Source organism: Anomaloglossus baeobatrachus, chromosome 11 (assembly GCF_048569485.1).
Source record: "Anomaloglossus baeobatrachus isolate aAnoBae1 chromosome 11, aAnoBae1.hap1, whole genome shotgun sequence".
NCBI classification, from domain to species: domain Eukaryota; kingdom Metazoa; phylum Chordata; class Amphibia; order Anura; family Aromobatidae; genus Anomaloglossus; species Anomaloglossus baeobatrachus.
Genome location: NC_134363.1, coordinates 168204022 through 168492379, shown reverse-complemented (window position 1 = coordinate 168492379; position 288358 = coordinate 168204022). Strand labels below are relative to the sequence as shown.

The 288358-nt window shown below is 48.4% G+C and overlaps 6 protein-coding genes across 6 annotated transcripts; all 6 read right to left on the bottom strand.

The window, feature by feature from the left end:
* Nucleotides 1–518: 518 nt before the first annotated feature.
* LOC142256110 (nicotinamide N-methyltransferase-like) lies at nucleotides 519–33240 on the bottom strand. Its single transcript, XM_075327645.1, has 4 exons — nucleotides 33113–33240; nucleotides 17554–17740; nucleotides 1477–1684; nucleotides 519–956 (listed from the first exon to the last, which is right to left on the bottom strand). The coding sequence occupies exons 2-4, from the start codon at nucleotides 17702–17704 to the stop codon at nucleotides 527–529; spliced, it is 789 nt and encodes a 262-aa protein (XP_075183760.1). The 5' UTR covers nucleotides 17705–17740; nucleotides 33113–33240; the 3' UTR covers nucleotides 519–526.
* Nucleotides 33241–38714: 5474 nt separating this feature from the next.
* Nucleotides 38715–45689, bottom strand: LOC142255894 (nicotinamide N-methyltransferase-like). Its single transcript, XM_075327341.1, has 3 exons — nucleotides 45539–45689; nucleotides 40259–40466; nucleotides 38715–39177 (listed from the first exon to the last, which is right to left on the bottom strand). Exons 1-3 carry the CDS (start codon nucleotides 45687–45689, stop codon nucleotides 38715–38717), a joined length of 822 nt encoding a protein of 273 aa, XP_075183456.1.
* A 13821-nt stretch (nucleotides 45690–59510) lies between these two features.
* Nucleotides 59511–118480, bottom strand: LOC142257261 (nicotinamide N-methyltransferase-like). Its single transcript, XM_075329423.1, has 4 exons — nucleotides 118249–118480; nucleotides 96649–96855; nucleotides 90378–90585; nucleotides 59511–60003 (listed from the first exon to the last, which is right to left on the bottom strand). The coding sequence occupies exons 2-4, from the start codon at nucleotides 96797–96799 to the stop codon at nucleotides 59574–59576; spliced, it is 789 nt and encodes a 262-aa protein (XP_075185538.1). The 5' UTR covers nucleotides 96800–96855; nucleotides 118249–118480; the 3' UTR covers nucleotides 59511–59573.
* A 15935-nt stretch (nucleotides 118481–134415) lies between these two features.
* LOC142256817 (nicotinamide N-methyltransferase-like) lies at nucleotides 134416–209413 on the bottom strand. The gene is made up of 6 exons (XM_075328717.1): nucleotides 209241–209413; nucleotides 200322–200528; nucleotides 193122–193329; nucleotides 140809–141002; nucleotides 136023–136230; nucleotides 134416–134918 (listed from the first exon to the last, which is right to left on the bottom strand). The coding sequence occupies exons 2-6, from the start codon at nucleotides 200470–200472 to the stop codon at nucleotides 134456–134458; spliced, it is 1224 nt and encodes a 407-aa protein (XP_075184832.1). The 5' UTR covers nucleotides 200473–200528; nucleotides 209241–209413; the 3' UTR covers nucleotides 134416–134455.
* Nucleotides 209414–222042: 12629 nt separating this feature from the next.
* Nucleotides 222043–259775, bottom strand: LOC142257056 (indolethylamine N-methyltransferase-like). Its single transcript, XM_075329111.1, has 5 exons — nucleotides 259424–259775; nucleotides 255758–255965; nucleotides 246177–246382; nucleotides 234226–234433; nucleotides 222043–224757 (listed from the first exon to the last, which is right to left on the bottom strand). The coding sequence occupies exons 1-5, from the start codon at nucleotides 259572–259574 to the stop codon at nucleotides 224325–224327; spliced, it is 1206 nt and encodes a 401-aa protein (XP_075185226.1). The 5' UTR covers nucleotides 259575–259775; the 3' UTR covers nucleotides 222043–224324.
* A 7634-nt stretch (nucleotides 259776–267409) lies between these two features.
* LOC142257218 (indolethylamine N-methyltransferase-like) lies at nucleotides 267410–276044 on the bottom strand. The gene is made up of 3 exons (XM_075329363.1): nucleotides 275894–276044; nucleotides 270634–270841; nucleotides 267410–268070 (listed from the first exon to the last, which is right to left on the bottom strand). Exons 1-3 carry the CDS (start codon nucleotides 276042–276044, stop codon nucleotides 267641–267643), a joined length of 789 nt encoding a protein of 262 aa, XP_075185478.1. The 3' UTR covers nucleotides 267410–267640.
* Between the last annotated feature and the right edge of the window lie 12314 nt (nucleotides 276045–288358).

Genomic DNA, 288358 nt, shown 5'->3' with positions numbered 1-288358 from the left:
GCGGGTCGTGCGGCATCACTGAGACGTCACACGGCAGGCGGCCAATAGGAGCGGAGATGAGCAGGATGTAAACATCCCACCCACCTCCTTCCTTCCGCATAACTACGGAAGCCGCGGTGACGCCGGTAGGAGATGTTCCTCGCTCCTGCGACTTCACACACAGCGATGTCTGCTGCCGCAGGAGCGAGGAACAACATCGGACCGTCGCGTCAGTGTAATTATGGATTACGCCGATGCTGCACCGATGATACGATTACGACGCTTTTGCGCTCGTTAATTGTATCATCGAGCCTTTACACACTACGACGTCGCATGCGATGCCGGAAGTACGTCATTTTCAATTTGACCCCACAGACATCGCACCTGCGATGTCGTAGTGTGCAAAGCCCGCCTAAGACTACAATCGGACAACATTTTATTAATAATCAATAAACTAATTCCAAAATGTTCACTTTTATTTCACATTAGTTTTTATAAAATTTAGGAAAATATTTTTACAAGTCAAAACAATCCAGAAAATGTGACTTCACTTTTGTTTACGGGCATGAATAAAATATTTCCCTTGAAAATTGGCAACCTCCATTCCCGATTTGTCCACACGGGGGGCATACACCGCTTTCTCAATCTGGTAACCGGCTTCTTTGAAGGCCGCCTCCAGATCCTCCTTATTTGAGGTCAATGTACTGAAACGATTTTCACCAACATGATAAAAAGTAGCATTTAGCCCACTTAAAATTAAAAGGTGACCTCCAGGTTTTATCAAGTCCTTGAAATTTTTCAGAACTTCACAGTAGGACTTCATGTCCTTACACGGGGCTTCAAGACAGAGACAACACAGGAGACAATCCACCGGTGATACGACCACAGGATCGAAAGGGTTTCTTTTCAGAGCGTCACATATGAGGAATTCTCTCACCTTACTGCGGAGTTTCTCTTCCTTTTTGTTGCAATCTTCCCTTTAAACAGCAAAGAACAAAATTATTTTGCTTATTTATAGGCTAATGAAATGGTGGACCACCCACATCTAGATGCTATAATTGTGAATATGGGCCACCTACAATAAGAGGTGGGTTTTCTTATAGAAACCTCAACGATGAGCCTAAGTGAAGAGCTTTTCCAAGTGTGGTCACTGCCCTAATCTGGCCCATGGACATGGGTTATGTATAAGAGACGACCCTTTTGGACTATTTCATAGTTCTGACCTTTTGAATTCAAATTGTATATGTAGAGCTGAATGATTATCTAAGAATCAAGGAAATCTTGGCTAATCTTAAACACGTCCTTGTCTCATCCATGATTTAAGCTTTTGCTTTATCTCATACTCGTGTTTTTTTTCCTGCAGCTCGGCATATTCAGATTTGCTTCTGAGTCCTACTAGCCCAGCACCAAACAGTACGTACGTGGTCAGTTTTAATATACTAACACAAGTTTGGTGACAGACACAAAATTACCATAAAGTTGATGAAAATGTTTTACCCGTTTCCTTCCAGATCACATACACATTTAATGATGTGAGTCCAGTCGAAAGCATCCGGATCCTTCTGCAGCCATTTTTGGAATTCGGCACGGTTTTGCTCAAGTAAATCTGAGACGATGATTTCATCAAATACTTCACAAGCCGAGAGGAGGTGATAAATGGAGGGTCCAGTGCCAAAATCAAGCAGCGTTCTCCCTCTTACTCCACCTTACAAGAAAATGTAAAAATATCAGCATTTAAAAGGATTATTAGGATTTCCAAATTACAGCCAATTTTTTACATAAGGGTAAGTGTAGCGCCCCTGAAGGTTTCAAGGTGCTACTGGGAACTGCATTCTCTCCTAGGGTGCAGGGCCTACCCCCAAGTTCCCAGGGAACTCAGTGCCACTACCACCACAAACACAGAAAATCCCAGCTACCACCCACACCAGTGCCTGACAATCACAGACCCGGGGGGGGTCCAATGTCCCAGGGTCAGCCCGAGGATGACTAGACAGCCTGGTGGGTGTGGACAAGTTAGTTGAGTGCAGCGCTCCAAAGAGAGAGGAGCTAAGTGAAAAATCTCTGAGCTGGGTGTGCAGCGGTGACCCAGGAGCAGAGGCAGACTGTGATCAGTGTGACGCCCTGGCCCGGCCAGGTAGTCACAGAAAGAGTTAATCCTCCTTGGTTATACCTGATCCCACATCGGTGCAGTGAGGCAGACGCACCGTCCCCCCAGTGTAGAAACTGAAAAGAGCAGGAGGGAAGGAGTTGAGGGTCAGTCGGAGAAAGGAGTGAGAGGAGAGCAGACAGAGGTTGTAGCTCCTGGGCTGCTGGGGAAGTGAAGAAAGGTGAAAGCAAAGTTCTAGGAGCTGAAGTGGAGAGTAGGCTCAGGGGAACCCGTGGTGGACCGGGGCAGGGCAGTGGCCCGCTAGTAGTGTGCACAGGAATCCGGACTTGTGCAGAATAAGGACTTCCCCCGTCCGAAACCAAGGAGGAAAAGGTGACTGTCAACTGGAGTGCAGGAAAAAGAGGGCCCTGCTTCTTGTACCGGGTGTGGAATCCGAACACCCCCGTACCAAAGGCATACGGACACCGGCAATTTCTGGTTAAGTACTGGACTCTGAGTATTTCTTCCATCTGCGTTTACTGACCCTCCACATCAATAGAGCCTCATCCAGCAACACGATTACCAACTGTAAGTGCTCTACTTCCTGCCTCCTAAAGACTGCTCCCTGCAACCTCTCACATTACCCTGGGCCCCGGGACGACTACACCTCCCCTACAGGTGGAGGGGATCCCACCTTGCTGCCCTGCTCCATCAGCCCCGGGCACCCCAATATCTAGGCAGCGGCGGTGTCACCATCCATCACCGCAACCCACGGGTGGAGTCACAAACAAACAATCTCCCCTGTAAATATCCCCTTTTCACTCGTGGGCGACGGATGGCTGCGCGAGCCCCGGATCCCGCTGCCACTCGAGCCACAGCCACTGCCCGAGTCAGAGTGCCTCGAGCGCCCCCCGGTTGTGATCCGTCCCCTGCCCACGACAATCAGTTTCAGGGGGAGCTGTGACCTGAGGCTTCTGAAGGAGCCCAGAGGGTTCAGGGACCTGACTAGACCGAGCACAAATAGTAATTTACCTGACCAGGGAGGTAGCCTGTAAGGGCCTCTCAGATTGACCTGAACATAAGAGCATCAGCAGACAATGAATAGGACAAGGGTCTGGGACTAAGGGACTTAAACTACAGGGTCCACACTGCCTGCTCTTTAGAGAGAAGTGACTGCTGGACATAGCAATCGGGCCCCAAAAGTTCCACACTACGGGGACCCACTACATGGACAAAGTGCAAGGAAGAAGCACCTGGATCACACAGTGGCACTGATAGTACCGGGGACCTGAACTGGCCGTCCCCTGCAGCTCACATATGAGTAAAGACTTTGTTTACCATCAGCGTGTGTCTCCTTTCTGCAACCCGATCCAGCACCACAATGTCGCGGGCGGGGAGGAGGGTGTCAGCACTGCGCTCACCCCTCTGCTCGGGTCCGGCTGCTGCTGCTCAGTGGTGGCTCGAGCGGTGGGCCGGATCCCGGGGGTCTCGAGCGGCGCTCCTTGCCCGTGAGTGAAAGGGGATTGGGTTTTGGGATATAGTCTATTGTCTGTGACGCCACCCACGGTTGTGGTGATTTGTTGACACCACCGCTGCTCTGTATGGGGATCCCGGGAGTGATGGTGTGAAGCAGCAAGTTGTTGTGTTGCCCCTCCGTGGGTAGGGGTTGGTGATCCCGGGGCCCAGTGATGAGGTGGGAGATGCAGGGCTTGGTGGGCGCAGGGACAGCGCTGTGCCTTGCGGCACTGTGGTACTCACTCAGCCTGAGACGATGACACAGTTCTTGGTAAAACACACGGCTGGAAAGATGGTTCCCACGGACGGCTGCACTTGCTTTCCCCAGTAGGTGACGGTGATGTCCCTTTTCCTGCACCTAATGTTCCTGTGTTGGTAGCGATGGGTTCCCACCGGTAACCCGCTCCCCGGCTTGGATATGGGCCGGAGGAGCCCTACTTTATCCGCAGGCGCTGGCCCTGAGAAACTGGTGCCTTGGCGGTGGCGGTGTCTCTCTACCACGGTTGGACTGTTGCCTTCAATCGGGACTTGGTTGTTTGGAGACAGACGTCCCCTTCACTGACGGATTTGGCAAATCATGGCGACTCCTAGCCTTGCCGGGGTCCGAGAGGCCCCGGCCCTGGTGCTGACTGTTCTTCGTATACTGCTCCAGACCGCCGGGTTACCACCCGTCCGCGGTCCTTCCAGTAACCTCCGAGCAGTCACCCCTGCGGACAATCACCGCCGTCTGCTGACCTTGCTGTCTCTTGGCCCGGGGCACACACCCGGACCAACTTCAGGCTTTCCTACTGTCACCACTCTTACTTTCCTCCTTTACCACTTTACTTCCTTCACTACTTGTTTACCCCTTCATGTCCCTAGCTGGACTGCCTGGTTCTTCCTGCCTCCAGAGCTGTGAACTCCTCGGTGGGCGGAGGCAACCGCCTGGCCCACCCCCTGGTGTGGACACCAGCTCCTGGAGGAAGGCAACAAGGATTTTTGGGTAGCTGTGTGTGCCTAACTGGGGTGTAGGGTGTGGTGGTGTGATGACCTGTGACCCCTGGCTTGCCCAGGGCGTCACAACAATAACCAGCAGTGTGTGTTTCTGTTTCCTGCATTGTGCACCTCATCCAACACCAAGAGGTCTCAGACTGTTCCTGAACTAGCCACCTCATCCAACACTACGAGGGCACCGGGGCCTTCCCTACCTGCGGAGGGACTTACATCTAGCTGCTCCATTCCATCAGCCCCGGCCCCCTTACACAGCAGTGGCAGTATACCCATTACCGCAACCCGCAGGTGGCGTCACGAACACTTCTCCCTTGTAAATAACCCCCTTCATTGAGTGTCCACTAAACCCAGAGTCCTGGGACCCTCGAGCCACAGTAATCCCGGATCCGAGCAGCTCGCCTGACTAGGGGCGGCACACCTCGATTTCTGGCATCACGAACAGGATCGCACTGGACCCATTCAAAACGGATGAAGAACTGTGACTGTTTAAAATTACCGCCATTTTTGTGCCAAAAAAGACAACTGCGCCATCATCTGACAAAAGGGCGCAAAACTGCAAAAGTGCGCGAACCGAAGCCCCGCCCACTAGTCCAGGGAGCCGCTCTCCATAAAGACACATCTGTAGGTTTTTCCCTCCGCTCTCTATAAAAGACACATCTGCAGGTTTTTCTCACTATCTAATATGAAATCAGAATAAACCTTTCCAGTTTTCGGTCAATTAGGAGCCAAAATTATTTATATTTGCCAAATGCCAGAAAAATGAGAAAGAATGTTTTAAGTTATTTTTATTACTTTCTGCAAAATCAAAATGTTGACGTACCCCAAGAGTACTATGCCTTTAAACAATATGGGACAGCCCATATGATTATGTCATGTCTTTGGAAGATTCTGGTTTATTGGCAATATCTGAGTTAAATAGAGATACAACTGTGGATGTATTTTAATGCACACTTGAAACACACGGCTTCTTTGTGTAACATGGGAAAATCAGAAGAAATCAGCCAAGATCTCAGGAAGAGAATTATGGACTTGCACGTGTCTGTTTCATCCTTGGGTGCAATTTCCAGATACCTGAATGTGCCTTGTTCATCTGTGCAAAAAATTATACATACAGACAAAATGGGAATTTCCAGCTATCATACCGTTTAGGAAAGAGATGGGTTCGGTGTACTAGATATGAACGCGTTTTGGACAGACGTGCATATCAACCCAAGAACAAAAGCAAAAGACCTTGTGAAGATACTGGCGGAAGTTGGTAAGATTGTGTCATTATCCACAGTGTAATGAGTACTATATCAACATGGGCTGAAAGGCAGAAGTCATTACTCCAAAACAGGGGTCATCTTGAGCCAGATGTGGCTCTTTTGATGGCTGCATCTGGTTCACAGACAAATCTTTAAAATACCATATTTTACGGTTTGTAAGACGCAATTAATTCCCCCAATACTGGGGGGAAAGATGGGGGTGCGTCTTACATATCACATATGGCTTACCGGGACAGCAGTGTTGACACAGAGTCGGCAATGCTATGGGCTTTTGGGGTGTCGCGTCAGCGGGCGCTATTGATCTGTTCACGGCTTTGAATCTCCCACAGTTGACGAGATAGACTTCAAGAAAATGGCCGCAGAGGCGGCGCATGCACAGATAGGACTCCGCAGCCATTTTCTTGATATCCATCGCCAGCCAGTAAATCAATGGCGCCCACTGCCGTGACACCCCACAGCAGTATCGCTGACCCTCCGCACACTGACCATCTTGAGCCGCGACACCCCCTCCTCCGTGCCTACAACATCCCCTACCCTTCCTCCTGGGACTTTCTGAGCAGCTCCACCTTGGCGATTATGGCTCTCACGGAATTACATTTTAAAATATGTGGCGTTCATAACCCCTCTCAGCCAAAAAGGTTCCCGACCACTGCGCCAAAAGAAACATAAAAAAACAGATTAATGTTTCAAATGCACACAGGAGCAAAGACTTTAATTTTTGGAGACATGTCCTGTGGTCTGATGAAACTAAAATTGAACTATTTGGCCATGACTATTGTAACGTTTGGGGGAAAAAGGGAGAAGCTTTGAGGCCCAAGCACACCATCCCAACTGTGAAACATGGGGGCAGCAGCATCATGTTGTGGGATTGTTTTGATGCAGGAGGGACTGGTGCACTTCACAAAATAAATGGCATCATGAGGAAAAGATTATGTGGCAAAACTGAAGCAACATCTCAAGACATCAGCCAGAAACCTAAAGCTTGGGAGGAAATGGGTCTTCCAAATGGACAATGACCTGAAGCAATCTGCCAAACTGGTTACTAAGTGGCTTAAGGATAACAAAGTCAATGTTTTGGAGTGGCCATCACAAAACCCTGATCTCAATCCTAGTGAAAATTTATGGGAACAGCTCAAAAGGCCGGAGCAAGCAAGGCGACCTACAATCATGGCTCAGTTACAGCACTTCAGTCAGGAGGAATGGGCCCAAATTCCTACCCACCATTGTGAGAAGCTTGTGGAAGGATATTCACAAGTATTTCACCAAAGTCATACAGTTTAAGGGCAATAGTACCAAATACTAATGACATGGAGGGTAACTTCACTGTGCAGAAAGTAATTAAAAATGCCTGAAAACATTTTCGCTCATTATTTCATGTCAGATAGTGAGAAAAAACATCAGATGTGTCTTTATGTGGTGTCCTAGTACTCGTTCTACTGCTGCTGAGTTACACAGTCGTCGTGTGGCAGTAGATCTGTTCCAGTGTGTCAGGATTACTTTGTGCACTGTGAGTCAGGCAGTATGAATTGCATTGTGTTATGCTGTGCATACACAGGGGATTGTTACATGTACTTTGCCATCTACTGGTCAGTGTCTGCATATGGAAGTTAGGTGCCAATGTATTTACATACATTGCTGTGGAATTAATAGCGCTATATAAATGAATAAAAATAATAATATTATTAATCATTCTCCTCACAACAAGCTGCCATGGAAATGGCTGTGAGGAGTCTCCACCTCAGGGCTGACACGTCTAGTAAACTGGATCAAACAAGTCTAATCAGGAGAGAGGGAGGAAGCTTCCAGAATCTCTCAGTCCATGTTGAGGGAACATCTTACTGTTCATACAATGGCCTCCGCAGAAGAGTGAAGCTTCGTACAGCCAGGAGAGATCAGGCTGAACATGTGCTCTCCTCATACTGGTTTTCTATGCTATTCCAGCCACAACAAGTGTAACGTGACATCTATGCCACAAACTGTCTACCCTGCCCCCTGCAATAGGGAACAGTAGCTCCAAAACTGAGTAGCTCCATACCACCAGTGTGTTGTCACAGGGAGCCAACACGTGAAGGTCCCTCCATCAGCAAACCATCACCTGGACTGGGCAGCATATTACCTCCTACAGCAAGTGAGTAGAACTGTGCTCCAGCCACCCTGAGAGGGCCAAACTGAGGAGAACGGTGCTCCAGCCACCCTGAGAGGGCCAAACTGAGGAGAACGGTGCTCCAGCCACCCTGAGAGGGCCAAACTGAGGAGAACGGTGCTCCAGCCACCCTGAGAGGGCCAAACTGAGGAGAACGGTGCTCCAGCCACCCTGAGAGGACCAAACTGAGGAGAACGGTGCTCCAGCCACCCTGAGAGGACCAAACTGAGGAGAACGGTGCTCCAGCCACCCTGAGAGGACCAAACTGAGGAGAACGGTGCTCCAGCCACCCTGAGAGGACCAAACTGAGGAGAACGGTGCTCCAGCCACCCTAAGAGGGCCAAACTGAGGAGAACGGTGCTCCAGCCACCCTGAGAGGACCAAACTGAGGAGAACGGTGCTCCAGCCACCCTGAGAGGACCAAACTGAGGAGAACGGTGCTCCAGCCACCCTGAGAGGCCTATACTTGCTTGTTTCATAAAGGAGAAGACACCTAGTGTCAAAGGCAAAATACTAAGTGTATCCTATAGAGCGACCTGCTGCCTATTTGCCATTAAGAGACAGACTAGGTTATTATTCCCTTCAGTAAAGTGTTATGTTTGAAAGTTCACTCGTGTGTCTCGCTGCTTGTAATTGCACAAACATCACAGGTGATCCAACACCTGCACTCAGACACCACCTCCAGAGGAGCACCCCTGGTGGGGGGGTCCTATACCATCTCCGTAAGTGCCACCTCACGCTATTGACAATTGTTGTGGAAAAGAGACGTGTGACCCACTTCAGCTACCATGACAGTACTCTCTGCTACCAGTGCAACTACATATCCCAGCTGGCCCCTCTAACATCTGGCTCCTCGCCCATGGGTCACCGCATTTATAGCGAGTGGATGGAAACTTCTGGTTTCAACTGTGTATTGCTACTCAAGGAGTTTGACTGCTGACTAAACTGTTGCACCAAGGTGCTGTCCCACACGTGACTTTGCGCCTTCATGGTACCAGATGCTGTATCCGCTCTGTTGATGCTAAGGGAAGCCCACACATTTGGCTTTGCTACAACAAAGTAGCGGTGTCATCTGGGCTCTACTGTTCAAAAGGAGCGGTCCACACATCGATTCTACTACAAAGTACTTGTCTGCAATATCAACTCTGCTGTTACAAGGTGCAGCCCTCACATTTCAATCTTCTGTACAAAGATGTGTGGCGCCCTAGGACCTGGTCGCCACAACAGCATTGCCCTCCCAAAGGGTTAATGCTGAGCCTGGAGGTAATTGGGAGATCCATTGGCCAGCAGGTTTAACACCCAACACAGTTCTCCCTCCGGCCAGCAGGGGGAGCTCTGAACCTGGAATTCCAGGGAGCCTTCCTCTACCCGACCAGAGGGAGGAAGTGGAGTCAGTCTGAAGGGAGTAGTGGAAGTGAACAGACGCAGAGTGAGCTGTCCTGTGAATCTGGGGCCTAGAGCTGGAGCAGCTTGGCCCAGAGAAGCAGGAATAGCTGAGAGGCAGCAGAGAGACTCAGACATCGGAGTCTGTGGTTGCCAGGGTATAAAATCCGTCCCTGGTAGCCGAGTCCGAAGGGCAGGAGAGCTGCAAGCCCCTGGCCCAGAAACATCCAAGGTACAGCTGCAGCATCAGGGCCCGGTGTGGACTCCAGCGGAGAAGCACCAGAGAGAGGGTCTGCGCAGCCACCTACAGAAAGAAGGGACGTGCCATCGGTCCCAGCAGCAAAGAGGGCCATTGCTGGATTCAGAGAAGCAGGGTCCTATCATCACAAAGCAAAGTACAGGAGTAGGCCTCATACTCAGCTGGCCAGAAAGATCATCCCAAGTACTTCCAGGCCGACCGGATCCCCATCACCACCTGTAACGGTCTCCCAGGACTGGACTGTTCCCAGAGTAAAAGAGGAGAAGGTAAAGAGACTGTTGTTTGTGCCTGGTTCTTTCCTCGCCTGTCGGCCCTGCACCGTGTTAGCCACACAACACCATAGACTTTCACGGGCACCAACTGTATCCCGGGGCATCGCTCCACCTGTGGGGAGCAGTACCATCATAGCTGCCATAACATCACCCCGGAGTTCTCCCATAGCAGCGGCGGCTTAATAGCCGCATACCACAGGTGGCGTCACGAACATTAACTTTAACTCATCAGCCACATATTCAACTGACACCCACCAGGGCCACGGAGCCGGGCCCAGCCACCACCGACTACCACCGGACTAGTCCGGCCCGGCACCGGGTGTCCCATAGCCCTGGGGTGGGCGAGTCAACTTTTGGCGTCACGAACAGGATTTCGTGCCCGGTCACACCGGGTACTGTGCGCCTGAAGAGTTGCGCTTTAAAGACTGTATTACTGCGTGTTTCACTGTTTGAAAACTGCCGCCGCCATTAGCCTCACTGAGCGCAGGAAGAAGGGGGGCGTGCCTGACAAAGAGCGCGAAGGGAGCGCGCCATCAGAGCAGAGCGCTGTTAACCCCGCGCGACCCAGAAGGAAATTTGAAAAGTGAACGGAGCCTGGTAAGGTTCACTAAGGGGGAGGAAGATGTCCGACGCAGAGGGAGGGCAGGTGGCTGCCATAGCCCGAGACGCCGCAGCACCAGCCGAAGCGATCCCTGTCGCCGTCGCCCCATCCCCCGCTGTAGCGCCGGTAATGCCGATCACCATGCCGTACATACCGGGCGCAGAATGGCTGCCGCAGTACTCCGGGGAGTCCCATACCTTGAGCGACTTCAGAGAAAGCCTGCACAGCTTGTTCCGGGTGTATCCGCTGACTGAGAGCCAGAAGGTGGGCATATTAATGGGACAGCTAGCCGGCGCAGCCCAGCGTGAAGTGAAGTCCTGGCCTGATACAGATAAAGGGACAGTAACCCAGATACTGGCCAAGCTAAAGAGTACTTTTGACACCCGCACCGCAGCAGAGATAAAGATGAGATTCTTTGGGTGCAAGCAGCGGGCCACAGACAGCATAAGGGACTATGCCTTAAACCTGCAGGAGGCCCTGAAAGCGGTTAAACAAGTGGACCCAGAGAGTGTACGTGAGGAACACAAACTCCTAACTGAGCAGTTCATAGAGGGGCTCCTGTCAGATGCCCACAGGACCCAGCTGCGTATCATGGTCCTGCAGAACCCTGCTCTGGACTTTGCAAAGTTTAAGGACCAGGCCATCCGGGTACTGAGAGAATCTACACCGAATGACCCAGTACCCCTCCGGCCTCTTGCTATCACGTACCCCGGGGTGGTGCCTGCAACACGAGCCACTGCAGGGGCTGAGGCGCAGTCCCTGGATAAGGATCCCACTGCAGAGCTCAGACAGCAGGTCCAGGAGCTGACCAAGACTGTAGCTGCCCTTGCCAAGACCGTGCAGTCTCTACAAGTGACCCCATCGCCTGCAAGAATCGAGTTGGCCTCCAGCCCAGATGACGTCCCATGGATGCGACAGAGGAGGGTTCCGCCGACCCGAGGCAGAGACACAGACCGGTATGATTCAACGGGACAACCGATCTGCCGCCGCTGCAGCCAGGCGGGCCACATTGCACGATACTGTCCTTTAAATGGGCCGAGCCTGGGGCCAGGAGCCGACCCCCAGGTGTAAGGAAGCCCGGCTCAACACCCAGCCGCAGCAAGTATGTGGGAGGACGACCGGTCCTTCCCATTGTGCTGGATGGGATCCCTTTGAATGCCCTCCTGGATACGGGGTCCCAGGTAACAACCATCCCCTACAAACTGTACAAAAGATATTGGGCTGATTCAGACATTGACCATGGCCCAGATGATGATTTAACAATTGTGGCCAGTAATGGTCAGCCCTTACCTCAAATTGGGTACAAAGAAGTAACCATTAAAGTGGGGCGGGTAGAATTGCCGTGTCAGGGGATGATAATTGTAGATATTGATCGCAAAGAATCTGACCCATTGGTAACCATTGGTACAAATGTGATAGAAAATTGTGTTGCCGAAGTGATAATTTTGTTGCAACAGGCGTCTGAAACTGCCAGCTCCGGGCAGCAGCGTGCCCTACAGAGGGAGATCAGAGCCCTGATGAGGAGGCAGCAGGTAGAGCTGGCCGGAGGAGAAATTGGCAGTGTGAGGGTAAGTGACCCCCTCCCCATTGCAATACCCCCAAGAAGTGAAATGTTGATATGGTGTCGGGCAGCAATAGGCCTCAAGGGTCAGGATTACCATGCCTTGGTAGAACCGGTGTATTCAGACAGCAGGCCTGGAGTCCTGATAGCCAGAGGGGTAGCAGACGTCCGCAAGGGGAGAGTGCCCATCCGTGTCCTGAATTGTGGGGAGGAGGAAGCCAAATTGCCCCGGTACGCCACTGTAGCAAAACTGTACACTGTCAGCAACAACACCATCAAAGCAGTGGAACCCTTGATCCCGTCCGACCAGGCGGAAGACAATGGCTCCAAGGGGCAGCTGGAAGACTGGTGCCAAAACTTACATGTGGGCACCGACTCCACCCCCTCACACCAAAAGCATGGGGTTTACCGGGTGGTACAGGAGTACGAGCGGGTCTTCAGCAAACACCCCCTAGATTTTGGGCAGGTGAAAGGGGTTAAACATCAAATCCCCACGGGTGATCATCCTCCCGTTAAAGAGAGATACCGCCCTGTACCCCCCGCACAGTATCAGCGTGCCAAAGAAATGTTACGGGAAATGAAGGAGGCTGGGGTTATCAGAGATAGTTGTAGCCCCTGGGCAGCTCCACTAGTGCTCGTAAAGAAAAAAGATGGTACAATGAGAATGTGTGTAGATTACAGGCAAATTAACCGCATTACACATAAAGATGCTTATCCACTACCCAGAATAGAGGAGTCACTAACAGCCTTAAAGTCAGCTAACTATTTCTCCACCTTAGATCTCACCAGTGGGTATTGGCAGGTTCCCGTGGCAGAGGCGGACAAGGAGAAGACTGCATTCACGACGCCAATGGGCCTCTGCGAGTTCAACTGTATGCCATTCGGGCTCTGCAACGCCCCAGGGACATTCCAACGGTTGATGGAGTGCTGCTTGGGCCACCACAACTTCGAAACCGTGCTGTTGTACCTGGATGACGTCATAGTCTACTCCAAGACTTATGAAGACCACCTGAAGCACTTAGCAGAAGTGTTTGAGTCTTTGTCAAAATATGGCCTGAAGATCAAGCCGTCCAAATGTCACCTCTTGAAGCCAAAGGTACAGTACCTGGGTCATGTGGTCAGCGCAGAAGGTGTGGCACCTGATCCGGAGAAAGTCACCGTAATCAAGGACTGGCCAAGACCCACCACGGTAAAGGAGGTGCGGCAGTTCCTTGGGCTGGTGGGCTACTACCGAAGGTTCATTGATGGTTTCACCAAGATAGCAGCGCCCCTTCAAGATCTCCTGGTGGGCCAGCCAAAGCAGGCTAAGAAGCAGAGCCCTCCCTTTGAATGGAGCAGCCAACTAGAAACATCCTTTGTCCAGCTGAAAGGGGCTCTCACGGGAGAAGAAATTCTGGCCTACCCTGACTACAGCCAGCCGTTTGTACTGTATACAGACGCCAGCAACGTGGGCCTGGGAGCCGTGTTGTCCCAGGTGCAGGGAGGCAGAGAGAAGGTGATAGCGTACGCCAGTAGGAAGCTTCGGCCCACAGAAAGGAATCCAGAAAACTACAGTTCCTTCAAGCTGGAGTTCCTCGCTATTGTTTGGGCAGTGACTGAACGCTTCAAGCACTATCTGGCGTCGGCCAAGTTCACCATCTTCACGGACAACAATCCGTTGACACACCTGGCAACAGCCAAGTTAGGTGCGTTGGAACAGCGGTGGATGGCCCGGCTGTCTAACTTTGACTTTACCATCAAGTATCGGGCTGGCAAGAAGAATAACAATGCTGATGCGCTGTCCAGAATGCCTCACTTACCCGAATCTGGAGAAGACCTGGATGAACTCGAAGAGATAGAGTTACCGGCTTTCCATCATCAGGGTGTTTCCCAGTGTGAGCATGCTGTGGGAGTGAAGCGCTCGAGCCAACACGAGGTCTCGGTTAACCCATTACTCCACCATAATTGGGAAGAGACACAGAACGGTGACCCGGCTGTGCGATTGGTCAAAGAAAAGCTAGCACAAGCTGAGACTCATCTTGGCCCAGATGCTCCAGAAGAAGCCCAGCAGTTGTGGAAAGAGAGGGGACGACTGTTCACCTACCAAGGCAAGCTCTGCAAGAGATATGTCAACTATCGAACAAATGAACTTGTCTGGCAGATAGTGGTTCCGCAGAGAGATGCTCCAATGGTCCTAGCAGCGTATCATGATAACGCAGGACACTTCGGGTGGAAGAAGTTGGAAGCCCTACTCCGTGATCGGTTCTATTGGGTGCACATGAGAAAGATGATCGAGAAGTGGTGCCGAGACTGTGGCCCGTGTAACCTGAGGCGGAAAGACGATGCCAGCCAAAAGTCTCCCCTACAGCCAATTGTCACAAAGCAGCCCCTGGAGTTGGTGGCCCTGGACCACGTGAAGTTAACACCAAGCCGGTCAGGCTATGTGTACGCCCTCACCATTGTGGACCATTACTCTCGTTTCCTGGTAGTAGTGCCTGTGAAGGACCAGACAGCCAGGACAGCAGCTAGAGCGTTCCAGGCATCCTTTTGTCGACCTCACGGCTATCCGGAAAGGGTACTGACTGATCAGGGTCCTGCATTCGAGGCTGAAGTGTTCCAAGAGTTCTGTAACATGTACGGTTGTAAGAAAATCCGAACCACACCGTACCACCCCCAAACCAATGGACTGTGCGAGAAAATGAACCATGTGGTTATTGATATGCTGAAGACCCTGCCGCTGGAGGAAAGGAACCAATGGCCAGAAAAGTTGCCAGATCTGGTAGACCTGTACAACCACATCCCAGTGAATTCGACCAACTGCAGCCCCGCTTACCTGATGCGAGCCAGACCAGGCAAGTTGCCTGTAGACTTTGAGATGGGGACTGTGTCGCCTGAGGCGGTTCAAGAAATAGAGGATTGGATACAGAACGGCAGCAGCGGTACCGCAAGGTCCAGGAGTGCGTAGAGAGGAGCCTGTCTCAAGCAAGAACGAGGCAAGAACAGCATTACAATCAAACAGCCCCAGCAACTCCCTTAGCACCTGGAGAACAAGTCCTCAAGAAGAAGCGGAAGACGCATAAATTGGATGATCAGTGGGAAAACGAGCCCTACACCATTATCCCCTCCAACTTTGACAACAGTAAGGTGTGCCTCATAAGCAAGGATGAAGGCAAGACTTGTCAAGCAGTATCCAGAGACCGCCTGAAGACGTGCCCTGAGCGGTGCAAAGTTCAAAAGGAAGTGGAGGAAGTTCGAGAAGAGGGGGAAGAGATGATACAAACAATCCTCGGCAAATTCCCCAAGACTTGGACCCGCATAAATGGTGCCGTAGTGGTACCGGTCCTGACGTTCCCACAGTTGGTCGAGCCAGAAACAGAACAGGTTCCGGATCCACCCAAAGAACCGTCCGCCCCGACACGAGGTGACACGCCAGCAGCGGAACAGGAGGATCAACCCCCTGTCAGTGGTGAACCTGTCATACCCTTGGCGACTCTTAGACCACATGGGCGATCATCATGCATACCTATTGGGGTTAGGCCTACCGGTAGTGCTGAGATAGGAGACACACTAAGTAGTCAGGGACAAACACCAGAGCTACGCAGGTCCCAACGCAGCACTCGGGGACAACCCCCTCTAAGGTATAGGGAATCAAATGTATAAAGGAGAAAGAAAGAGTATTTATTGGAATGTAAATAGTTATGCGAAATGTCTGTAATGTTGTGTACAAAATGTTTTTCTTTTTCTTTGATTGTGAAAATGGACAATTGGGCCACTGGACTATGGGTGGCCAACACCTAAATTGTTCATAGTTAGCACCAGTGTGCTCGACACCCCTGAAGAAAAACCCGTCCGGCGTGCATAGAGTGGGGTCATCAATGCTCTGACGCACGCCCAGAACCTACGTTGGGGGTTTTATCGCGGCGGGTCCCCCATGGAGCAGTGTAATGGACACCCGGCAGGGAGCCACACTGGACTCTTATAGTACTGTTTGAATTTGTAACGTTAAAGAGAATGTGCCTCCCATATTGGGATGAAATGTATGACATGTTATGTTTTGTTTCCACAGTCCGGGAGTACTGAATTTAACTAAGGGGGAGTGTGGCGCCCTAGGACCTGGTCGCCACAACAGCATTGCCCTCCCAAAGGGTTAATGCTGAGCCTGGAGGTAATTGGGAGATCCATTGGCCAGCAGGTTTAACACCCAACACAGTTCTCCCTCCGGCCAGCAGGGGGAGCTCTGAACCTGGAATTCCAGGGAGCCTTCCTCTACCCGACCAGAGGGAGGAAGTGGAGTCAGTCTGAAGGGAGTAGTGGAAGTGAACAGACGCAGAGTGAGCTGTCCTGTGAATCTGGGGCCTAGAGCTGGAGCAGCTTGGCCCAGAGAAGCAGGAATAGCTGAGAGGCAGCAGAGAGACTCAGACATCGGAGTCTGTGGTTGCCAGGGTATAAAATCCGTCCCTGGTAGCCGAGTCCGAAGGGCAGGAGAGCTGCAAGCCCCTGGCCCAGAAACATCCAAGGTACAGCTGCAGCATCAGGGCCCGGTGTGGACTCCAGCGGAGAAGCACCAGAGAGGGTCTGCGCAGCCACCTACAGAAAGAAGGGACGTGCCATCGGTCCCAGCAGCAAAGAGGGCCATTGCTGGATTCAGAGAAGCAGGGTCCTATCATCACAAAGCAAAGTACAGGAGTAGGCCTCATACTCAGCTGGCCAGAAAGATCATCCCAAGTACTTCCAGGCCGACCGGATCCCATCACCACCTGTAACGGTCTCCCAGGACTGGACTGTTCCCAGAGTAAAAGAGGAGAAGGTAAAGAGACTGTTGTTTGTGCCTGGTTCTTTCCTCGCCTGTCGGCCCTGCACCGTGTTAGCCACACAACACCATAGACTTTCACGGGCACCAACTGTATCCCGGGGCATCGCTCCACCTGTGGGGAGCAGTACCATCATAGCTGCCATAACATCACCCCGGAGTTCTCCCATAGCAGCGGCGGCTTAATAGCCGCATACCACAGGTGGCGTCACGAACATTAACTTTAACTCATCAGCCACATATTCAACTGACACCCACCAGGGCCACGGAGCCGGGCCCAGCCACCACCGACTACCACCGGACTAGTCCGGCCCGGCACCGGGTGTCCCATAGCCCTGGGGTGGGCGAGTCAGATGCCCAACTACCCACATTGCCCTACTGTTTGAAGATGTTGTCTGCACGCTCAGGTCTGCTTATTCAGAGTGCCTGTCCTCGTCTCTGTCAGTTTATTGACATGCCATCTAACTACTGATCCTGGCTGCTCCATGTGCTGTCTTTCCTATCCAATTCCACTGCATAATCACCTCTGTTCCGTGCTGCTCATCCTGACCTACAGTTTAGCTTCTCCACTTCAAAATGTAAGCAAAAACAAATAGCAGGATTTTTACTTGAAAATGAAAATGTACTACAGTAAACTAGTCATATGAATAATATTGACATACCTAAGGAAACTGAACATTTTTAGTAGCAAAAATGGATGAATTTTTCACCTTTAATGAAAGTTTCATGTAAGTTTTTTAAAACAAATACCGTCCATTCTCCACAAAGGATTCCATCCCGTGCCCCATAATATGTCTGTAAGTACTCTTTGGCATTAAATTCATCAATGTACTTTTGTTGGGAGGTAACTGGGGTGTCCATGACGTTCTGTCCTCAGGACTATGCTTCTGTAATGACCTGTATAGCAAACAAATAGATATTATAGCAATGAAATACCTTCATCAGAAATTAAAGGGGTTAAAGTTCATTTTAAATCAATAGATCTTGGAATAATAATTTCCACAATTGCATGTGTTTTAAAAAAAAAATATATATTCCTGTGCTGAGATAATCTTATAGTCATATGAATAAGTTTGGGCACCCTTATTAATGTTAACCTCTTTTCTTTATAACAATTTGGGTTTTTGCAGCAGCTATTTCAGTTTCATATATCTAATAACTGATGGACTGAGTAATATTTCTGGATTGAAATGAGGTTTATTGTACTAACAGAAAATGTGCGATCCGCATTTAAACAAAATTTGACCGGTGCAAAAGTATGGGCACCTCAACATAAAAGGGACATTAATATTTTGTAGATCAGACCTGGGCAAGGGGCGGCCCGCGGGCCGGATGCGGCCTGCCTACTGTCTGTGACCGGCCCGCCCGTCTTGCTGAGAGTTGGAGGCGTGGCCTGATCTATGCCTCAGCCTCGCTCACTGCCGCGAGCTATGATTCCCGCAGTGCAGTGATAAGCAGCTGCCACGCCCCCACTCTGCACGTCATGCCTCCTTTGGTTGCTGATCACACTCGGATGTCTTCCTTGTCCCCTCCTCCTGCTTTGTCGATGCTGGCCGCGCCCCCTTTGCCTGCCCCTTCTACCCTGGGATCCTCACATGACCGGCTTATATCCACAGCAGCCAGTTCAAAAACGTTTGGTCCACAAACTGAGGTAATGTGCACTTGTGCAGCAGTAGCAGCAGGGAGAGCAAAGTGGCTGCAGGAGGGGGAGCAGGGGAGCAGCGCTTGTGCCTTCTCAGGTCCCCCTTGTGCCTGCAATAGAGGAAGCAGACACACAGGGGACTCAGAGAAAGCAGCCAGAGGAGCCCTCAGGCTCTGCTGCCTGCCTGTGCCCTCAGCATCCCCAGGGCCAGTATGCATGCCCCACTGGCCACCACTGTCAGTATGCATGCCCCACTGGCCACCACTGTCAGTATGCATGCCCCACTGGCCACCACTGTCAGTATGCATGCCCCACTGGCCACCACTGTCAGTATGCATGCCCCACTGGCCACCACTGTCAGTATGCATGCCCCACTGGCCACCACTGTCAGTATGCATGCCACACAGGCCACCACTGTCAGTATGCATGCCACACAGGCCACCACTGTCAGTATGCATGCCACACAGGCCACCACTGTCAGTATGCATGCCACACAGGCCACCACTGTCAGTATGCATGCCACACAGGCCACCACTGTCAGTATGCATGCCACACAGGCCACCACTGTCAGTATGCATGCCACACAGGCCACCACTGTCAGTATGCATGCCACACAGGCCACCACTGTCAGTATGCATGCCCCACTGGCCACCACTGTCAGTATGCATGCCACACAGGCCACCACTGTCAGTATGCATGCCACACAGGCCACCACTGTCAGTATGCATGCCACACAGGCCACCACTGTCAGTATGCATGCCACACAGGCCACCACTGTCAGTATGCATGCCCCACAGGCCACCACTGTCAGTAGGCATGCCCCACAGGCCACCACTGTCAGTAGGCATGCCCCCCACAGGCCCACCACTGTCAGTAGGCATGCCCCACTGGCCACCACTGACAGTAGGCATGCCCCACTGGCCACCACTGACAGTAGGCATGCCCCACTGGCCACCACTGACAGTAGGCATGCCCCACTGGCCACCACTGACAGTAGGCATGCCCCACTGGCCACCACTGACAGTAGGCATGCCCCACTGGCCACCACTGACAGTAGGCATGCCCCACTGGCCACCACTGACAGTAGGCATGCCCCACTGGCCACCACTGACAGTAGGCATGCCCCACTGGCCACCACTGACAGTAGGCATGCCCCACTGGCCCACCACTGACAGTAGGCATGCCCCACTGGCCACCACTGACAGTAGGCATGCCCCCCACTGGCCACCACTGTCAGTAGGCATGCCCCACTGGCCACCACTGTCAGTAGGCATGCCCCACTGGCCACCACTGTCAGTAGGCATGCCCCACTGGCCACCACTGTCAGTAGGCATGCCACACAGGCCACCACTGTCAGTATGCATGCCACACAGGCCACCACTGTCAGTATGCATGCCCCACAGGCCACCACTGTCAGTATGCATGCCCCACAGGCCACCACTGTCAGTATGCATGCCCCACTGGCCACCACTGTCAGTATGCATGCCCCACTGGCCACCACTGTCAGTATGCATGCCCCACAGGCCACCACTGTCAGTATGCATGCCCCCCTGGCCACCACTGACAGTAGGCATGCCCCACTGGCCACCACTGACAGTAGGCATGCCCCACTGGCCACCACTGACAGTAGGCATGCCCCACTGGCCACCACTGTCAGTAGGCATGCCCCACTGGCCACCACTGTCAGTAGGCATGCCCCACTGGCCACCACTGTCAGTATGCATGCCACACATGCCACCACTGTCAGTATGCATGCCACACAGGCCACCACTGTCAGTATGCATGCCACACAGGCCACCACTGTCAGTATGCATGCCACACAGGCCACCACTGTCAGTATGCATGCCACACAGGCCACCACTGTCAGTATGCATGCCACACAGGCCACCACTGTCAGTATGCATGCCACACAGGCCACCACTGTCAGTATGCATGCCACACAGGCCACCACTGTCAGTATGCATGCCACACAGGCCACCACTGTCAGTATGCATGCCACACAGGCCACCACTGTCAGTATGCATGCCACACAGGCCACCACTGTCAGTATGCATGCCACACAGGCCACCACTGTCAGTATGCATGCCCCCCTGGCCACCACTGTCAGTATGCATGCCCCACTGGCCACCACTGTCAGTATGCATGCCCCACTGGCCACCACTGTCAGTATGCATGCCCCACTGGCCACCACTGTCAGTATGCATGCCCCACTGGCCACCACTGTCAGTATGCATGCCACACAGGCCACCACTGTCAGTATGCATGCCACACAGGCCACCACTGTCAGTATGCATGCCACACAGGCCACCACTGTCAGTATGCATGCCACACAGGCCACCACTGTCAGTATGCATGCCACACAGGCCACCACTGTCAGTATGCATGCCACACAGGCCACCACTGTCCAGTATGCATGCCACACAGGCCACCACTGTCAGTATGCATGCCACACAGGCCACCACTGTCAGTATGCATGCCCCACTGGCCACCACTGTCAGTATGCATGCCCCACTGGCCACCACTGTCAGTATGCATGCCCCACAGGCCACCACTGTCAGTATGCATGCCCCACAGGCCACCACTGTCAGTAATGCATGCCCGACAGGCCACCACTGTCAGTATGCATGCCCCCCTGGCCACCACTGTCAGTATGCATGCCCCCCTGGCCACCACTGTCAGTATGCATGCCCCCCTGGCCACCACTGTCAGTATGCATGCCCCCCTGGCCACCACTGTCAGTATGCATGCCCCACTGGCCACCACTGTCAGTATGCATGCCCCACTGGCCACCACTGTCAGTATGCATGCCCCACTGGCCACCACTGTCAGTATGCATGCCCCACTGGCCACCACTGTCAGTATGCATGCCCCACTGGCCACCACTGTCAGTATGCATGCCCCACTGGCCACCACTGTCAGTATGCATGCCCCACTGGCCACCACTGTCAGTATGCATGCCCCACAGGCCACCACTGTCAGTATGCATGCCCCACAGGCCACCACTGTCAGTATGCATGCCCCACAGGCCACCACTGTCAGTATGCATGCCCCACAGGCCACCACTGTCAGTAGGCATGCCCCAAAGGCCACCACTGTCAGTAGGCATGCCCCAAAGGCCACCACTGTCAGTAGGCATGCCCCACTGGCCACCACTGACAGTAGGCATGCCCCACTGGCCACCACTGACAGTAGGCATGCCCCACTGGCCACCACTGACAGTAGGCATGCCCCACTGGCCACCACTGACAGTAGGCATGCCCCACTGGCCACCACTGACAGTAGGCATGCCCCACTGGCCACCACTGACAGTAGGCATGCCCCACTGGCCAACACTGTCAGTAGGCATGCCCCACTGGCCAACACTGTCAGTAGGCATGCCCCACTGGCCAACACTGACAGTAGGCATGCCCCACTGGCCAACACTGACAGTAGGCATGCCCCACTGGCCAACACTGACAGTATGCATGCCCCACTGGCCAACACTGACAGTATGCATGCCCCACTGGCCACCACTGTCAGTATGCATGCCCCACTGGCCACCACTGTCAGTATGCATGCCCCAAAGGCCACCACTGTCAGTAGGCATGCCCCACTGGCCACCACTGTCAGTAGGCATGCCCCACTGGCCACCACTGACAGTAGGCATGCCCCACTGGCCACCACTGACAGTAGGCATGCCCCACTGGCCACCACTGACAGTAGGCATGCCCCACTGGCCACCACTGACAGTAGGCATGCCCCACTGGCCACCACTGACAGTAGGCATGCCCCACTGGCCACCACTGACAGTAGGCATGCCCCACTGGCCACCACTGACAGTAGGCATGCCCCACTGGCCAACACTGACAGTAGGCATGCCCCACTGGCCAACACTGACAGTAGGCATGCCCCACTGGCCAACACTGACAGTAGGCATGCCCCACTGGCCAACACTGACAGTAGGCATGCCCCACTGGCCAACACTGACAGTAGGCATGCCCCACTGGCCAACACTGACAGTATGCATGCCCCACTGGCCAACACTGACAGTATGCATGCCCCACTGGCCAACACTGTCAGTATGCATGCCCCACTGGCCACCACTGTCAGTATGCATGCCCCACTGGCCACCACTGTCAGTATGCATGCCCCACTGGCCACCACTGTCAGTATGCATGCCCCACTGGCCACCACTGTCAGTATGCATGCCCCACTGGCCACCACTGTCAGTATGCATGCCCCACTGGCCACCACTGTCAGTATGCATGCCCCACAGGCCACCACTGACAGTAGTCATGCCCCACAGGCCACCACTGTCAGTATGCATGCCCTACAGGCCACCACTGACAGTATGCATGCCCCACATGCCACCACTGTCAGTATGCATGCCCTACAGGCCACCACTGACAGTATGCATGCCTCACAGGCCACCACTGTCAGTATGCATGCCCTACAGGCCACCACTGACAGTATGCATGCCCCACATGCCACCACTGTCAGTATGCATGCCCTACAGGCCACCACTGTCAATATGTCTGCTTCACTGGCCACCAGGGCCAGTGTGTATGCTTCACAGTCCCCAGTAATGTCTATGCCCCCCCACTGACCCCAGTAATGTCTATGCTCCCCCACTGACCCCAGTAATGTCTATGCCCCCCCACTGACCCCTGTAATGTCTATGCCCCCCCACTGACCCCAGTAATGTCTATGCCCCCCCACTGACCCCAGTAATGTCTATGCCCCCCCACTGACCCCAGTAATGTCTATGCCCCCCACATTTTCATTGAATCTTAATGTTGCTCAACTTCCTGTTTGTTTATGAAGGGATAGTATATATACTATATACTCTAAAACCATCCCAATTTCTCATGCGGCCCCATGGGAAAATTAATTGCCCACCCCTGTTGTAGATCCTCTTTTTGCAAAAATAACAGCCTCTAGTCGCTTCCTGTAGCTTTTAATGAGTTCCTGGATCCTGGATGAAGGTAGATTTGACCATTCCTGTTTACAAAACAATTCCAGTTCAGTTAAGTTTGATGGTCGCCGAGCATGGACAGCACGCTTCAAATCATCCCACAGATGTTCAATGATATTGAGGTCTGGGGACTGGGATGGCCATTCCAGAACATTGTAATTGTTCCTCTGCATGAATGCCTGAGTAGATTTGGAGCGGTGTTTTGGATCATTGTCTTGCTGAAATATCCTCTAAAGGGGAGCCGGGAGAAGGAGAGTATAATCATTTGTTTTACTGTGTGCGGCGCCCTCAGGAGTATATCTACCAGTATGGGGCCCATGGATGCCAGCATGGGGCCCATTGTGGGGCCATGGATACCAGCATGGGGCCCATTGTGGGGCCAGCATGGGGCCCATTGTGGGGCCATGGATGCCAGCATGGGGCCATGGATGCAGCCATGATTGAGGTCATACACCAGGATGGGGGCCATTAGTACACGATAGGGGTCGGTACTACACAATTAAGTGGGGGGGGGGGGGGGGGGGGGGGGGGGGGAGAGCAACTTTTATGTTTTAATAGGATTTAGAATACTACAACGGCCCATATATCTGACCAACATGGGGGGGACCCAAGCTCCAACTTTGCACTGGGGCCCATCAGACTCTAGTTACGCCATCATTTTATTGATGTGTACACCTGCAGAATCCGACCACACACACACACACACACACAATTTCAAAAATAATAATTATTGTAGAAGAAACAGGACGAGACAGACAAGAATATTTGTGAATATACATCTGCGGCAATGAAAAAAAAATAAAAATAAATACATTTCCAGTGTTAATTGCAATAAAGCAGAAAACCAGTAGAGGGCACCTGTCAGAAGAGCTTGAAAGTTAAGCTACTGGTAAATAAGTGTATATAAATAACTGCACTAAATGAACAATAAAATATACATTGGTGTGCGTAAATGCAGCAAAATACTAAGCTGGCTCCTACACACAGGCAACAAATTGTCTTAGCAGTGTTTTGTATATTGTGCAGCAGACACTAGCGGCGGCCCCTGTGCAGTGTTTTGTATATTGTGCAGCAGACACTAGTGGCAGCCCCTGTGCAGTGTTTTGTATATTGTGCAGCAGACACTAGTGGCAGCCCCTGTGCAGTGTTTTGTATATTGTGCCTAAGACACTAGCGGCAGCCCCTGTGCAGTGTTTTGTATATTGTGCCTCAGACACTAGCGGCGGCCCCTGTGCAGTGTTTTGTATATTGTGCCTCAGACACTAGCGGCAGCCCCTGTGCAGTGTTTTGTATATTGTGCATCAGACACTAGCGGCAGCCCCTGCGCAGTGTTTTGTATATTGTGCATCAGACACTAGCGGCAGCCCCTGCGCAGTGTTTTGTATATTGTGCATCAGACACTAGTGGCAGCCCCTGCGCAGTGTTTTGTATATTGTGCATCAGACACTAGTGGCAGCCCCTGCGCAGTGTTTTGTATATTGTGCATCAGACACTAGTGGCAGCCCCTGCGCAGTGTTTTGTATATTGTGCAGCAGACACTATTGGCAGCCCCTGCGCAGTGTTTTGTATATTGTGCAGCAGACACTAGTGGCAGCCCCTGCGCAGTGTTTTGTATATTGTGCAGCAGACACTAGTGGCAGCCCCTGCGCAGTGTTTTGTATATTGTGCAGCAGACACTAGTGGCAGCCCCTGCGCAGTGTTGCATATTTTGCAATATTAAGCATAATAAATTACCCCCACACTCCCATAAGAAATGACATGTGGGGAGCCAGGTCCCACTCACCCCAGTAAAAGGACTGTCCAATGGTGGGATCAGGGATAAGCAGGAGAGGGGTCTGCAGAATCCTGTGCAAAACCGTCCAACAGTCAGGTGGAGGCAGAGTGCATGCTCTGCAGCCCAGTAATGAAATGTCTTTTGATGGGATCGTTGTTACAGATTCCTATGAGGCTTCCTTCACACACCTGTGCGGCTTCCTTCACACACCTGTGCGGCTTCCTTCACACACCTGTGCGGCTTCCTTCACACACCTGTGCGGCTTCCTTCACACACCTGTGCGGCTTCCTTCACACACCTGTGCCTCTGGTACACGTGACGTCCATTTTCACTCATACCCACACACATAGACCCATTAAAATCAATGGGTTTGCGCACCTGTAGCGGTTTTTTTTCTTGCAGATTTTCAGAAATCTGCAAGGATAGGCTGCTTTTACACATCAGTTTTTTACATCAGGCACAATCCGTCGAAAAACGGATAAAACAGATCCGGCGCCGGATTCATTTTTTCCCCCTTAGTCTTGTATTAGCGCCGGATTGTGCCGCATGGTGTTGCGTTTCATCCGGTGTGCACCAGATCCGGCATAGTTGTCTGTGCGGGCGCCGGACAGGACCCACCATGTATACAGGCCTCTTTCACACTTCACTTTTTGCCATCATGTGCAATCCGGCGTTTTTTGAAGAAAAAAAAAAACGGATCCGGCACCAGATTAGTTTTCCCCTCATATTGTTGTTTTTGAGCCGTATTGTCCCGCATGGCCTTGCGTTCGACGGCTCCGGTGAAGTGTGTCTGTGCGGCTGCCGGAAGTAATGCAGCATGCAACTTTTTTTTGTGTCCAGCAAAAAAACGTATTGCAACGGATCTGGCGCTGTCCATTTTTTTTTTTTACAATGGTAGCCTATGGGCGTCGGATCCATCGTCATCCGTAAAAAAACGGAATCAGGCGACTGATCCTTTTTTTTTTGTTTCTGGGCATGCCAAGAACATATGGAAATTCATTTCTGGAAAGGAAAAAAAAAACCTCTCTCGCCGGAAGGGGAAAAAATGAGACTTATCCGTTTTTTTGCCTAATCCGTCACATAACTTTTGTCACAATCTGCGACAGATCCGTTGCATCAGACACAATCCGGTTTGTGCCTGAAGGAAAAAAAAAAAAAAAAGTGAACAGTAAAGTTTTTTTGTTGAACAAAAAAAAAACAAAAAAAAACGGATGCCGTCGGATCCGGTGCCATCCGACATGTTGTATAATGGAAGCCTATGGGCACCGGATCCGTCAGAGTACGGCAAAAGACGCAATGCAGTGACGGATTGCGTTTTTTTTTTTTTTTTTTTTAAACTGAACATGCTCAGTATCACAATGGATCCGTTGAAAAACGGAAGAAACGGATAGAAAAAAAACTGATGCAATGGATCAGTTTTTTCGCCGGATTGTGCTTGATTCCAAAAAAACTGATGTGTGAAAGTAGCCATATCCTGATGTCAGCAAAGTCTACGAAAATTCTGAAGTGCTGTGCACACTTTCAGGGTGTTTTCCCTGCAGCAAAAATCTGCAACATGTCAATTCTTTCTGCATTTTTTCCTGTGTTTTCACCAAATACAAAAGGAAATCACATCAAAAAGTGCAAGAAATTACGGCAAAAAAATGCAGGAAATCACACATTTTTTTCTGCATCGTTTTTCTTGCCGGAACATGCAGATTGTCTGCAACCAAATCTGCAATGTGTGCGCGTAGCCATAGAGTATGTTCACACATCGCACTTTTGGCATATTTTCAAGGCGCAATCTGGCCGTGAAAATTGCAGCATTTTACTGTCCCAGTAAAGCGAATGAGAATTCATGTGCATGTTGCTTATGTTTTCCTTGCAGATTTGAAGACGTTTTCAATCGGCCGCAGGTCAATTCTTTCAGGATTTTACACCCATTCTAATGACTGTGAAAAACTCGTTAAAAATAAGCATAAAAAATGTACAGAAAACCGAGCCTTTATTATGTTAGTATAGAAACGTCAAATGCTTATCGTGAGCGCGTTCTCTACCACCATACACAGCCCTTCATCATCCAACATCAGGCACTGGGGTGTTACCAAATCAACACATCCTTGCCTAATGCCAGCGTCACACGGGACGATCTATCGTGCGATCGCACGAGCGATCGTACCCGCCCCCGTTGTTTGTGCGTTACGGGCAATTAGTTGCCCGTGGCGCACAAAGTCGTTAACCCCCGTCACACGTACTTACCTGCCGAGCGACATCGCTCTGGGCGGCGAACATCCTCTTCCTGAAGGGGGAGGGACGTTCGGAGTCACAGCGACGTCACACAGCGGCCGGCCAATAGAAGCGGAGGGGCGGAGATGAGCGGGACGTAAACATTCCGCCCACCTCCTTCCTTCCGCATTGCTGGCGGGACGCAGGTAAGCTGTGTTCGTCGTTCCCGGGGTGTCACACGGAGTGATGTGTGCTGCCACGGGAACGATGAACAACCGGAGCACAGAAGGAGGACCGACATTTTGAAAATGAACGACGTGTCAACAAGCAACGATAAGGTGAGTATTTTTGCTCGTTCACAGTCATTCGGAGGTGTCACACGGTACGATATGTCAAACGATGCCGGATGTGCGTCACTAACGAAGTGACCCAGACGACGTATCGCCCGATATATCGTACCGTGTGACGCCGACATAAATCTTCACTGCTGTCCTTTAGTATCCACTACTCGGTTTCTTAGCTTTCAATACCCGGTGCATGTGCAGTACAGCGAGGACAATTTGCAGTAAAGGTTATTAAAAGAGGTTATTTGTTTGCAGAGCGCAATTTTCAGAAACCAGAATGTTAAAAGAAACCTGTCAGATCCAATATGCACCTAGAACCACGAGCAGTTCTGGGTGCATATTACTAATGCCTGCCTAAGGGTGGCTTTACACGCTACGATATCGGTACGGATATCGATAGCATGCGACCCGCCCCCGTCGTTTGTGCGAAACGGGCATATCGCTGCCCGTCGCGCACAAAATCCGGAACCCCCGTCACACATACTTACCTGCATAGCAACATCGCTGTGACCGGCGTACTGCCGCCTTAGGTCCGTTCGGCATCACAGCGACGTCACTAAGCGGCCGCCCAATGAAAGCGGAGGGGGCGGAGATGAGTGGGACGTAACATCCCGCCCACCTCCTTCCTTCCGCATTGTGGCCGGCGGCAGGTAACGAGATGTTCCTCGTTCCTCCGGGAGTCACACACAGCGACGTGCACTTCCGCAGGAATGAGGAACAACTTCGGCAAAGCGATAGCATCGATACTTGGGAGCGGACCCCCATGTCAACGAGGAGCGATTTTGGACGTTTTTGCAACGATCCAAAAATCGCTCCTAGTAGTCACACACAACGAGATCGCTACAGCGACCGGATGTGCGTCACAAATTCCGTGACCCCAACGAGATCGCTGTAGTAAAATCGTAGTGTGTAAAGCCCGCTTTACTGTACCTGCATACACCAGCATAGATAAAGAGATCTTTAGAAAAAGTATTTCTAAAGATACTTTATGATATGCTAATGAGCGCAGGAGCTAGTCACAAGGGCGTTAGTTTCCTCAACTAGTCCACCCTCTTAGCATGCTAGTATTCCTACAGGGGCTTACTAAAATGCCCAGCATCATCAGCGGTAAAGCACGTACCTGTGTCCGTTGTCACCGCTTCAGAACGTCAGGCAGTGCGCATGATCAGAAGTCCCGGCACTTCCGTTCATGTACTCTATGAAGCTGGGTGTACACGTCCCGGCTTCAGAGAGGTCTAGTGCGCATGACTGGAAGTGCCGGGACTGCTGATTATGCTCATTGACCCTAAGATCGGCATCTGAAGTGGTGACATCGGACACAGGTACGTGTATCAACGCTAATGACGCTAGGCAATGGGCATTTAATAGCATGTTAGCGTGCCCCTGTAGGTGTACTAACATGCTAATGCTGCCACCTCCAGCAGGAATGTGTGGTGCCCCTGAGGCTTCCGTCACCACAGAAGATATTGCACCTCAGCCAGAGGTGTGGTATCCCATCCCGGGTAGGAATGGGGTCAACTGCCGGTGTACAGACAAAACTTGCACACACCAATTGGTAGGCATACACCGGGTCAGAGATAGTGGCAGCAACCCCCATAGAGTTTTAGTCATGGGACCGTAAGTCCCATCACTGGTCCCAATGGTGTGGGTGGGGCCTAGTAGTAGTCAGTGGGTGTGTGGGAGGAGTCAGAGTGAGTAGAAAAAAGGAACTAGGAAGTTCAAGTTTAGTCAGGCAGTCTGTCAGAAGGAGTAGAGGAGTGAGGAGGTGGGCTGTCAGGAAAGGACAGCAGATAGAGAAGGCAGAGACAGAAGGAGATTCCTGGTGGAGATCCTGGGGTCTTGTTAGGCCCGGGTGACACCGAAAGAAAGGAAGAAAGGATTCCAGGGACACGGAAGGGCAATTGTCCCGTGACCTGTTCCACTGAAAACATCTGGTGGAGAGATCTGGCTGCATTCAGGGATGGTCCCTAGACAGAGGGAAGACAGACAATTCCTCAAAAGTAAAACCAAAGGCCTGGGAGATCATTGCAAGCGCCCAGGGCCACTCCCCGCAACAGATCCCCAGTGAAGGGGGCAAGAGACGACTGCGGTCAGCCCCCTTTGTACAGGCCCTGTGGTGGAGGCCCGAGACCAGCTAAAAAACAGTCTAAGGCTAGGAAGCCAGTCAGAAAAGGACACACACACACACAAAAGGGGTACACCGGGACTGACCCTTGACCTATCCGGGATCGGCGGCGGCCCCTGACAGCGGATCCTGGCATTCCATGGGTAACCGGTCAACTGCAGTACTGAGACTGAACACTGAGTAAAACATCTTAACTGCAAGCCCTGTGTCGTCTGGTTTATCCTGCACCTCGTTAACAAACACCATAGACTTTACCAAGCACCCGGCATCCGCTCTACCTGTGGAGAGCAAGAAACACCTCAGCTGTCATAACACCAGCCCCGGAGGTCCCTCCCGGCAGCTGCGGCGCCATAGCTGCAAATTACCACAGGTGGCGTCACGAATATTCATATAAACATTATCATCATCTCCCCAATACCGCCACATTAACTGTCTCCACCAGGGTCACGGAGTCGGGCCCCGCCACCGCTGAATACCCCAGACTAGTCCAGCCCGACACAGAGTCACCTAAGGCCCTGGGGTGGGCGAGTCAAATGCAGGACCTCAGAACTCAGAGCCTAATCCTGTCATGGTGCCTTTGATGGCTCCGACAATCCACAGGTTGGTAGGCAAATGTAAAAGGGATTACAGTAGTAAGGGAAGGTAAGTAGGTGGTTGCAGGGGCTGATTCCGTAGTCCAGCTATGTGTAGTCGCTAAGCTTCCTGGTCTGGTGTGACTTTTATGTGGTTCCTGGTATGCGTAGACAGCCAGATCATATGGCATGAGGTAGAAGCCGGGTTGAATGCAATCCCACAAGAAACACAGACACCAAACGTTTCATAATCAAAGAGAGGGAACTTTTACTCCACATAACCTGCAATGTAGACAATGCATGCTGTAATCCGGTCCATATAACAGTTTCCACAACCTATATTACAGTACTTTCCTTATCAGCAAAATTAACTCTTCCTCATCCAAGCTCTGAGAGGATCTCAGCATCAGGCATCGATACCTGTCTTGGCATTGAGCAGTTTGTGGCTTTTCTGGATCTTGCTATTGTTCGGGGCCTACCTTGATTTAGAATAAATGGCAGCTTGGATTTATTTCTTTTTCATGGAACTTTTCTTTCTCCTTACCAGACAGTCACTTGATAATATGTGTGACTGGAAGTAGGTCCACCGACTGCAGCGATCATACACCTCTCCCACCAAACTCAGTCCTCTCCTCCTGAGCCACTGATATCTTTCTCATTTTCCTGTGAGAAAAGACCCACAAATGTCCTCACTGCTGCTTCACTTCCTTTTTCCATATAAGACAAAAGGTAGTTTTGAGAAAGGCCAGCAGAGGGCAGTGTAAATGCTACAACTCTCAGAGCAAGGCTTCAGAAGGCACAGATAATGTTCAACATTATAGAAAAAAAACATGGCTCATCTGAGGACATTAGGACATTCTAGTAGCGTCCACTCTGGGTCACTACATAAAGAGGGTGGACTAGTCGGGGGAAATAATGCCGCCATATTTCCTCCATGGGCAATGCTAGTGATAGGAGGTGGAAGTAGCTTTGGTGGACGCAGGCTTCGCTCATCCACAAAGCTGGGTTTCCCTGGGACCTGCAGGACCACTGGCTGACTGTGGCAGCATTTGTCTTCCAGCTGAAGTTACCACCTTTCAGCTACAGTCAATGGGAAGACACCACACCCTTTTAATTCCCCCTCCTGTCTGCTAGTCACTGCCAGATATAGTCTTGTAGTTCACTGCTTGTCTCTTGTTCTCACCCTGTTCTGAATATTGATTCCTGTGCTTTGATCCCTGTCTGCTCTCTGACTACTCTCCTGAATGCCGTTTCTGTACCTCGTTGCCTTCTCCGGTTTTTGACCTTCGCCTGATGCCCTGACTACGATCGTGTCTGCTGATTTTGTCCCTTTTGTGTATCTCCTGGTTTGACCCTGCCTGACAACTACTCTTAGGCGGGCTTTGCACGTTGCGACATCGCATGCCGATGCTGCGATGTCGCACGCGATAGTGCCCGCCCCCATCGCAGGTACGATATCGTGTGATAGCTGGCGTAGCGAAAACTATCGCTACGCCAGCTTCACACGCACTCACCTGCCCTGCGACCGTCGTTCTGGCCGGCGACCCGCCTCCTTCCTAAGGGGGCGGGTCGTGCTGCGTCACAGCGACGTCACACGGCAGGCGGCCAATAGGAACGGAGGGGCGGAGATGAGCAGGATGTAAACATCCTGCCCAGCTCCTTCCTTCCGCATATCCTACGGAAGCCGCAGTGACGCCGGTAGGAGATGTTCCTCGCTCCTGCGGCTTCATACACAGCGATGTGTGCTGCCGCAGGAGTGAGGAACAACATCGGACCGTCGCGTCAGCGTAATTATGAATTACGCCGACGCTGCAACGATGATACGATTACGATGATTTTGCGTTCGTTAATCGTATCAAGGCTTTACACACTACGATATCGCATGCAATGCCGGATGTGCGTCACTTTCAATTTGACCCCACCGACATCGCACCTGCGATGTTGTAGTGTGCAAAGCCGCCCTTAGAATTGCAGCCTTCCACAGGTAGTTATCTCTGGGGTCCAGTAGTAATTCCAAATCTCTGTACAGGGGTTATAGGGTTTCGGGGTTCTTGGGATCCTGCTTAGTGTGCGGCTTGCTTCTAGCCTGTCTGTGACAGCCATCCTGAGACTGTGGTTCCAGGCAGACGTCACAGTATGCTAGTATATGCTGGGACAGTTAGGCAGGGATCAGCAATATGCACCCAGAACTGCTCATGGTTCTGGGTGCATATTGGATCTGACAGGTTCATTTAAAAAAAGGAGTTAAGATACTGAACCCAAAAGGGGCAAAGAACCTCACAGAACCAAGACATGAGCTGAACCAGAAATAGAAAAACAGAAACCAGATCCTAAATAAACAATTCAGAATGAGTATAAAGAACAGATTTCTCAACAGTGATCTATAAAGCAGGGTAGAAAAAGTGAAGGAGAGAACTGGGTTCATCGAACCTACGGATTAACCTGGAGAGTCCCCAGCTTCTGTGACTATATGACACAAAGCGATGCGGGAATATCATAGGAACAAAAAGCTGCAGCATAAGTATTTCAAAAGTCTAAACACCGAGTGCCCTCATCTGGGTGATGTAAAGTGATGAAAGGTCGTAGATTGTTGCTTGCATAAACTGCCGTCAATACATATTATACAAGGATTATACAAGGAGTCCTTTCTTACCTTTTCTCTTATCTCGTGAGTAGAGCGAGTGTGTAACAAGGTGCTGAATCTGTGTAGTGGTGGATTCCACTTCTTAACGAAATTCACAGAAAGGAAAAGTCGGCAGTGATAAGTAGGTCACCTCATATTTGGCTGTTTTATGGGAAGATTTAGTTTCATTACCTACTTGAATCCATCACTTATTACATTTGTCCCCTCCTTTTGTTGGCAGCAGGCACTTACCTGGCTCATCCACTGTTATCGGTATGTTCAGAAAGCCAATAAAACATTTCTGCAACTGTGGCCCGAAGCCACAAATATCCGGCTTATGATATAATACACTGAATAAAAATACAAATGCAACATTTCTGGCAAATGGTGGTTGTCGCGGGCGGGGAGGAGGGTGTCGGCACACTACGCTCACCCCTTCTGCTCGGGTCCGGCGGCTGCTGCTCAGTGGTGGCTCGAGCGGTGGGCCGGATCCCGGGGGCTTCTCGAGCGGCACTCCTCGCCCGTGAGTGAAAAGGGAGAATTTTGGTTGGGGAGATTGTTTATTGTCCGTGACGCCACCCACAGTTGTGGTGATTGAATGTACACCACCGCTGCTCTATATGGGGATCCCGGGGATGGTGAGGCGGAGCAGCCAGTTGTTGTGTTGCCCCTCCGTGGGTAGGGGTTGGTGATCCCGGGGCCCAGTGGGGAGCAGGGGCGCAGGGGCAGCGCTGTGCCTTGCGGCACTGAGGTACTCACTCAGCCAGTAAACACGACACAGTTCTCGGTAAACAAACGGCTGGTTGGACGGGTCCCTCGGACGGTTCACGGTGCTGCGGTTCCCTGCAGTTAGCGGTGACGGTCTCTTCCCTGCACCTTTGAAATGTCTGTTTGGTAGCGGTGGATTCCCACCGGTTACCCGCTCCCCGACTACAATCTGTGCCGGAGGAGCTCCACACTTTTCCCGCAGGCGCCGGCCCTGGGAAACTGGTGCCTTGGCGGTGGCGGTGTTTCCCCGTTGTGGTTGGACCTTTGCCGTCAATCAGGACTTGCTTGTTGGGGGATCTACGTCCCCTTCACTAACGGATTTAGCAATTTACAGCGACTCCAAGCCTTGCCGGGATCCGAAAAGCCCCTGCCTTGGTGCTGACTGCCCTTTGTATACTGCTCCAGACCCCCGGGTACACACAGCCTCCGTGGTCCTTCCAGCAACCTCCAGACAGTCCCACTACAGACCTTCACCACCGTCTGCTGACCTTGCTGACTCCGTCTGGGCACACAGCCACAGACTGACTTCAGGCTGTCACTTTCACTGCTGTTTCACTTCACTCTAGCTCCCTCCTGAGCTACACTCTGTTCACCTCCTACTCCAAACTCTATCTTCGCTGAAGTCCTCACACAAGCCCTGCCTGGGCTAAACTCTCTTGTTTACTCTAGCTCGTCCCTGAGCTGACTGCCTGGTACTTCCTGCCTCCAGAGCTGTGAACTCCTTGGTGGGCGGACACCAACCGCCTGGCTCCACCCCCTGGTGTGAATCATCAGCCCCTGGAGGAAGGCAACAAGGATTTGTGGGTTAGCTGGTGTACCTGCAGGGAATGTGGGGTGCGTGTGTGTTGTTACCTGTGTCCCCTGGCTTGCCCAGGGCGACACATGGTTACACCAGATACTGACTGATTTTCTGATTACCCCCGGACCCCAAAAATAGTGTAAAAGTGTACATTTTAGAATGGCCTTTTATTGTGGCCAGCCAATGGCACACCTGAGCAATAATCCTGCTGCCTAATCAGCATGTTGATATGCCACACCTGTAAGGTGGATGGATCATCTCCACAAAAGGAGAAGTGATGACTAACTAGACAAATTTAGGAATTTAGGAGTAATATTCGAGAGAAAAAGGCCTTTTGTGTTCATAGAAAAGCCTTAGATATTTGAGCTCAGCTCATGAAAAATGGGAGCAAAAAACACAAGTGTTGCGTTTATATTTTTTAATTATATATATATCCTACTGAATCAGACTAAGGGACCATTTTAAACGCTCAGGAAGCCTTTGCAGTTGTTGTGGTAATTCTAATTTTCTAAGATAATGACTTCTGGGTTTTCATTGGCTGTAAGCCATAATCATCAATAGAAATAAACACATGAAATAGATCCCTTTGTCTGTAATGATTCTACAGTATATAATATATAGGAATAGATCCCTCTGTGCAATTATTTAATATAATATATGCATTTCCTTTTTGTATTGAATTACTGAAAAATTATTTTGATGATATTCTAATTTATTGAGATGCACTTGCGGGAGTATAAATATATATATATATATATATATATACATACACACACATACATACATACATACATACATACATACATACATACATACATACATATACATATATATATGTATATACACACACACGATAAAAGTAAAGTTTAAAAGAAAATTATCGGTTTAAATTCTCTTTACTAAGTAACTGCAGGCTATTTCATGGGCAATTGTTTTATTTTTTTTCTTAGTTGCAAAACTTTTCTATTGAAAGCTGGCAAGTCACAATGGATTCAGTCAAGGTAAAAATGACCTGGATCATTCACGATCAAACAAACATTTTTGCAGTTCTATTAATGTGTAACTTATGTTTGATATATTACTTAAGGTCTAAAATGCATTGATGTTTCTTATTCTGCCAATAAGACGTTTTTGTAATAGTCCTGTCACTAGTGATGAGCGAAGCTGGACTGTAAGGTTCAGGGTTCAAAGACTCAGAGACTTATACCTCTATGTCTGGTCACTGTTCGGATTCGGTCACCCTGGTATAAAAAAAAAAAAGTTAAAGCAGGACATACTTACCAGTCTCTGCACGCCTGTCGCATTGCTTCTGCTCATTAGATCTCAAGCATATTCACTGCTTTCCCCACCCACCATCTATGAGAGTGTGTGTGATGGGCTGCAGTCAGACTGCTGGCATCTCTGGGTGCCCTCTCAGTAGCTGTCTGGGTCCCCTAAAGGAGTGTAGACAAAAAAAAAAAAAAAAAAAAAAAAAAAGTGCTGCAGCCCCCAGCTGTGAGCGTTATTTTGGCTGTGTACCAAAATACAAGGGACCTCATGCGAATTTGTGCTCAGTCCCTCCCCAATTTGGATACTTAGCCAAGATAAAGCCGACAGCTGGGAACTGGTATTCTCAGGTTGGGGGGGGGGGGAGGCCCATGGTTATTGGGCCCTCCAACCACAAAAACAAAAAAAAAAAAAAAAAAAAATTAGCAGCCCGCAGCGACCCAAACTTGTTCCATCCATGAACAAGTAACAAGGTGGTCTCCTCTTCCACAGTTCTTTGACTCTTGTGGGTTTCTTGGCCATAACTTTGTCGCCATGGATTTTCCAGAGGTTTTTTTGGGTTTAGATCAGGACTCTGGGCAGCCATTTCATTATTTCAATGTTTTAACGAACTGCCTTACCTGTTTGCTGTGTGACAGGGGCATTGTCCTGCATGGAAATTGCTGTCTGACTGAGTGATGAACGCAAGTAAGGAACCATGTGATGTTCTGATCCACACTTGCATTCACTATGCCATGTAGCTGTATGAGAGGTCCAACTCCTGCTGCAGAAAAGAAACTCTCAAACCATGACACTTCCACCACCTTAACACTTTGGGTTCAGTCTTTCCCCAGTTTTGTCGATGAACATAATGTTTCCTATCAGACCACAAAAAATTAACCTTGCTTTAATCACTAAAATGAACTGTGGAGCACCTCTGTCCACACAACATGCTCCTTTTGATTCCTTTGTGCTAATGAAATGTTTGGTCTCTGCAAAGTGGGCTTTCAGTCCAAATGCTCTTTAACGTCGTGACTGGTGGACAATTCCAGCTGCATTGTTGAATGATTACCTATAGAGGTCCTGGTCGGGTGTGTGGTGTTGCACTGAGGTGATATGCCTGTGCAGACCACATGTTGCCGTTGGTTTCAGCCAGCCAAGACCAGATAAGTATAGTTCAATGAGGAAGCCCACAAGTTCATAGGAAACAGTTTCACGGAACACAAACTTTATTACAACAATGTACAGCGGATAGCTGGCACAAATCTTACCTTTCATTGTCACAGAGCATCACTTCAGTTGTTCCAACCTCCATAAGTCCTTTTCTTCCCAACACCACCCAGCCTAGTGCTACATCAGTCATTGGAAGTCATTCTCCTCCTCAGACAGCTCCACGTATTTTCCTTCTTAGTGTGTTGTTGCCAATATGGCCAGACTGAGCTCTAAGCTACTAAAAATGCCTAGGGGACCCACTCCGGAAAGTCACTTTATTTCTTGTCCTGTACCAGAATTTCTCAGGTCACTTGTTCCCTCTGTCAGTGCACTCACCTGGCTCCTTTAGATCACTCTGACATTGTCACCTTCTCACCTGTTCCCACCAACTTCTGTAATGGTATTGCTCTCTTCAGGATACTCACATTATGCGGCTCTGCTGCACTTCAGACCAGAGGTCTGTGTTCCAGTCTGGGCCCTACCTAATGCTTTAACAGATACTGTCTCCTTATGCACTAGCTTCTTTCCTGTGGGCTAATCCCAACTGTTTCTGCCTTTGGGGGCAAGTTGCTGGGCAGGCTTAACCTTTCATCTACATTCACACAATATAATTATCGGCACTTAACTATCTTATCCTACATATAATACTGCTCTTCACTATGCATTGTACCTTATTGCATATCACTATTCTTGTAACCAGTACACATCACCATCATCACAATGTTTAGTGTAATGTGTATTGCATTAACGGGATTGATGTCATCAGGGGGCTCGTGAAGACTAGGCCACCTTACACACTAATGGACAAATTTATTACAAACAAGTGTACAGGGTGGGTACACCCGAGTACTGCTGGAACCAGAGCACGCACGGGGCACAGGGCCCTAGGTCAGGCGACAGTTTGACAGCCTGGTAAATACCTGCACAGTGAAGGGACCTTCACGGACCCACAGATCCAGGGACACCAGCAGTAAAGCAAGGATCAGGGTTCAGGACAGACCAGCCCTACACTGCCTGCTGTACGGACAAAGAAACTGCCACCAAAAAGGGACAGTCATGCCCCAAACGTTCCACGATACGGGGACCCAAACACAATGAGTGCCGGGGACAGACCAACCGAGTCATGAACTGGCACTGAAAATACAGGGACCTGAACCAGCTGTCCAAGGGTCAAGAGTGACTAGAGACTGTTAACTACAACCCACGGTGTGGCCTCCCTTATTACTCCATCATACATCTCCCAGGCTCATCCCTACCTGCGGAAGGCCTACCACCACAGCTGCCATTACCACCAGCCCTGGGGGAACAATCAATTCAGCAGCGGCGGTGGTGGTTACACAATCTGCAGGTGGCGTCACACCAAGGATTTTAATCTCCCCTGTAAATACTCCCCAAAAAAACAAAACACACAAACCAGGGCATGGGACTGGACAATGGCCACCAAAGTGACATTCCCCAGTTATACACTGCCCGGGACAGAGTATCCCCTTCCTTGGGCGACAATATAATAGTGACGTGGCAATAATCAGTTGATCAATAAACTAATTCCAAAATGGTCACTTATTTCATATGTATTTTATTTAGTTTTTGCAATTTTGGACAATATTTTTACGAGCCAAACGAATCCAGAAGAATTTGACTTGACCTTGGTTTACGGGCATGAATAAAATATTTCCCTTGAAAATCAGCAACCTCCATCCCCGATTTATTCACACGGGGTGCATACACCGCTTTCTCAATCTGGTAACCGGCTTCTTTGAAGGCCACCTCCAGATCTTCCTTATTTGAAGATAATGTACTGAAACGGTTTTCACCAACATAATAACGGGTAGAATTTAGCCCACTTAAAATTAGGAGGTGCCCTCCAGGTTTTATCAAGTCCTTGAAATTTTTCAGAACTTCACAGTAGGACTTCATGTCCTTACACGGGGCTTCAAGACAGAGACAACACAGGAGACAATCCACTGGTGATACGTCCACAGGATCGAAGGGTTTTCTTTTCAGGGCATCACATATGAGGAATTCTTTGACCTTTCTGCGAAGTTTCTCTGACTTCTTGTCGCAATCCTCCCTTTAAATATGCAAAAATAAATTGCTTATTTTATAGCCTAATGAAATTGTGGACAACTCACGTCTACATGATATAATTGAGAATAGCGTCACCTACAGTAATGACGAGTTCTTATACGAACCTCAACAATGAATATTTCCAAAAGTGTGGTCACTGCCTTAATCTGGCCTATGGACAGGAGTGGTCTATAAAAGACAACGCCATTGACATTATTTACCTTTGAATTCTAATTGTGTCGGGATTCACTTTTGGCTCTGCTCTATGCAGAGCCATTGTGTCCTTGGTGTTTTCTTATGTGTTCTCTGAGTTCAGGCTCAGTGCAAGGGGCCTATTCGGTCGTGCCTTGTTCTAGGTGATCACTGCCTTACCTTGGAGCTGTCTCACCAGAACGCCGCCAGTAGTAGTTCCTACTCTGCAGTACACAGTACTGGATTTCATGAGTTCTGATCATGTCTCGTTACCTTGCGACCCATTCTCTGACCTCAGTCCCCGTTTTGTGAGCCTGGCCCCACTCTCCTCTGTACCTTGTGTCCTCTCGTCTTCTGACCCCAGCTAGTTCTGACCATGGCTCTGCTCCCCTTCTGTACCCGACGCTACTTCCTGGCTTACCGACCACGACATGACCTCAGCTGCTCTTGCTCCTCTGTACTGACGTGACCTCCTGGCTTCTGACACTTTGCTTGAGCGACAACTCTACAGATGTCCCCAACTTAGTACTAGTGACCTCTAGCAGGCAAGCACCTCACTATCTAACAACTCTACACTATTCCTGTGTACCTGTAGTTCCTGGTGGTGAGCGTTAGAAATTGTTTCTCTTGTTTGTAGAGCTGAATGATTAAGAATCAAGGAAGTCTTAGTTAATCTGAAACACATCCTTGTATCATCCTTGATTTAAGCTCTTGCTTTATCTCATACTCCTGGGTTTTGTTTTGTTTTGTTTTTTTACTGCAGCTCGGCATGTTCAGATTGGCTTCCGAGTCTCACCATTAGCTCTGCCCCAAACAGTACATACATTGTCAGTTTTAATATACTCACAGGTTTGGCGACATAAATTACCATAAAGTTGATTAAAATGTTTTACCCATTTCCTTCCAGCTCGCATACACATTTGATGATGTGAGTCCAGTCGAAAGCATCCGGATCCTTCTCCAGCCATTTTTGGAATTCGGCACGATTTTGCTCAAGTAAATCTGAGACGATGATTTCATCAAACACTTCACAAGCCGAGAGGAGGTGATAAATGGAGGCTCCAGTGCCAAAATCAAGCAGTGTTCCTCCTTTTACTCCACCTTAAAGAAAGATGTCGGGGTAATAAGGATTATTAGAATTCCTAATTTACAGCCAAATTTTTTTTTTTTTTTTTTAACATGAGGATAAGGAGGACTGTTCATCCAAGTTATGCATATATTAAAAATGTGCCCATTTAACAGTATTTCTAGAGTTGTGAACTTTTTTTTTAATAGGGTTATCTGTAGCTGATTTATAAGGTGGGGTTGGTTCAGTTTGGGTTGTGTGGGGCCCAATGCCTTTTTATAAAAGATGAAATTTAGATTGTGAACTTTTGTAATGGGTGTAGTGACCAATCATGGTTAAATGATTCTGTAGCGCCCCCGAGACCCTCAGGACACTACAGGGAACTGCAAACTCTTGGGGATGCAGTACCTACCCCCTGGGGACCTGAAGTACCAGTGCTGATTCCACCAACACATCTAAAAATCCTAGTTCTTCTCTCCACACTGGGCAAAGAGGGTTAACCATGTAAGGGGATGGTCGCAAGTCCCTGGGTATAGCCAGCCTGGTGGGAGGTGTTACCAGTCAGATGGAGTCTAGAGAAGGGAGCACACAGGAGAAGCGTGCGGACATGCCTGAGCTGGGTCATTCCATTTCCCAGTGCGCACATAGCCTTACACCGGGGGCACAGAAGAGAGGTCGCCAGGATGGGTACCGAGATACATCGCTGGGACCAGAGCACGAACGGGGCACAGGGCCCTAGGTCAAATTTCAAACGGTTTGATAAATACCTGCATGGTCAGGACACCTTCACGGACTTAATCAAACCAAATAATCTGGGGGCTTCAACAGTAAAACTAGGATCGGGTTCAGACACTTACCTCCCAGCAGGGTCCGCCGTACATCAGAGACTGTTCCCCCAAAAAGGACAGTCGGGGTTCCCAAATGCTCTGGGGACTCAATCTACAGAGAGTGCCAGGGACAGAGCAACCTGGGTCACTACATTGGCACTGGTCCTCCTGGGACCTGAGCCAGCAATCCCTTGGTCCACAGTGAGTAGAGACTGTTAAGACAACCTTGTGTTGTCTCCATTATTGCCCAATTACATCTCCCAGGCACAGCCCTACCTGCAGAGGGCCCATCACCACAGCTGCCATTACTACCAGCCCTGGGAGTACCCACATTGAGCAGAGGCGGTTCCCCATCCCTAACTGCAACCCGCAGGTGGCGTCACATGACAAAAACTCATCTCCCTTGTAAATACACCCCATTAACAAAATGGGCCCAGAGCATGGGACTAGGCAACAGCCACCAGAGTGACATTCCCAGTTGTTACCATCCGGGACCGAGTACCCCCCTTCTCTGGGCACTACAATTACCATCTCATGAAGGAAGTAAACCGGCGTACACAGATTTCACTTCAAGCGTCTTATAAGAAGGTAATGAGCTCAGTGGTTCACACTTACATGAGGCAATGAGCTTTAAAGTGAACCGGTCAGGTGTAGTGTGGCACCCCTGCAGCTTCAGGCACCTCAGGGTACTGCACCTCACCCAAGGTGAAGTATTCATCTTGAATACAGAGGAGTTTGTCACCGGTAATCACAACCAACACTCATCCAACAAAAACATGGGAGCTCTTCCACTGGGACATGGTAGGAGCTGGGTTGGCCATCATGAGGTATGAGACCTCTTGCCCACTAGTTCAGCAATCTGGGAGGCAGGGCACCAACAGGGGAAGTTAGGAGCCATCTCACACATACACAAGTCAGTGAGAAGTTAGCATCCGAAGCCGCAGGCATCAGGAGGGACTGAGGAACAAGCAAGAAAAGACTTGGACAGTTAGGGGCCTGTGTTCTGGAGCTGGAGGCGTGACCAGGAAAGAGGGATCCCAGGGTTTGTGGGGAGTGCGGAAAGCACTCGTGACCCGTTCCATGGCCCAGTAGCTGGGGTTGAAGGGAAACCGTTAAAAGTAACGCACTGAAGGAAACACTGGCCTCGACCTCCAAAGTATCCATGATTGGTTGAAGCCCATCACTGCATAGCCCAGCACTCCGACGGAGGTGTGCTTCCAGTGAGTAAAAGAACTTTGAACTGCACACTGTTTAGTTCCATCATTGCCAGTGCTCCCATCGTCCTCCCTGGGACCTAGCTCTACCTGTGGAGAGCTGCAACACCCGAGCTGTGTCACCATCTGCCCCAGAAGACAAACTTTCCACAGCGGCTGCTAACTGGCTGCATACCACAGGTGGTGTCATGAACCACTATCCCCATCTTCCCCATCCCCAGCTTAATTTTAAAAGCTTTAATCTGCCCACTTGTGCAGGAGCGCCATGGAGGCCTTGGTGGAGGGGGAAGGGTGCGCTGCTGCAGGGTCTCACTGGGGCAGATTTTGGGTGCAGCTGGGATGGTGTAGCTCCCACAGGCTGATCGGGATAACCCCAGGGAGGATGATTGTAGTCCCCGTTGGCGCCACAGTGCTGGGCGACTGTGCCGGTAAAGGACAGGCAGAGGCTGTGGTTCCAAGTCTACTCACAAGTCAGTCAGGTGCTGCCCCAGAATACTGGTGTCCGCCACGATGGGCTCCAGTCAATCTGGGAAAGGTCAAGTCTGGTGTATGTCAGCCCTATTCTCCTTTGATGTGTTAAGTATCAGACCCTGTGGCATGAAGCACTGAGGGTCCCGTGTCAGTAAAGGGTCCCATTATGTATGCTGATGTCGCGGGCGGGGAGGGGGGCGCTGCGCTCACCACGCTCGGGTCCGGCGCTGCTGCTGCTTGGTGGCTCGAGCGGTGGGCCGGATCCGGAGACTCGAGCGGCGCTCCTCGCCCGTGAGTGAAAGGGGGTAGTTTTTGGGAAGTCGGTCCGTGACGCCACCCACGGTTTGTGGTGAGGTTGGGGCACCACCGCTGCTCTGGACGGGGGATCCCGGGAGCGATGACAGGGAGCAGCCGAGATGTTCTCTCCCCTCCGTGGGTAGGGGGTTTTGGTGGTCCCGGTGAGGTGACTGGAATGTGGATGGCGGGGGTTTGTTGGGGTGCAGTGCGGTGCCAGATGGCACGGTGGTACTCACTCAGCCAATAATGTATACGGAGTCTCTGGTAAAACAAATGGCTGGATGGACGGGTCCCGCAGCCGGCTGCAGTGGTCACTCCCAGTAGGTTGGCGGTGGCTGCCTTTCCCTGCACCTGTAGTGTGTTTTCGGCCCCGATGGCTTCCCACCGGTAACCCGCTCCCCAGCTTGGATAGGCGCCGGAGGAGCTCCTTTTGCCTGCAGACTCTGGCCCTGGGAATTGTAGCCTTGGCGGCGAATATTTCCCTTCACGGTTTGGACGGTTGCCTTCAATCGGGTCTTTGCTGCTGGGAAACCCCAGAGGTTCCCGTCGCTAACGGATTTGACCGGTTTAACGGCGACTCCAAGCCTGGTCGGAGTCCGTAGGCCCTGCCTGTGCTGGCTTCTCTTCGCTCCCCGGTTCGGTACCGGCGGGCAACCGCCCGACCCCGGTCCTACGGTTCCGCGGCGATCGGCCTCTCCTGCAGACGGCCACCACTGTCTGCCAACCTTGCTGTATGTGCCCGGGCCACGTACCTGGACAGACTGCTCCTCACTTGCCACCTACTCCTTCACTCTCCCTAACTGCACTCTTCACCTCTGACTTCCTTTCCCGCCTCCAGGACTGAACTCCTCAGTGGGTGGGGCCAACCGCCTGGCTCCACCCCACCTGGTGTGGACATCAGCCCCTGGAGGGAGACAACAAGGATTTGTGTGTGACTGATGTGCCTAACCAGGGTGCCACACTGATAGCGCAGTTCCGTTGTGGGGCCAGTCCTCAAGCCCAGATACTATATGCTGCAGACTCGTTGGGATGGGTATGGTGACTGTTATAGCCATTCCGTGACCTTTGCAGAGTTTGTAGATAACGTGGAGTATATATCTGCCCTAGGATTCTGTATTCCGACAGCACCAGTCCTGTTGAAGAAGCCGCCTGCTTCTCCCCAGTGACTGTTGAACCCACTGAACTGCTCGTGGCAAGTCTGCTCTGCATCTGAACTCTCCTGTTGCTGTTGGGTGTTCTGAGCTGTTGCCCACAGTCGCTGCCACAGGCTGGTTCACTACTCTCACTAGGTCAACTTGCTCTTCTCACTGTGCTCCTGACCACCCCCCTCCCCGGTTCCAATGGATCAAGGAGCCCCAGGTGCGGTGGCATCCTGTAAGCCCACCACTGTAGTGACCCCCTACTGTGATGAGACCCTGGCCTGGTCCCCATTGGGGAGGGCAATTCACTTATTGTATGTTGGTGGTATAAACCAGCATCGACCTTCCCAGAACCCAGGATAAGTACTACACCCTAATTGGGGTGCAGTACCCAGTGTCACCTGAAGCCACAGGGGCACCACAGTTACCTTTAGGGGTTCAAACCTTTCACATGAGGCTATGGGCAGACTTCAACAGATTGGTAATTATAGGTAGGTTTCCTCTTGATCTATCTATTGTGGTCTGCTGATACACTATAGAGTAGAGCTGAGTATACCTCCATCTCATTTCATGCCGCCATTATGTCTTCTTCATAGGCCGCTTAAGGTGTCTCACTGAGCAGCTGGCTACTTCTCTGCTGGGCAGGCGCCGTCCCCTCATGATCTCTGTACCCGCTATTGTTACGTCCCTGTGTCTACCACGTGCCTAACCCAGCTCTGCAGTAATTATACACAGTATATGTACTGACACATACTTTTTTGCTGCTTCAACTTTCTGTCCCTACATTTGGTAATCTATATTGCTACTCAAGGTGCCCATTGCCCTACTGTTTGAACATGTCTGCACGCTCAGGTCTGATTGTCCAAAAGGCACGTCCTCTTCTCAGTTTATGGACATGCCATCTAACTACTGATCTTGGCTGCTCCATGTGCTGTCTTTCCTATCCAATTCCACTGCATAATCGCCTCTGTTCCGTGCTGCTCATCCTCACCTATAATTTAGCAGCTCCACATCACAATGTGATCCAACAAGCATAAGCAAACAGGATTGTTACTTTAACATGAAAATGTACTACATTAAACTAGTCATATGAGTAATAATGACATTATACACAACAAAAGTGAACATTTTGAGAAACAAAAATGAATGAATTTCTCACCTTTAATGAAAGTTTCATGTAGATTTTTTATAACAAATTCCGTCCATTCTCTAGTAAGGACCCCATCCTGTGCCCCATGATACGTCTGTAAGAACTGTTTGGCGTTAAATTCATTAATGTACTTTTGTTGGGAGGTAATTGGGGTGTCCATGACTTCTGTCCTCAGATTATCTGATAGATGCTTCTATAATGACCTGTAGCGCAGACAAAATCGTAGATATAGCAATAAAATACCTTAATTAGAAATTACCTTAATTTTACTCAATAAATCTTGTAATAAAAATTTCAACAATTGGGCATTTTTTTAAAAAAAAAAAATAAATAAATATATATATATATTCCTGTGCTGAGATAATCTTATATACATGTCCCTGCTGTGTACGGTGTAATGGCAGTGTCTGACCATACAGGGACATGGTTAGATCATACCACATCTCCGGGGCAGGTGAGGACAGAATAAAGTATACAGACATTACCTCACAGGATGACAAAATTATTCTCTCATTGAGGTAAGACATTTTTTAAAAATGGACAAATGTTTCACCTCAAAAAGAATCATCTGTGATCCTGTGCTGTAACGTGTTTATTCTCTTTTGCTTCCTCCCCCAGCCCAGGAGATGTGGTATGATCTGACTGTTCCTGTACAGTCAGACACGGCCATTACACAGCAGGGACACATATACAAGACTCAGCACAGGATTATTTTTTTTTTTTTAACACATCCAAATTGTAGAAATTATTCCAAGATTTATTGATTAAAGTTAAGCCACTTTAAATCATTTCTGATTAAGACATTTTATGGCTATTGATTAAAATAAAGTTTAAAGAGAACCTGTCAGCAGGATTTGGCACTATAAAGTAAATCCATGGCCAGAATTGGGCTGTGATGCCCCTTCACCTGCCTCCTCTGTTTCTTCTACAGGTCACCGATTATTCAGTGACCTTGCTCCTATCTGAAATTCCGTGCCGCTGCCATGATTGCAGTGGGCAGTGCGATTCAGTAGGCAGTTTGTAAGTCTTCAATAAAAATGGCACATACGCACACCAAGATTTCACCTTAGTGACCGGTTCATTAAGCTGAAATATTGTTTTATGCATGCGCCGCATGTGGCACCAGATGTGTAATGATCGCAGCTATCATGACTGGGCCCCCTGTACCCCCGTGCCTCTTTCAGCTGGATGTGCATCCAGGTATATTTACCAGGATGCAGCTAGATGGGGACATGTATACCAAGATGTGGCAATTATGGGGACATATATAGAAGAATGGGGCCATTATGACGACATGTATACCAGGATGGGGCAATATGTTCCAGGATATAGTGATGGAGGTCATACACCAGGATAGGGACATAGTTACCAGGAAGTGGCCCAGGATGGGCACCATTAGTAAAAAAATAGGAGTCAGTACTACACAATGAGAAGGGGTGGTAGGAACTCTTATTTTTTAATAGGATTTAGAACGCTACAACAGACCATACAATCTGACCAACATGTGGGGGACCCAGGCTTAAACTTTCCACCAGGGTCCATCAGTCAGTAGTTATGCCACCAGTGTATTGGGACACACACAAATGCAGCAAAATACTAAAGCTGGCTCCTACACACAGGCAAGAAGTAGTTTGTCTTATTAGGCCATGTGCCCACGCTGCGGAAAATGCGCAGAAATTTATAATTAAAAAAAAAAGCAAAATCCGCACCTATAAAAAGGTGCGGATTCCAGGGGAAAGCTGCAGATTTTGATGCAGAAAAATCCACAGATACAGAGTCCCATGGGCACATAGGCTGCTTTGACACCTCTGGTTTTAGCAAAGCCAGCCAATCTGGCTCCAAAACCTATGCAACGAATGCAGCGACAACCGCTTCATTTGCATATTTTTTTTTTTTACATGCAGCCCGTCCGGTTTTTGCCGCTTGCGACAGGCTACTGAGCATGCACAGTGAAATAAAACGCATGCGGCATCCATAGGCATACATTGCGAATCATGCTGCAAAGGCCGGATGCAGGTTTTTTTGCCGGACCAAAAAAAAAAAAAAAAAAAAAAAAAAAAAACAAAAACCCACATGCCAGGCAACGTTCCATCCGGCCGCTGCATCAGCTAAATCTGCCGCATGTGGCAAAAAAACGGACAGAACGCAAGCCCATGCGGCACTAATGTAAGTCTATGCGAAAAAAAACACAACCAGCGGCAAAAAACAAAACAAAACAGTTGCGTTTTTTCTGCAAAGCGCCGGATTGTGCCGCCCCGGAAAAAAACGGATGTGTGAAAGCAGCCTTAGCAGTGTAAGTTTTGTATATTCACCATATTTGTGCATCAGACACCAGCAGCAGCCCCGGTGCAGTGTTTTGTATAATTGTGCATCAGACACCAGCGGCGGCCCCTGTGCAGCGTTTTGTATAGTTGTGCATCAGACACCAGCGGCAGCCCCTGTGCAGCGTTTTGTATAGTTGTGCATCAGACACCAGCGGCAGCCCCTGTGCAGCGTTTTGTATAGTTGTGCATCAGACACCAGCGGCAGCCCCGGTGCAGCGTTTTGTATAGTTGTGCATCAGACACCGGCGGCAGCCCCTGTGCAGCGTTTTGTATAGTTGTGCATCAGACACTAGCGGCAGCCCCTGTGCAGTGTTGCTGATTTTATAACCATTTTGCAATTTTAGCTATAATAAATTATCCACACACTCCCATAATAAATGACATGTGAGGAGCCAGGTCCCACTCACCCCAGTAAAAGGACTGTCCAATGGTGGGATCAGGGATAAGCAGGAGAGGGGTCTGCAGAATCCTGTGCAAAACCGTCCAACAGTCAGGTGGAGGCAGAGTGCATGCTCTGCAGCCCAGTAATGAACTATCTTCTGATGGGATCCTTATAAACAGGAGAAGGTCTGCAGATTCCTATGAAGCTTTCTTCACACACCTGTGTCTCTGGTACATGTGACCTACATTTTCACACACACCTGAGACACAGACACAAAAGACCCATTAAAATCAATGGTTTCCGCACCTGTCAGTGTTTTTTTTCTTGCAAACGGAATCAGTCAGTAATGTAGTACAGTTCATTTATTTACAGTGGAAGCGCGTTAATATGCTGCGTGAGTGTGTCATGCAGTACCCGCTTGTGTCCACACAATGTCGCGCTTCCACTGTAAATAAATGAACTGTACTACATTACTGACGGATTCCGTTTGCGTCAAAATAGCGCAAGTGTGAGTGGGGCCATTGGCTAGTTTCACACTTGCGTTCAGCGCATTCCATCACTATGGAGAATAGCGCAGTCCGTTAACGGACTGCGCTATTCTCCATAGAGTTGTATGGACGACGCACTGTAACGCAAGTGTCCGTGTTGCATCCGCTGGACGACGCAGCGTCGTTATTTTGACGCTGCGTCGGGCGGATGGAACGCTGCATGTAGCGTTTTTCTGCGCTTGGCGGAGTGTAAAAAAAACGCAACCTGCAGGAATCCATTAGGCGTCCGTTGTTTTTTATAATGGAAGACCTATGGTGGCGGATTCCCTTACAATGCGTCATGTGACGGATTCAGTTAACGCAGCTGTCTTTACACAACTGCGCATGCTCAGATGTGAAAAGTCAAGGAAAAAAAACTACAACGGATTCCGTTATTTTGTACGATCTGTAGCATTGCGTTGTGCCACTATATGCAACGCATCCGTTGCATGCGTCACACAACGCAATGCTACGGATCCCATCCAACGCAAGTGTGAAACTAGCCTTATGCACATGTCGCGGGCGGAGGAGGGGACGCTGTGCTCTCCCACTGCTCGCGTCCGGCTACCGCTGCTGCCGCGGCCGCTGCTGCTCGGTGGCTCGAGCGATGGGCCGGATCCCGGGGACTCGAGCGGCGCTCCTCGCCCGTGAGTGAAAAGGGGTTTGGTTTTGGGGATTTATTGTCCGTGACGCCACCCACGGTTGTGGTGATTGTGTGGACACCACCGCTGCTCTGTATGGGGATCCCGGGAGCGATGACAGGGAGCAGCTTTGTTGTTATTTCTCCCCTCTGTGGGTAGGGGGTTGGTTGTCCCGGGGCCCGGTGATGGGGTAGGGGTGGATGGCAGGCCGGGTGCGGGGCCTGGTGAGGTGCAGGGTTGCGGGGGCAGCGCTGTGCCGTACGGCACAGTGTTACTCACTCAGCCTGAGACGTTGACACAGTTCTCGGTAAAACACACGGCTGGAAAGACGGTTCCCACGGACGGCTGCTGTTGCTTCTCCCCGGTAGTTGGCGGTGACGGTCTCTGTCCCTGCACCTAGTGTAATGTTGGTAGCGATGGATTCCCACCGGTTACCCGCTCCCCGACTTGGATATGGGCCGGAGGAGCCCCTCTTTGCCCGCAGGCGCTGGCCCTGAGAAACTGGTGCCTTGGCGGTGGTGGTGTCTAGCTCCTATGGTTGGACTGTTGCCTTCAATCGGGACAAATTCACGGCGACTCCTAGCCTTGCCGGGATCCAAAAGGCCCCTGCCAATGGTGGTGGCTTCTCCTTGTGTACCGGTCCGGTACCGCCGGGCCACCACCCGTCCACGGTCCTTTCGGCAACCTCCGATCAGCCTCTCCTGCAGACGGTCACCACCGTCTGCTAACCTTGCTGTCTCAGCCCGGGGCACACACCCGGACCAACTTCAGGATTTCCAAACTGTCACTTTCTCCTTCACTTCAACTCCTCTCACTTGCTCCTCTACCACTTCCCTCTCACTTCCAACTCTCTCTCCTTTCAACTCTAACTCACACTGCCTGGTTTTCCCGCCTCCAGGACTGTGAACTCCTCGGTGGGCGGAACCAACCGCCTGGCCCACCCCCTGGTGTGGACATCAGCCCCTGGAGGAAGGCAACAAGGATTTCAGGTCTAGCTTAGGTGTACCTATCCGGGGTGTAGGGTGTGTGATGTTATTACCTGTGACTCCTGGCTTGCCCAGGGCGTCACATTCCCCCTTAGCAAAATGCAGACCGTCCGCGGGCTGCCCGTCCAACACCGGTTTTATTTTTCTGAAAAAGATAAAAAAACACAAACAAGTAGAAGAACATCATCCCACAACGGGAGGCACTTTTCTTAAAAGTTACGGTAACGGTTGCGGCTGCCGCTCTTTCCCACCCAAGTAACCTGGCCCTGATGCTGCCCCTAAAAAACAGGCAGCACCCCTTGACCCCAGTCCTGAACCAAGTCACCCGAGCGGGATCTGTCCTTCCCCTCCAGAGGGTAGCCACCGGTTCCTGTGGTGGCTGGGCCCCAGCCTGCTCCACTGCGGGCCCTCCCTCCAACCTGCCTCTCCGGGGGCGGCAACGGTGGTAGCTGCAACAAACATATTTACATTCCACAAGTTTGTGGTTGCCCTGCAAGTTCACGGGCTTGTCCGTAAGGAGTTCCTTACGCAACTTGGACGGTCCCCTCGGGGACAACGGTGCCGGCAACAGCCAGTTCAATCAGCAGGCTAGACAATCAGGTTAACTTCGGTTAATCTTTTTCATTTGCAAAAACTTTCAACTTTAAAACTTTTAACACACAGGTGGTCCCAACGGGGACTGTGACAACGGTGCTCCACTGCCCCTACTCCGATTCTTCAGCTGAGGTGGATCCATCCTCCTCCACCAGCATATCAAACATGCACTGACATGCCTGCTGTGACAGAGGTGCCCGGTACCCATCTCCACCGGTACGCAGGGTGTGGAAAACCACTGGGTCTCCTTCATAGCGGGGACGCTCACTTGCCCCCTCAAACTCAGCAGCGGGCCCGGGGCTGGGGCCGGAGTCATCATCAATTGTTCCTGCGTCAGGCGGGTTACCGCCAGCTGCCGCAGCCTCCTGGCCTCCAGCATCCAGCACATCAGATCCTTCTGCAGTAGCACGGGGCAGCAGGTCAGGCGAAACACTGAGGCGTCCCATAAGTAACGGCAAGGGTGATGCATAGGTTGAGACTAGGCCGGGCCCCTCAGCCGCAGCGGCCGATCCTGGTAGGACATAGGGACGTGGGTCACCAATCGACTCCGTTACATCTATTCCCCTCCCGTACATCGGGGCAGTTGCAATCAGCATCTCCACCTCGTTGGTCCACTGCTCCATCATCAGGAAGATCTGATCCTGCTGACGTTGGTGGAATTTAATCACCCGGGCCTTCATCCATGCCATGGTCCCGGGCTCGCGGTCTGGCGCAATCACTGCCGGGACTTCTGGCACATTTTTATTAAGGGGCCGCGGTCCTAGCGGTTCCCCTGGGAGTGTTTCAGGGACGTCCTGAGCGTCTGCAGCCGGTTGGTCCGCCGGGGCGGATTGGCAGGGTATCGCTACCGGTTGGGCAGGTAGCGGGCCTAGTGGCGGGGCGGCAGCAGCTAACACGGGTAGCGGGGAGAGAGGGTGATCGGATGCAGGCCGGGCTCCTCAGCCTCAGTGGCCGATCCCTCGGGAATACAGGGGCGTGGGTCTCTTACCCGCTCCTCCAAATCCTCTTCCACCTCGCGTCTCCGCATAGCAGCCACCACGTCCGCCATGTCGGTCTCCCACTCCTCCAGGAGGAGTTGCATGTGGGCCTGCAGACGGTTACTCAGCGGGACGGTCCGGTCCCTCAACCACGTCGCCGTGCCGGGCGCGGGGGCTTCCTCGTTGGGAGTTGGGTTATGCATCTTGGTAACAAGGTCTTCCAGGAGCCCAATGTCGCTGCAGAGTCCTGGCGTCCCTGCTTTTATAGCCGCGGCTACATGCGACCAGTCGCCATTTCGTCCCCCTTAGCCTCTTTCCGGCTCCTCCTCTATCTGGGCGTGGATTTGGCCTTCGCGCCTCCACTACTCGAGAAGACTCTCGAGCGGGAACTTTTCGCGCCAAAGATGGCGGCTTCTGAAATTTTCCGGCCGGCCACCTCCGGCGGTAACAAGGCGCACCTCTACCAGACGGCAGAGCGGTAAGATCCTGTTCGTGACGCCAAGTTGTCGCGGGCGGAGGAGGGGACGCTGTGCTCTCCCACTGCTCGGGTCCAGCTGCCGCTGCTGCTGCGGCCGCTGCTGCTCGGTGGCTCGAGCGATGTGCCGGATCCCGGGGACTCGAGCGGCACTCCTCGCCCGTGAGTGAAAAGGGGTTTGGTTTTGGGGATTTATTGTCCGTGACGCCACCCACGGTTGTGGTGATTGTGTGGACACCACCGCTGCTCTGTATGGGGATCCCGGGAGCGGTGACAGGGAGCAGCAGAGCTGTTAGTTCTTCCCTCCGTGGGTAGGGGTTGGTTGTCCCGGGCCCAGTGGTGGGGTGGAGGATGAGGGATAGCAGGCCAGGTGTGGGGCCTGGTGAGGTGCAGGGTCGCGGGGGCAGCGCTGTGCCGTACGGCACAGTGGTACTCACTCAGCCTGAGACGTTGACACAGTTCTCGGTAAAACACACGGCTGGAAAGACGGTTCCCACGGACGGCTGCTGTTGCTTCTCCCCGGTAGTTGGCGGTGACGGTCTCTGTCCCTGCACCTAATGTAATGTTGGTAGCGATGGACTCCCACCGGTTACCCGCTCCCCGACTTGGATATGGGCTGGAGGAGCCCCTCTTTGCCCGCAGGAGCTGGCCCTGAGAAACTGGTGCCTTGGCGGTGGCGGTGTCTCTCTCCTACGGTTGGACTGTTGCCTTCAATCGGGACTTTGTTGTTGGGAGACCCGGAGGTCCCCTTCACTGACGGATTTGGCAAATTCACAGCGACTCCTAGCCTTGCCGGGATCCGAAAGGCCCATGCCAATGGTGCTGGCTTCTCCTTGTATACCGGTCCGGTACCGCCGGGCCACCACCCGTCCATGGTCCTTTCGGCAACCTCCGATCAGCCTCTCCTGCAGACGGTCACCACTGTCTGCTAACCTTGCTGTCTCAGTCCGGGGCACACACCCGGACCAACTTCAGGCTTTCCAAACTGTCACTTTCTCCTTCACTTCAACTCCTCTCACTTGCTCCTCTACCACTTCCCTCTCACTTCCAACTCTCTCTCCCTTCAACTCTAACTCACACTGCCTGGTTTTCCCGCCTCCAGGACTGTGAACTCCTCGGTGGGCGGAGCCAACCGCCTGGCCCACCCCCTGGTGTGGACATCAGCCCCTGGAGGAAGGCAACAAGGATTTCAGGTCTAGCTTAGGTGTACCTGTGACGCAGGACAGAGTCAGCAAGGTCAGCAATGGCGGTGATTGTCCGGAGGGGTGACCGTTTGGAAGTTCCTGGAAGGACCGCGGACGGGTAGTGGCCCGGCGGTCTGGAGCAGTGTACAAAGGACAGTCAGCACCAGGGCAGGGGCCTCTCTGACCCCAGCAAGGCTAGGAGTCGCCATAATTTGCCAAATCCGTCAGTGAAGGGGACGCAGATCCCCCAACAACCAAGTCCCGATTGAAGGCAACAGCCCAACCATTACAGTAAAGACACCGCCACCGCCAGGGCACCAGTTTCTAAGGGCCAGCGCCTGCGGGCAAAGAGTAGAGCTCCTCCGGTCCAGCTTGAAGCCGGGGAGCGGGTTACCGGTGGGAACCCATCGAGACCATCAACAACATCAGGTGCAGGGAAAAGGGACATCACCGTCACCTACTGGGGAAAGCAAGTGCAGCCGTCCGTCGGAACCGTCTTTCCAGCCGTGTGTTTTACCGAGAACTGTGTCAACGTCTCAGGCTGAGTGAGTACCACAGTTCCGCAAGGCACAGCGCTGCCCCCGCGTCCCTGTGCCCACCAAGCCCTGCATCTCCCACCTCACCACTGGGCCCCGGGATCACCAACCCCTACCCACGGAGGGGCAACACAACAACTTGCTGCTTCACATCATCACTCCCGGGATCCCCACACCGAGCAGCGGTGGTGCTAACAAATCACCACAACCGTGGGTGGCGTCACGGACAATAGACTTTACCCCAACACCCAATCCCCTTTCACTCACGGGCGAGGAGCGCCGCTCAAGAACCCCCGGGATCCGGTCCACCGCTCGAGCCACCACTGAGCAGCAGCAGCCGGACCCGAGCAGAGGGGTGAGCGCAGTGCTGACACCCTCCTCCCCGCCCGCGACATACCTATCCGGGGTGTAGGGTGTGTGATGTCATTACCTGTGACCCCTGGCTTGCCCAGGGCGTCACACACACTTTCAGGATTTTTGAAAAAATCATTCAGCGTGTCAATCCTTTCTGCATTTTTTCAATGTGTTTTCGCCATTGAAAGCAATAAAAAAAAATGCAAAAATAAAATGTATCAAAAAATGCCGCAAATCACGGCAAAAAATAATGAGGCAAATCGTGGCAAAATACACTTTTTTTTCTGCAGCATTTTTCCTGCCAGAACATTCTGATTGTCTGCAACCAAATCTGCAGCGTGTGCGCATAGCCTTAGAGTATTTTCACACGTCGCGCTTTTGGCACATTTTAAAGGAGTATTTTACCAGCAAAAATTGCAGCATTTTACTGTCCCAGTAAAGTGAATGCGATTTCATGTGCATGTTGCTTATGTCTTCTTAGCAGATTTAGGCTATGAGAGCAAGCTGCGTTGTTTTGCCACGCTTTGGCGCATTTTTTGGGTGCAGTTTTGGTCGCAAAACTGCATAAATTTTTCACCCATTGAATGCATTGGACAAAAACGCATCAAAAAAACGCATCAAAACACATAAAAAACCGCATGCATTTCTTTATGCGTTTTTGCCGCGGGTGCGTTTTTGTGGCCAAAAACACTGCATCTTTGTGGTCAGAAAAAGATGCAGTGTGCGGACATAGCCTTAAAGAAGTTTCCAAACGGCCGCAGGACAATTCTTTCAGCATTTTTCATCCATTCTAATGACTATAAAAAACTCATTAAAAATAAGCATCAAACCGAGCCTTTATTAATTATTATGTCAATATAGAAACGTTTGCAGCAAATGCTTAACGTGAGCGCGTCCTCTACCACCATAGGCCTCTTTCACATGTACGTGCCTCCGGTACGTGTCTGGTGCGTTTCCTCATGTATCATGTACCGGAGACACGTAGACTCGTAGATCTATGTTTTCAAATGGAGTCGGACACACGTATGTATTTACGCACGGAACGTGTGTCCGTTCCGTACATACGTGTGTCCGTGTGTTTCTCACGGAAACATGTCTGTTTTCTCTCCGGCATCACGGGTGTCACACGGAACACAAATGGGTCACACGTAACACAAACTGACCACACGGATGAGTTCCGTGTGACACGCACCGGAGAAAAGACATGTCTGCGAGAAAAAAAACCAAAACTTTACTCACCTTCTCCAGCGCTGCTGTCTCTGCCGCTGCTGTCACTTGCTTCTGACCTCCACTCATTAAGCTCATTGAATATTCACTTCACTGTGGCCGGAAGCAGCAGCAGCGGGGAGTCGGCAGAACCGGAGACCGAAGATCAGCACCACGGATAGCGACGCCAGGGACAGGTGAGCAGAAAGTTCCCGTTCTCCGTTTGTTATCACGGATAACACACGGAGAACACACATAGGCGATAAACACTGCTCACGGAGTGCAAAACGCACCTCTGACACGTCCATGAAAAACGTGCGTGGTTTTTCACGAACGTGTGAAAGAGGCCATACACACAGCCCTTCATCATGCAACATCAGGCACCGGGGTGTCACCAAATCAATACATCCTTGCCTAAATCTTCACTCCTGTCCTTTAGTATCCACTACTCGGTTTCTTAGCTTTCAAAGCCCGATGCACGTGCAGTACAGCGAGGACAATTTGCAGTAAAGGGTAGTGAAATTTTAACACAGATTATTTGTTTGCAGAGTGAAATTGTCAGAAACCAGAATGTAAAAGGGAACCTGTCAGTTGCAATATGCAGTCAGCACCAGGAGCAGTTCTGGGTGCATACGGCTAATCCCTGCCTAACCGTCCCTGTATCTAGTAACATAGATAAAGAGATCTTTATGAAAAGTATTTCTAAAGATCCTTTATGATATGCTAATGAGCGCAGGGACTAGTCGCAAGGGCGTTAGTTCCCTTGACTAGTCCGCCCTCTTAGCATGCCCCTGTGAGCATGCTAACATGCTAACGTCCTATATAATGCCCAGTGTCATCAGCGGTGACATGCATTTCTGTGCCCATTGTCACCGCTACAGAACGCTGGTCTTAGGATCAGTCCACATGATCAGAAGTCCCGCCACTTCCGGTCATGCGCAGTATGACCGAAAGTGCCGGGGACTTCTGATGATGCGCACTGACAACAGACACAGGTACGTGCCTCACCACTGATGACGCTGGCAATGGGCATTAAATAACATGTTAGTGGGCCCCTGTAGGGGTACTAACATGCTAATGCCGCCACCTCCAGCAGGAATGCAGGGCCTCAGAACTCAGAGCCTAATCCTGTCACGCTCCCTCCGATTGCTCCAGCAATCCACAGGTTAGTAGGAAAATGTAAAAGGGAATAGAGTAGTAGGGGAAGGTGAGTAGGGGGTCGCAGGGGCTGATTCCGTAGTCCAGCTATGTGTAGTGGCTGAGCTCCCTGGTCTGGTTTGACTTTGATGTGGTTCCTGGCATGCACAGACACCCAGATCATATGGCATGAAGTAGAAGCCGGGGTGAATGCAAATGTGGCGCCCCTGAGGCATCAGTCACCACAGGGTATTGCACCTCATCAGAGGTGCAGTATTCATCCTTAGTAAGGAAGAGGTCATTACTGGTAAATCACCACAACACACCAAAACACATAGATAGTTGCCCTGTCACCGGGACTGTGTTAGGGTAGGGTCGTTAGGACGGTCATCACAATGTATGGATCTCCCACCCACTAGTTCAGGAACCTGGGGGGTGGAGCAACCTGTGGGAAAGCAAGGCGACACACACACACCAAGACAGAAGAGTGAGATACAAGGAACAAGTGAGACGGAGAAGAACACGGTTGCTGAGTGGAGACCTGTGCCATAGCTCCCTAAGCACTGGGCGCACATGACAGAGTGTGGAGCCCTAGGCCTGTGAGTATGTACGCCCCGTGGGCTCGGCTGCGACCGCCGAGCCGTTCGGATCCGTGCTCGTACTGCGGGTGGTGGCTCGAGCCCCTCACGGACCCGGGGGTCACGTCGCTCTGCAAGGGAGTTGGCGCTACACGCGGGGACTTGGGTGAGGAGTTTCACGGCCGGGGCCGCGGTCGTTTGGTTTGGATTGTAAGTTCGTGACACCACCCACGGGTTGTGGTGAATGGATGGACACCACCGCTGCTGTTAACTAGGCCTCCCGGGGATGGTGTTGCGCAGCTTGGTGTTGACCCCTCCGTGGGTAGGGGAGCGATAGTCCCGGGGGCCCGTGGAGGTGCTGAGGCGGGGGAGCGGGTTGGACGCTGGTGCGGTGCGGTGCGTGGCCCAAAGGCACTGGTGTACTCACTCTGACACAATACACTGGAGTCTCTGGTAAACCAAACGGAGTGATGAACGGGGCCCGCAGCCGGCTGCAGCTTCTCCCGGTATAGGTTGGTGGTTTCCGCCTTTCTCCTGCACCTCTGTGTGTAAATGTTTGACTCCTATGCCTAGACACCGGTAGTCCGCTCCCCGACTTGTATATGCCGTAGGAGCCCGTTTGCCCGTAGACGCTGGCCCTTTGGGTCTCTATGCCTTGGCGGTGGCTCTACCCTGTATGATTGGGATGTTGTCTTCTAACGGGTTTTGTGTGGGATAGGTCCTTAAGTCCAGTCCGCAATCAGTTGATTTGACTCGGCCCTGTCGGTTCGGGGCTTCGTCTGGGTCTGAGTACCCCTCCTGGTGCTCCGGTTTCCAATCGGTTCCCTGGTTCGGTACCAGCGGGCCACCGCCCGACCCCGGTCCCTATGGTTCCACCGGCTGTAATCCCAGCTCCTGCAGGCGGCCACCACCATCTGCCTCCTTGCCAAAGGTGACTGGGCTCCGACCCAGCCACCGGAGTAGTCTATGGCAAGCCTGGGCACAGGTCTGCCCTTGGACTCAACCTCTCTCCTTCACTGTCAAAACTACTCTGCACTGTCAACTTGAACTTGTGTCTGTGTTTTCCCGCCTCCAGGCCTGTGAACTCTTCGGTGGGCGGAGCCAACCACCTGGCTCCGCCCCCCCTGGTGTGGACATTAAACCTGGAGGGTGGTGACAAGGTTTTTAGTTTGACTGATGTCACCTAATCGGGAGGGGGTGTGGTGTTGTGTGTGATTACCTCGGACGACCTAACTAGTCCAGGGCGTCACAAGTACTGCACGTCTCACCAGCAAAATCCGCTGGGCAGAGGATTTCAAGTCTTCTGTCCCACACTAAGTGCCCAGGGCACAGCATCATATAGAGCCAGGACCAAAAAAGTAACACCAGTAACGGACTCCCGCTGCCTGCTATACGGGACGGGAATGGAACAAAATGTTAATGATTGTTGTACGTATACCCTCTTTCACTTGTAAAGCGCCATGGAATAAATGGCGCTATAATAATAATAATAATAATAATAATACTGGACTCTGTGTATGAATTATCCCCAGAGAAATGGGTTCTTGGTGTCTTTTGAAATCCCATGCTCCACAGTACTGTATACTAAATGGTGTGATCCGGTTCGATGGGGATTGCGGATGTGATCTCAGTGCCTGCATTCTCTTCCTGTATTCGTAAACATGGATGACGTCTCCTCCACTGGCGGACACAGACAGAAAAGGGCCCATGTGCAAAAACAATATATGGGCCCAATTGCTCATCATCGGCAGGGACTTTGGTTCTCTCACCTGCCCGGGCAACCTGCAGTGGCTGCCCTGTCCTCAGTCCATGCTGCCACCTCCCAGAGCCTGTGTATACCTCACAGGCTTCCTGGTTCTGCCCAAATTCTGCTCCTGAGGCCATGTCCCTTTTCTTAAAGGGCCAGCATACCCTGACCTGGAAGTGCCTCTCACTTTTCACTTGATTATCTAAATAAAGGAGATGAACTATACAACTGTTTATTTCTTTTTATTTAGATTTTCTAAGTCTAGAATTGTGACTTTGACAAGGATTGGACAATATTTTATTAATAATCAATAAACTAATTCCAAATTGTTCACTTTTATTTCACATCTAATTCACAAAATTTTTACAAGCCAAAACAATCCAGAAGAATTTGACTTTACTTTGGCTTACGGGCATGAATAAAATATTTCCCTTGAAAATCGGCAAATTCCATCCGTGATTTATCCACACGGGGCGCATGCACCGCTTTCTCAATCTGGTAACCGGCTTCTTTGAAGGCCGCCTCCAGATCCTCCTTATTTGAGGACATTGTACTAAAACGTTTTTCACCAACATGATAAAAAGTAGAACTTAGCCCACCTAAAATTAAAAGGTGACCTCCGGGTTTTATTAAGTCCTTGAAATTTTTCAAAACTTCACAGTAGGACTTTGTGTCCTTACACGGGGCTTCAAGACACAGACAACACAGGAGACAATCCACCGGAGGTACGACCACAGGATCGAAAGGGTTTCTTTTCAGAGCATCACATATGAGGAATTCTTTCACCTTATTGCGGAGTTTCTCTGCCTTTTTGTTGCAATCCTCCCTTTAAACAACAAAGAACAATATTATTTTGCTTATTTATAGCCTAAAGAATTGGTGGAGAACTCACGTCTAGATGCTTTAATTGGGAATATGGTCAACCTATAGTGGTTACGGAAAATATTGAGACCCCTTTAAATTTTTCACTCTTTGTTTCATTGCAGCCATTTGGTAAATTCAAAAAAGTTCATTTTTTTCTCATTAATGTACACTCTGCACCACATCTCCCATCTTGACAGAAAAAAAACAGAAATGTAGAAATGTTTGTAAATTTTTTAAATAAGAAAAACTGAAATATCACATGGTCATAAGTATTCTGACCCTTTGCTCAGGCACTCGTATTTAAGTCACATGCTGTCCATTTCCTTGTGATCCTCCTTGAGATGGTTCTACTCCTTCATTGGAGTCCATCTGTGTTAAATTAAACTGATAGGACTTGATTTGGAAAGGTGCACACCTGTCTATATAAGTCCTCACAGCTCACAGTGCATGTCACACCAAATGAGAATCATGAGGTCAAAGGAATTGCCCAAGGAGCTCAGAGACAGAATTGTTACAAGGTTACAAAACAATTTCTGCAGTACTTAAGGTTCTTAAGAGCACAGTGGCCTCCATAATCCTTAAATGGAAGAAGTTTGGGACCACCAGAACTCTTCCTAGACCTGGCTGTCCAGCCAAACTGAGCAATCATAGGAGAAGAGCCTTGGTGAGAGAGGTAAAGAGGAACCCCAAGATCATTGTGGCTGAGATCCAGAGATGCAGTAGGGAGATGGGAGAAAGTTGCACAAAATCAACTATCATTTCAGCCTCCACCAGTCGGGCCTTTATGGTAGAGTGGCCCGACGGAAGAGTCTCTGTTATGATCCGGAACCATGGAAGACCACCATAAATCACTGGTAAAAGGTGACAAGAGCATTGGCAACTAATCTGGTCGCCATCCCCTTACTAACCATCAACACTAGAAGTAGCCGAGGGGTGAACTAACATCCTGTGCACTGCGAACCAAGCCGGAGAACTATCTATCCTAAAGGAAGGAAAGATGAATAACTCTCTGCCTCAGAAAATAGATAAAGAATAGCAAGCCCCCCTCATTCAAAGACTGCGATGATATAGGAAAACACAATACACAGATAGATGATAGGATTAGCAAAAGGTGAGGCCCTACTGACTAAATAGGACAGGATAGGAAAGGGACTGATGGTGGCCAGAGAAAAACCCTGCAAAAATCCAAAAACCTGATAGTACAAAAAGCCCTCCGATCGCTAGATCTGAACTCCGTCCTATACCAGGCGCTCTTGTCATACCAATGAACAGAAAGCAGGAACCATTAAAAATTCAAGAAGCAACAAACACATGGACTAATAGGAGCAATACTCCAAATATAGCTGCAGGGAGCTTCCCAGCTAAGCAACTGAGAGGGAAGATCCCTGCATGCAAATAAACTGACAAGAACCACAGTAAATGACAAACTCAGATAAGATAAAAAAGAACCAAACAACAAATAAAGAGCCAAGCACTTATCTGGGGTAGCTGTGGTCTGGAGCAGGATGAAGCAGGCTGGTGAACAAAGAACAACTGACATCCGGCATAGCCTGCTAGCAGACCAGGGTTTAAATAGGCATAGAGTTAGTAATGGAAACGCCCATTGCTCAACACATCTGGTTTCTGTCCAAACCATTCCTGGCCACAAGAGGGAGCCTCACAGCAGCAAAAGCATAACTGACATTCACAACACCTCCCCTCAGTGCAAAACATATGAAAGCCCCATAGAGTTTGAAAAATAAGACATGAAGGACTCCCAGACTATGAGAAATAAGATTCTCTGGTCTGATGAGACAAATATAGAACTTTTTGGTGATAATTTTAAGCTGTATGTGTGGAGAAAACCAGGCACTGCTCATCACCTGCCCAATACAATCCCAACAGTGAAATATGGTGGTGGCAGCATCATGCTATGGGGGTGTTTTTCAGCTGCAGGGACAGGACGACTGGTTGCAATTGAAGGAAAGATGAATGCGGCCACACAGCTAACATAACAAAGGAGTGGCTTCAGAACAACTCTGTGACCATTCTTGACCGGCCCAGCCAGAGCCCTGACCTAAACCCAATTGAGCATCTCTGGAAAGACCTTAAAATGGCTGTCCACCAACATTCACCATCAAACCTGACGGAACAGGAGAGGATCTGCAAGGAAAAATGGCAGAGGATCCCTAAATTAAGGGGTGAAAACTTGTTGAATCATTCCCAAGAAGACTCATGGCTTTTTTAGCTCCAAAGGGTGCATCTACTCAATACGGAGCAAAGGGTCTGAATACTTATGACCATGTGATATTTCAGTTTTGTTTAATAAATTTGCAAATATTCCTACATTTCTGTTTTTTTCTGTCAAGATGGGGTGCAGAGTGTACATTAATGAGAAAAAAATGAACTTTTTTGAATTTACCAAATGGCTGCAATGAAACAAAGAGTGAAAAATTTAAAGTGGTCAGAATACTGTCCGTACCCACTATACATTAAAGGGGAGTTTTGTTCTAGGAACCTCAACGATGAGCCTAAAGCGGGCTTCACACGGTACGATCTATTGTGCGATTGCACGAGCGATTGTACCCGCCCCCGTCGTTTGTGCATCACGGGCAAATTGCTGCCCGTATCGCACAAAGTCGTTAAACCGCAGTCATACGTACTTACCTGCTGAGCGACCTCGCTGTGGGTGGCTAACATCCTCTTCCTGAAGGGGGAGGGGCGTTCGGCGTCACAATTACCTCACACAGCTGCCACCCAATAGAAGCGGGGGGGTGGAGATGAGCGGGACGTAAACATCCCACCCACCTCCTTCTTTCCGCATAGCCGGCGGGTGCCGTGGGACGCAGGTAAGCTGTGTTCATCGTTCCCGGGGTGTCACACAGAGTGATGTGTGCTGCCCCGGGGACGATGAACAACTGGCGCAAAGAAGAATAAACGATTTTTTAAAAATGAGCGACCTGTGCATGATTCGCGATTCATAACCGATTTGCGATCGTTTATAGACGCTCATAGGTGTCACACGGGACAACATCGCAAGCGATGCCGGATGTGCGTCACAAAAACCGTGACCCCAACGACATATTGCACGATACGTCGTCTCGTGTGACGCCCGCATAAGTGTAGAGCTTTTCCAAAAGTGTGGTCACCCTTCCTAGACCTGGCCGTCCAGCCAAACTGAGCAATTGTGGGAGAAGTGCCTTGGTGAGAGAGGTAAAGAAGAACCCCTAGTTCACTGTAGCAGAGATCCCGAGTTGCTGTATGGAGATGGGAGAAAGCTGGCCTATGAACAAGGGTTATCTATAAGAGACGACCCTTTTGACTATTTCAGAGTTCTGACTTTTTATCTTTGATTAAAACTGTTTTTGTAGGCCTGAACGACGCATCTCTGAGATGAGGAGCGGGGGGGGTGGGTACTGTTAGGCGCCGGCGGCCAAGATTGAGGAGGGGGGGTGGGGTGGATCTGTGTGCCGGCAGCCGAGTTTGAGGAGTGGGAGGGAGTGCTGGCGTTGCTGTCATGCTGCTGGGAGATCCTGTGCATGGTTTACTACATACTACATACGATACTGTATGCTGGAGAGAGAGGCAGGGGGTGCAGAACTATAAGGCTCAGCATACTTCATCCACTAGTGTATCCAGGAGGGCAGACAGCAGCTGCCGAACTACAAGACTCACATCCTTCAGCCAAGACTGTATGCAGGAGTCTTTTGCCCAAAAACGTAAAATGTAAAAAAAAAAAAAATGACGGGGCTTTGCCATATTTTTGTATGCTAGCCAGGTACAGCAGGCAGGTACGGGCTGCCCCCAACCCCCAGCTGCCTATTTGTACCCAGCTGAAAACCAAAAATATAGGGAAGCCCTTTTTTAATTATTTCATGAATTTCATGAAATAATTTAAGAAAAAAAAATGACGTGGGCTTCGCACAAATTTTGTGTCCAGCCAGGTACAACTAGGCAGCTGGGGATTGGAATCCTCAGCGCAGAGTGCCCAAGCTTTCTGGGCACCCCTGCTGGGAATTGCAGTCCGCAGCCTCCCCAGAAAATGGTGCTTTCATAGAAGCGCCATATTCTGGTGCTGTATCCAACTCTTCCAGCGGCCCTGGTGACCGGTGGCTTGCTGGGTAATAAGGGGTTAGGGCCAGCTGTATATTATCAACTAGCTCTAAGCCTGAAATTCATGGTGTCATGCCAATATTAGACATGGCCACCATGAATTTCTTGTAAAGATAAAAAAAAAACACAAGACAGAGAAAATATTTTTATTAGAAATAAAACACAACACAATTAGTGACTCCATCTTTATTGAAATAAAGAACCCCCCTCCGCAGTAATCCTGCGTCAAGGGTCCCGGGCTGTCCAATTCGGATCCAATATCATCTGATCGGTTTGCTGGAAGGCAAAGCGATCAGATGATGTCAGGTTAAAGGACATGAATCACATCACACATCAGCTGATTGTATAAAAGCCGTTTATACAATCAGCTGATGCATCAGTGCAAAAAAAACCCAACTACTCACCTGTCTGCTGGTAATCAGCTGCTGCAGTCACCTCAGAGCATCACCTGATCGCTTAAACCAGCTGGGCTGTAAAAATCCGGCCCCACCGCTGGACTAAAGCCCGCTACACATGCTTCAATATATCTCACAATCCGTCGTTGGGGTCAAGTTGTAAGTGACGCACATCCGGCATCGTTTGTGAGGTATCTGCGTGTGACATCTACTTGCGATCAGGATTGAACGCAAAACCGTTGATCGCAAACACATCGTATCATTCTCTAGAATTGAGCGTTTTGTTGCACGAACCTAGTGAATTGTAACGTGTGACATCCCTCATACGATTTTGGTGTCTGATGCTATGTGCGCAGGTGTGCGCTCTGCACCGCAGCTTAAAAAAGGTCCGCTTCAGAGCGCAGCTGAAAAGCTGTGTTCTGAAGCGCCTCACAATGTCTGTCATTCACTAATCTCTGTCAGTCCGTCACTATCTCTGTCCCTCACTCTCTGTCCATGTCAGTCTATCCCCCTCTCTAATATACTCACCGATCCCCGATCCCCGGCGCTGCACGGCATTCACACTGCTCCGGCGGCTTTTACTGTTTTGAAAAAGCCGGCCGCCCATTAAACAATTTCGTATTCCCTGCTTTCCCCGCCCACCGGCGCCTATGATTGGTTACAGTGAGACACGCCCCCACTCTGAGTGACAGGTGTCACACTGCACCCAATCACAGCAGCCGGTGGGCGTGTCTATACTGTGCAGTGAAATAAATAATTAATTAAAAAAAACGGCGTGCGGTTCCCCCCAATTTTAAAACCAGCCAGATAAAGCCATACGGCTGAAGGCTGGTATTCTCAGGATGGGGAGCTCCACGTTATGGGGAGCCCCCCAGCCTAACAATATCAGCCAACAGCCGCCCAGAATTGCCGCATACATTATATGCGACAGTTCTGGGACTGTACCCGGCTCTTCCCGATTTACCCTGGTGCGTTGGCAAATCGGGGTAATAAGGAGTTATTGGCAGCCCATAGCTGCCAATAAGTCCTAGATTAATCATGTCAGGCGTCTAGGAGACACCTTCCATGATTAATCTGTAAATTACAGTAAATAAACACACACACCCGAAAAAATCCTTTATTAGAAATAAAAACACAAACATATACCCTGGTTCACCACTTTAATCAGCCCCAAAAAGCCCTCCATGTCCGGCGTACTCCAGGATGCTCCAGCGTCGCTTCCAGCTCTGCTACATGGAGGTGACAGGAGCTGCAGAATACACCGCCGCTCAGGTCACCTCCACGCAGGTAATGAAGACAGCCGCGCGATCAGCTGAGCTGTCACTGAGGTTACCCGCTGTCACTGGATCCAGCGGTGGCCGCGGGTAACCTCAGTGACAGCTCAGCTGATCGTGCTACTCACCTCAGTTGCTGCGTGGAGGTGAGAGGAGCAGCGGTGAGTAGTGCGATCAGCTGAGCGGTCACTGAGGTTACCCGCGGCCACCGCTGCATCCACCGCTGGATCCAGCTGCTAACTTCAGTAATTTAGGAGATTAGCGGTCACCGGTGAGTCCTTCACTGGTGACCGCTAATCAGGGCGCGACACAGACAGAGCCGCAGCATGACAGTGAAGTCGGGTGAGGTTCACCCGAGTTCATTCTGACAGTGCGGCTCTGTCTGTGTCTGCTGTCATCTGCCATTCACCGCTGCTACATGGCTGTCTGTGGCTGCTGTTAGCGGCCATGTAGCAGAGCTGAATGGCAGATGACATAGTAAAAACGCATCCCTACACATTACACACGCTTGGCAAGTCAATAAATTAAAAAAAAAAAAGGTGCCCAATGCATACGTCACAGAACACATGATCTAAAGGATCGCACACAAAATTGACCAATTTAACATAGACTACTAACGCACGTGTGACAGCAAATGAACGACCAACGTGCAATCTCATAAGATCCCGGATGCAACCTGGGCGTGTCACATCGCAAATGCGATTGTACAACTAATTGCAACGTGTAAAGTGGGCTTTAGACTGTCAGCTGATGCCGTAGCGTGACTGCATCAGCTGATTACCGGCAGGTCTTGAAGCCAATCAGACGTGTCCTGGGGGGCTGCAGACCGGTAAGTGTGAGGTTTTTTTTTCTAGTGTTCCCGCTTAGCAGCTGGGAGCGGACATGGAGCTGGTGGTAGCAGGGGGAAGCAGGGGGGGGGGGGTGAGCACTGGGGGACGGGGGGGTGAGCACTGGAGGCCGGGGCTGGCAAGTACTGGGGGACCTGATCGCCGGCTGCAGGAGCAGCACAGTGATTACAGGGCAGGTGGGAGGGAGCGGAGGTTGCTTGGGGGGGGGTTGAATCAGACGACGGGGGGCAACGGTGGTCGGGGGGGAGTGAAAGACAGCAGAGAAGAGCAAATACCTTACCGGATGGCAGCAGATCGGGGTGACCGGCCGTGACATCGATTTTCAGCGTCCATGAACATCTTGAAGAGGGCGGGCACCCACCGCCCCTTCACATCTGATTGGAGGGATAGCGTCACATGGATGCTAGCTCCAATCAGATCGGAGGGGGGGGGGGGGGGGACACAGAGGTCACCCTGCTCCAGCCAATGGCTGATGATATCGCAAATTTACAAATTAGCCATGTGGACAGAGCCAGAGGTGCTTATCCTCAGCGCTCTTCAGATTTTCCGGTACGCCGTACCGGCGCGCACCACCGCAAAAAAAGCACTGTCTAAGAATCAAGGGAATCTTGTTTAATCTTAAACGTCCTTGTCTCATCCATGGTTTAAGATTTTGCTTTATCTCATACCCATGTTCTCCATTAACCAGCATATCATGTGCGGCACTACACATGTAGTTTATTACACAACCTGTTCGTGCTCCCTGATATACGTGGGTCTCACCTCACTAGAACTACGTATACGAGTCAAGGAGCACGTCAGGGATATTGCCGCTGCTGGTTCGGTGGAGGATGTCACCCTGCTGAAGACGCTTCCCCGTCATTTCAGGATACATCATGGATGCAACCCCAGATCCTTAATGGTTTGGGGTATTGATGTGGTTCATGGAGAGGTTCGGGGGGGGGGGGGCAATCTACGCAAGACTCTCATACAACGGGAGTCGAGGTGGATTGTCTCCTTGAACACCTTGGTCCCACATGGACTCAATGAGGTGGTCAGCTACTCTCCTTTCTTATAAGGAGGATACGCATTTCCTCCCCTCTGCCCATTTGCACTTTTATACGGGGATATACATGCACGTGCTTGTGTGTATTTTTCACATTACATGAGTTTCTCTCTGTGCTTGTGTGTTGTTTTCCTCAATATTGACATCCCTATTTTTGGTAAAGTACCAGAGTTGTTTTTACATTATATAGGGACATGTGTTACATGTATTTTTAATCATTTTTGTATGTTGTATGTGGTTTTTAATTTTACCTTATCTTCTCCTCTTTTGTTTATTTTCTCTTACATAAGTGAATTATATATTAATTATACTGGACAGACTGTTCCCATGCATTTAATATTCTTCTCCTAGCTGCTGGTGACATCTCCCCCAACCCCAGGCCCCCATCCTTTAGTACATATAACTCTCATCTTGCAACACATAGAAACTCTGCTCATCTTATCAATTTCCAGTGCTCACCTTCTCATGCCCCTTTTAATTGCACACTCTGGAATGCAAGGTCAGTGTGCAACAAACTCCTCTACATTCATGACTTCTTCCTCTCCGACGCCCTGAACCTTGTTGCTCTAACGGAAACCTGGATCCAGCACTCTGACACCACCGCTGCTGCTGCTCTCTCACATGGTGGGCTTCAATTCTCACATACTCCAAGACCTGAGAACAGATCAGGAGGAGGTGTTGGTCTGCTCCTCTCATCCCAGTGTGCCTTCCAGGTCATCCCCTCAGTACCCTCACTCATGTTTCCTTCTTTTGATGTCCATACCATTAGACTCTTCAAACCATTCTCCCTGTGAGTGGCAGTTGTGTATCGCCCTCCAGGCTCCTCCCGTCACTTCCTCGATCATTTTGCCACTTGGCTTCCACACTTTTTATTCTGTGACTTTCCCACTTTCATCATGGGGGATTTCAACATCCCTATTGACGACCCACTCTCCCCATCTGCCACCCATTTTCTTTCTCTAACCTCATCCTTCGGCCTCTCACAGCTCACTAAAGACCACTTTGCACACAGAGATAAATCTTTGGCAGATCTGTGGTTGTGTGAAGCCCCGCAGGTGTTGTATCGGTGCATACCTTCAGGGACTCCACGTAGCTGGTGCTGGTCACAGGTAGGGAATCTTCGGTTTTGATCGTGACGCCACTCTCAGTATTGCGGTCAGTGGGGACCGCCACTGCAGGTTAGGGGACGCCTGGGGCTGATGGTGGGTGCAGTCGGATGTAGTAGCCTCCTGAGAGTGAGGCAAGCCCCAGGGCCCTGTGTAGGTTTGTAGTACCACAAGTCGCAGAATGACTCACACAGGCAGAAATGTCTTTCAAGGGCTTTACTCACATTTGATGGCAGGGTGAGTAGCCCGGGCGTAGCTGGGATGAACCAGATGGGAACCAGGTATCCTTCAGGCTGACTTTATGAGGGTGACTACTGACTCGCCTTCCTTAGCCCTTGGTGGTTTGGGGTGACCCCGACTTTGAGTCCCTATGGGGGTCACCCAGGGAAGATGCTGCAGCCTCTCTCCCCCTTTGGTTTGCCGTTTGCTTGTTCCCCGGACCAGGCCACTCCAGCTGCTTGCCTCCTGTGACCTATGGGCCCTCACTGCGGTTACGTGGCTGCGGCTTTTGTGGTGTTGTGGTGTGGGCTTTGAGAGCCCCACACCGGCAGGTTTAGCAGAAGAAAGCTGGATCTATCTTCGCTTCGGGATCTGCCGCCCGGTTGGGCCTGGTGCTCTCTAGCAGTCTCCTTACTTCCCACTCCGTGCTTTCTCTCTAGCTGAAGCTGGCTTTCAGGTAGCACTCCTAGTTGACCGTTCTCCCCCGTCAGTAGCCACTGCGCGGGCGCTGTTAGACAGCATCAATCCCACAGGTCTGCTCCTCACTGAGCCCTCTGGAGTTCTCCTCTAACTGACTCACTGCTCCTCCTCTCCTGTTCTTGCCTACGCCACCTAGCAACCAGACTCTCCACCACACCCCTTGAGAGGAGATGGAGGCTTTAGGCCCCCTGCCACTATTCCAGTGGAGGTATAGGCTTTGCCCCCTCCTGGGATCCCCAGGGGTCCTCTCAAAGGTACATGTGTGAGACCTGGTCACTATGCGCCTGTGTTCCACACCCCAGTCAGCCTTCTGGATTACCTGTATTGTACTGTCCCCAGCATGGGTGCAGTACTCAGTGGTGCCTGACCAGGTCAGGGGCGCCACAGTTGCAGTGAAATCATGGACATATTCTTCCATTTGTACACAGCCACAAACCTGGCACTGATTGTCCACAATTTCACTTCAACCGCAGATCTGCCGCAGATTTATCTGTGTGTGTAAAGTGGCGTTTAGTCTCCTACACATGAGGATGGGAATACGCTGGTCTTCTCCCGCCTCTGCACTCTTCATGACTTCACCAATTCCCCTCTCCCACTCTCTGACCACAACCTTCTCTCCTTTTCCATCACAAACTGTCTTCAAACCCGGGATGCCCCCACTTATCACCTATCACAGAAATCTAAGCGCCATCAATACCCAGCTGCTAATGAACAATTTGTAGTCATCCTTGGCTCCCATCTCCTCCCTCTCCTGCGCAGACTCTGCAGTATCACATTATAATAAGACATTGCAGAGTGCCCTGGATGAAGCTGCACCAGCTACATGCAGAAAAAAAACACGCAGGCAGCGGCAGCCCTGGCACACGCTTCAAACACGTTTCCTACAGCGCTGTTCTACGTGTGCAGAGCGTCTGTGGAGAAAATCCTTCTCAGCTGAAGACTTCATCCACTATAAGTTCATGCTCAAAACCTACAACTCTGCTCTCCATGTGGCTAAACAAGTATAATTTACCACTCTCATCACTTCACTAGCCAACAATCCTAAACGACTCTTTGAAACCTTCCACTCCCTCCTGAGCCCTAAAGCACAGACCCCGGTCACCAACCTAAGCTCTGATGATCTGGCCATTTTCTTCTTACAAAAGATTAACGACATCCGCAAATAAATCTTTGAAAAATCCCCTCAGAGCCTGGATCCGCTCCTCTCCCGCTAGAGATGAGCGAACCGGTCCCGGTTCGGCTCGAGGCCGGTTCGCCGAACGGAGGTCCCGTTCGAGTTCGGCTCGTCGAACGTTCGACGAACCGAACTCGAACTGCATAGGAAACAATGGCAGGCAATCACAAACACAGAAAAACACCTAGAAAACACCCTCAAAGGTGTCCAAAAGGTGACAAACAATTCACAACACATGGGAAAGTGACAAGGACATATACTTATGCAAAAACAAAAGAGCTGGACAAAGAAAAAGAGGAGGAGACACAGATATAGGCATGGCACGCCTTTCTAAAGTCATGTAAAACACCGCAAGGTGACTCCAAGCGGAGCCTCCCTTTTTTCCAAAAATTGGGCCCCACACACACCCAACCCTTCAGTGGCAGCAGTTGTGCCCCAGTTGTACAATTCACAGCTAGATTTGCATCAAGCACATTCAAAAATACGCCATAATTAACCGTCCCCAGGATGACACCGGGGTAGGTAGCAAAGTCTTTCCTGATCCCAGCTCTGTTCATCTTGGCTTCTTTTAAAAACACAGCAAGCAAGGGTTACTCCAAGCGGAGTCTCCCTTTTTTCAAAAAATTGGGCCCCACACACACCCACCCCTTCAGTGGCAGCAGTTGTGCCCCAGTTGTACACTTCACAGCTAGATTTGCATCAAGCACATTCCAAATCCACAAGCATTTACTCTCCCCAGGATGACACAGGGGTTGTAAATTCCTTCTGGATCCATGACTTGTTCATTTTGATGAACGTCAGTCTGTCCACATTGTCACTGGACAGACGCGTGCGCTTATCTGTCAGCACACACCCAGCAGCACTGAAGACACGTTCAGAGACAACGCTGGCAGCTGGACACGACAAAATCTCCAAGGCGTAAGTTGCGAGCTCTGGCCATTTTTCTAGGTTTGAAGCCCAAAAGGAGCAAGGCTCCATTTGCAAAGTCATGGCATCGATGTTCATTTGGAGATACTCCTGTATCATCCTCTCCAGCCGTTGACTATGTGTCAGACTTGTTGTCTCTGGTGGCCTTGCAAAGGAGGGTCTAAAAAAATTATGAAAAGATTCCATAAAATTGCTGTTACCAGCACCAGATACGGTGCTACTGGTACGTGTAGACTGTTGAAGATGACGAGACCGTCCCATGTTTGTCAAGTTACAACTGGGAGATTCACTCCCTGCACCTGCACGGTTGTTTGGTGGAAAAGCGGATCTAAGATCGAGTAACAGCTTCTGCTGATACTCCTGCATACGTGCGTCCCTTTCTATGGCTGGAATTATGTCACAAAATTTGGACTTGTACCGGGGATCTAATAGTGTGGCAAGCCAGTAGTCATCATCACTTCTAATTTTGACAATACGAGGGTCATGTTGGAGGTAGTGCAACAAGAAGGCACTCATGTGTCTTGCGCAGCCATGCGGACCAAGTCCACGCTGTGTTTGTGGCATAGAGGTGCTAACCGTTCTTTCTTCCTCTGACATCTCCCCCCAACCTCTTTCAACTGAAATTTGACCAAGGTCTCCCTCATCTGCTGAGTCTTCCATGTCCATGGACAGTTCGTCCTCCATTTCTTCATGTCCTCCTGCACCTTCCTCAACATCTCGCCTGCTACCATGCGCCCTTGTTGATCCCTGTCCCCCATGCTCCCATGCCTGGCGCCTTGGTGATGATGAATGTCTGGACTTTGGTGATGTTGTTGTGTCTTGCGCATATGAATCCTCCTGTAGTTCATCCACTTCCTGTTGTCCCACCCCCTGACTCCGAATAGTGTTTAGCGTGTGTTCCAGCATGTAAATGACTGGAATCGTCATGCTGATAATGGCATTGTCAGCGCTAAACATATTCGTCGCCATGTCGAAACTGTGCAGAAGGGTGCATAGGTCCTTGATCTGAGACCACTCCATCAGGGTGATCTGCCCCACCTCTGCATCTCGTTGGCCCAGGCTATACGTCATGACGTATTGCACCAGGGCACGGCGGTGCTGCCACAGTCGCTGTAACATGTGGAGAGTTGAATTCCAGCGTGTCACCACATCGCATTTCAGGCGATGAACCGGCAGGCCGAAAGACTTCTGGAGCGATGCAAGTCGCTCAGCTGCGGCGCTTGAACGGCGGAAGTGAGCAGACAGTTTTCGTGCCCTGTTCAGAAGGCCATCTAGGCCGGGATACTGTGTTAAAAATTGCTGCACGACAAGGTTCAACACGTGAGCCATACAAGGTACGTGTGTCACCTTGCCCAGGCGAAGGGCCGCACCCAGGTTTGCAGCATTGTCGCACACGGCCTTACCAGGCTGCAGGTTGAGTGGAGACAACCATTTATTAAACTCGGACCGCAGAGCTGACCACAACTCCTCAGCTGTGTGACTCTTATTCCCAAGACATGTCAAGCTAAAGACCGCCTGATGCCGTTGCGCTCTGCTGCCAGCATAGTAATGAGGGGTGCGTGATTCCTTCTGCGCAGTGAGAACGCTGGTGGCCTGACCAGGCAGGCTTGGGGCGGAGGTGGAGGACCCAGATGAGGTGGATGATGCAGAAGCAGTGGCGGAACTTGGACAGACAGAGGATTGACACACAAGTCGTGGGGACGGCAAGACTTGTGCAGCAGACCCTTCACCATCTATCACCATAGTTACCCAGTGCCCAGTCAGCGACATGTAACGTCCCTGTCCATGCTTACTGGTCCAAGTATCGGTGGTGAAATGCACCCGTTCACACACAGAGTTTCTCAAGGAAGCGGTGATGTTGTGTGCGACATGCTGGTGTAGCGCGGGCACACCTTTCTTAGAGAAGTAGTGGCGACTAGGCATCTGGTACTGGGGCACAGCGACAGACATAAGGTCTCTAAAATCCTGTGTGTCCACTAGGCGGAAAGGCAGCATTTCGGTAGCAAACAGCTTACAGAGGGATAGAGTCAACCTCTTAGCTTTGTCATGGGTCGCAGGAAATGGCCTTTTATTTGTCCACATCTGAGGGACAGAGATCTGGCTGCTGTGTGCAGACGGTGTTGAGTAGGGTGTCCCTGGAAAAATGCAGGTTTGTGAGGAAAGTGCAGGCGGAGACATGATGTTGCCTTCATCCAACGTTGGTGCTATCGATGTCTGAGAGAGCTGTACACACTCACTTGTTTCCCCTTCCAAAACAACTGACGACCTACCAAGCAAACTGCCTGTTGCGGTTACAGTGGTGGAAGTTGTGGGTGGAAAAACAGGTGTGACAGCTGTCCCCACAGTCCTAGAAGATGACGAGCGCGCGGATGCACTGGAAGGGGCAGGCGGTGGATGGTTCGCTCCGCTAGGCCGCATTGCAGCACGGTGAGCTTCCCACCGGGCCATATGATATTTATTCATGTGACGATTCATGGAAGAAGTTGTCAAACTGCTGAGGTTTTGACCTCTACTAAGAGAACCATGACAAATTTTACAGATCACATAATTTGGGCGATCTTTTTGTATGTCAAAAAAGGACCAGGCTAGGCAAGGCTTAGAGGCCATGCGACCTGATGATCCACCCCGAATAATGCTCAGAGGCAGAGTGGTGGCTGAGGATGCAGTTGTAGACGTGCTACCAGTACTCCGACTCTGTCCAGGAAGGCGCAAGGTAACTTCGTCATCAGTTGCATCCTCCTCCACCACCTCTGTTGACCTCCTCGAGTGCCTGACTGTGGGTTGACAGTAGGTGGGATCTAGAACTTCATCATCAATTGTTGTGTTTGCACTCCCCTCCCCCTCTGACCGAGCCTCTTCTTGCCCTGACCGAATATTTAAGTTGTCATCCCAATCGGGTATCTGAGTCTCATCTTCATCAGTATGTTCTTCATTGTCTATAACCACAGGTGTTACAGTTTGTGACAAAGGGTCAACATTATGCTCAGAAACTTGGTCCTCACGGCCTGAATCAGAGTCACAAAGGTTCTGGGCATCACTGCAGACCATTTCCTGTTCTGTACTCACTGTAGCTTGGGAGCAGACCTCTGATTCCCAGGCTATAGTGTGACTGAACAGCTCTGCAGACTCAGCCATCTCACTTCCACCATACTGTGCAGGGCTGATGGAGACTTCAGAGCTGGGAGAAATCAAGTTTGATTGGTATGACAACTCAGAGGACTGGTGTTTTTTGGATGCGGTACTTGAAGTGGCTGAGAGGGCACTTGTTGGACCACTTGAGATCCATTCAAGCATTTTCCTTTTTTGCCCATCATCTACCTTTCTTCCTGTTGTTCGTGTCCGTAAAAAAGGGAGCACATCGGATTGTCCACGGTAAGTAGTAGACATCTTACTTTTGCTGGTAGATGGTCTATCTTCAGCAGATGATAATGGAGCTTTGCCACCTTCCCCACGGACAAAACCTTTTTTGCCTTTTCCACCACGCCTCTTCCCCTTTACACCAGCATCTGTCATTTTGCCACTCATGTTGATTGCGACAAGATTGTGGACTGAAAATGTGGTAGTAAAAATTGAGAGGTGGTGTAGATTGCAGTGGTGGTCTAGCTTTATTAACAGCAGAATAATAAAGAATAATTATCCCTAACAATGCAACTACGGCCCTTAAACTGGCAGCAAAAATTGCTAGTATAATGGCTTAGTTATAATGAGTTGGAGTGTGCAATGCAGGCAGACGCGCTCTGCAAATGTCTTTGCACTAGTGGGACTATAGCAAAGTCCAATAGCCACGTATAGGATGCCACTAGGTACACTGGGTGTTTGCTAGTATAATGGCTTAGTTATAATGAGTTGGAGTGTGCAATGCAGGCAGACGCGCTCTGCAAATGTCTTTGCACTAGTGGGACTATAGCAAAGTCCAATAGCCACGTATAGGATGCCACTAGGTACACTGAGTGTTTGCTAGTATAATGGCTTAGTTATAATGAGTTGGAGTGTGCAATGCAGGCAGACGCGCTCTGCAAATGTCTTTGCACTAGTGGGACTATAGCAAAGTCCAATAGCCACGTATAGGATGCCACTAGGTACACTGGGTGTTTGCTAGTATAATGGCTTAGTTATAATGAGTTGGAGTGTGCAATGCAGGCAGACGCGCTCTGCAAATGTCTTTGCACTAGTGGGACTATAGCAAAGTCCAATAGCCACGTATAGGATGCCACTAGGTACACTGAGTGTTTGCTAGTATAATGGCTTAGTTATAATGAGTTGGAGTGTGCAATGCAGGCAGACGCGCTCTGCAAATGTCTTTGCACTAGTGGGACTATAGCAAAGTCCAATAGCCACGTATAGGATGCCACTAGGTACACTGAGTGTTTGCTAGTATAATGGCTTAGTTATAATGAGTTGGAGTGTGCAATGCAGGCAGACGCGCTCTGCAAATGTCTTTGCACTAGTGGGACTATAGCAAAGTCCAATAGCCACGTATAGGATGCCACTAGGTACACTGGGTGTTTGCTAGTATAATGGCTTAGTTATAATGAGTTGGCGTGTGCAATGCAGGCAGACGCGCTCTGCAAATGTCTTTGCACTAGTGGGACTATAGCAAAGTCCAATAGCCACGTATAGGATGCCACTAGGTACACTGGGTGTTTGCTAGTATAATGGCTTAGTTATAATGAGTTGGAGTGTGCAATGCAGGCAGACGCGCTCTGCAAATGTCTTTGCACTAGTGGGACTATAGCAAAGTCCAATAGCCACGTATAGGATGCCACTAGGTACACTGAGTGTTTGCTAGTATAATGGCTTAGTTATAATGAGTTGGAGTGTGCAATGCAGGCAGACGCGCTCTGCAAATGTCTTTGCACTAGTGGGACTATAGCAAAGTCCAATAGTCACGTATAGGATGCCACTAGGTACACTGAGTGTTTGCTAGTATAATGGCTTAGTTATAATGAGTTGGCGTGTGCAATGCAGGTAGAGGTGCTGCAAATGTCTTTGCACTAGTGGGACTATAGCAAAGTCCAATAGCCACGTATAGGATGCCACTAGGTACACTGAGTGTTTGCTAGTATAATGGCTTAGTTATAATGAGTTGGAGTGTGCAATGCAGGCAGACGCGCTCTGCAAGTGTCTTTGCACTAGTGGGACTATATCAAAGTCCAATAGCCACGTATAGGATGCCACTAGGTACACTGGGTGTTTGCTAGTATAATGGCTTAGTTATAATGAGTTGGCGTGTGCAATGCAGGTAGAGGTGCTGCAAATGTCTTTGCACTAGTGGGACTATAGCAAAGTCCAATAGCCACGTATAGGATGCCACTAGGTACACTGAGTGTTTGCTAGTATAATGGCTTAGTTATAATGAGTTGGAGTGTGCAATGCAGGCAGACGCGCTCTGCAAGTGTCTTTGCACTAGTGGGACTATATCAAAGTCCAATAGCCACGTATAGGATGCCACTAGGTACACTGAGTGTTTGCTAGTATAATGGCTTAGTTATAATGAGTTGGAGTGTGCAATGCAGGCAGACGCGCTCTGCAAATGTCTTTGCACTAGTGGGACTATAGCAAAGTCCAATAGCCACGTATAGGATGCCACTAGGTACACTGAGTGTTTGCTAGTATAATGGCTTAGTTATAATGAGTTGGAGTGTGCAATGCAGGCAGACGCGCTCTGCAAATGTCTTTGCACTAGTGGGACTATAGCAAAGTCCAATAGCCACGTATAGGATGCCACTAGGTACACTGGGTGTTTGCTAGTATAATGGCTTAGTTATAATGAGTTGGCGTGTGCAATGCAGGCAGACGCGCTCTGCAAAAGAAAAGCCCGGACGCCTGCCCTGAAAGGGCTCAAGGGAGGGCAACATGACTGAGGAGGGATGCTAGGCCTGAGGGTTAGCAAGGGGTTAAGGTGCAGGGTAGTTTGTGCGGGAAAAGTGGGAGGTGGAGTTATGGGGCTGTGGGGCCATGTAATTGGTCAGGGGGTTGCTAGTGTAGGGGGGTATATATAGGGCCGGATTAGGAGGTGGGAGGTCATTCCTACCTGGAAGACGCTTGGAATTGTCCCCTGTCCAGGTGAAGTCGGCTATGGCGGAGCGGAGCTGGTTCCAGGGACGCAGTGGATGGCGGTCGTTTGCTGGAGGAGGTCCAGGCTTCTACAGGACCTCGACTCCAGATGGCGCTCTGGACCGGAGGCCTGGCGGGACCCATCTGGCGACGGCGGCTGGATCCAGGTGCAGAGGCAGCGGTCGGTGGACGGCGGTGGAGCGACGCTGCGAGGAGCCCGACGGCGAGGTGGTGAGTGACGTCACCGGCCTCAATACCTTTCCCGCGATGCGGGGTCACCAGGGTGACGCGGCCACGTGACCCGGGGCGCGGTCACGTGGTCCGGCGTCGCCGTCACGTGCCCCCGGCGTCCTGACGTCACGGTCACATGGCTCGGCGGTGCGGTCATGTGACCGGGCGCTGAACCCGGAAGTGCGGCCTGCGCGATAGCGCAGGGCTACGTCAGCACAGAGGGGGCTGCTGCGGCCCGTTTTCACGGGGCCTGGTCACGGAGGAGCTTTAGGAAGGGAGCGGATGAGGGCCCATGGCGGGTTTCCACCTGTCATGGGAAGATGTCGGCGCAGAAACTGCGGACCGGGACGGCAATCAAGCTGCGGTGCGGGCGGTAGTGGGTTGGTAAGTGCCATCACTGGCCCCTTCTATTTTCCATCAGTTACGGCGCAGGGGTAAGCGTGACTCCATGGGCGGCGCGGCCACGTGATCCAGGGCTCGGTGCGTGGTCTGGCGGCACAATCATATGCCCCTGGCGTCACGGTCATCTGCGACTGCCGGGGATCTCGGTGGAACAGCCTGAGCAGGGTCCAGCGGGCAGTGGCGGCACGACTGGCGCTGGCACGGGGGGTCAGCGAACGGCAGGGCTGTTCCAGAGCTGGACTTGTCGCGTGCTCGTCTGCATATTCCAGGAGTGTGGCCTGCGCAGCCGCGTAGGGTCAGGCCAGCGGTCGGGTGGCAGCACGTGTTCCAGCTGGCGGATGTGCGGCTGGAGCGCACCACCCCCCCCCCCAAGTTGTGGCTCCGAGCCAGTGACTATGGGACAAGCGTCCCCGGACGGATGGTCAGTCCGGCCGGTGGCGTTACCCGTGGAAAAGATGGCGGTGCTCGACGCGGAGGACACGTGACGGCTGTTCCGTGGGATTCCATGGAGTCAGCCTAGTAACTTAAGGCTCACTTAAAACCTTGTATTAATGCTTGGATTAAGGTGGGTGGTAAGGGTGTTGATACGTATGATTTTGGGTGCAATAGGGCGTTAGTTTGTGTGTCAGTGGGTTTCGTCAGGAGGTTGGGGGCCCTGTGTACGGCGTTGAATTTTGTGTGGGAGTGGTTGCTATGTGGTCCCGGATGCCATGCTAGGGGGTTTTCATGCTAGGATGTCTATCTCTAGGTGAGGACATTGTTTATTCTGGTTGGCGTAATTGCGCTTGCATTATCTGGGTGATTTTGTATGACTGGGTGATTTCCTGGTGGTTCACGACTGATTCAGGTGTAAGCCGGCGGTGGTGGGGAGATTGAGGCAGGGATACGAATACTTGCAAAGGGGTGGTGGATAGCCGTGTTCAGGGCGATTCCATGGTTTAGGTAATGGTCATAGGGGCCTTTTGGCTAGAGGATTATCGCGGTTCATAGTATTTGGTAAGGGTTCCATGGTAGTCCACTGACGTGATGGCCCATTCTGCCGGGGGCATTTGCATTTGGCGGCTTATTCTTGAGCATTGCATGGGGTGTGCTATCGCCGGTGGGAGGTGAAGGGGAAGGTGGTTGCGTTTTACGAGGGGGTGTTTTCTATTTTATAGGCATCGGTCTAGGTCCGGTTCCCCAACAGGGGTTGTGTGAGTGCTGGGGTTTTTTCAGGTTCCCTGGGACGCGGCATGTTTTGTTGCGGCCAGATGTTAAGGAGAGGTCGAGAGGATTGGGACAGCAGTTTTTTGGAGATCTGTCCTTCCTTGCGGCGGTTGATGACACCTCCCTGGGGGTCTTGAAATTGACCATTCACCTGTATGCGGTGCCCAGGCTAGCCGTCTATTAACAGGAGTGATAGGCGATTAATATATATAAAAAAAAAAAAAAAGGGCACGATTTTATGGCCTTTGCCTGTAATCGGGTTTCAGTGTTTGTGTACGATTGCTTTCGTATATATATTGTGTGGAGCTGGGTGTTTTATGGTTGCTCAATATCTGGTTATTGTGGTCCATGGTTCAGGTTCGGTCCCATAGTTGGGGGATTATCCAATGTTCGGGATTGCTGAGTGCTTATTTTCTGTTTCTGGGACAACCTGGGACTGCTAAGCTGTCTCTTCATGCCCAGGGTGTATTTGCAGAGTTAGCATGTGTTTGATAAGTCAATGTGTTTGGTTCGTCTAGGTGGGGCCCTATGTCTGAGGTCAGGTTACGGGCCATTATCAGGTTTCGGTGTATATCGTGCTCCTGTTTTGTGGTCAAGTTTGGTTTATTGAATACGGGGATCCACGTGCCGTTTGGGGGGCCTTTACAGGATCTGCGAATTCATGGTAAGGTTACGAGAGTTTGCTGGCAGTGTCTGCACAGGGGCAGTTTTAACAAGTTTTATACGCGCGGATTGGTATGCGGTCTTAGTAGGGTTGCCGGCTTAACGTTGACAGACCTTATCGGGCTGCATTCGTTATGGCAGTTGATCGTAGCTCCGCAGGAGTTTATTATGAGTAGGTGGTTCTCGTTTACGATGGGCTTGGGGGTTTTCTTTTGGGGACAGCTGGCTTTGCTTTGCCTTATGGGTATACTGCTCATCGTAGAGTGTTTCTTTCTGGTGCTCCCGGATAGGGGGCTCGGGTAATGTGTAGGTGCGAGAAATGAGTGACATTTGGGTGGGGTATACAGTGTGTGGATTATTGGTGTCGGGGGCCTCTGATTGGCGACTTGTGTGATTTTCAGCTAGCTAGTGCTGATGGCGGGTGTTGTTCCAATTTTGGTTATGCGGATAGATCATGGGGCATGTTGTGATTTCGCCGGCTGTCACGCGGCAGTGTAGCCCCTCCCGGCACTACATTGCCAGGTGGTTTCTTGGTTTTACGTATTTGTCGGGACTGGCAGGTATTACGGGTACGCAGTCGTGCGGCGCAGCTATGGGTGAGTTATTCGAAGTAGTGTGCGAGTAGGTCGCAACTATGGCATTACCTCCCTCAATGTCGGGCTGGATGGCAGTGGTAGTCAGTGCGGTGTGCACTGACTCTTATGGTTTAAGGACCTGGTAATCGTCTGGAGTGGTGCCCCGTGTCGGGGGTGTTTTGCGGCACTTTAAGGCTGAGTGGCGGACAAGCACCAGGCACCTGTAGGTGCAACGTTTGACGGTTGGCCCTGGCTTATGGTGCCTAAAAGCTTCGGAGAAATGTGGTGTCTAAGTTTTCCGGACTACGGGTTGAGGGGGAGTTGATGCTCTCTCATTTTGTGAGTAGTATTGAGTTTGCAGTTCAGCAGGGATTGGGCGTGGGGTACAGTTGGCTTTTGGCGAGAGGGTGGCAACGGTAGTGTTGTTCTTTCGGGTTCGACGTGCACGGAGATACCAATGATTAACTGTGGTCATGTGCCCCTCTTACGGGGCTTTGAGCAATATGTGGTGGTCAGAAGGGTGTATTCTGACTTAGTTTTGGGAAATCGTCTGGTGGTGGGAGTATCGTTACACATTGGTATAGTTAAGGTCTTTTCTTCAGGCCGGTGGTCGGCTTGACTGTCTTTGGTTCCGTGTTGTTGTGACTTCGGGGTGGAATGGTTTTGACTATTGGGCTGGGTAGGAATTTCAGGATCGGTGCGATCACACACAGTTTTCGGGAACAGCAGCGTTTTGGTACTGCACGTGGGTGGAGGAGACGTGGTCGCTGGGGGCATCCGGGGTGCTTGATTCGTGACATCGGGTCTGTTTGCGCCGAGCCATTTCTTCCTGCCTGGGTGCCGTGCTCATGTTGTTGTTCACAGGGGCATGACTGCCTAGTGGTTTTATTACTGGGCATGTTTTAGGAATCTGTCAGAGGTTGGGGAAACAGGAGAGGTTGTTTTGTTTCCAATTATAAGGGTTGGCTTTGCTTAATTATCATTTGATGTGTAATTTTCGGAGGCGCCTGCTGTGTAGCTGTCTCAACGAGGCCGAGCTTGCCCCTTGTTCCATGGAGATGGGGGTGGCAGCTCAGGTGGCTCGTTGGGGACTGGTCGCGCAGGCGGTGCATAGGATCGGATAATGTGGTCGGCTAGTGGCAGGTCTTGGGTGCGGCTGCCCTTGTTGTACTGGTACACCAATAATGGTTGGCTTTGCTTAACTATCAGTTGGTGGGTAATTTTCAGAGGCGCCTGCAGTGTAGCTGTCTCAACGAGGCTGAGCTTGCCCCTTATTTCATGGAGATGGGGGCGGCGGCTCAGGTGGCTCGTTGGGGACTTGTCGCGCAGGCGGTACATAGGATCGGAAGATGTGGTCGGCTGGTTACAGGTCTTGGGGGTGGCTGCCCTTGTTGTACTAGTACACCAATAATGGTTGGCTTTGCTTAACTATCAGTTGATGGGTAATTTTTGGAGGCGCCTGCAGTGTAGCTGTCTCAACGAGGCTGAGCTTGCCCCTTATTTCATGGAGATGGGGGCGGCGGCTCAGGTGGCTTGTTGGGGACTGGTCGCGCAGGCGGTACATAGGATCGGACGATGTGGTCGGCTGGTTGCAGGTCTTGGGGGCGGCTGACCTTGTTGTACTTGTGGTTTGGGGTTGGCATTGTGAGGTCTAGAGGGGGTTATTTTGCTCGATTGGCATTGGTCCCACAGCATTGGTTACTCGAGCCGAGGAGCCGGCTCGGGTCGGGGTTTTTTGGTGGTGGGGCTTGCACGTACAAGGAGTCATACGTGCTCGCTGTGGCGGAAAGGAGGGGGGTATTTGAAGTCGGAGGATTGCACAAAGAGCGGGGGGGAACCCAGTGCAGGAGCGGGTTACCCCTGGTGGTGCAATGGTATGGTTGGTGGGTCCCTACTGTGCTCGGTCACAGCGGGACATGTTAACGTGGGACCCTGCTGTGCTGGGTCACAGCAGGGCATGTTAATGTGCTGGGTGTCCTCGAGCCGGTGTGGTGCGGCTGAGGGCACATGGTGGAGCAACACTCGGCTGGGTGTCCTCGAGTCGGTGTGGTGCGGCTGAGGGCACATGGTGGAGCTGGTGTTGCAATCATGTACAAAGGGACTCTTCACTTACCCCCCCTCCTTTGCTGGTGGTTATGTTTATGGAGTTATTTACTATATTTATGAATAAAATGTTATTGATTATTTTGGTGTTAATAAACGAGGCTGCTGTGGCCTTTTACATCCAATGTCACGCAGTCTGTGTCTTATTTAAGTGAAAAGCGGTAAAAGGTGGATAACTGGTTTGGTTCAGAACGGCAAGTTAGGGCCGTCAGTCAGACGTTCCTAAGTCATGTCTTTGCACTAGTGGGACTATAGCAAAGTCCAATAGCCACGTATAGGATGCCACTAGGTACACTGAGTGTTTGCTAGTATAATGGCTTAGTTATAATGAGTTGGAGTGTGCAGAGGACAGGAGGGTACAGTGGCAGGATTGTGGGGTCTGGGTAGAGGAATGGAAGCCTGCCTTTCTATTCCCTCCTAATAGGGAAATGCAGGGAGGAAATCCCTGACCTTGGCTATGTGACGCCTTGGCACAGCCAGGTTGTCACAGAAAGAGTTAATCCTCCTTGGTAATCTGATCTCACACCGGTGCAGCCAGACAAGCACAGCCCCCAGTGTAAGGGAAAAGCAGAGGAGAGGGGAGGGGCTGGAGCAGACAGTGTGTGGAGGCAGACAGGACGGACGTCTGAAGTGTAGCTCCCAGGTGGGGAGCGAGGCGTCTCTGAAAGGGCCGGGACAGGCCGTAGTGAGGAAGGGGCCAGAACAGGTAGCCGGAGCAGGGCGGTGGCCCCTCGGTACCTGGGTACCCGGATCACTACAGGGGAGTGATTCCCCGTTCCCGGCTGAGGAGAAAGAGGAAGAGAGAGAGTGGAGAGAAAGGCACTTGGCTGCAGGGAAGGAACAACAAGGGCTGCTGCACCGTGTGTGGGACTCTAACACCCCCGTACCGAAGGCTGCGGACACCGGCAATTCCTAGCTACCAGTGACTCCGTGTGACTTTCTTGTGAGTACACCCGTGCCCTCGGGCACCGCACTGCAGCACTGCGCCATGCTCCCTGCTTACCCCATCACCGGGCCCCGGGATCACCAACCCCTACCCACGGAGGGGCAACACAAAACCTAGCTGCTCCGCTTCACCATCCCCGGGATCCTCGTATTGAGCAGCGGTGGTGCTACACATCACCACAACCGTGGGTGGCGTCACGGACAATATCCCAACACCCAAATACCCCTTTTACTGTGGAGCCTGGGATCACAGACCGGGTCACGCCACCGTGATACCCGCAGAAGTGACTCTGTGGCCCGGATCTGAGTACCCCCTGGTCCCCGGGCGAAACATTTGGCGTCACGAACAGGATCGAACCCATCCAGTTACCTGGAGGAACTGCGCCTTGCCCCGTCCGTCAGCGGCGTCCCGCTGAGGAAAAATCCAGAAGTCCGCCATTTTAGCCGCCATTTTAGGCGCCAAAAACAACAGCTTGGCGCCTTCTTCTCCGAGCGGCGGGCGCGAAAAAGAGGCTCCGCCCCCTGAGAACGCGGGCGGAAGTGAAGCTCCGGAGGACCGGAAGCGAAAGAGAAACTTTAAAGTTGCTGGAAGGACTGCTCCCGAGTACCAAGGGGGAGCAGTAGGAAGGAACCGCAGCTTATGTGACAAGGACTGTAAAGGCAGGGACGCCAGGACTCTGCCAACGTTTGGTTCCTGGAGAGGCCGCCGCAGCGATGCACCGACCCGTTACCCCTGTTACCGGTAGCGGAGCCCGCAGCGCCTGTTGGGGAGGACCCAGACCTGGGGTCCCCAGGCCTCACCTTTGTCACCACCCTGCCACCGGCCCCGGCAGTCCGCCCGGCCGCGACGGAGATGACGACGGCTCCGGCAGTCCGCCCGGCCGCAACGGCAGCAAAGTACCGGTCCCGTTGACCAATCTGGAACCGTTTCTGGACTGGGGTCAAGGGGTGCTGCCTGGGTTTTAGGGGCAGCACCAAGGCTAGGTTGTTTGGGTGGGTGACTAAAGGACCCGTCACGTTGACATTATTAAAAGTGTTATTTATTGTTGCAACGTTGAAGCAATGTGTATCCCGCTGTGGGAAGATTGAAAATGTTAAAATGTTTTATCCTTTTTCCAGTTTTAATAAATGTTGGTGCCTCGACGGCCCGAGGACGGGCCGTGTTTTACCAAGGGGGTGTGTGACGCCCTGGCACAGCCAGGTTGTCACAGAAAGAGTTAATCCTCCTTGGTAATCTGATCTCACACCGGTGCAGCCAGACAAGCACAGCCCCCAGTGTAAAGGAAAAGCGGAGGAGAGGGGAGGTGCTGGAGCAGACAGTGTGTGGAGAGCAGACAGGACGGAGGTCTGAAGTAGTAGCTCCCAGGTGGGGAGCGAGGCGTCTCTGAAAGGGCCGGGACAGGCCGTAGTGAGGAAGGGGCCAGAACAGGTAGCCGGAGCAGGGCGGTGGCCCCTCGGTACCTGGGTACCCGGATCACTACAGGGGAGTGATTCCCCGTTCCCGGCTGAGGAGAAAGAGGAAGAGAGAGAGTGGAGAGAAAGGCACTTGGCTGCAGGGAAGGAACAACAAGGGCTGCTGCACCGTGTGTGGGACTCTAACACCCCCGTACCGAAGGCTGCGGACACCGGCAATTCCTAGTTACCAGTGACTCCGTGTGACTTTCTTGTGAGTACACCCGTGCCCTCGGGCACCGCACTGCAGCACTGCGCCATGCTCCCTGCTTACCCCATCACCGGGCCCCGGGATCACCAACCCCTACCCACGGAGGGGCAACACAACACCTAGCTGCTCCGCTTCACCATCCCCGGGATCCCCGTATTGAGCAGCGGTGGTGCTACACATCACCACAACCGTGGGTGGCGTCACGGACAATATCCCAACACCCAAATACCCCTTTTACTGTGGAGCCTGGGATCACAGACCGGGTCACGCCACCGTGATACCCGCAGAAGTGACTCTGTGGCCCGGATCTGAGTACCCCCTGGTCCCCGGGCGAAACAGCTACACAGACGCTGTCGCTGTTTTCAGGACCTGTCACCTTAACTCTGACCCTGCCGGTTTGAGCCCTTAAAAGGACTGCTAGAAAGTGCTCTCCCTAAGCTGTCCAGCGCTGTGTATGCAGCGCATACAGCTGTATCGGCGATAGGACTCAGGAGGACGGAGCTGCGCCAGTGATGTCTGACACCAAAGACGCAGAAGAGATAATGGCGTCCTGGAGGAAAATGTCCGGTTTTATAATGCAGGGACATGTGACATGGACATCCTATCACACATGCCGTTGCTTCTCTGGCTAAAAGTCCACTTAGCTGTGTGTGTGTCTGGGATTGGCTGACATGCTGGCCCGCACCACTACACGCGCGCGCTTAGGGAAGGAAGACAAGGAAAAAAAAAAAAAAATGGCGATCGCCATTATAGAAACAGCAGTGATCTGAAGGCGCTGTTCACGCACACTATACACTGAAATTTCATAATAGTGTGATTCACAGAGTGACTTACACTATTACAGCAGAAACCAAGCTAGGATTTAGCTGTTTTTTTGCTGCTAGAACCGTTCTCGAACGTTTCTAGAACTATCGAGCTTTTGCAAAAAGCTTGAGTTCTAGTTCGATCTAGAACAGGCCCCAAAATCACTCGAGCCTCGAACTGGAGAACCTCGAACCACGAACCGCGCTCAACTCTATCTCCCGCACCTCAAGCTCACTATCAATATTCGAGCCTGTCACAGAAGAAGAAGAGACGCGTCTCCTCGCCTCTTTCCGCCCAACAACATGCACCAGTGACCCTCTTTCCTCACATCTCCTTCAGGCTCTCTCCCCAGGTGTCACTACCTATCTAACCAGAATATTTAACCTCTCTCTATCATCAGGTATCTTTCCTTCATCATTTAAACATGCCATCATAACCCCTCTACTTAAAAAACCTTCTCTCAATCAGAACTGTGCCGCTAACTATAGACCAGTCTCTAACCTTCCCTTTATCTCTAAGCTCCTGGAACACTTGGTCCACTCTCGGCTAATACACTATTTATCTGAAAACTCACTTCTTGTTCCCTCTCAATCTAGTTTCCGCTCTTTACACTCCACCGAAACGGCCCTCACCAAAGTCTCAAATGATCTATTAACTGCAAAATCTAAAGGCCACTATTACCTATTGTTTCTCTTGGATCTCTCAGCTGCTTTTGACACTGTGGATCACCAACTTCTCCTCACCATGCTCCGCTCTATTGGCCTCAAGGACACCGCTCTCGCCTGCTTCTCCTCCTATCTCTCCGACTACTCCTTCACTGTTTCCTTTGCTGGCTCTTACTCCGCTCCTCTCTCCCTCACCTTCGGGGTTCCTCAAGGCTCTGTCTTGGGCCCTCTCCTTTTCTCTCTATACACCGCCCCTATTGGACAAACCATTAGCAGATTCGGTTTCCAATACCATTTCTATGCTGATGACACCCAATTATATACATCATCTCCAATTATCACCCCTGCTTTGTTACAAAATACCAGAGATTGTCTATCTGCTGTCTCTCAAAGCATGTCCTCCCTCTATCTGAAACTGAATCTCTCCAAAACTGAGTTTCTTGTGTTTCCTCCCCCTACCAACCAACCTACACCCGACATCTCAATTACCTTTGATGATTTAATCATTATTCCCAAGCAGCATGCTCGCTTTCTTGGGGTCATATTTGACTCAGAACTCTCCTTCATTCCCCATATACAATCACTCACTCGCACATGTCGCCTACATCTCAAAAACATCTCCAGAATCCGACCATTTCTTACTTTCGAAACTGCTAAAACCCCTTACTGTCGCTCTCATTCATTCCCGCCTGGATTACTGCAACTCTTTACTGATCGGTCTCCCTCGGACCAAACTCTCCCCTCTCCAATCCATCTTGAATGCAGCAGCCAGGGTCATATTCCTGTCCAGCCACTTCACCGATGCCTCCACCTTGTGCCAGTCACTACACTGGCTACCAATCAGCTACAGAATACAATACAAACTCATATCCCTCACCCACAAAGCTCTCCACAGCTCTGCACCACCATCTCATCCCTCATCTCTGTCTATCATCCTACCCACCCCCTTCGTTCCGCAAATGATCTTAGACTAACCTCCTCCATAATACGAACCTCACACCTCCGTCTCCAAGACTTTTCTCGTGCCGCGCCAGTTTTCTGGAATGCACTACCCCAAACAATGCAACTAATATCCAGCCCCCAAGTTTTTAAGCGTACATTAAAAAGACATCTCTTCCGACAAGCTGATCATCATAACTTCCTAACCTAACTCTCCCCCGTCCCACCTTCTCAATGCTACTCATAACCTTCTCTCTCCTATTTCTGTCCTCACATCCTATATACAACCAATAGCACGTGAGGGCACCCAAAAGGCTACTGTCTAAAGACCAGATCATTCATCTTTATACGTAACCAATAAACTAGCATAACGATGGCCGGACAGATCTACAAGTGTGCTTCACCTTTTGTGTCCCCCTTTTTCCCCATAGATTGTAAGCTTTCAAGCAGGGCCCTCATTCCTACTGTAGCTGTTGAATTATGTACTATTTTGTTTTGTTTTTGTCTATACAACCCCCCACCGGATTGTAAAGTGCTGCAAAATATGTTGGCGCTATATAAATAAACTTTATTATTATTATTATTATATTATTATAATTATCATGATCCGATGTTCAAGTTCCTATTCCATTTGTGGATCCTCATGGAATTTCATCTTAACTTATATATCTTATTATTATGCATTGACATGTTCTTTGTTTTATGTGGGTTTGCTTAGTAATTCTTTCGGGACTTAACTACATGCACTGACCGTCTGTGTTTGCGGCCGTGCGCGTCCTCCGATCAGCTGACAGCCGAGTGGTAGTGTGTGACAGCGTCTGCTCTGGTGCGCATGCGCGGGATCTATGGTGACGCGTCCCATTTTCCTGCACATGCGCCGTCTGACGGCGGTACGTCTAGTCTCCCCCGCTTCTTGGCCTCGGCTTCCGGCACATGCACTGTTGCCAACCGCAATTAGAAATGATTTAAACCACCCATGTAGGCTCAATATAAAGAGCTAATAACACATATACGCTACATCCCCTAGAAAAAGCACCTAGCGAAACGGACGTTGGGGCCTCCACCCGCTACCACGGGTTCACTTAATATAGTCCCCAAGAGGTAATTGGCTCTTTTCTGTATGATATGTGTGTCACATATGCCTTGTGTCAGTATTGACCTACCTGGTTGACTTTCCTTGCTACTACTGTGTTTGTAATCTACTATATGGTCTGCTCTCCCTTGGTCATGTGTGGACTCACACATCATCCAGTTTTTTGGTGACAATTGTTTCTGCCTATGTTGGGATATATATCCTTTTTATATCTGTATTGAACACATGCAAATCGGCTTTAACAATTGTCCACACTGCCCCCTAGGGGGAACCTCTTACAATCCTTCTGATTTTTTGAGCCATTTGCCCTGGATTTTTCCATTTTTATATTTTAGGGTGAATTTAATCAGCATGGACCCTCATGAATTTTGGCATATTTTGACCAGATCCATGCTATTTTTTTTTACACATTAGTGTTGTCCGTGGTAGGGGTGTATTGCATATATGTACCATGTCTCAGTTTATTACTTGTATTTCCACTTCTCCTGTGATCCTTCCCTTTCATATTTTATATTGTGTTTTTTTTCTACCTCAATAAAATTTATACAATATTGGCATACTACCTGTGCTTTATCTTCCTTGTTCTCCTTTTTTAAAATGTGATTTTTGAAGTTGGCATTTTCCCGGGGAATACTATGCAGCTATCTCCCCGGTGTATATACTATGACATGGCCATGTATTTTTTGTTTATCATGTTTTTTTTACTGCAGCTCAGCATATTCAGATTGGCCCCTTAGTCTTAGGGCGGCTTTGCACGTTGCGACATCGCACGTGCGAGGTCAATGGGGTCAAATCGAAAGTGACGCACATCCGGCGTCGCAGTCGATATCGCAATGTGTAAAACCTTTTTGATTCGATGAACGAGCGCAAAAGCGTCGTTATCGTATCATCGCTGCAGCCTCCGACATTTCCATAATGCCGATGCAGCGACAGGTGCGATGTTGTTCCTCGCTCCTGCGGCAGCACACATCGCTGTGTGTGAAGCCGCAGGAGCGAGGATCATCACCTACCTGCCTCCCGGCTGCAATGAGAAGGACGGAGGTGGGCGGGATGTTTACATCCTGCTCATCTCCGCCCCTCCGCTTCAATTGGCCGCCTGCCGTGTGACGTCGCTGTGACGCCACACGACCCGCCCCCTTAGGAAGGAGGCGGGTCGCCGGCCAGAGGGACGTCGCACGGCAGGTATGTGCGTGTGAAGCTGCCGTAGCGATAATAATCGCTACGGCAGCTTTCACTAGATATCGCACGTGCGACGTTGGCGGGACTATCGCTGCAGCATCGGTAACACATTGTTACCGATGTCGCAACGTGCAAAGCCCGCCTTAGCACTAGCCCTGCCCCAAATAGTACACACGTTGTCAGTTTTAATATACTCACACAAATTTGGTGACATATAGAGAGTTACCGTAAAGTTTATTAAAACGTTTTACCTGTTTCCCTCCAGCTCGCATACATATTTGATAATGTCAGTCCAGTCGAAAGCATCTGGATCCTTCTTCAGCCATTTTTGGAATTCATCACGATTCTGCTCAAGTAAATCTGAGACGATGATTTCATCAAACACTTCACAAGCCGAAAGGAGGTGAGAAATGGAGGGTCCGGTGCCAAAATCAAGCAGTGTTCTCCCTCTTACTCCACCTTACAAAAAAATGTAAAATATCAGGGTAGGAAGGATTATTAGGATTTCCAAATTACAGCCAATTTTATACATAAGGGTAAGAGGCAATGTTCATCTGTGTTAAGCCCATTTTCCTGGCTTATTTACAAGTTGATTGTTTCTATTGTGCAGTTTGTTTTGTAAATGGGGCCAGTAATTTTATCCATTTCCCCTGTAGCTGATTTGTAAGGGGGAGTTGGTTCAGTTTGGGATGTGACGAAAGGTAGATGGTGAACTCTTGTGTTAGGGTGTAGTGGCCAAGTGTGGTAGTGTTAGGGTAAACTCTTACAAAGTTCCACAAGTTGCCTACTGCCTGATTCTAATTGGTGTGGATCGAGTGCATGCTTGAAAAATGAGATCAGACACACAGTCGGATATTCATTTTTCCTCGACCAAGGTTGGCCCAGAAACTGAGAGATTTATTCAAGAACATGCCTTTATAAAAACTAGGAAAAGGGGCATGGTCAGCCCTACAGTGGGCATGCTCGGATGTGTCCATTGGTCAGTGGGTTGAACAATGTGTTAGTCCATGAGCTGATTGGTGGGCATCATCATAGGCAGGTCTATGATGTCATTGGACGGATCCATGGTGCTGGTGATGAGAGGGACGTCATCTGGTGGATACATGCTGATGGGAGGGTCTATGATGTCATCGGGGGACATCTTAGTTATATTTGAAAACCTGGCTCATGTAAGGCAAATTAGAAAAAAGAAATGGAACTTCCTTGTAGGGATATCAAAAGAAATCTTCAGGTTCCAAAGCCGTACAATGTATTTAAACAAGGCACTTCCGAACTTGAAAGTGATGCAAGTTTATTTAATGTGCATGAAAAAAAACGTTTTCGGTCCACAATGGACCTTTCTCAGGTGCATATTAGTGGAGTAGACTGGAGGCATAGAATGGCGTGAGGCGCGGTATCCACCGCTGCATGGGGGGCCGACATGCAGCGGTGGATACCACGCCTCACGCCATCCTATGCCTCCAGTCCACTCCACTAATGTGCAACTGAGGAAGGTCCGTAGTGGACCGAATTTTTTTTTTTCATGCACATTAAATAAAATAATCTTGCATCACTTTCAAGTTCGGGAGTGACTTGTTTAATTACATGTAAGGCAAATTGACACATTTCCCACAATCCCTTGTCAAGAGGTTAATCAAGTATTTGATCTAATGGCTCTCCTCAACAGTAGAATGGTTCCCATCTCATAAAGGAAGTAAACAAGAGTACAGAGATTTCACTTCAAGCATCTTATAAGAAGGCAACGAGCTTAGTGGTCCACACTATTACATGAGGCAATGAGCTTTAAAGTTTCAATACTTTTACATGAGGCTATGGGCAGACTTATACAGACTGGTATTTGGGGCAGTAGGTTTACACTTGCTATATATACAGTGATCTGCTGATAGTCTCAGCAGCTCTCTATAGTGTATCTCCATCTCACTTCATGCCGCCATGATGTCTTCTTCATAGACCTCTTAAAGGGAACCTGTCAGGTACAATATGCACCCAAAACCACGAGCAGTTCTGGGTGCATATTTCTAATCCCTGCCTAACTGTCCTTGTATTTAGTAGCATAGATAAAGAGATCTTTAGAAAAAGTATTTTTAAAGATCTTTTATCATATGCTAATGATGCCAGCGACTAGTCGCACGGGCGTTACTTCCTTCGACTAGTCCTCCCTCTTAGCATGGTAGCACACCCACAGGGGTCTGTAAGAAGAACGAGGGCGAGTAAAGCGATAATTGTCTTGCCATTTATAGACCTTATTATTGGCGGAATCTTCCGCGTCTCTTTGAAATTTAATCCGTTTTTTATTTTGAGTATCTCTACGGTGCTGCTCCAAGTTTGCTTGAATCTTTGCTTTAAAGGAATTGAATTCTTCTAAGGTGGTAAAGGTAGGTAAATAGCAATGTGAATAATCAATAAATAACGCCTTAAAAATACCTGTTAATAATGAACCATTAAAAAAGTTCAATGAGGACCCTGAGATAAAACAGACAAGGACAAAAAAGTAAGTGACCTAAAGTAATTGATCACTGCTTGGGTACAAGATCTGTTTGTCACCATACAAATATATGGCCCTATAAAATATAAGGGACCACCTGCTGTCTATTATGAACAGCTATAATAGAAGGTAATAAGAAGGGAATGGTCTAACCCAGTCCGCCGTAATACCCCCTCTTTTTTGTAAGTGTACCAATGCTGGATGGTATGGTTCAGTCAAAATCGGATAACCTGGTCCTCTTCCTTGTGACTCAGGATCCACACCGCCATACCACAATAAAACGCACTGTCTCCCAACGCGTTTCCAAATTCATCAGGGGAGATATATAGTTAGTGATTATGGTCAAACATGACCCCTATGTGTGACGTCCTGGGCAAGCCAGGGGTCACAGGTCATTGCACCACCACACCCTACACCCCAGTTAGGAACACCCAAGGCTACCAAAATCCTTGTTGCCTTCCTCCAGGGGCTGATGTTCACACCAGGGGGTGGGCCAGGTGGTTGGCTCCGCCCACCGAGGAGTACACAGCCCTGGAGGCAGGAGGAACCAGGCAGTCAAGTGAGGGAAGTGGAGGAGTGAAGTTCAAGTTACAGTTGAAAGTAGAAGTGAAGTAGTAGTGAGCTAAAGAGAGAAGCTGAAGTGACAGTAGTAAAGCCTGAAGTTGGTCCAGCTGTGTGCCAGGACAGTGACAGCAAGGTCAGCAGACGGCGGTGATAGTCTGGAGGGGGACTGCTCGGAGGTTGCTGGAAGGACCGCGGACGGGTAGTGGCCCGGCGGTCTGGAGCAGTATACGAAGAACAGTCAGCACCAGGGCAGGGGCCTTTCGGATCCCGGCAAGGCTAGGAGTCGCCATAATTTGCCAAATCCGTCAGTGAAGGGGACGTCTGTCTCCAAACAACCAAGTCCCGATTGAAGGCAACAGTCCGACCGTTACAGAAAGACACCGCCACCGCCAGGGCACCAGTTTCTCAGGGCCAGCGCCTGCGGGCAAAGTAGGGCTCCTCCGGCCCATATCCAAGCCGGGGAGCGGGTTACCAGTGGGAACCCATCGCTACCAATACAGAAACATTAAGTGCAGGAAAAGGGACATCACCGTCACCTACTGGGGAAAGCAAGTGCAGCCGTCCGTGGGAACCGTCTTTCCAGCCGTGTGTTTTACCGAAAACTGTGTCAACGTCTCAGGCTGAGTGAGTACCACAGTGCCGCAAGGCACAGCGCTGCCCCCGCATCCCTGCACCCCACCAAGCCCTGCATCACCCACCTCATCACTGGGCCCCGGGATAACCAACTCCTACCCACGGAGGGGCAACACAACAACTGGCTGCTCCATACCATCCTTCCCGGGATCCCCATACAGAGCAGCGGTGGTGTCACCACAACCGTGGGTGGCGTCACGGACAATAACCAATCCCCACACCCAAAATCCCCTTTCACTCACGGGCGAGGAGCGCCGCTAGAGCCCCCGGGATCCGGCCCATCGCTCGAGCCACCGAGCAGCAGCAGGCCGCAGCAGCCGAGTCAGCCGGACCCGAGCAGCAGTAGGGAGTGCGCGGCGTCCCCTCCTCCGCCCGCAACATATGTATGGCACATACCTTAAAGACCGCAGGTATATCCTGGGCAAAGCTTTGCCTGAGGTCTTGAAGGTATGTGCCATACATATGGGTCATGTTTGACTATAATCACTAACTATATATCTCCCCTGATGAATTTGGAAACGCGTTGGGAGACAGTGCGTTTTATTGTGGTATGGCGGTGTGGATCCTGAGTCACAAGGAAGAGGACCAGGTTATCCGATTTTGACTGAACCATACCATCCAGCATTGGTACACTTACAAAAAAGAGGGGGTATTACGGCGGACTGGGTAAGACCATTCCCTTCTTATTACCTTCTATTATAGCTGTTCATAATAGACAGCAGGTGGTCCCTTATATTTTATAGGGCCATATATTTGTATGGTGACAAACAGATCTTGCACCCAAGGGGTGATCAAATACTTTAGGTCACTTACTTTTTTTGACTTTTTTATGTACAGTTGTCCTTGTCTGTTTTATCTCAGGGTCCTCATTGACCTTTTTTAGCGGTTCATTATTAAAAGGTATTTTTTAAGGCGTTATATATTGATTATTCACATTGCTATTTACCTATCTACTAAGTGAATACCGTCCAGTAGCTATTTCAATAAGTTGGTAAAGGTAGTCTCTAATTGTTTCTCAATATTGGTGATGCAAGTGGTAGTTTCAGCAATATTTTTTTGTAAAAATTCACTGGTCAATGTCATTAAATCCAGAGAACACTTATTTAAGATGTATTCAAATTTTTTGCAAAATTCACTGTTGTTGTTAAAGATGGTAGGGGGAAAGGGAACACGTAGACCTCATGGAATACGCTGTAATCTAAGGTACTCAGACAAAGTGGCGCAATGCAATTCACTGTTAATAAGATGACGTGATTCCTTTTCTAAATCCCTATTCATAGCTTCCTGGTGGGGGTGGGAGGGGGGGACTGTAGGATGTTCGTAATATGCTTGTTCTTTATCTTTTGCCCACTTATTTCAGTGTGTACACCATTGGGTCTTCACATTGTTTGTATTTAAATTGGACATTTCTGTGTATGTTCATTTTTCTTATTATTTGTTCATATCTCTATACCAGTTACTATTGATGAAGGTCAATATTGTGACCGAAACGTCTGATGACTGAACTTTTGGCTGTTGTTAATAAAAATCATCGTTTTGCATCATTTTGGAGTGCCTAGCGTAATTATATTGTTCTACGGAGTTGGATCCTACTAGAGCACCCATTCCTTACCAGAAGTGCTGTGTCCACTTACATTTAAGATGGTGAATGTCATGATTCATGCATGGCTTTGCTGTCCCTGAGCCGGTGCATGTATCCTGCCTCCTGTGTTTAGATAACTTGGGCGGGGCCTGTTCGTTCTAGCCTTGTTCCGGGGGTTGTGCCACCATATCTTGGTGCTCCAGGACGCCGCCAATAATATTTCCGGCTTTGCTGCATACACTGTTCCTAAGAGAAGTTCTCTGTCTCTTGTCCTGCTACCCTGTACTGTTCGTCTTGACCTCCATCCCTCCTGCCCGACCTGACCTGACCTCCGTTTCCCCGGCTTGTCCTGACCTCCGTCCCTCCTGCCCTCCGTCCCTCCTTCCCGACCTTACCTCCACTCCTCCTTGTCCTCTGGACTCCGGTCTTGTTCCGCCCTCCCCCTCCGCCATCCACGCCCTCCCCTATGCTTACTTGCTTTCCCGGTATCCGACCTCAGCTCTGTTCTTTGACTTTGGCTTGTTTTAACCTTGGTACAGACGTGACATCCTGGCTTAGACCCTGACTGATCGATTATCCCTGCTTTTGTGTTAGCGACCTCTTGTGGGCTTCTGTCTTACTGCACTCAGGAGTTCTCTTTCTACCTTAGTCCCAATGTCCCCTAGTGGTTGCTTGACAGTTACAATTTCAAACTCATCATGAGATTTATGGATAAATCAGATTGTTGCACTGTAAAGATGTGATGGTGCGGTATAGCAGAGCATTTACACGTAGGAGAAGTTCTCTTGTATCTTACCTGTTCTGTTACAAGGTGCAACCCTCACATTTCAATCTTCTGTACTAAGATGCCTAACTACGCACATTGCCCTACTGTATGAAGATAGCTTCATAGTTACTTAGGTTGAAAAAAGACCTAGGTCCAAGATGTTGTCTGCATGCTCAGGTCTGATTGTCCAAAGTGCCTGTTCTCATCCCCTTCTCAGTTTATTGACATGTCATCCAGCTCTACTTATCTTGGCTGCTCCATGTGCTGTCTTTCCTATCAAGTTCCACTGCATAATCATCTCTGTTCCGTGCTACTCACCCTGACCTATAGTTTAGCAGCTCCACCTCACAATATGTGAGCCAAAACATAAGCAAACAGGATTTTTACTTGAAAATGAAAATGTACTACAGTAAACTAGTCATACGAGTAATAATGACATTATACATCAGAAAATTGAACATTTTGAATTCCAAAAATTAATGAATTTCTCACCTTTAGTGAAAGTTTCATGCAGATTTTTTAAAATAAATACTGCAAATTCTCTATAAAGGATCCCATCCCGTGTCCCATAAAACTTCTGTAAGTACACTTTGGAGTTAAAATCTTTAATGAACTTTTGTTGGGAGGTAACGTAGGTGTCCATGACGTTCTATCCTCAGGACTATCCTCAGATTATCTGATAGATGCTTCTGTAATGACCTGTATCGCAAACAAATAGTAAATATTGTAGCCATAAAATACCTTAATCATAAACGACCTAAAGGGGTTAAAGTTAATTTTAAAGTTTATTTTAATCAATAGATCTTGGAATAATAATAATTTTCACAATTGGATGTGTTTAAGAAAAATGTTCCTGTGCTGAGATAATCTTATATATGTGTCCCTGCTATGTACTGTGTAATTGCTGTGTCTGACCGTATAGGGACATGGTATGATCATATCACATCTCCTGGGCCGGGGAGGAAGGAAAAAAGTATATAGATATTACAGCATGGGATCTCAAATTATTCTTTTGTTGTACCAAGTTCTCTTGCAACGGAACCGTCAAGGCACCGGGACAGGGCAGTGGCTCGCCGGTACCCAATCGGGAAGTCAAACCAAAACCGGAGCACCAAGGAAGGGTACTCAGACCCCGTACAAGGCCCAAAAGCACTGGACCAAGTCAAATTAACTGATTGCGGCCTGGACTATAGGTCCATTCCCACCCAAAGTCCCGAAAGAAGGCAACAGCCCACCGAGAGGGATAGGAAGCCACCGCCCAGGCACCAAGATCCCACGGGCCAGCGCCTGCGGGCAAAAGGGCTCCTTCGGCATCTACAAGTCGGGGAGCGGACAACCGGTGTTCAGGCATAGTAGTCACACAGCCTACAGAGGTTCAGGAGAAAGACGGACACTATCAATCCGAGTAGGGGGAACAACGCAGCCGGCTGCGGGCACCGACCACCATCCCGTTTTTGGTTTACCAGTGACTCCAGTGTGTTTCCTCAGAGTGAGTACACCAGTGCCCTCAGGCACCGTGCCGCGCTACGCCGACCTGCCCTGCACCTCTCTGGCAGCTTCATCACCCCAGCGGGCCCCGGGACCCCACATCCCCTACCCACGGAGGGGGTTCAACACCTAGCTGCGCCACGACACCGCACCCAGGAGCCCCCATTATCACCAACAGCGGTGGTGCCAATAATCACCACAACCCGTGGGTGGCGTCACGAACAATCTCTATCGCGGCCCCAGCTGCGCATCCACCCAATCACCAAAACCACCCTTTCACAGAGCGACGTGACCCCCGGTCCAGAGGCGCTAGAGCCACCGACACACACCCGAGCTTGGATCCGAGCGGATCGGCAGCAGCCGAGCGTGGGGCGGTACACATCGACTCTTCTGGCATCACGAACAGGATCGACCCAGTCCACTTACCCGTGGAAGTGCGCCTTGAAGTTGCCGTCAGCGGCGTCCTGCTGAGGGGTTGGGGAGGTCGCCATCTTTGGCGCGAAGTTTCCCGCCTCAGCCTCCTGCCGGCACCGTGGGATCTGTAATACCTGTAGTGCAACCAGCTATTGCGCACTGGACGACTGGACTTATTATAGGCTATTGACGTCACGCTTTGGTTGCTGGTATCCCTGGACATTTAAGAAAGGAACCTCGGATCAGACATTCCCCTGATGAACCCCTAAGAGAAAAATATAGGGGGGAAACGCGTCGGGATATGCTACGGGATGGTCCCAGCAGATAAGTCATCCCTGCTGGGATTCTCTAATTTACATCTATCTGAGATTCATATCATGTGTATGGGATATGCTACTGGATGGTCCCAGCAGATAAGTCATCCCTGCTGGGATTCTCTAATTTACATCTATCTGAGATTCATATCATGTGTATAACTATGCTGGAACATATTTGTGTACGTCTGAGTAATGACTTGTGACTAACTGCACTATTTATTCCCCTTGGTGGTGGGTCTCCCGGTTGTAACTGACGAGCTGCAGGGAGAAAACAGGGAGAGACGACGAGGAGCGGGGGGTACCCAATAATTTATGGTGCACCTCCGTTGGTAGGTAGGTGAAAGGGAGGGATAGAAAGTTCGTCCCTAATCCCCCTAGAATTTATTGAAAAACTACCTGACTTAGAAGTACAACTACTAAAGTTGTTCCTACCTTGAGAATAGTAAACAATTAACACTATCTTCACTAATCGTGTCTATCACCTCTTTACACCCACCACATCTGACCAGTCTATATAGTGACTATGTAAAAGCAACTTGGTTTTTATGATTATAGATTTTAATATTGAATACTAATAAAGACAATTTTTAGGAGTTTTTCTTTTGTTTTTTTGTTTGTAAATGTTTCCCGTTTTCTACTTTTTACAGTTTAAAAAGCAAAGAAAAATAAACCCGGTGTTGATGGCCTGGCAGCCCGCGGACGGTCTGCATTAAACCAAGGGGGAATGTGACGCCCTGGACTAGCCAGGGGGTCACAGATAGGCCCTTACACTACACCTGTCCCCCAAAAAGGTACCATCAATCACCCAAAAACCCTGAGTCACCCCCATCAGTACCAGACGTCCACACCCGGGGGCGGAGTCAGGCAGTTGGCCACACCCACCAAGGAGGATTGATAGTCAGGGGCGGGGAAAACCAGACAGTATAGTTGAGTACAGGACAGTTCAGTTTAAGTTTGGAGTTGGAGTAGAGCAGTACAGCAGAAGTCTGTCAGGGCCTAGGTTGGAGCCTAGGGACCCTGTGGCCAGGAGACAGGTGGTGGTGGCCGTCTGCAGGAGGCCGGGAGTAGAACCGGCGGAACCGTCAAGGCACCGGGATAGGGTAGTGGCCCGCCGGTACTGAATCGGGGAGTCAAACCAAAACCGGAGCACCAGGGAAGGGTACTCAGACCCTGTACAAGGCCCAGAAGCAACTGGACCAAGTCAAATTAACTGATTGCGGCCTGGACTATAGGTCTATTCCCACCCAAAGTCCCGAAAGAAGGCAACAGCCCACTGAGGGGGATAGGAAGCCACCGCCCAGGCACCAAGATCCCACGGGCCAGCGCCTGCGGGCAAAAAGGCTCCTCCAGCATCTACAAGTCGGGGAGTGGACTACCGGTGTCCAGGCATAGTAGTCACACAGCTTACAGAGGTGCAGGAGAAAGACGGACACTATCAACCCGAGTGGGGGGAACAACGCAGCCGGCTGCGGGCACCGACCACCATCCCGTTTTTGGTTTACCAGTGACTCCAGTGTGTTTCCTCAGAGTGAGTACACCAGCACCCTCAGGCACCGTGCCGCGCTACGCCGACCTGCCCTGCACCCCTCTGGCAGCTTCATCACCCCAGCGGGCCCCGGGACCCCACATCCCCTACCCTCGAAGGGGGTTCAACACCTAGCTGCACCACGACACCGCACCCGGGAGCCCCCACCATCACCAGCAGCGGTGGTGCCAATAATAACCACAACCCGTGGGTGGCATCACGAACAATCTCTATCGCGGCCCCGGCCGCGCACCCACCCAATCACCAAAACCACCCCTTCACAGAGCGACGTGACCCCCCGGGCCGGAGGCGCTCGAGCCACCGACACACACCCGAGCCCGGATCCGAGGGGCTCGGCAGCAGCAGCCGAGCGCGGGGCGGTACACATCACCGAGGGGGTCCCGGCGCTTTCCTCGTGACAAAGGCAGGGTGCTGATCCACCAGCAGCATATGAATGTTCTGCATCTTCCAAGGATCCCTGGCCGGCAGCATCCATGGTGACAGAGGCAGAGTGTGTGACATCACACAAGCAAGGTTCAGCAACCAGCAGGGTCTGTACTACAGTCATGGCCAAAAGTTTTGAGAATGACACCAAAATTATATTTTCACATGATCTGTTGCCCTCTGGTTTTTAATTGTGTTTGTCTGATGTTTACATCACATACAGAAATATAATTGCAATCATATTATGAGACCAAAAGGTTCTATTGACAGTTAGAATGAGTTAATGCAGCAAGTCAATATTTGCAGTGTTGACCCTTCTTCTTCAGGACCTCTGCAATTCTCCCTGGCATGCTCTCAATCAACTTCTGGACCAAATCCTGACTGATAGCTGTCCATTCTTGCATAAGTAATGCTTGCATTTTGCCAGAATTTGTTGGTTTTTGTTTGTCCACCCGTCTCTTGATGATTGCCCACAAGTTCTCAATGGGATTAAGATCTGGGGAGTTTCCAGGCCATGGAGCCAAAATCTCTATGTTTTGTTCCATGAGCCATTTAGTGATCACCTTTGCTTTATGGCAAGGTGCTCCATCATGCTGGAAAAGGCATTGTTGGGCGCCAAACTGCTCTTGGACAGTTGGGAGAAGTTGCTCTTGGAGGACATTCTGGTACCATTCTTTATTCATGGCTGTGTTTTTAGGCAAGACTGTGAGTGGTGCGATTCCCTTGGCTGAGAAGCAACCCCACACATGAATGGTTTCCGGATGCTTAACAGTTGGCATGAGACAAGACTGGTGGTAGCGCTCACCTCTTCTTCTCCTAATAAGCTGTTTTCCAGATGTCCCAAACAAGCGAAAAGGGGATTCATCTGAGAAAATGACTTTACCCCAGTCCTCAGCAGTCCACTCCCTGTACCTTTTGCAGAATATCAGTCGGCCCCTGATGTTTTTTCTGAATAGAAGTGACTTCTTTGCTGCCCTCCTTGAAACCAGGCCTTGCTCAAAGAGTCTCCGCCTCACAGTGCGTGCAGAAGCACTCACACCAGCCTGCTGCCATTGCTGAGCTAGCTCAGCACTGCTGGTAGTCCGATCCCGCAGCTGAAACAGTTTTAAGATACGGTCCTGGCGTTTGCTGGTCCTTCGTGGGCGCCCTAGAGCCTTTTTGGCAACAATGGAAGCTCTCTCCTTAAAGTTCTTGATGATGCGATAGATTGTTGACTGAGGTGCAATCTTTGTAGCTGTGATACTCTTCCCTGTTAGGCCAGTTTTGTGCAGAGCAATGATGGCTGCACGTGTTTCTTTAGAGATAACCATGGTTAACTGAAGAGAAACAATGATACCAAGCACCAGCCTCCTTTTAAAGTGTCCAGTGTTGTCATTCTTAATTAATCATGACTGATTGATCGCCAGCCCAGTCCTCATCAACACCCACACCTGTGTTAATGGAACAATCACTAAAACAATGTTAGCTGCTCCTTTTAAGGCAGGAATGCAATGATGTTGAAATGTGTTTTGGGGGTTGAAGTTCATTTTCTTAGCCAATATTGACTTTGCAAGTAGTTGCTGTTAAGCCGATCACTCTTTATGACATTCTGGAGTATATGCAAATTGCCATTAGAAAAACTTAAGCTGTAGACTTTGTAAAAATTAATATTTGTAGCATTCTCAAAGCTTTTGGCCATGACTGTACTGTAAGAGGTGGCTGTTAGAGATGAGCAAACCAGATATTCGGTGTTCGTACCAACACAGAATATACAAAAAAAAAACAACACAGAGTTCAGGTTCGGATTTCAGGTACTTTACGTACGAACATCACTCGCCGTGCTCGGGTACGCCCAGTGCTTGCACTGTTTGATCAGCTCGCACTGGGGATAACAACAGTGTGATCGGATGTGGTGTGCACCAAACGAAAAAAAAAAAAAACGGAAAAACACCGCTCACCCGTGCCCAGAAGTGATCTGCTTATGACTGGCTGCATGTGGGCGGAGACCCGAACTGCGCAATCAGGGACTTTGATTGGGGTTCAGGTAAAGTCCGAGGTCCAAATCGAATTTTATGTAAAGTCTGGCTGAACCTGCTGAACCGAACTTCCACTGGTCCGCTCATCTCTGGTTGTCGTGTCTTCCTTCACTACTTACGCGTTTCGGAACTTCTGGGTTCCTGCATCAGAGGTGGCTGTGCTTACGCTGTCAGACACAGCCATAAACACACACGAGTACTGCCGGATTTTTTATCTCCTTCAATTTCTGCAGTTTGCATTATGCATTGGAATATGGTTTAAATAAAAGTGCTGAATAGACATGCAGGTGGAAAACATGATTGATCTGGACATCTATCTACAAGTATCACTTATTTGATTAAAAATAACTTAAAATTAATTGTTTATTGAGAATTGTATAAACTCAAGTGTACGCATTTAGGGTTTGTTCACACATTGCGTTTTTGCCACGTAAATGTCCCAGTAAAGTGGATGAGATTTCTGAAATTTTATATGCATCATGCTTTTGCTTTCCTTGCAGATTTCAAGGACATTTTGTAGTAAAGGCTCATGTATAGGACAAGTGAAATTTTAACACAGGTTATTTGTTTGGAGAGCGCAATTGTCAAGACCCAGAATGTGGAAAAAAAGGAGTCAAGAGCCATAATCCAAAGTCATAGCCAGAAAAAAGACTGGACATGACTGTCATGGGCTACAAGTGTCGCCTTCCTTGTGTCAGGCCACTCATGACCAATAGACAACGCCAGAAGCGGCTTACCTGGGCCAAGGAGAAAAAGAACTGGACTGTTCTCAGTGGTCCAAGGTGTTGTTTTCAAATTAAAGAAAATTTTGCATTTCATTTGGAAATCGCAGTCCCAGAGTCTGGAGGAAGAGTGGAGGCCACAATCCAAGCTGCTGAGGTCTGGTGTGAAGTCTCCACAATCAGTGATGGTTTGGGGAGCCATGTCATCTGCTGGTGTAGCTCCACTGTGTTGTATCAAGACCAAAGTCAGCATAGCCGTCTACCAGGAACATTTAGAGCACTTCATGCTTCTCTCTGCCGACAAGCTTTTTGGAAATGGAAATTTGGACTTGGCTGCTGTCCACACTGCCAAATGTACCAATACCTGGTTTACTAACCACAGTATCACTGTGCTTGATTGGCCAGCAAACGCTCCAGACCTAAACTTCATAGAGAATTGTGACGCCCTGGGCAAGCCAGGGGTCACAGGTCATCACACCACCACACCCTACACCCCAGCTAGGCACACCAGCTAACCCAAAAATCCTTGTTGCCTTCCTCCAGAGGCTGATGTTCACACCATGGGGTGGGCCAGGCGGTTGGCTCCGCCCACCGAGGAGTTCACAGCTCTGGAGGTGGGAAAACCAAGCAGTTTAGCTCAGGGAGAGCTTGAGTAAACAGTGAAGTTGAGTTAAGGAAGTGAAAGTAGAAGGGAGTGAAGTGGTAGAGGAGCAAAGGAGAAAACTGGAGTAAAGGAGTAAAAGTGACAGTAAGAAAGCCTGAAGCTGGTCCGGGTGTGTGCCCCGGACTGAGACAGCAAGGTCAGCAGACAGCGGTGATTGTCCGCAGGGGTGACTGCTCGGGAGTTCCTGGAAGGACCGCGGACGGGTGGTGACCCGGCGGTCTGGAGCAGTGTACAAAGGACAGTCAGCACCAGGGCAGGGGCCTCTCGGACCCCGGCAAGGCTAGGAGTCGCCACAATTTGCCAAATCCGTCAGTGAAGGGGACGTCTGTCTCCCAACAACCAAGTCCCGATTGAAGGCAACAGTCCAACCAGTAAAGTAGAGACACCGCCACCGCCAGGGCACCAGTTTCTAAAAGCCAGCGCCTGGGGGCAAAGAGTAGAGCTCCTCCGGTCCAGCTTGAAGCCGGGGAGCGGGTTACCGGTGGGAACCCATCGAGACCATCAACAACATTAGGTGCAGGAAAAGGGACATCACCGTCACCTACTGGGGAAAGCAAGTGCAGCCGTCCGTGGGAACCGTCTTTCCAGCCGTGTGTTTTACCGAGAACTGTGTCAACGTCTCAGGCTGAGTGAGTACCACAGTGCCGCAAGGCACAGCGCTGCCCCCGCGTCCCTGCGCCCACCAAGCCCTGCATCTCCCACCTCATCACTGGGCCCCGGGATCACCAACCCCTACCCACGGAGGGGCAACACAACAACTTGCTGCTTCACACCATCACTCCCGGGATCCCCACACCGAGCAGCGGTGGTGCTAACAAATCACCACAACCGTGGGTGGCGTCACGGACAATAGACAATATCCCAAAACCTAATCCCCTTTCACTCACAGGCGAGGAGCGCCGCTCGAGAACCCCCGGGATCCGGCCCACCGCTCGAGCCACCACTGAGCAGCAGCAGCCGGACCTGAGCAGAGGGGTGAGCGCAGTGCTGACACCCTCCTCCCTGCCCGCGACAGAATCTGTGAGAGACACCAGAGCCAACAATGCAGACGAGCTGAAGGCTGCTATCAAAGCCACCTGGGCTTCCATAACATCTCAGCGGTGCCACAGGCTGATAGCCTCCATGCCACATTGCCGCATTGATGCAGTAATTCATGCAAAAGGACCCGGACAAGTATTGAGGCATTTACTGTACAGACTTTTCAGAAGGCGCCAACATTTGAGTGTAACATAATTTTTTCAGTTTGTCTTATATAATATTCTAATTATCTGAGATAATGACTTTTGGGTTTTCATTGGCTGTAAGCCATAATCATCAACATTAACAGAAATAAAAACTTGAAATAGATTCCTCTGTGTGTAATGACTATATATAATATATAGGAATAGATCCCTCTGTGTGTAATGACTCTATATAATATATAGGAATAGATCTCTATGTGTGTAATTGTACCGCCCCGCGCTCGGCTGCAGCCGAGCCGCTCGGATCCGGGCTCATGTGTCGGTGGCTCGAGCGCCTCCGGACCGGGGGTCATGTCGCTCTGCAAGGGGCTGGCGTGTTGAAGGGGGGTTTTTAGATTAGAGTTCGTGACGCCACCCACGGTTTTGTAGTGAATGTGGGCACCACTGCTGCGGTTGACTAGGCACCCCAGGGAAGATATTGGTGCAGTTGTTGGTGTTAACCCCTCCGTGGGTAGGGGTGGTGGCCCCGGGACCCAGTGGATGTGATGCGATGTCGGTGCTCGGCGGGGCAGTGCGGTGCATGGCCTGAAGGCACAGTAGTACTCACTCTGACAAATACATGGGAGTCTCTGGTAAACCAAATGGATGATGGTTGGTGCCTGCAGCCGGCTGCTTCAGTTCCCCAAACGGGTTGATGGTGTCTGCCTTTCTCCTGCACCTTTTTGTAGAAATGGACAGCCGCGCTTCAGCGACGGGAGTTCCGCTCCCCGGCGTGTATGTCGGGAGAGCCCGTTTGCTCACAAGGCGCTGGCCCGTTGGATCTCTTGGCCCTTGGCGGTGGCCGTTATCCGGAATCGGTGGGCTGTTGCCTTCTTTCGGGACTTGGGTGGGAAAGGACCTACAGTAAAGTCCAGACCTCAATCAGTTATTTAACGGGGTCCGGTAGATTCGGGACCGCGTTTCAGGGTCTGAGTACCCCCACTTGTGCTCCGGTTTCCAGTCGGTTCCCCGGTTCGGTAGCGGCGGGCCACTACCATGTCCCGGCTACCTACGGTTCCACCAGGCTGTCTTCCCGGCTCCTGCAGACGGCCACCACCGTCTGCCTCCTAGCCAAAGCGCCCGGGCTCCTACCCAGGACACTGACAGATTTACTTCTCTACTCCACTTCACTGTCAAAACTAGACTCTCCTCCTCCTCTCCTCAGACTAGACTGATCAGAACTCATCTGCCTGGTTTTCCTGCCTCTGGGCCTGTGAACTCCTAGGTGGGCGTGGCATACCACTTGGCTCCACCCCCTGGTGTGAACATCAAACCCAGAGGGAGGTGACTAGGGTTTAGTAGGTTGGCTGCTGTCACCTTATTTGGGGATGGGTGTAGTGCAAGGGCCTAACTGTGACTACCTGGCTAGTCCAGGGCGTCACACTCCCCCTTGGCGGGCTGCCCGACCACCACCGGCTTATTTTGTAACTGGAAAAGATAAAAGTAGAAAAACACAAATACAAGTATTTCAAATCTGTTTTATTGATGAAACTGTTGTCAACATACAAACATATCATTTGTGCAATTACAATACATAAACATCATTTTCTCAATGCCGGGATAACATCCAGAAATTGTTACATTACTAAATTTCTTGGAATTCTTCAAATTATCTTTGTGATATTACCATACAACCACTTATAAATAATAGGTCAGAATTCCCACTTCTTTTGACTTCCCGTATCCTAATATACTCATTCTCCTTGTGTGTCTATTGTCTTATGAATTATTGATAAATCTTTTCATATAAAAAATGAAACTAGAAAAATGCAGATTAATGTTCAGAAATGAAAGAAAGAAGAGGAAAGATACAAGCATAAAGAAGAGGAAATTAGAGAGAAGGGTGGAGAGGGGGGAAAGCAAGAAAAGCAAAGAAAAAAGGGGGGGGGAGGAATGAGACTCCCCACCGTTTCTCAGTTCAAAAAGCTCGCCAAACTCTCCACAAACTCTGGGGACTCCATGAACATAATCCATGGTCTCCAAACTGTAGTAAATTTTTCTGTGTTCCCATTTAGTTCTGCTGTCAGCTCCTCCATTCTCTGGAGGTTTGTCATTTCCTCCAACCAATCCAGCACCGTAGGGCATCTAGTCTGTTTCCAAAATCGTGGGATAATCATACGGGCAGCCGCCAGGCAAAATCGCAACATGTCCCTTTTTTGTGTTTTAATAGCTCCTGGGAGCATAGAAAGAAGAGCAACCTGGGGGGATTTTTCTACTTCACCTCCGCTCATCTTTTTGTACAGGTAGAACACTGAGTCCCAAAAGGGTTGCAGCTTAGTACAGCTCCACCATATGTGTAGCATTGTACCTGTGTCTGTGCCACACCTCCAGCACACATCAGACACAGAGGGAAATATAGCATGTAATTTAGTCGGGTAATGGTACCACCTTGTGAGAATTTTATAACTTTTCTCTTGAGCGGCGCACGCCAAGGAAAGCTTGTGGGTCCACAGGTACGCTCTGCTCCAATCGTCCTCTGGAATATCCTCTCCCAGTTCCTCTCCCCACCTACAGACAAAGTGAGGTTTATCCACCCTATTTCTCTGGTTCAGCATTTTATAAATGAGTGAGATGCCATGTCCAGGTGATGAGCCCTGTAAAAATATTTTCTCAAAAGGAGTAGGGGGTGTCCTCATCCTTCTCTCCCTGTCCTGGTACGAGAGGAAAGATTTCAACTGCATATATTCCATCCAGGAAATCTCTTTCCCTGTGGCCTGCATGGAAATATAAGTTGGTAGGGTGTGTCCCTGGAGCACGTGACAAAAACGAGTATCATCCGCCCGAGTAAATCCCCCGAATCTATGGGAGTGGAGTCCTGGGGGGAACTTCTTATTACCGAATACGGGGGTAAGTGGGCCCTGCTCCTGAGAGAGAGATCCCTTTTTTATCTCTCCATCCCACATCCCCATCGCTGTCCGCGTGAACTCCATTCCTTTCGCTATCTGGATCCTACTTTCTTTCTCTAACCATGGAAGTAAATGTAAGGGAGTTCCCAGCACATCCTGTTCAATCACCACCCATTGTTTCGAATTACCATGAAAATGCCAGTCCAGTAATCTCGTTAGGATAGCTGCCTTGTAATATAATTGAAAATTTGGGAGCCCCGCCCCCCGTCACTTTTGTGTCTGGTCAGAGTTTTAATTCCTGTTCGGGGTCTCCTGTTCCCCCAGACAAACCCAGACAAGGCTGTCCGGATCTTGGAGAAGTAACTTAGCGGTAGCTGTATGGGTATTGTCTGAAACAGGAACAGGAACCTCGGTAACACATCCATTTTTATCGCGTTTATACGCCCAAACCACGTCAATCTCTTTTTGTCATATTTCTTTAAGTCCCTGATTGTCCTTTCTAATAAGGGGAAAAAATTGTGATGTACAATTTTTGCTGGATCCCTAGGTACCATAACTCCCAGATATTTTAAAACTGACGGTTGCCACTTAAAAGGGACGTTTTGTGATACTCTCGCAAGGTCTTCTGCCGATAAAGTCACGTTCATGGCCTCTGATTTGGAAAAATTTACTTTGAAGTTGCTTAAGTTGCCAAACTCTTCGAACTCCTTGAGCAAGGACGGGAAGGATATGTGTGGTTGGGAAATGAACATGAGAAGGTCATCCGCGAATAGAGCCAGCTTACGGTTCTCCCCACCCGCCTCTATCCCGTGGATGCTTGTGTTGTTTCTCAGGGCGACCGCAAGGTGCTCCATGACTATGACGTATAAGAGGGGCGACAGTGGACATCCCTGTCTCGTTCCATTGTGGACCAGAAAGGATGATGATAGAAACCCATTTGTCCTCACTTTTGCTGAGGGTCTCGTATACAGGGACGCAATTCTGCCCAAAAATTTCTGACCCAAACCCACCTGTCTCAAGGCTGCCATCATAAAGCTCCAACTGACCCGGTCGAAGGCCTTCTCCGCGTCCACTGAAAGTAAACACATGGGGCACAAATACAAGTATAATACCATTATTTACATTTGAAAACTGTAGAATCTTCCCTTACGGGAGGCAGGTTACTTAAACATTGCAAATATAATACCATTTTTATTAACGGGACCGGGTCCTTCCGCTTGCCCACCCAAGCAAACCTGCACCTTGATGCTGCCTCTAAGAAAACCAGGTCAGCACCCCTTTTCCCCAGTCCAGGAAACGGGCCCAGGTACGGGTATTGCCCACAACGGGTCGGGTACAAAGTTCCATACCCGGCAGTCTCTCAGAGGCCCCACTTCCAGGGGACCCCTGACCCGGAGAGTTGTCACCGGTCGCATTGGTGACGGTGTAACGGGGGCAGGGGGCGCCTCAGGGGGTGTAGTCGGGTCCCCTCGCCTTGTGGGCCGCAGGCTGAACCCCGGCACGGCCGTTACTTGCAAAACAGGTGTGTTGTTGGGGGCAGAGTGTGGATGCATGGGGCCCATTCATGACAGCGTTCTTTCTGTGTTCTCCAGCTCCTTCTTCACTTTCAGGAAAGAGACAATTGCAGGCAGCAGATAAACCAAACACTGATTTATTAAACAAAGCTTCCATCTTTTTGTTTGCAGCAGGTTTACTTTAGTAGGTTACAAGTTACAGGTCCTTTTCTACAAAAACGGTTTCCTTTTCTCTACGGGCACTTTCCTTTGCCTGCAGGGGACATACGTTAACCCCCTAGTAGCTGCGCTCTAACCCGGATTTACTGTAGGGCAGATCCAGCACACACTACCGGCTCTGGATAAGTTCTCACCTCTCCACTTCTTTGTCAGGGCACTAACCTTCGCCTGCAGGGGCCACTTGTTATCCCCCTGATAGCTGCACTCCACTCTAGTACACACCACCGGCTCCGGACTAGTCCCAACTCTTCCACCGTTTCTCATGGGTTTCCTCTGCTTTCTAGCCAAGAGTACTCACTCAGGCTGACTGCCTCGTCTCACTCCCACACTCTGCCCCGTCACCTCAGACCGAGCTTGCTCGCCTCTCACATCTCACTGCACACTGGACTCTGCATTCAGAACCCTTCCTTCCCCACCTAGGCTGCCCTGCCCCTTCCTTCCCTGCCACTGTTACCAGGGGAACCACTGCTCTACACTGGCACCTAGTGGGGAAACAGTTTATGACAGGTAACATTTTACCATCAACATTTACAATTTGCCACCATACTACTGTGGCGTTTTCAGGGGGGGAAAACCGCTCCTTCACTACCAGGGGTCCGACTACCCCTTACATTCCTCCCCTCTTTAACCTCGGCCTCCTGGCGAGGTTCGTACCTGCAAAAGAACACATGTAGGAAAACACAATACTTAAAACACACAGACTGGCACACAAGTTTGGTGCCCGGAGTCACTCCAGGGAAGCTCCCGGTCTTAGTCGCACATCTGCCCGGAGGCCCTCCTCAGGCGCTCCCGGTCTTAGCTGACCTTCTGCCCGGAGGCTATTTCCAAGCGCTCCCGGTCTTTGGGTGGGCAGAAAACAACAGGACAACAAGATTCCTTCTTAACAGTCACAGAAGGAGTCCACACACAGTTCTGCATTAAGCTCCTCCCGGGTTCAGTACTTTTAACGTTGCTTGAGCTGTAACATTCGCTGGCTCCTAACAACAAACAGACGTCTCTTCCGGATGACCACCTCTTCACGCTGGGTAGTATGCACGCAGCCATTCGGCCCGCTGGGCCCTCACATGGTCGGAGAGGGACTGTCCAGGTAAGCGGGGTAGCCTACGAAACGGCTCATAACCCGGTGGCTCCGGTACTTCCTTCTCCGGTTCAGGCCCTTCAGCCTCCTGCGGGGGTGAGGGGGTAGCTGGACGGGACCGCAGTGGGCTGCCGACAACAACTACCGGGTGCGACACCATACTCTGATGTATCACCAGTAATGCTGATGCTTCTCTTGGCTTGTCTCCAGCCGTAGGTTTGGCGGCCGCTTTTGGCGCGACCGTCGGGGTGCTCTTCAGCCCACAGGCTTCAGCGAGCGCTTGCTTATGCTGAGCGCGCCACGCTCTGTTCTCCATTCTGCTTGGTCCAGGTATTGGAGTTTGCTTCTTCTTCCACTGCCGGGGTTGCAATCGCGCCGGGGAAGGTGGAGGCGGTTCTTCTTTTCCCGCTTCTGCCCATACTCCGTCCCCGGCCTCACCCACCAGGTCGGCACAGCGTTTGCGACGCCTCTTCTTTCTTGCGGCGCCGCCCACGTCTCTAGACCTCTGCAGTATCTCGGGGCAAGCACCTCCCCTCTTTGGGCGGTGCACTCCGGGCTTCTTCCTTACAAGCCAGCCCAGCGCTTTTCGTTTGGCGCCCACTTTTCGCGCCTTCACTAAATCCATGAGGACGGCCGCCATCTTGCCGCCATCTTGTGGCCTGTTCAGTACATCAGGCACCACTTGGTCTCTGCTCGGGGTTTCTCTTCTACGGGCTTGATCCTGCCGACTACGCCAAAATGTAACGGGGGCAGGGGGCACCTCAGGGGGTGTAGTCGGGTCCCCTCGCCTTGTGGGCCGCAGGCTGAACCCCGGCACGGCCGTTACTTGCAAAACAGGTGTGTTGTTGGGGGCAGAGTGTGGATGCATGGGGCCCATTCATGACAGCGTTCTTTCTGTGCTCTCCAGCTCCTTCTTCACTTTCAGGAAAGAGACAATTGCAGGCAGCAGATAAACCAAACACCGATTTATTAAACAAAGCTTCCATCTTTTTGTTTGCAGCAGGTTTACTTTAGTAGGTTACAAGTTACAGGTCCTTTTCTACAAAAACGGTTTCCTTTTCTCTACGGGCACTTTCCTTTGCCTGCAGGGGACATACGTTAACCCACTAGTAGCTGCGCTCTAACCCGGATTTACTGTAGGGCAGATCCAGCACACACTACCGGCTCTGGATAAGTTCTCACCTCTCCACTTCTTTGTCAGGGCACTAACCTTCGCCTGCAGAGGCCACTTGTTATCCCCCTGATAGCTGCACTCCACTCTAGTACACACCACCGGCTCCGGACTAGTCCCAACTCTTCCACCGTTTCTCATGGGTTTCCTCTGCTTTCTAGCCAATAGTACTCACTCAGGCTGACTGCCTCGTCTCACTCCCACACTCTGCCCCGTCACCTCAGACCGAGCTTGCTCGCCTCTCACATCTCACTGCACACTGGACTCTGCATTCAGAACCCTTCCTTCCCCACCTAGGCTGCCCTGCCCCTTCCTTCCCTGCCACTGTTACCAGGGGAACCACTGCTCTACACTGGCACCTAGTGGGGAAACAGTTTATGACAGGTAACATTTTACCATCAACATTTACAATTTGCCACCATACTACTGTGGCGTTTTCAGGGGGGAAAAACCGCTCCTTCACTACCAGGGGTCCGACTACCCCTTACAACGGGACCCCTTCCTCCAATCAGCCTCTCCGGAGACTGTAGGACGGGATAGGAGGGTCCAAGGGGCTATTTACAAGGCCCAAAAGTTATTGGGTGGCCTGCAAGTTCTCGGCCTTGTCCATTTAAATGGGGTAAAACACTTTAAAGTCCCAACGGGGACTGGCAGGATGGTCCCAATGGGGACTTTAACATGGTAGCCGGAACTGCTATCTTTCTTTAACTTTCGCTGAGCTCCTCTTCTACCACGACATCAGAGCTGTATGGCGGGGGAGGGGACTGGGGCTGCCTAGGAACGCTGCGGCTCGCCCTCCTCTTCACATCCAGGGCGAACCAGCCCCTCTCCCCGCAGTGCCAGGTGTAGGTGACAAGCTCACCAGGCTTCAGGTCACGATCCGGGTGACCCAGGGGAAGATGAGGGTTGACGTCCCAACGGGAGACGAAAATTTCGGCCTCCATGCCCGGTTCGAAGATGAACCCCCATCCACGCTGGGGGTCAAACCGGCGGACTTGGCCCTCGTAGGTCTGGCCCCGTACCCTGTAGGTAGCACTCCGGAGGTTTTCCTTCTCCCGGATGGTGCGGGCCAGCACCTCGGCCTTTTGCCTCTCACGGGCCTCGATCTCCCAGCCCAGCTGGCTTTGCTGCCGCTCCCAATATGGAGCGTCTGTCTGCTCCCTCTGCGCTGGGGTTGGGCCCTGCCGGAGCTCCCCCATACCGGCTACGACCGATATCTTTAGAACTGGGGAACCCCGCAGTGTCATGGCCTGCTGCGCTGCCTTGCAGCAACAACCCCGCGACGCCTCACCCGAGGCCTGGGAACTGGGAACGGCCAGCGCCACCCGCTGAGCCCTCTTTCGGTCAGGATTCACCACCTCCCTAGCCGGGCGGACTGCCGGGGCCGGGACTTCTCGGGGCACAGTCACTTCCGGGACCGGCGGGTTCACTTCGGGAACGGGCACCTTCCATGGGAGCGGGATCGGTGCCGACCGGACAAGCGGTCGTCCGCGGGCTGCCTCCCCAGGTGAGTCCTCATAGGTGGATGGAACGGGCTCCACTGCCAATGGCGGGGGCAGCGGACCGAGCGGGGGAGCAGCGGCAACCGGTACGAGCGATAAGGGAAGCAGCATGGAGAGTGGGGGCAGACCGGGTCCCTCAGCCGCAGTGGCCGGTCCCTTGGGGACATAGGGGCGTGGGTCGCTTACCAGCTCTCCAAACTCTGCCTCCTCTTCACGTGCTCGCACGGCCGCAGCGATCTCCCTCATCTCGGCCACCCACCGTTCCATGAGGAACCGCACCTGGGCCTGCATGTGGCAACACATTAGGGTCATCCAAGCTTCCACCCACGCCGCTGTTCCAGGCGCGGGCTCCGGGGTTGCGGGCTTGCCAGACGGGCGGACATGTTGCTCGTTCGGGGTCCAGGAACCAGACGGGTGGCAGAGTCCTGGAGTCCCTGCCCTTTATCCCTTCGGTCACATGGGACGAGATCTTCACCCGCCCCCCCTTGGTGTTTTCACAGCACACCTTCTGCATGGCTTCTTTTGCAGCCGCGCGCTCTACGACCCTCTCTGTTCCCAGGGTGCGGGACTTCGCTTTCGCGCCCTTTCTACGGGGAAGACGGCTTAGGCGGGAATTTTCGAGCCACAAGATGGTGGCAAGATGGCGGATTTCGCAATTTTCACAACGGATCACCGCTGACTTCAAGGCGCATTTCCACTGGTAAGTAGACTGGTTCATTCCTGTTCGTGATGCCAGAAGAGTCGATGTGTATCACCCCGCGCTCAGCTGCAGCCAAGCCGCTCGGATCCGAGCTCGTGTGTCGGTGGCTCGAGCGCCTCCGGACCGGGGGTCACGTCGCTCTGCAAGGGGGCTGGCGTGTTGAAGGGGGGTTTTTAGATTAGAGTTCGTGACGCCACCCACGGTTTTGTGGTGAATGTGGGCACCACCGCTGCGGTTGACTAGGCACCCCGGGGGAGATGTTGGTGCAGCTGTTGGTGTTAACCCCTCCGTGGGTAGGGGTGGTGGCCCCGGGACCCGGTGGATGTGATGCGATGTGGGTGATCGGCGGGGCAGGGCGGTGCGTGGCCCAAAATCACAGTAGTACTCACTCTGACAAATACACGGGAGTTTCTGGTAAACCAAATGGATGATGGTCGGTGCCCGCAGCCGGCTGCTTCGTTTCCCCAAACGGGTTGATGGTGTCTGCCTTTCTCCTGCACCTTTTTGTAGAAATGGACAGCTGCGCTTCAGCGATGGGAGTCCCGCTCCCCAGCGTGTATGTCGGGAGAACCCATTTGCCCGCAGGCGCTGGCCCGTTGGATCTCTTGGCCCTTGGCGGTGGCCGTTATCCAGAATCGGTGGGCTGTTGCCTTCTTTCGGGACTTGGGTGGGAAAGGACCTAAAGTCCAGACCTCAATCAGTTAATTAACGGGGTCCGGTAGATTCGGGACTGCGTTTCAGGGTCTGAGTACCCCCACTTGTGCTCCGGTTTCCAGTCGGTTCCCCGGTTCGGTTCCGGCGGGCCACTACCATGTCCCGGCTACCTACGGTTCCACCAGGCTGTCTTCCCGGCTCCTGCAGACGGCCACCACCGTCTGCCTCCTAGCCAAAGTGCCCGGGCTCTTACCCAGGACACTGACAGATTTACTTCTCTACTCCACTTCACTGTCAAAACTAGACTCTCCTCCTCTTCTCCTCAGACTAGACTGATCAGAACTCATCTGCCTGTTTTTCCTGCCTCTGGGCCTGTGAACTCTTAGGTGGGCGTGGCCAACCGCCTGGTTCCGCCCCCCCTGGTGTGGACATCAAACCCAGAGGGAGGTGACTAGGGTTTAGTAGGTTGGCTGCTGTCACCTTATTTGGGGATGGGTGTAGTGCAAGGGCCTAACTGTGACTACCTGGCTAGTCCAGGGCGTCACACTATGACTCTATATAATATATAGGAATAGATCCCTCTGTGTGTAATGGCTCTATAAAATATATAGAAATAGATCACTCTGTGTGTAATGACTCTATATAATATATAGGAATTGATCAAGGCAGGCAAGCCAGGGGTCACAGGTCATCACACCACCACACCCTACACCCCAGTTAGGAACATCAAAGCTAACCCAAAATCCTTGTTGCCTTCCTCCAGGGGCTGATGTTCACACCAGGGGGTGGGCCAGGTGGTTGGCTCCGCCCACCGAGGAGTTCACAGCTCTGGAGGCGGGAAAAAACAGCAGTTCAGTTCAGGAGGTGAAGGAGTAAACATGAGTTGAGTTAAGGAAGTGAAAGTGGAAGGAAGTGAAGTGGTAGAGGAGCAAAGGAGAAAACTGAAGAAAAGGAGTAAAAGTGAGAGTAGAAAAGCCTGAAGTGGGTCCAGCTGTGTGCAGGACAGAGTCAGCAAGGTCAGCAACGGCGGTGATTGTCCGGAGGGGTGACCGTTTGGAAGTTCCTGGAAGGACCGCGGACGGGTGGTGGCCCGGCGGTCTGGAGCAGTGTACAAAGGACAGTCAGCACCAGGGCAGGGGCCTCTCGGACCCCGGCAAGGCTAGGAGTCGCCATAATTTGCCAAATCCGTCAGTGAAGGGGACGTCGATCCCCCAACAACCAAGTCCCGATTGAAGGCAACAGCCCAACCATTACAATAGAGACACCGCCACCCGCCAGGGCACCAGTTTCTAAGGGCCAGCGCCTGCGGGCAAAGAGTAGAGCTCCTCCGGTCCAGCTTGAAGCCGGGGAGCGGGTTACCGGTGGGAACCCATCGAGACCATCAACAACATTAGGTGCAGGAAAAGGGACATCACCGTCACCTACTGGGGAAAGCAAGTGCAGCCGTCCGTGGGAACCGTCTTTCCAGCCGTGTGTTTTACCGAGAACTTTGTCAACATCTCAGGCTGAGTGAGTACCACAGTGCCGCAAGGCACAGCGCTGCCCCCGCGTCCCTGCGCCCACCAAGCCCTGCATCTCCCACCTCATCTCTGGGCCCCGGGATCACCAACCCCTACCCACGGAGGGGCAACACAACAACTTGCTGCTTCACACCATCACTCCCGGGATCCCCACACCGAGCAGCGGTGGTGCCAACAAATCACCACAACCGTGGGTGGCGTCACGGACAATAGACATTATCCCAAAAACCCAATCCCCTTTCACTCACGGGCGAGGAGCGCCGCTCGAGAACCCCCGGGATCCGGCCCACCGCTCGAGCCACCACTGAGCAGCAGCAGCCGGACCCGAGCAGAGGGGTGAGCGCAGTGCTGACACCCTCCTCCCCGCCCGCGACATAATGACTCTATATAATATATAGGAATAGATCCCTCTGTGTGTAATGACTATATAATATATAGGAATAGAACCATCTGTGTGTAATGACGCTATATAATATATAGGAATAGATCCCTCTGTGTGTAATGACTTTATATCATATATAGGAATAGACCCCTCTGTGTGTAATGACTCTATATCATATATAGGAATAGACCCCTCTGTGTGTAGTGACTCTATCATATATAGGAATAGAACCATCTGTGTGTAATGACTCTATGATATATAGGAATAGATCCCTCTGTGTGTAATGACTTTATATAATATATAGGAATAGATTCCTCTGTGTGTAATGACTATATAATATATAGGAATAGATCCCTCTGTGTGTAATGACTATATAATATATAGGAATAGAAACCTCTATGTGTAATGACTCTATATAAAATATAGGAATAATAATAATAATAATAATAATCTTTATTTCTATAGCGCCAACATATTCCGTAGCGCTTTACAATTCAGGAGGATCATATACAAACAAGTAACAGTTATAGAAATACAATATTTAGAGGGAAAAAAAATACAACCCTGCTCGTGAGAGCTTACAATCTACAATGAGATGGGGGGAGAGGCAATGGTTCAAGTGCTTATTTACAATGACAATCCAACCATCTCACGGAAATGGGGTTGGATAATGGTTTCCTGGACCAGTGGGCCCGAGCCTTGAGATGCCTTTGGGTGCCATGGAGTTTGATGTGGAGCTATGTTGTGAGAGGTTGTAGAGGGACTATGTGAATCGAATCTGATTAGGGAGTGTGATAGGCCGCCCTAAAAAGATGCGTCTTTAGGGTGCGTCTGAAGCTGAGTAAGTTGTGATTTGTCCTAACTTCTTGGGGTAGAGCGTTCCAGAGGGTTGGTGCAGCTCGGAAGAAGTCTTGGATCTGGGAGTGGGAGGTTCGAATTAGTGTGGATGTTAGTCGAAAGTCGCTTGCAGAGCGTAGAGAACGGGTGGACTGATAGACAGAGAGGAGGTTGGAGATGTAGGGGGGTGCTGCACTGGAGAACTTTGTGGGTGAGAACAAGCAGCTTGAATTGGATCCTATGATATATGGGCAGCCAGTGCAATGACTGGCACAGAGCAGAGGCATCCGAGTAGCGGTTAGCCAGATAGGTTACCCTGGCTGCTGCATTAAGGATTGACTGTAGAGGAGAGAGTCTAGTTAGGGGGAGACCAATTAATAGAGTGTACAGTAGAATAGAACCCTCTGTGTGTAATGACTCTATATAATATATAGGAATAGAACCCTCTGTGTGTAATGACTATATAATATATAGGAATAGAACCCTCTGTGTGTAATGACTATATAATATATAGGAATAGAACCCTCTGTGTGTAATGATGACTCTATATAATATATAGGAATAGAACCCTCTGTGTGTAATGACTATATAATGTATGTGTTTCCCTTTTTGTATTGAATTACTGAAATAGATGAACTTTTTGATGATATTCTAATTTATTGAGATGCACTTGTAGATGACGCAAGGTGATGTCGGAATATGATAGGAACAAAAAACTCTAGCAAAAATATTTCAAAAGTTTAAAACACCGAGTGCCCTCATCTGGGTGATGTAAAGTGATGAAAAGTCGTAGATTGTTGCTTGGATAAGCTGCTGTCAATACACATTATACAAGGATTATACAAGGAGTCCTTTCTTACCTCTTCTCTTGTCTCGTGATATCCTGGGATGAGTGGAGCGAGATGCTCAGTGTCCACATACGAGTGCGTAACAAGGTGCTGAATCTGTGTAGTGGTAGACTGAAGTTCTTAACGAAATTCACAGAATGGAAAAGTCGGCAGTGATAAGTAGGTCACTTCATATATATATATATAGCTGTTTTAAGTCAAGATTTAGTTAAATTACAATCTTGAATCCAGTAAAATATATCTTTGTACCGTGTTAGCCAGTAGAGATAAAAAAAATTGTTTAAAAGAACAGAGAGTCCTCAGTGGTTGATACCTTTTAATGGCTAACTGAAAAGATGGTAATAATTGCAAGCTTTCGAGACTACTCAGGTCTCTTCATCAGGCATGGTATAACACAAAATCTGAAGAGTCACGTATTTATACACAACAGGACTTAGAATAGTGCAGTAAAAAAAAAAAAAAAAAAAGAACAAGTTATATGAAACAGAACTATCTCTATGGCAGGGGGACAAGCTGTTCTAGCCATAAATACTGATGCAGTTCAGTGTGAAAGTTTTATTGTCCTTTGATAAGGGTCTGGTCCAGGCTGTGACACGCTCGGATGGTCAGAGGAGCACATCTTTTAACTGATGTAAAAAGACATGAATCCATGAGACACATTCATTCCTTCTCTGAATGTGTCAAAGGTCATCATAAGTTTGTACTCCCATAGTCTCCTGTCTCTCTGGGACTTGAAGTTTCCTTTCAATACCAGCAATTTCATGTCCATGATGCTGTGGTCTGGGTTACAAAAATGTTTGGCCACAGGTAGATCCATCCTTTTTTCTCTAATTGTGTGGCGGTGAGAATTCATCCTTGTCCTGAGCTGTTGTCCTGTCTCCCCTACATACAGACCCCCAGTTGGACATTTGGTACATATAATTAAGTACACCACATTGGTTGTGGTGCAGCTGAACGTACCTGGGATCTTGTAGTCCTGATGTGATCTGGGAATCTTTATCTTGTCCGTTGTCAATATTAATGGACAGGTCTTGCATTTTTTCTGGTTGCAGGGAAATGTTCCTGTTGGTGTTGGAGAGGACAGGGAGCTTCTGACAATGATGCTTCTTAGATTTGGGGGCTGTCTAAAACACAGAAGTGGGGGGTCTGGAAAAATAGATTTTAACCGGGCATCTTTTTGCAGTAATGGTTGTAGTTTCCGTGCAGCTCCTCTAAACACCTCCAGATGTGGATTGTAGGTGACTACAAGAGGGACCCGGTTGTTCTCTTCTTTGGTTTTATAATGTAGAAGATGGTTTCTTGATATTCTGGTGGCTCTTATAATCTGGTTTTCAATTGTTCTTGGGTGGTAGCCTTGATTCAAAAAGGTTTTTCTGAGGCCCTCAAGGTGATTGTCTCTATCTGTACTGTTGGAACATATCCGATTGTACCTGATAGCCTGGCTGTATACAATAGAGTTTTTTATATGTTTTGGATGAAAACTGTCCCATTTCAGGTATGTTGGACGGTCAATTGGCTTCTTGTACAGGGATGTCTGTATTTCATTGTTCCGTAGTTTAATCATGGTGTCCAAGAAGTTGATTTCCGTGCAGGAGTAGTTGAGTGTTAGGTTGATGGTGGGATGAAACTGATTAAATTGTTCATGGAAGGTCTTCAGCTGCTCCTCAGACTCTGTCCAGATGATTAAAATATCATCAATGATGGTGGGATGAAACTGATTAAATTGTTCATGGAAGGTCTTCAGCTGCTCCTCAGACTCTGTCCAGATGATTAAAATATCATCAACTTCAAGTCCCAGAGAGACAGGAGACTATGGGAGTACAAACTTATGATGACCTTTGACACATTCAGAGAAGGAATGAATGTGTCTCATGGATTCATGTCTTTTTACATCAGTTAAAAGATGTGCTCCTCTGACCATCCGAGCATGTCACAGCCCTGGACCAGACCCTTATCAAAGGACAATAAAACTTTCACACTGAACTGCAGCAGTATTTATGGCTAGAACAGCTTGTCCCCCTGCCATAGAGATAGTTCTGTTTCATATAACTTGTTCTTTTTTTTTTTTTTTTTTACTGCACTATTCTAAGTCCTGTTGTGTATAAATACGTGACTCTTCAGATTTTGTGTTATACCATGCCTGATGAAGAGACCTGAGTAGTCTCGAAAGCTTGCAATTATTACCATCTTTTCAGTTAGCCATTAAAAGGTATCAACCACTGAGGACTCTCTGTTCTTTTAAACAAATTTTTTTATCTCTACTGGCTAACACGGTACAAAGATATATTTTACTTGTATCACTTATTACACTTACCTGGCACATCCACTGTTATCGGTGCGTTCAGAAAGCCAACAAAACATTTCTGTAACTGTGGCCCGAAGCCACAAATATCTGGCTTATCATATAATAGACTGAAAAATATATAAGAAACACTTTTGTGTTTGCTCCCTTTTTTCATGAGCTGAACTCAAAGATGTGAGACTTTTTCTTTGAACATAAAAGGCCTTTTTCTCTCAAATATTGTTCACAAATTTTTGTAAATCTGTGTTAGTGATCACTTCTCCTTTGCCAAGATAATCCATCCACCTCACAGGTGCGGCATATCAAGATGCAGATTAGACAGCATGATTATTGCACAGGTGTGCCTTAGGCTGGCCAGCATGATTATTGCACAGGTGTGCCTTAGGCTGGCCAGCATGATTATTGCACAGGTGTGCCTTAGGCTGGCCAGCATGATTATTGCACAGGTGTGCCTTAGGCTGGCCAGCATGGTTATTGCACAGGTGTGCCTTAGGTTGTCCACAATAAAAGGCCACTCTAAAATGTGCAGTTTTATCACGCAGCACAATGCCACAGATGACGCAAGTCTTGAGGGAGTTTTCAATGGCATGCTGACTGCAGGAATGTCCACCAGAACTGTCAAATTGAATGTTCATTTCTCAACCATAAACAGTCTCAAAAAGCGTTTCAGAGAATTTGTCAGAACATCAACCGGCCTCACAATCACAGACCACGTGTAACTGCACCGGCCCAGGACCTCCACATCCAGCATCTTCTCTTCCAAGATCGTCTGTGACCAGCCACCGGCTGCAACAATCTGTGCAAAACCAAATAATTTCTGCACAAACTGTCAGAAACGGTCTCAGGGCAGCTCCTCTGCTGCTCGTCCTCCTCATCGGGGGTCTCCACCTGACTGCACTTCATCATAACAGACTTGATTGGACAAATGCTCACATCCGATGGAGTTTGGCACGTTGGAAAGATGAATCCCGTTTTAACTGTACATGGCAGATAGCAGACTGGCAAATGTTGGTTACACCAGATACTGATTGATTTTCTGACTATCCCGGACCCCATGAACAGTGTACAAGTGTACACTTTAGAATGGCCTTTTATTGTGGCCAGCCAAAGGCGCACCTGTGCAATAACAATGCTGTCTAATCAGCATCTTGATATGCTGCACCTGTGAGGTGGATGGATTATCTCCACAAAGGAGAAGTGATGACAAACACAAGAACTAGACCAATTTAGGAGCAATATTCGAGAGGAAATGGCCTTTTGTGTTCATAGAAAAAAAGTCTTAGATTTTAGTCTTAACAAAAACATAAGTGTTGCAGTTATATTTTTGTTCAGTATAATATTCAGTGTATATATATATTATACTGAACAAAAATATAACTATCAAAGATATAAAGCTGAGTGTATGTGTGTGTATGTCCGCTAAAGGAATCCGCACCGTCGCATTTACAATCACGAAATTTTGCACAGATGCTCCATGTGACTCAGGGAACTTCATAGACTATGTTTGGGCGGCAAAATTTAACCCCACAATCTATGTTCACACTAGAAAAATGCGTTAAAAAACGCACCAAAAACGCACCTGCGTTTTTGCCGCGTTTTCGGTGCGTTTTTGGTGCGTTTTCGGTGCGTTTTTACCGCTGGTTGCTCCCTGCGTTATTGTGCCAATTATCTATGGCAAAAAACGCAGTTAGCTGCAGAAAAGAAGTGACATGCTCATTCTTTTTCTTAAGAAAATCTACTGAAAGAATTTTCTTAAGAAAAAAACGCAGTGTGTGCACAGCTAATTTTTTTTGCCATAGGTTTTGCTGGGGAATGTCTGCAGAAAGGTTACAAGAATTTCTCAAGAAATTTCTGCAGCAAAAATGGACCCAAAACGCAGGTAAAAAACGCAGTGTGTGAGCATAGCCTTAGTCTCCAAAAATTCTGCCTAACTGAATAGAGGTAGGAGCTATAGGTTATTAATAGCAACTGTCAGTGGTTGCTATAGGAACGAAATAAACTGTTAGTATAAGAAGCTTATGTGAGAGGTAATATGATGTCGGTGCAGAGATGGATAGAGAGACAGAGACAGACAAAGAGACAGAGACAGCCGGGGAAAGAGACAGCCCTGGAAAGAGATAGCTCTGGAAAGAGACAGCCCTGGAAAGAGAGAGTCGGGCAAAGAGAGAGCCGGGCAAAGAGACAGCCGGGTACAGAGACAGACGGGTACAGAGACAGACGGGCAAAGATACAAACCTGGAAAGAGACAGACGGGCAAAGAGACAAACCTGGAAAGGGACAGACGGGCAAAGAGACAAACCTGGAAAGAGACAGACGGGCAAAGAGAGACAGACAGACACACACATAGAGACAGACAGTCACAGAGATAGAGACAGACAGACACAGAGATGGCAACAGATAGACTGATACAAATACAGATCGAGAGATAGAAACAGACAGACAAGGAAAGAGACAGACAGCGAGACACATACAGAGACTGGTACAGAGACAGAGAGACAGTTACTATCCCAGGCAACGCCCGGGTACTACAGCTAGATATATATATATATATATATATATATATATATATATATACATACACACACACACACACACACACACGTGTGCATCTCAATAAATTAGAATATCAAAAAGTTAATTTTTCAGTTATTCAATACAAAAAAGGAAACGCTTATATTATATAGGGTCATTACACACAGAGGGCTCTATTTCAAATGTTTATTTAATGTTGATTTATATGGCTTATTAAACACACTCCACAAGGAGGGTAAGCCACAAAAGGTCATTGCTAAAGAAGCTGTCTGTTCACAGAGTGCTGTATCCAAGCATATTAATAAAAAGTTGAGTGGAAGGAAAAAGTGTGGTAGAAAAAGGTGCACAAGCAACCGGGATAACCGCAGCCTTGATAGGATTGTTAAGAAAAGGCCATTCAAAACTTTGGGGGAGATTCACAAGGAGTAGACGCTGTTGGAGTCAGTGCCTCAAGAGCCACCACACACAGACGTATCCAGGACATGGGCTACAAGTGTCACATTCCTTGTGTCAAGCCACTCATGACCAATAGACATCGCCAGAAGCGGCTTACCTGGGCCAAGGAGAAAAAGAACTGGACTGTTCTCAATGGTCCAAGGTGTTGTTTTCAGATGAAAGTAATTTTTTGCATTTCATTTGGAAATCACGGTCCCAGAGTCTGGAGGAAGAGTGGAGAGGCCACAATCCAAGCTGCTGAGGTCTAGTGTGAAGTCTCCACAATCAGTGATGGTTTGGGGAGCCATGTCATCTGCTGGTGTAGGTCCACTGTGTTTTATCAAGACCAAAGTCACCACAGCCGTATAACAGGAAATTATAGAGCACGTCATGCTTCCCTCTGCCGACAAGCTTTTTGGAGATGGAAAAATTTAGCTTTCCAGCAGGACTTTGCCCCTGTCCACACTGCCAAAAGTACCAATACCTGCTTTACCAACCACAGTATCCCTGTGCTTGATTGGCCAGCAAACTCACCTGACCTAAACCCTATAGAGAATCTATGAGAAACACCAGAGCCAACAATGCAGACGAGCTGAAGGCGGCTATCAAAGCAAACTGGGCTTCCATAACACTTCAGCAGTGCCACAGCCTGATCGCCTCCATGCCACATTGCCGCATTGATGCAGTAATTCATGCAAAAGGAGCGCGACCAAGTATTGAGGTATTTACTGTACAGACTTTTCCGTAGGCGCCAACATTTCTGAGGGTAACATCATTTTTTCAGTTGGTCTTATATAATATTCTAATTTTCTGAGAATGACTTTTGGGATTTCATTGGCTGTAAGCCATAATCATTAACATTAACCGAAATAAACACGTGAAATAGATCCCTCTGTGTGTAATGACTATATAATATATAGGAATAGATCCCTCTGTGTGTAATGACTCTATATAATATATAGGAATAGAACCATCTGTGTGTAATGACTATCTAATATATAAAAAGGGGTGTGTGTCTGTGTGTCTGTGTGTCTGTGTCTGTGTCTGTGTCTGTGTCTGTGTCTGTGTCTGTGTCTGTGTCTGTGTCTGTGTCTGGCATCTGGCATCTGGCATCTGGGTTTCCCTGTTTGTATTGAATTACCGAAAAAATGAACTTTTTGATGAGATTCTAATTTATTCAGATGCACTTGTCTGTGAGAGATTATATATATATATATATAAATAGATGGGCCATTAAAGAAGATCTTATTTGAAGTGGAGTGCGGTCTTCTTATTTTATGGAAATATAAATATACATCTATATAAAATATATATACAGTACAGTGATGATAAATTAAAGTTTACCGGATTATAAACTCTTTACTAAGTAACTGCAGTCAATTTCATTGCCAATTTGATTTTTTTCTTAGATGTGAAACTTTCTATTGAAAACTGGCAAGTCCCCATGGGTTCAGTTAAGGAGAAAATAAACTGGACCATTCATGATCTAAGTAAAACATTCTTGCAAGTCTATTAATGTGTCACTCATGTCATTATTTAAAGGTCCAACATTCATTGACTATGAACTTTGACTTTGAACTGTAGAGTTCGGGGTTAATACCGAACACAAGGTGTTTTGGTCCTGGACTCAAACAGAGACTTATACCTGTATGTCTGGTCTCTGTTACGATTCGGTCACCCTAGTAATAAAAAAAAGGAAGGAAAATGGTTAAAGCAGGACATACTTCCCAGTCTTTGTGCACGCCTGTCACATTGCTTCTGCTCATTAGATCTCAAGCATATTCACTGCTTCCCCCACCCACCATCTATGAGAGCGTGTGTGATTGGCTGTAGTCAGACTACTGGCGAACTGGCATCTCTGGCTGCCCTCTCAGTTGCTGTCTGGGTCCCCTAATGGAGTGTAGACATAAGTAAATAAAAAAATGACATATGGTCCCCCATATATTGATACCCAGCACAGATAAAAGCATACCACTACAGGCTGCAGCCCCCAGCTGTGAGCGTTATCTTGGCTGTGTATCAAAATGCAAGGCACCTCATGCAGATTTTTGTTCAGTCCCCCCCCGATTTTGATACTCAGTGTCATGTAAAACTCTAAGGGTCCTAAGCCCCCTCTTTGCCATCATCCACAGATCGTCATGACGATTATCTGATCTGCCTGAAAGCTTAGGTATTTATCACTTTGTTTTTAGTTCTACCATCACCCAAAGGATGCAAAGAAAAAGACAATCCTTTGTTCTGTTGGAGGGAAAACTTCCAAAACAGTTTTTAAGCGTTACGTTAATGCTAGAAAAATTAAAAGCATATTTCCAGAATCCCTGTGGAGTGCCGAACCCAGCGCACCGTTTCGCTTGACAGGGAGATTGCCGGTATCACGACAAATTAGTATTGGCCAGTAAAATCGTGCTAGATGCGTTGTGTTTGGTGTCTATGTAAATGTAAAATCGAGATATAAAATATGACGCTAATATCTTTCACCTGAGTGGCCCAGGGGCAAAGTTATGTAAAAAGATAGAATTAAAGAACCTTTGGGACTATCTCGGCACAGCCCACAAGAGACTGTAAAATGATGAGGTCACAGAGAAGGGGGGTTAGCTAAGACTTTCTGGGGAGTCAGTCATACTGGAGGGCATCAGAAAGGGTGATGCTGGCCGATTCTACCATCTTCTTCTCCACTCCCTAAGTTTGGATGTCCCTTCTATGGCACGAGTTTAGTAAGTTCCACGTTTATACCTTTTAATTTTTAATGTAACTTTCAATACTGTATTTGTATTGTTCCCTTTTGTATATTCTTGTACATTTTTTTAACCACTGACTATTTTCGGATTAAACATATAAAAATGTAATAGTTTCTTTCCTCATGCTTTATATACAAATCCAAAAACCCGAAGGGCCTTATGCTATCTGAAACGGGTCCCCAGCTATCCCGAAAAGCTGGGTGGTGGCAGCGTAATTGTTATTGCATAGAATTTTTGGCGTGCTATCATTAAGGGTACCGAGGTAATAATTATATATATATATATATATATATATGTTCCATTAGCGGGAATCGGTGATATACACATTTACCCTTGCTGCGAGACCTCCAATATTTGGCATTATTAGCTCAGCAGCCTCATTTTATGCATTGTCCTGCAGTGCCAAAAGTGGCTTGCAGACAAGGGGGGCACTAGAGAGTAGTCGTGTTTGACAAATCAGCGAACAGCTGCAGGATTTCTGAGTGACTCCCTCGGCTGTTCATGACACTCAGCCAAAATAAAGCTGACAGCTGGGTACTGGTATTCTCAGGCTGGGGAGGCCCATGGTTATTGGGCCCTCCAACCTAAAAATAGCAGCCCGCAGCCACCCAGAATTATCGCAGCTAATGAATTAGTAATGAGGTGATCTCATAGACCTGTCCTCATTACTAGTCCAGGGCTTTGTGGCAGCTGTAATTTTTTGAGAAATCACAGCTGTCATTAACCCCTTATATTATCCCGATGGTCACTGCACCAGGGCAATTGTGATTAGCAGGGTAAAGTACCAAAATTGTTGCATAAAATGCATGAGCTGAGAATACCAGTCCCCAGCTATCCGCTTTATCTTGTTTCGGAAAACAATGACCAGGACAGCCAGACCTCATAATAGTAGAATGCATGTACCCCAAAACATAATAGAATGAAAACAGAGACACCGGGGGGCTATACCATGCCAATACAAAAAAAGTAATCAAACACTGTTTGAAAAAGTATGTCAATTTTATTGTACAAAAAATTTATTTATAAAACAGTGTAAGTATCACAGTAGAAGAGTGATCAATAGTTATAAAAACCAGTAAGAGAGGTGGAGAGGAGAAATGTCCCACAGAGAGGCTGTGAGGCTGACCCCAACAATAGCCACAGAGTCAAACAGGAGGCGAAGTAATAAAGAAAACCACCAAAGCAAATAGGGCAAGAAAAAAAAAAAAAAAAAAAAAAAAAAAAAAAAAAAGGTGGTGATTAAATCCCTAGTGCATTGGTAGTAGTAAGTCAGAGTGAAAAAGCCTACCTGTAAGATTAGTAAAGGGCTGAAGGGGAAAACCTGCCGTCCAAGGTGTGGGACCGGTCCCGACACGTGTTTCAGTAACTGCTTTAGTAGACTCCTAAAGCAGTTACTGAAACACGTGTCGGGACCGGTCCCACACCTTGGACGGCAGGTTTCCCCCTTCAGCCCTTTACTAATCTTACAGGTAGGCTTTTTCACTCTGACTTACTACTACCAATGCACTAGGGATTTAATCACCTTTTTTTTGCGCCCTATAGCCCCCTGGTGTCTCTGTTTTCATTTTATCTTGTTTGGATATCAATAAATGGGGGACCCTACATTTTTTTTTTTAATTTTTACACCACTATAGGAACACAGACAGCCTGTGTGATTCCAACCAATCACAGCCACTGTCACAGAAGGTGGGGGCGGGGTCTCACTTTAACCAATCATAGATACCAAGACTGATGGTGTGCGGAGAAACAGTGAATATGTCGTAGAGCTAATCATCGGACCTGGAAGCAGTGTTACAGCTGTGGGGAAGGTCGGTAAGTATAATGTTCCTGCTTTATTCCTCATTTTCTTTCTTTTGCAGCCCCTTAGTCCTTACCAACACCATTTTATAACACATAAGTTTGAGTACCTTAGAATTATATGGGGTTCGGGGTCAAGTTTCAAGTAAAGTTCGGCTGCCGAACCCAATTTTTTTTTTTTTCGTCCATGCTGGTTTGGTGAGCCCGAATATCCACAGGTTCGCTCAGCACTACCTGTTACCTTTCTGCCAGTAAAAGTAAAATGAAGGAAAAAAAAAAAAAGATTTCCACAAAGAAAGTTTGCCAAAGTTTCAACACTGTGGACATACTAGCAGGGGCATTAATGATCTTGTTCGCAAAGGACGTGACTGACTGGGCCCGCCGACACGAGCACCTATTGCAGCTGGAAGTGCATCCAAGGACACATTCACCTGAAATGTATTGCAGCGCAGACACACACCAGCTTCCTGCACTGCAATACACATGGCTAGCTGATGTTGGCATGGCAGTCACAAGGGCATAGCAGTGACGTCATGCGTCACCCATAGCAGGCATGTCGATGTCAGTTGGTGGCCTCTGCGCTGTCTACAGAAGAGGACGCCATCTGTCTTGGGAGTGGGGGGAAAATAAGAATTTTTTTATGCATTAGAGAACAGCAGCAGAATAGAGGACATATATACTCTGGAGATCAAAATTGGAGAACACTGTATATGATTACGTTATTTCTGAAAAATCAACCAATGTAATTACATTAATCAACATTTGAAGGTTTTTTTTTTGTAAGGGGTGCCCCATGCCACTAGAACAATGTTTTACAAAAGATCCAACGTTTATCACCATAAAAACCTTTATTTTGCCCAAAATGTGATGATAATTAGAGGACAGCCATGACTGGAGCACAGAGAAAGATATAAGTGAATTTTCTGAAGGTAACAAGTCACAATCAGTAGGACGTGTACAGGTCTTCGCTGTGAATGACTTCAGCACATCTGCGGCCACAGGACCTCTCTCGTCTCTCACACTGCTCTGGGGGGAGGGGGGGGGGTTTGGTCCACTCTTCCAGTATCTTCCACAGTTTTGACTGTTGTTGGTTTCTTGGCCATAACTTTGTCAGCAAGGATTTTCTAGAGGTTTTCAATTGGGTTTAGATCATGACTGGGCTGTGACCATTTCATTGTTTGAGTTTTTTGTTTCAATGAACTGCTTTCCCCATTTTGCTGTGTGACAGGCGACATTTTTTGGGCATGAAAATTGCTGGCTGACTGATGAACGCAAGTAAGGCACCACGTGATGTTCTGATCCACACTTGCATTCACTATGCCATGTAGCTGTATGAGAGGTCCAACTGCTGCTGCAGAAAACACTCAAACCATGACACTGCCTCCACCACCTTTCACCGACTTCTGAAAACACTTTGGGTTTAGTCTTTCCCCAGATTGTTGAACATAATGTTTCCAATCAGACCCCCAAAAAATTAAATTTGCTTCATCACTAAAATTACTGTGGAGAACTTATCATCTGTCTACACAACATGCTCCTTTTGATTCTTTCTGCTAATGAGAGGTTTGGTCTCTGCAGAGTGTGCTTTCAGTCCAAATGCTCTTAAACGTCGTGACAGGTGGGCAATTCCAGCTGCAGTGTTGCATGATTACCCATAGAGGTCCTGGTCAGGTGTGTGGTGTTGCACTGAGGTGATATGCCTGTGCAGGCCGCATGTTGCTGTTGGTTTCATCCGGCCAGGACCAGATAGGAAACCGTGTCACTGAACACAAACTTTGCATCACTTTAGTTGTTCCAGCCTCCATAAGTCCTTTTCTTACCAACACCACACAGTCTAGTGCTACATCACAGTCATTGGAAGTCATTCTCTTCGGGCAGCTCCACATGTTTTCCTTCTTAGTGTGTTGTTGCCAATATGGCCAGACTGAGCTCTAAGCTACTAAAGATGCCTGGGGAACCCACTCAGGACATTCACTATTCCTTGTCTTGGACCAGAATTAAATTTCTTAGTCACTTGTTCCTTCGGTCAGGGCACCTCACCTGGCTCCATTAGATCACTGTGATATTGCTACCTTCTCACCTGTTCCCACTATCCTCTAATAGTATCCCTCTCATCAGGACACACACACACACACACGTTAAACTGGAGTGGCGGTCACCCCTCATCTCGACCGCAAAACCGAGAGTGGCGTCACGACTCCTATGAAAGTGAACCTGACCTGTTTCCAGAGGGTCCCCGCAGTGTCCCACAGGCAACCACTGCGGTGGGCGACTCACAGTGGCTGCCATGTCCCCTGGTCCCTGCTAAGATCTCCCAGAGCCTGTTTATACCTCACAGGTTCCCTGGTTCTGCCCAAAGGAGGGCCAGCATACCCTTAGCCAGATGTGCCTCTCACTTTTCACTTGATCTAAATTTGAGTGATAGACAAATGGTTGTAAGGGGGCTTTACATGCTACGACATATCTAATGCGAACTCGTTGGGAGGGGGTCACGAAATTGGTGAAGCACATTCGGCCGCATTAGCGATGCCATTGCGTGTGACACTGATGAGGGATTTTGCATCGGTGCAAAAATCGCTCATCGGTGACATGGGGGTCCATTCTCAAATATCATTACTGCAGCAGTAACGAGGTTGTTCCTCGTTCCTGCGGCAGCACACATTGCTCCGTGTGACACCGCAGGAACGAGGAAGCTCTCCTTACCTGCCTCCTGGCCGCTATGCAGAAGCAAGGAGGTGGGCGGTGTGAAGATGTAATTTACCCTCTCACTGTATATGCTGTGATACTATGTCATGATATGCATATTTCCCTGGTTGTATTAGTTGTAATTCATGTATTTCCTTGGGGGAGCTACTGATCTCAATGTGTCTCTCTCATACAATTGTAGTCTTGGCATCTAATGTGATTATGTAAATAGCCTGTCCTCTTCTTTCCAGAGTTGTGTATCTAATCTGTAATTGAATTGGCCAGTGAAGGAATAGTCATTGTTCTGCACAGCAGGGGATCCCTTCATCTACTGTGGCTGGCAGACATATTGGAGCCCTGTGATGGACCAAACCATTGATGATAGGATGTGTGACCCCCACCCCCTGAACATGGTGGGCTGGTCAAGGAGCACAGACAATGCATTTCCCTTTTTGTAACTTCAGAGTGAGCTGAAACTTGAAGAGCGCAGGAGCCCCAGCCTGGGTGGCTGTGGACACGGACGGAGCTAGGCCTGTGTGGCGGCCCGTGGGATTGTGTGAAACTCTTTGGACTACTGTAAGGACGATTGCTTTGTTATCCGGTCCGAGGATTGTCGGGAAGGGCCCCCGAATCTGTTTTACGTGGACTTATCGTGTGCTGTTCTTGTATTCCTGTTAGTAAACCTGTTGGATCGTCCCTCGGCCTTGTCCATCCTTTGCTCTGTTGTACACCCCCGTCACAAACTGGTGGCAGCGGTGGGATCAGAGCAGAAGAAATGGAGGACAACAGCCAATCGACGTCTGAAACCAGAACCTCAGGATACAGGAACTGGACTGTGGCGAGTCTACAAACAAAGGCCCGTGAATTAGGTGTCGGCTACAAAGGACTCTCTAAGGAGCAACTAATTGAGGCATTGGAACACGCTTGCCTGCAAGATGGCACCGAGGAACAATTTCCACAGCAAGGGGAGCAAAGACGGGAGCCGGAGGTGAATACCCAAAAAAGTCAATGGGTTGTGTGGTACAAGGAAAAGATGGCACTGCTTGGAGATGAGGCCACCATAGAAGATAAGAGGGAGGCCATGCGTGGAGCTGAAGAGAAGGAGCGCAGGATGGAGGAGATGGCACTGCTGGATAAGGAGCTCGCTGTGGAAGCCGCGAGAGGTTCCAGACAGACTGTAACCCCAGCACCCATCATAAGGGAACTTCCCAGGGTGTCCCGCAAAGACTTTAAGCCGTTCAATGAGGCTGCAGGCGACATTGAGGGCTTCTTCCAGGACTTTGAGCATCAGTGTCGATTAATGGAAGTCCCGGACAGGGAGCGTGTCCGGCATCTGGTTGGGCTCCTAGAGGGGGGAGCTGCTGAAGCCTATAGAGCTATGGACCCTCGGTGGAACTGTGAGTATGCGGAGATTAAACAGACTATTCTAAAACATTATGCTGTGACCCCAGACACTTACAGGACTCAGTTCCGTGCTTTAGCCTGTGATGGGGAAGTGTCTTTTAAGATATATGCTCATAGACTCAAACAAATATGTAATCGCTGGCTGGAGGCAGAGGAGGCCTTATCTTGGGAGACCTTCCTGCAGGTCATCCTAAAAGAACAATTCTTTGCCCAGTGCCCCGCTGAGATCCGGGAATGGGTGCGTGAGAGAAAACCAGCGACAGTGGAGGAAGCTGCTGCTCTCGCTGATGAGGCTCTCACCATCAAGCCTCAGTGGAGGGTTCTGTTGGAGGATGGAGAGACGCCTAACAGCTCCACAACACCGGATGCCCCCAGTTATTCTGTCCCCATTGTTCCCCGTTCCTCTAAGCCACCACATGTTGATACCCGTGTTAATGTGCCTCCAGTTGCTTCTACTGCACTTTCTGAAATACGCCGGGGCGAGGAAGTAACAGAGCGCAGGTGTTATGTTTGTAGGCATCCCGGGCATTTGCAGGCCTCATGCCCAGCCAGGCCATGGAGGAATCATCCTCAAACCCCTACAGCACCTTCAGGTGGGAGCCGGCCTCCAAGTTCCCCTACCCCTTACCCAAGAGGACGCCTTGGATGTAGGGAGACCCAGCTCAGATGCTATCAATGTGGACAGCCAGGGCATCGGCAAGTCTCCTGCCCAGCTGTTCAAATGAGGACTGATCCTGCACCCAATCGGATTGTTAATTATTTACAGCCCAGTGCCATGGAGGAAGATGTGGCACCGTTATGTGAGGACTGGCCTAGTGACTCAGCCCCCCATGTTGCACCACCAGGAGTTTACGGGGTGCGACCCGCAGTTATGACGACTTCTGCTCATCGAGGTAAGCACTTGCAGGAGGTTGTGCTGGATGGACAGAGACTTGTTGGATTTTGTGACTCGGGTGCTTTCCTCACACTGGCTGATCCCCGAGTGGTTCGGCCTGAGGCAATCCATAGAGGACCTGGGATTGTTATTGAACTGGCTGGTGGACAATGGAGGACTATTCCCACAGCCACTGTGGATCTGAACTTTGGTTTTGGGGTCAGGCGATGTGTGGTTGGGGTGATGGGTGGTCTGCCTGCAGCTGTTCTCCTGGGCAATGATGTGGGAGAGCTACGATGCCAATTCGTGGCTGCATGAAGCCACATGTAAGTAACGCTCTGCCTGTGTGTACTTAACCAGTGACCTGTAGAGGTCCCTAGTACGTACACAAGTTGGGAGGGGGAGGGATTGTGAAGATGTAATTTACCCTCTCACTGTATATGCTGTGATACTATGTCATGATATGCATATTTCCCTGGTTGTATTAGTTGTAATTCATGTATTTCCTTGGGGGAGCTACTGATCTCAATGTGTCTCTCTCATACAATTGTAGTCTTGGCATCTAATGTGATTATGTAAATAGCCTGTCCTCTTCTTTCCAGAGTTGTGTATCTAATCTGTAATTGAATTGGCCAGTGAAGGAATAGTCATTGTTCTGCACAGCAGGGGATCCCTTCATCTACTGTGGCTGGCAGACATATTGGAGCCCTGTGATGGACCAAACCATTGATGATAGGATGTGTGACCCCCACCCCCTGAACATGGTGGGCTGGTCAAGGAGCACAGACAATGCATTTCCCTTTTTGTAACTTCAGAGTGAGCTGAAACTTGAAGAGCGCAGGAGCCCCAGCCTGGGTGGCTATGGACACGGACGGAGCTAGGCCTGTGTGGCGGCCCGTGGGATTGTGTGAAACTCTTTGGACTACTGTAAGGACGATTGCTTTGTTATCCGGTCCGAGGATTGTCGGGAAGGGCCCCCGAATCTGTTTTACGTGGACTTATCGTGTGCTGTTCTTGTATTCCTGTTAGTAAACCTGTTGGATCGTCCCTCGGCCTTGTCCATCCTTTGCTCTGTTGTACACCCCCGTCACAGGCGGGATGTTAAGTCCCGCTCATCTCCGCTTCTATTGGGCGGCCGCTCAGTGACAAATCGCTGTGACGCCGCACGGAACGCCCCCTTAGAAAGGAGGCGGTTCGCCAGTCACAGCGTCGTTGCCGGGCAGGTTAGTATGTGTGGATGGGTCTGGGCAATGTTGTGCGGCACGGGCAGAGATTTGCCCGTGTCGCGCAACAGATGCGGCGGGTACCCACACTAGTGATATTGGGATAGATATCGCTGTGTGTAAAGCCCGCTTTAGCCTCTAATACTGACTTTGGCAATAATCAATAAACTAATTCCAAAAAGTTCACTTTTATTTCACGTCCAATTTGCAATTTAGGACAATATTTTTTTTATAAGCCAAAAGAATCCAGAAGAATTTGACTTGACCTTGGTTTACGGGCATGAATAAAATATTTCCCTCGAAAATCAGCAACCTCCATCCCCGAGTTATTCACACGGGGCGCATACACCGCTTTCTCAATCTGGTAACCGGCTTCTTTGAATGCCTTCTCCAGATCCTCCTTATTTGAAGACAATAAACTGAAACGGTTTGCACCGACATAATAACGGGTAGCATTTAGCCCACTTAAAACTAAGAGGTGACCTCCAGGTTTTATCAAGTCCTTGAAATTTTTCAGAACTTCACAGTAGGACTTCATGTCCTTACACGGGGCTTCAAGACAGAGACAACACAGGAGACAATCCACTGGTGATACGTCCACAGGATCGAAGGGTTTTCCTTTCAGGGCGTCACATATGAGGAATTCTTTGACCTTGCTGCAGAGTTTCTCTGCCTTCTTGTCGCAATCATCCCTTTAAAAATGCAAAAAATTAAATTTAGCTTATTTATAGCCTAATGAAATAGTGGACAACTTGTGCTATAGATGCTATAATTGGGAATAGATGCCACCTACAGTAATGGTGGTTTTTCTTATAGGAATCTCAACGATTAACATTTCCAAAAGTGTGGTCACTGCCTCAATCTGGCCTATGGACATAGGGTTGTCTTTTGTAGATAACCAATTGACAATCATAGTTCTGACTCTACCTTTGAATTCTAATTGTGTCATTATACACTTTTGGTTCTGCTCTATGCAGAGCCATTGTGTCCTTGGCGTTTTCTTGTTGTCTGTATTCTCTGGGTTTAGGCTCTGTGGGAGGGGCCTATATGGTAGTGCCTCATTCCAGGTGATCGCTCTGCCTTATCTTTGAGCTGTCCCGCCGGAACGCCGCCAGTAATAGTTCCTGCTTTGCAGTGTACACTTCTGGTTTTCATGAATTGTCCTGATCTTTTCTTGTTACCTTGCATTCCATTTCCTGACCTCTGTCCCTCCTGTATTGTCAGCACTCCCTGTCTCTTGACCCGTTTTGTGACCCCGGCACCACTCACCACCTTTGTGTCCTTTTGACTTCTGACCCCGGCTTGTTCTCTGACCATGGCCCTGCTCACCTTCTGTACCTGACACTACTTCCTGACCACCAGCTTGCACGTGACCTCAGCTTCTTACTCTTCTGTACTGACGTGACCTCCCGACTTCTGACACTTTGCTTGATTGCAGAAAACCCTGCCTTGATACTTGTGACCTCTAGCAGACAAGCACCTCACTACATCTAGGAACTCTACACTATTCCTGTGTACCTGCGCTTCCTGGTGGTGAGCGTTACAAATTGTTCCTCTTGTTTGTAGAGCTGAATAACTAAGATTTGCTTGATTCTTAATCAATCAGAAACCACGTCCTTGTCTCATCATAATTTAAGCTCATGCTTTCTCATTTTTACTGCAGCTCAGCATATTCAGATTGGCTTCTGAGTCTTACCACTAGCCCTGCCCCAAACAGTACATATGTGGTGAGTTTTAATATAGTCACACAAGTCTGGTGACAAAAAATTACCATAAAGTTGATTAAAATGTTTTACCCATTTCCCTCCAGCTCGCATACACATTTGATGATGTGAGTCCAGTCGAAAGCATCCGGATCCTTCTCCAGCCATTTTTGGAATTCAGCACGATTTTCCTCAAGTAAATCTGAGACAATGATGTTATCAAACACTTCACAAGCCGAGAGGAGGTGATAAATGGAGGCTCCAGTGCCAAAATCAAGCAGTGTGTCCCCTCTTACTCCACCTTAAGAAAATTTAAAATGTCAGGGTAGTAAGGATTAGAATTTCTAAATTACAGTCAATTTTTTTTTTACATGAGGTTAAGGAGGAATATTCATCTGAGTTAACCACATTAATATATGCATATTTACCAGTTGATTTGTTGGCATTGTGCTTTTTTTTTTAAATGAGGCCACCTGTAGCTGATTTGTAAGGTGGGGTTGGTTCAGTTTGGGTTGTGCAGGCCCAATGCCCTTTATAATGTAAATTTCATTTCATCTTGTGAACTTTTGTAATAGGGTGTAGTGACCAATCATGGTTAAATGGTTCCCAATGGGGGAGGGCTTGGGAACCATTGGATGCCTCATCCACATGAAGCTGGGAAGTAGGACGGCGACTACACAAGACAGGAGGTGTGGACAGAGCAGTGGCGCCTATTGGACTGACTGCCCCACAGGCGAGTATAATAAAGATCTTTATGTTACACAGATCGGCTTGGGGGACTTCTATACAGTATTCTGTATATAAGGGTTTACTGTTGGTGGGTGCAGTTTAAGGGAAAATCCTGGTGAGTTTCTGTAGCGTTTTAACCTACTCATTGCTGGGCCGGGGGTGCAAATCCTCTGCGTCACAGGGTGGCCAGGCCCGGTTCCATTGCCCTGAGGCATACAGAATGAAGAATTGGAGGGTGGAAGTTAGGAAAGTCTATTAGATGATCGGGACGCCACCTGTGGGATGCGAGATGGGGGCCAACGCTGCAGGGTCCCTCACCGGGGCAGATGTTGGGTGCAGCTGGGATGGTGTCGCTCACCACAGGCTCAGCAGAATAATCCTGGGGAGGATGATGGTAGTCCCTGTTGGCGCCACAGTGCTGAGCTACTGCGCCGGTAAAGGAGAGGCAGGTGCTGCGGTTCCAAGTCTTTACTCACAAGTCAGTCAGGTGCTGCCCCAGAATACTGGTCTCCGCCACAATGGGCTCCAGCCGATCTGTGAAAGGTCAAGTCTGGTGTGTGTCAGCCTGTGAGCCCTTTCCTCCTTTGATGCACTAAGTATCAGACCCCTGTGGCGTGAAGCACTTGAGGGTCCTGGTGTCAGTAAAGTGTCCTGTATGCTGATAGCACGGTTCCATTGTGAGGCAGGTCCTCAACCCCAGATCCTATATGCAATTTGCTGCAGACTCATAGGGATGGGTCTGGTGACTGTTCTAGCCGTTACACGTGACTCTTGCAGAGTTGGTAGATAACGTGAAGTATATCTGCCCTAGAATTCTGTATCCTGACAGCGCCAGTCCTGTGGAAGCATAGTAAAATGAACCCCAGCACTCGAATGAAGACAAAGAAGGAATATGCGCGAGTGATTTTATTGACTGACACACTGCAGAAGGAACCTAACCAGAGCAACAGCACCAACGTTTCGGCATAGAGCCTTTCTCAAGGTTGTTGCATCACTGGTCAGAATAGGGAAATGCGGGTCTCGAAGGACAACTGGAGATGGACAAATAGAGGTAAGGTTCCACACGTATTGCAGAGTGACGCCGCTGCAGCCATTCTCCCTGCCACTGTGCCAGCTCCGGATCTCCACTGCAGGCGTCCATTCACCTCACATTGTGATCCTGTCACCCCTTCACCTACGAGCACACTCTGCAATACGTGTGGAACCTTACCTCTATTTGTCCATCTCCGGTTGTCCTTCGAGACCCGCATTTCCCTATTCTGACCAGTGATGCAACAACCTTGAGAAAGGCTCTATGCCGAAACGTTGGTGCTGTTGCTCTGGTTAGGTTCCTTCTGCAGTGTGTCAGTCAATAAAATCACTCACGCATATTCCTTCTTTGTCTTCATTCGAGTGCTGGGGTTCATTTTACTATACTATATGATTCTTTATCCCCATAGCACCTATATTGTGCGTGGTAGAGCCTTTAATCTCCAAGTATCGAGTCCTGTGGAAGCAGCCGCCTGCTTCTTCCCAGCGACCGTGTTGAATGCCCAAGCCCATAGAGCTGCTCGCGGCACGTCCACTCTGTCTGAAGCTGTTCTTGTTGTAGTTGTGTTTTGTGTTCTGAGCTGTTGCCCCTAGTCGCTGCCACCAGCTGGTTCGCTACTCACTAGGTCAACCTGCTCTTCCCACTGTGTTCCCGACTCCCCCTGCTGGTTGCTTCTCTCTGACCCAGAGTCCCCAGTTCCAATGGATTGGGGAGCCCCTGGTGCAGTGGTGTCTTGTTAACCACCACTGTAGTGATCCCCTACTGTGATCCAACCCTGGCCTGGTCCCCATTGGGGAGGGCAACCCACTGATTGTATGGTGGTTTGTGTATGGTGGTTTTGTGTAACCTGGCATTGACCTGAGATCCTGGGATAAGTACTACACCCTAATGGGGGTGCAGTACCCTGTGGCACCTGAAGCCACAATTCCCTTTAAGGGTTCAAACCTGTCACATGACGCTATGGGCAGACTTGAACAGATTGCCAATTGTAGGTAGGTTTCCACTTGCAAAATATACAGTGGTCTGCCGATACACTATAGAGTGCAGCTGAGTATGTCTCATTTCATGCCGCCATTAAGTCTTCTTCATAGGCCTCTTAAGGTGTATAAGTGCAGCTCCTATCTCAATGAGCAGCCGGCTACTTCTCTGCTAGGCAGGCGCCGGTCCCGATCTCTGTACCAGCTTTTGTGGCGCCCCTTAGGCTTCCGTCGCCACAGAGATTGCACCTCAGCCAGAGGTGTGATGTCCCATCCTGGGAAAGAATGAGGTCATATGCCGGTCTACAGACTAAACTTGCACACACACCAATTGGTAGGCATACACTGGGTCAGGGATAGTGGCAGCAACCCCCATAGATGTATTCATGGGGCCTTAAGTCCCATTTCTGGTCCCAATAGTGTGGGTGGGGCCTAGTCAGTGGGTGTGTGGGAGGAGTCAGAAAGTGCAAGTAGATAAGGGAACCAGGAAGTTAAAGATCAGTCAGCCGGTCAGGCAGTGAGTTTAGAGTGTGAGAGGGAGGTAGTTACCTCGGGAAAGTGACAGAAGGAGGTTCCTGGTGAAGATCCTGGGGTCTAGTTAGGCTCAGGTGACACCTAAACAAAGAAAGGATTCCAGGGCCACAGAAGGGCATATTGGCTCGTGGCCAGTTCCACTGGAAGATCGGGTGGAGGGATCTGGCTGCATTCGGGGAAGGTCCCAAGACAGAGGGAAGACAGACAATTCCTCAAAAGTAACACCAAAGCCCGAGGGTGGTTGCAAGCGCCCAGGGCCACAACCCACCACAGACCCCCAGTGAAGGGGGCAAGATACAACTGCGGTTAGCCCCCTTTGTACAGGCCCTGTGGTGGAGGCCAAGACCAGCTCAGCTAAAACAGTCAAGGCTAAAGAAGTCAGGAAGAGACAGGAGGGGTGCACCGGTATTGACCTCTAAACTACCTGGGATCGGCGGGGGCCCCTGACAGCGGATCCTGGCACACCGTGGGCAACCGGTCCACGGCAGAATTGAACTGAACAGTGAGTAAAACCATCTGAACTGCAAGCCTGTGTTGTCTGTTTTATCCTGCACTGCGTCCACAAACACCATAGACTTTACCAAGCACCAAAGGTTGCCCTGGGGTATCCGCTCTACCTGTGGAAACCAAGAAACATCTCAGCTGCTATAATATCAGCCCCGGAGGCAACTTCCAGCAGCTGCGGCCCTAAAGAGCTGCAATTTACCACAGGTGGTGTCACAAATCTTATATAAACTTTAACACTATCACCCCCAAATTAATTGACTCCACCAGGGTCACGGAATCGGGCCCTGCCACCGCTGACTACCCCGGACTTGTGCGGCCCGACACAGAGTCACCTAAGGCCCTGGGGTGGGCTAGTCACTTTTGTTATGCCCGTGTGTCTACCATGTGCCTAACCCAGCTCTGCAGTAATTATACACAGTATGTGTACTGACACTCTTGCTGCTTCAACTTGCTGTCCCTACACTTGGTAATATATTGCTACTCAAGGAGTCTGACAAGACAGTTGCTCCAAGGTGCTGTTCCACACGTGACTTTGCTCTCCTTCATGATACCAAATGCTGTATCCGCTCTGTTCCTAAATGCTTACTACATATTTGGCTCTGATACAAGCTACCTGTCTGCCATCTGGAATCTGCTGTTTAAAAGAGCTGTCCACACAGATTCTACTACAAAGTACTTGTCACGCTCTCAACTCTGCTGTTACAAGGTGCAGCCCTCACATTTCAATCTTCTGTACCAAGATGCCCAACGATGCACATTGCCCTACTGTTTAAACATGTCTGCACGCTCAGGTCTGCTTGTCCAAAGTGCCTGTCCTCGTCCCCTTCTCAGTTTATGGACATGCCATCTAACTACTGATCCTGGCTGCTCCATGTGCTGTCTTTCCTATCCAATTCCACTGCATAATCACCTCTGTTCCGTGCTGCTCATCCTGACCTATACTTTAGCAACTCCACATCACAATGTGAGCCAACAAGCATAAGCAAACAGGATTTTTTCTGTAACATGAAAATGTACTACAGTAAACTAGTCATACGAGTAATTATGACATTATACACAACAAAAGTGAACATTGAGAAACAAAAATGAATGAATTTCTCACCTTTAATGAAAGTTTCATGCAGATTTTTTATAACAAATTCTGTCCATTCACTAGTAAGGACCCCATCCTGTGCCCCATGATACGTCTGTAAGAACTGTTTGGCGTTAAATTCATTAATGTACTTTTGTTGGGAGGTAACTGGGGTGTCCATGACTTCTGTCCTCAGATTATCTGATAGATGCTTCTGTAATGACCTGTAGCACAAACAAATTGTAGATATAGCAATAATATATTTTAATCAGTAATTACTTAAAAAGGGTTAAAGTTCATTTTAATCAATAGATCTTGGAATAATAATTTCCACAATTGGTATAATATAATATAATATATATTTCCTGTGCTGACTGAAATATATAATATATCTATATATCTCTCATTACTGTGTAATGGCAGTGTTTGACAATAGAGGCACATGGTTGGATCATACCACATCTCCTGGGCAGGGAAGGAAGGAATAAAGTATACAGACTTTACCTCACAGGATGACAATTTTTTTTCTCTTTGAGGTAAAACATTTTTTTTTTTAAAGATAGACAAATGTTTTACCTCACGGAAAGAATCAGCTGTGATCTCGTGCTGTAATGTCTTTATACTCTTGCTTTCTCACCTGCCCAGGAGCTGTGGTATGATCAGTCCATGTTCCTGTATGGTCAGACACAGCCATTACACAGTCCACAGCAGGGGCACATATACAAGAATCTCAGCGCAGGAGCTTTTTTTTTTTTTTTTTTTTTTTTTTTTTTTACACATCCGATTGTGGAAATTATTCCAAGATCTATTGATTAAAATAAATTTTAACCAAGTTAAGAGAACCTGTCAGCAGGATTTAGCACTAACAGTAAATCCATGGCCATAATGGGGCTGTGATGCCCCTGCCCCCTCTGTTTCTTCTCCAGGTCACCAATTTTTCAATGAACGGCCTAATATTTGAAATTATGTGCCGCCGCCATGACTGCGGTGGGCAGTGATATTCTATAGGCAGTTTATAAGTCTTCAATAAAATGGCACTGGAAGTGGCGCATGCGCACACCAAGGTTTCACCTCCATGACCTGTTCAGCAAGCCAAAATATTGAATTATGTATGTGTCGCGGGCAGGGAGGACAACACTGCGCTGCGCTCGCTAACGCTCGGGCCCAGCGCTGCTGCGATGGCTGCTCGAGCAGTGGGCCGGATCCAGGGACTCGAGTGGCGCTCCTCGCCCGTGAGTGAAAGGGGTGGTTTGTTTGGGGAATTAAGTCCGTGACACCACCCCCGGGTCATGGTGAAGATAGGCACCACCGCTGCTGATGACGGGGATCCCAGAGCGATGGTAAGGAGCAGCTGGGATGTTTCCCCCCTCCGTGGGTAGGGGTTGGTGGTCCCAGGGCCCAATGATGTTGTGACGGGGAGGCAGGGTTGGCGAGGTGCAGGGACAGCGCGGTGCCGGATGGTACGGGTGTACTCACTCAGCAAGAAAGGTACAAAGTCCTTGGAAAACCAAACTGCTATATGGACAGGTCCCGCAGTCGGCTGCGGTGTTTCTCCCCGGACAGGTGAAGGTGTAAAATAGTGAGTTTATGGAGATTTGATTCATAAACTTGATTACATGCATTCATAAAATGGATGTATTTTCGCCCATCCCTTTAAGAATGTCTTTGTGAGTTGAAGTTTCTAGCCAGAGACATCTGACATGGTACATCAATAGCTGACAGCTCAGTGCTATATTCTATCTGGTATTTGAGCAAAGACCTGAAATTAGCATTGAAAGTCTTCTTAGTGTTACACTAAGGTCAAGGGTCAGTAAGCTTCAAAGGGTCTGTACATTCTATGGAAAAGGGTAAAGTGGTTTAGTTTTACAAGTCTGTACTGCGCATGACACTTGCTCTGCAGATTTTGGGACCACGTGATATGACAATGCTATAGCTAAAAATGATAGAGAGTTCTTGAAATAATGTTCCAAGACCATTTAAAGAGACAAGGAGAATCAGAGGGAGGAGTTTTATTATATTTAAGCAGACCACACTTCAAAGGGTTAGAATGGGACCATTCTCACCCAGACGAAGCAGAGAGCCGATGGCTTACCACAACATCACAGCTATGTAAGATAAATGGACTCTTTGCTCTCTTATCTTTCTTCACTAACTGAAGCCAAGACGTTAATTTTTCTGTAATGACTAACTTTTATTGAATAAATCCACATGATTTTGCACCCATTTCTCTCCAATCGTTAATATACTGGCTTAGCATATTTCACGTCAAACCCTATTTTTAACATATTTGGCGATGCCAGCCTGAATGAGAGGCACAGCTGTTTTCTGTGCGTGGTGATTTTTTTTTTCCCCACACTACTTTCCTGCTGCGGGACTTACTTTGTTACGCCATTCCCTGCCTTTTGTCCACTGAGGGGGGGGGGGGGGGGGGGGTCGTGGAGTAATATCTCTGTCCAAGACTGCAGGAAAGACGCACTTTGTGTCTAAATCACACGGAACCTTAGAAGAGGACTGACGTGACAAGCTGCACGGAGGTCGTATGTGTCGGGCCTTGACGGACATCTGAGGACTTCCAATCCAGGAGATCCCCAGGGTAATCCTTCTAGGACACAGAGGACCATCGACCCATAGACGATTGGAGCCATTCCAGGACAACGCATCACATATTGGCGAGATATGGATTTCATTCATGATTATTCTAGAAAAAGTAATGTGGGGTATACATTTGACCATCGGCATACTGACGCACAGTTATGGTCAAATCTGTACTGGCAATGTGAAATTGAGAATACCAAGTTTAAGAAGTTTTTACTGTGAAACGTTTACAGAAAACGATACAGAATGTATTGGGTATGGTTTACACTTACAACCCCATGGTGGGTGGGGCACAGCAACCAGCACACACCATCTGCATGGTGACAGATACACACATCACAGATGCAGAAACAGATTGTGCAAATTGTTCAATATTAGCAGAACATATTGACCATCTGGAAGATCAGTTGGAAACTAGAGCAGATTTAATATCAAAATTACGGAAAGATATTAAATATGTATCTGTTAATACGAGAGACCAAGAAAGATGCTTCAGCATCACCTTCCTCAGGTTCAGACATCCTGGAACAGCTGGATACAGCTGCTGACGAGAGTCTAAATGAGGAGGAACTGCGTAAAAAGAAGTTACATGAGAAGGCAGCCCGTCTTAACATTAAAATCCATGACCAATTAATGAAAATCATTTAAGACATACCCAAATATGATAAAATGGACGCCTTCCATAATGCAGACATTTTTTAATCACATTCGGACAAATATAATCTGACATGATCAGAGAAACAAGATATTCAGGGTATGGCTTCCCTCCCACATGGCAAAAAGGTTACAAACCACACCTAGGCCAAACAAACACGATGACCTGATCCATGACACAAAGGAAGATAGGCTGAGACAGTTAATTCTTTTTACCACAGGAGAGTCTACCCCAACAGTCGAATTGTTAGAAAACCTTAAAAACACATACAGGAGGATCCATTCGTCTTCTTAGTGAAATTCGAACAGGCCTATAGGATCGTAATGGAAATCGGACCTGGTCAAGAACCGATTTCCATGGTCAAGGCCTTTGTAAACAAATTTAAATATTTGGACCCCGCTTCATTCGAAATTGCTTCTAGGATGGACAATTTACAAGAGGCCACGTCATTTATTGATAGAATACATAGACGAATGAAGCAAAATCAGATAAAGTCAAAAATAGCCATGATAGAGGGGGACCACTGACATTAGTATCCCAGGAAAAAACAAACCAAAAACAAAAGACCCGTGCTGAATTCTAAGAACAAGAATTCAGGGGGGTGGGGGGGGGTAACAGCACAATCCACTGCTTTTTTTGTGGCCTACCTGGACATCTGAAGTGGGAATGCAAGAAATTCCTAAGGGCGGGAGCTGAGGAAAGGCTGGGTAAAGAAAGTGGTCTGATGCCAAACACATCCAGTGCACCTCCCCCATTTTCAGCACCTCCACTCATACTGACAACAGAAATAACCAATCACCATATGCACCACTGACCAAACAAATTAGGGAAATGGCCATACAGGGATTGGATGGAAGGAGCAAGACACCTGCTGCTCTTCTCCCTTCATCATCCTGACTAGCAAAGCCGGTGCCCAGGCTCCATCCACTGGAATTTGTCACTCGAGTTTCAATGGATAGCTGTAGTCGACCATTTTTAAAGGTAAATCTTGAAGGCCAGGAAGTAACATTTCTCCTTGATACAGGTGCGCAATTGAGTGTCACAAATGTTGATTTACATTTAAAGCCAGATTCCCCTGTATGTACAATTGTTGGTTTCAGTGGCAAAAATGGAACAAAGGTAACTTTAGCGCAGGATGTTTCTTTGGAAATACCTGGTTTTTTGAAAACGAAAATGGATATTTGGTGTTGTCAGGATACTGAGAACATAATTGGCACTGATTTTCTGGAAAAGCATGGCTGGATTATTGATTTGGGTAACAAAACAGTTTGGAAAGACTAACGGTTGTAAGGTGGTAGTTATTGATCCAAATGAATATAGTCATGTCGGGACCATTTGCTTGACCGATGTAGTGTCAGCAGATCATTTGTGGCCTGAAACTGGGGGTAATGAAGTATTGACTGAGATAGTGCAAAGGTTTCCTTCTTTATGGGCTCAGTACAGGAATGAAGTTGGATCTATGAAAGATGTTGTTATTGTTAAAATTGAAGGGAGGGACCCGCCTCCACAACATCAGTATAAGTTGCCTCCAGAGTCAGTTGCTCCAATGTCTAAAATTATTCAGGAATTGTTGGCTCAAGGTGTGATACGTAAGGCAAATTCTGTCTGTAACAATCCATTGTGGTGTGTTCTGAAAAGCGATGGTAGCTATCGGATGTTGTTGGACTTGAGGATGTTCAATAAGTGTACTCCCAATGTAGCACCGATTGTAGCTGATACACATGACATGTCGAGATTGAATGCAAAAGGCAAAGTATTTCTCAGTATTGGATATCAGTAATTGTTTCTTTAGTATACCGATTGAGAAAAGTTGTCAATATAAGCTTGCATTTAATCACCTGGATCAACAATTTGTATTGTGTCGTCTTCCTCAAGGCGCTAGTATGTCGCCAAGCATTTTTCATCAGGCGCTAGCGAACTTTTTGTCGAAATTTTCTCCCGGAATGTTTATTGCAGTATGTGGACGATATCTTGCAGAGTACGGAGAATGAGAAGTTACACATTTCTCTACTGGCAGAATTGTTTGGGCTGCTGCATGATGCAGGATTAAAACTGAATACCAAAAAGGTCAAGCTGATGCAGACTGAGGTCAGATTTTTAGGAGTTCTGCCAAGTCCAGGTAAACGGCGACCCCTACAGGACAGAATTGAGGCAATTGCATCCCTTCCAATTCAAACATCACACAAGGCACTAAGATTTTTTAGGACTTGTAAATTACTCAAGGGATTTTATTGAAAATTTTGCTGACAAAGCCAGACCTTTGTATGATCTTTTAAAAGGTGATAATGATGATTTTGGTCCCTGGGGTGTCGAACAGGAAAAAAGCCTTCACACAATTGAAACATGATCTACAACACGCACCTGCGTTAAGTATGGTAGAAAAGAACGCACCTTTTGCGCTCCAAGCACACACACTTCAGAGACAAGCATCTCTGGTTTTGCTGCAGCTGCAAGGGGGGGGGGGGGGGGGGAATGTTGAATCTTGGGTTACTTCTCTAAGCTTCTCTCACCTGTTGAGAGGGGGTTTGAGGTGTGCGCAAGACACCTGGTGGGAGTGTATTTTGCGATAAAAATAACTCAACACATCGGGTTCCAAAAGGTTATTCTCCAAACGCCACATTCCACACTGAAACTTCTCTTTGAGAAAAACATCCCAGGTGTATCACAGATTTGCCCATTGGTTGCTCTCATTGTCTCCAAATCAAATTGAGGTAGATTATAAGGCCAAATATGTTCTTCCTCAATTGATGCAGTATGAAGGACAAACCCATGATTGCCTACAAACGTTCCAAGAACCAAGTCCATCTCTCTTCAGACAACAGTCGGAAGACGCAGATGAACCCGTGTTTGTAGACGGTTCTAGATTTTTTCTGGAAGGACACTATCACACAGGATAAGGAATTTTCTATTCCAAGCGAGGACAAGTGGTAAAACACAAGTTACCGAGTCATTTCTCAGCTCAAATGGCAGAGATAGAAGCGGTAAGAATGGTCCTACAGCTGAATGAAGCTGATGATCAAACTCCAATGGTAATCTACAGTGATAGCTCTTATGTTGTCAGGTCCCTAACTGATTACACAGCACAACAATGATTTTGCTACTGAGGGTAAAACATGTGTTCTTTACTAATTTGAACATGCTGATTCCAAATATGAACTCAGAATTTGCACATCACGTCCAGATTTTGAGTTATACTTAGAAAAGGCCATACGCCTATTCAGGCATTGTTGAAGGCATTGCACATGCGGTTGGAATGAAAGACCTATGCTTCTATGCAGATCATTCTGAAATTGATTAAATATTCAGAACATCAATGGAACATTTGTGCTGACCTCAAAGTTGTTGAACTAGTCCTTGGTTTGCAGTTAGGTTACACTGAGCATATGTGCTTTCTGTGCCTATGGAACAGTCGAGATGACAACAACCATTATAAAATTAAACGGTGGCCCAATAGAGATGAACATAAGATTGGTAAGCACAATGTTCAACACGAATCACTTGTCGATCCACTTAAAGTTTATCTTCCACCTCTTCACATTAAACTAGGACTAATGAAAAATTTTGTAGTAGCAATGGATCGTCAAGGGAATGGATTTAAGTATCTGAAGGAAAAGTTTAGTGCATTGAAAACTGAGGCCAAACAAAGCAGGAATCTTTATTGGTCCTGAAATCCACCAACTAATCCATGATGAAATCTTCAAGAAAGAACTCACCCCACTTGAACTAACTGCATGGGATGCATTTATAGTAGTAGTTCAAAACTTCCTTGGAAACGAAAGAGCAGGAAACTATGCTGAACTAATAGACAATATGCTTCAAGCATACGAAATGCATGGTGCCCGAATGTCATTGAAAATGCATTTCCTACATTCACATCTTGACTTCTTTCCTCCAAATATGGGTAATGTCAGTGACGAACATGGTGAGAGATTCCACCAGGACATTTCTACTATGGAAAAAAGATACCCAGGTCGCTTTAACCCCAACATGATGGGCGATTACTGCTGGTTTTTGCAACGGGCCACTAGGACCACTCACAAGCGCAAAAGCAAGTGCCTGAAGCACTTTTAAAAGTACTCTGCTGAGTTCAAGGCGATTTCTTAAGCTACTATAAGTGATTTTTAAGTTTTTTGGTTTATTTACCTATACTTCTTTCAATAAAAATGATAATACATGTTGTGAAACTGTGGGACATAACGATTCTGTATCTTTATTAATTGCTTATTTTAATTTTCACAAAAATTGGTATAACTTAATATCCTGACGTGCTACAAAAAAAACTAACTTCAGATTTGGATTCAGCGCATTCGATTTAGTATAGCGCACATGGTTTTTGCCAAGTAGCAGACAAAAAGTGTTTATTTGTTGTGCTGTGTTATCTGCCTGTTTGGGAGAGGAGAGGCTATGTGGATTCCTCCAACAAAGCCTTGGTGCACCGCGAAACTCTAAAATCAATTTTTGAGATGGCATCTAGGGCCCCAAATAGATTTGCTATAGTAAAAGTCACTGCACATAAAAGATCTGATGACGAGTTATCTGTAGGCAATGCAACCGCAGATGCTCTAGCCAAAGAAGCTGCCCTGACAGGAGAGGAAGTGTTTGACTCTTAACCTTCTGGGATTTCAGCGGTTCAGAGAACAGATACCTTCATTTGCAGAAGAACAGAGAAAAGATCCTTCTCTTGTTACTTCTCAGGATGATCCAAAGCCTCCTTTTATCTGTGAAAATGGGGTTTTGTGTCACAATTCAAATGGAGAATTGCGTCCCATTGTACCAAAACATCTACAGGTAGAATTCACTCGATACAATCATGAGAGTTTAGGTCACTTGGGTCAACAGAAATTGTTAGTCATTCTCAAGGAGAAATTTTATTGGGGAAAAAAAAATGGACGAAACAGTTCAAAGTGTTGTACTATCATGTCTCATTTGTGCCCAAATAAATCAAAGACCGAAAGGACAGAAGCCACCACTTCTACGAATCGCACCTGTTGATGGCCCGTGGTCTACACTGCAAATAGACTACATTGGTCCTTTACCCTCAGGTAAACATGGTCTCAGGTATGCATTGATTGTGGTAGATGTGTTCTCAAAATGGGTAGAAATATTACCTGTTAGGAAAGATGATGCTTTGTCCACAGCAAGGGAATTGGTACAACATGTATTTTGTACTTGGGGGATCCCAAGGATGATTACCTCCGATCGAGGTAGCCATTTCACAGTTAAAATCATGAAAACTGCTTGTGCTATTCTAGGGGCACGACAGCAATTTCACATCCCCCATCATCCACAATCTGCGGGAATTGTGGAAAGAATGACTAGAACAATCAAATCCAGAATTGCAAAGATGCTTTTGGACAAAAGGTAACACTTGGGTTGACAAGGTACCCTTCATACTCACGAGTATAAGAGGTTCAATCTCTTCTACAACTCAATTCACTCCGTTTGAGTTGATGACGGGAAGAAAAATGCCATTGTGGTTTCCACATGAGCCATTTTTATCCACTCTACAAAAAGATGCTATCTCAAGGTCCCAATGGTTGAGATCACTGCAGGAGAACCTGAAAGCGATTCTGCCATATGCAGCATCGAGAATGCAGAAAATGGAGCCACCCTATGAGTCCAAATTCAAGAAAGGTGCTCTAGTGATGATTAAAACCTTTTGCAAGAGTGGTCCATGGGAGTGTAATTAGGAAGGTCAGTTTGAAGTCCTTGAGACTATGGGACAAGTCATGATTCTCGTGCAACAAGCATCAAATGTGGTATAAAAGACCCGAAAAACACAAAGTGTGGGTTCACATTGATCAATGCAAAATATTTGTAGCAAAATAATGATACTGCATTTTTTTCCAGGAAGAAATGGATTCCTATAAGAACTGGAATAAGGAACCTAAAGACTTTGAAGGAAAGATGACATCAAGCCTTCCGGAAAAAGAACATTTTCCCAAGCTCAAGACAAGCTTCTATGTGATGGGAACTACTTTCCTGCTGCTTTGCTTTATTTCAGTCATTGTCTACAAGTTACATCAAGGAACAATCACCACTGATGTGAATGAGCGGACCAGAGAGATTCAACATTCTCGAAGACCGAGAGGATCAGAGACAAGGAACTTACTGACAGAACATCACGGATGATTCTGTGGAGATAACAGGAAATATCTGCATGGGATATGGAACAAAATGTTGCATTGAATTACATTTCGTACACAACACAGACATAATATTACATGCTATTGCAGGACCTAAAACTAGATTCACACAATTACAAGGAGAATATGTACACAATAATAAAACGGGTACATGGGAATATTCTCCTACAGATGTACTATACTGGAACATAGATCAGAGGTGATGAACCTGCTGTATGGTCCGGTGATATTACAAATGACATGATTGCTAGGGGAAAGTTTGGAAGATCCAAAACAGAAATTTTGTTAAAAACTCAGGTTTTTGGGAAAAATTCTGGATCCTTCTTTACTTTCCATTACAGAAGGAGATAAAGATTGGGTCAAAACATGGAATTTCCAGATAACACTGGAACGTGTATAAGTTCAGGTATCTGTAGTGTTTACCGTTACTAACACTATAGTTCCGGAAATAAGGGTTTCACCACAGACAGTACATAATAAAGAAAATACATTTCCTATAATGTTAAAAATGTAACACAAGGTTGAAATTGCCTTCGGAGTCTGTTAACATGGACCAAAAATTCATCATTTTTGGGAAGTTTTTTTAAACAGTCCAACTAATGTCATTCACAGAGGTCAGATTGGTAAAATCAGATGGATGGATGATAATTTCATATTTTCCATAGAAAATCCATCTTCCAGGGACTCTGGAATTTACCAGTGTTGCGTTGAAACAAAGACACATTACAGACATTGTAAAGACGTTTGTGTGAATATTTGGTCAGCAGCAGATAATGCATGCACAAACACAAGATTCATGCCATCTACTCCTTTCCAACTTAATCAATTTCAGTCTAAGTCCTTATTAAGGGATGGAGAATTTATGACAATGGTATGGACTTTCAATATGTCTCATTGGAAAATCTCTACCAGGTTTCCTCAGTGTCAAATCACATCCCACTAACATGGAGATGGGGATAGAACAATGGTTTGGGAGAAGAACAACTCAGATTAGAAGTAAGAGGGGAGTGTTAGGCTATGTTCGCACGTTGCGTTTTTTTCCGCGTTTCTGCAGCGTTTTTAGCAGCAGCGTTTTTGATTGCCAGCAAAGTCTATGGGAAAAGCAGAAATCCTGTCTGCACTTTGCTTTTTTTCCAGCAGCGTTTAATTTGCATATTTGTGGTCAAAAACCATGCTGAAAAAGAAGCAGCATGTCAGTTTTTGCCATTTCTGCAGAGTTTCCTTAACATTGGAGTCAATGAGAAATGGCAAAACGCAACCAAAATCACAATTCCTGCGTTTTTCATGCTTTTTACCTGCTTTTTAACTGCGTTTTTGGCTCCAAAAACGCATGCTTTTCTGGACAAAAATTAATGGGTTCTAATGTACACACACACACAAAATTTAAATGTTATAAAATTATAAACTTCACCTATTTTTTGATAAAATGTGCATAACTACTATTTTTTCATTAAAATTGATAATTTCCCATACACTTTTTTTCTCTTTTTTCATTCTTTTTGACTAATTCAACTTTATTACTCAGTGTCTTGATCTCAAAAACGCATCTGCAGAAACGCAGGTGAAAACACAGGTAAAAAGCGCTAAAAACGCACTAAAAACGTGGTAAAAACGCATGCGTTTTTAGCGTTAAAAAATGGTCAAAAGCCATTTGGTCAAAAACCAAGGGAAGGAAAACGTGCAGAATAAACTGCAGGTACTCCGACGCAACGTGCGAACATAGCCTTAGAAGGAATTCTGGGAGGAATTGGGACAGTGGGAAGTCTGACTAATGCCATGAATATACAGACACTTAAGTCACATTTGGATAATATTGGTTACATTGGAGGAAAAGGAGTAAAGATTCAGAAGAGTTTGAATCAACTTCTTGAAAAAATGGTTATGAATACAGCTGCTGTACTAGGGTCTTCCGTGTCACATCTACAGGATGCTACACTAGCTCTTGTGGAAAGCACACACGAAACACAAGTAGCTAAAGCGTGCCTGGAGCTACAGGTAGAGTATTCCACTAATCTGAAATTGATTGCACAGGCTTTACAGAGTGCAATTACTCCACTGGGAATACTGCGAAATTTACCTGTAGAGTATGATTTTGCATTGAATCATACGGATTTGTGGGTAAATAAGTGGTTAGGATGTGAACGAAACATTTGTGCTGGCACATCGCTAATCCCGGTGATCGGAAGAGAAGGGACTATTGTTCCTGTTACAGTTTTGGGTATACCTGTGAGTAACACACAACAAGTGTTCTATCAACTGCAGTACACAGATTTTGCATTTGATGGAGTGAACATTGAACAATTAGACATTTCTTCATGTTTACATTTTGTTTCTAAGGTGATGTGTCTACCTGGACAGGATAAGGTGATCTATCATTCATGTTTTCATAATCATTCCTCTTGTCATGCGAGAATAGAGACTGTACAGACCATAAATGATCTGGTGACTCCAGTAAGTCCAAATAAGATTTGTTTCCAGGTCATGTCTGAGACAGAGATGGTTTCTGCATTCTATTCTACTTGTGTACATAAGGAAAGTCTACCTATGGGTTTGTATTGTATAGAAGGAAATGTGAGATCTCTTTCAAAGAAGGAAGGAAGTTTTAATATCACTTCTAAAGTAAAGGAAAGAGAAATCTAACGGCATTTCCCATACAATTCAATTTATCACAAATAAATGATTTCCCTTGGGATATGTGGACAAGTGAAATAAAGATAGATAAGGGTTTGTTAGATTTATTAACGAAACAGTTAAGGGAAGCAGAAATAATATTCAGGCATGAACAAGGTGAATTAAACGATATTGAACACGAATGGAATGGAATGTCAGGTAGAACTTGGTGGAAAAGTTTTGGGAAATCGGTACATACCTGGTCTCAGTCATCATTTCAGACAGCAGTTGAAAATATTTTATTTAATCCCATCATAATCATTTTTTATTAGTTTTGATGTGTATTATTTATCAAGTTTTTGTGATGTGTAGAATTCAGACGATATATAAGAATATAAAAATAGAAATGGAACAGGGAGATAACATTCTTAGAGGAATGTTAAATCGTAAGATAACTTTTTGACAGAAAGTTTCAGATTGGTTTATCAAGTCAGACATTGGTCTAGAATCTGCAACAAGAATGTATGTGATACGAATGACACGACTGAGTTAGGGTTTCCCGGGGATTCATCAAATCTTCAAAAGGAGGGATTGTAAAATAGTGAGTTTATGGAGATTTGATTCATAAACTTGATTACATGCATTCATAAAATGTATGTATTTTCGCCCATCCCTTTAAGAAGGTCTTTGTGAGTTGAAGTTTCTAGCCAGAGACATCTGACATGGTTAGAACCAAGCCATCTGACATAGTACATCTGTAATAACTTGCAGGTAACGGGATACGCAAGGACTGCACGGAACCACGGGGGTTAATCAATGCAAATTTAATAATGTATTGCACAACACAGGTAGAGGAAAAGTGTGGGAAGGGGAGAAAAGCGGGAATGCGCACAGCAGTAGAGATAATGCAATATATACAACTACTTTGAATAACTTGTCAAGGATAGGAAGCCTCAGATTGTACTCCCAAAAGCAAAACACAGAAATCCTTATTAAACAAAAAACCGCAGAGTCCTTGTTACCTTACTCGTATAACACAGTGCAGAGTCTTTTCCTATCTGTCCCTAACTAAAGTAGTGTGCACACTTAACTGCAGGTTTCAGCGTGGGGTACCTCGTCACCGTTGGGGCCCGTATTCCGCTGGCAGACACCTCTAAAGTTCAGTCTTTGTCCCGGGTCTGTAACTTGCACGTGCTGCCTGGCTCCTCGCTCCACATCCAGCCTCTTTGGATCTGTAATTTTGTAATTTGCACGTGCTGTCTGGCTCCTCGCTCCACATCCAGCCTCTTTGGATCTGTGTCTTGGAGGGGGGAGGGGGGGGGGGGGGGGGGGGGACACCACGCAACACTGAGGTACTTGGACCTCGGAAAAAACAGGGCAGACTCAGGCCTTCTATCTTACAGCCCACTCCAGCACACTCCTCTCTGCCAAACAGCCACATGTAGACTCCTCCTCCTCCTGTTCCAGACTCCATCAAGTCACTTGAGCAGCAGGACTTTTTCCCGCTGTTCTCTGTTTTGACAGCAGGTGGCAGCATAACACAAGGAAGTCCACCAAACAGTCTTTTAACATATATATAAATAAATAAAATAAATAAAATAAATGGCAACAGGTCTTACATTTCCCCCCTCTTTAACCTCGGCCGTCCCGGCCGATACACTCCTGAGGCACTCTGCAAAGGGGCACACGGTGGCAACTCCTGCCCTGCTTCACAACCTGTTGCTTGGGAGCCAATGTCGTAAAACAGGATTCAGTGACAGAACACACAAATTCATCTGCCAAGTACCGATCAGGGGGAATACCAGCATTAGCCCGCTCAGTCCGGCGTGGCACCACAGCTAACTCGCCAGACGTTGGCGCCGTATCAGGGAGTACAGTATTCCCGTCCCCATCTCTGGAGATTAGTGACTCCTGCTCTGCAGGGGTGGCACCTGTGTCTTGAACGGATGGGGGTGTGGATCTCTCCCAGTCTGCTGGGTTGGTCGGGGCACCGTCTCCGAGGTACTTTGTCTGGTCCTGTCTTCTGAATAGCAGGGCCTCAGCATATTACGATGCAGGATGAGGGTGCCGCCTCTTTGCTCGCCTCTCACTTCGTATACTGATCCATGGGGCGAGATTCTTCTGATCACAATGTACGGCTCTGTTTTCCAGCGCTCGCTCAACTTGTGTCTCGGGTGTTTCTCTGCAACTAGTACTCTGTCTCCTGGTAAGAACGGGGTTTCACACACAGGTTTCCACTGCGGGTGTGTCTTTTCTTGCAACCGCTTGGTGACAATTCGATGGATAGTCTCCAGCCGTCGACGGTGACAATCAACCCAGGAACCTACGCTCTGACCTTCACTGATCTCGGGGGGAGCTAGGTTCAGCTCTTCAATGCCTCTTCCGGCTCTTCCAAACAGTAGCACGTATGGGGTGTACCCAGTGGTGGAGTGGACACGATTATTGTACGCCCACATGAGTTCTGCGAGATAGCCGGGCCAGTGATTCTTACGATCATCCTCCAACGTGCGTAGCATTTGTAGGAGGGTCCGGTTAAATCTCTCGCAGGCTCCGTTGCCCTGCGGATGATAAGGCGTAGTCCTTGACTTCTGCATTCCGTAAATCCTTGGCAGCTCTGACACTGCCCTGAAAGCAAGCTCCTTGGTCAGAATGTATTCTTTTGGGGCAGCCGTACACCCGGATAAAGTCATCACTGATGGCTCAAGCAGCTGATTCAGCCGTCTGATCTCTGGTGGGCGTCACCACCGCAAATTTGGAGAAGTGATCTGTCATCACAAGGCAGAACTGATGGCCCCGGTGGGAGGGGCCAATCTTGAGATAATCGATCATGAGTACTTCCAACGGCTCTTTGGTTACAATAGTCTGTACTGGTGCTTGCTGTGGAGGAGCCTTACTTAACTCGCAGGAACGGCACAGTTTACAGGCCTTCTCTACTGCCCGAAGCATCTGAGGACAGTATACTATTCTTTGCAACCACTGGTAAGTCTTGTCCGGTCCGAAATGGGCTCCCTTCTCATGCGCCTCTCGGGCCAATGGTACTGCCATCTTCTGGGGTATCACTACTTGCCACCGTACTTCCAACTCTGTAGCTAGGTGCACCTTCCGATACAGCATCCCTTCTTGCACCGACAGCTTATCCCACTGGCTGAGAATCTGGAGGGCCACGTGCGACAGCGTGGCCCGTATTTCCTTTCTAGGCTTGCGCTGCTGGATCACCCACTCTTTCACTTGAAGCAGTTCTGGGTCAGATGACTGGATTTTCACCCATTCCTCTCTGGTTTGGCCAAGCAGGCGTGATGTCGTGCCCGACGTAATTTCCAGCATACGAGCCTCTACCACTTGAGCGGTGAATTTACTAAAGTCCGGAATTTCGTCTTCCTCCAACTGTTCATCTCTCTCCCCCACTGGGGCTTCGGTGGTAACACGAGAAAGGGCATCCGCATTCTGATTTTCATGCTTAGAGCGGTACTGCACATGATAATTGTATCTGGAGAGTCGTGCCAGCCACCTCTGTTCCATTGCTCCCAGTTTGGCGGTGGAGATGTGAGCCAGGGGGTTATTATCCGTATAGACTTCAATTTGAGCTCCCGTGAGATATTCCGAGAACCTTTCGGTTATTGCCCATACTAGTGCCAGTAACTCCAACCGAAAGGAACTGTAATTCTCGGGGTAGCGCTCGGCTTCTCGCAACGTCCGACTTCCATATGCAATCACCCGTTCAGTACCATTCTGTACCTGGGCCAGTACTGCACCCAGGCCGTAGAGGCTCGCGTCTGTATACAACCGAAAGGGGAGGTTATAGTCTGCATAGGCAAGCACAGGGGCGCTAACCAAGGCCTCTTTCAAATCTGTGTAAGGCTTCTGCTTGTCTTGGTCCCCAGCAAATTTTCTGTGCTTTTGGTCCTTTCGCAGTCCCTCGGAGCAATTTGTGCAAAGGTTCTGCCTCCTTCGCAAAATCTTTGATAAAGCGACGGTAATAACCGGCTAGCCCCAGGAAAGCTCGAACCTCCCGCACTGTGCTGGGTGTGGGCCATTGTAGCACTGCTCTCACTTTCCCATCGGAGGGCTGTACGCCGGCTTCCGATACCTTGTGTCCGAGATATTCAATCTCTTCCTGAAAGATCCGACATTTTTTTGGTTTTAGTTTAAGCCCATGGGCGCGTAACCGCTGAAACACTTGGCCCAGGTTTTCTAGATGTTTCTCAAAGGTTGCAGAATACACTACTATGTCGTCCAGGTAAATCAATGTGGCCTCGAAGTTCATGTCTCCAAGGCAACTTTCCATGAGGTGCTGAAAAGTTCCTGGGGCATTATTTAGTCCAAACGGCATGCGATTGAACTTGAAGAGTCCCATTGGTACAATAAATGCGGTCTTGGCCTTGTCTTTCTCTGCCACAGGGACCTGCCAATATCCGCTGGCCAGATCGAGGGAGGAGAAGTAACGTGCCTTTCCCCAACGCCGACAGGGACTCCTCTATCCGGGGCAGAGGGTAGGAATCACGAACCGTGCATCCATTAAGCTTGCGGTAGTCAACACAGAAGCGGGTAGACCCATCCTTTCTTGACCAGCACGATTGGGGCAGCCCATGGACTCTGACTTTCTCTTACCACCCCGCTCTTCAGCATCTGCGCCAAAAGCTCTTTTACCTCTTGGTAGTACTTTGGGGGTATTTGCCTGTACCTTTCCCTGATCGGTGGAGCATCTCCTGTGGGTATTTCGTGCTGAATCTTGTCAGTACAGCCGAAATCTTCTGCGTGACGGGAGAACGTGGCTTGATTCTCCCAAATAAAGTCCTCTATGGCTTGGGCTTGCTCCGAATCGAAGGGGCTCAGGTCCACTCCCATCTGCCCTAAGATGACGCGACTGTTCCATTGATCAGTGGGTTTCTCTTTTCTTTCCATAGAAAGAGCCCAAGTCCAGGCTTCCCCTGCCATGGGCTGCAATTCAATCGATTCTGCAGCCGCCAGGTAGACATGGGCCAGAACAACTCCCGAGGTCAAGGTGTAGGCCTGTTCACCGGTGTTCACGCAACGGAAAGGGACCCTTCCATTTCTTACTGTTGCTAAAGTGCGAGCCACCAACGGTTCGTCTCCGTTCTCTTCACCACGGTAAGGCTCCACCAACACCTCCATCCCCTCGAGTGTACGGTGGGCCCCGACTGGCAAGGTGAGGACTGTCTCACGATTTGGAGGTAGAGTAATTATTGTCTGTCTTGGGACTCGAACCCTCCCCACCGGGTAGCGGCTCCCACCATTCTTCCACAGTCCTCGGGCACGGATAAGGTGTTGGAAGACCTTTTGGGCAGGCCTGTTAGCAACTGTCGTCTTCCAGTAATCACAGCCCCCCTTGTTGAAGAGCAACTGGTCTAATTCTTTCAGGACGTTCATGCCCACGATAGCTGGCACCTCTGTCGTACCGGCCCTCCGTTAACACAATCCCTTTTTTGCCTAAGTTCTGGCCACAGGCACGTATGTTCATCCACACGACCCCTACAACCGGAATGGGAAGATTGTTTGCAGCCCTTCATTTGATATGTGCCCCTTTGTCAATGGATACAGTTTGTCCAAAATGTTGGTAGAAGAACTGTTCTGGCATGGTGGTCACTTGGGACCCAGTATCCATCAGGCATTTTACTTCTTTCCCTTCAAATTCGGCCGTGATCGTCGGCGTGCAGGCTGCTATATCTTCAGGGCGTTGGTTTTCTCTAAGCTCAGTTGGTCTCCCCACCATGTGCCCATCCATGGAGGGAGGCACTAGTTTAACGGCGGTCTTTCTTGCGACGTCTTCCTCTCTGGACAGTGTCGGAATAAATGGTTCCGATTTCCACAGTTCCAACACTGGTAGTCTCCAGTGGGTCTCGGTCGTCTCTGCTCGATCTGTCCCCTCTCTTCTTGATAGGTATGCGTGCGGGCATTTGGTCGCGGTGCTGTCGTTCTTACTTCTGACACCGGGGCTTGCATATTCTTCAGCAACTCTTGTAGAGCAGTAACAGTCTCTTGTAACTGATCCACTTTAGCCTCAAGTTGGCTCGGTTCTCGGTTTTTCTCACCCGGGACTACCTTATGCATACAAACTTCACCCCAGGCGTTCTGCGGGTCGCAATTTTCAGTTTGTGTGCGGGAGACTGCTTCTTCCAATATTTCCTGGAAAGTTAGTTTTTTTTTCTACCCTGAGCCATTCACGGAGGGCACCTTTGATCTTGGGGTTATGTAACCCACGGAGGAATTGATCTCGTAGGGTACGATCAGCATAACTGGGGGTTTGTGCTAGCTCTGGCTCTGCTGTAAGCATTTGTCTCATTCTCTGGAGTGCATTTGCATACTGTGGCAGACCTTCTTCACCCTGCAGCCTGTAGAACAGTTGCGCCTGTAAATCTCCTGCTTCTGGTTTCCCGCCATACACTCTCAAGAATCTTCACCACCTGCTCTAACGTCTTTCGTTCACTCTCAGGGCACAATAAAATAGTCTCTTGAGCATGGCCTTCAAGGGCAATCAACAGTATCTCCCCTTGATTTTCTGCAGTCACTCCTGCTACTCTCAACATGCCCCTCACTCTCTGCGCCCAGTCATGGAGAGGTACATTGTTGCCAGTAAATTTTGGTATATGGGTCAGCATAGCCCCCAGGGACAGTTGCCTTGCTGGTATTCCCCCATCAGGTTGTATTAGTACACCTCCATCAGCGACACCCCCCTGTCCGTCCATTGTTCCGTACCAGCCTGCGTATCCTGCCGACTACGCCAAATGTAATAACCTGCAGGTAACGGGATACGCAAGGACTGCACGGAACCACGGGGGTTAATCAATGCAAATTTAATAATGTATTGCACAACACAGGTAGAGGAAAAGTGTGGGAAGGGGAGAAAAGCGGGAATGCGCACAGCAGTAGAGATAATGCAATATATATACAACTACTTTGAATAACTTGTCAAGGATAGGAAGCCTCAGATTGTACTCCCAAAAGCAAAACACAGAAATCCTTATTAAACAAAAAACCGCAGAGTCCTTGTTACCTTACTCGTATAACACAGTGCAGAGTCTTTTCCTATCTGTCCCTAACTAAAGTAGTGTGCACACTTAACTGCAGGTTTCAGCGTGGGGTACCTAGTCACCGTTGGGGCCCGTATTCCGCTGGCAGACACCTCTAAAGTTCAGTCTTTGTCCCGGGTCTGTAACTTGCACGTGCTGCCTGGCTCCTCGCTCCACATCCAGCCTCTTTGGATCTGTGTCTTGGAGGGGGGGGGGGGGGGGGGGGGGACACCACGCAACACTGAGGTACTTGGACCTCGGAAAAAACAGGGCAGACTCAGGCCTTCTATCTTACAGCCCACTCCAGCACACTCCTCTCTGCCAAACAGCCACATGTAGACTCCTCCTCCTCCTGTTCCAGACTCCATCAAGTCACTTGAGCAGCAGGACTTTTTCCCGCTGTTCTCTGTTTTGACAGCAGGTGGCAGCATAACACAAGGAAGTCCACCAAACAGTCTTTTAACATATATATAAATAAATAAATGGCAACAGGTCTTACACATCAATAGCTGACAGCTCAGTGCTATATTCTATCTGGTATTTGAGCAAAGACCTGAAATTAGCATTGAAAGTCTTCTTAGTGTTACACTAAGGTCAAGGGTCAGTAAGCTTCAAAGGGTCTGTACATTCTATGGAAAAGGGTAAAGTGGTTTAGTTTTACAAGTCTGTACTGCGCATGACACTTGCTCTGCAGATTTTGGGACCACGTGATATGACAATGCTATAGCTAAAAATGATAGAGAGTTCTTGAAATAATGTTCCAAGACCATTTAAAGAGACAAGGAGAATCAGAGGGAGGAGGTTTATTATATTTAAGCAGACCACACTTCAAAGGGTTAGAATGGGACCATTCTCACCCAGACGAAGCAGAGAGACGATGGCTTACCACAACATCACAGCTATGTAAGATAAATGGACTGCTCTCTTTTTCTTATCTTTCTCTCTTCACTAACTAAAGCCAAGACATTATTTTTCTGTAATGACTAACTTTTATTGAATAAATCCACATATGATTTTGCACCTATTTCTCTCCAATCGTTATATACTGGCTTAGCATATTTCACGTCAAACCCTATTTTTAACAGAAGGCGACTGTCTTTCCCTGCACCTTGATGTTCTCCTTCTGACTACTATGGATTCCCAACAATAGTCCGCTCCTTGGTGTATGGGTACCGGAGGAGCCCGTTTGCCCACAGGCGCTGGCCCTTGGGTCTCTAGCCTTAGGCGGTAGCTGTATACCCTCACGGTGTGGGCGGTTGCCTTCAATCGGGTCTTTTTCTGTTGTGAAACCCCTGGGGTTCCAGTCACATTCGGATCTGACTATTGTTGGCGGCTCCAAACCTGGTCGGGGTCCGATGGCCCTGCCGGTGTGTGCTGGCTTCACTTCGCTCCCCGGTCGGTACCGGCGGGCCGTCGCCCGACCCCGGTCCTACGGTTCCGCGTTGCTCCACCACTCCTGCAGACGGCCACCACCGTCTGCCAACCTTGCTGTCAGTGCCTGGGCCACAAACCCAGACACCCAAGTGTTCACTCCTCTCATTTCAAACTCCAAACTCTATCCGTCACTTTTCCTGCCTCCAGGCCTGTGAACTCCTTGGTGGGTGGGGCCAACCGCTTGGCTCCGCCCCACCTGGTGTGGACATCAGACACTGGAGGGAGGAAACAAGGATTTTTGTTTGGCTGTTGTCCCTGTCTAATGGGGGGGGGGGGGTTGGGGGTTTGTATGTTATCTGTGACGACATGGCTAGGCCAGGGAGCCACATATGCGCCGCAGACTGCACCAAATGTGTAGTGATCACGGTTGCAGCAATTGTGACCGGTCCCTGGGGTACAGGGGATCCGCAGGCCCCAGTGTGTTTCAGCTGCATATGCATCCGAGGATGCACATCCAGCTGAAATACAATACAGCACAGAGACCTGTCTGGTCCCTGCACTGCAATATGCAGACCGCCGATTTAGGCCATGAATATGCACTGCTCCGCTAACCCATAATCCAGGGTATGGGGAGTAGAGAATATGCTGAGACCCAGCAGATGACTCCTGTAAGTGGGCACGCCGTGCATGACAGGGACGTGGCAGCATGCTATTATTGGAGGAGGACACCGGGGGAGCCGGGAGTATAATCATTTATTTTCTTTACTGTGCACGGCTTATAATATCTACCAGGATAGAGCTAGATGGGGACATGTATACCAAGATGTGTCAACTATGGGGACATATATAGAAGAATGGGGCCATGTATACCAGGATGGTGCCATGTGCTGTATACAAGGATGGGGCCCATCACAGGGCCACGTACTGTATGCAAGCATGGGGCCATACAGTCACCAGACTATAAGATTATAGGCATGATGGGGCCATATGTTCCAGGATCGTCATGATGGCGGTCATACATTAGGATGAGGACATATTTACCAGGAAGAGGCCCATTAGTACATGCTAGAGGTCAATACTACACAATGAAGAGGGGGCGGCATACAACTCGTGTTTTACTAGGATTTAGAATGCTACAACGGCCCATACATCTGACCAACATATGGGGGGGGGGGGGGGGGGAACCCAGGCTCATACTTTGCACCAGGGCCCATCAGACTAGCTACGCCACCATTTTATTGGTGAGTAGACCTGCAGAATCACACTGCCCACCGAAATTTCAAAAAGTAGGCAGGTCACTGAATAATAATTGTAGAAGATACAGGAGGATGCAGACAAAAAAAAAAAAAAAAAAACACATCTGCGCCAATGAAGTGATAAAAGCACAAATCTAGAAAAAAAAAAGTTTCCAATGGCAATTGCAATAAAGCAGCAAACAGGTAGAGGGCACACGTCACAAGTGCTTGAAAGTTAAAAAAAAAAAAAACAACTGGTAAATAAGTGTATATAAATACCGCTGCACTAAACAAAATGTCTCCACCCACCGAGGAGTTCACAGTCCTGGAGGCGGGAAAACCAGGCAGATGAGTTGTTGTTTGAAGTAGAAGGAGGGACAGTAGTGAAAGAGAAAAAAAGTGACAGTTTGAAAGCCTGAAGTTGGTCCGGGTGTGTGCCCCGGACCGAGACAGCAAGGTTAGCAGACGGCGGTGACCGTCTGCAGGAGTGGCCGATCAGAGTTGCCGAAAGGACAGGACGGGTGGTGGCCCGGCGGTACCGGAGAGGTACACAAAGTGAGGCCAGCACCATTGGCAGGGGCCTTTCGGATCCCGGCAAGGCTTGGAGTCGCCGTAATTTGCCAAATCCGTCAGTGAGGGGGACCTCCGGGTCTCTAAACAACCAAGTCCCGATTGAAGGCAAAAGTCCAACCGTGTGGGAGAGACACCGCCACGGCACCAGTTTCTCAGGGCCAGCGCCTGCGGGCAAAGAAGGGGCTCCTCCGGCCCATATCCAAGCCGGGGAGCGAGTTACCGGTGGGAACCCATCGCTACCAACCGAAGTACTAGGTGCAGGGAAAGAGACAGTCACCTTTAACTACCGGGGAAAAGTTAACAGCAGCCGTCTGTGGGAACAGTCTTTCCAGCCGTGTGTTTTACCGTGAACTGTGTCAACGTCTCAGGCTGAGTGAGTACCACAGTGCCGTACAGCACAGCACAGCGCTGCCCCCGCGTCCCTGCACCTCACCAGGCCCCATAACCCGCCTGACACCCTGTCCTACCCCATCACTGGGCCCCGGGACCATCAACCCCCTACCCACGGAGGGGGAGGACCAACAACCTAGCCGCTCCAGTCACCGCTCCCGGGATCCCCGTTCAGAGCAGCGGTGGTGTCACTAAAATCACCACAACCGTGGGTGGCGTCACGGACAATAACCAAATCCCCAACACCAAATCAAACCTCCTTTCACTCACGGGCAAGGAGCGCCGCTCGAGTCCCTGGGATCCGGCCCATCGCTCGAGCCACCGAGCAGCAGCAGCAGCGGCGGCGGCCGGACCCGAGCAGTGGGAGAGCACAGCGTTGACACCCTCCTCCCCGCCTGCGACATAACTAATTTTGTAATATATACACACACACACGTGGCAGCTCCTGTGCAGTGTTTTGTATATTGTGCATCAGACACTAGCGGCAGCCCCCGTGCAGGGTTTTGTATATTGTGTGTGACGCCCTGGGCAAGCCAGGGGTCACAGGTCACAACACCACACGCACCCCACATTCCCTGCAGGAACACCAAGGTCAGAACACAAATCCTTGTTGCCTTCCTCCAGGGGCTGATGTCCACACCAGGGGGTGGGCCAGGCGGTTGGCTCCACCCACCGAGGAGTTCACAGCCCTGGGGGCGGGAAAACCAGGCAGATAAGCTAGGGAAGTGAAGGAGTAAATAGTGAAGTAGAAGGAGGGAAAGTGGAGAAAGAAAAGTGACAGCAAGAAGCCTGAAGTTGGTCCGGGTGTGTGCCCCAGACTGAGACAGCAAGGTTGGCAGACGGCGGTGACCGTCTGCAGGAGAGATTGCTCGGAGGTTACCGAAAGGACCGTGGACGGGTGGTGACCCGGCGGTACCGGAGCGGTATACAAAGAACAGTCAGCACCAGGGCAGGGGCCTTTCGGATCCCGGCAAGGCTAGGAGTCGCCATAATTTGCCAAATCCGTCAGTGAAGGGGACCACTGGGTCTCCCAACAACCAAGTCCCGATTGAAGGCAACAGTCCGACCGTTAAGTGGAGACACCGCCACCGCCAAGGCACCAGTTTCCCAGGGCCAGCGCCTGCGGGCAAGAGAGGGGCTCCTCCGGCCCATATCCAAGTCGGAGAGCGGGTTATCGGTGGGAATCCATCGCTACCAAGGACTATACATAGAAGAAAAAAAAAAAAACAAAAAGCCAGCACTAGATGTGCACTTCAGCACTAAACATTCTAAACTGTACTTATAAAAATTTGAGATTTTTGGCAAAAAATTGCAATTTCTTGAACTGCCTCGCCACGGCAAATCTCATTTGAGGCAGTCCTACACTAAAATATTTTTATAAAATGTGCCATACGGCCTCACATATGAATAGTAGAACTGCTCTTAGCAGCACTCACCTGGTCTATTTCAATCCCGTACCCATGACTGAGTCATGGCTGTGGGCGGGACAGGTCCAAGCAAATGCTGCATGAAGTAAATAGCCTGTGGACAAGGCCTCATTTGAGGCAGTCCTACACTAAAATATTTTTATAAAATGTGCCGGTGGGAATCCATCGCTACCAAGGACTATACATAGGTGCAGGGAAGAGACAGTCACCGCTACTGCAGGGAACATCAGCACCGTAGCCGTCCGAGGGACCCGTCCAACCAGCCGTTTGTTTACCGAGAACTTTGTTATCATCCTTTGGCTGAGTGAGTACCTTCGTGCCGTGCGGCACAGCGCTGCACCTCCACAGGCCCCATAACCCGCCTGTCCACCATCCCAACCCCATCACTGGGCCCCGGGACCACCAAACCCCCTACCCACGGAGGGGCAAATCAACAACTGGCTGCTCCATACCACCACTCCCGAGCTCCCCAGACAGAGCAGCGGTGGTGTCCATACAATCACCACAACCGTGGGTGGCGTCATGGACAATAAACTATCCCAACAACCAAACCCCTTTCACTCACGGGCGAGGAGCGCTGCTCGAGTCCCCAGGATCCGGCCCATCGCTCGAGCCACCGAGCAGCAGCAGGCCGCAGCGGCAGCCGGATCCGAGCAGTGGGAGAGCGCAGCGTCCCCTCCTCCGCCCGCGACATGTGCATCAGACACTAGCGGCTGCCCCTGTGCAGTGTTTTGTATATTGGGCATCAGACACTAGCGGCGGCCCCTGTGCAGTGTTTTGTATATTGGGCATCAGACACTAGCGGCGGCCCCTGTGCAGTGTTTTGTATATTGGGCATCAGACACTAGCGGCGGCCCCTGTGCAGTGTTTTGTATATTGGGCATCAGACACTAGCGGCGGCCCCTGTGCAGGGTCTTGTATATTGTGCATCAGACACTAGCGGCGGCCCCTATGCAGTGTTTTGCATATTGTGCAGCAGACACTAGTGGCGGCCCCTGTGCAGGGTCTTGTATATTGGGCAGCAGACACTAGCGGCGGCCCCTGTGCAGTGTTTTGCATATTGTGCAGCAGACACTAGCGGCGGCCCCTGTGCAGTGTCTTGTATATTGTGCAGCAGACACTAGCGGCGGCCCCTGTGCAGTGTCTTGTATATTGTGCAGCAGACACTAGCGGCGGCCCCTGTGCAGTGTTTTGTATATTGTGCAGCAGACACTAGCGGCGGCCCCTGTGCAGTGTTGCAGATTTTATAATTTGAGGCATAATAAATTACCCACACACTCCCATAAAAAATGACGTGGGGAGCCAAGTCCCACTCACCCCAGTAATGTCCAATGGTGGGATCAGGGATAAGCCAGAGGGGTCTGCAGAATCCTGTGCAAAACCGTCCAACAGTCAGGTGGAGGCAGAGTGCATGCTCTGCAGTCCAGTAATGAAATGTTTTCTGATGGGATCGCTTATAAACAGGAGAAGGTCTGCAGATTCCCATGAGGCGTCCATCACACACCTGTGTCTCTGGTACATGTGACCTCCATTATCACACACACCTGAGATACAATAGACCCTTTAAAATCAATGGGTTTGCAGACCTGTCCGCATTTTTTTTCTTGCAGATTTTCAGAAATCTGCAAGGATATCCCAATTCCAGCAAAGGCTACTTTCACACATCAGTTTTCTGCATTCAGGCACAATCCTTTTTTTTCCTGATCCAAAGGATCCGGCAAAAAAATGTAAAACCGTATCCACCGGATCCGGTTTTTAACGGATACGTTATGCCGGATGCGTAAAAAACCATCAATTTTTTACCGCATTGCGCCGGATCCGGCATCCATAGGCTTTCATTGTAAAATACGCCGTATCGCGCCGAATCCGGCGCGATGCGTTTTTTTTTGCCGGACAAAAAAAGTTGCAAGACACGTTGCCTCCGGCCGCCGCTTTAATTAATTTTGCCACATCCGGAAAAAAACAGATGCAACGCAAAGCCATCAGGTACAATCCGGTAACAATGCAAATCTATGGGGATAAAACGGATGCGGTACCGGATCCGTTTAACCCGTTTTTTTCCGGATTGTACCTGATGTAAAAAAACAAAAGCCAAAGGCTGCTTTCACACATCAGTTTTTTGGCATCAGGCACAATCTGGCGAAAAACGGATAAAACGGATCCGGCGCCGGATCCATTTTTTCCCCATAGTCTTGTATTAGTGCCAGATTGTGCCGCATGGTGTTGCACTTCATCCGGCAAAAGTAGTCTTTGCGTCCGCCGGACACGACGCACCATGTACGTCCTTTTTCACACATCATTTTTTGCCATCATGAGGAATCCATTGTTTTTTTTAAAAAAATGGATCCGGCGCCGGATTCGTTTTTCCCTCATAGGGTTGTTTTTGAGCCGGATTGTGCCGCATAGCCTTGCGTTTTGATCTGGCGAAACGTGTCTGTACGGCCACTGGAAGGAACGCAGCATGAAATGTTTTTTGTGCCCGGCAAAAAAATGGATTGCAACGGATTCAGCGCTGTCTGTTTTTTTTACAATGTAGCCTATGGGCGCCGGATCCGTCGCCATCTGTAAAAAAACAGAATCAGGCGACGGATCCGTTTTTTGTTTCTGGGCAATGCCCAGAACATATGTAAATTCACTTCAGGGAAAAAAAAAAAAAACTAAGGGAAGGGGGAAAATGAGACTGATCCGTTTTTTTGCCTGATCTGTCAAATCAGTTTTGCCGCAATCTGCGACAGATCCGTTGCATCAAGCACAATCCGGTTTGTGCCTGAAGAAAAAAAATGTGAAAAAGTAAAGTTTTTTGTTGAAAAACAAAAAAAACGGATGCCGACGGATCCGGCGCCGTCTGGCATGTTGTATAATGGAAGCCATTGGGCGCCGGATCCGTCATAATACGGCAAAAAATGCAATACAGCGACGGATTGAGTTTTTTTAAACTAAGCATGCTCAGTATCACCATGGATCCGTCGAGAAACGGATGGAAAAAAACTGATGCAACGGATCAGTTTTTTCGCTGGATTGTGCCTGGTGCCAAAAAACTGATGTGTTAAAAGTAGCGAAAGTCTAGGAGAAGTGTTGTGCACACATTCTGGATTTTTTTCTTGCAGAAAAAAATCCTTCAGCGTGTCGATTCTTTCTGCATTTTTTTCCTGCAATGAAAAAAAAATGCATAAAGAACATGCATTAAAAATGCAGCAAATCAGTGCAAAAATATGAAGCAAATTGTGATAAAACGCACATTTTTTTTCTGCAGCGTTTTTCTTGCCAGAACATGCAGATTTTCTCCAACCAAATCTGCAATGTGTGCGCATAGCCTTAAGTGGGCTTTACATGCTACAGCGATCTCGTTGGGGTCACGGATTTTGTGACGCACATCCGGCCGCTGTAGCGATCTCGCTGTGTGTGACTCCTAGGAGCGATTTTGGATCGTTGCAAAAACGTCCAAAATCGCTCCTTGTTGACATGGTGGTCTATTCTCAAATATCGCTGCTGTCGCGTGGGCGAAGTTGATCCTCGTCCCTGCGGCAGCACACATCGCTACGCGTGACGCCGCAGGAATGAGGAACCTCTGCTTACCTGCCACACGGCAACAATGAGGAAGGAAGAAGGTGGGCGGGATGTTCGTCCCGCTCATCTCCGCCCCTCCGCTTTGATTGGCCGGCTGCTTAGTGACGTCGCGGTGAAGTTGCTCTGATGCCGAACGTCCCTCCCCCTTGAGGGATTGTTCGGCAGTCACAGCGACGCCGCCGACCAGGTAAGTGCGTGTGACGCTGCCGTAGCGTTAATGTTCGCTACGGCAGCGATCACCAAATATCGGCATAACGATAGGGGCGGGTGCTATCACGCTCGCCAACGCTAGCATCGCCTAGCAATGTCGCAGCGTGTAAAGCCCGCTTTAGAGTATGTTCACACATCGCACTTTTGGCACATTTATTAGGCTAAGTTCACATTTCCGTTGATTTGTATCAGTCACATGCGTCGCTTGACGCATGTGACTGATGCGCTGCTCAACGCTGTACAACGGATGACAAAGAACAGAATTCTTTGTCGGATTCCGTTGTGTGCGGGGGGCGGAGTTCTGGGGCAGAGCCGAGCGGGGGGCGGGGCCAGGCGCTGAGGATGTCAGTGGAAGTGCTGCGGTCTGCATGGCTGGGGACAGGTGAGTGTATCTGTGAGTGAGTGTGTGTATGTGCATGTATGTATGTATGTGTGTGCACATGCAAAGTGCGGGAGGGGGCGGAGCCGAGCGGGGGGCGGGGCCAGGCGCTGAGGATGTCAGTAGAAGTGCTGCGGTCTGCATGGCTGGGGACAGGTGAGTGTATGTGTGAGTGAGTGAGTGTGTGTATGTGCATGTATGTATGTATGTATGTATGTGTGTGTGCACATGCAAAGTGCGGGAGGGGGCGGAGCCGAGCAGGGGGCGGGGCCAGACGAGGGTATCAGTGCTTGTCTGCATGGCTGGGGACAGGTGTGTGTGTGTGTGTGTGTACATACATGTGCGGAGTGCGGGAGGGGGCGGGGCCGAGCGGGGAAGTGTCGGCCTCCCTGCACACGTAACCAGCCTAAATATCGGGTAACAGCAAAGCACCCGATGTTTACCTTGGTTACCCGATATTTACCTTGGTTACAGGCCTACACCGCTTAGCGCTGGCTCCTTGCACCGTAACCAGGGTAAATATCGGGTAACCAACCAAAGCTGGTGACGTGTGCAGGGAGCCAGAGAGCATGCGCAGCGAAATCCGACGGATCTCGCTGCTCAAAAAACGTTAGGCTAAGTTCACATTTCCGCTAAAATCTATCAGTCACAATCCGCTGCTCTTGTAAACAATGGAATCCGTTTAGCGGATTCCGCTGCTCCCATAGACTTGTATGAGCAGCGGATTGTGACTGATGATGCTGCGTTGCACCCTCCGCCCGACTGATCAGTCGTGGAACGACTGACCGCCGGGCGGGACGAACGCAGCATGTAACGTTTTTTGAGCAGCGAGATCCGTCGGATTTCGCTGCGCATGCTCTCTGGCTCCCTGCACACGTCACCAGCTTTGGTTGGTTACCCGATATTTACCCTGGTTACGGTGCAAGGAGCCAGCGCTAAGCGGTGTAGGCCCGTAACCAAGGTAAATATCGGGTAACCAAGGTAAACATCGGGTGCTTTGCTGTTACCCGATATTTAGGCTGGTTACGTGTGCAGGGAGGCCGACAATTCCCCGCTCGGCCCCGCCCCCTCCCGCACTCCGCACATGTATGTACACACACACACACCTGTCCCCAGCCATGCAGACAAGCACTGATACCCTCGTCTGGCCCCGCCCCCTGCTCGGCTCCGCCCCCTCCCGCACTTTGCATGTGCACACACACACATACATACATACATACATACATGCACATACACACACTCACTCACTCACACATACACTCACCTGTCCCCAGCCATGCAGACCGCAGCACTTCCACTGACATCCTCAGCGCCTGGCCCCGCCCCCAGCTCGGCTCCGCCCCCTCCCGCACTTTGCATGTGCACACACACACATACATACATACATACATACATACATACATACATACATACATACATGCACATACACACACTCACTCACTCACAGATACACTCACCTGTCCCCAGCCATGCAGACCGCAGCACTTCCACTGACATCCTCAGCGCCTGGCCCCGCCCCCCGCTCGGCTCTGCCCCAGAACTCCGCCCCCCGCACACAACGGAATCCGACAAAGAATTCTGTTCTTTGTCATCCGTTGTACAGCGTTGAGCAGCGCATCAGTCACATGCGTCAAGCGACGCATGTGACTGATACAAATCAACGGAAATGTGAACTTAGCCTAACATGCTGCGTTCGTCCCGCCCGGCGGTCAGTCGTTCCACGACTGATCAGTCGGGCGGAGGGTGCAACGCAGCATCATCAGTCACAATCCGCTGCTCATACAAGTCTATGGGAGCAGCGGAATCCGCTAAACGGATTCCACTGTTTACAAGAGCAGCGGATTGTGACTGATAGATTTTAGCGGAAATGTGAACTTAGCCTTAAAGGAGCATTTTGGCAGCAAAAATTGCAGCATTTTACTGTCCCAGAGTTTTCATCTGCATGTTGCTTATGTTTTCCTTGCAGATTTAAAAAAAAGTTTCCAATCGGCCGCAGGTCAATTGTTCAGCATTTTTCTTCCATTCTAATGATTGCGAAAAACTCATTAAAAAAAAGCATAAAAAACGCACAGAAAACCAGGCCTTTATTATGTCAATATAGAAATATCTGCAGCAAATGCTTATCATGAGCGCGTCCTCTACCACCATACACAGCCCTTCATTAGGCACTGGGGTGTCACCAAATCAACACATCCTTGACTAAGGCTATGTGCGCACAGTGCGTGTTTCGCGGCGTTTTTGCTCGTTTTTCGGGTGCGTTTTTGTGCGTTTTTGGGCTCAAAACTGTATGACTTTTGTTCACAGCAAAGTTTGAGTTTTCATTTTTGCTGTCCATACACAACTTTTTTTTTTAAGCTGCGTTTTTGAGCTTAAAAAAAAAAAAAAAATGGACATGTCAATTCTTTCCTGCGTTTTTCTGCGTATCCCCCCCATTCAATGCATTGGAAAAATGCAGAAAAACGCAGAGATCAAAAACGCAGCAAAACGCAGCCAAAAACGCACCAAAACGCATGCATTTTGCTTGGGCCTTTTTGCGCGTTTTTGCCGCGGATGCGTTTTTATATGTTTTTTGTGTGTTTTTAGCGGCCAAAAACGCAGCGTAAAAAAAACCGCTCAGAGCGCACATAGCCTAAGGGTCTGTGCGCACGGGGAAATTTGCTTTTCTTAAGAAAAATTCGAACCCTCTGGCAGAATTCGCACCAAAAACACACCCACAATCTGCATGTTTGTTGCGGTTTTGCTGCGGTTTTGGTGTGTTTTTTACACGGGTACCATAACCATTATCTATGGCAAAAACGCAGGTACCTGCAGAAAAGAAGTGACATTCTACTTCTTTTTGGCTACAGAAAATCTGCAGAAATTCTGCAGCAAACCCTGTAGGAAAAAAAACGCAGTGTGCGCACAGCATTTTGGATTTCCCATAGATTTTGCTGGGGAAGGACTGCAGAAAACTTATGAACAAAAACCGCACCTTTTCTGCAGCAAAAACTGCAGCAAATCTGCAGCAAAAAACGTCGTGTGTGCACAGAGCCTTAGGCTATGTGCCCACGGACAACAATTTGTGTGAATTTTTCTGCAGCAAAATCTGCAGTATCTCCCAGAAAATCGCACCAAAACTTTGGTGCGTTTTTGGTGCATTTTTGGTGCGGGTTTAGTGTGGATTTTGGTGTGGATTTGGTGTGTATTGTAACCATTGTACAATGTTGTGTATGAATAAAGCTAGGATTAGGTTCAGGGGGAAAAAAAGTTTTTTGATGTCATTTCCTGGCACAACCCTACTTTCTTCACCAGTATCCATTTTGTTTTCCATCCTAAAGTGTGCTTCCCAAGAAACACGTAATGTCCAGTGAATTACAGCAACCAAGGCTAAGCAATGTGTCCAGGAATCTGCTGCTACTTATTTTTTAAGCACTTGTGGCGCCCCTGAGGCTTCAGGCACCACAGGGTACTGCACCTGACTTAAGGTGAAGTATTCATCCCAGGTTCGGAGGAGGTCAGAGCTGGTTCCACACCACTCATCCACACATAAACACCATTGCCCTTCTCCAACTGGGGACCAGGCTAGGGTCGGGTCACATGGATAGCAGCCTAATGGTAAGCCTTCCCACCCACTAGTCTAGGGACCCGGGAGGGGGAGAGGTGATGTCCGGGGGAAGAGCGAGAAGATCAGTGAGTCGGCCAGAAGGAGAGTTGGGAGCTGGTCTGTGACACAGACAGGCTAGTAGAGTGCAGTTCCAGACAGAAGAACAGCAATACCGGTGGATCTGATAGGACAAAGGAGAACACAGTCGCTGAGGGGATACAGGATCAGCGCAGACGGGGTGCAGAGCCCTAGATTAAGAGGAACTTCAATTCCTTTTAATAATTCTGCCGGGTGAGAAGATTTCAAGTTTCCTTCGCCCACCTTAAGTGCCCGTGGCACAGCAGCACATAGAGCAGGAGTTGAAACCATGATCCAGCCCCACAAAATGACTCATGCTGCCTGCTAGATGGGACGGTACTTAAGGGCACCCTGTGTAGCTACAGGCCACGGGGACCCATTACAAACTGCACAAGGAGGAAGGGCCCACCATCCACAACACCGGCACTGGCTTCCAAATTATCCAGGATTGGCTGGAGCCCATCTTGGTGACAACCGGCACTCCAAGGGCGATAATCTGACAGTGAGTAAAGAACTTGATCCGTAGACCCTGTGTCGTCCCTTCTATGGCTGTCGCCCCTGCGTTCTGCTTTGCCCACTGATCGGCCGTCGCTCGGGATTGTCCATGATTATCGACAGAGGTATGGGAGTAATAAAGATCGAAATCAGGGATGTGTCTGTATCTTTCTTTAAAATAAAAGATTTTGCAATGTATTGTGTATTCTTACTATTTCCTGGAGGTTCATAATGGCTGGGTCTACACTGGCCTGACATTATGAACCTCGGGCTTAGTGCCAGCTTGAAAGAAGCTCACATTCCACCCACTACCTATGCCCCACCTTCAGACTTGCTCCGGTGCTGTGCTTTCCCTTAGGAGCAATCTTGCCCTCACCCTGGCCTGAAGTGGTGTGTCTATGTTATGAGTGTGTGGACAATGGCCTGTGCCCCCTCCTTACCAAGGAATGGGGTACTACACCTCTGGCTGAGGTGCAGTACCTCTGTGGTGACTGGACCCTCAGCGGTGCCACACAACCTCCCAGCAGGAATGCAGGGCCTCAGAACTCAGAGCCTAATCCTGTCATGGTGCCTCCGATGGCTCCGGCAAAACACAGGTTGGTAAGCAAATGTAAAAGGGAATATGGTAGTAGGGGAAGGTAAGTAGGTGGTTGAAGGGGTTGATTCTGTACTCCGGCTATGGGTAGTGGCCAAGCTTCCTGGTCTTGTGGGACTTTCATGTGGATCCTGCCATGCGCAGACATCCAGATCATATGGCATGAGGTAGATGCTTGGGTGAATGCAATCCCACAAGAAACACAGACAGCGAACGTTTCATGAACGAAGAGAGGGAATTTTTACTCCACATAAGGCCTCTTTCACACGTCTGTGCCTCCGGTACGTGTATGCTCAGTTTTCTCACATACCGGAGACACGGGCACACGTGGACCTATGTATTCCTAATGTTTTGGACACACGTAAGTATTTTTGAACGGAACGTGTGTCCGTTTCGTACTTAGGTGTGTCTGTGTGTTGCTCATGCCGACATGTTTGTTTTTCTCCGGCATCACGGGTTTCACACGGAACGAACACCTGTCACACGTAACACACACGGACCACACGGATGTGTTCCGTGTGACACGCGCCGGAGAAAAGACATGTGTCTGCGAGAAAAAAAACAGAACATTACTCACCTTCTCCAGCCATGCTGTCTCTTCTGCTGCTGTCACTTGCTGCCGACCGCCGCTAATTATGCTCATTGCATATTCACTTCACTGTGGCCGTAAGCAGCAGCAGCGGGGAGTCGGCAGGACCGGAGACCGAAGATCAGCACCACGGACAGCGACGCCAGGGACAGGTGAGTAGAAAGTTCCCGTTCTCCGTGTGTTATCATGGATAACACACGGAGAACACACGTAGGCCATACACACAACACACCGAGGGCAATCCGCACCTCTGACACATCCGTGAAAAACGTAATCTGCAGTGTAGACAATGGACGCTGTAAGCAGGTCCATATAACAGTCTCCACAGCCTATATCATAGTTCTTTCCTTATCAGCAGGATTAACTCTTCCTCATCCAAGCTCTGAGAAGATCTCAGCATCAGGCATCGATACCTGTCTTGGCTTTGAGCAGTTTGTGGGTTTTCTGGATTTTGCTATTGTTCGGGGCCTACCTTGATTTAGAATAAATGGCAGCCTGGATTTCTTTCTTTTTCACAGAAAGTTTCCTTCTCCTTACCAGACACAGTTACTTGATAATATAAGTGACTGGAAGTAAGCCCACCGACTCCAGCGTTCATACACCTCTCCCACCAAAGTCAGTCCTCAGCCACAGACATCTTCTTCATTTTTCCTGACAGAAAAAGACCCGGAAATGTCCTCACTGCTGCTTCACTATCTTTTACCATACAAGGCAAAGGCAGTTTTGAGAAAGACCAGCAGAGGGCAGTGTAAATGCTGCAACTCTCAGAGCAAGGCTTCAGAAGGCACAGATAATGTCCAACATTATAGAAAAACACATGGCCCATCAGGGGACATTCTAGTAGTGTCTACTATGGGTTACTACATAAAAGGGGGGACTAGTCAGGGGAAATAATGCCCTCGCAACTAGTCCCTGCACTCATTAGCATAAGATAAAAGATCTTTAGAAATACTTTTTTCTAAAGATCTCTTTATCTGTGCTAGTGTATACAGGGACAGTTAGGCAGGGATTAGCAATATGCACCCAGAACTGCTCGTGGTTCTAGGTGCATATTGGACCTGACAGGTTCAGTTAAAGAAAGGAGTTAAGATACTGAACCCAAAGGGGCAAAGAACCTCACAGAACCAAGACATGAGCTGAACCTGAAATGGAAAAACAGAAACCAGATCCCAAAAAAACAATTCCGAATGAGTATAAGGAACAGATTTCTCAACAGTGATCAAGAAAGAAGGCTAGAAAAAGTGAAGGAGAGAACTGGGTTCATCTAACCTGCGGATTAACCTGGAGAGTCCCCAGCTTCTGTGACTATATGACACAAAGCGATGCGGGAATATCATAGGAACAAAAAGCTCTAGCATAAATATTTCAAAAGTATAAACACCGAGTGCCCTCATCTGGGTGATGTAAAAGTACGAAGTGTGTAACAAGGTGCTGAATCTGTGTAGTGGTGGATTCCACTTCTTAACGAAATTCACAGAAAGGAAAAGTCGGCAGTGATAAGTAGGTCACTTCATATCTGGCCGTTTTATGTCAAGATTTAGTTTCATTACCAACTTGAATCCATCACTTATTACACTTGTCCCCTCCTTTTGTTGGCAGAAGGCACTTACCTGGCACATCCACTGTTATCGGTGCGTTCAGAAAGCAAATAAAACATTTCTGCAACTGTGACCCGAAGCCACAAATATCTGGCTTATGATATTGTTGAGGATAAAGAATTGAGTATCCAAAAATACTTAATTCAGCCATTTCATAGACTCAGGTATATAGTTTAGTAAGATGTAAACTAACACACATATCTATGCATGTCTTTGTTCTCTTTTATTCTTTTACTAATACGTTTATATAAGTATATTGCATATTCAGTGTATTTTCCTTAAACTCAGTATATACTAGGATATATATATATGTATAGCTTGAAGATGGCCACCATTTCCTGTTCTTTACCCAAGACATGGACAAAAGAAATTCCTGGAAGCCTGGATTGACCAATCCAAGGGGGATATGCAGATCTCTCTACGTCATGAAGCCCTGACCTACGATACCTGATTGGACTAAAACTTTTGTTTACACCCCTTTTACTTCGTGGTCTAATTGTCCGAGAATAAAGATTTTCAGTCTTGCCTCAGCCTTGGTCGTGAGAGGAAGAGTTTTAATTGATTTCCAATTAATTATCATTCTTTTTCGCCGTGCACAAACGACATTTTAATTCGGAACAACGATCAGATCGGAAAAGGGATCACTTGTATCCCATCCTTAACAACTGGAGGCACTGCTGAGATACCGTAAGAAAGATTGGCCGAACTTCTATCTCGGATCCGAGGGATCGTTTCCTAGTACCCACAGGCCGCCGAAACAGGAGCTGATCACTCAAAATCGCAGGTAAGTGTCATATATAATGTATATGAGAACTGCCTGCGATTTCGGAGACTTGTGGCGAAAGGTCTGATCCCTGAACTGAGGAAGGGGTTGACGCTATTGACCCTTAGCGGGCTTGAATCTTTCGCCGGTAGTCTAAGAACAAAGAGACGGACCCAGACCCCATAGCGTCACAGGGTCCGTGGGTCATACGATCTGATCGTTTGTTTTTTTTATTGCTAATTGTGAACGGTGTTTTTAGCTTCATAGATAGCTTGTAGATTCTACGCTCTGATCTAGTTTTCAAAGAGTTAATTGCCTGTAGTTTTTTCTTCTTCGCTGTGAACAAAGGAAGAGGGGGGGTAGTCACAGACTGAGAGCGGGAGTTGTATTACACGCTGTGTCTGCAGTGTCTTAGACAAAGAAAGCAGGGGGGTTGATAGTTAATCCCCCCTTGCCTGCATTTCTTCACTAAGAGGAAAGTTTGTGTGTGTTAGAAAGCGGGGGGGGGTTGTAATGCCCACATAGACGCAGCTGCTGTCTTTGTTCTGTGGAGGAGAAGGGGGGTGGAGGGTGAAGAGGCAGACGCCAGGGGTTAAAACAGCACAGCTCTTTGGAGAGAGGAGGGGTCAGTGGAGGTGGCTGCAGCCTGCAGCCTGGCACAAACCCGTTTCTCATATATGTGTATTCATATATAAAAATTTTTACCACGATCACTACGGGGCCGCTGCTTGGAACTACGCTGACACTCACATGCCTTACTAGGGGTTGTGACTTGCACAACCTCATCAGGTGAGTGTTTTTACTTTTACTTCCTAAACGGTTATTACCGGGTAAGACCCTATTGCGCCTTTTGTTTCCTTATCTCTAGCAACGTTCAGTTAGGCAGGTTTTTCAACAGATCTTCCTACCTCTCTTCCTAAGGGAACATAGTACCCTTAGTATTTAGAAATGGCAGAAGTAAGTCTTTAGGGGGGACTGTTGAGGATAAAGAATTGAGTATCCAAAAATACTTAATTCAGCCATTTCATAGACTCAGGTATATAGTTTAGTAAGATGTAAACTAACACACATATCTATGCATGTCTTTGTTCTCTTTTATTCTTTTACTAATACGTTTATATAAGTATATTGCATATTCAGTGTATTTTCCTTAAACTCAGTATATACTAGGATATATATATATGTATAGCTTGAAGATGGCCACCATTTCCTGTTCTATACCCAAGACATGGACAAAAGAAATTCCTGGAAGCCTGGATTGACCAATCCAAGGGGGATATGCAGATCTCTCTACGTCATGAAGCCCTGACCTACGATACCTGATTGGACTAAAACTTTTGTTTACACCCCTTTTACTTCGTGGTCTAATTGTCCGAGAATAAAGATTTTCAGTCTTGCCTCAGCCTTGGTCGTGAGAGGAAGAGTTTTAATTGATTTCCAATTAATTATCATTCTTTTTCGCCGTGCACAAACGACATTTTAATTCGGAACAACGATCAGATCGGAAAAGGGATCACTTGTATCCCATCCTTAACAATATAATACACTGAATAAAAATATAAATGTAACATTTCTGGTTTTGCTCCCATTTTTTCATGAGCTGAACTCAAAGATCTAAGACACAAAAGGTCTTTTTCTCACAAATATTGTCCACAAATTTGTATAAATCTGTGTTAGTGATCACTTCTCCTTTGCCAAGATAATTCACCCACCTCACAGGTGTGGCATATCAAGAGGCTGATTAGACAGCATGCTTATTCCACAGGTTTCGCCTCAGGCTGGCCAGCATGATTATTGCATAGGTGTGCTTTAGTCTGGCCAGCATGATTATTGCACAGGTGTGCCTTAGTCTGGCCAGCATGATTATTGCACAGGTGTGCCTTAGGCTGGCCAGCATGATTATTGCACAGGTGTGCCTTAGGCTGGCCAAAATAAAAGGTCACTCTAAAATGTGCAGTTTTATCACACAGCACAATGCCACAGATGACACAAGTTTTGAGGGAGTTTTCAGTGGCATGCTGCTTGCCGGACTGTCCACCAGAGCTGCTGAATTGAATGTTTATTTCTCTGCCATAAACTGTTTTCAAAGGTGTTTCAAAGAATTTGTCAGAACATCCAACCAGTCTCACAACCGCAGACCACGTGTAACCGCACCAGCCCAGGACCTCCACATCCAACATCTTCACCTCCAAGATCGTCTGAAACCGGCCACCCAGACAGCGGCTGCAACAATCAGAGCAAAACCAAAGAATTTCTGCACAAACTGTCAGAAACCATCTCAGGGAAGCTCCTCTGCTGCTCGTTGTCCTCATCAGCGGTCTCCACCTGACAGCAGCTTGTCATCATGACAGACTTCATTGGCCAAATGCTCGCATCCGATGGCATCTGGCACATTGGAAAAATATTATCTTCATGGATGAATCCCAGTTTTCACTGTACATGGCAGATAGCAGACTGGCAAATGGTGGTTACACCAGATACTGACTGGTTTTCTGACTACCCCGGACCCCATGAATATTGTAAAAGTGCACATTTTAGAATGGCCTTTTATTGTGGCCAGCCTAAGGCACATCTGTACAATAATCATGCTGGTCAGCCTAAGGCACACCTGTGCAATAATCATGCTGGCTAGTGTAAGGCACACCTGTGCAATAATCATGCTGGCCAGCCTAAGGCATACCTGTGCAATAATCATGCTGTCTAATCATCATCTTGATATGGCACACCTGTGAGGTGGATTTATTATCTCCACAAAGGAGAAGTGATGACTAACACCAGAGTTAAGGGTGCTTTACACGCTGCGACATCGCTAGCGATAGCACCCGCCTACGTCGTTTGTGCGACATTTGGTGATCGCTGCCGTGGCGAACATTATAGCAACGGCAGCGTCACACGCACATACCTTTTCAGCGACGTCGCTGTGACCATCGACCAATCCCTCCTTCAAGGGGGAGGTGCATTCCGCGTCATAGCGACGTCACTGCGGCGTCACTAAGCGTCCACCCAATAGCAGAGGAGGGGCGGAGATGAGCGGGCGGAACATGCCGCCCACCTCCTTCCTTCTTCATTGCCAGTGGATGCAGGTAAGGAGATGTTCGTCGTCCCTGCGGTGTCACACATAGCATGCACCACCAACGATATTATGAAAAGGAGCGATGTGTCATCGATCAATGATTTTTCATGTTTTTGCGCTCGGTGATCGTCGCTCCTTGGTGTCACACGCTGCGATGTCGCTAACGGTGCCGGATGTGCGTCACTAACCCCGACAATATATCGTTAGCGATGTCGCAGCGTGTAAAGCACCCTTTAGACAAATTTAGGAGCAATATTCAAGTGAAAAAGGCCTGTTGTGTTCATAGCAAAATGTCTTAGATCTTTGAGCTCAGCTTATGAAAACTGGGAGCAAAAACAAAAGTATTGCATTTAGATTTTTGTTCATTATATATATATATATAAAAAATTCTGCAAGCGCATCTCAATAAATTAGAATATCATCAAAAAGATAATTTATTTCAGTTACTCAGTACAAAAAAGGGAACCACCCGCAGCACAGCACACCGCCCGCAGCATTGCCCCTGCCTCATGTGACCTTTCTCCACCACCCCCCGTTAAGCTACATTTGACTTATATGACGCACCCCTCATATTCCTTGATGTACAAGATTTATGTTTTACAAAATATGGACTTTTTACCTGATGTTCTTTTTCTTTTGCTAAGGATCGGCATTTTCTTAAAATAAACTCCTTTGGAAAATGTTTGCATCCATCTGTAGGAGGGTGTCTGGTGCCCTGCAGCTCCCTCTGAAGACGTCATGGTTAATACATGTGTATTTATGTGAAATGTTATTTATATGCATGCCTTCGGTGCAATGTTTGCCCGCCACCACTAGATGTCACCGCTCCCTTAGCTGTAGGGAGAAGGTTTAGGCCTGAGATGTAATATCAGGGCTAAGGGAGTTAAAGGGAAGAGGCGGCCCAGAGTAAGGGGATATTACATTGAGAATTTCCTGGTTTTAGTCAGATAGGACCACGAATGAGTAGAGGGCAGATGCTGTACCTGTGGGTGGTATACTTGAAGTGAGGGGCCAGGGGCGCCTCAGGCTGTGTAGTCGTGACCTTAGTTGGTTCAAGGCTCACCCCTGGCTCCATCACTACTTCAATGTTGGGGACTGACTTGGTGGGGCAGAGTGCGGTCGTGTTGTCGTCGACAGTGACACAAACAGTCTTCAAGCCAGATGTGATGCAAATAAAAGACATGTTTATTGACAGACTTGACACACGCAGTTTCACTCCGGCTGTTGCAGACAAGAAAAACTTCCTGGGCTGGGGGACAACCTGCCCTGACCAATCCTCCCGTGGGGCTGTGCCCTGATTACTCCGCTTCACCGGGCTCCCACTGTCGGTTACACACACCCCGGACCCACACCGGTTGTTTCACTCTCGAGGATTCGTCCACTCCCGTTCTCTCCGGCGTCCCCTTTTAATTCAGCCCCCACACTCTGCCCCTTGATCTTCGCTCTCTCACGTCCCGGATCCAACAACCTCTCTCACGCACATACACACACTCTCCCCCTTGGTTTCTGCCGGCTCCTCCTCTCACCGTGGCGACAGCCGTCCCACCCGGCCACTAGGGGGTGCCCTAGCACTACAATATAATACAATACACTTTTATTAAAACAATTTTAATAATTCCGGGTTAACTATGCTGGTACTGGTAGGGGGTAGGCCCACCCACTACATGCCTCCCCTCTTAAAATCCGAGCCTCCCGGCAAGGCTCTAACTATAATCACACATTAAAACAATGAACATGGCATAAAAATACCCTTCGGCCCAGTCCACAACAGGCGACTTAACAGCGCTCCCGGTCCTTTGGGGCGCCCGGAGGCTCAACAGCGCTCCCGGTCTCGTGATGGCGCCCGGAGGCTCAACAGCGCTCCCGGTCTTGTGATGGCGCCCGGAGGCTCAACAGCGCTCCCGGTCTTGTGATGGCGCCCGGAGGCTCAACAGTGCTCCCGGTCTTGTGATGGCGAGCAACAGGCATATCAACTGTAAACTCTTCATAAAACTTTAAACTTTGCCGGTCGAACAACACTACCGGTCTTCTTGAACAAGCCAGCTCGAGCGACCTACTCCGGAGGCCAGGACCGCTTCCACTCGGCAGCTTGGGCCTGAATGTAGGCGCCCAGGGACTGCCCAGGTTGGCGGCGGACTCTCCGGAATGCAACAGGAGCGAACGGCGGCTCCGCTGGCGTGGCCTCTTTGGTTTCCGGTGGAGGCGATGGAGTTGCCACTCGGGGCGGTTGAGGTGTAGGTTGGGGCACGTCCAGAACTATTACCGGTCTGTTGGTGATGCTCTGGTTAACCGCCATGACCGGGGTACCCTTTTCCGGGTCAGACTTCACCTCCGGTGGGACCGCCAGAGTACGCCGGGAATGGGAGGCATCTACCGGCGTCGGTTTCTGCTGGCTCCGGCGTCGTTCCTGGTGCTCCTCCCACTCCAGCTCCTGCTGCCACTGAGCCGCTTCACGGGCGGTCGGCGTCCGGGTCATGCCAACTGCGAACAGGCCGCGACTTCCCGCGTCCGGTAAGAATTGTACCTTCTCGCCCGGGTACAGAGTGTGGAGCCTCTTGGGTAGGCCCTCCACGTCCAGGTGGACCCGATTGTAAAAGTAATCGTCCCCGGTGTTTGCTTCGCGGATAAATCCGTAGCCCTCCTGCTGGTTGAACTTCACCACTATACCAGTGGTGAATTGCAGGGCCAGCTCCTCACCGCCGGGACCGGACATCATTTCCCGGGCGGTGATCTCTGCAAGCAACCGCTCCTGGACGGGATCTGGCACCGGAGACGGAGCCCTTGGATAGGGAGTAGAGGACGGGGCTACAGGGTCCCAAAAGAAGCCCCAGGGATCTTGCTCCAGCCGCTCGGCATACACTTCGGCCGATTCCCGCTCAGGGGCAGTTGGTGCTGCGGCCGCGGATGCTGTGGTGGCGGGCTGGTGTGTCTCCACAGGGGAATAGGTAATGCCCAGGGGGCAGTTCCCCACCGGTAGCTGGGCGGCATACGTTGCCCGGACCTCAGTGGTCGTGCCCCCGGTTGTCGCTGTGACGGGGTATGCAACAGAGCAGTGAGGGACGCCAGGCCAAGGAACAATCCAAAGGGCTTTATTGGAACCACAAAGAATAAGCAGCAAACATAAATATAAATCCTTCAAATCTGCAAGGAGTCCACAACAGAAAAACAAAAGATCCAGGGGCACCGCCTGGTATTCCGATGCCAGGGGAATTAGGGCAATGGTCCTTATATGAGTTCCTTGAGTCCAACAGGTGAACAACAAAACGCAATCCCACGTGGCCGCGGATCTCCAGTCTGTAACAGTCCACACACACAGACCCCAGGATCCAGCCTCAGCTATGGATCCTAGTCCTTCTCCAGCCGAGCTCCAACTAACTGAACTAACATGTTCTTCTCTCCTGGGATCAGCCCCTTAGTTGGGCACACCTCCCCCTGGCCATTTGATGCATGAATGGACTTTAGACTGCTGGCTCTGTTCTGTTTACCAAGTTGTAGATTGGAGAAGTCCCATGCTGAGAAGAACAATAGATATGCAACCCCCACCAAATCAATGACAATAGCTATTGCTGAAGCCTGAGTGCAATATGATACAGGCTGGGGGAAGGTATAGTCACTTACATCCCAAGACATAGTATTACAGCAAATACAGTGAGAAGGTAAAATACATCACATGGCATCTTATACAAAAATATGGAATGGAGAAAACTACATACATCATGACAATTCCTTCCCCTCCCAACTTGTGTACGTACTAGGGACCTCTACAGGTCACTGGTTAAGTACACACAGGCAGAGCGTTACTTACATGTGGCTTCATGCAGCCACGAATTGGCATCGTAGCTCTCCCACATCATTGCCCAGGAGAACAGCTGCAGGCAGACCACCCATCACCCCAACCACACATCGCCTGACTCCAAAACCAAAGTTCAGATCCACAGTGGCTGTGGGAATAGTCCTCCATTGTCCACCCGCCAGTTCAATGACAATCCCAGGTCCTCTATGGATTGCCTCAGGCCGAACCACTCGGGGATCAGCCAGTGTGAGGAAAGCACCCGAGTCACAAAATCCAACAAGTCTCTGTCCATCCAGCACAACCTCCTGCAAGTGCTTACCTCGATGAGCAGAAGTCGTCATAACTGCGGGTCGCACCCCGTAAACTCCTGGTGGTGCAACATGGGGGGCTGAGTCACTAGGCCAGTCCTCACATAACGGTGCCACATCTTCCTCCATGGCACTGGGCTGTAAATAATTAACAATCCGATTGGGTGCAGGATCAGTCCTCATTTGAACAGCTGGGCAGGAGACTTGCCGATGCCCTGGCTGTCCACATTGATAGCATCTGAGCTGGGTCTCCCTCCATCCAAGGCGTCCTCTTGGGTAAGGGGTAGGGGAACTTGGAGGCCGGCTCCCACCTGAAGGTGCTGTAGGGGTTTGAGGATGATTCCTCCATGGCCTGGCTGGGCATGAGGCCTGCAAATGCCCGGGATGCCTACAAACATAACACCTGCGCTCTGTTACTTCCTCTCCCCGGCGTATTCCAGAAAGTGCAGTAGAAGCAACTGGAGGCACATTAACACGGGTATCAACATGTGGTGGCTTAGAGGAACGGGGAACAATGGGGACAGAATAACTGGGGGCATCCGGTGTTGTGGAGCTGTTAGGCGTCTCTCCATCCTCCAACAGAACCCTCCACTGAGGCTTGATGGTGAGAGCCTCATCAGCGAGAGCAGCAGCTTCCTCCACTGTCGCTGGTTTTCTCTCACGCACCCATTCCCGGATCTCAGCGGGGCACTGGGCAAAGAATTGTTCTTTTAGGATGACCTGCAGGAAGGTCTCCCAAGATAAGGCCTCCTCTGTCTCCAGCCAGCGATTACATATTTGTTTGAGTCTATGAGCATATATCTTAAAAGACACTTCCCCATCACAGGCTAAAGCACGGAACTGAGTCCTGTAAGTGTCTGGGGTCACAGCATAATGTTCTAGAATAGTCTGTTTAATATCCGCATACTCACAGTTCCACCGAGGGTCCATAGCTCTATAGGCTTCAGCAGCTCCCCCCTCTAGGAGCCCAACCAGATGCCGGACACGCTCCCTGTCCGGGACTTCCATTAATCGACACTGATGCTCAAAGTCCTGGAAGAAGCCCTCAATGTCGCCTGCAGCCTCATTAAACGGCTTAAAGTCTTTGCGGGACACCCTGGGAAGTTCCCTCATGATGGGTGCTGGGGTTACAGTCTGTCTGGAACCTCTCGCGGCTTCCACAGCGAGCTCCTTATCCAGCAGTGCCATCTCCTCCATCCTGCGCCCCTTCTCTTTAGCTCCACGCATGGCCTCCCTCTTATCTTCTATGGTGGCCTCATCTCCAAGCAGTGCCATCTTTTCCTTGTACCACACAACCCATTGACTTTTTTGGGTATTCACCTCCGGCTGCCGTCTTTCTTCCGTTTGCTGTGAGGATCCTTCCTCCACGTCATTTTGCGAACAGACTCCTTCTAGCGCCTCAATCAGCTGCTCCTTGGAGAGTCCTTTGAAACGAACTCCTACTTCACGGGCCTTTGATTGCAGGCTCCCCAAAGTCCAGGTCTTGTACTCTGCAGTGCTGGTTCCTGATGTTGAGCCATTGTCCTCCATTCCTTCTGCTCTGATCCCAGCGCTGCCAACCAGTTTGCAACCCCCACCAAATCAATGACAATAGCTATTGCTGAAGCCTGAGTGCAATATGATACAGGCTGGGGGAAGGTATAGTCACTTACATCCCAAGACATAGTATTACAGCAAATACAGTGAGAAGGTAAAATACATCACATGGCATCTTATACAAAAATATGGAATGGAGAAAACTACATACATCATGACAGTCGCGTCCCAGGTGGTCAGCCACGTCACCTTCTCCGGGCGTGCGGGGTCTCCTGACCCGGTCGGGATCTCTGGTAAGAACACTCCTGCTATGGCAGCTTGTTTAGGGCGCTCCCGGCTTAGACTGGTCAGGGCCATGGCGGTGGCGAGATCCTGTTGTCGGCCGGAAGTCTCCATCGTTTTCTTCTGCTGTGTAGAATGCAATGGCGGCGAGGTCAATGCTGAGGCTGGAAGAAGAAAAGGCGGGCCCATGCTTCCCGCTCTTAAACAGACTCCACCCCCAGCCTCACACATCATCTTGACTCCTCCGCGGCGGTTCTTCTTTTTCCTTACAATACCGCCCACTTCATATTTCTTCCTTCGTGTCCGGGGACTGGCGCCTCCCCTCTTTAGGCGGAGTACTCCGTACCTCTTTCTTGGCACCGGCCAGCCCCAGGCTCTTCTTTTGGCGCCAACTTTTCGCGCCTTTTCTTCCACGGCTTCACAGACGGCGACCATCTTGTCGCCATCTTGTGCCCGGTCCAACGCCTTGGGCACTTCTTCCTCCCACCATGGGACTGGAAATCTTCTCTCATAGCCCGGATACGGTGCACTCGGCACCACTTGATCTCCGGCTTCTTGGGTTCCTGGCAGGGGAATCGCATCCTGCCGACTACGCCACATGAAGTGAGGGGCCAGGGGCGCCTCAGGCTGTGTAGTCGTGACCTTAGTTGGTTCAAGGCTCACCCCTGGCTCCATCACTACTTCAATGTTGGGGACTGACTTGGTGGGGCAGAGTGCAGTCGTGTTGTCGTCGACAGTGACACAAACAGTCTTCAAGCCAGATGTGATGCAAATAAAAGACATGTTTATTGACAGATTTGACACACGCAGTTTCACTCCGGCTGTTGCAGACAAGAAAAACTTCCTGGGCTGGGGGACAACCTGCCCTGACCAATCCTCCCGTGGGGCTGTGCCCTGATTACTCCACTTCACCGGGCTCCCACTGTCGGTTACACACACCCCGGACCCACACCGGTTGTTTCACTCTCGAGGATTCGTCCACTCCCGTTCTCTCCGGCGTCCCCTTTTAATTCAGCCCCCACACTCTGCCCCTTGATCTTCGCTCTCTCACGTCCCGGATCCAACAACCTCTCTCACGCACATACACACACTCTCCCCCTTGGTTTCTGCCGGCTCCTCCTCTCACCGTGGCGACAGCCGTCCCACCCGGCCACTAGGGGGTGCCCTAGCACTACAATATAATACAATACACTTTTATTAAAACAATTTTAATAATTCCGGGTTAACTATGCTGGTACTGGTAGGGGGTAGGCCCACCCACTACATACTGAGTGGAAGTCCAGCGTTAATTTGGCCAGACCCTCAGGGTCACCCCAGGAAGTCAAGAGCAAGTGAGAAAGAAACTGTTCAGTAGCCGGGGTCAGAATAGAGCACTGCCTGTCTCCAGAAGTTGTGGCCTTTGGCTCTAAAGGGACTTCCGGGAAGCGACTGACTCCAATACTATCGGTCTCGATGTGAGGAAACATAGGCCTGGGTGAACGGGTCAGCATGGAGACAGTGGTGAAGGAACTCCGTCCAGTGGTGAAACGAATCCCTGTGGGAGAGGACGCGGTTAGATCCATGTGGGACTCTAAGAATTCATCATCTGCCACTCTGGTGTTACCGGGAGAGGAAGACCGTTCTATAGTGGTCGGAGAGATGTGCAGGAGGGAGCAGTGTGCAGGAAATTGCAAAATGAAATCAAAGCATAACATGCCTGTAATGTTGAAGCCTTGTGCCCGCAGCGAATGTGCTCCACAAAAACTGTGCGAGTTCTTTGGTAAAAGTGTTATACTGGAATCCGTGTCTGAATTAACCCTCGGAGAAATGGGGTCACGAGGTCTCATGTTGCACTGTGCTGGTAGAAGGGGTGCAGCCCAAAAGAGAAGCGATGCCTGGAAGTAGAAGCTCGCCCTTGTCCATGGCTATGGCCCCCTTCCCCCCCCCACACATCAAAGACTTCTTTTGAAATCCCATGCTTCACAGTGCTAATTGGTGTGGTCCAGTTCGATGGGGGTTGCAGGTGTGATTTCAGTGCCTGCATTCTCCTCCTGTCTTCATGAATATGGATGACGTCTCCTCCACTGGCGGACACAGACAGAAGAGGGCCCATGTGCGAAAACAATATATGGACCCAATTGCTCATCATAATGCACAATTTTACCTGCTTTGGAGATGGGATTGGGACACCTGACCTCTTGGGCCCCTGAGTGGCTGCACATGGATTAAAGGGAACCTGTCACCAGTTTTTTGCCCTATAAGCTGCAGCCACCACCAGTGGGCTTTTATATACAGCATTCTAACATGCTGTATATAAGAGCCGAGACCGCTATGTAGAACATAAAAAAAACTCTTTATAATACTAAGCTAAACCAGTCGCTGCAGTGGATGTGGCTCAAATGGGCGTCTTCGTCCTCCGGTGCCGGCGCCTCCTCTTTCGGCCATCTTTGTCATCCATCTTCTGAAGCTGTGGTACATGACGAGTCCAACATCATACACACTCGCCGGCATTCAGGTCCTGAGCAAGGCAGATCAAAGTATTGCAGTGCGCATGCACGGGACCGGTGAGTGTGTGTGACATGGGCGCGTTATGCACGCAGGCTTCAGAAGGAGGATGAAGATGGTCGAAAGAGGAGGCGCCGGCACCGGAGGACGAAGATGCCCATTTGAGCCACATCCACTGCAGCAACTGGTTTAGGTAAGTATTATAAAGTGTTGTTTATGGTTTACACAGCGGTCTGGGCTCTTAAAGGTTCCCTTCAATGATATGACCGCCTCTGGTCTCTTATGTCATCCATCCACTGCTTTACATTTCAAGTCTCTGCAGTTAAAACACAGTGCAGCGCAGGTGCCAATAGTGGTGTCCCTTCCAGAGCATCCGCTCTCTCAGAACGGCAGTACATGAGCTGAAGAAATGCTGATTGATGCAACAAGACAATGACCCCAAGCACACAAGTAAATCAACCAAAGAATGGTTGAAAAACATGATTTGTGGTTTGGAATGGCCAAATCAAAGTCTTCATCTTAATCCTACTGAGATGCTGTGACATGACGAGAGCTATGCTTGCAATTAATTCTAGAAATATGGGTGAACTGAAAACATTTCCAGGGAAAAATGGTCCCAAACGTCTCCTTAATAAAGAGCAAATATTATTTGCAGCTGCCAGAAATATTTGGTGTAGTCGACGGGTACTAAAGGGTGATCTACAGGATATTAAATTCAAGGCCCCACTGCGGTGCCTACCTCGTCTCTGGTCCATGCTGCCATCTCCAAGAGCCTGTGTACACCTCACAGGCTTCCTGATTCTGCCTAAAGGGTACGCGCTAGGCCACGCCCCTTTTCTTAAAGGACCAGCGTACCCTGACCTGGAAGTGCCTCTCACTTTTCACTTGATTATCTAAATGAAGGAGATGAATAATTCAACTGATTATGTGTTTTTATTTAGATTGTCTTTGTCTATAATAGCGACTTTAACAACAATAATCGGATAATATTTTATTAATAATGAATAACTAATTCCAAACTTTCACTTTAATTTCACATCGATATGTTGACAAGCCAAAACAATCCAGAAGAATTTGACTTTACTTTGGCTTACGGGCATGAATAAAATATTTCCCTTGAAAATTGGCAACATCCATCCCTGATTTATCCACACGAGGCGAATACACCGCTTTCTCAATCTGGTAACCGGCTTCTTTGAAGGCCGCCTCCAGGTCCTCCTTATTTGAGGACAATGTACTGAAACGGTTTTCACCGACATAATAACAGGTAGCATTTAGCCCACTTAAAATTATGAGGTGACCTCCAGGTTTTATCAACTCCTGGAAATTTTTCAGAACTTCACAGTAGGACTTTGTGTCCTTACATGGGGCTTCAAGACAGAGACAACACAGGAGACAATCTACCGGAGGTACGACTACAGGATCGAAGGGTTTACTTTTCAGGGCGTCACATATGAGGAATTCTTTGACCTTACTGCGGAGTGTCTCTGCCTTCTTGTCGCAATCCTTCCTTTAAATATGAAAAAACAAAATTATTTAGCTTATTTATAGCCTAATGAAATGGTGACAACTTGTGTGTGTCTAGATGCTATAATCGGGGATAGGGGCTACCTACAGTAATGGTGGGTTTTCTTATAGGAACCTCAACGATGAACATTTCCAAAAGTGTGGTCACTACTACCTTAATCTGGCCAATGAACATGGGTTATCTATAAAAGACGACCCCATTGACATATTCTTTACCTTTGAATTATAATTGTGTCATGATTCACTTATGGCTCTGATCTATACAGAGCCATTGTGTCCTTGGTTTTTCTTGTTGTCTTTATTCTCCAGGTTCAGGCTCAGTGGGAGGGGCCTATTCGATCCTCATTCTGGGTGATCGCTCTGCCTTATCTTAGAGCTATCTCACCCAGAACGCCACTTTAATAGTTCCTACTCTGCAGTGTACGCTTCTAGTTTTTGTGAGTTGTTCTGATCTTGCCTCGTTACCTTGCGTCCCATTCCCTGACTTCTGTCCCTCCCGTATTGTCTGTACTCCCTGTCTCCCTGACGCTCAACCTGTTTTGTGATCCCGGCTTCGCGCTCTCCTCTGTACTTTTGTGTCCTCTTGGCTTCTGACCCCGGCTTGTTCTCTGACTACGGCTCTGCTCCCCTTTTGTACCTGATGCTACTTCCTGGCTTACTGACCACCAGCTTGCACGTGACCTCGGCTTCTCTTGCTCCTCTGTACTGATGTCACCTCCCGGCTTCTGACACTCAGCTTGATCAACTACTCTGAAGACTGTCCCCGCCTTGGTACTAGTGACCCATAGCAGGCAAGCACCTAGGAACGCTACACTATTCCTCTGTACCTGCATTTCCTGGTGGTGATTGTTACAAATTGTTTTTCTTTTTGTTTGTAAAGCTGAATGATTAAGCATCAAGGAAATCTTAAGCGGGCTTTACACGCTGCGACATCGCTAATGCGGAGTCGTTGGGGTCACGGAATTCGTGACGCACATCCGGCCGCATTAGCGATGCCGTTGCGTGTGACACCGATAAGCGATTTTGCATCGTTGCAAAAACATGCAAAATCGCTAATCGGCGACATGGGGGTCCATTCTCAAATCTCGTTACTGCAGCAGTAACGAGGTTGTTCCTCGTTCCTGCGGCAGCACACATCGCTGCGTGTGACGCCGCAGGAACGAGGAAGCTCCCCTTACCTGCCTCCCGGCCGCTATGAGGAAGGAAGGAGGTGGGCGGGATGTTACGTCCCGCTCAGCTCCGCCCCTCCGCTGCTATTGGGCGGCGGTTCAGTGACGTCGCTGTGACGTCGCACGGACCGCCCCCTTAGAAAGGAGGCGGTTCGCCCGTCACAGCGACGTCGCCGGACAGGTATGTATGTGTGACAGCTGTTGTGCGGCACGGGCAGCGATTTGCCCGTGTCGCGCAACAGATGGGGGCGGGTACCCACACTAGCGATATCGGGACCAATATCGCAGTGTGTAAAGTAGCCTTTAGTTAATCTGAAACACGTCCTTGTCTCATCCATGATTTAAGGTTTTGCTTTATCTCATACTGGTGTTTTTTTACTGCAGCTCAGCATGTTCAGATTGGCTTCTGAGTCTAAAGGCTACTTTACACACTGCGATATCAGTCCCGATATCGCTAGTGTGGGTACCCGCCCCCATCTGTTGCGCGACACGGGCATATCGCTGCCCGTGCCGCACAACATCACCCAGAGCCGTCACACATACTTACCTGTCCGGCGACGTCGCTGTGACCGGCGAACCGCCTCCTTTCTAAGGGGGCGGTCCGTTCGGCGTCACAGCGACGTCACTGAAGCGTCACTGAACTGCCGCCCAATAGCAGCGGAGGGGCGGAGATGAGCGGGACGTAACATCCCGCCCACCTCCTTCCTTCGCATAGCAGCCGGGAGGCAGGTAAGGGGAGCTTCCTCGTTCCTGCGGCGTCACACGCAGCGATGTGTGCTGCCGCAGGAACGAGGAAAAACTTCGTTACTGCTGCAGTAACGATTTTTAAGAATGGACCCCCATGTCGCCGATTAGCGATTTTGCACGTTTTTGCAACGATGCAAAATCGCTTATCGGTGTCACACGCAACGGCATCGCTAATGCGGCCGGATGTGCGTCACAAATTCCGTGACCCCAACGACTCCGCATTAGCGATGTCGTAGCGTGTAAAGCCCCCTTTAGGCGGGCTTTGCACACTACGACATCGCAGGTGCGATGTCGGTGGGGTCAAATTGAAAATGACGTACTTCCGGCATCGCATGCGACATCGTAGTGTGTAAAGGTTCGATGATACGATTAACGAGTGCAAAAGCGTCATAATCGTATCATCGGTGCAGCGTCGGCGTAATCCATAATTACGCTGACGCGACGGTCCGATGTTGTTCCTCGCTACTGCGGCAACACACATCGCTGTGTGTGAAGTCGCAGGAGCGAGGAACATCTCCTACCGGCGTCACCGCGGCTTCCGTAAGATATGCGGAAGGAAGGAGGTGGGCGGGATGTTTACATCCCGCTCATCTCCGCCCCTCTGCTCCTATTGGCCGCCTGCCGTGTGACGTCGCTGTGACGCCTCACGACCCGCCCCCTTAATAAGGAGGCGGGTCGCCGGCCAGAGCGACGTCCCAGGACAGGTGATTCCATGTGAAGCTGCCGTAGCGATAATGTTTGCTATGGCAGCTATCACAAGGATATCGCAGCTGCGACAGGGGCGGGGACTATCGCGCTCGGCATCGCAGCATCGGCTTGCGATGTCGCAGCGTGCAAAGTACCCCTTAGGGGGGCTTTACACGTTGCGACATCGCTTCCGAAATATCGTCGGGGTCATGTCGTTAGTGACGCACATCCGACGCCGGTACCGACATCACAACATGTAAATCCTAGGTGCGACGATAAACAATCGCAAAAGCATAGAAAATCGGTGATCTGTGTAGCGTCGTTCATTTCCATAATGTCGGGTCGACCGCAGGTACGATATTGTTTGTCGTTCCTGCGGCAGCACACATCACTGTGTGTAAACCTGCAGGAGCGACAAACATCTCCTTACCTGCGTCCCGACGGCAATGCGGAAGGGAGAAGGTGGGCGGGATGTTACGTCCCGCTCATCTCCGCCCCTCCGCTTCTATTGGCTGGCTGATTAGTGACGTCGCGGTGACGTCACTGTGACGCCGAACGCACTTCCCCCTTAGTTCGGCAGTCACAACGACGTCGCCGAGCAGGTATGTGCGTGTGAAGCTGCCGTAGCGATAATGTTCGCTACGGTAGCAATCACCACATATCGCATGTGCGACAGGGGCGGATACTATCGCGCTCGGCATCGCTAGCCGATGCTAGCGATGTCGCAGCGTATAAAATACCCCTTAGCACTAGCCCTGCACAAAACAGTACGTACGAGGTCAGTTTTAATATACTCGCACAAGTTTGGTGACATAAAATTACCGTAAAGTTGATTAAAACGTTTTACCCGTTTCCTTCCAGCTCACATACAAATTTGATGATGTGAGTCCAGTCGAAAGCATCCGGATCCTTCTCCAGCCATTTTTGGAATTCGGCACGATTTTGCTCAAGTAAATCTGAGACAATGATTTCATCAAACACTTCAGAAGCCGAGAGGAGGTGATAAATGGCCGCTCCAGTGCCAAAATCAAGCAGTGTGTGCCCTCTTACTCCACCTTAAAAGAAAATATAAGATGTCAGGGTAGGAAGGATTATTAGGATCAGCCAATGTTTTTTACATGAGGGTAAAGGGGAATCATCATCTGAGTTAAGCACATTTTTAATATATAAATATTTACCATATTTACCCGGTACTTCCAGTCATGCGCAGTAGACTTCTCTGAAGCCGGGACGCGTACACCTGGGACACGTACTACTGCGCATGACCGGAAGTGCCCAGCATTCAGAAGCGCGATCACAGCGAACACAAGTACGTGCATCACCGCTGGTGGTGCTGTATTGAATAGCATGTTAGTACGCCCCTGTGGGTGTGCTAACATGCTAAGAGGGTGAACTAGTTGGGGGATATATTGCTCTTGGGACTAGTCCCTGTGCTCATTAGCATAAGATAAAAGATGTTTAGAAATACTTTTCTTATGATCTCTTTATCTATGCTACAAGCTACAGGGACTGTTAGGCAGGTATTATGAATACGCACCCAGAACTGCTTATGGTTCTGGGTGCACATTGGACCTGACAGGTTCCCTTTAAAGAGAACCGTCACCAGGTTTTTCCCTGCAGCCTTCACCAGTGAGCTCTTATATACAGAATTCTCGATTACTGTATATAAGAGCCCAGGCCTCTCTCTATAATGTAAAAAAAGAGCTTTTATTATACTCACCTGGGGGGCAGTCTGGTCCAATTGGCATCTCTGGTTTCGGTCCGGTGCGTCCTATTTTCCTTCCATCGCCGTCCTCCTTCCACGCTTTGTGTGGATGATATGTCCTATGTCATTTATACAGAGCCTTCCACTGCGCTCCTGCGCATGCGCACTTGGATCTGCCTGGCTGAGGGCAGCACAAAGTACTGTAATGCGCAAGCACGGGGAAAGGTCAAAGACCGCACGCACATGTGTAAGATGATGGTCAAGTTCCTACCCCTGAAAACACCATATGTGTTATGAAATATATATGTATGTGATAACATGTAGAGTGGTGTTATATAGGAATGTATAGTGTAAAGTATTGTAATGTATAAGATGTAGCAGAGTTGAGAATGTTCCTATGTAGAGGTGTAGTAGTATTGATGATGTAATATATGTGCATTGGTAAGAGGTGTAATGGTATGTAGTATATAATGTGGGATACACAATAAGGTATTATAAGTGTTATAGGTATGTAGGTGAAAGGTTAAATCTGCCCGGCAACAGACAGTTTTGATTAGCCTATAGTGGAGGAGCTAGTGCTGAGGGAGAGACAGTTACTGTGGGAACGTCAGTTAGGACCCAGCCTGTGACAGGAACAGACCTCAGGTCTGAGGAGCAGCAGAGCCGCATGACATGGGTGTCATGAAGAGAGGGAAACCATTACATAGAATAGTGTGACCGAGGAAAAGAGGGAAGAACTGAGAAAGAGAAGGAGGTGACTGTGACACAGGGTAGATCAAAGTTCGCCTGTGCAGGACCTCACTGTCGGCTACTGTAGATGACATAGAACACGTCATCCACCCTAGCTTCGGAAGGAGGACAAAGATGGCCGAAAGAGGAGGCACGGGACCTGGTAAACGGAGATGCCAATCCGACCTGTCTGCTCCGCACCAACCGTTAGGTAAGTATTATAAACATCCGGTGACTGGTTTCCATTAAGGCCCAGCCCGTTACAGAAGCAGACCTCAAGTCTGAGGAGCAGCAAAGCTGCATGACATGGGTATCATGAAGAGAGGGAGACTTTTTCATAGAATAGTGTGACCGAGGAAAAGAGGGAAGAAATGAAAAAGAGAAGGAGGTGACCATGACACAGAGTCATCTAGTGGAGATGTGAAGCCCCTCACCTGCAGGTCGCCTCAGGGTCTTCACGTGCTGGAAATCTTCTGCCAACAGGTATGTCAGGTTAACTTTAATAGGAATTGTGACGCCATTCTCAGTATTTGCGGTCAGGGGGTGACCGCCACTGCAGTTTAACGAGCGTCTGGGGCTGATGGTATGTGCAGTTAGATAATGTTGTCTCCCGAGAGTGAGGCTGGCCCTAGGGCCCGGTGTAAGTGTGTAGTACCACAGGTCACAGAAGAACTCACACACAATCCACAAATGTCTTTCAGGGTTTTTACTCACTTTTTGCTGGTCGAGTGAGGCAACCCGGGCGATGCTATGATGAACCAGGTGGAAACAGGTATCCTTCAGGCTGATCCAGTGGTGACTGTCAACTCGCCTTCCTAGCCCTTCTTGTTTCAGATGACCCCTGACTTGAAGTACTGCGGGAATCACCCAGGGAAGTCACAACTGCCTTTCTCCCCTTTCTGGCCCGTTTGCTGGCAGCGTGGACCAAGTAAAGATGGCTTCTTGCCTTGTCTCTCTTAGGCTAAGTTCACATTTCCGCTAAAATCTATCAGTCACAATCCGCTGCTCTTGTAAACAGCGGAATCCGTTTAGCGGATTCCGCTGCTCCCATAGACTTGTATGAGCAGCGGATTGTGACTGATGATGCTGCGTTGCACCCTCCACCCGACTGATCAGACGTGGAACGACTGACCGCCGGGCGGGGAGAACGCAGCATGTAACGTTTTTTGAGCAGCGAGATCCGTCGGATTTCGCTGCGCATGCTCTCTGGCTCCCTGCACACGTCACCAGCTTTGGTTGGTTACCCGATATTTACCCTGGTTACGGTGCAAGGAGCCAGCGCTAAGCGGTGTAGGCCCGTAACCAAGGTAAATATCGGGTAACCAAGGTAAACATCGGGTGCTTTGCTGTTACCCGATATTTAGGCTGGTTACGTGTGCAGGGAGGCCGACACTTCCCCGCTCGGCCCCGCCCCCTCCCGCACTCCGCACATGTATGTACACACACACACACCTGTCCCCAGCCATGCAGACAAGCACTGCCACTGACACCCTCGTCTGGCCCCGCCCCCCGCTCGGCTCCGCCCCCTCCCGCACTTTGCATGTGCACACACATACATACATACATACATGCACATACACACACTCACTCACTCACAGATACACTCACCTGTCCCCAGCCATGCAGACCGCAGCACTTCCACTGACATCCTCAGCGCCTGGCCCCGCCCCCCGCTCGGCTCTGCCCCCGAACTCCACCCCCCGCACACAACGGAATCCGACAAAGAATTCTGTTCTTTGTCATCCGTTGTACAGCGTTGAACAGCGCATCAGTCACATGCGTCAAGCGACGCATGTGACTGATACAAATCAACGGAAATGTGAACTTAGCCTTATGGGCCCCCTCGTTGCTGCTGATGCTGCGGACTCTGTGTTGGTTGGTGAGGCACATCGAACACCCTCACCAGCAGGTTTAGCAGACCGAATAATTGGCTTGCTGCTCTAGGGACCTGTTTCCCCGTGCGAGCCTGGCCTACTTCAAAAGTCCTCGTACTCAATCACCCCGCTTCTTCCTGAGATGTCTTTCAGGCTGACTACTTGATAGCCGTTCTCCCCTGCCGATAGCCACTACACGTACAGTGTCTGCCCAGTGACTCTGCGCCCGTCCTCCTTCTGCGACTGCACACTGCGCTTCCTCACTTCAGACCGGTTCACTACTGCCTCCCCACTGTGCCTGCCTAGCAACCAGTTTCTCCACCCCACCACTAGCTGAGATGTGGAGACCACGCCCCCTCCTGGGTCTGCCCAGGGGTCCCCTCTATGGTGTGTGTGAACTAGCCACTATGTGGCTGTGTGTCCACACCCTATTCAGCCTTTGGGATTACCTGTTTGTACTGACCCAGCATGGGTGCAGTAGTCAGTGGTGCCTGACCAGGTCAGGGGCGCCACAGAGCCGGGTCAGCACACTGAAAGAGGGAACGAGTGATGGAGAGAGACGGGTGCTGGTGCAAGACAGAGCAGGACAAGGAACAAAGTGAGTGTCTTAAGCGAGTGCCCCTGAGGCTTTAGTAGCTTATAGCTCAGTCCAGCCATATTGGCAAAATCCCTCTAAGAGGGAAAAGACGTGGAACTACTTAAGGAGCAGAATAACTTCCAATGACGTGATGTGGTCCTAGGATGGGTAGTGTTGGGAAGAGAAGGACTTGTGGAGGTTGAAACAACTGAAGTGGAGAATGTGTGCTTAATGATCCTGTGTGACACTGAAATGTGAAAGATTTGTGTCCACTAGCTAACGTACATTGTTTTTGTCAAGTGAATATTCAGTAAAACTACGGCCAAAACCATCGACAACATGCGGCCTGCAAAGACGTATCATTTCCTGAGTGCAACACCACACACCCAGTCAGGACCTCCATTTTCATGTAGTGTGTCGGGGTGCAGCCACGACTGCCACCCCGTGCCACGTTACACATGCGCACTACAAAACTTTGATATGCCCTCAGTAGAGAGTAGTGCGCTTGTGCAGGAACGCCATGGAGGCCTCTTTGTGGATCACGTAGGACGCGTCATCCACATGAAGCTGGAAAGGAGGACGGGGACTGCACAAGATAGAGGAGGTGCCGGACAGACAGCAGCGACGCCTATTGGACCAGACTGCCCTTCAGGTGAGTATAATAAAGGTCTTTTTTACGTTATACAGATTGGCTTAGGGGATGTATATACAGTTTTCTGTATATAAGGGCTTACTGTTGGTGGCTGCAGTTTATAAAGGAAAATCCTGGTGACAGGTTCCCTTTAAGGTTTCAAAACTTTCACATGAGGCCATGGGCAGACAGGAACAGATTAGTAATTATAGGTAGGTTTCCACTTGCAATATACACAGTGGTCTGCTGATAGTCTCAGCAGCACTCTATAGTGTATCTGTCACGTTTCAGTTTGGACTCTGTTGTGCAGAGTTGTATTTGTCACCTGGTTTTGCGGTGGGAGAAGCCTATCCTTCCATGCCTCGTTCACTGGATCACACTGCTTTATCAGAATGTCTCCTCTATCGGTGCAGTGCCAGTTATAGCCGTGCTCTGTGGTGTACGCTCCTGGTCCCTGTAAGTTCTCTTGATTCTGCCCTCTACTTCGTTTGACCTCCCTGACTTCCATCCTCCCCGTTCAGTCTGACTTCACTGACTCCCGTCCCCTCCATCTTGGTTTACCATCCTGTCTTCCTCTCCTGCTCCCTGTTTGTTGTTCCGTCCCTGCGCCCCCTCCTACGGCTTGCTCTCCTGGTTCCTGACCTCTGTTTCACTCCTGACACTGACTCCACCTACTCTCAGCTCTAACCATGCTTGTACGACTTCTCTGAGTAATCAATTTGCGATTACTCAAGTGACACCTTGTGGATCCATAGTTCTGTTACACACACCAGTGTTCCGGCTCCTCCTAGTAGTGACTTTACAGTATCTCCATCTCACTTCATGCCGCCATGATGTCTTCTTCATAAGCTTCTTAAGGTGTCTAGTGCAGCTCCTATCTCACTGAGATCAGCCGGCTTCTTCTCTGCTAGGCAGGCACCGGTCACCTAACCCTGCTGGTCCCAATCACGATCTCTGCAACCGCAATTGTTACGCCCCTGTGTCTACCACTTGACTAACCCAGCTCTGCTATTGCTCAGCTCTGCAGTAATTATACGCAGTATGTGTACTGACAAATACTCCTTTGCTGCTTCAACTTTCTGTCCCAACACTTGGCTATATATATTGACACTCAAGGCATCAGACTGCTGACAATTGCTTCAAAGTGCTATTCCACACTTGACTTTGCTCCTTGGGCCCAGATGCTGTATCCGCTCTGTTCCTAAATGCTTCCCACACATTTGGCTCTGGTACAAGCTACCTGTCTGCCAACTGAGCTCTGTTGTTTAAAGGAGCTGTCCACACATTCTACTAAAAAGTACTTGTCTGCAATATCAACTCTGCTGTTACAAGGTGCAGCCCTCACATTTCAATCTTCTGTACCAAGATGCCAACTACACACATTGTCCTACTGTTTGAACATGCCTGCATGCTCAGATCTGCTTGTCCAATGTGCCTGTTCTCGTCGCCTTCTCAGTTTAGGCTGGTTTCACACTACGTTTATTTAACATCCGTCCATAACGTTTTTTTAGCGGAAAAACGGATCCAGTGCAAATGTGTTTTCACTTCAATGCATTTGCAATGGACTCGCGTTAACATGCGTTCACCTGCGTTTGCGTGCGTTATAATGAGGATCCAGCGACTTGCAGTTTTTTAACATCTTTCAAAAACTCTACTTGTAGCGTTTTTGAGCTGCGTCCAAATACTGCATGTCACCGGATCCTGACTAAACAGCATGCAAACGCAGGTGAACGCTGGCGTGCTGATAGACAGGATCCTGCTTTTGTACTGAGCATGCCCAGAACCAGTCTCGCGTGATCTGTCTCTCTCTCCTCCTCCCTCCCTCACCCTCTCTCTCTATCTCTGTCTCTCCCCCTTCCTCCCCTCCCTCTCTCTCCCACCTGAGAGCTGCGGACACTCGTAACCAAGGTAAATATCGGGTAACCACTTCTCTTAGTTACCCGATGTTTACGTTGGTTACGCGTGCAGACAGCCCTGCTCCTAGCAGCTGCAGACACTCGTAACCAAGATAAATATCGGGTATCCAAGCCCGATGTTTACCTTGGTTACGAGTGTCTGCAGCTGTCAGAAGCCGGCTCCCAGTCTAGTTCCCCTCACTCCCGATCACATGACTCCAATGCCCGCCCCTAAACATCCAGTGACAGGATCCTGCAAAATAACAGATGCGTTTGCATGCGTTTTTTGCTGTAAAAGCAGGATCCGCTTTTGTAGCAAAAAAACGTTCCTGACGCATGTTAAATAAACGTAGTGTAAAACCAGCCTTATCAACATCCCATCTAACTACTGATCCTGGCTGCTCCATGTGCTGTCTTTCCTTTCCAATTCCACTGCATAATCACCTCTGTTCCGTGCTGCTCATCCTGACCTATAGTTTAGCAACTCCACATCACAATGTGAGCCAAAACATAAGCAAACACAATTTTTACTTTAAAATAAAAATGTACTACAGTAAACTAGTCATACGAGTAATAATGACATTATACATAACAAAAGTGACCAGTTTGAGTAGCAAAGATTTAAGAATTTCTCACCTTTAGTGAAAGTTTCATGTAAATGTTTCATAACAAATATTGTAAATTCTCCAGTAAGGATTCCATCCTTTGCCCTATGATACGTCTGTAAGAACTGTCTGGCGTCAAATTCATTAATGTACTTTTGTTGGGAGGTAACGTAAGTGTCCATGACGTTCTGTCCTTAGGACTATCCTCAGATTATGTTATAGATGCTTCTGTAATGACCTGTATCGCAAACAAATCGTAGATATTATAGCAAGAAAATACCTTAATCAGAAATGATTTAATATGCTTGGATACAGCACTCTGTGAACAGCCAGCTTCTTTAGCAATGACCTTTTGTGGCTTACCCTCCATGTGGAGTGTGTCAATGACTGCCTTCTGGACATTTGTCAAATCAGCAGTCTTCCCCATGATTGTGTAGCCTACTGAACCAGACTAAGGGGCCATTTTAAAAGCTTAGGATGTCTTTGCAGGTGTTTTGTGGTAATTATTCTAATATTTTGATCCTTCTGTTTGTAATGACTATATATAATATATAATAAACCGTGAAATAGATCCCTCTGTGTGTAATGACTTTATATAATATATAATAAACACGTGATATAGATCCCTCTGTATGTAATGACTATATAATATATAATAAACACGTGATATAGATCCCTCTGTATGTAATGACTATATAATATATAATAAACACGTTAAATTGATCACTCTGTGTGTAATGACTTTATATAATATATAATAAACACGGTAAATAGATCCCTCTGTGTGTAATCTATATATATAATTGCCTTATTCTGTCTGTCTGTCTGTCTGTCTGTCTGTCTATCTGTCTGTCTGTCTGTCTGTCTTGCTCCAAAATTGTGTCCTTACGGTGACACAAAGCTGATTGGCCGCTGGGCTCGCCATGGCCCCGCCCCCCCACACGGATTGGCCGCTCGCCCAGGCTGCGCCCCCACACGGATTGGCCGGCCGCTCGCCCAGGCTCCGCCCCCCCCACAGATTGGCCTCTCGCCCCGGCACCCTGCAGGCATTGGCAACTCGGCCACGCCCCGCCCCCCTCACGCAATGCACACTAGCTCTGGCCCCGCCCCCCCACGCATTCCCCGAACCGACACGGTCACGGAGCCACGACTCACAGGTGAGTACTGTACCCCCGGGAGCCCACATCAGCGTACGCCGCCAAACCAGCCGACACATACCCTCGCATTGCTGGGGCTGGCCGGCGTATGCTGGTGTGGTGGGCTCCCGTGCGAGCGGGGGACGAGATACGCTGGTAACCATGGTAGCATAGTTACCAGTGCATCAAGGTCCTGCAGTGGCGGAACATACACACACGCACACACATAACAGCACACACACACACACACACACATACACACACACACACGCACACACACACACATCAGATCACACTCACTCTCACACACACATCACACACACATCACATCGCATCCACACACTCACAACATCCTGGGATATCGCTTGCTTCTCGGCGGCGATACTATGCTGTGAGCTTCCAGGACCTGCCGGAGGATCACATGGCCAGAAGCATGTGGTATCTCCGGATGTTGTGAGTGTGAGCGCGTATGTGCAATATCGTCAATGTGTGTGTGCGTGAGTGTATGTGATCGGGTGTGTGTGAGTGTATGCGATCGGGTGTGTGTGTGTGAGTGTATGCGATCGGATCTGTGAGTGTCGGCAGAGGAGCACGGCGTGCTGGAGGAGGCTGGGAGGAGAGAGGCTGATCCTGGGGAAGGCTGGGATGGGGAGGCTGAGAGAAGAGAGGCTGATGCTGGGGTAGGCTGGGAGGAGAGAGGCTGATGCTGGGGACCGAAAAGGCTGATGCTGGGAGGAGAGAGGCTGATGCTGGGGGAGGCTGAGGCTGGGGTAGGCTGGGAGGAGAGAGGCTGATGCTGGGAGGAGAGAGGCTGATGCTGGGAGGAGAGAGGCTGATGCTAGGGACAGAAAAGGCTGATGCTGGGAGGAGAGAGGCTGATGCTGGGGACAGAAAAGGCTGATGCTGGGAGGAGAGAGGCTGATGCTGGGGACAGAGAGGCTGATGCTGGGGACAGAGAGGCTGATGCTGGGGACAGAGAGGCTGATGCTGGGGACAGAGAGGCTGATGCTGGGGACAGAGAGGCTGATGCTGGGAGGAGAGAGGCTGATGCTGGGAGGAGAGAGGCTGATGCTGCGGGCAGAGAGGCTGATGCTGCGGGTAGAGAGGCTGATGCTGGTGCAGCATGGGGGATGGAGCACGATGGGGGTGCGCAGCATGGGGGATGGAGCACGTTTGGGAGTGCGCAGCATGGCGGATGGAGCACGTTTGGGAGTGCGCAGCATGGCGGATGGAGCACGTTTGGGAGTGCGCAGCATGGCGGATGGACCACGTTTGGGAGTGCGCAGCATGGCGGATGGAGCACGTTTGGGAGTGCGCAGCATGGTGGATGGAGCACGTTTGGGAGTGCGCAGCATGGCGGATGGACCACGTTTGGGAGTGCGTAGCATGGCGGATGGAGCACGTTTGGGAGTGTGCAGCATGGCGGATGGAGCACGTTTGGGAGTGCGCAGCATGGCGGATGGAGCACGTTTGGGAGTGCGGAGTATGGCGGATGGAGCACGTTTGGGAGTGCGCAGCATGGCGGATGGACCACGTTTGGGAGTGCGCAGCATGGCGGATGGAGCACGTTTGGGAGTGCGCAGCATGGCGGATGGAGCACGTTTGGGAGTGCGCAGCATGGCGGATGGAGCACGTTTGGGAGTGCGCAGCATGGCGGATGGAGCACGATGGGGAGTGCGCTGCATGGGGGATGGAGCACGATGGGGAGTGCGGAGTATGGCGGATGGAGCACGTTTGGGAGTGCGCAGCATGGCGGATGGAGCACATTTGGGAGTGCGCAGCATGGTGGATGGAGCACGTTTGGGAGTGCGCAGCATGGCGGATGGAGCACGTTTGGGAGTGCGCAGCATGGGAGATGGAGCACGATGGGGGGTGCGCAGCATGGGGGATGGAGCACGATGGGGGGTGCGCACCATGGGGGATGGAGCACGATGGGGAGTGCGCTGCATGGGGGATGGAGCACGATGGGGAGTGCGCTGCATGGGGGATGGAGCACGATGGGAAGTGCACACCTCCCCCCAACACACACACACACACGTGCGCGCACTGCACAACACACCACACACACACACTGGGAACCACAAACAACTGCCCTACACAGACACCCACACACACAGACAACGCTGCACACACACAACACCCAACACACAAACACCGCGGCACACACAAATATACGCACATACCGCACAACACACACATTGCACAAAACATACCTCCCCCAAAACACACCGCACACACACAAACCGCGCAACACACACACACACAACGCTACAGACTCACAGCGCTCCACAAACAACACAACACACGCAACACACATACAACACCGCTCTCACCCCCCGTCACACCCAGACAACACCCAGAACATGTACAGCCCCTACACAAACACTTGGTAACTACACACAACAACATCTATATATATATATAACAAAAATCATACATGAACTACACAATACGTAAATTCTAGAATACCCGATGCGTAGAATCGGGCCACCTGAATCTAGTGACTTTATATAATCTATATATATAATTGCCTTATTCTGTCTGTCTGTCTGTCTGTCTTGCTCCAAAATTGTGTCCTTACGGTGACACAAAGCTGATTGGCCGCTGGGCTCGCCATGGCCCCGCCCCCCCGCACGGATTGGCCGCTCGCCTTGCCTCGGCTCCGCCCCCCCACGGATTGGTCGCTCGCCTCGGCCGGCCCCGCCCTCCGCATGTTTTGACCGCTGGCCCCGGCCCTCCGCACGCATCGCCAGACATAACATTGCGCTGCTGGGATCGTGACGGAGCCGGTGTATGCTGGTAACTATGATACACATCGGGTAACCAAGGGACCTTAGTTACCCGATGTGTATAATGGTTACCAGCATTCACCGGCTCCGTCAAGATCCCAGCATCGCAAGGTTATATCTGGCGCTGCTGGGATCGTGACGGAGCCGGTGTACACTGGTAACTATGATACACATCGGGTAACCAAGGGACCTTAGTTACCCGATGTGTATAATGGTTACCAGCGTTCACCGGCTCCGTCAAGATCCCAGCATCGCAAGGTTATATCTGGCGCTGCTGGGATCGTGACGGAGCCGGTGAACGCTGGTAACCATTATACACATCGGGTAACTAAGGTCCCTTGGTTACCCGATGTGTATCATAGTTACCAGTGTACACCGGCTCCGTCACGATCCCAGCAGCGCCAGACATAACATTGCGATGCTGGGATCTTGACGGAGCCGGTGAACGCTGGTAACCATTATACACATCGGTTAACTAAGGTCCCTTAGTTACCCGATGTGTATCATAGTTACCAGCGTACACCGGCTCCCGGGGAGCCGGCATTATACTCCTCTCCCCCCAGGACTACTCCTCCTATTATAGTCCTCCTATTATACTCCTCTCTGAGTATAATAGGAGAACTATTATAGCATGGGGGATGGAGCACGATGGGGGGTGCGCAGCATGGGGGATGGAGCACGATGGGGGGAGCACGATGGGGGGTGCGCAGTATGGGGGATGGAGCACGATGGGGGGTGCGCAGCATGGGGGATGGAGCACGATGGGGCAGCATGGGGGATGTAGCACGATGGGGGGTGCGCAGCATGGGGGATGGAGCACGATGGGGGGTGCGCAGCATGGGGGATGGAGCACAATGGGGGGTGAGCAGCATGGGGGATGGAGCACGATGGGGGGTGCGCAGCATGGCGGATGGAGCACAATGGGGGGTGCGCAGCATGGGGGATGGAGCACGATGTGGGGTGCGCAGCATGGGGGATGGAGCACAATGGGGGGTGCGCAGCATGGGGGATGGAGCACGATGGGGAGTGCGCAGCATGGGGGATGTAGCACGATGGGGGGTGCGCAGCATGGAGGATGGAGCACGATGGGGGGTGCGCAGCATTGGGGATGGAGCATGATGGGGGGTGCGCAGCATGGGGGATGGAGCACGATGGGGGGTGCGCAGCATGGGGAATGGAGCATGATGGGGAGTGCGCAGCATGGGGGATGTAGCACGATGGGGAGTGCGCAGCATGGGGGATGGAGCACGATGGGGGGTGCGCAGCATGGGGGATGTAGCACGATGGGGAGTGCGCAGCATGGGGGATGGAGCACGATGGGGAGTGCGCAGCATGGAGGATGGAGCACGATGAGTGCGCAGCATGGGGGATGGAGCACGATGGGGGGTGGGCAGCATGGGGGATGGAGCACGATGGGGGGGGCGCAGCATGGGGGATGGGGCACGATGGGGGGTGCACAGCATGGGGGATGGAGCTCGATGGGAGGTGCACACCTCCCCCCAACACACACACACAACACACCACACACACTGGGAACCACAAACACCGCCATACACAGACACCCACACACACAAACAACGCCGCACACACACAACACCCAACACACAAACACCGCGGCATACATAAATATACGCACATACCGCACAACACACACATTGCACAAAACATACCTCCCCCCAAAACACACACACACACCCCACACCCACACAAACCGCGCAACACACACACAACGCTACAGACACACAGCGCTCCACAAACAACGCAACACCCAACGCAACACACAAACATCACCGCTCTCACCCCCCGCCACACCCAGACAACACCCAGAACATGTACAGCGCCCTACACAAACACTTGGTAACTACACACAACAACATCTATATATATATATATATATATAACAAAAATCATACATGAACTACACAAGACGTAAATTCTAGAATACCCGATGCGTAGAATCAGGCCACCTTCTAGTCTATACATATAATTGCCTTATTCTGTCTGTCTGTCTGTCTGTCTTGCTCCAAAATTGTGTCCTTATGGTGACAAACAGTGGATTGGCCGCTGGGCTCGCCATGGCCCCGCTCCCCCGCACGGATTGGCCGCTCGCCTCGGCTCCGCCCCCTCGCATGGATTGGCCTCTCGCCCCGGCCCCCTGCACGCATTGGCAACTCGGCCACGCCTCGCACCCCCTCACGCATTGCACGCTCGCTCTGGCCCCGCCCCCCGCACGCATTCCCCGAACCGACTCCCAGGTGAGTGCTGTACCCCCGGGAGCCCACATCAGCGTACGCCGGCAACCCAGCATTGCTGGGGTTGCCGGCATACGCTGGAGTAGGCTCCCGTGCGAGCGGGGTATGCTAGTAACCATGGAACACATCGAGTAATATTGTAGCATGGTTACCAGCGTACACCGGCTCCCAGGTGAGCGCATCAAGGTCCTGCAGCGGCGGAACACACACACACGCACACACATAAGAACAGACACACACACACATCAGATCACACTCACTCTAACACACACCTCACACACACATCGCATCCACACACTCACAACATCCCGTGATATCGCTTGCTTCTCGGCGGCGATACTGTGCAGTGACCTTTCAGGACCTGCCGGAGGATCACATGGCCAGAAGCATGTGGTATCTCCGGATGTTGTGATTGTGTGAACGCGTATGTGCGATATCGTCAGTGTGTGCGTGTATGCGATCGGATGTGTGTGAGTGTGTTCTGATGTGTGAGTGTGTGTGTGTGAGTGTATGCGATCGGATCTGTGAGTGTCGGCAGAGGAGCACGGCGTGCAGCACAGCTGCTGGGACCGCCCACCGGTGGGCACAGGGAGAAGTGGGGTGTGTGTGTGAGTTTATGCGATCAGATGTGTGCGTGTATACTGTCTGATGTGTGACTGTGGAGCACGATGGGGAGTGCGCAGCATGGGGGATGGAGCATGATGGGGAGTGTGCAGCATGGGGGATGGAGCACGATGGGGAGTGCGCAGCATGGGGGATGGAGCACGATGGGGAGTGGGGATGGAGCACGATGGGGGGTGCGCAGCATGGGGGATGGAGCACGATGGGGGGTGCGCAGCATGGGGGATGGAGCACGATGGGGAGTGCGCAGCATAGGGGATGGAGCTCGATGGGGAGTGCGCAGCATGGGGGATGGAGCACGATGGGGAGTGCGCAGCATGGGGGATGGAGCATGATGGGGAGTGCGCAGCATGGGGGATGGAGCACGATGGGGAGTGCGCAGGCACGATGGGGGGTGCGCAGCATGGGGGATGGAGCACGATGGGGAGTGCGCAGCATGGGGGATGGAGCACGATGGGGAGTGGGGATGGAGCACGATGGGGGGTGCGCAGCATGGGGGATGGAGCACGATGGGGAGTGCGCAGCATGGGGGATGGAGCACGATGGGGAGTGCGCAGGCACCATGGGGGGTGCGCAGCATGGGGGATGGAGCACAATGGGGGTTGCGCAGCATGGGGGATGGAGCACGATGGGGAGTGCGCAGCATGGGGGATGGAGCATGATGGGGGGTGCACACCTCCCCCCAAAAAACACACACACACACACGCACTGCACAACACACCACACACACACTGGGAACCACAAACACCGCCATACACAGACACCCACACACACAGACAACGCCGCACACACACAACACCCAACACACAAACACCGCGGCACACACAAATATACGCACATACCGCACAACACACACACTGCACAAAACATACCTCCCCCAAAACACACCACACACACACAAACCGCGCAACACACACACACAACGCTACAGACACACAGCGCTCCACAAATAACGCAACACATGCAACACACAAACAACACCGCTCTCACCCCCCGACACACCCAGACAACACCCAGAATATGTACGGCGCCCTACACAAACACTTGGTAACTACACACAACAACATCTATATATATAACAAAAATCATACATGAACTACACAATACGTAAATTCTAGAATACCCGATGCGTAGAATCGGGTCACCTTCTAGTATATAATAAACACGTGAAATAGATCCCTCTGTGTGTAATGACTCTATATAATATATAATAAACACATGATATAGATACCTCTGTGTGAAATGACTCTATATAATATACTGTATAGAAATAGATCACTGTGTGTAATGACTCTATATAATATATAGAAATAGATCACTCTGTGTAATGACTATATAATATATAGAAATAGATCACTCTGTGTGTAATGACTATATATAAACACGTGAAATAGATCCCTCTCTGTGTAATGACTATATAATATATAGAAGTAGATCCCTCTGTGTGTAATGACTCTATATAATATATAATAAACACATGATATAGATACCTCTGTGTGAAATGACTCTATATAATATACTGTATAGAAATAGATCACTGTGTGTAATGACTCTATATAATATATAGAAATAGATCACTCTGTGTGTAATGACTATATAATATAAACACGTGAAATAGATCCCTCTCTGTGTAATGACTATATAATATATAGAAATAGATCCCTCTGTGTGTAATGACTCTATATAATATATAGGAGTAGATTCCTCTGTGTGTAATGATTCTATATAATATATAGAAATAGATCCCTCTGTGTGTAATGACTCTATATAATATATAGGAGTAGATTCCTCTGTGTGTAATGATTCTATATAATATATAGAAATAGATCCCTCTGTGTGTAATGACTCTTTATAATATATGTGTTTCTCTTTTTCTATTGAATTACTGAAGTAAATGAACGTTTTGATGATATTCTAAGTTATTGAGATGCACTTGTATGTATGTATGTATATATATATATATATATATATATATATATATACATACTGAAAAAATATAGACGCAACACTTGTGTTTTTGCTTCGGCAAAAATATTTAAAAAGTCTGAACACCGAGAGCCCTCATCTGGGTAACGCAAAATGATGAAAAGTCGTAGATTGTTGCTTGGATAAGCTGCTGTCAATACATATTATACGAGGAATCCTTTCTTACCTCTTCTCTTGTCTCGTGATATCCTGGGATGAGTGGAGCGAGATGCTCAGTGTCCACATACGAGAGTGTAACAAGGTGCTGAATCTGTGTAGTGGTAGACTGAAGTTCTTAACGAAATTCACAGAAAGGAGAAGTTTACACTGATAAGTAGGTCACTTCATATATATATATATTTATAGCTGTTTCATATCAAGATTTAGTATAATTACAATCTTGAATCCATCACTTATTACATTTGTCCCCTCCTTTTGTTGGCAGAAGGCACTTACCTGGCACATCCACTGTTCTCTGTGCATTCAGAAAGCCAACAAAACATTTCTGTAACCGTGGCCCGAAGCCACAAATATATGGGTTATCATAAATGCAAGCAACCCTTTTGGATTTGCTCCCAGTTTTCATGAGCTGAACTCTAACATGTAAAGAACTAAAGATCTAAGACTTTTTCTATGTACAAAGGGCCTTTTCCTTTCAAATATTGTTCACAAATTTGTGTAAATCTTTTAGTGATATCTTCTCCTTTGTAGAGATAATCCATCCACTTCACAGGTGTGGCATATCAAAAGGCTGATTGCATGATAATTGCACAGGTGTGCCTTAGTCTGGCCGGCATGATTATTGCACAGGTGTGCCTTAGGCTGGCCACAATAAAAGGACACTTTAAAATGTGCAGTTTTATCACACATCACAATGCCTCGGATGGTGTGAGTTTAGAAGGCGCATGCAATCGGTGTGCTGACTGCAGGAATGTCCACCAGAATTGTTCCTATGAATTGAATTCTAATTTCTGTACCATAAGTTGTCTCCAAAGACGTTTCAGAGAATTTGGAAGAACTTCCAACTGGCCTCACAACCGCAGACCACGTGTAACCACACCAGCCCAGGACACCACCAATAGTGTAAAATTGCACATTTTGGAGAGGCCTTTTACTGTGGCCAGCCTAAGGCGCACCTGTATGCTGCCTAATCAGCCTACTAATATGTCACACCTGTGAGGTGGATGGATTATGAGAAGTGATCACTAACACAGATTTGCACAAATTTGTGAACAATATTTGAGCAAAAAAGACCTTCTGTGCATATGTAAAGTCTTAGATCTTTGAGTTCAGTGTTGCGTTTATATTTTTGTTCAGTGTATATACAGTTAGGTCCAGAAATATTTGGACAGTGACACAATTTTCGCGGGTTGGGCTCTGCATGCCACCACATTGGATTTGAAATGAAACCTCTACAACAGAATTCAAGTGCAGATTGTAACGTTTAATTTGAAGGTTTGAACAAAAATATCTGATAGAAATTGTAGGAATTGTCACATTTCTTTACAAACACTCCACATTTTAGGAGGTCAAAAGTAATTGGACAAATAAACCAAACCCAAACAAAATATTTTTATTTTCAATATTTTGTTGCGAATCCTTTGGAGGCAATCACTGCCTTAAGTCTGGAACCCATGGATATCACCAAATGCTGGGTTTCCTCCTTCTTATTGCTTTGCCAGGCCTTTACAGACGCAGCCTTCAGGTCGTGCTTGTTTGTGGGTCTTTCCGTCTTAAGTCTGGATTTGAGCAAGTGAAATGCATGCTCAATTGGGTTAAGATCTGGTGATTGACTTGGCCATTGCAGAATGTTCCACTTTTTTGCACTCATGAACTCCTGGGTAGCTTTGGCTGTATGCTTGGGGTCATTGTCCATCTGTACTATGAAGCGCCGTCCGATCAACTTTGCGGCATTTGGCTGAATCTGGGCTGAAAGTATATCCCGGTACACTTCAGAATTCATCCGGCTACTCTTGTCTGCTGTTATGTCATCAATAAACACAAGTGACCCAGTGCCATTGAAAGCCATGCATGCCCATGCCATCACGTTGCCTCCACCATGTTTTACAGAGGATGTGGTGTGCCTTGGATCATGTGCCGTTCCCTTTCTTCTCCAAACTCTTTTCTTCCCATCATTCTGGTACAGGTTGATCTTGGTCTCATCTGTCCATAGAATACTTTTCCAGAACTGAGCTGGCTTCATGAAGTGTTTTTCAGCAAATTTAACTCTGGCCTGTCTATTTTTGGAATTGATGAATGGTTTGCATCTAGATGTGAACCCTTTGTATTTACTTTCATGGAGTCTTCTCTTTACTGTTGACTTAGAGACAGATACACCTACTTCACTGAGAGTGTTCTGGACTTCAGTTGATGTGAACGGGTTCTTCTTCACCAAAGAAAGTATGCGGCGATCATCCACCACTGTTGTCATTCGTGGACGCCCAGGCCTTTTTGAGTTCCCAAGCTCACCAGTCAATTCCTTTTTACTCAGAATGTACCCGACTGTTGATTTTGCTACTCCAAGCATGTCTGCTATCTCTCTGATGGATTTTTTCTTTTTTTTCAGCCTCAGGATGTTCTGCTTCACCTCAATTGAGAGTTCCTTAGACCGCATGTTGTCTTGTCACAGCAACAGCTTCCAAATGAAAAACCACACACCTGTAATCAACCCCAGACCTTTTAACTACTTCATTGATTACAGGTTAACGAGGGAGACGGCTTCAGAGTTAATTGCAACCCTTAGAGTCCCTTGTCCAATTACTTTTGGTCCCTTGAAAAAGAGGAGGCTATGCATTACAGAGCTATGATTCCTAAACCCTTTCTCCAATTTGGATGTGAAAACTCTCATATTGCAGCTGGGAGTGTGCACTTTCAGCCCATATTATATATATAATTGTATTTCTGAACATGTTTTTGTAAACAGCTAAAATAACAAAACTTGTGTCACTGTCCAAATATTTCTGCTGGACCTAACTGTATATATATAAATATATATATATATATATATACACTATATTGCGATAAATAATAGTTTAAAAGAAAATTACTGGTTTAAATTCTACTAAGTAACTGCAGGCTATTTCACCGCTAATTATTTTATTTTTCCTTAGTCCCCTAATGGAGTGTAAAAATAAATAGAATTAAAAACTTACATATGGTCCCCCATATATTGATACCCAGTACAGATAAAGCATACATCTACAGGCGGAGAGCATTATCTTGGCTGTGTATCAAAATACGAGGGACCCCATGTGGCTATTTGTTAATTATTTAAATAAATAATTTAAAAAAAGTGTGCAATCCCCCAGCCCCCAATTTAGATATTCAGGCATGATAAAACCGGCAGCTCGGGACTGGTATTCTCAGGCCGGGGAGGCCCATGGTTATTGAGCCCCCCCAGTCTAACAATAGCAACCCGCAGCCGCCCACAATTGTCGCATCAATTAGATGCGACAATTCTGGCGCTCTACCCAGCTCATCTCGATTACCCTCGTGCAATGGCAATTGGGGTAATAGAAGGGGTTAATGACAGCTGTGATTTGTCAAAATAAAGACCAAGACAACACCTAACAATGGATCAGCAGTACCACGCCATTGTGAGGCCTCAAGCAGGATGTTCTTAGACAGAAGTGGCCACTGAGCTTAGAATGGCATCAGCAGATTGCACTAGAGATACAGACAGACTGAAACAATCACAGAAAGACAGAGAAGTGGACATCCTTTGGCTACATCCAACACTAATGACCGCTTCATTGGGAACAATGCCCTTCGAAGCCGGATGGTAAATGCCAAATAACTCCAGGCACATTTAAGGGAGGTAAGATGCACCCAAATGTCATGTCAGACCATTCAAAACCATTTACATCAGCATAGTCTGCATGCTAGACAACCTGCAAGGGTACCTGACCACATCACCAGCTACAGGCATCATCTACATACCTGACCACACCACCAGGCACAGGAGTGATCTACACTGAATGAGGAACCAGTGGGCCTCAGCTTTGTACACTGATGAAAGTCGATTTACGCTGAGCAGAAATGATGGCCACCAACGATGTTAGAGACATCAAACAGACCACCGTGGATCAGCCACTAGTCAATACACAACTGCCCTGCACTTTGTGAATGCTACAGTGACAGCCCCTACTAGTGAAATAACATAATTAATCCAGTCATTGTGCCTCTGTATGAACAACATCGGCCTAACTTCATCTTCATGGACGACAATGCAACAGTTCATCGAGATTGCATCATTAGGGAACAGCTCCTGGAGACTGGGGGATCTCAAATGGAGCGTCTGCACTTTCTCCAGACATGAATCCCATAGAAAACCCATGGCATCAGTTGAGTCACCATAACTCTGTACCCCAGAACCTTAATGACCCACATTTTAAGAAGAGTGGGATGCCATGCCTCACCACACAATAACTCCACTGGTGACCAGCAGGAGGCGTCATTGTCAGCTGGAGTTGATGCTCAAAGCCACATAAGTTATTGGGATGTTGACATTTTTTGGGGTGTGTTCAGCTATTGACATTGCCCCTGTTTGATTGGTTTATTGCAAACAGCAGAAAGTTCAGGAATTTTACTAATAAACCAAATTTGAAATGAAGTGTGAATAATCTCTACTGCAACTAAATACGCACAAATCAGTTTTTCCCCTTTGTCCATTGAAATGCATATATCGTCAATGTCATCTATGATATGGAAAGCGCACCCCGATAAAGCGCTGTGTATTTTCTTCTATTGCAGAGTCACATGAGGATAACACTCGAGTTTGATCCCCAGCGGTATAATGTAGTGATGCTTGTTCCTGAAAACTTATTATGCAATAATAGACGTTTACACGGTTGAATTAAGTTTAAGTGCTCAGTGTACATACATGACCTAGATAAGACTTGAACAATTTGATTTATCGGCCCCTAAAGGAATGAGAGCACATATAAGGTACAGAACAGTATTCAAAATGCAAAATGCCCTTTCATACAGTGTTTCCACCCATATCCTGTCCACCGCCATTAACTTGAGAACGGCGGCAGCTATAGGCATAGAAGTGGTGTCTAGGTATAGTAAAGTATCCATGCGCTACGCAATGAAACCACCTATAGCGCCACCTGGTGGAAAACAACGGCGTTAGCATTTTTATTTTGAAAACGGAACGAGATAGAGAAAAAAAGTGAATTACAAAGTTGTAGGGCATCATCATTTCAATACGAATCGACACCTTGCATACAGAAATGCTATGATATGAACGTGTAAAACTCACAAGGCTGCGGACGTGAAGTAATACCTCATGGAGACCTTCCTACAAGTCATTGGGTATGGTGGCTGTGTGGAGTGGCCTCCACGCTCACCTGACCTGACCCCATTGGACTTCTTTCTGTGAGGTCACATCAAACAGCAGGTGTATGCCACAAACACCCACTTTCTAAGACCTAAGGTATCGAATGGGCTTGCACACTTTTCCTTCTTGCTATAGTTCCCACAAGTACAGATTTCTAACTACTCCTCTTCAACTGACTAGACTCGGACGGAGTCAGGCTGTATCCTGCAGCTGGCTCCTCCCCCTGTGAGCAACCCACAGAACTTAACTGTTCCTTGCCTATGTCCTCCTTTTACTAGGGAGAACCTATTCTCTTTACCAGGGAGCAGTACCTAACCTGGCCACTAGCTAGCCACACTTACACTTTATGCATAAATGCATTGCATACATAAACACAATTCGCATTATTATAATTTAACGGCAATTGGTGTTTTCAGCAGGGCAGGGGTAAAAGGGCCTAGCACCTTCTTACAAGACTGTAATCACGATTGTTGCTCTGAGGTCACAGAATGTTTTCAATATCCTGCTGCTTCGAGCCAATGAATAGTGAGCGATGGTTTTCCAATAGTCATCTTGTTGGTCATCTTGGATGTGCTTGTCACTCTTCAAGCTAGAAAGCGTGGTGCTCACCATGGCCGACAATTGTGCACTACAAGTGGCAGAGGTAGATTGTTGAGCCTTTCACATTGATCTCATCTACTCACTTCTTATGTTGTTGGCCAACCCGATTGGCATTAACCATTTGGTTGATCTACTGGGCCTTAAATCAGCACAATCCATGGTTACTTCTTAAAATGTTGGCACATACCTGGGCAGAAGCAGAAAATGTTGGGATCTATCCAGCTAGAACAGGAAGCTTTCCTTCCTCAACAATCTTCTAAATGGGAGTTTTGTTGGGAGAATAAAGGATGGCATACAATAAAATGTTGGCCAAAACATCCTGCAGAAATGACTGATGCAGTCCACACGGGACATTGGTGGAAAAAAGAAGAGTAGAAAACTGCTCCTCCAGCACATCACACTCTTCTCAGACTTTTTATCCTACACCTTATGGTACAATTCTTGCATGGCGGCCCTTTGATCTTAGTGTCCAACTGTCAAGGCAGGGGAGAGAAGCTATACCAGTCATATAAGACAACACACAGGAAGGGGTAAGGAATGCCTTATAGTTAGGGTGTATAATCTAAAATATGATTCCAACACGTCACAGCCGACTCAATTGGATATACAGGGTTTCCTAGACACCCTGGATCTTCCCCGGGTCTTAGATGAGCAATTAGAGGAACTTAATCTTCCCTTTACTACACATGAAATCCTAGGTACCATCAAAATGACTAAATCTAACTTTGCCCTGGGCCCCGATGGGCTGCCATACGAATATTACAAACAATTTACATCCACTCTGTCCCCCTTTATGTTAAAAACCTTCAATTTTTGGCAAAATAAAGGGTCAATTTCCCCAAACAACTTAGAAGTGATTATTACCACCCTCATAGTTAGGGAAAGGAGAAAGTGATGACCCCCGATTACAACCTGCACTGCCCTCACCGACCATATACCTGTCGCCAAGCTGGAATACCTGGGGCCCTGTCTTACCAAGACAAAAGGGCCCTAAGTAAAGATGGAGAGTATGAGCGTTCAGTCAAAACCACTAACACTAAAGGAAGACACAAGGGAGCAATACAGGGGAAACACAACTGCAATTATCAGAGCCCTGGTAGATAGCAAAAGACTAAAGGCCGCATTGCACGCAACGACATTGCTAACGAGATGTCGTTGGGGTCACGGAATTCGTGACGCACATCCGGCCCCGTTAGCGACGTCGTTGCGTGTGAAACGCAGGAACGACTGTTAACGATCAAAATTACTCACCTTATCGTTGATCGTTGAGGCGTTGTTCCTTTCCCGAATATCGTTGCTGTTGCAGGTTGTTCATCGTTCATGCGGCAGCACACATCGCTATTTGTGACACCGCAGGAACGAGGAACTATCTCATACCTGCGGCTGCCGGCATTGCGGAAGGAAGGAGGTGGGCGGGATATTCCGCCTGCTCATCTCCGCCCCTCCACTTCTATTGGACGGCTGCCGTGTGATGTCACTGTGACGCCGCACGAACCGCCCCCGTAGAAAGGAGGCGGTTCGCCGGCCACAGCGACGTCGCAGGGAAGGTAAGTCTGTGTGACAGGTGTAAGCAATGTTGTGCGCCACGGGCAGCGATTTGCCCGCGACGCACAACCGACGGGAGCGGGTACGCTCGCTAGCGATATCGGTACTGATATCGCAGCGTGTAAAGTGCCCTTAACACTTATCTGAGCAGCAGCAACCACAGGAGTCTCTGGAGCATCAGAAGACAACCTCTCCAGAGCTCAGCACGGAACAAACTATAAACTGCACCCAAACCACTCCAAGATGAGGTTAATAAAGGAAGTCAGAGGATAGCAACTTAGAGACAGGATAACAATTCTCATAGACTAAGAGTAACAAGTCATAGAGTCCACTAGCTGCAAAAACAAGGAACTGTCAGATAAAAATATGTGCTGCCAATCTCTGTGATCTTCTAGCATTCATTGCATCTGGATTCTCAGCTGGCCATGATACATCCGTGACACCACCTCTGCCCTAATGTCTGTGGTCAGATGAACTAATACTATAAAACATGGAAGCTTTTGGAACATTTTGGAAATTGATTTGTAAACATACATATTGTTTTTAACACGAGTTTGTAGTTTTGCTTTTTTACTGTAATGGAATCTTATCTTGTTTTGTTTTTCAGAACCACAGAAGTAGAGAGAAAAAACTATTTTACGATATTGTGAATTGAACTTAAGTATTTTTTTTCATATTTGTTTTTAAAATTGCATCAATATATTTTGTTTGCGAGGTAAGATCTTATGCAAACATCAGTATTTTATGGTTAGTTGTCATAAGCCAAAATCAAAGAATGACTTCAAAACAAAGAACAGGTCGGATTCTTTAATTTAAGTTTTTTCTCTGTAAGTTCAACTTTTAATTTTAGTTTACAAATATGGATGCAAAAAAAAAAAAATCAACCAAATACTGACATGTGAATAAGGCTTGACACTGATTTCACATTGATATGTCAATCTGATGTGTGGTTGCCCAACGCACAATCTTACAAATCAGCCCAATGCTCTTTTTGGAAAAGGAAATTCAGACTGTGAAATGGTTATAACAATTTTGTACGTAATAACATATTATAAGTTTATTTTCTTGTGGGGAGCACCTGATTGTGGCAGGTTTATGGTGAAATGATGTTCTTTCCACTTCAATATTGTGGCCCAAACACTGCTCACTGGAACCTTATGTAGTTGTCCCACAGAGTTGTGCACAAACTTCCCCGACTGTTATGGCGGCGGCGGACTCTGTTCAGATTGCAGATTCTGACACTCTGCCCGATGGTTCCTTTGGTGTCTGAAATCAACACAAGCAGACTCGGGTGTCAATCTGTTGTGTGTTTTTAGTGCTTTTTAGGTTCCTTTGATCACATGTGGTGGGGAAACCAATCACATCTGCTCCCATTCTATTTATGCTGGATGAAATCTTCTACCCATGCCAGCTATAGTTTATTCTGTTTGGTCTGTGAGCTTTTTTGTTCCAGACTTTATGGTGAAAGTGTTGATTTTTGCTTGCTGCAGTCGTGGACTTTACTCTTGTTGTCTTGTTTCTTCGTTCCTGCTCTTGTTTTCCTCCTAATCTTTTATTGTCTAATACCTCTGTGCGTGCTGAATTGCAGAGTTTGGCTTTACCCTGTCTGTCTGTTTCTGTGGGTTTCATCTCACTCCTGTCCCGTCCCCTTTAGTGTCAATTACAGTGCCCTGTCTAGTGTCAGCCATGGTGCTCCCTCTTGTGTGATCCACAGTGCCCCCTTTTATGTCAGTCACAGTGCCCTCTCCATTGTCAGTCACAATGCCTCCTCTACTGTAAGCCACTGTATCCCTTTAGTGTCAATTACATTGCCCCCTCCATTGTCAGTCACAGTGTTTCCTTTACTGTAAGCCACTGTGTTCCCTTTAGTGTCAATTACAGAGCTCTCTCTAGTGTCAGCCACAGAGCCTCCTCTAGAGTTGGTCACAGTACCTCCACTAGTGTCAGCCAGAGTGCCCCCTCTAGTGTCAGCTACTGTGCCCACTTTTTGTGTCTGCCATAGTGCTCTCTACTGTCAGCCAGCGTGTCAGCCCTCTAGTGTCAGCAAGTGTGCCCCCTTTAGTGTCAAAGAGGAGGTGCCGAGCCCGGAGAATGGAGACACCCATCTGACCTATCTGCACCATACCGACCATTTAGGTGAGTACTATAAAGTCATTTGTATGTTCTACACAGTGTCCTGGGCTCTTATATACAGCATGTTAGAATGCTGTATATAAGAGCTCACTGGTGGTGGCCGCAGCTTGTAGTCACCACGGCTGGTGACAGGTTCCCTTTAACCTTGAGTGGAGCTTATTTAATTCCATCTGGTGGTGAAGGGGTTAAGGTTCATCTCCATCTTGCAGTGATCTAACAGGTAGTTGTAATCTCAGCTGCAGCCACTCCCTTCTGCTATAAATATCTGCACCTCACTCCTTCCTATGGCGGCTATAGCTCATACCTATGCTGTCCACTTGGAAAGAGACTGTCTCAGGAGAAAGCTGAGGTGTCACTTCAGTTACAACTGAGAAATTCCTGCTGTTGTGTGTTTCCCCACCTGTTTGTCTTTCCTACCTTATTACAGTGGCGACACTGGTATCTTGCTGACCCTCATTAGTCAGGGTGAGTTCAGGGCCAGCGAGGACCTAGGCACGTGATCGGCGTATGGGGGAAAGAACCCATCTAGGGACTTTAGGGAGTGCAGTGATAAGCCTCAGATGAATATTAGGAATTGACCCAGCTCCCCTTTCCCTAGAACAGGGCCTTCCGTTGTATTGTTAGCCTGGTGGTCCCTCTGTGTTACGCTGCTTGTCGGGTGTCGTCTCGGACATGGTGCGACAAGTGTGGTCACGATGGGTATCCAACCAGCCTGTATAAATGATTGGTGGTGGCAGCTAGTTTTTACTTTGGTTATTGTAGAGCTTGCATTGACTGTACCAAAGTATATATATATATATATACAGTGCCTACAAGTAGTATTCAACCCCCTGCAGATTTAGCAGGTTTACACATTCGGAATTAACTTGGCATTGTGACATTTGGACTGTAGATCAGCCTGGAAGTGTGAAATGCAGCAAAAAAGAATGTTATTTCTTTTTTTTTTTTTAAATTGTGAAAAGTTTATTCAGAGGGTCATTTATTATTCAACCCCTCAAACCACCAGAATTCTGTTTGGTTCCCCTAAAGTATTAAGAAGTATTTCAGGCACAAAGAACAATGAGCTTCACATGTTTGGATTACTAATCTCTTTTTCCAGCCTTTTCTGACTAATTAAGACCCTCCCCAAACTTGTGAACAGCACTCATACTTGGTCAACATGGGAAAGACAAAGGAGCATTCCAAGGCCATCAGAGACAAGATCGTGGAGGGTCACAAGGCTGGCAAGGGGTACAAAACCCTTTCCAAGGAGTTGGGCCTACCTGTCTCCACTGTTGGGAGCATCATCCGGAAGTGGAAGGCTTATGGAACTACTGTTAGCCTTCCACGGCCTGGACAGCCTTTGAACGTTTCCACCCGTGCCGAGGCCAGGCTTGTCCGAAGAGTCAAGGCTAACCCAAGGACAACAAGGAAGGAGCTCCGGGAAGATCTCATGGAAGGAGCTCAAGATTAAAGTCCACATGAGACACCCAAAGAACCTAGATAACTTGGAGAAGATCTGCATGGAGGAGTGGGCCAAGATAACTCCAGAGACCTGTGCCGGCCTGATCAGGTCTTATAAAAGACGATTATTAGCTGTAATTGCAAACAAGGGTTATTCCACAAAATATTAAACCTAGGGGTTGAATAATAATTGACCCACACTTTTATGTTGAAAAGTTATTAAAATTTAACTGAGCAACATAACTTGCTGGTTTGTAAGATTTATGCATCTGTTAATAAATCCTGCTCTTGTTTGAAGTTTGCAGACTCTAACTTATTTGCATCTTATCAAACCTGCTAAATCTGCAGGGGGTTTAATACTACTTGTAGGCACTGTATATATATATATATATATATATATATATATATGTGTGTTGAATCAGGTGTGTACATACTATATGTTCATTGTGAAAGTGCCCAATAATCAGCCTAGTAGCGAAAGCAGCGTCGGCTCGTCCATCAATCGTCAATCAATTGAGTATTGTCCTGATGATTGGAGGCAGCAAAGCGATTTTTCCTTGACAAATTGGTGGCAGCGGTGGGATATCTGCGTTATCTCCCAGCTGTTCCCTGGAAGCCCACATTTCCTAATAAAATATTGATTTATTCTAATAGGGAGCTTGTTGCAATTTCATTGTGCCTATGGTTAGGGAAGAAAGGATCTGGTGAAAGGTTAATCTACATGGTTTTTGTATGGGTATATTTATTAGACAGCAAAGGCATAGCAAAAACATCAACATAAAATATTGATATCATGTATAAAAAAGCATGGCACAACAATAGAAGTTCCTTTCTCCATGAAAAATGATCATCCCATCAATATATCAGACTTTTTACATAAAACTTAAAGATACATTAACTTGAGGCAGTCATACAATAGTGTAGTGCACCCTAAAGCTATGTTCACTTAGTTTTTTGAAGAGTTTATTGGAGGTAATCAGCTGCAAAATCCTCCTCAAAACTTAAAGAGGTTGTCCCCTGCTTTTATATTGATGGTGTCACATTGTACTATGGGATGTCCTGAAGCAGTACAGTGCAAACTCCACTAGAAGGCAGCAGAGTGGTAATAGATCCAAGTAACCCTACACTAATAGCAGACCAGGAGTAGTACAGGGAAGCCACCACAAGGTGGCAGTAGAATAGTCAGAGAGCCGGGTCGGTAACCAGAGGTCAAACAAAGTACAAGGGGAAAAACCAAACTCAGCGTCAGAAGCAAGCCAAGGGGTCAGGATGCGGTCGGTCACGGAGATATCAGAGGAAAGAGACAGAACCAAGTCGGGGACGGAGCATACATCAAGTATTGGGAAGTCAGAATACACAAAGGTATAAGGTAGGAGGGACGGGGCCAGGAGCGGGCTGACAGACACGGGTCAGGAAGTCAGGGGAACGCAGTAGGATGGATCAGAGAACTAACCAGAGCCAGCTACACACGCTGTAGGCATAGACTATAGCTGGCGCTGCACAAGGGTTGCAGCACCAAGGTATAGCATGCCGGAAGTAGGAATGAGGCAGATAGAGGTTAACCCCTGATATGATCAGTCCAGAGCTGGAACCATGCCAAGGCAGATTCCATCCTGGATCATAACAGATGGCCTATCCTTAGAAGAGGTCATCAATGTCTGATCGGCCGAGGTCCGACATCCGTAGCCCCACCGATCAGCTGCTCTTGTTCCCGGCGGCGGCAAAAGGCAGCCGGAAATGCTTAGTTCTGGAGCTGCCCCGTGTTATGATAGTGGCTGCAGCCGGGTACTGTAGATCCTCCTCCCATTCAATGGAAGGTGGATGTACAGTACCTGGCCGCGGCCACTATCAGAAGACAGAGCAGCTCCGTAACTGAGCATTTCCGAATGCCTGCTGTCGCCACCGTGACCGAAAGAGCATCTGATTGGTGGGGGTGACGGGTGTGGACCCCGGCTAATCAGACATTGATTACCTCTCCTAAGGATAGACCATCAATGTAAAAGTAGTCGACTACCCCTTTTATTCACAACTGCTTGGTAAACCCTTCCTATTCATTTCAATGTAAAATCTACTTTGCTGTTCTTATAAGGAGTTTTTTTTTCCTAAAAAGCTTTTAAAAAAGAATTACCGTATTTTTTGGATTATAAAACGTACTTTTCCTCACAAAAAATTGAGAGGAAAGTGAGGGGTGTGTCTTATAATCTGAATGTAGCTTACCAGGGTAGTGGAGAGGGGTCGCAAGAGGCCGGGGGAATGCTGCAGTGGCTGTGCAGAGGCTGCGGTAGCTGGACTGGTGCTGCGGCGGCTGGTGCGGGGTCTGTGGCGGCTGGTGCTGGGATGGCTGTGCGGTGTCAGCAGCTGCTGTACGTTGTCTGCATGTGGTCTCCGGTGGCTGGTGCTGGGGCTGCTGTGTGGCTTTACTGGCACTGCAGGTCGGGCAGTGAGGACTTCAAATAATGCAGCCCGGAGTCAGCGCATGCGCAGATGGAGCTCTCGGCTCAAGCTCTCATTTGAGCAAGCGCCAACTCTGGCCCACTGATCTCCCTCCAGCGGACTTCAGGAAAATGGCGCCCAGAGGTGGCGCTTCCGCAGATGAGATCTTGGGTTGCCATTGAGCCTAGAGCTCAATCTGTGCTGACTCTGGGCGCCATTTCTTTGAAGACCTCACCTTTCGCAGGAGCAGCCGCCGCAGCCCAAGCACGGCAGAACCAGCCTACGCCACAGCCCGAGCCCCAGTCTCCGCCGCAGCTCCAGTCTCCGCCGCAGCCCCAGCCTCCACCGCAGTCCCAGCACAGCCTCCTCCACCACTGTCACTGCCCCCTCTGGTAAGACACCACCGGATTACCTTTTCTTGCTCTGAACTTGGAGTGCGTCTTATAATCCGGTGCATCTTATAAAACGGAAAAAAGTCAGTAGTTGAAAAAAAAAGTTCAAGTAACTTTACGCGTTTCAACCATATTACTCGGTCTTAGTCAATGACTAAGACCGTGTAATACGGTCGAAACGCGTCGATAGTCATTTTTCCCCTGCCTAGGGGTTGTCTAAACCTACCTTTCACATGTGTGTGTGACGCCCTGGCAAAGCCAGGTTGTCACAGAAAGAGTTAATCCTCCTTGGTAACCTGATCCCACACCAGTGCAGCAGGACAAACCACAGCCCCCAGGGTAAGAGAAAAGCAGAGCAGAGGGGAGGGGCTGGAGCAGAGTGTGTGGAGAGACAGACAGAAGAGGAGTCTGGAGTTGTAGCTCCCAGGCTGATAGTGAAGCGTGCTCCGAAAGGGCCGGGACAGGCTGTAGTGAGGAAGGGGCCAGAGGTAGCCGGGCAGGGTAGTGGCCCGACGGTACCTAGGCTGACCCGGATCACTGCAGGGGAGTGGATTCCCCGTTCCCGGCTGAGGAGAAAGAGGAAGAGAGTGGAGAGAAAGGCACCTGGCTGCAGGGAAAGAACAGGAGCTGCTGCACCGTGTGTGGGACACTAACACCCCCGTACCGAAGGCTGCGGACACCGGCAATTCCTAGTTTACCAGTGACTCTGTGTGAAATACTTGTGAGTACGCTCGTGCCCTCGGGCACCGCAGCACTGCGCCCTGCTCCCTGCTTATCCCCGAACGGGCCCCGGGACCAACTGCCCCCTACCCACGGAGGGGTTAACATCCAAAGCTGCATCCCAACACCGTTCCCGGGAGTCCTGCACCTTCATCGCAGCGGTGGTGTCCACCATCACCACAACCCGTGGGTGGCGTCACGGACAATCTCCCTTACCAATCCCCTTTTTACTGTGGAGCCTGGGATCACAGACCGGGTCACGCCACCGTGATACCCACAGAAGTGACCTCGTGGCCCGGATCTGAGTACCCCCTGGTCCCCGGGCGACACATGTGCACATAGAATAAACCATATGGAAATTTATATTGAAGAGTGCCTTCTTTCCTGCGTTGGATCTCATCTTACAGGAAAATAAAAACTCCTTCAAAACCATCCCCAAAAATGAGCGTTTCCTGAAGCAATTTTTTCTTGAAAAACCTCTGTGGACAAAACTTTAGTGTGCATTTCACTCTATTGGCTGTAATACAGTTCTGCATGGAAGGAATCTAGCTTACGACAAGGATTGGATCAGATTCTATGGCGCATGATCCAGTCTTGTTTTTGGCTCCAGATAGATATATTGCATCCGGACGTATCATACAACTGTCTGAATGAGGATTTACTATTTCTGTGGTTTACGAGCATGGACGCAGAAAAAGCTGTCATTGTCAGTGATGTCCTTCCCTGATTTATCAGAACGTGGTATCACCTTTACTTTGATCACTTCATACTCGGCCTCTGTAAATGCTTTTTCCACCTCATCCTTAGTAAAGGACAAGCAGGAAAACCATTTATCCCCAACATGGTAGAAGGTGCAGTTCAGAACCCCCTGGATTACAATGTGACCACCTGGTTTAAGTAGCTCCTTTAATTTTTTCAGCGCATTGGTGAAGCATTCCAGGTCTTTACAGGCGGCTTCTAAGGAGAGGCAGCTAATCAGGCAGTCGGCTTCTGGCATGGGCACAGGGCCATATGGCTTCTCCGCAACAGCATCGCACTTCAACACTTTGGTTACTTTTCTCCTTAGCGTTTCTTCCTTTTTTTCCCAATTGTCTCTGTTAAAAAAATTAAGACAAATATTTAGATTTTATTTTTTTAAATAATTAATTCGTCAAATTCAGCAAAAAAAAGGTCGACAAAATTAAGACCGAACATATAGGTTATTTTTATTATTTATTTATAGAGCACCATTGATCCCATGGTGCTGTACAAGAGAAGGGGTTACATACAATACAGATATAGTAAACAAATTAACAATGATACACTGGTACAGAGGGGAGAGGACTCTGGCCTTTTGGGCTTACATTCTACAGGATGTTGGGGAAGGAGACAGTAGTACAAAAGGTTGGAGACAGTAGGACAGAAGGTTGTAAAGAGTAGGACAGGGGTTGGAGACAGTAGGACAGAAGGTTGTAGACAGTAGGACAGGGGGTTGGAGACAGTACGACAGGAGGTTGGGGACAGTGCGACAGGGGGTTGGAGACAGTATGACAGGGGGTTGGAGACAGTGTGACAGGGGTTGGAGACAGTGCGACAGGGGGTTGGAGACAGTGCGACAGGAGGTTAGAGAGAGTGCGACAAGAGGTTAGAGACAGTGCAACAGGGGGTTGGAGACAGTGTGACAGGAGGTTGGAGACAGTGCGACAGGGGGTTGGAGATAGTATGACAGGTGAAAGCATGATATGTAGATCAGGTAGGGAAGATACGTGAGATGATGGAAAGATAGGTTTATGGACAATCCTTTTTTTATGTTAGAAGTGTCTTTCAAAATTAACAGAGATTCCTGGATTCTCCACTGGATCTCCAGTGATTTGATATAATCTGGGGTGAATTTTGGCAGCAAGAGTTCAATCTTCCTGCAGTGCACCCGCAGGAGAAAGTAAGTATTACATGCTGTCCATTAAAACAAAAGGGCTGACTGCGTAGTGCTGGGTCCTCCAGAAATACAGATATTTTTTTATGTGGCTCGGGGCGTAACGACCGCGGTCATAGAGGTCGCTACTGCAACTGGGCCTGGGGGTTCAGAGACCCGCTGGGTCCAGCCCTTGATTCAGATGGATGTGTGTCCGCGGGCATGCATCCAGCTGAAATACATCGCAGTACAGAGAACTGTTGGGTCCCTGCAATACGATGTGCCGGCCACCAATTAAGGCCATGAATATTCATTTCTTTCCATGCACACAATCCTGGGCATGGGGAGCAGAGAATATGCTGACAGCTGCCAGTGCTGTAAGTGGCCGCCAGTGGCGTAACTAGAGTTTGATGGGCCCCAGTGCAAAGTTTGGACCTGCCCCCCCCCCTCCACGTACACCGACACTTGGGGTTCGGGACAATGACACTGACACTCAGAGTACGGGATAATGACGCTGACACTTGGCTCTTACCCTCAGCACCCAGCTTTCCTATGTTCTGATATCCATCTTGTCCTCGGCACCCAGCTTCCCCATGCTCTGCTATACATCTTTCCCTCAGCACTCAGCTTTCCCATATCAGAGCATGGGAAAGCTGGGTGCTGAGAGATGTACAGCAGAGCATGGGAAAGCTGGGTGCTGAGGGAAAGAGCCCTTTTCCCTCAGCACAAAACGTTCCCATCCTCTGCTTGTATCTTTGTCCCCCCTTGTATATAGTTCTCCAAATACAAAAATGGCCCCACATAGTCTTCCATATAGTAGAAAGGGTACCACATAACCCTTTATATATTAGAATACACTTCCATAGTCCTCCATGTATTATAATGCATTTCCCATAGTTCTCCATATATTATAATTCACCCCATAGTCCTAGATGTAGAAAGTAGCACTCATAGCCCTCCAATTATTATAATGAATTTCCCATATTTCCCATTGTATTATAATTCACTCCATAGTTCTCCATATATTAGAATGCACCCCATATTACTTCATATATTGTACTGCACCACATAGTCCTCCATGTTTTATAATGCACTGCCATAGTCCACGTATAAGGTAGCCTTCATAATCATCCATATATTATATTGTAGCCCCCATAGTCCTATATTTATTATAAAGCCCCATATTGTGTTATGCAGCCCCATACTCCTCCATGTATAATGCACCCATATAGTCCATGTATAAGGTGTCCGTCATGTTGTATAATGCAGCCCCATAGACCTCCATGTATAATGCAGCCAGCCCCCCATTCTCCATGTATAATGCAGGCAGCCCCCCATGCTCCATGTATAATGCAGGCTGCTCCCCATGCTCCATGTATAATGCAGGCAGCCCCCCATGCTCCATGTTTAATGCAGCCAGACCCGCATGCTCCATGTATATATCAGGTTGAGGTGACTATATACCAGGATGAGGTGACTATATACCAGGATAAGGTGACTATATACCAGGATAAGATGACTATATATCAGAATGAGGTGATTATATACCAGGATAAGGTGACTATATATCAGAATGAGGTGATTATATACCAGGATGAGGTCACTATATACCAGAATGAGGGGACAATATATCAGGATGAGGTGACTATATATCAGGATGAGGTGATTATATATCAGGATGAGGTGATTATATACCAGGATGAGGTGACTATACCAGGATAAGGTGACTATATACCAGGATGAGGTGACTATATACCAGAATGAGGGGACTATATATCAGGATGAGGTGACTATATATCAGGATGAGGTGATTATATACCATAATGAGGTGACTATATATCAGGATGAGGTGACTATACACCAGGATGAGGTGACTATATTCAAGGATAGGGCGCTATACACCAGGATGGAGGGGTGTTATGATCCGGAACCATGGAAGACCACCACAAATCATTGGTAAAAGGTGACAAAAGCATTGGCAACTAATCTGGCCGCCATCCCCTTACTAACCATCAACACTAGAAGTAGCCGAGGGGTGAACTAACATCCTGTGCACCGCGGACCCAGCCGGAGAACTAGCTATCCTAAAGGAAGGAAAAATGAATAACTCTCTGCCTCAGAAAATAGACAAGAATAGCAAGCCCCCCACATTCAAAGACTGCGGTGATATAGGAAAACACAATACACAGATAGATGATAGGATTTGCAAAAGGTGAGGCCCCCACTGACTAAAATAGGAAAGGACAGGAAAGGGGCTGATGGTGGCCAGAGAAAAACCCTGCAAAATTCCAAATTCCTGATAGTACAAAAAAGGCCCTCAGTTCGCACGATCTGCACTCCGTCTTATACCAGGCGCTCTTGTCATACCAATGAACAGAAAACAAGAATCATTACAAATTCAAAAAGCCACAAACACATGGACTTAAAGGAGCTATACTCCAAACATAACTGCAGGGAGTTTCCCAGCTAAGCAACTGAGAGGGAAAATCCCTGCAAGCAAATAAACTGAAAACAACCACAGCAAATGACAAACTCAGAAAAGAGTAAAAGAACCAAACAACAAATAAAGAGCAAAGCACTTTTCTGGGGTAGATGTGGTGTGGAGCAGAATGAAGCAGGCTGGTGAACAAAGAACAACTGACATCCGGCATAGCCTGCTATCAAACCAGGATTTAAATAAGCAGAGAGTTAGCAATGGAAACGCTTATTGCTCAACACACCTGGTCTATGTCCAAACCATTCCTGGCCACAAGAGGGAGCCTCCCAGCAGCCAAAGCATAACTGACATTCACAACAGGGGGGGCTTTATACCAGGATGGGGCTATATGTTAGGATAGAAATATGCTTGGCACATATATTAGGATGGGGCTATATACCAGGATGGGGACATCATGGGGCCATAAAACCATGATGGGAGCATATATACCAGGATGGGTCCATGATGGAAACATATATACCAGAATGAGGCCATGATGGGGCCATATATACCAGGATGGGGCCATATATACCAGATGATAGCCATGATGGGGTCATACCCCAGGATGGGGCCATGATGTGGACATATTTACGTGGATGGGGGACATATTTACCAGGAAGTGGCCCAGGATGGTGGACATTACTACACAATGAAGGGGAGGGGGGGGCAACTTGTATGTATTAATAGGATTTAGAATGCTACAATGTCCCATACATTTAATGAACATATGGGGTGCAGGGCCCAGGTTCAAACTCTGCACCGGGGCCCATCAGATTCTAGTTATGCCACTGGATGCAGCTTTCTACTTTGGCTTTTTGATGAGGCTCAAAAATGTTGGACCCTTTATTACATTTGCGGTATTTCAAATAGGTTTCCATGTATGCTAGAGAGGCCATTTCTGCTGGAAGATTCAACAAGTTTCTACTTAGATTTTAACTACTTATTATTTACAACTTTTTACTAATATGCAGCTTTAAAATATTACAATTTCCAATTTTTTTTAACCCTATATACATACAGTACAGCCCAAAAGTTTGGACACACTTTCTCATTCAAAGAGTTTTCTTTATTTTCATGACTCTGAAAATTGTAGATTCACATTGAAGGCATCAAAACTATGAATTAACACATGTGGAATGAAATACTTAACAAAAAAGTGTGAAACAACTGAAAATATGTCTTATATTCTAGGTTCTTCAAAGTAGCCACCTTTTGCTTTGATTACTGCTTTGCACACTCTTGGCATTCTCTTGATGAGCTTCAAGAGGTAGTCACCGGAAATGGTTTTCACTTCACAGGTGTGCCCTGTCAGGCTTAATAAGTGGGATTTCTTGTCTTATAAATGGGGTTGGGACCATCAGTTGTGTTGTGCAGAAGTCTGGTGGATACACAGCTGATAGTCCTACTGAATAGACTGTTAGAATTTGTATTATGGCTAGAAAAAAGCAGCTAAGAAAAATGAGTGGCCATCATTACTTTAAGAAGTGAAGGTCAGTCAGTCCGAAAAATTGGGAAAACTTTGAAAGTGTCCCCAAGTGCAGTGGCCAAAACCATCAAATGCTACAAAGAAACTGGCTCACATGAGGACCGCCCCAGGAAAGGAAGACCAAGAGTCACCTCTGCTGCGGAGGATAAGTTTATCTGAGTCACCAGCCTCCAAGCTCAGATTAGAGACCAGGTCAATGCCACACAGAGTTCTAGCAGCAGACACATCTCTAGAACAACTGTTAAGAGGAGACTTTGTGCAGCAGGCCTTCATGGTAAAATAGCTGCTAGGAAACCACTGCTAAGGACAGACAACAAGCAGAAGAGACTTGTTTGGGCTAAAAAACACAAGGAATGGACATTAGACCAGTGGAAATCTGTGCTTTGGTCTGATGAATCTAAATTTGAGATCTTTGGATCCAACCACCGTGTCTTTGTGCGATGCAGAAAAGGTGAACGGATGGACTCTTCCCACCGTGAAGCATGGAGGAGGAGGTGTGATGGTGTGGGGGTGCTTTGCTGGTGACACTGTTGGGGATTTATTCAAAATTGAAGGCATACAGAACCAGCATGGCTACCACAGCATCTTGCAGCGGCGTGCTATTCCATCCGGTTTGCGTTTAGTTGGACGTGTACTACGGGACCAGAGGATCACACTGCGTTTGGCTACATGGAGTCTGGATGTTAACTGTTAGCATACTACAGATATAATACTAACCTGCGGTCCGAGGAGGAACTCCGATACTAATATCCAGCTTAATACTGGGGTTGTGCAGGGGCGCACAACCCTTTAAGGTGAGCAATATAATAAGAAAATTTCATTAATTCTCACTGGTGCTTCTTATTTTGCACCCCTATTTTCTCATTTTGTTTTGTATTTGACTAAGGAGAGTGATGGGGTGCTACGCCAGATGACCTGGCCTCCACAGTCACCAGACCCGAACCCAATCGAGATGGTTTGGGGTGAGCTGGACCGCAGAGTGAAGGCAAAAGGGCGAACAAGTGCTAAGCATCTCTGGGAACTCCTTCAAGACTGTTGGAAAACCATTTCCGGTGACTGCCTCTTGAAGCTCATCAAGAGAATGCCAAGAGTGTGCAAAGCAGTAATCAAAGCAAAAAGTGGCTACTTTGAAGAACCTAGAATATAAGACATATTTTCAGTTGTTCCACACTTTTTTGTTAAGTATTTCATTCCACATGTGATAATTCATAGTTTTGATGCCTTCAATGTGAATCTACAATTTTCAGAGTCATGAAAATAAAGAAAACTCTTTGAAGGAGAAGGTGTGTCCAAACATTTGCTCAGTACTGTGTGTATATATATATATATATATATATATATATATATATATATATATGTATATATATATATATATAATATATACATACAGTGCCGGCCAAAAGTATTGGCACCCCTGCAATTCTGTCAGATAATACTCAGTTTCTTCCTGAAAATGATTGCAATCACAAATTATTTAGTATTACTGTTTTATCTTCATTAAATTTGCCTTCAATGAAAAAAAAAAAAATTGTCATAAAGCCAAATTGGATATAATTCCACACCAAACATAAAAAAGGGGGTGGACAAAAGTATTGGCACTGCTTGAAAAATCATGTGATGCTTCTGTAATTTTTGTAATAACAGCCCCTGTAACTTACCTGTGGCACCTAACAGGTGTTGGAATAATAAATCACACTTGCAGCAGGTGACATGGATTAAAGTTGACTCAACCTCTGTCCTGTGTCCTTGTGTGTACCACATTGAGCATGGAGAAAGGAAAGAAGACCAAAGAACTGTCTGAAAACTTGAGAATCCAAATTGTGAGGAAGCATGAGCAATCTCAAGGCTACAAGTCCATCTCCAAAGACCTGAAAGTTCCTGTATCTACAGTGCGCATTGTCATCAAGAAGTGTAAAGCCCATGGCACTGTGGCTAACCTCCCTAGATGTGGAAGGAAAAGAAAAATTGACGAGAGATTTCAACGCAAGATTGTGCGGATGGTGGATAAAGAACCTCGACTAACAGCCAAACAAGGTCAAGCTGCCCTGCAGTCCGAGGGTACAACAGTGTCAACCCGTACTATCCGTCGGCGTCTGAATTAAAAGGGACTGTATGGTAGGATACCCAGGAAGACTCCACTTCTTACCCCGAGAAATAAAAAAGCCAGGCTGGAATTTGCCAAAACTTACCTGAGAAAGCCTAAAACGTTTTGGAAGAATGTTCTCTGGTCAGATGAGACAAAAGTAGAGCTTTTTGGGAAAAGCCATCAACATAGAGTTTACAGAAAAAAAAAGAGGCATTCAAAGAAAAGAACACGGTCCCTACAGTCAAACATGGCGGAGGCTACCTGATGTTTTGGGGTTGCTTTGCTGCCTCTGGCACTGGACTGCGTGACCGTGTGCATGGCATTATGAAGTCTGAAGACTACCAACAAATTTTGCAGCATAATGTAGGGCCCAGGGTGAGAAAGCTGGGTCTCCCTCAGAGGTCATGGGTCTTCCAGCAGGACAATGACCCAAAACACACTTCAAAAAGCACTAGATGGTGCTAATGGTTTGATAGAAAGCACTGGAGACTACTAAAGTGGCCAGCAATGAGTCCAGACCTGAACCCCATAGAACACCTGTGGAAAGATCTCAAAATGGCAGTTTGGAGAAGGCCCCACTCAAATCTCAGGGACCTGGAGCAGTTTGCCAAAGAATGGTCTAAAATTCCTGCAGAGCATTGTAAGAAACTCACTGATGGTTACCGGAAGCGGTTGTTCGCAGTTATTTTGGCTAAAGGTTGTGCAACCATGTATTAGGCTAAGGGTGCCAATACTTTTGTCTGGCCCATTTTTGGAGATTTGTGTGAAATGATCAATGATTTGATTTTTGTTTCATTCTCTTTTGTGTTTTTTCATTGCAAGCAAAATAAATAAAGATAATAATACCAAAGAATTTGTGATTGCAATCATTTTCAAGAGGAAACTGAGTATTATCTGACAGAATTGCAGGGGTGCCAATACTTTTGGCCAGCACACTGTGTATATATATATATATATATATATATATATATATATATATATATATATATATATACAGTGTGCAGAATTATTAGGCAAATGAGTATTTTGATCACATGACACTTTTTATACATGTTGTCCTACTCCAAGCTGTATAGGCTGAGAGCCAACTACCAATTAAGTAAATCCGGTGATGTGCATCTCTGTAATGAGGAGGGGTGCGGTGTAATGACATCCACACCCTATATAAGGGGTGCTTAATTATTAGGCAACTTCCTTTCCTTTGACAAAATGGGTCAGAAGAAAGATTTGACGGGCTCTGAAAAGTCCATATTGTGAGCTGTCTTGTAGAGGGACGCAGCAGTCTTGAAATTGCCAAACCTTTGAAGCGTGATCACCGAACAATCAAGCGTTTCATGGCAAATAGCCAACAGGGTCGCAAGAAGCGTGTAGGGCAAAAAAAAGCGCAAAATAACTGCCCATGAATTGAGGAAAACCAAGTGTGAAGCTGCCACGATGCCATTTGCCACCAGTTTGGCCATATTTCAGAGCTGCAACATTACTGGAGTATCAAAAAGCACAAGGTGTGCCATACTCAGGGACATGGCCAAGGTAAGGAAGGCTGAAAAACCACCACCTCTGACCAAGAAACATAAGATAAAACGTCAAGATTGGACCAAGAAATATCTTAAGACTGATTCTTCAAAGGTTTTATGGACTGATGAAATGAGAGTGACTCTTGATGGGCAGATGGATTGTCCAGAGGCTGGATCAGTAAAGGACAGAGAGCTCCACTCCGACTCAGACGCCAGCAAGGTGGAGGTGGGGACTGGTATGGGCTGGTATCAACAAAGATGAACTTGTGGGACCTTTTCGGGTTGAGGATGGAGTGAAGCTCAACTCCCAGACCTACTGCCAGTTTCTGGAAGACAACTTCTTCAAGCAGTGGTACAGGAAGAAGTCGATATCGTTCAAGAAAAACATGATTTCCATGCAGGACAATGCTCCATCACATGCATCCAACTACTCCACAGCGTGGCTGGCCAGTAAAGGTCTAAAAGATGAAAAAATAATGACATGGCCCCCTTGTTCACCTGATCTGAACCCCATAGAGAACCTGTGGTCCCTCATAAAATGTAAGATCTACAGGGAGGGAAAACAGTCCACCTCTGGGAGCAGTGTCTGGAGGCTGTGGTGGCTGCTGCACGCAATGTTGATCGTAAACAGATCAAGAAACTGACAGAATCTATGGATGGTCGGCTGCTGAGTGTCATCAGAAAGAAAGGGGGCTATATTGGTCACTAATTTTTTGGGGTTTTGTTTTTGCATGTCAGAAATGTTTATTTCTAAATTTTGTGACGTTATATTGGTTTACCTGGTGAAAATAAACAAGTGAGAGGGGAATAGATTTGGTTTTTATTAAGTTGCCTAATAATTCTGCACAGTAATAGTTACCTGCACAAACAGATACTGTATCCTCCTAAGATAGCCAAATCTAAAGAACCCCACTCCAACTGCCAAAAATATTAAGCTTTGATATTTATGAGTCTTTTGGGTTGATTAAGAACATAGTTATTGATCAATAATAAAAAAATCCGCTAAAATACAACTTGCCTAATAATTCTGCACACGATGTGTAGTGTGTGTGTGTGTGTGTGTGTGTGTGTGTATATATATACAAATTCTTTTTTTTTTCTCGATTTACCTGTTGCCTTCCAGTTCACAAACAAATTTAATAATATGAGTCCAGTCCAGGGCATCCGGGTCTTTTCTCAGCCACTTCTCCAATTGTTTTCGGTTTTGCTCAAGAAAATCAGAGGTTATTATATTGTTGAACGCCTCGGCAGCAGAGAGCAGATGGTAAATTGTGGGCCCGGCCCCAAAGTCGATGAGTGTGTCTCCATTCACACCACCTAAGGAATAAACATAGAACAAGCTTCGGTTTTGCAACTTGGTAACGACAAGGTTAATTTAGAACTGCAAGACTTTACTTAAGGCTACACGTTTATGGATAACACGTACCCGGTTCCAAGTAAAAAAATTAAAGAAATTAATATTATCAGAACAATTGTGTAATCATTTTACAATTGGCAGGGAGTATGTATTTCTCAATTGCTTAGATTATAGCATGTTTATTACCTATCAGGTAACTTTTGATGGATTAAAGGGAACCTGTCACCAGTTTTTTCAGTATTGATCCAAAAGAATCCCCTTCTGCAGCTCTTGGGCTGCATTCTATGAAGGTCACCTTGTTCCTGACTCCCATTGCAGACCCCAGAAATAACTTTATAAAATCTGACCGCCATGTATGCAAATAACCTGTTCTTGTTGCATGGCCATGCTCTTTTTCGGCTCCTTTCCCCCCCTCCCACCTCTGTTTGCCGTCCTCCTTTGATGATTGACACATCTGATGGCTCCGTCATCATCCAGCTGGGCTGAATCTTGCACCTTCGTAGTTATTACGCAGGTGCACTTCGCTCTGCCCCATTGCGGGCAGGGCCAAAAATATAGGAGCCCGTGAGCTCTCTGCGCAGACGCGAGATTGTGAGCGAGCTCAAGCGCACCTATGTTTTTGGCTCTGCCCACAATGGGACAGAGCACAGTGCCCCTGCATGAGCCGGGAATGACTGCGCCGGCGCGAGAATCAGCTCAGGTACGTGGATGAAGACGAAGGCGTCAAACGCATCAATCATCAAAGGAGGATGGCAAACAACGGGAGGAGGAGGGGATAGGAGCCGAAAAGAGCACACCCATCTGACCAGAACAGGTCATTTGCATAGTTATTTCTGGGGTCTGCAAGGGGAGTCAGGGAACGAGGTGCACCTTCATAGCATGCAGCCCAGGAGCTGCAGAAGGTGACACTTGTTGGTATATGCAACAGTTGTGGACTTGTTTGTGTGAAGGAAGACTTTATGGTAATCTGACAGTAGATGGCGATGTTGTGTTACTTTTCTCTCTCACCCTATTGTAAAGGTCCTTGTACTTCCTGTTGCCGCCTCCTTTTTGCAATGCTGAACCTCATGTTCTGAGAAGTAAAAGCCTGTTTATCCCATATAATCTGCTCAGTGATGTTTCTTCTGTGGCTGGAAGCTAGAAGCTGTGCAACAATACATTTGGTTTAACACTCAAAAACCTGGTGACAGGTTCCCTTTAATATACAGTACAGACCAAACGTTTGGACACACCTTCTCATTCAAAGAGTTTTCTTTATTTTCATGACTCTGAAAATTGTAAATTCACATTGAAGGCATCAAAACTATGAATTAACACATGTGGAATGAAATACTTAACAAAAAAGTGTGAAACAACTGAAAATATGTCTTATAGTCTAGGCTCTTTAAAGTAGCCACCTTTTGCTTTGATTACTGCTTTGCACACTTTTGGCATTCTGTTGATGAGCTTCAAGAGGTAGTCCAAACTTTTGGTCTGTACTGTATGTGAGCAAATGTCCAAGTTTCTGTTTTAATGGAACTTCTTAAAAAAATAATTGATAAACTATTTGAATTGTATTGACTGATTTATTTATTTGGATAACAACCAATCCAATCCACACAGGCAAAGAAATAAAACAATAAATGTCCATAACTTCAGTTATGTGTAATGAGAAATGACACAGGGAAAAAGTAAGTGCAAAAAGCCACGAGAAGTCATGACACCAGCTGAACTCTATCAGTAATTGAAAAGAAATCCTACCACTTAGTGAAAAAGTATATCAGCTGATTCAACTGCAGTGCCATACAAGAAACATCTCATAGTGGATAAAACCAGTGAGCTGTTTCAAAACCTTAGCAAACCATTGTTGCAAAACATGCTGATGGCATTGTTTACATAATAATTCCTATTCTACTGAAAGTTCAGTGAGAATGGGGCTCTGGAACCCCATAAATGCACTCTGTGGCTCAGTCATTAATTAAATGAGCGACACCCACCATCCAAGTGACAGGCCGGTACAATAGTCACAAAACCTCACCATCAAACACCACAGACAAGAGACAACAAAACTCATGCTGTTACGTCCGGGTGGTGGAACCTCTGGACCGTACACCGGTTTCCCTTGAGGAGGCAGCCAGGCAGGTCACCCCGCCAGAGGGTCTGGGTGCACGGCAGCCGAAGCACAGGTGGTAGTCAGACAGTCCGTAGGGGAGCAGGAAAGGTGGATGGTGTTCTGGACGGTAGTCCGGGTGACGAGGCTCAGAGTCCGAGGCCAGGTGGTAAGGTCAGGCGGGATCCGGAACCTGCTGAGCGATGGGACGGGTCACCAAACGGAGCCAGGGACTGGAGACTGGCGGAGCTGCAGAGGTGGTGGAACATCCGCCGAAGTCACCGTCAGGGTATGGGAATGAGCGTGGTTCGGAGCGGCTGGCGTGGCAGGACAGGCTCTACGAGACAGGACAGGGTTAATGCAGGCAAAGCACAAGGCAAAGCAATAGGGGACCTGAACACTAGCTTGCTAAACACGTAGAACAGGCCCCGCCCACCAGGAAAGTGAATCTTAATATACCCTGTACCTGTCTATGCAATTTCCTGTTTCTAGGTGCTGGCCCTTTAAGAGAGGGTCAGTGACCGCGCGCGCGCCCTAATGCGCATGCGCGAGGCCCGGGTGCCAGAAGCCAGAGGAGGGAGCGGTGAGTAGGAAGCAGGAGAGCCGGGCTGAGGCCGAGTTGCCGACGGACGCCGGGAGCGGGGACCGGGCTGCCTGGGGACCGCAGGCGATGGAGCAGGAAGGCTGTGGAGCGGGGGACCGGGAAGCCTGGCACGGGAGCGGCGGAGCGCGACCTGAGAGCGGGGAAGCGTGGCAGGGGAGCCGGTAAGCAAGGCAGAGAGGCCGGAGAGCATGGCAGGGGAGCCGGGGAGCCTAGCAGGAGAGCCGGGGAGCGTGACACATGCGCACCAAAACAAACACCAAGGGGGCTAGAAGAAGGTGCACCGAAGGTAATTGAGGTAAGGAGAAGGTAACTAAACAACAGGGTAACTTCCACACCAAACAACAGAAGACAGCAGCACGGGCAGCAGAAAGTGATGACCCCCGATTACAACCTGCACTGCCCTCACCGACCATATACCTGTCGCCAAGCTGGAATACCTGGGGCCCTGTCTTACCAAGACAAAAGGGCCCTAAGTAAAGATGGAGAGTATGAGCGTTAAGTCAAAACCACTAACACTAAAGGAAGACACAAGGGAGCAATACAGGGGAAACACAACTGCAATTATCAGAGCCCTGGTAGATAGCAAAAGACTAAAGGCCGCATTGCACGCAACGACATTGCTAACGAGATGTCGTTGGGGTCACGGAATTCGTGACGCACATCCGGCCCCGTTAGCGACGTCGTTGCGTGTGAAACGCAGGAACGACTGTTAACGATCAAAATTACTCACCTTATCGTTGATCGTTGAGGCGTTGTTCCTTTCCCGAATATCGTTGCTGTTGCAGGTTGTTCATCGTTCATGCGGCAGCACACATCGCTATGTGTGACACCGCAGGAACGAGGAACTATCTCATACCTGCGGCTGCCGGCATTGCGGAAGGAAGGAGGTGGGCGGGATATTCCGCCTGCTCATCTCCGCCCCTCCACTTCTATTGGACGGCTGCCGTGTGATGTCACTGTGACGCCGCACGAACCGCCCCCGTAGAAAGGAGGCGGTTCGCCGGCCACAGCGACGTCGCAGGGAAGGTAAGTCTGTGTGACAGGTGTAAGCAATGTTGTGCGCCACGGGCAGCGATTTGCCCGCGACGCACAACCGACGGGAGCGGGTACGCTCGCTAGCGATATCGGTACTGATATCGCAGCGTGTAAAGTGCCCTTAACACTTATCTGAGCAGCAGCAACCACAGGAGTCTCTGGAGCATCAGAAGACAACCTCTCCAGAGCTCAGCACGGAACAAACTATAAACTGCACCCAAACCACTCCAAGATGAGGTTAATAAAGGAAGTCAGAGGATAGCAACTTAGAGACAGGATAACAATTCTCATAGACTAAGAGTAACAAGTCATAGAGTCCACTAGCTGCAGAAACAAGGAACTGTCAGATAAAAATATGTGCTGCCAATCTCTGTGATCTTCTAGCATTCATTGCATCTGGATTCTCAGCTGGCCATGATACATCCGTGACACCACCTCTGCCCTAATGTCTGTGGTCAGATGAACTAATACTATAAAACATGGGAGCTTTTGGAACATTTTGGAAATTGATTTGTAAACATACATATTGTTTTTAACACGAGTTTGTAGATTTGCTTTTTTACTGTAATGGAATCTTATCTTGTTTTGTTTTTCAGAACCACAGAAGTAGAGAGAAAAAACTATTTTACGATATTGTGAATTGAACTTAAGTATTTTTTTTCATATTTGTTTTTAAAATTGCATCAATATATTTTGTTTGCGAGGTAAGATCTTATGCAAACATCAGTATTTTATGGTTAGTTGTCATAAGCCAAAATCAAAGAATGACTTCAAAACAAAGAACAGGTCGGATTCTTTAATTTTTCTCTGTAAGTTCAACTTTTAATTTTAGTTTACAAATATGGATGCAAAAAAAAAAAAATCAACCAAATACTGACATGTGAATAAGGCTTGACACTGATTTCACATTGATATGTCAATCTGATGTGTGGTTGCCCAACGCACAATCTTACAAATCAGCCCAATGCTCTTTTTGGAAAAGGAAATTCAGACTGTGAAATGGTTATAACAATTTTGTACGTAATAACATATTATAAGTTTATTTTCTTGTGGGGAGCACCTGATTGTGGCAGGTTTATGGTGAAATGATGTTCTTTCCACTTCAATATTGTGGCCCCAACACTGCTCACTGGAACCTTATGTAGTTGTCCCACAGAGTTGTGCACAAACTTCCCCGACTGTTATGGCGGCGGCGGACTCTGTTCAGATTGCAGATTCTGACACTCTGCCCGATGGTTCCTCTGGTGTCTGAAATCAACACAAGCAGACTCGGGTGTCAATCTGTTGTGTGTTTTTAGTGCTTTTTAGGTTCCTTTGATCACATGTGGTGGGGAAACCAATCACATCTGCTCCCATTCTATTTATGCTGGATAAAATCTTCTACCCATGCCAGCTATAGTTTTTTCTGTTTGGTCTGTGAGCTTTTTTGTTCCAGACTTTATGGTGAAAGTGTTGATTTTTGCTTGGTGCACTCGTGGACTTTACTCTTGTTGTCTTGTTGCTTCGTTCCTGCTCTTGTTTTCCTCCTAATCTTTTATTGTCTAATACCTCTGTGCGTGCTGAATTGCAGAGTTTGGCTTTACCCTGTCTGTCTGTTTCTGTGGGTTTCATCTCACTCTTGTCCCGTCCCCTTTAGTGTCAATTACAGTGCCCTGTCTAGTGTCAGCCATGGTGCTCCCTCTTGTGTGATCCACAGTACCCCCTTTTATGTCAGTCACAGTGCCCTCTCCATTGTCAGTCACAATGCCTCCTCTACTGTAAGCCACTGTATCCCCTTTAGTGTCAATTACATTGCCCCCTCCATTGTCAGTCACAGTGTTTCCTTTACTGTAAGCCACTGTGTCCCCTTTAGTGTCAATTACAGAGCTCTCTAGGGTCAGCCACAGTGCCTCCTCTAGAGTTGGCCACAGTACCTCCACTAGTGTCAGCCAGAGTGCCCCCTCTAGTGTCAGCTACTGTGCCCACTTTTTGTGTCTGCCATAATGCTCTCTACTGTCAGCCAGCGTGTCAGCCCTCTAGTGTCAGCAAGTGTGCCCCCTTTAGTGTCAAAGAGGAGGTGCCGAGCCCGGAGAATGGAGACACCCATCTGACCTATCTGCACCATACCGACCGTTTAGGTGAGTACTATAAAGTCATTTGTATGTTCTACACAGTGTCCTGGGCTCTTATATACAGCATGTTAGAATGCTGTATATAAGAGCTCACTGGTGGTGGCCGCAGCTTGTAGTCACCACGGCTGGTGACAGGTTCCCTTTAACCTTGAGTGGAGCTTATTTAATTCCATCTGGTGGTGAAGGGGTTAAGGTTCATCTCCATCTTGCAGTGATCTAACAGGTAGTTGTAATCTCAGCTGCAGCCACTCCCTTCTGCTATAAATATCTGCACCTCACTCCTTCCTATGGCGGCTATAGCTCATACCTATGCTGTCCACTTGGAAAGAGACTGTCTCAGGAGAAAGCTGAGGTGTCACTTCAGTTACAACTGAGAAATTCCTGCTGTTGTGTGTTTCCCCACCTGTTTGTCTTTCCTACCTTATTACAGTGGCGAGACTGGTATCTTGCTGACCCTCATTAGTCAGGGTGAGTTCAGGGCCAGCGAGGACCTAGGCACGTGATCGGCGTATGGGGGAAAGAACCCATCTAGGGACTTTAGGGAGTGCAGTGATAAGCCTCAGATGAATATTAGGAATTGACCCAGCTCCCCTTTCCCTAGAACAGGGCTGTAGAGCTTGCATTGATTGTACCAAAGTATATATATATATATATATATATATATATATATATATATATATATATATATATATATACATATATATATATATATATATATATATACATATATATATATATATATATATATATATATATATATATATATATACGGTATATACAGTGCCTACAAGTAGTATTCAACCCCTGCAGATTTAGCAGGTTTACACATTCGGAATTAACTTGGCATTGTGACATTTGGACTGTAGATCAGCCTGGAAGTGTGAAATGCAGCAAAAAAGAATGTTATTTCTTTTTTTTTTTTTTTTTTTTAAATTGTGAAAAGTTTATTCAGAGGGTCATTTATTATTCAACCCCTCAAACCACCAGAATTCTGTTTGGTTCCCCTAAAGTATTAAGAAGTATTTCAGGCACAAAGAACAATGAGCTTCACATGTTTGGATTAATTATCTCTTTTTCCAGCCTTTTTTGACTAATTAAGACCCTCCCCAAACTTGTGAACAGCACTCATACTTGGTCAACATGGGAAAGACAAAGGAGCATTCCAAGGCCATCAGAGACAAGATCGTGGAGGGTCACAAGGCTGGCAAGGGGTACAAAACCCTTTCCAAGGAGTTGGGCCTACCTGTCTCCACTGTTGGGAGCATCATCCGGAAGTGGAAGGCTTATGGAACTACTGTTAGCCTTCCACGGCCTGGACAGCCTTTGAAAGTTTCCACCCGTGCCAAGGCCAGGCTTGTTCGAAGAGTCAAGGCTAACCCAAGGACAACAAGGAAGGAGCTCCGGGAAGATCTCATGGAAGGAGCTCAAGATTAAAGTCCACATGAGACACCCAAAGAACCTAGATAACTTGGAGAAGATCTGCATGGAGGAGTGGGCCAAGATAACTCCAGAGACCTGTGCCGGCCTGATCAGGTCTTATAAAAGACGATTATTAGCTGTAATTGCAAACAAGGTTTATTCCACAAAATATTAAACCTAGGGGTTGAATAATAATTGACCCACACTTTTATGTTGAAAATGTATTAAAATTTAACTGAGCAACATAACTTGTTGGTTTGTAAGATTTATGCTTCTGTTAATAAATCCTGCTCTTGTTTGAAGTTTGCAGGCTCTAACTTATTTGCATCTTATCAAACCTGCTAAATCTGCAGGGGGTTGAATACTACTTGTAGGCACTGTATATATATATATATATATATATATATATATATATATATGTGTTGAATCAGGTGTGTACATACTATATGTTCATTGTGAAAGTGCCCAATAATCAGCCTAGTAGCGAAAGCAGCGTCGGCTCGTCCATCAATCGTTAATCAATTGAGTATTGTCCTGATGATTGGAGGCAGCAAAGCGATTTTTCCTTGACAAATTGGTGGCAGCGGTGGGATATCTGCGTTATCTCCCAGCTGTTCCCTGGAAACCCATATTTCCTAATAAAATATTGATTTATTCTAATAGGGAGCTTGTTGCAATTTCATGGTGCCTATGGTTGGGGAAGAAAGGATCTGATGAAAGGTTAATCTACACGTTTTTTGTTTGAGTATATCTATTAGACAGCGAAGGCATAGCAAAAACATCAACATAAAATATTGATATCATGTATAAAAAAGCATGGCACAACAATAGAAGTCCCTTTCTCCATGAAAAACGATCATCCCATCAATATATCAGACTTTTTACATAAAACTTAAAGGTACATTAACTTGAGGCAGTCATACAATAGTGTAGTGCACCCTAAAGCTATGTTCACTTAGTTTTTTGAAGAGTTTATTGGAGGTAATCAGCTGCAAAATCCTCCTCAAAACTTAAAGAGGTTGTCCCCTGCTTTTATATTGATGGTGTCACATTGTACTATGGGATGTCCTGAAGCAGTACAGCGCAAACTCCACTAGAAGGCAGCAGAGTGGTAATAGATCCAAGTAACCCTACACTAATATCAGACCAGGAGTAGTACAGGGAAGCCACCACAAGGTGGCAGTAGAATAGTCAGAGAGCCGGGTCGGTAACCAGAGGTCAAACAAAGTACAAGGGGAAAAACCAAACTCAGCGTCAGAAGCAAGCCAAGGGGTCAGGATGCGGTCGGTCACGGAGATATCAGAGGAAAGAGACAGAACCAAGTCGGGGACGGAGCATACATCAAGTATTGGGAAGTCAGAATACACAAAGGTATAAGGTAGGAGGGACGGGGCCAGGAGCGGGCTGACAGACACGGGTCAGGAAGTCAGGGGAACGCAGTAGGATGGATCAGAGAACTAACCAGAGCCAGCTACACACGCTGTAGGCATAGACTATAGCTGGCGCTGCACAAGGGTTGCAGCACCAAGGTATAGCATGCCGGAAGTAGGAATGAGGCAGATAGAGGTTAACCCCTGATATGATCAGTCCAGAGCTGGAACCATGCCAAGGCAGATTCCATCCTGGATCATAACAGATGGCCTATCCTTAGAAGAGGTCATCAATGTCTGATCCGCCGGGGTCCGACATCCGTACCCCCACCGATCAGCTGCTCTTGTTCCCGGCGGCGGCAAAAGGCAGCCGGAAATGCTTAGTTCTGGAGCTGCCCCGTGTTATGATAGTGGCTGCAGCCGGGTACTGTAGATCCTCCTCCCATTCAATGGAAGGTGGATGTACAGTACCTGGCCGCGGCCACTATCAGAAGACAGAGCAGCTCCGTAACTGAGCATTTCCGAATGCCTGCTGCCGCCACCGTGACCGAAAGAGCATCTGATTGGTGGGGGTGACGGGTGTGGACCCCGGCTAATCAGACATTGATTACCTCTCCTAAGGATAGACCATCAATGTAAAAGTAGTCGACTACCCCTTTTATTCACAACTGCTTGGTAAACCCTTCCTATTCATTTCAATGTAAAATCTACTTTGCTGTTCTTATAAGGAGTTTTTTTTTCCTAAAAAGCTTTTAAAAAAGAATTACCGTATTTTTTGGATTATAAAACGTACTTCTCCTCACAAAAAATTGAGAGGAAAGTGAGGGGTGTGTCTTATAATCTGAATGTAGCTTACCAGGGTAGTGGAGAGGGGTCGCAAGAGGCCGGGGGAATGCTGCAGTGGCTGTACAGAGGCTGCGGTAGCTGGGCTGGTGCTGCGGCGGCTGGTGCGGGGTCTGTGGCGGCTGGTGCTGGGATGGCTGTGCGGTGTCAGCAGCTACTGTACGTTGTCTGCATGTGGTCTCCGTTGGCTGGTGCTGGGGCTGCTGTGTGGCTTTACTGGCACTGCAGGTCGGGCAGTGAGGACTTCAAATAATGCAGCCCGGAGTCAGCGCGTGTGCAGATGGAGCTCTCGGCTCAAGCTCTCATTTGAGCAAGCGCCAACTCTGGCCCATTGATCTCCCTCCAGCGGACTTCAGGAAAATGGCGCCCAGAGGTGGCGCTTCCGCAGATGAGATCTCGGGTTGCCATTGAGCCTAGAGCTCAATCTGTGCTGACTCCAGGCGCCATTTCTTTGAAGACCTCACCTTTCGCAGGAGCAGCCGCCGCAGCCCAAGCACGGCAGAACCAGTCTACACCACAGCCCGAGCCCCAGTCTCCGCCGCAGCTCCAGTCTCCGCCGCAGCCCCAGCCTCCACCGCAGTCCCAGCACAGCCTCCTCCACCACTGTCACTTCCCCCTCTGGTAAGACACCACCGGATTACCTTTTCTTGCTCTGAACTTGGAGTGCGTCTTATAATCCGGTGCATCTTATAAAACGGAAAAATACAGTAGTTGAAAAAAAAAGTTCAAGTAACTTTACGCGTTTCGACCATATTACACGGTCTTAGTCAATGACTAAGACCGTGTAATACGGTCGAAACGCGTCGATAGTCATTTTTCCCCTGCCTAGGGGTTGTCTAAACCTACCTTTCACATGTGTGTGTGACGCCCTGGCAAAGCCAGGTTGTCACAGAAAGAGTTAATCCTCCTTGGTAACCTGATCCCACACCGGTGCAGCAGGACAAACCACAGCCCCAGTGTAAGAGAAAAGCAGAGCAGAGGGGAGGGGCTGGAGCAGAGTGTGTGGAGAGACAGACAGAAGAGGAGTCTGGAGTTGTAGCTCCCAGGCTGATAGCAAAGCGTGCTCCGAAAGGGCCGGGACAGGCTGTAGTGAGGAAGGGGCCAGAGGTAGCCGGGCAGGGTAGTGGCCCGACGGTACCTAGGGTGACCCGGATCACTGCAGGGAAGTGGATTCCCCGTTCCCGGCTGAGGAGAAAGAGGAAGAGAGTGGAGAGAAAGGCACCTGGCTGCAGGGAAAGAACAGGAGCTGCTGCACCGTGTGTGGGACACTAACACCCCCGTACCGAAGGCTGCGGACACCGGCAATTCCTAATTTACCAGTGACTCTGTGTGAAATACTTGTGAGTACGCTCGTGCCCTCGGGCACCGCACCGCAGCACTGCGCCCTGCTCCCTGCTTATCCCCGAACGGGCCCCGGGACCAACTGCCCCCTACCCACGGAGGGGTTAACATCCAAAGCTGCATCCCAACACCGTTCCCGGGAGTCCTGCACCTTCATCGCAGCGGTGGTGTCCACCATCACCACAACCCGTGGGTGGCGTCACGGACAATCTCCCTTACCAATCCCCTTTTTACTGTGGAGCCTAGGATCACAGACCGGGTCACGCCACCGTGATACCCACAGAAGTGACCTCGTGGCCAGGATCTGAGTACCCCCTGGTCCTCGGGCGACACATGTGCACATAGAATAAACCATATGGAATTTTATATTGAAGAGTGCCTTCTTTCCTGCGTTGGAGCTCATCTTACAGGAAAATAAAAACTCCTTCAAAACCATCCCCAAAAATGAGCGTTTCCTGAAGCAATTTTTTCTTGAAAAACCTCTGTGGACAAAACTTTAGTGTGCATTTCACTCTATTGGCTGTAATACAGTTCTGCATGGAAGGAATCTAGCTTACGACAAGGATTGGATCAGATTCTATGGTGCATGATCCAGTCTTGTTTTTGGCTCCAGATAGATATATTGCATCCGGACGTATCATACAACTGCCTGAATGAGGATTTACTATTTCTGTGGTTTACGAGCATGGACGCAGAAAAAGCTGTCATTGTCAGTGATGTCCTTCCCTGATTTATCAGAACGTGGTATCACCTTTACTTTGATCACTTCATACTCGGCCTCTGTAAATGCTTTTTCCACCTCATCCTTAGTAAAGGACAAGCAGGAAAACCATTTATCCCCAACATGGTAGAAGGTGCAGTTCAGAACCCCCTGGATTACAATGTGACCACCTGGTTTAAGTAGCTCCTTTAATTTTTTCAGCGCATTGGTGAAGCATTCCAGGTCTTTACAGGCGGCTTCTAAGCAGAGGCAGCTAATCAGGCAGTCGGCTTCTGGCATGGGCACAGGGCCATATGGCTTCTCCGCAACAGCATCGCACTTCAACACTTTGGTTACTTTTCTCCTTAGCGTTTCTTCCTTTTTTTCCCAATTGTCTCTGTTAAAAAAATTAAGACAAATATTTAGATTTTATTTTTTTAAATAATTAATTCGTCAAATTCAGCAAAAAAAAGGTCGACAAAATTAAGACCGAACATATAGGTTATTATTATTATTATTATTATTATTATTATTTATTTATAGAGCATCACTGATCCCATGGTGCTGTACAAGAGAAGGGGTTACATACAATTCAGATATAGTAAACAAATTAACAATGATACACTGGTACAGAGGGGAGAGGACCCTGGCCTTTGGGGCTTACATTCTACAGGATGTTGGGGAAGGAGACAGTAGTACAGAAGGTTGGAGACAGTAGGACAGAAGGTTGTAGACAGTAGGACAGGGGGTTGGAGACAGTACGACAGGAGGTTGGGGATAGTGCGACAGGGGGTTGGAGACAGTGCGACAGGGGGTTGGAGACAGTGCGACAGGAGGTTAGAGACAGTGCGACAGGAGGTTAGAGACAGTGCAACAGGGGGTTGGAGACAGTGCAACGGGGGTTGGAGACAGTGTGACAGGAGGTTGGAGACAGTGTGACAGGGGGTTGGAGACAGTGCGACAGGGGGTTGGAGATAGTATGACAGGTGAAAGCATGATATGTCGATCAGGTAGGGAAGATACGTGAGATGATGGAAAGATAGGTTTATGGACAATCCTTTTTTTATGTTAGAAGTGTCTTTCAAAATTAACAGAGAATCCTGGATTCTCCACTGGATCTCCAGTGATTTGATATAATCTGGGGTGAATTTTGGCAGCAAGAGTTCAATCTTCCTGCAGTGCACCCGCAGGAGAAAGTATGTATTACTTGCTGTCCATTAAAACAAATGGGCTGACTGCGTAGTGCTGGGTCCTCCAGAAATACAGATATTTTTTTATGTGGCTAGGGGCGTAACGACCGCGGTCATAGAGGTCGCTACTGTGACTGGGCCTGGGGGTTCAGAGACCCGCTGGGCCCAGCCCCTGATTCAGATGGATATGTGTCCGCGGGCATGCATCCAGCTGAAATACATCGCAGTACAGAGAACTGTTGGGTCCCTGCAATACGATGTGCCGGCCACCAATTAAGGCCATGAATATTCATTGCTTTCCATGCACACAATCCTGGGCATGGGGAGCAGAGAATATGCTGACAGCTGCCAGTGCTGTAAGTGGCCGCCAGTGGCGTAACTAGAGTTTGATGGGCCCCAGTGCAAAGTTTGGACCTGCCCCCCCCCCTCCACGTACACCGACACTTGGGGTTCGGGACAATGACACTGACACTCAGAGTACGGGATAATGACGCTGACACTTGGCTCTTACCCTCAGCACCCAGCTTTCCTATGTTCTGATATCCATCTTGTCCTCGGCACCCAGCTTCCCCATGCTCTGCTATACATCTTTCCCTCAGCACTCAGCTTTCCCATATCAGAGCATGGGAAAGCTGGGTGCTGAGAGATGTATATCAGAGCATGGGAAAGCTGGGTGCTGAGAGATGTACAGCAGAGCATGGGAAAGCTGGGTGCTGAGGGAAAGAGCCCTTTTCCCTCAGCACAAAACGTTCCCATCCTCTGCTTGTATCTTTGTCCCCCCTTGTATATAGTTCTCCAAATACAATAATGGCCCCACATAGTCTTCCATATAGTAGAAAGGGTACCACATAACCCTTCATATATTAGAATGCAGCTACATAGTCCTCCATGTATTATAATGCATTTCCCATAGTTCTCCATATATTATAATTCACCCCATAGTCCTCGATGTAGAAAGTAGCACTCATAGCCCTCCAATTATTATAATGAATTTCCCATATTTCCCATTGTATTATAATTCACTCCATAGTTCTCCATATATTAGAATGCACCCCATATTACTTCATATATTGTACTGCACCACATAGTCCTCCATGTTTTATAATGCACCCCCATAGTCCACATATAAGGTAGCCTTCATAATCCTCCATATATTATATTGTAGCCCCCATAGTCCTATATTTATTATAAAGCCCCATATTGTGTTATGCAGCCCCATACTCCTCCATGTAAAATGCACCCATATAGTCCATGTATAAGGTGTCCGTCATGTTGTATAATGCAGCCCCATAGACCTCCATGTATAATGCAGCCAGCCCCCCATTCTCCATGTATAATGCAGGCAGCCCCCCATGCTCCATGTATAATGCAGGCTGCTCCCCATGCTCCATGTATAATGCAGGCAGCCCCCCATGCTCCATGTTTAATGCAGCCAGACCCGCATGCTCCATGTATATATCAGGTTGAGGTGACTATATACCAGGATGAGGTGACTATATACCAGGATAAGGTGACTATATACCAGGATAAGATGACTATATATCAGAATGAGGTGATTATATACCAGGATAAGGTGACTATATATCAGAATGAGGTGATTATATACCAGGATGAGGTCACTATATACCAGAATGAGGGGACAATATATCAGGATGAGGTGACTATATATCAGGATGACGTGATATTATATCAGGATGAGGTGATTATATACCAGGATGAGGTGACTATACCAGGATAAGGTGACTATATACCAGGATGAGGTGACTATATACCAGAATGAGGGGACTATATATCAGGATGAGGTGACTATATATCAGGATGAGGTGACTATACACCAGGATGAGGTGACTATATTCAAGGATAGGGCGCTATACACCAGGATGGGGGGGTGTTATGATCCGGAACCATGGAAGACCACCACAAATCATTGGTAAAAGGTGACAAAAGCATTGGCAACTAATCTGGCCGCCATCCCCTTACTAACCATCAACACTAGAAGTAGCCGAGGGGTGAACTAACATCCTGTGCACCGCGAACCCAGCCGGAGAACTAGCTATCCTAAAGGAAGGAAAAATGAATAACTCTCTGCCTCAGAAAATAGACAAGAATAGCAAGCCCCCCACATTCAAAGACTGCAGTGATATAGGAAAACACAATACACAGATAGATGATAGGATTTGCAAAAGGTGAGGCCCCCACTGACTAAAATAGGAAAGGACAGGAAAGGGGCTGATGGTGGCCAGAGAAAAACCCTGCAAAATTCCAAATTCCTGATAGTACAAAAAAGGCCCTCAGATCGCACGATCTGCACTCCGTCTTATACCAGGCGCTCTTGTCATACCAATGAACAGAAAACAAGAATCATTACAAATTCAAAAAGCCACAAACACATGGACTTAAAGGAGCTATACTCCAAACATAACTGCAGGGAGTTTCCCAGCTAAGCAACTGAGAGGGAAAATCCCTGCAAGCAAATAAACTGAAAACAACCACAGCAAATGACAAACTCAGATAAGAGTAAAAGAACCAAACAACAAATAAAGAGCAAAGCACTTTTCTGGGGTAGATGTGGTGCGGAGCAGAATGAAGCAGGCTGGTGAACAAAGAACAACTGACATCCGGCATAGCCTGCTATCAAACCAGGATTTAAATAAGCAGAGAGTTAGCAATGGAAACGCCCATTGCTCAACACACCTGGTCTATGTCCAAACCATTCCTGGCCACAAGAGGGAGCCTCCCAGCAGCCAAAGCATAACTGACATTCACAACAGGGGGGGCTTTATACCAGGATGGGGCTATATATTAGGATAGAAATATGCTTGGGACATATATTAGGATGGGGCTATATACCAGGATGGGGACATCATGGGGCCATAAAACCATGATGGGAGCATATATACCAGGATGGGTCCATGATGGAAACATATATACCAGAATGAGGCCATGATGGGGCCATATATACCAGGATGGGGCCATATATACCAGATGATATCCATGATGGGGTCATACCCCAGGATGGGGCCATGATGTGGACATATTTACGTGGATGGGGGACATATTTACCAGGAAGTGGCCCAGGATGGCGGACATTACTACACAATGAAGGGGAGGGGGGGGCAACTTGTATGTATTAATAGGATTTAGAATGCTACAATGTCCCATACATTTAATGAACATATGGGGTGCAGGGCCCAGGTTCAAACTCTGCACCGGGGCCCATCAGATTCTAGTTATGCCACTGGATGCAGCTTTCTACTTTGGCTTTTTGATGAGGCTCAAAAATGTTGGACCCTTTATTACATTTGCGGTATTTCAAATAGGTTTCCATGTATGCTAGAGAGGCCATTTCTGCTGGAAGATTCAACAAGTTTCTACTTAGATCTTAACTACTTATTATTTACAACTTTTTACTAATATGCAGCTTTAAAATATTACAATTTCCACTTTTTTTTCAACCCTATATACATACAGTACAGCCCAAAAGTTTGGACACACTTTCTCATTCAAAGAGTTTTCTTTATTTTCATGACTCTGAAAATTGTAGATTCACATTGAAGGCATCAAAACTATGAATTAACACATGTGAAATGAAATACTTAACAAAAAAGTGTGAAACAACTGAAAATATGTCTTATATTCTAAGTTCTTCAAAGTAGCCACCTTTTGCTTTGATTACTGCTTTGCACACTCTTGGCATTCTCTTGATGAGCTTCAAGAGGTAGTCACCGGAAATGGTTTTCACTTCACAGGTGTGCCCTGTCAGGCTTAATAAGTGGGATTTCTTGTCTTATAAATGGGGTTGGGACCATCAGTTGTGTTGTGCAGAAGTCTGGTGGATACACAGCTGATAGTCCTACTGAATAGACTGTTAGAATTTGTATTATGGCTAGAAAAAAGCAGCTAATAAAAATGAGTGGCCATCATTACTTTAAGAAGTGAAGGTCAGTCAGTCCGAAAAATTGGGAAAACTTTGAAAGTGTCCCCAAGTGCAGTGGCCAAAACCATCAAATGCTACAAAGAAACTGGCTCACATGAGGACCGACCCAGGAAAGGAAGACCAAGAGTCACCTCTGCTGCTGAGGATAAGTTTATCCGAGTCACCAGCCTCCTAGCTCAGATTAGAGACCAGGTCAATGCCACACAGAGTTCTAGCAGCAGACACATCTCTAGAACAACTGTTAAGAGGAGACTTTGTGCAGCAGGCCTTCATGGTAAAATAGCTGCTAGGAAACCACTGCTAAGGACAGACAAAAAGCAGAAGAGACTTGTTTGGGCTAAAAAACACAAGGAATGGACATTAGACCAGTGGAAATCTGTGCTTTGGTCTGATGAATCTAAATTTGAGATCTTTGGATCCAACCACCGTGTCTTTGTGCGATGCAGAAAAGGTGAACGGATGGACTCTTCCCACCGTGAAGCATGGAGGAGGAGGTGTGATGGTGTGGGGGGGCTTTGGTCGTGACACTGTTGGGGATTTATTCAAAATTGAAGGCATACAGAACCAGCATGGCTACCACAGCATCTTGCAGCTACGTGCTATTCCATCCGGTTTGCGTTTAGTTGGACGTGTACTACGGGACCAGAGGATCACACTGCGTTTGGCTACATGGAGTCTGGATGTTAGCTGTTAGCATACTACAGATATAATACTAACCTGCGGTCCGAGGAGGAACTCCGATACTAATATCCAGCTTAATACTGGGGTTGTGCAGGGGCGCACAACCCTTTAAGGTGAGCAATATAATAAGAAAATTTCATTAATTCTCACTGGTGCTTTTTTATTTTGCACCCCTATTTTCTCATTTTGTTTTGTATTTGACTAAGGAGAGTGATGGGGTGCTACACCAGATGACCTGGCCTCCACAGTCACCAGACCTGAACCCAATTGAGATTGTTTGGGGGTGAGCTGGACCGCAGAGTGAAGGCAAAAGGGCGAACAAGTGCTAAGCATCTCTGGGAACTCCTTCAAGACTGTTGGAAAACCATTTCCGGTGACTACCTCTTGAAGCTCATCAAGAAAATGCCAAGAGTGTGCAAAGCAGTAATCAAAGCAAAAAGTGGCTACTTTGAAGAACCTAGAATATAAGACATATTTTCAGTTGTTCCACACTTTTTTGTTAAGTATTTCATTCCACATGTGTTAATTCATAGTTTTGATGCCTTCAATGTGAATCTACAATTTTCAGAGTCATGAAAATAAAGAAAACTCTTTGAAGGAGAAGGTGTGTCCAAACATTTGCTCAGTACTGTGTGTGTATATATATATATATATATATATATATATATATATACATACAGTGCCGGCCAAAAGTATTGGCACCCCTGCAATTCTGTCAGATAATACTCAGTTTCTTCCTGAAAATGATTGCAATCACAAATTATTTAGTATTACCGTATTATCTTCATTTAATTTGCCTTCAATGAAAAAAAAAAAAAATTGTCATAAAGCCAAATTGGATATAATTCCACACCAAACATAAAAAAGGGGGTGGACAAAAGTATTGGCACTGCTTGAAAAATCATGTGATGCTTCTGTAATTTGTGTAATAACAGCCCCTGTAACTTACCTGTGGCACCTAACAGGTGTTGGAATAATAAATCACACTTGCAGCCAGTTCACATGGATTAAAGTTGACTCAACCTCTGTCCTGTGTCCTTGTGTGCACCACATTGAGCATGGAGAAAGGAAAGAAGACCAAAGAACTGTCTGAAAACTTGAGAATCCAAATTGTGAGGAAGCATGAGCAATCTCAAGGCTACAAGTCCATCTCCAAAGACCTGAAAGTTCCTGTGTTTACGGTGTGCATTGTCATCAAGAAGTGTAAAGCCCATGGCACTGTAGCTAACCTCCCGAGATGTGGAAGGAAAAGAAAAATTGACGAGAGATTTCAACGCAAGATTGTGCGGATGGTGGATAAAGAACCTCGACCAACATCCAAACAAGTTCAAGCTGCCCTGCAGTCCGAGGGTACAACAGTGTCAACCCGTACTATCCGTCGGCGTCTGAATGAAAAGGGACTGTATGGTAGGATACCCAGGAAGACCCCACTTCTTATTCCGAGACATAAAAAAGCCAGGCTGGAGTTTGCCAAAACATACCTGAGAAAGCCTAAAACGTTTTGGAAGAATGTTCTCTGGTCAGATGAGACAAAAGTAGAGCTTTTTGGGAAAAGCCATCAACATAGACTTTACAGAAAAAAAAGAGGCATTCAAAGAAAAGAACATGGTCCCTACAGTCAAACATGGCGGAGGCTACCTGATGTTTTGGGGTTGCTTTGCTGCCTCTGGCACTGGACTGCGTGACCGTGTGCATGGCATTATGAAGTCTGAAGACTACCAACAAATTTTGCAGCATAATGTAGGGCCCAGGGTGAGAAAGCTGGGTCTCCCTCAGAGGTCATGGGTCTTCCAGCAGGACAATGACCCAAAACACACTTCAAAAAGCACTAGAAAATGGTTTGATAGAAAGCACTGGAGACTACTAAACTGGCCAGCAATGAGTCCAGACCTGAACCCCATAGAACACCTGTGGAAAGATCTCAAAATGGCAATTTGGACTAGGCGCCCTTGAAATCTCAGGGACCTGGAGCAGTTTGACAAAGAATGGTCTAAAATTCCTGCAGAGCATTGTAAGAAACTCATTGATGGTTACCGGAAGCGGTTGTTCGCAGTTATTTTGGCTAAAGGTTGTACAACCATGTATTAGGCTAAGGGTGCCAATACTTTTGTCTGGCCCATTTTTGGAGATTTGTGTGAAATGATCAATGATTTGATTTTTGTTTCATTCTCTTTTGTGTTTTTTCATTGCAAGCAAAATAAATAAAGATAATAATAACAAAGAATTTGTGATTGCATTCATTTTCAAGAGGAAACTGAGTATTATCTGACAGAATTGCAGGGGTGCTAATACTTTTGCCCAGCACTGTGTATATATATATATATATATATATATATATATACACTGTGTGCAGAATTATTAGGCAAATTAGTATTTTGGTCACATGATCATTTTTATACATGTTGTCCTACTCCAAGCTGTATAGGCTGAGAGCCAACTACCAATTAAGTAAATCCGGTGATGTGCATCTCTGTAATGAGGAGGGGTGCGGTGTAATGACATCCACACCCTATATAAGGGGTGCTTAATTATTAGTCAACTTCCTTTCCTTTGACAAAATGGGTCAGAAGAAAGATTTGACGGGCTCTGAAAAGTCCATATTGTGAGCTGTCTTGCAGAGGGATGCAGCAGTCTTGAAATTGCCAAACCTTTGAAGCGTGATCACCGAACAATCAAGCGTTTCATGGCAAATAGCCAACAGGGTCACAAGAAGCGTGTAGGGCAAAAAAAAGCGCAAAATAACTGCCCAGGAATTGAGGAAAAACAAGTGTGAAGCTGCCAAGATGCCATTTGCCACCAGTTTGGCCATATTTCAGAGCTGCAACGTTACTGGAGTATCAAAAAGCACAAGGTGTGCCATACTAAGTACATGGCCAAGGTAAGGAAGGCTGAAAACCACCACCTCTGACCAAGAAACAGAAGATAAAACCTCAAGACTGGGCCAAGAAATATCTTAAGACTGATTTTTCAAAGGTTTTATGGACTGATGAAATGAGAGTGACTCTTGATGGGCCAGATGGATGGGCCAGAAGCTAGATCAGTAAAGGGCAGAGAGCGCCACTCCGACTCAGACGCCAGCAAGGTGGAGGTGGGGACTGGTATGGGCTGGTATCAACAAAGATGACCTTGTGGGACCTTTTCGGGTTGAGGATGGAGTGAAGCTCAACTCCCAGACCTACTGCCAGTTTCTGGAAGACAACTTCTTCAAGCAGTGGTACAGGAAGAAATCGATATCGTTCAAGAAAAACATGATTTCCATGCAGGACAATGCTCCATCACATGCATCCAACTCCACAGCGTGGCTAGCCAGTAAAGGTCTAAAAGATGAAAAAATAATGACATGGCCCCCTTGTTCACCTGATCTGAACCCCATAGAGAACCTGTGGTCCCTCATAAAATGTAAGATCTACAGGGAGGGAAAACAGTACACCTCTGGGAGCAGTGTCTGGAGGCTGTGGTGGCTGCTGCACGCAATGCTGATCGTAAACAGATCAAGAAACTGACAGAATCTATGGATGGTCGGCTGCTGAGTGTCATCAGAAAGAAAGGGGGCTATATTGGTCACTAATTTTTTGGGGTTTTGTTTTTGCATGTCAGAAATGTTTATTTCTAAATTTTGTGACGTTATATTGGTTTACCTGGTGAAAATAAGTGAGAGGGGAATAGATTTGGTTTTTATTAAGTTGCCTAATAATTCTGCACAGTAATAGTTACCTGCACAAACAGATACTGTATCCTCCTAAGATAGCCAAATCTAAAGAACCCCACTCCAACTGCCAAAAATATTAAGCTTTGATATTTATGAGTCTTTTGGGTTGATTAAGAACATAGTTATTGATCAATAATAAAAAAATCCGCTAAAATACAACTTGCCTAATAATTCTGCACACGATGTGTAGTGTGTGTGTGTGTGTGTGTGTGTGTGTGTGTATATATACAAATTCTTTTTTTTTTCTCGATTTACCTGTTGCCTTCCAGTTCACAAACAAATTTAATAATATGAGTCCAGTCCAGGGCATCCGGGTCTTTTCTCAGCCACTTCTCCAATTGTTTTCGGTTTTGCTCAAGAAAATCAGAGGTTATTATATTGTTGAATGCCTCAGCAGCAGAGAGCAGATGGTAAATTGTGGGCCCGGCCCCAAAGTCGATGAGTGTGTCTCCATTCACACCACCTAAGGAATAAACATAGAACAAGCTTCGGTTTTGCAACTTGGAAACGACAAGGTTAATTTAGAACTGCAAGACTTTACTTAAGGCTACACGTTTATGGATAACACGTACCCGGTTCCAAGTAAAAAAATTAAAGAAATTAATATTATCAGAACAATTGTGTAATCATTTTACAATTGGCAGGGAGTATGTGTTTCTCAATTGCTTAGATTATAGCATGTTTATTACCTATCAGGTAACTTTTGATGGATTAAAGGGAACCTGTCACCAGTTTTTTCAGTATTGATCCAAAAGAATCCCCTTCTGCAGCTCTTGGGCTGCATTCTATGAAGGTCACCTTGTTCCTGACTCTCATTGCAGACCCCAGAAATAACTTTATAAAATCTGACCGCCATGTATGCAAATAACCTGTTCTTGTTGCATGGCCATGCTCTTTTTCGGCTCCTTTCCCCCCCTCCCACCTCTGTTTGCCGTCCTCCTTTGATGATTGACACATCTGATGGCTCCGTCATCATCCAGCTGGGCTGAATCTTGCACCTTCGCAGTTATTACGCAGGTGCACTTCGCTCTGCCCCATTGCGGGCAGAGCCAAAAATATAGGAGCCCGTGAGCTCTCTGCGCAGACGCGAGATTGTGAGCGAGCTCAAGCGCACCTATGTTTTTGGCTCTGCCCACAATGGGACAGAGCACAGTGCCCCTGCATGAGCCGGGAATGACTGCGCCGGCGCGAGAATCAGCTCAGGTACGTGGATGAAGACGAAGGCATCAAACGCATCAATCATCAAAGGAGGATGGCAAACAACGGGAGGAGGAGGGGATAGGAGCCGAAAAGAGCACACCCATCTGACCAGAACAGGTCATTTGCATAGTTATTTCTGGGGTCTGCAAGGGGAGTCAGGGAACGAGGTGCACCTTCATAGCATGCAGCCCAGGAGCTGCAGAAGGTGACACTTGTTGGTATATGCAACAGTTGTGGACTTGTTTGTGTGAAGGAAGACTTTATGGTAATCTGACAGTAGATGGCGATGTTGTGTTACTTTTCTCTCTCACCCTATTGTAAAGGTCCTTGTACTTCCTGTTGCCGCCTCCTTTTTGCAATGCTGAACCTCATGTTCTGAGAAGTAAAAGCCTGTTTATCCCATATAATCTGCTCAGTGAAGTTTCTTCTGTGGCTGGAAGCTAGAAGCTGTGCAACAATACATTTGGTTTAACACTCAAAAACCTGGTGACAGGTTCCCTTTAATATACAGTACAGACCAAACGTTTGGACACACCTTCTCATTCAAAGAGTTTTCTTTATTTTCATGACTCTGAAAATTGTAAATTCACATTGAAGGCATCAAAACTATGAATTAACACATGTGGAATGAAATACTTAACAAAAAAGTGTGAAACAACTGAAAATATGTCTTATAGTCTAGGCTCTTTAAAGTAGCCACCTTTTGCTTTGATTACTGCTTTGCACACTTTTGGCATTCTGTTGATGAGCTTCAAGAGGTAGTCCAAACTTTTGGTCTGTACTGTATGTGAGCAAATGTCCAAGTTTCTGTTTTAATGGAACTTCTTAAAAAAATAATTGATAAACTATTTGAATTGTATTGACTGATTTATTTATTTGGATAACAACCAATTCAATCCACACAGGCAAAGAAATAAAACAATAAATGTCCATAACTTCAGTTATGTGTAATGAGAAATGACACAGAGAAAAAGTAAGTGCAAAAAGCCACGAGAAGTAATGACACCAGCTGAACTCTATCAGTAATTGAAAAGAAATCCTACCACTTAGTGAAAAATTATATCAGCTGATTCAACTGCGGTGCCATACAAGAAACATCTCATAGTGGATAAAACCAGTGAGCTGTTTCAAAACCTTAGCAAACCATTGTTGCAATACATGCTGATGGCATTGTTTACATAATAATTCCTATTCTACTGAAAGTTCAGTAAGAATGGGGCTCTGGAACCCCATAAATGCACTCTGTGGCTCAGTCATTAATTAAATGAGCGGAAGTGCGCATGTTCGCTCTCTGCTCTATTCATTGTTTATGGGTATGCAAAGCACAGCTCTCAAAAATTTCCATCAGTACCATAGACAATGAATGGAGTTGAGACTGCATACAATTAGGTTTCTAGAGCCATGTTTTTGGGATTGCTAGGAGTCACAGTGGTTGAACTCAGCGATCAGCAATTTACACCCTGTCATGCTGGTGACTAGGATGTGACTGGATAGAGACCCCTATGCTGCCCATCAGACTATGTAGCACCCTGAGCTGACCCTCAACCCAGAAGTACACTCAATGGTAGTGAGGTGTGAGCCACCAACGGGTCCCTATCTCCTGTCCCCGGCCCTGATGTAACACCATCCACACCCACCATCCAAGTGACAGGCCGGGACAGTAGTCACAAAACCTCACCATCAAACACCACAGACAAGAGACAACAAAACTCATGCGCACCAAAACAAACACCAAGGGGGCTAGAAGAAGGTGCACCGAAGGTAATTGAGGTAAGGAGAAGGTAACTAAACAACAGAAGACAGCAGCACGGGCAGCAGCCGCTCTTTCACGCTCCAGAACAAGCTCCATAATTAATTCTGAATAACCGGCGCCCTCTGTTGGAAACAGGGTATTTATCCAATTTGGGAGTGGTTATCAGCGGAAACACCTGAGCAGAAGTAATAGTGAGCTTACTGCTGACAAAAAAACCTGACATTAACCCCATGTATTCCAAAAGTAAAAAACACATTTAGGCCCCTTTCAGACGTCTGTGTTTAATCAGGTACAAGCCACAGGCATCGGTATGGTCATACGTGTTTCACACATGTGACATCTGTGTTTGTATACAGTGCGTCATCAGTGTGACACGTACCGAAGAAAAGACGGGTCTTTGAAATAAAAAGATTTTCTATATTCACCTGTATCCAGCGCTGTTTTCACACGGGGACAGCATCGTGGGGACAGCATCACCGGTGACAGGTGAGTATCCAGCAAGCAGTGTATGTGCAGTGACTCCAGGAGGTCATTGAAGTTCACAATGAACTCTGATGACATCCTGATGACACCCCCACACTACAGTGGGTGTCACCACTGTGACTTCACGGGTTCATCAGAGTTCTTTGGGAACTTGGGTGACCTCCTGGACGTCACTGCACACACTGCTTGCTGGATACTCACCTGTCACCGGTGATGCTGTCCCTGCAATGCTGTCGATTCGGTGATGTCCCCGGTGGGGCTGTCGCCGATGCTGTCCCCGCGGTGCTCCTGCTTCCAGGTCCTCAGTGCAGTGAATAATCAATGAATATAATGAGCGGCGGTCAGAAGCGGGAGGCAGCAGAGCCGAAGAAAACAGCGCTGGAATAATTCTTTAAGCAAATGATTATTACAAAAAGGTTATGCACGTTTCACTTATATTTAATATCATAGAAAATAACTCTACATATTATATAATAGTTACTTACCTGGACCAAATGTTTCATGCAGATTCCGCAAAGCAAACTCTGTCCATTCTCCCAAAAAAATTCCTTTTCTGGGTGCATAGTATGTCTGGTAGTATGCAGAAGTGTTAAAATTATCCATATAGGTTTGTGGTTCGGAGAATGGAGTCTCCATGGTTCGCTGAAGGAGATGATCTGTTTCACCAGAATGTTGCTTGCAAGTGAGAGAAATGATCTGATTACTACATATGTGAACAGTTCAGGTTGACGTCATAATAAATTGTGAAACTGGTTTTATCTGATATCCAATGAAATTTTACCAGATAGTAAACACCCATGATAAAAAAGTACCGGGCAGATGCTTTACTCTCGTACTTTCTGCACTTTGCCATGGATTCTCATACAAAGCTTCCTCAGTTCATGCTGGACAATGGGAGTATAGACTGGTAAAAGCTGATGTGCCAATGTGAATACATCATGTTTTAAAGGGAACCTGTCACCAGATTTGTCCCTTATAAGCTGCGGCCACCACCAGTGAGCTCCTATATACAGTATTCTAGAATACTGTATATAAGAGTCCAGGCCTTTAATATACTCCCCTGGGGGGAGTCGCTGCTCTTGGGTCCGGTGCCTCCACTCCGCAGTAATCACCGTCCTCCTTCTTCTGAGCCCACATGTGGAAGACGCTTCCAGTGTCATCCACATCGGCCGGCGGTGAGGTCCTGTGCAGGCGCACTTTTATCTGCCCTGCTGATAAACTACAGGGATATCAATCTGACCAGTTAAAAAGCAGTGAAGTGATGGTCAGGGTCGCCCGCAGTGCAGAGTTAGTTACAAGACGAGACTACAGGTTAATAGGGTTTATTTACAGGCAAGGACACGCAACTGCTGCAGAGGCAATCAACAAGTAAACTGCTTAGCTGGGACAGATGACAGCCATCGCCTCAACTAACACAAAATGAAGTGGGAACAGTACAGAACATCAAAAGTACACTTAGCTACATTACGCTACAGTCAGACTGACCTTCACTGCTAGGGTCGCATGGCTACCGTGCTCTAATGACTGCGGCCTACACTATGCCCTAACCAAGGTGAACAAATGCAGATCATTGTGAGAAACTGTCTCTCTTCGGTGACAGCAGGGTTTGATGGCACATACTTCTCCAGGCAAAGCAAAAGGGACCTTCCCTTCTCTTCTGGCACGGGGCAGCTGTGCTCCTCGGGGAGACGTCTTCTCTTCTTACAGGTTCTGACCTGGCTGTAGTCTGGGTTCTCTCACAGTCCAACTAGTGGAAGTCTCGCAACTGGCACCAGATATCTTTCCACTCCATTCTTATCGGATTCTCCTCAGGCAGCGTCCCACAAGAACGAACCACATCCAAGGCACAACCACTCCTAAACCCCCTCAGTCCAGCCTGTCTAGTAGTAGTAGTAGTAGAGCAAACAAACAGTCTGAAGAGCGTCCGGGTGTGTCGCCCGGGTGAGACAGCAAGGTTGGCAGACGGTGGTGACCGTCTGCAGGAGTGGCCGATTGGAGTGTACCGTAAGGACCGTGGACGGGTGGTGGCCCGGCGGTACCGGACCGGTACACAAAGAAAAGCCAGCACCAGTGGCAGGGGCCTTTTGGACCCCGGCAAGGCTAGGAGTCGCCGTGAAGTTGCCGAATCCGTTAGTGAAGGGGACCTCCGGGTTCCTAAACAGTCAAGTCCCGACAGAAGGCAACAGTCCAACCCAGTGAGAGAGACACCGCCACCGCCAAGGCAACAGTTTCTCAGGGCCAGCGCCTGCGGGCAAAAGGGGCTCCTCTGGCCCATATCCAAGTCGGGGAGCGGGTTACCGGTGGGAACCCATCGAAACCGTACAGACAGAGTAGGTGCAGGGAAAAGACAGTCACCGCTAACCTGCAGGGAACAACAACACTGCAGCCGTCCGAGGGACCCGTCCATCCAGCCACTTGTTTTACTGTGACCTGTGTCATCATCATTGGGCTGAGTGAGTACATCCGTGCCGTGCGGCACAGCGCTGCCCCTGCGACCCTGCACCTCGCTAGGCCCCGTAGCCCGCCTGCCATCCATCCCTACCCCATCACCGGGCCCCGGGACAACCAACCCCCTTACCCATGGAGGGGAGAATAAACTATCAAAGCTGCTCCCTGTCACCGTCCCCGGGATCCCCATCCAGAGCAGTGGTGGTGTCACCAATAATCACCACAACCGTGGGTGGCGTCACGGACAATATCCCCAAAACCAAACCACCCCTTTTCACTCACGGGCGAGGAGCGCCGCTCGAGTCCCCGGGATCTGGCCCATCGCTCGAGCCACCGAGCAACGGCAGCAGCAGCCAGACCCGAGCAGTGGGAGAGCGCAGCGTCCCCTCCTCCGCCTGCGACATTGACCCTTAGGATCGCTTATTAAAATATACTTGGACTTGTTCTCTCTATCTCTTACTGGGATTTCTGCTACCCTCCTTCTACATCCTACCCTATTTAAACCCTATCCTCCTCCACTCACTTATCCCTTGATCTGCCTATCCAGGTGACAGGGCAGCTGCCCCTAAACCACATTGCCACTTGGTGGCCATGTACAAAATACATATCACATTTTATTACATCTGGTAAAACATTTTGTGTGCCGGCTACTTTTGAAGGGGGGTGGCGTAGCCTTGACCCTCCTACAATTGCATAAGTGATAATTTAATTACCTGCACCGGTGATAATTCCATGACTTGTGCAATACTAAGGAAATCCTGAAAACATGAGGTGACCCTGACAGGGCTGTAGAAGGGTATGCCATTAAGCCAACAGAAGGCCTGATATCTGCTCTTTTGTGAAAGGAAAAACTGGAAGAGAACAGCCAATTCTCTACAAAATGACCTGCCAAAGGCACTGTTCTGTATGACCAAATTTCCCGAAGCAAATTCCATGAAGGTGGTATGAGGACCTGATGTCCTGTAGTGGGACCTGTGCTCGATCCAGCACTATGCAGGTTGAGTGTCATTCATCAGAGAACACCAGGTTTGGCAGATCCGCCCTTGGCATCCCATTCTCTGCACCGGTGACAGCAGGTTCACAATGAGAACATATGATAGATATGAAAAGGTCATTAGACACCATTTTTGATGCTATACTACCTGCAACATCATCCACCAAGACCGGTTTGGCAGTGATCAGTGATGCTATGGGAAGGCATATCCTAGGAAGGTTAGCCAAACCTCCATGTAATAGCCAGTGGTGATAGGATCCAGGATGATATCCCCAGATCATTGTCAGACCTTTCACTTTGCAGGAAACCCTTGTTTCCTTCTGGTGCAGGACAATGCTTGGTCTCGTGTAACCAAAGTGTGTAGGCAGTTCCTGGATGATGAAGGCATTGACATCATTGACTGTCCCTCACGTTCTCCAAAAAAATTTCTGGAACCTTATGTATCAGCGCATCCTTTGCCTCTTCGTTGCGCCTCCTCCTGAAGAGCATCCCCAGACATTATTGGGATTTCATACAGGAACGAGGGGGCAATACTACTGAGTCACATTAGGAGTTGTGGAGAAGACATTGACCCAAAAATTAAATCCTTCTGCAATTTCAATTTTTTTGCTCCGATGTGGACTACAGCTCTCAGCACATTTTGGTTTTATATTCACTATTTTAGAAAGAATTTTGCAATTCATGTAAATAAATGAGTTTCATTCATTGACATCTGATGTGATTTCCCTTCATTTTTGAGCAGTAATTATAGCCACCTCCTGTACCTGCTGCAACAGAGACACCTTGTAACATAACAGGTAATAATGCAGTATAAACTCATATACTGGATTAAATGGCTAATCGAAGACTTAGGCAATCAATAACAGGGGGCCGAGACCTAACAATATTATTATTTATTATTATAGTGTAGGGGTGGTCCAACCCCCTACAATGTAAAGTGTATGCTTATATTTAGTGTAATGTGTTATGTGCTATAAATGTATTAACCATGTGTATTAGTCAGTTATAGCAGAGTGGAGAATGTTAAGTAGGATATAGTGTGAGGTAAAGTCTTTGGATGTCATTTATAGGAAGTAATGTAAAGTATAGGATTGTTATGTACATACATTTTGTTAGTAATGTAGTGCCCTACGGGGCAGGTGTTTTAACCTACTCGTTGACAGGCCGGGGGTGCAGATCCTCTGCATAGTCACGGGGTGGCCTGGCCCGGGTCCATTGCCCCAAGGTGTACAGGGAGGATGGAGGTAGTAGTCGTAGGTTAGGAAAGTCTATTAGGATCGTGACCCTTGAAGAGTTGGTAGACAACGTGAAGTATGCCTGCCCTCAAATTTTTTATCCCGACAGTGCAAGTCCTGTGGAAGCAGCTGCCCTGCTTCTCCTCAGCGACTGTGTTGAACGCCTTGGCCCACAGAGCTCTGCTCTGTGTCTGAAGCTGCACTCTCCTGTTCTGGTATGTTGTGTGTTCTGAGCTGTTGCCCCCAGTCGCTGCCACCGGCTGGTTCACTACTCTCACTAGGTCAACCTGCTCTTCCCACTGTGTGCTCCTGACCCCCCCTTGTGGTTGCTTCTCCCTAACCCTGAGTCCCCAGTCCAGTGGATATGGGGAGCCCCTGGTGCGGTGGCGTCCTGTAAACCCACCGCTGTAATGACCCCCTACTGGGATCCGACCCTAGTCCAGTCCCCATTGGAGAGGGCAACCCATTGACTGTATGTTTGTGTATGTGTAAACCGGCCTCAACCTTACTTGGACCAGGATGAGTACTACACCCTAATGGGGGTGCAGTACCCTGTGGTGCCTGGAGCCGCAGGAGCACCACAGTAACACAAACACTTCATGTCAGGTTCAGCTCACTAGGGGGGTGGAAGGTGTGTTGAGCAGGAAGTCACTTCCTAGTTATAGAGGGAGCTTACGCCTAATTCTGCAGTAGGGTTCCTGAAGTGAAGACTGTAACTTGGGCCCATTGGGAAACCCAGGAGGTATTCTCGAAGGGTCAGGATCCTATGGCTCACCTCAGGATGGGCTAGAAGAGTCCATGGACTAGACGGCCATCAGAGCAGGGAATCTCAGATGGGCCAAAAGAGGTCGAGTGACTAGAGGCCGTCAGGGGCAGTGAGAGGACCACTGGTAGTCGAAGAGAGAAGTGGGGCAAGAGGAGGCATAGGCCCTGAAGAAGGAGTATTCCAGAAGAAAGCGGCAACTGGACCATAAAAGTGTGGCCATGTCTGTCATGATGTTAGAAGATCAAATAAACTGTTCTACGTTGTTTTGCCAAGAGAACAACAATGTCATATGATCATCTACTACGTCTATTATGGGGACTGGCTGCGGGGTGGTGGACGCTGCTCTGGAGAGAGAACCCTGCCTGGAAGGCTCAGTCCACAAGGGATGGGTAAGAATACAGTAGGTGAGGGTAGAGATGGTAACAGTGGTATACTGGAACAAAGGTTACTGCAGATTGTCGGAAGAGGTAGGTCTTCAGGTTCCTTTTGAAGGTTTCCACGGTAGGCGAGAGTGTGGTATATTGGGATAGAGAATTCCAGAATATGGGGAATGCGTGGGAGAAATCTTTTATGCGATTGTGGGAAAGGGAGATATGATGGGAGGTGAGAAGTAGACCTTATGACGATCACTGGTTGCATGTAGATAGGCATCGAGAAATTAGGTCACAGATGTAAAAAATTGGTTAAAAGAACTGAAGTCCTCAGTGGTTGATACCTTTTAATGGCTAACTGAAAAGATGGTAATAATAGCAAGCTTTCGAGACTACTCAGGTCTCTTCATCAGGCATGATGAAGAGACCTGAGTAGTCTCGAAAGCTTGCTATTATTACCATCTTTTCAGTTAGCCATTAAAAGGTATCAACCACTGAGGACTTCAGTTCTTTTAACCAATTTTTTATCTCTACTGGCTAACACGGTACAAAGATATATTTTACCTGTCACAGATGTATGAAGAAGACAGGTTGTAGATGGCTTTGTATATCATGGTTAGTGTTTTGAACTGGATAATTTGGCCAATGGGAAGCCAGTGAAAGAATTGGCAGAGAGGAGAGGACAGGGAATAGTGGGGAACGTTAGGGAGAGTAGAGTAAAGACTTGGGTGAGTTGCAGGAGATGGCCCCTCTCCCCATCGCCAGGGCCTTCCTTCTATACCATTTCCGTCATTCCCGTTGTGTTGCACTGCACGCTAAACGTCCATTCACTTTGGTGTGACAGGCGAGTCGAGCCCACCCAAGTGTCCGACCTGCTTGTTTAAAGTACCAAGCACCCAAGCATGGTAGTGCTCGCTCATCACTAGTTATGAGTACCGAGCACTCGAGCATGGTTGTGCCCGCTCATCACTAGTTATGAGTACCGAGCACTTGAGCATGGTAGTGCCCGCTCATCACTAGTTACAAGTACTGAGCACCCGAGCATGGTAGTGCTCGCTCATCACTAGTTACGAGTACTGAGCACCCGAGCATGGTAGTGCCCGCTCATCACTAGTTATGAGTACCGAGCACTCGAGCATAGTAGTGCTCACTCATCAATAATCCTATCACTTCTCAGGCACCATTGTAAGAAGAGTATTCACTACCTTTCATTTTTACCTTACAGTGGATTTTAATGTTAGCTGATGGGTGTGTAGGTTTGCGTGGAAGCTGTAGAAATAAAATGATAGGAAATAATTCCCATCATGTCATGTCACATCATCAGTACTTTTTTTTTTACTGTCATCTTAGTAGTTTAATACTAGGTCAGTGTCTTATTGTACATAGGGTAAAGAGAGAACAGGTCAATATATAGCCGTAGGATGGAAACAATACAGATGTAGATGTCGCGGGCAGGGAGGGGACGCTGCGCTCACCACGCTCAGGTCCGGTACTGCTGCTGCTTCGCTTGCTGCTCGGTCGGTGGCTCGAGCGGTGGAACGGATCCCGGGGACTCGAGCGGCGCTCCTCGCCCGTGAGTGAAAAGGGGAATGGTTTTGGGGATTTATTGTCCGTGACTCCACCCACGGTTGTGGTGAGGTTGTAACACCACCGCTGCTCTGGACGGGGATCCCGGGAGCGATGACAGGGAGCAGCTTAGATGTTGTTCTTCCCCTCCGTGGATAGGGGGATTGGTTGTCCCGGGGCCCGGTGAGGGAGGGATGGCAGGCGGGTTACGGGGCCTGGTGAGGTGCAGGGTTGCGGGGGCAGCGCGGTGCCGCATGGCACAGTGGTACTCACTCAGCCAATGATGAATGCAAAGTCTCCGGTAAAACAAACGGCTGGATGGACGGGTCCCACAGACGGCTGCGGTGGTTCTTCTCCCGGTAGGTTGGCGGTGACTGCCTTTCCCTGCACCTGTGTTATGTTCTCGGTTCTGGTGGCTTCCCACCAGTAACCCGCTCCCCAGCTTGGATGCTGAGGGAGCCCCTTTTGCCCGCAGGCTCTGGCCCTGGGAACTGTAGACTTGGCGGTGACTGTATTTCCCTTCACGGTTTGAGCGGTTGCCTTCAATCGGGTCTTGACTGCTGGGAAACCCCGGAGGTTCCCTTCGCTAACGGATTTGACCGGTTTTACGGCGACTCCAAGCCTGGGCGGGGTCCGTAGGCCCTGCCGAATGGTGCTGGCTTCTCTTCGCTCCCCGATCCGGTACCGGCGGGCCACCGCCCATCCCCGGTCCTTACGGTTCACGTCAATCAACCCCTCCTGCAGACGGTCACCACTGTCTGCCAACCTTGCTGTATGTGCCCGGGCCAGGAACCCGGACACGGTCAGTCTGCTCCACTACCACCTCACTCTCCGAACTCAACTCTACCCCTCTTTCTCCCTTCCTTTTCCCGCCTCCAGGACTGTGAACTCCTCGGTGGGTGGGGCCAACCACCTGGCTCCACCCCCTGGTGTGGACATCAGCCCCTGGAGGGAGGCAACAAGGATTTTTGTCTGACTTTGATGTGCCTAGCCGGGGTGTGGGGTGTGTTGTTGCAGTACCTGTGACGTCCTGGCTCGTCCAGGGCGCCACATAGACAGCGACGAAAATAATCCATCATAAAAATGTCAGACTTGTTTATTTGGTGCTAAACTACAACATGCAAATATCGTAAAACAATTAATTAATTATTTTTGGCCAAGAAAAAAAAGAAGGATTGGATTGTAAGGATTTTTTTGAGACTCAAGGGATGAAAAATAAATCAATTTAGAGGTTCCTTCCTATTTTTTATTTGCATATCTCATAAGTATAATGTAACACATCTTATGTCTGGGGAATCTGTACAATGTAATTAAAGTGAACGTTACTTTGGTTTTCGGGCACAAATGTAATAGTAGCCTCTATAGTCACAGACGTCCATCCTTGATTGATCGTTACGCGGAGCATAGACGGCTTTTTCAATCTCGTATCCTGCCTGTTTAAACGCCTCCTCCAGCTCCTCCTTTCTTGTGGTCATACTGGAAAAATACCGGTTACCAACATAGTAAAATGTGGCATCTAGAACACTTAAGATCAGTAAGTGGCCTCCAGGTTTAATTAGATCCTTAAAGTTTTTCAGAACATTACAGAATGATTTTATGTCTTCGCAAGGAGCTTCAAGGCAGAGACAGGTAAGGAGACAGTCAGCAGGTTGCAGAACAACGGGATCGAAAGGCTTTCTTTTCAGAGCATCACATGTAAGGACTTCTTTCACCTTACTGCGGAGCGTCTCGGCCTTGTTTTCATAATTATCCCTTAGAAAACAGAAAAATAAAATTGTATTTATTCCCATATTATTTGATATTAGTTTACTCCATTTTTCATGTTTGCTTTTCTTTTATTACTCTTTTTTACTTTTTTAATACTATATGTTTTTTCTTTTTTCATTTTTTTTTAATCTCTAACCCATATTTATCTCTAACCCTTGTCGTATCGACTAAAAGTCCATCTTTATACTGTCTTAAAAAGGTTTCTCTCCGGCACAAAATAATGCCACCTTTGTCCACAGCCTTTTTCTCACAATTCTCCATTAGAACATAGAAAAATTTAATTTACCGCAATTTAGTCCCATATTACTGTATACAAATAATCTAAAATAACTTTTTTTTTATTAATTTCTGGACCAATGTGATGTTATACGTCACTAGTATGAAATGTTTTCAACTAATTTAGTGATGTACATGAAAGTTTAAGGGTTAAGAATCTTAAAGACTCTATGTTAAAAAATTCTTGAAAAAAAAAAAAGAAGGAAAATGTAAAAATAATATAGATAGGTAAATTGGTTCAATGTGAGTTCAATTCTCCTTGAATTCTAAAAAACCCCAAACATTTGGATTATCCCTTTTACCATTGATGCGGCCCTCTCTGGACTCTTTACTTCTACATGGCATGCAATGTGCCCTCCTTCCATCTATTCTTGGGTTTCCAACTCCAAGAAATTATCGGTAGAGAATGATAATGGAGGAAGAGGACGAGGTATGCCGTGTATTGCCTCATTTGTATTGACCCAAGTTATTAAATTGTTACATTAATTAGCTTGTACCATGAACATTCTAAAAATAAACAAAACAAAAAAAAAGCCAGAAAAGATGGGATTATTTTTTTTCACAATGTCCTTCAAAAATGGAACCATAATTAATAGGGATGATCGAATACCTCAAATATTCGGCTTTGTGAATATTTGCCGAATATGTCGCCTCTATTCAACTATTCGCGAATATTCGATGCGCAATGTAAGTCTATGGGAAACTGAAATAACAACTATTCGGAACTATTCAGGCTTCCCATAGACTTATTTTGCGCATTGAATATTCACATAGCGGCAACCTATTCGTTGGATATTCACGAAGCCGAATATTTGAGGTATTTAATCCTCCCTAATAATTATCTAAAATGTTATACATTCCCCAAAATAGTAGAAATGAAAATGTCAACTAATCTCACAGCTTGAAAGATTGAAAAATAAAACAGTGATTATACCTTGAAAAAGGTATAAATACAAAAAAACCATACATACAGAATAAAAGTAAAAATATTATTTAGGCCAAATGATGAACACTTCAAAATTTAAAATGCAACCCAAAAATTTACCAAAATTCTCTCCCCTTTTGTTTTTTTTTTTTGCTTTTTTTTAAAAAAAGAGTAATAGTTAATCAAAAAGTTACACGTATCCCAATATGGTGCCATTGAAAAATACAACTCATCCAGTGAAAAAGAGTTAAAGGTAGAATGCAACAATGAAAAACAAACAAAACAACCAAAAATATTCTGTTGCTAAGGGATAATTTTTTGAACCAGCTACCCCCCATGCAAATGAGAAAATCCAAGGTCTGATTCCCTTCTGTTTACAAAGTAGACGGTGAATGTTTTACATTAATAATTTAACATCTGCATAATCCGGCTTTCTACTACTTGATCAAATAATCCGGGCTTGGATCCGAAGACTGTGAACACACGGCTATCTGATAACTGAATTTCTTAGTTCCCAACCATGTTACACTTTGAAATTTGATCTTCTTATTTTTTTAGTTTTAAGGGGGCTTTACACGCAACGATATCACTAATGATATGTCGTCGGGGTCACGGAATTCGTGACGCACATCCGGCCTCATTAGCGACGTCGTTGCGTGTGACACTTATGAGCGAGTGCTAACGATCAAAATTACTCACCTAATCTTTGATCGTTGACACGTCGTTTATTTCCCAAATTTTGTTGCTGGTGCAGGACGCAGGTTGTTCGTCGTTCCTGAGGCAGCACACCTCGCTACATGTGACACCCCGTGAACGACGAACAACAACATACCTGCGTCCTGCCGGCAATGAGGTGGGCATGTCGTTAATGCAGCTGGTCTCCACCCCTCCGCTTCTATTGGCGGGCCGCTGTGTAACGTCGCTGTGACGCCGCACGAACCTCCCCCTTAAAAAAAGGGTTGTTCGCCGTCCACAGCGACGTCGCTAGGAAGGTAAGTTCATGTGACGGGTGTTAGCGATTTTGTCCGCCACGGGCAGCGATTTGACCGTGACGCACAAACAATGGGGGCGGGTGCTTTCACAAGCGACATCGCTAGCGATGTCGCTGCGTGTAAAGCAGCCTTTAGGCTTTCTGTGATTTGCCAAATGGTCTCTAATTCCTGATCCACACTATAGAGATATTCTCTTTGTCTATAAGCAATACTTATAGTGGAGAGAGCCTTCATAATACCCCATGCAAAGCATACTAGATACAATATAGCCTCTTAGGCTGCGAATGGGGTCATATTAAGATTGAATACAATTCAATCCGCCATATATCATGTCTATAGTTTCTATTTTACGTACCTGTTCCCTTCCAGTTCACACACAAATTTGATGACATGAGTCCAGTCCAGGGCATCCGGGTCCTTTCGCAGCCATTTCTTCAGTTGCGTTCGGTTTTGCTCAAGAAAGTCTGAAGTTATGATCTTGTCAAAAACTTCACAGGCAGAAAGCAGATGGTAAATTGTTGGCCCTGCTCCAAAGTCGATGAGGGTATCTCCCTTCACAGTTCCTAAATGGAATAGGTTTAGAAATATTATTATTTTATTATTCATTATTATAGCGCCATCAATTCCATGGCGCTTTACATGAGAAAGGGGTGTACATAATAGGGACAAGTACAATAATCATAAACAATACAAGACACAAACAGGTACAGGAGGAGAGAGGACCCTGCCCGCGAGAGCTCACAGTCTACAAGGGATAGGTGAGGATACAGTAGGTGAGGATAGAGCTGATTGTGCGGCGCTGTATTAGACTGAGGGTTATGGCAGGTTGTAGGCTTGTCGGAAGAGGTGGGTCTTCAGGTTCCTTTTGAAGCTTGTCAAGGTAGGCGAGAGTCTGATGTGTTGTGGTAGAGCATTCCAGAGTATGGGGGAGGCACGGGAGAAATCTTGGATGCGATGGTGGGAAGAGGAGATGAGAGGGGAGTAGTGAGGAAGATCTTGTGAGGATTGAAGGTTACGTGTAGGTAGGTACCAGGAGACTAGGTCACAGATGTAAGGAGGAGACAGGTTGTGGATGGCTTTGTATGTCATGGTTAGTGTTTTGAACTGGAGTCGTTGGGCAATGGGAAGCCAGTGAAGGGATTGGCAGAGAGGAGAGGTCGGGGAGTAGCGGGGGGACAGGTGAATTAGCTGGGCACCATAGTTTAGAATAGATTGTAGGGGTGCGAGACTGTTAGAAGGGAGGCCGCAGAGAAGGAGGTTGCAATAATCCAGACGGGAGATAATAAGGGCATGTATTAGGGTTTTTGCAGCTTCTTGGGAAAGGAATGTTCGGATCCGGGAAATTTGGTATGTGACTGATGAAAACAGAGCAACTGTTGATGTGTGTGGATTTGAGAATCATGGGTAAGGATCAGTAGCCAGTGATGGCCATATCCGTTCCACACTACCGACTTATGGCACTTACATGCTGCGGTCTGCCATTATGAAGACTACTTGAGCAAAGCCGGCTCCATATATCTATACCTAACGTATGACGTAGATAATGGGAAAGGGCTGAGGGCAAATTCTAAACCCATACATTGGGATGGACTCGGATTTTGATATGAAAGGATCCCGTCTGCTCGGTTGCACAACAAATCTACATTTACTAGGGATTAAATATGATAAAAACAGAGACCAACTTGTTATTTCACTTTGTACATAAAATTAAAACATAAAATCATATATTTATTTTTTTCTGCTTTTGAAAATTTGAAAGATTTTTATTTAGCTATTCATATTGACCTACAAGTAAAGCCTTTTCTACATCCAATATGTAGACTTCATTCCAAACAGAGAACAATGGTGGAGCAAGAGTCTTCTAAACGTCTAGAACTTGATCATATTGAGACATTGAAGAAACCTACTGTAACGCCCTGGACCTCAGGGGTCACAGGTCACTACACTCACCACATACACCCCCACACTAGAAAGGTACCACCAGTCAACCACAAAGACCTGATTGCCTCCCTCAGAGTCAGACAGGCACACCAGGTGGGCGGAGTCAGGCGGAAAGACACGCCTCCCCAGGAGTCTGCTGGCCTGAGGCAGGAAAACAGTAGACAGTCCAGTTCAGTGCAGTACAGTGGAGTGGAGAGTAGTGGATTACAGTTCTGCTTGGGGCCTGGGTTGGAGCCTAGGACCCCAGATCAGTCAGGCAGGCAGACGGTAGTGGCCGCCTGCAGGAGACCGGGAATACGACCGGTGGAACCGTGAGGGACCGGGACAGGGTAGTGGCCCGCCGGAACCAACCGGGGAGCCAACAGGATACCGGAGCACCAGGCAGGGTACTCAGACCCCGAACTAGGCTATAAGCCACCACCATAGTCGAATTAACTGATTGTGGTCTGGACCTCAGGGGTTCATTCCCACCAAAGTCCCGTTTGAAGGCAACAGCCCAACCGTCCGGATAGTAGCCACCGCCAGAGGCCAGAGATCCAAGGCCCAGTGCCTGCAGGCAAAAGTGGCTCCTACGACACATACACGCCGGGGAGCGGACTACCAGTGCCCAGGCACAGTGGTCACACTACAAACACAGGTGCAGGAGAAAGGCGGACATTGCCAACCCGACTAGGAAGCTGCAGCCGGCTGCGGGCCCCATCCAACCCTCCGTTTGGTTTACCAGTGACTCTGTGTGGTTTAATCGTGAGTACACCAGTGCTATCCGGCACCGCACCGCGCTGCACCGCAACCCTGCGCCCTGCACCCCGGCCCTCGCACAACTGGGCCCCGGGACCAACAGCCCCTACCCAAGGAGGGGTCAACACCTAGCTGCGCCACTACACCGCTCCCGGGAGACCCCGCACCTTCACCGCAGCGGTGGTGTCCACTGTCACCACAACCCGTGGGTGGCGTCACGAACAATCATCCCAAAACCAAACACCCGCATTCCCCCGCGTGTAGTGTCAAACACCCTTCCAGAGCGACTTGACCCTTCCCGGGTCTGGAGGCGCTTGAGCCACCGACACACACGAGCCCGGACCCGAGCGGCTCGGCGCTCGCAGCCGAGGCCGTGGGGCGGTACACTACAACATGTGTGTCTCCATACCAAAGGGAACTAAAGGAGATAAGAAAATAAATTCAATGCAAATCCAATAAAAAAAAGAGATTTACCAAAATCTCAGTTTTTGGGTGAGTCGCTGCGGTTGAATCCAGCACTTTTTTTTAGGCCCGCTTCACACGCACGTGTCTTCGTTACGTGCTAGGTCCGAGCCCGCATATACTGGAGAAACAGGCACACGTAAACCCATTAAAATCAATGGGTTTATGTGCACACACGTGTGAAGCCATTGGCCCGTACCTCCGTGTAGAGCATACGTGTGTCCGTGTGCTCCACACAGATGCATGTCCGTTTTTCTCCGGCAGCACGGGTGTCACACGGCCCGAACCCGTACCACACGGATGTAAAGTTGATGCGGTCCAGTGTGACACGCGCTGAAGAAAACTCACGTCTCAGAGAAAAAAATAACAAATCTTTACTCCCCTTCTCCAGCCCTGCAGTCTCTGCCGCTGCTGTCAGTTGCTTCCGACCGCCGCTCATTATGCTCATTTAATATTCACTTCACTGCGGCGGAAGCAGCAGCAGCGGGGAGACGGCAGGACCGGAGACCGAAGATCAGCACCACGGACAGCGACGCCAGGGACAGGTGAGTTGAAAGTTCTCGTTCTCCGTGTGTTATCACGGATAACACACGGAGAACACATGTAGTGCCATAAACACGGCTCACGGAGGGCAATACGCACCTTTGACACGTCCGTGAAACACGTGCATGATTTTCACGGACGTGTGAAGGGGGCCTTATATATATAAGTCAAAATCCAATCTTACACTCACCTCACCTTGTACCTTTCAGTTCCAACCACCCCTAGTCCTGCAATAGGCTCTTCTTTTTTCTTCCATCCTGCACTCGGCAGTTCCGTCCGACTCTTCCATGTGCTAACCTCCACAACAACACGTCGGACTCAACGCACATCAATAATATGCATCACACCCCACAAGATGTTCTGGACGATCTAGTGAATGGAAGATCCGACTGAGAGGAGGTGAATACTAAAGGGTTTTTTTTAACCCTTGAGAAAATCTGCCCAAATCTAGATTTCAGGAGAGTTGATCAACTCAAAGAACTAACATTGGACTACTACTGTGTTGCATCGCTACTGTGTGGTGATGAGTGAGAACTACCATGTTCAGCTGCTCCATACTCCAAATGAACAGTTGGATGCTCTGATAGGTGTGCCTCAAGTACCTGAGAATAATGGAAGTGAATGGGACACGCAAGCATTTTTTTGGTATACTTGGTACTCAAGTTGAGCCCGTCCAAGCTTCCAACCTGCTCATTTGGACTACTGAGCACCTGTGCATGGTAGAACTCGCTCATCACTAGTTACGAAAACCGAGCACCCGAGCATGGTAGTGCCCACTCAACACTACTTACGAGTACCGAGCACCTGAGCATGGTAGTGCCCACTCATCACTACTTACGAGTACCGAGCACCTGAGTATGGTAGTGCCCACTCATCACTAGTTACCAGTACTGAGCACCCGAGCATGGTAGTGCCTGCTCATCACTAGTTACGAGTACTGAGCACTCAAGCATGGTAGTGCCCGCTCATCAATAGTTACGAGTACTGAGCCCCCAGCATGGTAGTGCTCGCTCATCACAAGTTACAAGTATAGAGCACTCGAGCATGGTAGTGCTCACTCATCACTAGTTATGAGTACCAAGCCCCCAGCATGGTAGTGCCCGCTCATCACAAGTTATAAGTATAGAGCACTTGAGCATGGTATTACCCGCTCATCACTAGTTATGAGTACCAAGCACCTGAGCATAGTAGTGCTCCCTCATCACTAGTAAGAGTACCGAGCACCCGAGCATGGTAGTGCCCACTCATCACTAGTTATGAGTACTGACCACCCGGGCATGGTAGTGCCCACTCATCACTAGTTACCAGTACTGAGCACCTGAGCATGGTAGTGCTCGCTCATCACTAGTTACGAGTACTGAGCACCCGAGCATGGTAGTGCTCGCTCATCACTAGTTACGAGTACTGAGCACCCGAGCATTGTAGTGCTCGCTCATCACTAGTTATGGGTACCCGAGCTGCCCGCTCATCACTAGTTATGGGTACCCGAGCATGGTAGTGCTCGCTCATCACTAGTTACGAGTACTGAGCACCCGAGCATTGTAGTGCTCGCTCATCACTAGTTATGGGTACCCGAGCTGCCCGCTCATCACTAGTTATGGGTACCCGAGCATGGTAGTGCTCGCTCATCACTAGTTACGAGTACTGAGCAACCATGCATGGTAGTGCCGCTCATCACTAGTTATAAGTACCGAGCAAATACATAAGAATGGGTTTACTTACCTTTCTGTAGTGCCATAACAAGTCAAGCTGAAATTTCTAGTTGGTACCTTATTTCCTCGATTTTGAAGGCAGAAAAAACAAAGGTTCAAGCAGCTGTAGAGTCTTAAAACCCTTAAAACAACTCAACAGATCTTAACTCCCTAAAACTCATGGGTGTACCATCGATAAAAAAGTCCTATCTCATCTCTAGCACAGATTACTAATTTTACCTGAAGTAAAGGTTTCATGAAGATTTTGTAAAACAAATTCAGTCCATTCTCCGAAAAGAACCCCTTTGCCATGAGCATAATAAGTGCTGAAGTAATCAAGGGGGCTAAATTCCTTAATATAGGTTTCCTGTTTGGTGAATGGTGGATCCATTGTGTCACCTGCTTCTTTGGTAGGTCTGTCACTTCTGGGAAACGTTACCCTATTTATCCCACTGGTTGTGTGACGTCAGTGCAGATAGTGTTTCTAAGCTCCCAGATTTGTGTAAGCCTATTCATGTAACAGGAAGCCTCAGATTTACTATGCTTTGGGAATGATGTGCATATTAGTATCAAATTGAAAATAGTTATGTAAAGCATTAAAAAAAAAAAGTGGACAACCCCTTTAAGTCTCGGAGGCCCATAATATACATGCGAAATAAAACTTAGATCTCGCCATTTTCAGTTTCTGAATATAAATGAGAACAACCCTGTCGAGCACTTGGTAAAAAATTAAAGGTAGTGATGACCTCATCACGCTGCTGCATACTGGACTGCGGGATGACGCGCTGGCGCCCTGCTCTGCTCCACTGACCTTGCATTCAGCACAGGGCTAATTTGCATGCGATGCACCTTCTCATGCCAATTAGACATGTGCAGTGGCCGAAGCCACACGGCCGGCCTACTGTGCTGCTGTTGTGACTGCGGCCCGTGAAGAGGGAGGCCTGGCCTTAATAAAGCTAAGTATTTACCACGGGCCCCATACACCAGTGATGGTTGTCATGCCCTGATGGTGGCCACCTTCCAGCGAATACGTTCGTGGCTGTGGCCTCGGTGCTTGCAGTCACCTCGGCTGCTGGTTTTACTAGCAGAGTACCTAGGTTTTTCTCCTCTAGCCTAGGGACCAGTCCCCGATTTGCAATCTAGTCCTTCCATCCAAAGATTCAATGTGGAACAAGGCCACGGGAGTGTGTTGCTCTTCCCCATGGTCTCTAGGACCCCTTCTGTTTTGCACCTGGGTCGAGCCGTGCCAGCTCCAGACCACAGGTCTTTCCTCCTTCACCGCTCCTTCACATTTCACCAACTTTACTGTGTGTTCCCACTATTAAAACTCCACCCCCCCCTTCCCGGCCTGGCTTTGGATATAATACGCCCTTGCCATGTCTGATGAGGTGTTGCTGAGTTGAGGTGTTGTGTTTTGTGTGAACCGGTCATTACCTCCTCCATACCCAGGATGGAATACCACACCGATGGATGAGGTGCAGTACCTCTGTGGTGACTGAAGCCTCAGGGGCGCCACATATATGTACATCCATCTCACCACCAGGCTCACACAACCATATTTTTGTCTAATATCTGCCAAAAAACTCTGACCAAAGTTTGATGAAATTTGCTCAGTTTTTCTTGTATGTGAAAAACCCCAAACAATGTCTGAATGTGCTCTAACAAAGAAAGGAGTGAAGAGCAGAGAGAGCAATCAGAGCCGGGAACAGGACTGCTGAAGGTTTTGTAACACTTTTTACAAAACACTCAGCTAGGTAACAGGACTTAAGCGGGCTTTACATGCTACGACATCGCTAATGCGGAGTCGTTGGGGTCACGGAATTCGTGACGCACATCCGGCCGCATTAGCGATGCCGTTGCGTGTGACATCGATAAGCGATTTTGCATCGTTGCAAAAACGTGCAAAATCGCTAATCGGCGACACGGGGGTCCATTCTCAAATCTCGTTACTGCAGCAGTAACGAGGTTGTTCCTCGTTCCTGCGGCAGCACACATCGCTGCGTGTGACGCCGCAGGAACGAGGAAGCTCCCCTTACCTGCCTCCCGGCCGCTATGCGGAAGGAAGGAGGTGGGCGGGATGTTACGTCCCGCTCATCTCCGCCCCTCCACTGCTATTGGGCGGCGGTTCAGTGACGTTTCAGTGACGTCGTTGTGACGCCGCACGGACCGCCCCCTTAGAAAGGAGGCGGTTCGCCGGTCACAGCGACGTCGCCGGACAGGTAAGTATGTGTGACGGCTGTTGTGCGGCACGGGCAGCGATATGCCCGTGTCGCGCAACAGATGGGGGCGGGTACCCACACTAGCGATATCGGGACCGATATCGCAGTGTGTAAAGTAGCCTTTACAGATGCATTGCAACAGCAAAAAAAAAAAATCATATTAATGAGATGATATACAGTATATATATATATATATATATATATATATATATATATATATATACATATATGTATATATAGGTAAGGATGGTTGACCTTGGGGAGATCAACATCCAACACCGCGGATACACCATCACGTGTTTCTCAACACAGTGACACTGGAACAAGGCCCCCTGGGAAAATATGCAAAACAAGAATGCCGTGGAGAAACCATCACATGTTTCTCAACGCTGGCAGGAAACTAGCCAGGTCTTTCACCGGGTAAGAACAACCAAGGGAAGGGCAGTCTCCAGTCAAGGAGACCACCTATGCCAAACATGGTATTCATCCACAGACAGCTGTTTCGGGGTATTTGCCCCTCATCAGTGTGGAGTAGGAAACTGGCTAGTGGGAGCAATGCCTAGTCGAAGACTACATAGGTAAGGATGGTTGACATCGGGGAGATCAACATCCAACACTGCAGAGACACCATCACGTGTTTCTCAACACAGTGACACTAGAACAAGGCCCCTTGGGAAAATATGCAAAACAAGAATGCCGTGGAGACACCATCACATGTTTCTCAACGCTGGCAGGAAACTAGGGAGGTCTTTCACCGGGAAGGAACAACCACGGGAAGCGCAGTCTCCAGTCAAGGAGACCACCTATGCCAAACATGGTATCCATCCACAGACAGCTATTTCGGGGTATTTTTCCCTCATCAGTGGGGAGTTGAGAAACACGTGATGGTGTCTCCGCGGTGTTGGATGTTGATCTCCCCAAGGTCAACCATCCTTACCTATGTAGTCTTCTACTAGGCATTGCTCCCACTAGCCAGTTTCCTACTCCACACTGATGAGGGGCAAATACCCCGAAACAGCTGTTTGTGGATGGATACCATGTTTGGCATAGGTGGTCTCCTTGACTGGAGACTGCCCTTCCCGTAGTTGTTCCTTCCCGGTGAAAGACCTGGCTAGTTTCCTGCCAGCATTGAGAAACATGTGATGGTGTCTCCATGGCATTCTTGTTTTGTATTTCTTATGTATATATATATATATATATATATATATATATATATATATATTTATATATAATATTTATAGTGCGAAGGTACGTGACCCAAGGGACGGACTCTGTTGCACAATACCTCGTTGTTCCTGGCTTTTTTTCTTATAAGCCATGTGAATGTTTGACGAGTCCCCTCCTGAACTGTTCCTTCATATGGAAATTCTTTTATGCACTCATGACATGCTCCATTTGGTTATATACTGTTTATGTCACCTGGCGGGGTTGGTGGTAATCGAACCACTTAAAGCTCATGGGCCCCAATGCAAAAGCTCCAATAGGGCCCCCCAATTATTGCAAATCTTTAATAACACTGGTCTTTTAATGTAGGACAAAACTACTTGACGCATCTATAAGGGATAAGCAGGTTATCCTGTAAAACACACCCCCCGTACCATATCTACCTAAATGAAGACGAGAACCACGACTTTATTGCAGGAATGGCCACAGTTTTATTTTACCGTATATATGTATACCAAACTTGTGGCCCAACATGCCACTCAATTGTTAAACTTAACCTTATACATATATACCCGTATAACCAGAAACACCGATAGATCCGTCCGAGAGGCAAACCATCATTCCTAACCCCCCGGCCGTAACCTCCAAACCGGCCCAGAGGACCACCTCGGCCGTGACCACCCGGCCCGAGGTGAGGGGTAACAACGTTCCATCGTTAATTACCCCTACCCAGAACCTGCGGGACCTCCGCCCACAAGTTCCCATCCACTCCGAAGCCACTCCCCTTGAGCGACTTCGTACCAACAAGCCGACTGTCGGTACTCCCAACCTCTCAGACGGACCTATCACCCCGCTGTGACAACAATAAATTAGCAACTCAACCTTGTATTCTCCTTTATTCCTCTTTTTTTTTTTTTTTTTTTTAAAGTTCTTTTTTTTTTTTTTTTTTTTTTTGAAAAACCATCACCTTTTCACCTTTTTATATATTTTTTTTTTTTTGAACATATACATATAATTATATATCAGGGCGGGCGGGTGGGACACAAAGATCAATCGACGAAAGGGGAGGTAAACAGCACACCCCCCTCTCTTATACCTCTCCCAACACCCCACCCCTTCCTTGCTCCCCCCCAATCCCCTTACAGCTCCCTACTACCAATCCTGTACTCCCACACATCCCCCATCCCATGCAAACCTATTAACCCTTTCCTAACCTTGCACCCTCCCGATCGTCATGGGGTCCATTCACCCCTATGGGGCTCACTGCCCTTCTTGACGCATCTATAAGGGATAAGCAGGTTATCCTGTAAAACACACCCCCCGTACCATATCTACCTAAATGAAGACGAGAACCACGACTTTATTGCAGGAATGGCCACAGTTTTATTTTACCGTATATATGTATACCAAACTTGTGGCCCAACATGCCACTCAATTGTTAAACTTAACCTTATACATATATACCCGTATAACCAGAAACACCGATAGATCCGTCCGAGAGGCAAACCATCATTCCTAACCCCCCGGCCGTAACCTCCAAACCGGCCCAGAGGACCACCTCGGCCGTGACCACCCGGCCCGAGGTGAGGGGTAACAACGTTCCATCGTTAATTACCCCTACCCAGAAGCTGCGGGACCTCCGCCCACAAGTTCCCATCCACTCCGAAGCCACTCCCCTTGAGCGACTTCGTACCAACAAGCCGACTGTCGGTACTCCCAACCTCTCAGACGGACCTATCACCCCGCCACAGGCCGGCCAAGTGACACCCTTACTTGGCCCGGGCCCCCCACACCCCCAGTGCTTGCTCTAGGCCATCCCTCAAACCCAACATCCATAAATCCAGACCCACATCAGTCAGGTGAACCCCATCTCTCCTTAGATACTGCTCCGTGGACTCCTCCAATTCTCTATGCCGCACCACCAACCCACCATTTCTCGCCACAAACCTGCCAATAGCCCGGTTCAGCTTGCTCCGAGCCCTATTAATACGGTCCACCGACCTCCCAAAACGCCACTGCGTCCGAGCTATAATGTCCGACCAAACGATAACTATGCCCGGGAACGCCCTCCACAAATGTAACAGGTCCAGCTTTATATCCCTTTTCAATTCCCTCGCCGACCTTACTCCCAAATCGTTCCCTCCCACATGCAAAATTAACACATCAGGGACACGATCCATACGGCTATAATAAGCCACCTCAGGGCGCACCCTACCCCAGGTCATGCCCCGAATTCCGAGCCACTTTACTCGAGCTTCCGACACCGACACTCCGAGCTGCCGACCGTCACGCCGCACATCCGCCCGCAACGCTCCCCAATACACATAGGAGTGCCCGAGGATCCACACAAGGCATGGACCTATAAAATACAAAGACCACGAATAAAAACAGCAACAGCACAAGAAATTGCCCACAAACCGGCATCTAACACCAACCTTGAATCCCCCACCCCTGACCATCACCTGACCAAGTGAGGCCTAATGTACAAACGGAACCTGGAAGACGCCCACCTCCCAATCCGCCGGATACAATCCTCACTCAAGCCCCACCTGGCGGCCTCCGTTGCCGCCCCAATCCGGAAGGAGTGAGACCCGTACTCACGTGGCTCCTCCCCCACCCTTGCTAGAGCCATCTTCAGCACCGCATTGAATTGATACCGCGACAAAGCCAATCCGTCCGTATGTCTAAGAAAAACACCAGGGTAACCGCCGCGCACCTTTAAAAACTCTGACACATGTAACACTTGGCACAACTGGTGCCCCGGTAAAGCGTACAACACTACTAAGCGCCCCCGGCCCCTCTGATCCGTCTTAGAAAAACGAAGCCGACATTCCACTCTATCCTCCCCCAGCATCACATCACCCAACAGCAAACCACCCATCGCTTGCTTAGTCGGGCTGACCAATTCGCCAATACGAAAGGCCCCAAAAAATGCCAGTACAAAAGCTACCGAGAACAACACCCGCTCATAAGGAGACGAACACAACTCCCCTAAACACCCCACCAAACGCACCAACAATGGCAATGACACCGGCCGCCTACAGTCACGCGACTGAGCCCCTTTTCGAAAACCCTTCATCGCCTGTCGCACCAGAAAATCCTTAGTCGCGTCCCGAACCCCTTGCATCTGGAACAAAAAGGCCAACGCCGCCAACTTGCAACCAATCACCGAAACAGACCTGCCTTCCGAAAAATCCCCACTTATTAACATCAGTACCCCCAACACTCGACCCTGGTAACCCGACTCCATGAACTCCCTACTTTCCAACTTTGCCCATTCCTGCCACACCGCCTGATATCGGCACCAAGTAGCCTCAGACACCGATCTCCGAATTCCCTCAAAAGCTACACCGATGCCAGGTCCCACAGGCAGTTCGGGCAAGGTTCCCCCTCCGCGTCCGCTTCCGGCACCAGCTTCCTGAACCTGCAAAACTGAAACCGTGATAGCGCATCAGCCACCTCGTTGCGAATCCCAGGCACATGCCGAGGCACCACGCAAATGTTTAACTCCAAACAACGCAACACTAGATGCCTTAAATACCCCACAACCGGCGGGGATTTTGCCGACAGTGCGTTGATGGAATGCACCACCGCTATGTTGTCACAATGCATGCAAACCCTTCTTCTAGCAAAAACAGGGCCCCACAACTCCACCGCCACAATAATGGGAAACAATTCCAACAGCGCCAAATTCCTCACCAAACCTGCTTCCACCCACCGCCGCGGCCACTTTCCCACGCACCAGCGCGTTTGAAAAATTGCTCCAAAACCTGTCGCCCCAGCCGCATCCGTGTACAATTCCAGCTGGCTATTGGACACCGCCTCGCTCATCCAAAGGGTCCGACCGTTGTACCGGTCCAAGAACTCCTCCCACACCAACAAATCCCCTTTCATCATTTTTGTCACTCTGACAAAGTGATTTGGAGCTTTTACCCCTGCGGTTGCGCTCGCCAGTCTCCTATTAAATATCCGCCCCATCGGCATAATGCGACAAGCGAAATTCAATTTTCCGAGCACTGACTGCAACTCGCGCAACCGCACCTTCTTGGCCTGAGACAAAAACCGCACCGACGCCTTCAAATCCAACAGCTTTCCCTCCGGCAACCGGCATTCCATTGCCAGTGTATCAATTTCGATACCTAAGAAACATAATACCGTCACCGGCCCTTCTGTTTTGTCTTTTGCCAACGGAATACCCAGGCTCCGCGCGATCCGCTCTAACGTAAACAACAACAAGGAGCAAACCGAAGAGCCCGCCGGACCCACGCAAAAGAAGTCATCCAAATAGTGAATCACCGAATGGACTCCTGCCACCTCCTTGACTACCCATTCCACAAACGTACTGAATGCCTCAAAATAAGCACACGAAATGGAACAGCCCATCGGCAGGCAACGATCCACATAGTATTCACCATCCCACATACACCCTAAGAGATGAAAGCTCTCTGGATGCACCGGGAGTAAACGAAAAGCTGCTTCCACATCCGCCTTTGCCATCAGGGCCTCCCGCCCCGCTACCCTTACCAGCTCCAAGGCCCTATCGAACGATACATAACATACCGCCGACAATTCCGGTGATATCCCATCATTCACCGACAATCCCGCCGGATAAGATAAATGATGAATGAGCCGAAATTTGTTCGGCTCCTTCTTAGGTACCACCCCAAGGGGGGAAATCCGTAAATTAGAGAATGGCGGGTCCTGGAATGGGCCCGCCATCCTCCCCAACTCCACCTCCTTCTGCAGCTTTTCCTTCACCACCGCCGGATGTTCTTTTGCGGACCGCAAGTTTCCCGGGCGAAACACCGGCGCCTCAGATTCAAACGGAATCCGAAAGCCCTCTGTAAAACCACGTTCCAACAACTCCGCCGCCCGCACATCCGGGTATCTACTTAAATAGGGAAGCATCGCCTCTACCCTCACTGGCGTCCTCCCTTTTTCCAGACCCCTCCCCCGCCTTTCCTTTGCCTTTCTTGAAGCACCTGGCCAGAGGGTGGGACCCTCCACATCCGGAACACTCGTGTCTGAACCGACAAGAGGCCCCGAACTTACACTGTCCCTCGTTATACTGCCAACAAGCTCCCTTTTTCTGTCCAGCCGAGGACCCGCCACTCGCACCCGGGCTCCCGTCACCCCCTCGAAAGGGCTGAGCCGGCGCCGTCATTAACCGCATCCACAAAGAAATATCCTTGTGGCCCCACTGGACTCCCGGCCGCAGAGCCTTCCGCTGCCGGAACTGCTCATCATATCTCAACCACCCCAAACCGCCGTATACTCTATACGCTTCCCCTATCGCGTCCATATATCCAAATAGGGCGGAACAATGCTCCGGCTCCTTTTCCCCGATCACACTGGCTAAGATAGCAAAGGCCTGCAACCAATTGGTAAACGTCCTCGGGATCAACCTATACCGCCGTTTTTCCTCATCCTCCTTCTCCTTTTTTGTATCACTAGGTTTCACCTTATCCAAATTAAACTTTTCCAAGGGAAGCAGGGAAAAAATTTCCACATACTCCCCCTTCCAAATCTTTTCCCTCACCTCCTTTTTCAAATGAACCCCTAACTGCCCTTCAAAGCACACATAAATTTCACTCCGTGCCCTATCATCCAAACGCACTACCTCATCCTCCTTTTCTTTTTCCTTTTCCGCCTTCTTACTCGCACCCACGGAAGCCGCCCCACCAGCCTCCTGTCCCGTACCTGCCGCCGAGGTCGTGTCCCCCGCAGCAACATCGCGCACCGGCGCTTCTGTCCGCACCACCTCCGTGGGGCCCACCCACGCCCCCACCGGAGCCCCAGGCCCAGTCCGACTACCCCGTTCCGCAGACAACCCCTGCAACACCCCCAAAAGCTGCCCCCAAAACTCTGGACCCGGTAAACCAGACTGCCCGACCGCACTCGCCCCCAGCGCAACGCGTCCCGCGACGGAACCCCCGCCCTCGCCCGCGCTACCCACAGCATGTAACATTTCTGTTGTCTGCTCACCAGGCTGCCGTTGAGCCGACGCCGGAACAGCCGTGCCACGATCTTCCAGCTGCCGCTCCGTCCGACCTGCCGCTGCTCCTTCTTCCTCGCTGGAGTCTGATGCGCTGCCGAAATCCTCAGGGGGGACCAGCGAGGGGACAGCCCGCACCTGGCGGCCGTCGACCCCCACGGTCACCGCACCCCGCTCGTCCGGGCGACTCCTGCTTGACCTCTTCCTTTTCTCCCGCCGTGGCGCCCTGCCGCCGTCTCTTCCCGCTGTAATCGTGATATCCTGCTGCGCCGCTCCTTCTCCTGTCATCCTCAGTGGGCTCCCTCCCTGCCGACTGCCGGAAGGCCGTGCCGAGCGTGCTCCTCGCCGGGACCCACCCCCTGCACGCTCCTCGCCGGGGGGGACCGTGACTACCGATCTCCTCTGTGCCTGCGGGCCACCATACCCCTCCTCCGATCTCCTGACCTCGCCGCTCACATCCGCTCCCGTCCCCCGTCCTGTTGCTCTCCCCTGCGGCCTGCAGGGAGTCTCCTCCAGCAATCCGGCACGCCGAGCGCCACCCCCAGCCGGCACATCACTGGGGGCTGCCGTCATCCATGCTCCGGTCTGGTGCTGCGCAGGCCGCGGACCGGAAGTGGGCCTCGCAGAGGCTCCGCCCACCCCCGACCCACGGGATCTCCGTCGCGGATTCCTCCCGGTGGCCGGCTGCTCCCCTAGGTTAGTTGGAGGGCTCCGCCGCTGCTCCGGAGGGTCCCCGCAGGGGCTCCTTGATCTGATTCTCCCCCTCCAGCTGGGGGAGTAGCGCTCCGGCGGTCGCGCCCGCCGAGCACGTAGCCACGGCCCGGGCGCTGGAACAGCAGGCGGCGCCGCTCCAGCCCCACAGACCGCTGCCAGCTGCTGCCTCAGGGCATCCACTCCCATGACCTCGGATGCCCCCCGCACCATCTCCAGGAGTTCAGCAAGGGCAGCCATGGCAGGAAGCAGCAGCAGCACTACGTCCTGGGACACAAAGATCAATCGACGAAAGGGGAGGTAAACAGCACACCCCCCTCTCTTATACCTCTCCCAACACCCCACCCCTTCCTTGCTCCCCCCCAATCCCCTTACAGCTCCCTACTACCAATCCTGTACTCCCACACATCCCCCATCCCATGCAAACCTATTAACCCTTTCCTAACCTTGCACCCTCCCGATCGTCATGGGGTCCATTCACCCCTATGGGGCTCACTGCCCTTCTTTTTAGGCCCCTCAGGCATGAGGGTCCAGGTGTTATTGCAACCTCTGCACCTATTGTAGTTATGCCCGTGGACAGTAGAGCATGTAGGCGACATGGCTCAATTCTAAAGAGACCATGTAACCCATTTACACTACAGAAAAGGTGCGGATCACGGGTGAGCTCTCAAAAGGGGTTGTCCACTACTTTTACACTGATGGTCTATCCTTAGGATACATCAACGTCTGATCTGCCGGGGTCCGACACACGGCATCCTTGATGATCAGATGTTCTCGGTGCCAGCAGCTATAAATGCTCAGTTCTGGAGCTGCCCCGTCTTCTGATAGAGGCCACGGCCGGGTACTGCACATACGGATCCTATTGATTGGAATAGAAGGCGGATATGCAGTATTTGGCCTCAACCTCTATTAGTTGACGGTGCAGCTTCGGAACTGGGCATCTATAGCTGTCGGTGGCACTGAGAAGAGCTGATTGGCGGGGGTGTGGGGTATCAGACCATGGCCAATCAGACATTGATGGCCTCTCCTAAGGATAGACCATTAATGAAAAAGTAGTGGCCGACACCTAATCCTAATTGCAGCTAAAGCCTAAAAATGATTCAGTCACAATATATAATATTTTTCATCTTGTTTATTTAGTGCAAGTAATATAAAATAAAATTATTGTCCAATAATACATTTATATATATTATATATATAGTATTTTAATATTTAGCTGAATATTGTAGAGCAGGAATAGAAATATAGTGTCAGCGATATGTCAGACAGTAGAGCAGCTCCTACAGTTAGGTCCAGAAATATTTGGACAGTGACACAAGTTTTGTTATTTAGCTGTTTACAAAAACATGTTCAGAAATACAATTATATATATAATATGGGCTGAAAGTGCACACTCCCAGCTGCAATATGAGAGTTTTCACATCCAAATCGGAGAAAGGGTTTAGGTATCATAGCTCTGTAATGCATAGCCTCCTCTTTTTCAAGGGACCAAAAGTAATTGGACAAGGGACTCTAAGGGCTGCAATTAACCCTGAAGGCGTCTCCCTCGTTAACCTGTAATTAATGAAGTAGTTAAAAGGTCTGGGGTTGATTACAGGTGTGTGGTTTTGCATTTGGAAGCTGTTGCTGTGACCAGACAACATGCGGTCTAAGGAACTCTCAATTGAGGTGAAGCAGAACATCCTGAGGCTGAAAAAAAAAGAAAAAATCCATCAGAGAGATAGCAGACATGCTTGGAGTAGCAAAATCAACAGTCGGGTACATTCTGAGAAAAAAGGAATTGACTGGTGAGCTTGGGAACTCAAAAAGGCCTGGGCGTCCACGGATGACAACAGTGGTGGATGATCGCCGCATACTTTCTTTGGTGAAGAAGAACCCGTTCACAACATAAACTGAAGTCCAGAACACTCTCAGTGAAGTAGGTGTATCTGTCTCTAAGTCAACAGTAAAGAGAAGACTCCATGAAAGTAAATGCAAAGGGTTCACATCTAGATGCAAACCATTCATCAATTCCAAAAATAGACAGGCCAGAGTTAAATTTGCTGAAAAACACCTCATGAAGCCAGCTCAGTTCTGGAAAAGTATTCTATGGACAGATGAGACAAAGATCAACCTGTACCAGAATGATGGGAAGAAAAAAGTTTGGAGAAGAAAGGGAACGGCACATGATCCAAGGCACACCACATCCTCTGTAAAACATGGTGGAGGCAACGTGATGGCATGGGCATGCATGGCTTTCAATGGCACTGGGTCACTTGTGTTTATTGATGACATAACAGCAGACAAGAGTAGCCGGATGAATTCTGAAGTGTACCGGGATATACTTTCAGCCCAGATTCAATGCCGCAAAGTTGATCGGACGGCGCTTCATAGTACAGATGGACAATGACCCCAAGCATACAGCCAAAGCTACCCAGGAGTTCATGAGTGCAAAAAAGTGGAACCTTTTGCAATGGCCAAGTCAATCACCAGATCTTAACCCAATTGAGCATGCATTTCACTTGCTCAAATCCAGACTTAAGACGGAAAGACCCACAAACAAGCAAGACCTGAAGGCTGCGGCTGTAAAGGCCTGGCAAAGCATTAAGAAGGAGAAAACCCAGCGTTTGGTGATGT

Excerpts from the sequence above, each read along its gene's own strand:
- LOC142256817 (XM_075328717.1), bottom strand. The coding sequence starts at position 200,472 with ATGGACACTTACGTTACCTCCCAACAAAAGTACATTAATGAATTTGAC. Across the intron at positions 193,330-200,321 it reads ACATGAAACTTTCACTAAAG|GTGGAGTAAGAGGGCACACA; the intron begins GTGAGAAATTCT and ends TTTTCTTTTAAG. Across the intron at positions 141,003-193,121 it reads TGTGAGCTGGAAGGAAACGG|GTCATTACAGAAGCATCTAT; the intron begins GTAAAACGTTTT and ends TTTGTGCTACAG.
- LOC142255894 (XM_075327341.1), bottom strand. The coding sequence starts at position 45,689 with ATGGACACCCCAATTACCTCCCAACAAAAGTACATTAATGAATTTAAC. Across the intron at positions 40,467-45,538 it reads ACATGAAACTTTCATTAAAG|GTGGAGTAAAAGGAGGAACA; the intron begins GTGAGAAATTCA and ends TCTTTCTTTAAG. Across the intron at positions 39,178-40,258 it reads TGCGAGCTGGAAGGAAATGG|GGAGGATTGCGACAAGAAGT; the intron begins GTAAAACATTTT and ends GCATATTTAAAG.
- LOC142257218 (XM_075329363.1), bottom strand. The coding sequence starts at position 276,044 with ATGGATCCACCATTCACCAAACAGGAAACCTATATTAAGGAATTTAGC. Across the intron at positions 270,842-275,893 it reads TCATGAAACCTTTACTTCAG|GAACTGTGAAGGGAGATACC; the intron begins GTAAAATTAGTA and ends TATTCCATTTAG. Across the intron at positions 268,071-270,633 it reads TGTGAACTGGAAGGGAACAG|GGATAATTATGAAAACAAGG; the intron begins GTACGTAAAATA and ends CTGTTTTCTAAG.
- LOC142256110 (XM_075327645.1), bottom strand. The coding sequence starts at position 17,704 with ATGGACACCCCAGTTACCTCCCAACAAAAGTACATTGATGAATTTAAT. Across the intron at positions 1,685-17,553 it reads ACATGAAACTTTCATTAAAG|GTGGAGTAAGAGGGAGAACG; the intron begins GTGAAAAATTCA and ends TTTTCTTGTAAG. Across the intron at positions 957-1,476 it reads TGTGATCTGGAAGGAAACGG|GGAAGATTGCAACAAAAAGG; the intron begins GTAAAACATTTT and ends TGCTGTTTAAAG.
- LOC142257056 (XM_075329111.1), bottom strand. The coding sequence starts at position 259,574 with ATGGAGACTCCATTCTCCGAACCACAAACCTATATGGATAATTTTAAC. Across the intron at positions 255,966-259,423 it reads GCATGAAACATTTGGTCCAG|GTGGTGTGAATGGAGACACA; the intron begins GTAAGTAACTAT and ends TTTATTCCTTAG. Across the intron at positions 246,383-255,757 it reads TGTGAACTGGAAGGCAACAG|AGACAATTGGGAAAAAAAGG; the intron begins GTAAATCGAGAA and ends TTTTTTTAACAG.
- LOC142257261 (XM_075329423.1), bottom strand. The coding sequence starts at position 96,799 with ATGGACACCTACGTTACCTCCCAACAAAAGTTCATTAAAGATTTTAAC. Across the intron at positions 90,586-96,648 it reads GCATGAAACTTTCACTAAAG|GTGGAGTAAGAGGGAGAACA; the intron begins GTGAGAAATTCA and ends TTTTTTTGTAAG. Across the intron at positions 60,004-90,377 it reads TGCGAGCTGGAGGGAAACAG|GGAGGATTGCAACAAAAAGG; the intron begins GTAAAACGTTTT and ends TGTTGTTTAAAG.